Source organism: Gavia stellata, chromosome 11, assembly GCF_030936135.1.
Source record: "Gavia stellata isolate bGavSte3 chromosome 11, bGavSte3.hap2, whole genome shotgun sequence".
In the NCBI taxonomy this organism is placed as follows: Eukaryota; Metazoa; Chordata; class Aves; order Gaviiformes; family Gaviidae; genus Gavia; species Gavia stellata.
The window spans coordinates 30582017-30841140 of NC_082604.1; the positions used below are offsets into that span (position 1 = coordinate 30582017).

At 42.7% G+C, this 259124-nt stretch overlaps 6 protein-coding genes across 8 annotated transcripts; 3 read left to right on the forward strand and 3 right to left on the reverse strand.

The window, feature by feature from the left end:
* The first annotated feature begins 48227 nt into the window (after window positions 1–48227).
* Window positions 48228–53891, forward strand: PFN2 (profilin 2). Of its 2 annotated transcripts, none has more exons than XM_059822498.1 (3): window positions 48228–48383; window positions 49950–50142; window positions 52144–53891. In XM_059822498.1, exons 1-3 carry the CDS (start codon window positions 48252–48254, stop codon window positions 52239–52241), a joined length of 423 nt encoding a protein of 140 aa, XP_059678481.1. In that variant the 5' UTR covers window positions 48228–48251; the 3' UTR covers window positions 52242–53891. The 2 variants fall into 2 exon arrangements, with proteins under 2 accessions (XP_059678481.1, XP_059678480.1); XM_059822497.1 differs by having other exon boundaries at window positions 51829–52181.
* A 3956-nt stretch (window positions 53892–57847) lies between these two features.
* On the reverse strand, window positions 57848–104874 carry RNF13 (ring finger protein 13). 2 transcript variants are annotated; one of them, XM_059822480.1, is made up of 10 exons: window positions 104831–104874; window positions 97985–98112; window positions 94910–94990; window positions 89592–89717; window positions 84608–84695; window positions 82677–82767; window positions 80851–80956; window positions 75611–75704; window positions 61795–61875; window positions 57848–60061 (listed from the first exon to the last, which is right to left on the reverse strand). In XM_059822480.1, exons 2-10 carry the CDS (start codon window positions 98096–98098, stop codon window positions 59697–59699), a joined length of 1146 nt encoding a protein of 381 aa, XP_059678463.1. In that variant the 5' UTR covers window positions 98099–98112; window positions 104831–104874; the 3' UTR covers window positions 57848–59696. The 2 variants fall into 2 exon arrangements, with proteins under 2 accessions (XP_059678463.1, XP_059678464.1); XM_059822481.1 differs by lacking the exon at window positions 104831–104874 and adding an exon at window positions 104357–104375.
* A 7213-nt stretch (window positions 104875–112087) lies between these two features.
* Window positions 112088–115353, forward strand: COMMD2 (COMM domain containing 2). The gene is made up of 5 exons (XM_059822608.1): window positions 112088–112154; window positions 112298–112375; window positions 112943–113025; window positions 114362–114535; window positions 115052–115353. Exons 1-5 carry the CDS (start codon window positions 112088–112090, stop codon window positions 115247–115249), a joined length of 600 nt encoding a protein of 199 aa, XP_059678591.1. The 3' UTR covers window positions 115250–115353.
* Window positions 115354–126595: 11242 nt separating this feature from the next.
* On the reverse strand, window positions 126596–128839 carry LOC132317744 (basic proline-rich protein-like). Its single transcript, XM_059822886.1, has one exon. The coding sequence runs from the start codon at window positions 128837–128839 to the stop codon at window positions 126596–126598; it is 2244 nt and encodes a 747-aa protein (XP_059678869.1).
* A 372-nt stretch (window positions 128840–129211) lies between these two features.
* On the forward strand, window positions 129212–215640 carry WWTR1 (WW domain containing transcription regulator 1). The gene is made up of 6 exons (XM_059822692.1): window positions 129212–129603; window positions 178376–178512; window positions 197567–197769; window positions 210051–210184; window positions 210725–210837; window positions 211867–215640. Exons 1-6 carry the CDS (start codon window positions 129212–129214, stop codon window positions 212049–212051), a joined length of 1164 nt encoding a protein of 387 aa, XP_059678675.1. The 3' UTR covers window positions 212052–215640.
* Window positions 215641–222202: 6562 nt separating this feature from the next.
* On the reverse strand, window positions 222203–227219 carry TM4SF4 (transmembrane 4 L six family member 4). Its single transcript, XM_009812314.2, has 5 exons — window positions 227046–227219; window positions 226702–226791; window positions 224386–224519; window positions 222512–222701; window positions 222203–222220 (listed from the first exon to the last, which is right to left on the reverse strand). The coding sequence occupies exons 1-5, from the start codon at window positions 227217–227219 to the stop codon at window positions 222203–222205; spliced, it is 606 nt and encodes a 201-aa protein (XP_009810616.1).
* Window positions 227220–259124: the final 31905 nt, after the last annotated feature.

Sequence of the window (259124 nt, forward strand, 5' to 3'; positions counted from 1 at the left end):
GAGTTAGGAAAACTTGCAAAGTTGTATTTTCCTGCTCAAGCTCCGGGGACCAGCAGGGTCCGTCCCTCTGACAAAGGCACGCTGGCTGCGAAGAAGGCAGCAGGCAGGCTGGTTATTAGGGGCAGGCCAAGCAAGGCTACAGGACCTCTGCTCGCACCTAGCTGCAGCACAGACAGAAGAAACTGGCCACAGCTCTCTTCCCAGCCCAGAAGCAGAAGAACCTGGTACAGGCAGAGTCTGTGCCTCTCTGACCTAAAGCCCACCTGCGCCATCACTTGTGCTGTCCTTGATGCGTCCTGTATCCACAGAAAGTCCCACTCCAAAGCAGTCAGACACATAGCTAGATGAGCAAAAAGCTCCATGTATATAGCAAAGACCAGCATTAATAAAATGTTCAGGTTCCAGCCTCTGTGGCTCTTAGGACACTCAAGACCCTCTACCCACACATTTTACTCAGTACAGTGCCACATGAGAAGTCCTAAGCTGGATAAAAGTGAATCTCTCCTTTTCCTTTCAAGGAGTTTGGATTTCAGTTTCATAGTAAAGAAAAATCCACTTTTGAAAAAAAAAAAAAAAAATCACTGCTGATTTCTGGACAGAAGAGGGATGGCAAATACCTGCAGAAGATGTGGTATCTGAGAGTGTATCTAGGAGATGTGGGGGTTTGGTAATACTATGAAAGATGGAAAATGCTGCGGACTAGACTGTTCTCTCTTTTCTGCCAGGCTGAACTCAAATCTGAAACATCTGTTCACATAACTTGAGATGAACTCTCGCAGTCAAGTAACGTAAGCACAAACTCTTCCTGACATCAGTGCAGAGCAATTATCAGTTAATCTTTTTGTGGAAATCTAAGAATCCAGACACTTCTGATGTTCCCTGCAAGCACAGAATAACAACGCGTCTTCACTATCAGCAAATAAATCACTTGCAGAGAAAAATTAGCACTTTTTACAAGTGTTCTAAATCCCAAAGTCTTCGGTTTTTCCAGGACTAAGTTGTACATGTTGTCCTTTAGAAGCTATTCACACTGGCCAGTAACAGCTATATATAACATATATATGTCAGGCCAGCACAATTGGCACTTGAACAGTGGGTCTTAATTCAGCCTTTTACAAAGATAAAAGGCAGCGGAAAATACTCAGTTTTGAACATGCAATACCACTATTACAAGCATAATCCAAAGGGCAGAGAGTAGGATTTTAGCTGAAAGTCTTGAGGACAGAATTTACTTGCAGAATTCGCATCCAGACTTCAGTTCAGGGCTTTCATCCCTTGTTGCATCCCCAGGCTTGGTAGAATACAGATCCAGGTTTTATGCAGGGCTCAGTTCTCATATGAATGCCCATGTATACTAACACAAGAAATACTTCTCTGGCTATCATCTAAGATACAATAAGTTCAGAAATAGCGCAAAGGCAAATCAAGCAAAAAGCCATAGAACCATGTGCTATCTAGAGCTTTTCCCCGCTTCTGCAGTTCTAAAGCAAGCGTTGTGTGCAGCCCTCCAAGAAATCTCTGCCTTCAACGCATTTTGGAGAATGAAACCCTCCTGTGAGGGAAACGGACTAGAAACCGGGGTCAGTTTCTGGTTCTGCTCCTGATTCTATATGTGCCTGTAGAAGTCACTTAGTTTCCATGCTGCTGTTCTCAAATCCTTTGTCTGCCTTGCCTGTGTAGTGATGGCTAGGTAAGGACTGTCCCCAGCTACCTACCCACACAGTATCCTAGGCAGGGACCTGGATTTGAAGTGGAGGGCTCTAAAAGCTGCAGGAAGGAAAAAAAAAAAGAAAAAAAGAAAACCAACAGTAGTACATGGTGTCCAGTGGCTTTTCAGTGTGTGGCAGAGAAGGCCATGGTCGTTATTTTTGCCTTCTCTTTGCACAGCAGTAGATGGAGCTCTCCTTTCACCAGCTTCGGGCGTCCATTAATGCCTGCAGTATTACAAATCCGAGCACTGTAATTATTCTGTCAGCACCTGCTAGGGCTGCTGCATGTGACATATCTGTGTGGTTACAAAGGAGGGATCTCGGGCTCCATGGCTGCCGGTTTGACACCATTCAGCAGCATGAAATTCTCTGAAACTTGTAAATGACAAAAACGTTTGATTAACCACAGTATTGCCTTTCCTTCCAGTTAAGCATTGTGTAATATTCTTCCTTTCTTTTGTAAATTGTTACCAGGATTACATGGAATTCAGCACAGTTTGGGAAATGAGAAGGCATGTTTTATTTCTCTTGCAAAATAAGGAATGACAAATTTTGCATGCCACATTTAGAGAGAACATATATAAAAATTGTATCACATCCATGAGCACTGAAGACTACATTATCCAGAGGATTTTACAGGAACTAAAGGTCAAGGGATCTGTGGCCAATTTCTCAACCGCTGCGTGCAGATCTGACGCCTGCAATCTGTACATAACAGCAGGACAGAGGAGGAGGGATGAGGGGGAACACTGGCATTTACTTAAATCTCTGCAAGCTGGGAAAAATCACAAAAGCGTATGGTAGTTTTCTCTCTTCCCCCCTGTCTCCATGTGCTACTGCAAGTGACTCCAGCAGGACTCCGCACGGACACAGGCGGCCTTCCCAGTGGCGTGCGCCACAGCACCAGAACTACAGGTTGCAGGTTCCTCCGGACACATTAGCCAGACCACCTGCAACAACAGGTGACGAGTTAAGTACTTCAGAGAAGTGAGAGCAAAGTTCGGCTGCTTTGGTTTGGGGTTTTTTTTTTGTTGGTTGGTTTGATAATGCACCATGCACATCCTGCTTCCTTCTGCTGCACATCCGAGAGCAGGCTTGACTTTAACCAAGAGTAGTCACGTGCTACTGACTGCCAGGGAAGGCCATCTTCAAAGACGGTGTGCAACTTGTTATTCTCTGGAAACAGGTACTGCTATATAAGCAATATATAAAAACATATTTTGACTTTTTTTAGATTCTTTGAAGAAGATTTCACATTATGGAACTAGGAAAACTGAGAGTACTGTAGAGTTACACGAGATGCTGGAGATGATATTTGCCACCAAGGTAATTCAATATACATCTATTCTGGCATTCAATAATTAAAGAGAGGCCCCCAGCAGTGAATTGCTGGGTGATTATCTCACAGCAGCAGCTATCCTCAGCCACCAGAGAAGTGCCAGCACCTACAGACAGGCACTGGCAAGCGCACGCCACATCTTCACACTAGGCACTGAAACGCAAGTGGGCAGTACTTTTAGCAGAACTGACTTTTCATTTCTCTGAATAGAAGTTAACAAAAGAAGGGAGACTAGAACCCATCTCTGAATACAGGCGTTTTCTACTGATTAGCCTAGTAGCCTGACTGACTTTCTGGATTTAAGACCTTATCCTGCCTCTGATTCTCCGTAGGTATAATGGTCTGTTCAAACAGGATCTCTGCTTCAGCCCTAGCAGAGCAAAAATCTAGGTAAGGACTTTGAGGTTTGGTCTTTAATGAACAGAAGCCAAGAGCTGACAAATTAAATACTTCAGAGAAGTGAAAATTAAACAGTCCTGCAGTCACGAGTGTTGGCATATGGAAAGCTGCCACCAAGCTAATAATAGAAGTGTCTACCGCAGCAGAGAGGGAGGTCCCAGCGTCCTACAGCAAGCCATACATCTGGGCACTGGGAAGACAGCCATTAGGCAATGTATGTTTAAGTAGCACATACTTGCTGCCTTCCTGCCAGCTATTCATCTTTTGAAACCACAGGCCGAGGGCAGCAGTCCACAAGCAGTAATGCTGCACTGGGGACAAAAACCAGATTGGGCTCTGCCCACCAGGCTCCCATTTTAGCAGATGAGTTTCCTGTAGCCACAGGAAGACAGGAGGGTCCTTCACCAGCAGGCTGCCTGGGTGAGTACAATGGCTTTACTTAATTCACCAAAAAACCAGGCAACTGGGTCATTTGTCACACACTTGCATTTGTATATTCTGGACACCAGCCACTTTCTCTGGTTACGTCAGGTATCTATGAGGAGCATAAAAACACCTGGGGACAGAGTATTCCTTGCTCACTCCAGCCTGACCCCTGCATAATTTCCTCGTGCGCAGTGGAGCCACGCTGCTGAGAAATGGGAGGAGAACCAGGGCCATTAAGTGGAAGATGAACAAAGCATGCAGATATTACTCACAACCAGAGATGGAAAATGATTTACAGACAGGTGGTTATGAAGCTAATCAATAGTGCTTACATAAGGTATTCACCCGTTAATGAATGATAGAGGAAAGCGAATCAGGATGGTGGAACTGCAGACAGACAGCAGCCAGGTTACTGAGCTTCAGTTGTCTACAAAAAACAACCCAAGCAGAGAAGGAAAGACCAAAGCATGTGATGTGCTACAGTAGCCAGCAGCAAGATCATGTATATATTATACTGCCCTAGGAGAAGCACGCTCACGTGAAACACGCATCACCCTCACACGTGTAGCTCTCTTGGAGATGACAGACAAGGTTGATTCACAGCACTCCTCCTAAATAGTGTCCTACACTCTGTAATGCAGATAGCTGACAAGAGATAACGGGCACTAAAGAGCAGAAGTGAGATAAAGCACTAAAGAGAAGAGGGAGATAAAGTGCTGAAGAGGAGATATGCATGAGTGCACGCACACACAGACGAACAAGCTCTCATATAAAGCACAGGCAGGCTCTGCCAGCTTCACCACTGAATCACTACTTCTCTTCCTAGAGGATCTGGCTTGTGTACGTTAGAAGACTTTCAAAAGTACCAAGCTGTAGAAAGCTTCTGGCTGCATCACTACTGAGCAAGCTGGCTAATAAGGTGCAAACAGTGGAGACAGAGCAACTCTGCTGATCTTAAGGACTCATCCGTCTAGGGAAGAGCAGCTCGTGGCAGCTGAGGGTGGCAGGGAGAAGCTTCTGCTCCCAAGGAAGCAAAAGGAAAGAAAAGTCTCCAACAAGTCTCCTGCCTGTCTGGTTCTGTTCCCGCTGACATCCACTGCAAGGGGTATTTGCTGGCTCAAGGGGATGCACCATCGGTTTGGGTGATGACTACAGAAGGGATAACCAGGCCATCCTCTCTCTTTGACAGAAAAAAAGACCCAAGTGTCTCAGATTCACTAAAGGGGATTTCTGGCCAACTGTCCCTTTTGGAACACCTGTGAAAACAACAGCTTTAGGAGCTATCAGCATCTTGCTCCCTGAGTTTGTGCACAAAGCACCTGGTGCACACACACAAGCTGCTTTTCAGTCAAGCCTGATACTGATTGCCCATAATAATGGCAAATGCACCCAGGCCTTTTCACTGTAGGTATATGCTCCAGAAAAATCTGGTCCTCTTTGCCTGCAATAGCAAGAAAAAATGACCTGAAAAAGAACGTGCAAGTTCTTCTATTTAATGTTTCAGTGCTTCCTGGTCAGAGCTGTTCAGATCAGAAGCCAAGAGACTGTCTGACAGTTCTGCGCCTTCTAGCTGCTTCCAGCAAATACAGCTGCTGTCTTCCCCATGTGCAAGGCCTCCACAAGCAGAATTTAGCTGACAATTTCCTCCTTACAGAGACTTCACATATCGGTACTGCATTATCCATCAGTAGAATAAGGCTTTTTTACCATGTCTGAATGGGAACAAGAGCTTCAAAAAGCTCAGAGCTGCATCAGGCTAGTTTATCGCTAGTCTTTTGCTAACGTCCCTTTGAGCTTGCCAGAGCAGGAGGCTTGACTCCTGCAGCACTGACGACAGGGGACACACCTGGGATGGATTTCTTCAGGGCTGGCCAGGTTCTTCCACCTGTGAGGAGGAAGGGATGGCTCTCTCTCCTTGCTCAAAGTACCGGCTACTGTGGCCAAGCTTGTCACCAGCCAGGAAGGACAGAGAATACTTCTGAACGCCTGCTCTTCCTTCAGCACAGGGTGCCGACCATGGCCACAGAAAGATTTTTGGCACCAAGGATGGTGCCTTCGCTACCTACTGCTCCTGCGTTCCCCCTCCCTTTGGTCCCTTTATGCCCTCCTCTTCTGCTGCCACCTTTGGTCTCTGGGCTCTCCTGCCCTTGCTGTGGCTCGAGCGGTGTGCAGCACAGCAAAACGTGAAGAGCAGGAGACAAGCGGAGGGAGCACTGGGAGGGCTCATGCCCTCTCACTCCCTCCGTGACACTCCTGGGAAGGCGACACTCAACCATGCATAGCAATGCTGTTGATACCGCACAGGGCAGTAGCTCATAAATTAAAATAGCAGCAATGCTGACAGTACTCACAGGTCTCAGAAAAGAAAGATGATGTGGAATTGGCTTGTTCATCTTTTCCATGACAGGAAACATTTCAGCCCCTGTACCAGCACAAACATTGTCTGCTTCAACCATTCTTTGCAACTCACAATACTCTGCATCAGGACCACACAAATAAGGAAAACCATGGTATTCCTTTTGCTTTCTATGGAAAGAGCTCAAAATGCAATAAAATCCAACCTCTCTGTGTTGTTCTTTGTGTGCTCCAAAGCGTTCAGCGGCTCACCATTTATCGTGTTACAGCCTATGGATGTCCCAACCTTCTAAGTAAAGCAAGCTGGGCACCGCGCAGTCAGCTGCTGCAGTGACTGCAGGACAGGCAGCCTGCCCGGGGCAGCAGCTCGGGGACCAGCAGAGGCTGCCAGCGACAGCGCCGACAGCAGCCGTCAGCCAGCCTGCCTCAGCGAAACAGAAGTCTTCCCTTTTCTCTCCAAATCCATTAACGGCAGAGTAAAGAGGCAAGAAGGAGGAAGGGTAACCAGCTCTCTCAAGTACGTACACAGCACTGTATTAAGCAACCATATTTCAATTACTTTTCTGCTGTACGGCCCTCAGCACAAGAGGAAAAATGGAGGCGAGATGCAGAGAGCAATCAGTTTCTCTTTCAGCTTCTCATGCATTCACACCAAACCAGAGCTCGGATCAGGGACACCCCCAGGAAGTACTGGAAAACACATTCAAAGCCTTGTGAAAAATTGTTTTTATAGGACACAGGTTGTTTTGGAAATTACAAGCAAAGGGCACAAAGGTGTAACACCTTTTTGAAAGCCACCCATATCAGAAAATTCCTATGGCATTTCAGACACCCAAAATAAAAGTTTATGACTTCATAACGTTAATCAGGAATACCTTAAAGAAGCCTTAGTGGAAATCACAAGTGAATCCTAGGGACTTTGATCTAGGCCGGAATCTGGCTGTTTCAAATCTTGCTGCAGAAAGGTTCATAATCCTGAAAACAACAGAAAGGACATAGCAGTGAAGTATGTGTAAGAATAAGACCCACTGGGGGAAAAAAAAAAATATCTGGTTTAGTAAAACCAGGATGGGATACCATGTTAGCCTTGTCTTAAATGGTTCTGAGCGACCAAGTCCCTCCACGTTTTGCTCTGAGGCAGCCTACCCACGTTTCACTCTGGCTGCCCTGGAGCACCGTCAACCAGAGACCCCGAGAGGGAGGCGAGGTCAGTTCCCCAGCGCTGCCCCAATTCCCCCCGCCTGCCACCTCCACGAGCTGCGGAGCACGCACAACAGCAGCGCCACTCTCCTCACCCTTCTGAGTTACCTTGGGAAAAAATAAAATCCATCAGTCCATCTTCTGACCCTGAGTTAGGGCAGACTCCCAAATACCGCCATGCTGACTCCAGAGGCCAGGTCCGTGCAGCAGCCTGCCAGCACCCCGCGGGCCAGGCCAGGCGCCGGCTCCCTCCCCTGCGGCTGCAGGCCCAGCACTGCCCAGCGGGCACAGGGACTGCGGCCCGGCCCCCATCCCTGCACGGAGGGGCTGCAGAGAGCCCTCCACCTGCTCCGTCCCCAGGACTGGGGTGCAGGAGCGGGGCCATGGCTGGGCACGCCTGCAGCCCCTTGCCCCCGCGCCTGTTCCGCACGGTCGCTGAGACAGGGACCCTTGGAGAGGCAGCTCCCCACCACCATGCCCAACTGGGCCCGATCCCCCAGCAGCACAAGACCATCTCCAGAGCGTGCTCCCAGGCGTCCCTTCCATGGGCTCGGTCACGAAAGCACGAGGAGCAAACGTGGACAAGTGGCCTGCTGCGGCGGCAGGGCCATCGCACCAGCCTCAGCTCCAAGGGGTCCGATGTCCTGGCCCAAGACAGGCCTGGGAGAAAGCAGGGCAGCTAGGATGAACGGGAGGAGGGTCTGTCCTCCAACGCGCCCTGCGCTGTCCCCACAACCTGCCCAGTGGCATCACAGGCCACGTCCAGGGAAGGCTGCTGGTGACATGGGGCCCTGCTACGCTTGGGCCACCTCCCCCCGGCACAGCCTGCAGCTCACGGTGGCTCTGCAGCAGATCCCGGAATGGCACAGAGGCAAAACAGCCTCTTGGCTCACTGCAGATTTGCTGCATTTGGAAATGCCTGCGCGCGCCCCAAGCAGCCGGAGAGGCTCCAGACATACAAGCCACCGGTGCCGAGGCCAGGTGCTTGAGCGCAGATGGCCTGGGACGTGCTCGGAGCAGTCCACGTGGGCACCCTCTCACGAGGGGACAGCACATGGCCCCCGCGCTATCAGGCCAACGCGTGCCGATGCACCCCAGGCCCAAGGCAAGGGAACAACTTTCCAAAGCCTACGTGGGTGCCAAGAAACACGCAGAGCGGTCCAGGACCCTCCGCTGTGCGAAAAACACAGATCAGCTCCCGTGCCCAGCTTCAGGAGGTCTGCAGCAACCCAACAGGCCCTGGTGTCAGCTCCTCGCCTTCTCAGGCCTTCCAGGAGGGGACAGACGGCTCCGAGACAGAAAGCATGTGGCCAGCACCACAACCTGCATGAGCAGATCTCCTCTGGAGATCGCTCCCTCAAGCCGTGCTGCCTCTTACCAACCCGCAGAGCCGGCAGCGCAAGCGCAGTCAGCAGCCTGCTTGTCTCCCCCACACCTGAGCAGTTCATGCTCCAGCTTAAAAAGTCTTTGTTAAGGACTGAAATCCTCCATTTTTTCCTGGGTGCGTGATGCACATTCAGTCCTGGATGCTATTGGGAATACCAAGAAGGAGGCAGCAGCGAAAGCCATTTGCTTTCCCACAAATGGCTTGAACTTGCTTTTTTGTGTTAGCTTTTGGTTCATTTGGCTGGACTCTAAATTTAGACAATGAATTAGCTATGTTTTTTAATTATCAGATTCTTTGTATTTCTCATTAAAAGCTGGCACAGACAGCATTGTCTTTAGTGACTGCGTGCATGGTTTTGGGGGTGTAATGTACCTGTTTGGACAGATTGCTGTAGCTTGCCTCCCTCCTGCAAGTGAAGGTTTTCCAGGGGTAGCCAGCATTTGTAGAAAGAAGTGTCTCTTAGGCCCCAAGAGCACAAACTGTAGTTTACTGTAACATACCAGCTCTTCCAGATTTCTTTCTAACCTACATTATATACAGCACTGAGGTTTCAGCAGCTGTAATTTTACTTCATACAGAATATGATTTTCTTCCACGCATCAAGCACCAGCTTGCACACCAACCCAGCAGACCCATAACTGGGCTCCTCATTTCAGAGGTTAGAGTGAGGTCTCCAACCCCAGTCCTGGGGTGTCACAAGTATCAGGTATTTGTGTATATGAATATGGTGCACAGTTACCCCAAAGATGGTACCGGCCTGTGCAGCTTGAAAATATGAAAACAGAAGGCAGGGTTTTGATAAAAACTTGGCCATCAAAACATGAAAGCAGGAGAATATATAGGTAGAAATCTAATTTCAAATCACAGTAAGTGTGTGTTAGTTTTATGGGTATTAGTTATCTGTGTTGAAAAACACTTGTATGGAATAAAGCAGCTAAGAAGTCCCCTGGTTTTCCTTACCACCCAAAGACTAGCTGTGAAGCAAGTGTAAAGCAGCAGCTTTTTGGTGATTTACTTTCCTAAGTTTCTTACATTATTATGTAAGGCGATGAGACAACCATGACAGACGTCTCATTACCTGCCTCTCCTCCTCTCTGTACTCCGGCCCTCTCTCAGCTGAGCGCTTCCTTTTTCTTTCCTCCAGCCCCGACTTCATGTTACTGCCAGTTCTGGTTTTCCTCCCAGATGGCAAACATTCATCTCCTGGCTACATTCATTTGCAAGAAGAAACAAGCCTTCTGCCCTGCTCTGCACAGTATTAAAACAAATGACAGGAGACTGAACTTCACTGCTAACCATAAATGCCTCTAATCCACTAAAAAGCAGAGGGACCAAGCTTGCAGGACAAGCTGCTCTCAGAAGTCTCAGTCCTGTGGGTAAAATGCAGAGCACCAGTTTTAAGAGTATTTTACATCGTAGACGGAGGCTGCTCACTCAGCATACTAGAGGTAGATGAACACAGAACCAGCATTAGCAGCCGATCACTTCCACGATGGGAGAGATTTATCCTGTAGTGCTAGATATTAAAGTCTTCACATAGTGTGCCACCTACTCGATAAACCCAAGATCAGAAGACGCTGGCACACACGTAGAGATAATAAAGAAAATCCAATAAAAAGACACAGATACAAAGACATCCTTAACTCCCATCATGAGAACTAGACCAAGGATGGAGGCTAGGAAGTGCTCTGTTCAGTGTATGTGTCCCCGAGTCATCACTATGCTCCCTCCTTTGAGGGGTTCTCACCTGGGTAAACAACACCCATCTGAGTGGAATTCGGGAGCTCTCTCATAAGAGGCAACAAGAAAGGCCAGCAAAAGAGCACGCAAGTCCAAAGCCATGAGTCTAAAGTTATTTGAAGACACAAGCATATATGGAAAAAGGCTCCTGTTTAAAACATGGGTTATAAACGCCAAACAGTTGTGCCCAGTACTGTGATCAAATGCCATCCTTATTCCATCAGAGCTTAAAATAGGTGAGTAACAAGGCAAACAACTGTAAAAATCCCGAGCTGCTGCCAACGGACACGCAGCAGGCAGTGGCTTCGCACTGTTTCACTTCACTTCCAACGACTGCGGTGTTCGTAGAAGGAAAGCCTCCATTATGATTCAGGAGCACATTGAGCCAAGTGTTGATACAGCCAGACAAGAACTTCATCGGCAAGCTACACACTGCAAAAGGATCCGCAGACCACAACGTTAAAGCAACCTGGCCCCCGCGTTACAGGCAGTGCATGCACGCACAGCGTGACTAGCCTCTCAAGAGCACCCTTAGCTGCCAGCACGCAGGCAGGAGTCCGCTCATGTCATTTACCCAATCCACAGGGCAAAAACTGGGGTCAAGTTGACAATGCATGATCTTCCCAGATCCTCTGAACTCCCCCTGTCAAGCCCAGGTAGTTCTCGGATTTTAGCTATTGACTGCATGGGCTTTGTTAGTGCTGGAGGCTGAGGCTTTGTACCAAGCCCCGGGAGTTCGGTACATTCTGTTCCGAGTGCCAAAGGCAATGAATAACCACTTATATTTGCATTTGCCTAAACATAGCCTAAAACATACTGCAAGCAAATAGCAGGAATAGGTTTAGCACTCAAGAGCACAGTTAAAAGTAAAACACACCCATCAATAATTTGGTACTTTTCCAGAAAGACCAGAAAAAGCCAATACGAATCGGAATCATTGAAATGGTATTTTTGTACTGCAGCAAAAAACAAAGACTATAAAGTTTGAGATGTTTGCCAAGAACTTTAAAAGCTATTTTTAACCAGTCAGTACATTTTACAAGTTTATCTGTAGATAAGATAAGCTGCTAAATACTGTTTCTGGGGTTTAGACTTTTTGCTACAGACGTGTACAGTCTCTGTTGCTGCCTCAGCCTGCCTGCTTTTCTCTGCAGCAGCAGAGACAGCTCGCAGAGACATAGCCAGCCCTACGGCAGAACTGCTGCATTATGAATCACCTCATGCTCACCAGGAAAAAGGCAGGCTGTAGCGTTTCGGGTGGGCTGGAGAGAGCCAAGAGACTTGGGGTGCTATTCTTGGCATTGCCAACGATTCGCTGCATGACCTTGTGAAAGTGATTTAATCACTGCATACACCGGTTTCTCAGCCTCTTCGTGTTAAACATTAGTAGTACTGCAAAACACCCCAGAGGCTGCTCGCTTTGAGAAGAAAGGGAGAAAAGGAATTAGACTATCTGAAAAAGAAAGGAAATAATGTGGTGCATCTGGGTGCAGTCACATTTCAGATTGCAAAGGCAGTTTGGACTGTGTTTGGAACAAAGGCTCTAACCCAAGTAATAAAAGAGAAATTAAGTGTTAGAAAAGGAACAGCATCCCCTCACAATTATTTTGTCCCTCTGGGTGTTTGATGAGGCAGACGTTACTATGATCGAACACCTGTGAGGTGTCTGGATGCTGTGGAAGTAGATGCCTCCGATATACCTGACTAGATTCGTCCTCACAGCATCCCTGTGCAAGGGAAGTAGGACGCTGAGCACTATTTGGCATGGAGATGGTTATAGAAGAATACTCCCATAGTTAAAGATAGCCCATGTCGCTGGATCTGGTGATGTATGCCAGCGATTTTTTTAAAAGAAGCTCCGCCTGGTAACAGCACGGGATGCAACCTACCAGCAGCAGAGAGAAATTCCCACTCATGCCGGATGTTATGCCAAGCCCCAGGCAGCGGCTCAGGGAGCGCGCTGGTGCCGACACAGCCCTTGCCAACAGGCGTATCAGCCAGCCCGTGGCGCGGTATGATGTCAGCTGAAGCGTCTCATCAACAGGAGTTTCACTGAAACTGCCTCGGCCATGCCAGACAGCACGTCATTCAATCCGGCACGCCCTGTATCGGCCTGCAAAAGGCTGTACTATAGACACGCAACAGCCTCCAGAAGGAAGCACCAGATGTAGGTTGAAACCTGGAATGTCCTTAGTTCACACAAGTCTTCAGCAGGTAACTGCCACAGAGGCTTCCTCAGCACAGCTGCGGGAGCAGAGGGGACTGTTACAATGGTGTACTGGGTTTGGGCGGCAAGGTTTTGGTAGCGGTGGGGTTACAGGGGTGGCTTCTGTGAGAAGCTGCTAGAAGCTTCCCCTATGTCCAACAGGGACAATGCCAGCCGGCTCCAAGACAGACCTGCTGCTGGCCAAGGCCGAGACCATCGGCGATAGTGGTAGCACCTCCGATTTGATTGGCAATAAATTTAATTTTCCCCAAGTCAAGTCTGTTTTGCCCGTGACTGTAATTGCCGAGATCTCCCCCTGTCCTTATCGCGACCCACCAGCCTTTCGTTATATTTTCTCTCCCCTGCGCAGCTGAGGAGGGGAGTGATGGAGCAGCTTTGGTGGGCACCTGGTGTCCAGCCAGGGTCAACCCACCACAAATGGCCAAGCCTGTTCCATCCCAATCAAACACTGGCAACAGGCACCTACAGTCCCACTCGTTCCCAGTTCCTGTCCGGTTGCACAGGATAGCTTCGGCTGCTGCCTAAAGCCAAAATCCAGCCCTGCGTGACCTCAGGGAGCCGTTAGTTCCGCTGCTGCGCCACAGCAGGATCTCGTTCCTCTGTGACAGAAGGCTCCGATGTGCACAGCTTACCCCAAAACATCCATGCTTCAGTATCCGAACACACCACAGACCAAATCTGGAAACTGTTTCTTTGCTGTGGCCATCCCCCAGGGCTGACTCAGGTGGGAAACATCCACTCTTCTCTGCTAGACGCACCATGTGCTCCACTGGCCGCTGTCCACCCACATGCCAGAGCCCGGGACTCAGACAAAAAGGTGGAGAAGGCAGGCAGGAGAAGAGGATGTGATTAGAAGACAAACTGGTAAGTAAAAATCAGAATTGGAGCATGAAAGAACGTGGAAAATGTCAGGGAACACAAGTGTAAAACCTCTGTGAAACTAGAGGTTGCACAGAACTGTTCAAGGACTAATGGATAGTCTGTGGAAGAAGGAGAAAGTTAAAAGAAAAAGGCTACACACACCATGAGCATCAGAAACCTTCATGTTTCCTCTCCTGAGACTTCCAAAGCAGCAAATACCCAGAAACCACCAGAAGAAAATTCTGCCACAGCCGGGGTAGGCAAGGCGGGAGGCAGCCCTGAGCCCAGGAAGGGGCTCTGCATCAGCATCCTGCAGAGCACACCAGGCCCCCGGGACTCCTCTGTCCGGAATGCAAGCCCCAGCCTCCACTGCAATAAGTGGGAGTCTCCACGGAGGAGAAACGAGTCTTAATCTGCTGTGTTGGGGGCAGGGGGGCGACGGTGTGTGGTTGTTTAACTACATTCATAAACCCATTGTCACCAGATACGTATGTCTGTGCCAAAGTCCTTTTCCAAACACTGGCAGCCACGGCAGCAGCAAACATGACCACTGTCTGGTTACCACACACACTTTCAAAGCTCAGGCAGCTCCTAGATTGCATCCTGCAGACTGGATTCACAGCTCCACCTCAACATGCCACCTCATGGTTTATTGGGACGAGCTGTCTCCTTTCTGCGCACCACACAATCTCACACTTACTGTTCTCACTCCTTTACTTCTAGGTTAGCTGTACCTTTGCCGACCAGAAATACTGCAATTCCCAAGAAAGGAATTGTGACAAATCGCTTCAGACAGTGACAGCAGCTCTGCGACTGCTAACACACGGTACAGGGAGGCTCCTGGACAGGGACTGTCATTCCCATTTTACAGGCAGGAAAATAAGCCCCTCCCGAAGGCAAGGATGCAAAACGATGCTTTTTAAGTGACCAGATCAGCTGCTTTTGAATGCTAATAATCACTTGTGTTTGCTCTGCATTTACCACGTTAATCCCATGGGAACACAGAAGCACAAGCCATTGACTCTCTCTCCCTCTCTGCTCTGTAACAGCCACAGATCTTCTCACCTCAGCCCGTGCTCAGTCACCAAAGACCCTTTTACTGGATACCCTCTCTGACAAATCAATTACATGATTAACTCAATTCAGAAAGACTCAGGGCAGTTACTGTACCTACACCCAGCTTGAAGTCCTCTGCTGCTTCTCCAGAGGGCTTTGTGTGCCTCCCACACTGCTTTTTCCCTAACTGTATCAGCAGAGCAAGTACAAAACCGCGTGCCTTCTCAAAGCGTCTCTCCAGTGGAACAGCAATCACGAATTACAACGGTCCCATCACTACAGTATTTCTTCATTGCCAAAACCCCCCGTTTATAAAGTCCCAGAGCTGCACAGATTGCACAAAAGCTAATGTAAATAAAACCTCTTGTGCCACTGGACTGGCGCGCCTGATGGCATCCCTGCTCCTGGCAGAGGTCAGGGACACGTCAGGGATCCAGCGTGGGTCTTGGAGCCAGCCTGCCTAAACAAGTCAGTGCACAGTCAGCTACAGCATGAACCTACTGCAGAGAAATTCCTCGCACAGACATCCTCAGCATCTGCTGGGTACAAGGCAGCTTACCCCACTGTCAGACACTGTCCACGTGAAGACTTATCTTAAGATAACCTGTGAGCTATGTGTTCATGTTCTGGCATCCTGCACATGAAGTTCTCCATGTACAGATACTCCGAGGATCCTGGCTGTGCTTGCAGAGCTGGCAGAAAGAGATTAGGAAAAAACCCCAAAACACCCACCATAAGTAAAACCCAGTCCCCTAACCCTGCAAAACCTTTCTGCTTCCCCCCCAAACCATGCCTCACAGTGCAACACAGCCTCTGCTCAGCCGAGCTAGTTCATGTCTTTCTGCACTCTTCTCCAGTTGCCTGCCCCAGTGCTGTGCTAACACAGACACGGCAGTCATCAAAAGGCAACACACCTGGGACTCCACCAGGCCCTCGAAACAAAACGACTTCCCAGAATAGAGCTACGCTTGCTAAAACCTGGTCAAGATCAACGAGCAAGGGAGAGACTGAGACAAGGACTCAAACCCTTCTGATTTATACAACCCAATTCTGGCCACCACACACAAACCCTACTTCAGTTTTGCTACTTCTCCCATTTAGAGAAGCCTCCTTGACAGGCACGCACCGTGGTTCCTCCAAACTCATAGTAACCTCGGCTGTTGGTGAGACAGGAGTTCTCTATCCACAGATGGATCAAATGGATTCCAACCTCTCCGCTGCAGCCAGAAGCAGGAATTTTTCCTAGGATTTCCTAAATCTTTTAATCTTCTACCCCTGAAATCTGTAATTCTACTTTGTAAAGTCCATATTCGTGAAGGGAGATTGAAGTGACCAAACTGCTGGTACCAGGGAGAGAAGAAATCCTATTCTTCATTCTTCAGCTGCAGTTCATGACATCCCATTTCACAGTCACCAGCTAGGAAAAGGCTTACGTAAGAGTTAATACGGAGACTGAAATGACTTGCAGAGCATTTCACTAAAAGAAAAACACCCTGCAAAACACTGAGAAGGAACTGTATTTGTGTTCATTACTCTTGCTGGGGAACAGAACAGCAGTTGGGACTGGCGTGCTCTCAAAATTTGTCAATATTAAACGTCACTTAATACCAGAGAGACTTGGACATACCGGAGAGTCCAATGAAGGGCCACGAGGATGATGAAGGGATAGGAGCACACGACATACAGGGAGCAGCTGAGAGAGCTGGGAGCATGCAGGCTTGAAGGGATTTTATCCATGTATAAATACTGATGGGGGAGTAAACAGGACAGAGCCAGACCCTTCTCAGTGGTGTTCAGTGACAGAACAACAGGTGACAGGCACAAGCTGAAATACAGGAAGATCTGGTTGAGCACAAGAGAAAATCTTTTCCCTGTGAGGCTGGTCAAAGATGGGGATAGCTTACTGTGCTGGATTTGGCTGGGATAGAGGCTGTGTAGTTTCCATGCTCAGGAAATATTCAACACATCCGACAGTGCTCTGCATGACCTGCTCTAGTTGCCCCTGCTTTGAAGGGAAGAGCTGGACTAGATGATCTCCAGAAGTCCTTTCCAACCTCAGCTGTCCTTCAATTCTGTGAGAAACAGGAAGAATGCGATTTGTTTAGTCTAGAAAGAGAAAGCTGAGGGTGGGCATAACAGATCCTTTTGAAGACAGTGATCCATGTTTCTTCTTCCCAGTACAGATCAAGAAGTAACAGGCTAGTTTTGGGGAAAGAAGATGTAGGCTGAGTTTCTACAAGTAGAGGTATCTAAGTGCTGGAACAGACCACAGAATGCCATCAGCAGCAGACCTAAAGAGGAAAACAGGTGAACAGCCATCAGGATGGCCTAGGTATTACTAATCTTGCTTCAGAGGGGACCTGACTTCCTAGCAGATTTCAGTGATTTAGAAGACACCTATCCCCCTCCCCAAAGATTCTGCTCCCCCACAACTCCAAACTTCTGCGTTCCAACTTTTGTTTGTATCTGCAGCATGTGAAAGGCTCCGAAATGGCAACTGAAATAGCATTTCTGAAAAGATGCATTGTTCTTCTGAGCCTTTACAAAGCCATTTTTTCAGAATTAGAAAAGCTGATTAAAAAAAGTGAAAGTCACAACCTTCTGAAAGCTGGAAACTCACATTTTCCCAATTTTATACTCTATGGTCAATGAAGACACAATTTAATCCAGTCTATGGATTCCTTAAGAACTGCTTGGAGTTTTCAAAAATTCTTTTTCAGTTCATTTAGTTAAAACTAAAATCTACAGAAGTGTGGCTTCGTTACATGCTGTTCATGTATGCATGGTTTATTATAGCCCAAGGTAAGCTGTCATCATCCGATTTGTACCTATCAGTGTCTCACTCTTCAGCGCTTAGGCCAGTATCTTCCCATCTGGTTCCACAAGACTGTGCAGATTACTGAACAGAAGTGACAAACCCTCCTGCCTGTGACATGTTTCTGCAAATCAGCCTGTGGGAAGGCTGGCGACAATAGCACTCCTTTTGCATTTCGGCAATAGTCACCAGAGCTGGACCATAGAATCACACACTGGTTTGGGTTGGAAGGGACCTTTAAAGGTCATCTAGCCCAACCCCCCTGCCACAAGCAGGGACACCTTCAAGCAGACCAGGTTGCTCAGAGCCCCGTCCAACCTGACCTGGAACGTTTCCAGGGATGGGGCATCTACCACCTCCCTGGGCAACTTGGTCCAGTGTTTCACCACCCTCATTGTAAAAAATTCCTTCCTTACATCTAGTCTGAATCCATCCTCTTTTAGTTTAAAACCATTACCCCTTGTCCTATTGCTACAGGCCCTACTAAAGAGTCTGTCCCCATCTTTCTTATAAGCTCCCTTTACATACCGAAAGGCCACAATAAGGTCTCCCCAGAGCCTTCTCTTCTCCAGGCTGAACAACCCCAATTCTCTCAGCCTGTCCTCATAGGAGCTGTAGGACAAGCACAAATGTTGCTTACTAGCTTGCCACCTTCTCCTTCTCTCTGATCAGCTAAGCATAGACATTATGATCCTACCTGGAATAAGCAGTTAGGGAAGAGAGTGTCAAGGTCTAGTGCACGCTGCCAGATGGTCCACCTAAGTGAACGGGAAGCTCTGCCTCCTCTGTCCAGCTCAGACCACTGCCACCTGTGATTTAAGCCCGGCCCTAGCTAGCACTAACAGTGAAACAGGTCTCTGCCACAACCATAGCAGGAATCGCAGCAAGAGCACGGAAACAAATTTCACCAGTCTTGTAAGTAAAACACTGTTGGGCTTAAAGGCTGCAGTGGCAAACACAGGGTAAGTATCTAGCAATACGTACCAGCAGCCAATTCACTGACACGTCTGACATGTCACCACTGTTGATGGCATTACTGCAGGCTCCTGCACACCTGGTGATTATTAATAGCACAAAGGCTTACTTTCATAATTACCATAGTGTAACAGAAATGCATTACTGTAGGTACAGTCACTTTCTCATCATTTCATTTGCTACACCAGGCACAAATGTTCTGACTCCAAAGATTTGTGTCTTGGCCTCAGTTTCATACAGTAAGAGAAGTGAAAGCAACATCACTGAAAAAACTTATGTGGAAGCGATATCTTTTTTGAAGCAAGAGTTTGGGCTGCATTCTCTGTGGAACTAGAGCTTCTCCTTGGACTTCAGTCCCTGCTTCAATCCTTCCCACTGCCTCAGGATGCAGAAGGACTGCAAAGCTTCCCTAAGGAATCAGCTGAGGGTTCCTTTGTAGATGAGGCCACCAGCAGTATCTAGTCACTCTCTGCTCTCCTCTTCGCTCTACCCCATATAGAGAGGGCTCAGAAAAGCGCTGACCACAAACACGTCCAGAGCCCTGCTACTCCAGAGCTGTCAGTCCACGCTGACACACAGGAAAGCTCAGGTCAGCCCAGAGCAGGCAGGGGCTTCAGTAAAGCAGTCTCTGCCATTTGGATGATAAAGCAGAGAATGGGTGGCTTCAGCCTAGACATCTTCAGCAAGTCCTTGCTCAGGTGGAGCCACCATGACGAGAAGCTGCAGCAGGCAGGAGGAAGGATCTGTGGTCAGCACCCCTCAAAGGAAGGTGTGCCCAGAGGAGGGAGAGCTGCAGGAGCCAGAGGGCATAGTCATTCTGTCTTACCATCAGCATGCCACAAGCCACAGTGACAATGCTCCTTAAAATGACAGAAAAGAAAAATACCCATTAAATTGGGAAACTAGGGAGGGGAAAGCCACCGTGACCTTATTCCTGCCAGCAAACTAGCTGGTTTGAGTCCTTCAGCGTGTACAAAGTACACTGGTCCTTGGCAGCAGAAAGCATCGCAACATTTCTTCTGCCATCCCCTGGGATAAATCTTTAATCTGTAGTAAGCTTTTACAGTCTTAAAGAAAGCTCAATGGAAGAGACAGGTAAGAAAAGAAATCTTATTTCAAGACTGGTGAATTTAACTTGCTAGTATAAACGTGCATACTGCACATCGAAGCAGAAATCAAATACCCTAAAAACACCCCAAATGCAGCCTGAGAACAGAAAATCCCTAGCCAACTTCCTACTAGCCAACTACTTACTAACTTCATTCCGACTAATGCCTGCATTTTCCAGTTACATTGCAAATGGTGAGTTTGCTTACAAAAGCTTAGAGCTTTCAAACTCTAAAGTACACTAGCAAAAAAATAGTCAATTCTCTAGAAGCCAAATCTAGGTAAGTAAGTGGTGCAAAGGGATCACTTACTTTAAGCCCTGTCCTGACACACCCTATTCACAGGATCCACCTTTGTGTACTTTTTAATATTTTTAAGTGTTCCCTTATTTTAGTCGACATTTGTCTTAATAAATTTATCTTCAATATTGGAAGTGGTGTTTCTTATAACACCATTTCTACTGTTGTACTGAAGCCATGGAGAAATTCAGACTAATGCATCCTCTTGAGTATATTACAAACACTCAGCCTCACCCTGTTCTTTAGAAGGCACCTGACATGTGACATTAGTCAACAGTGCTATATGCTCCATCACCTCTTCCTTTGTAAGAAAGCTGGAATGCACCATGCACAGTATGGGATGCAACAGGGCAGCAGTCACTGGGGAAGGAAATTAGGTTAACATGCAAGCTTGCATCAGCCTAGCTGGTTGGAGATCGATTTGTGCAAGGTTCTTTAAAAACAAGACGTAAACCCGTGGCTACAAATAGAAAACTAGCTTTTGCAGGTGGCAGCTTTTAGGGAAGTGGCAATGAGACACAGCCTGTCTCAGGGGCTGACACCTGCTTCTGAGCGACTGAAAGGCATGGCCAGACAACAGAGCTATTGCCAGAAGACTGATCATCCCAACCTAGTTCTCAGTCAGCAAGCAAACACACGCTGCACAAATGTCTTCTCCCACACCTGCTTGCATTTGTCTCCTGCTTTGCATTTGTTCACTGTCTGGTCCAACAGTCCTGATCTTCGGCTGGAGATTCTGCAGTCTCCGGAAACACAAATAACCACCAAAGATCACCGCCGTCAGTCTTGCTGGCAGGTTGAACATCAGCAGACGAAAGTCAGCGGAGTCTTATTTGCTTCCTTGGACTTTGGGCTGGGCTTGAAACAGGGGAAGAGCGTACATGGGGGCACGCGGGGAGCTCACAGGTCCTCCCGGCAGGACCGTGACTGCCGCTGGGGTGGCACAGGATGACGGGAACAAGGGGTTTTTGGAAAGCCCTGTGACACCAAGGCAGCGCAATAAAGCCTGCTCCACCTAGCAAAGGGCAGCCAAAACTCATGCCTAGCAGGTGCACAGTAACGTACTTCGCTCTCCTTCGTGAACACGTGGAGCCTGCTTCCGATTTATACTAAGGTCTTGGGCAATGAAAGGCACATAAGAAGCCTCAAAGAGGCATAATAAGACATCCTTTTACAACACAAACTTCAATCCCGGTATGACTTCCTATAGATAAATAGGAAGTCTGCTACTGTCATCTTTTTTTGTTGTTGTTTATAGGCCATCATAAATGTGGAAAACACAGCATTATGCATAATATTGTTAGCATTTTTTAAACTAAACCAACTTTTTAAGCAGATAACAGATAGTGACTTACGTACAAAACGAACAAAAACCCCATTGAATAACGTATTGGAGTTCTTTGCCATTGTAAGATGCTTCACTGTCACCTAGCAGGCCAGTAAATTGGGCTTGAAACTACTCAGAGGTAGAAAATAAACAGATAAAGCCAACTAAAAACAAGTTATCTTTTTCCATTTAAAAGATATGTTGTTTCTGCTAGTGTGGCTAACAGTTGCTAGCCCGTCTCTGTAATCAAGGACTACTCCCGAGTCTTGCCGAGGCCAGCCTAGCAAACCAGAGGTTTCTTGGTTGTGTAAAGTGACTCAGGCCTGAAAGTCAGCAGAGATCTTTAATGCCTGTTTGACAGTAGAAATAAAGCAAGTCCTCACCAGGCTTCATTCCATATTATGGGCCAAAATCCATACCTCACGTTACCAGGTTAAACTTGTGCTGGCCTGGGAGGAACAATACCGTGCAGCTGAGCCCCGGGGCTTGTCTCACGGCTTCCATCCATCTCCCTCTGCCAGCGCAGCACCAACGGCGAAGCAGAACAGCACCCATTTTGAGGGAGAATAGCAGCACTGTGACTTTCTACTTACCCAGAGGTGGAAAAACCCTACATAGCTTGGTATAACACGTACGTATTTGCTTCCATTACAACCCACATTGTCTGAAGACCCAAGTTCTTGCCGAGATGCAAGTTCAAGTGAACTCAAAGTAAAAATAAATAAATTTAAAAAATAAAAAAAATCAGTCACTGCTTTACAATTCAAATTCATGTGAAGAAACCAACCTGTGAATGCAAAATTAGATCAGCCCAGATTCACAACCAGATTTTGTACATAAACAGATCAAGCTTCTCAATCCTGCAGTCTTGGATTTGTCCCATTTTCAGTATTTTCTAGTTTTACCACGTTCTTCCTAAACTGTGGACCCAGTTCAGATGCGTTACAATCACATGTGTACTGTGGCGTTCCCCTTGTATTTTCCATTTTCTCTCCCCATATGTGCGGGGATACCTACTTGCAGATATGACATTTGGAACAGCTTTACCTACTGTCAAGGCTTTGCATCACAACTGTTTCCAGCAGCTTATAGCATCACCAGACTACAACTGTTCCACCTATATTTTCCAAGCCAAAAGCCTGTCTCAAATTCAAGTCTTTGGATTTGCAAAAACCAAATCAGCTATTTTCAAGAACAAGAATAGGGAACAATATAGTACCTTAAGCATAAAAACCATTAACAACCACAACCTCAGAGGATGGTCTGACAGGCGGGCAGGCGAGAAACTGAGAGGCCACAGACAAACGAAATAGAGAAAGCAAGTACTACATAACTACTGTACTGCATACGCAATGCAAATTCTTCACCAAGGAATTATGTCAAAACAAGGTTAAATTTTCCATTGGGACTAATACTTTCATTTAATTTATTTTTATAGATCAATCTGCATAATGTAAGCTGGCATCCTTCACATTTCAATTTTTCTTACAGTAATAAAACTAACTCTGCAAATCATCCCCAGCTAAATGTTATTTTTACATCTAAGAGCACCGAGTGATAGAAGCTTGGCAGGGCAGATCTGACTAAGAGGGAGAAAAATTGTTCTACTTCCCAAACATACCAGAACAAGACCATGCTCCATAGCCTGGTTTTAAAGCAGTAGGATGAAAATGACTCAGTCTATGTTAAAATTAGAGGTATGACAAGATTGAGACTGCAAGATAAGTACTGAATTAAATGCATTTTTACTTGAGTTAAAGAAGCTTTTTTGTTAATGCCTGGTAAAGGAAATACTGGAAACCTAGCAACTTTAAAAGTCTGTTAAATAGTCAAACCTATAAGGTGTTCTACGGAGCTGTGAGTGCCATCTGCCATCATCGCCACTGTAGGAAAGCCAGAGGTGACAGAGCACGGGACCTGTATGGGGCAGGGACGGCACCATGGGTCTCGCTCCCCACAACACTGTGGCCAGGCACCCCCAGCCTCCCCACACACGCGGCACAAGCTGCTGGCGCAGGAGGACGAGGCGAGGCTGGGATGAAACGGGACCGCGGCTGCACCATGCAACGTGCCTGCTTGTTGGCAGCGGTGTCCCAGCAGCAAGGGCTGCCGCCGAAAGCCTCCACAGCCGCCTCTGGCTCTTCCAGCCCTTGCTTACCAGGGTCCTCGCAGTCGGTTTCCCCAAACCCACCTCTTCCCCCCGGATGCCAGGAAGCGGCCGCAGCCCCAGCACCCGCTCCCCCGGCACAGCGGGGAGATGCTGTGGGCAGGCGAGCACTCACCTCCCCGCTCTCTGCGGAGAGCAACAACCCGAAACGTGTGGCACCATCGGTCACCAACAAAAGCTTTTCTCGAATCAAACACTGACACAACTTACACAGCTCTAAGTCATCTAGCTCAGAGTAACCCTGACGAGTTTTTCTGTATCTTCTGTTGCTTCTCTTTGTGCTCAGAGAGAGAAGCACAGTGTTTCTGGAGCCTTTTATAACAAATACTTACTCAACCTCACCCCATATATATACACACATTTTTTATTATATATAAAAATATAAATCCCTCCAACATTTTGAACACTAGATGAAAAAAGCGTTAACTGGAAGAGTTCACGAGGCCAAATGACCAAAACAAGACACTCCCATTCCCCTCCTTCCAGATACACTACTCACAGCCAGGAGGACTGCGACACAGCCCAGTGCTTCTGCCTGCTGCCTCCCCAGGCTTTTCCCTCCTCTTACAGGAAAGCCTCAGCTGGCCCTGGCTCGTTCTGTAGTGCATTTTAAATTCAGCTTCGCACCAATTGAATTCAGGTGCGTGCAGGCATTTGGTACCTGCATGTGGGTGTTGCTCCTGGTGAGATTTCCTTACTTTCCTCATTGCCTAGGTTTCCTTCTAACAAATCCCTAATGAGCAAATTAGAAGCAAAAAAAGAAAAAAGTAATTGTTTCGATTATTTTCTGCCTTTCTGCAATATACACACAAACATTCTTTAAAGATATGTGAGAAACCAACTGCCACCAAAGGGCTCTCCATCTCCCAACATGGATTAACAGAGTCCTGCCTAAGTTCGTGTTGAATGCTTTTCACAAGCAACTGTTGCAGTTTTCTCCCTAATAGGAGGACGCAGAGGACAATACTGTCATAAATTACTATTCCATCCACACGGTCAGTGCTGGCTGTCTCCCCGCGTCTCTAGCACAAGCCCAGAGAGTCGCTGAGCTGCTGGCGAGTGGCACTGGCACTGTACCCTGGAGGTCAGGACGACAGGCAGAGCCTGGGTGACCAGCTTTTAGGCACGGGTCATTTTTACTAACCCAGTACTGAATGGCTGTGGTGCATAAGCGAGGACAAGGAACCACAGGCCACCAGCATTTTGATGCTAATAATTTTTAAAAAATCAGCAATACTAAATCACAAAGAATCTGTTACCGATTGGACAATACAGAGTCTTGTTTATCTGGATGGACATGTGTGAAATAAAGGTTCCACTACAAAAATAATTTGCACCAGCTGCTTGAGAACCGTGTGCCAGTCTGAATATGCTCTGCTTCAACAACGACGGCAGTTCATCACCATCACATCTCACACTGTATGGCACATTATGACAATGGGGGCATCTAGCTTTGCCCTGTCTGGAGCTCTGGAATTTTTTATTTCCCCAAACCTTTATGCTTGGAAGCAAAATTATTTACAAGTTGGCGTCATGAAATACCATGGGCCAAATTTTACCCTGGACATTAATTCTGTGGGGACTTAAGCAAATCCATATTGTGTCTTTCTAAAGTTTTCCCGGGGAAGGGTCACATCCATAATGGGCACTGGGCTCTCAGAGATAAGGGGATGTAGTACATGAAACCAGGTGTCATGCTGCGTACCGTGGCTTGGGGTGCTTGTGGAAGGGGACACTTGGGTTTGATGCTGCTACTGATGTGCAGCTCATTATCACTTAAAATATCTGAGCCTTGTGTAACACAGGAGAAGGGGGCAGAACTTCTTGTAAAATGTTTGGCTGAAAGCATTGCTCATAGGAGAAACAGTAACAGGGTAGAATTTGATAGATCGAGAGACAAAAGAAATTTTCAGAAAGGAGGAAATTCCCCATTCCTTGGCTGGAAACTATGTTCCCATTTTTCTGCAGGAAAGTGCTTTTTGTGTTTGACAAGGGAACATTTTAGGTATTGGCTTCTATCCATCATCGACTGGAGATCAAACTCTATCATCAGTCTTTGCACTGAGTAATACTTTGCTTTACTGAAATGCGTATGTTTGTGCAGCAAAGTACTGCGATGTTTAAATAACGTACAGGGGATATGACCACTGTTACACCCCGGTGTTTGAAAGGGGTGCTCTCCCCGTGGCCCGGGAGGGGAGACCACGCAGCAACGGGGTGTGCAGGGCTGTTACGTGCTGGCGCCATGCGGTGTGAGATGGCCTGAAGCTGCCAGACCTGCCAGTGCCCCAGCACTCCTGCCGCCGTCTGCACCCGGGATTTCTGAGTTAGCCAAGTGATACATAATGTACTGAAAACACAATACGAATGTGCGTGAGCAATTGCAATACCATACCGATGCGATTCCCATTACCAGCCTCCATAATACGCTCAGCACCATGACACTGGGAGTCCCGGTCACCAGGAGGGAATATGTGGGTTGATGCCAGCTCAAGCCCGTTGCTCTCTTTAAAGTTCCTCTGCTACTTGTTTAGATGTTTTACCCTAGGCTGGGCTAAGCCACGTAATCCCCCCCATGCCGATCTGTCTAGCTCAGGGAGACATTTACACCACCAGTTGATCCACTCAGCTGTTGATAGCTGTTCATCTAAAATAAAGGCCACCCTCCGGTCCCCTTCACCATGGGATAAAGCCAGCTTCTTTGCATTACTCTCTGCGTCACATCACCCTTGCCCATCTCCACCGCCACCCTTGCTCATCTCCACCGAGCGCTCTTCCCCCGTGGGGTTTATCCAGAGAGCCACCACCGTCCACCGCACGGGGTTCACTCAGTCATGTGCTTTCTAGAAAGCCCGTCTGTTCTATCGACCTGTCGCAGGGGGAGGCTAGAGGTTGGAAATGACCTGCAGCACATGCGGCACGGCCTCTCCCAAAGGGATCCTTGTGTAAATGCCAGGTGTGATCTTGTGGCAAAGCTTTACGCCCTGACCCCTCGTCCTTCAGAAGGCAAAAGGTGGCTGTGCTCTCGGCAGTCCCGGTATTCATCGCCTGTGCGGCAGTGTGGGGGTGCGACTCTCCCCTCGGTCGCGCGGAGCCCAGCCGGAGCTGCGTGACTCAACAAAGGGCTGGCGGGTATCCCAGAACGAGGAGCTCCTGGCCCTCCTGTCTCCTGCGCCCAGCCCTTCCACCCGCCTCTGCTGCGAGGAGCGCAGGAGCGCTTACCCGGCAAGGCACCCGCCGGTCTGCACCTCCGCTTCGGCCTCCCGGCAAGGCGACAGCGGTTCCTCCAGAAAAGTCTCGGGGAGAAAGAAAATGCAGCTCAATGACTTGATGTAACCTATTCACAGATGCTGAATCTTGAGGAGCAAAGCCCCTCAGGTTCCAGCCAGCCAGCCAGCCCTCGCTTCCGCAGGGCCCTGCGGGGACCGCAGGGAAGCTCGGACTATGCGCGTTTCATCGCAAGCCACGGTAAGAGGGTGAACAGGCTGCTGGAAAAGCAAACCCTAGGAGGCTGGCTGCTGGTAGAGCTGGAGGGGGTGTATCGTTCTTGTTTGAGAAGCAGTATCATTAGCCTGGAGCTAAAAGAAGCAGAACAGGGAGTAAGGTAGGGCACTTGCTAGGAAGAATATCCGCGGTTGTTTTGTTTGATTGTTTGTTTTGTTGTGGGTTTTTTTGATGCTTGACAGCTATTACCACTAAATAGCAGAACCTGTGACAATACAGAGACTATAATTGCTTTGCTCTGAGAATACGGGGCAGCATTTTCACCAAACAAGCATGGACATGTTGGGTTGTTTTAATTCCTGGCATAGCTAGGCATGTCTTATCTCCGGCTCAAAAAAATGGAAATGCATAATGAAGACAGCCAGTTGTCTTGTTGGGTAACTACACACAACTTTCACCACGGGATAGGAATTGTTGGCAAGATGCAGTATCAGTACAGAGAAACTTAGTACTGCCAGCTGAATAGATCTGTCACATTTCTTTCTGCAAATGTTATGTCTACGAGTACTACAAATAGCACAGCTGAGTGATAAAACTTAAAAAATGTGAAAAAATATTTTCTCTATTTTCAAGTCTGTTTGCCTTGTGAATCTGACACATTTTGTTTTGTCAAAGTCATGTTTCAGGCCCACGGGGCCAGCACTTCTCCGACCTTTACACCCGTGCTCACCATTCACAGCAGCAGAGCTTCAACAGACTTCGCAGCCACTGACACGGGGCAGAGAAGGCAGTCTTGTCAGGTATCTTTTAACTAGAAGGAAATAGGAGTAACATAAACTTGTGCAAGAATATTACCCTTGCAACACTGAAACGCGCTCTTTAATGTCTGCTGGCTAAGGCCTGGCCCTACAGAGACTGGAAGAATTTCACATTGCCAGAACCTTCCTTCCACGAATAGTCACACTGATTTCACGTACTTCTTTAGGATCAGGTCTTAGATGACACTATTTTTAACCCCATGAAGAACAGGCAAGTCTAAAACACCTTAACCCTCCAGCTGAGTCTATATATATTTTAAAGTCATTCTAATATGCACATAATTAATGTGTATATTACTCAGCAGAGAGTAAACAGCAAATGCTGCAGTCTCACGTCACTATTTTCATTACTGTACAGAAATATGCCACTGTAAATTAGCTAGTACATGATGGTGTGTTCTAAATAATTAAAACTAAAACTGCAATTGACAAAATGAATGAAGCAAGAACATTCTGTAACCCAGTGTTCTTACCCTACTTAATAATTTCCTAATTTGAGTAAAACACTAAATCTGAGTCTGTTTAAGCACAGGAAGGAATTCGTTAGTATCATTTATTAATTTGGAAAGCACCTCGATTGCAAAAAGATTAAAACACGTTAAAACCTACACATAAGCCTCTCTCAGATGAAACGTCAATCCGCGTGCCATACAAAACAAATGGGTCCTTTGTCATCTTTCATAGGTCTCCGAGGTGAAGCCAAGGGGAGCATATCACCGGAGTGGTGACCCACCCAGGACACAGCTCTGCTGCTGACTGACTGGGGGACACCAGGGCCTACGAAAGAACCCGTCCTACCTGATATCAGAGGACGAGGGACAGAGATGGGCGTCTCCAGTCATCCCAGTTGACACCACTTGATGCTCAAGCAGGCGAACAGGAACGATGTATTTCTCCTCAGCCAGGCTCTTCCACAGCAGTATCTGCTTTACAGCATTGCAGGCAAGACCGACAGCCGGGTGCAGGGCACGGAGTCAGGAAAAATAGGTTCTGCTTCGGTGTGTGAATTTAGAGCAGTTCAGCTTTTGAGACCTAGAGATGAGAAGAGACAGAGAGGTGAACAGCATATGAGTAATATCACTTTATCTTTTAGAGGGATTTTTAAAGCAGACCAAGGATGCTTTTATGCAACTTCTTAGAACTCTGCTTGCTCCATTACTTCCATCAATAGCAAGTGTCAAATTGTTTTTGCAGAGGTTTTCTGGTTTTTTTTCTTTATTCTTTAGTTTCACTGAAATAGGTCTCTTTTTTTAGACAGACATAAAAGAGGCTGACAAAACCTGCTGCTTCATTATCTCCAGGTGAATTCCATATTCTGCTCCTTCACTCCTCTCAGCTTCCTGCTCTGTCTTCTCTGAAGTACCGCAGAGCTTTCCACCTGCCTTTTTTTTTTTCCTTTTTAATTTGTTGGTATTTATTTACAGGACAAAAAGCTATATCAATTAATCTACTGTATACACTAGCCCTGAGCTAGCCCTGACCTTCATCAGAATGGAGAACAAGCCCTACTGACAAGTTAGGGCCAGATCCTGCACTGCTTCCCTGCAGTGCGGCACCCCGGAGGTGAGGGCCACTGCCCACCTTCCCCCTCCAAAGCAGCAGCTGGGATGCTGAGGGACCGAGTCCCCACGATGAACCCTCAGGGAGAGTTCCCCGTGTGGAGAGGGCTCTGTCCCTGTTTCTGCAGCCTCCAAGAAGGGGGTTCCTACATTTCCGGAGTCCACCACGGCATGGAAGGCTTCTTACTGGTGCTGGCTCCGGTGGGTCCACAGGCGTCCCTGGGCTGCCGGCTGGATGGTGGACTGCACCCACCTCCCATCACGGTGAACAGGGAAAGGCGGAAGGGAAAAGCTTTAAGTGTCTGCATAACCTTGAGTTGTGCAGTCACATCGGAGCAGATGGAAATCGTAAGGGACAGGAACCCTCTTGCATCCGTGTAAGGCAGCTTCCACCCGGCGGAGTGGGGGCATGAACAGCTTGTGAGAATGGCCCAGGGGAAAAGCTGCTTTGTAACTGCCCGGCGAGGGTGGGAAAAGGATCCTCCACCCATCTGTCACTGCCTACGCTCGCTGCAGCACCCTTACTTGGAGGCTGAGCAAAGGACCCGACAGCCCGTTCTGGTACGAGACACCCCACAGGTTACCCCAGGGAGCCTCGGGACCGTATGAGGAGATTCGTCAGGCACTGGGTGGTGCTGGGAGAGAATGGGATGCTCCTGCAGGGATGCAGGTCCCTAGGAGATCCGGACTTCTGGACAAAGCCTTCTAGCTGAGAGCAGAAGCCGTAATACCACCCTGCCATGGGTGAGGACACCGCTGGGTCTGCACTGGGTGTAGGCAAGCACAGTTTATCATTCCACTTTTTTAGAATAATGACAGATTAATCCTGTCTTTGCTAATCCACCAGGACAGAATAGCTGACGTAAGACTCCTCCAAGCTGCAATGGGCGCTTACAGCTGTATGAGCCAGAGATCGTTAAGCGCACAGTTAACTCCCACAGATCGACTATTTCCTTCCTTTTTTATAACCATTTCTTTAGGCAAGTCTCTCCTGGTATTTTAAAAATTCATTTTAATCAATTTAAAATTAATAAAGAAACAGTGAAATCCTTAGGGCCTGAAAGCTCCAATCCCTGCCACGCTGGAAGTGATGAGTCAGCTCCAGCACGGCCGCCATGGAGCCTGCTGAGGGATGCCTCCGCCGGGCTGCTGCTGCGCTGAATTAGGTCACTCGGTTTGCTCTTTGCAGAGAGGCAACCGCCCCTGCGACCGGATGCCTCCTTCCTTCTGACGTGAAAGAGCTGCTGTACTCCGAGGGCACAGCCACCGGCGACACCTCGCTGTGGCCACGGATGCTGTGGCTCTCGTCCTGTGCAGTTACTGGGCAGGAGCAAGACTGAGCCTCTCCGAGAGGAGGGAAAGGACGGCGGCCGCTGGCAGCAGGACACGGCGACACGCAGGGTCCCATCCCACTCTACAGAGCCGCACAGGGTCTCCTCAGGGGGACTCGGTCTCCTGCCCTGGTTACTCACCCGTGCGCTGCTCAGGGCAGGAATGGAAACCAGCCGTCCTGAGAGCCGGTCCTCTGGCTCATGCCTCTGCCCAAATCCAAGACTCACGCCCAGGCCCAGCTCCGCTGGCTTCACAAGAGAACACGTGCTCTCTCGGCGCCAGAGCAGAGCCGCAATGCTCCCTCGCTAATCACCCGGGTCTAATTGCTGTGCCACGGTCCTAACAGGCACCTCCTACGGCAGCTCTCCAGGGGATTAACATTAAGCCTCTGCTTTGTATACTAATGTGGCACGTGAGGAAAAGCAGCTCCCACCTCGCGTGCCCAGAGCACGTGAGCCACGCAGGACGGTCACCTGCGTGTCTGCGGGCCACGGCAGCGCTCGGGTGGCAGCACCCCAGCAGGGCCAGCCCGGGCAGCAGCGGAGCAGACGGCAGCGGGAGGCTGGCGCCCGTGGGCTCTGGGAAAGAAGAAACGCTCCATGCCGCTCCCCACGCCCCGTGCCACTCCCCACGTCCCGTGCCAGGGGACGAGGGACACTGAGGAGCTGTTACAGCGCTCTTGCAGCATGGAAGTTCCGGGTCTGTAGCAGGGGAGCAGGAAGAGGACTCACGGAAGGGCAAAAGCCCTTGTAGCCTTCCCACGACATCCCGGCGTTCGGTCCTCGCTACCTGCTGACCAGGCTCAGGCTTCCCCAGCGCGCCCCTTCTTGGGCACCCTAAGGAAGGGCACGGGGATCCCCGAGGCCGAGAGCTGCTCCCTAAAGGCGCGCGATGCGACTGCTGTTCCCCTGGGCTGGGAGAAGAGGGACAGGAAAGCTGTATGCCGGCCCCTTCAGGAATAGCCAGGCTCTGCTGGAAGCGGAAAGGCTGCCCACCAGCTGGCAGCTACGCGGAAAAACAGATGTGAATCACCACCAGCTTACAGCGCTTACCTGAAAACATCGGTGACCCGCTTTGGAAAAAACAAGCACGTAATGTCCCCCAACAGCCAGCACCACCTCTGCATCCCTGCCCAGCTCCGCTCCGGTGTGGCAAGGATTGCGCAGATGGGAAAGCAGAGAAGTCAGCTCGACCCCCCTGCCCCAGCAGCCGCCCAGACTCTCCTCTCATGCTGCTCAATTTCATTCCTAGGTGCGGTTCGCCTGGTGTCAGCTATTCCTCCCCTGTGCTGGAGCACCGAGGGAATCGGACACAGCGAGGGTCTGAGGAACAGGCAGAGCTCGGCTGGGCCGTACAACAGGGCACAGAACAGTCAAAAGGAGCTGCTTGTGCTTTCTCAAAAGCAGTTGCCCTTCCCCTGCAAGCAGTAGCTCCAAATAACAAGATGCCTTGAGTAATTAACTGAATGTTCTTTGGACAGAGCTTGTAAAAGGAGCTTATACATATTAAACAACTGTCCATAACTTGTTCTTTACTAACAAACAAAAGGTTTGGACTGAATCCATTTTAGAGCAAACTTTACAAGGGCCTTATGCTGAAATTATTCAATAGAAAGAGCTGAACAGAGTCCAGGGCATTTGTTAGGGGCTGACCACAAAAAGCAAGGTTTGTGGTCAGTTTGTTTGTTTTTTTAAGAAAATCAAATACTCTTCTCTTTTTTGGCATTAACATGACAGAGCTGTCAAGATTTAGCAGTAGCACTGCACTGGCCTCCAAGAAACGCACAAAACAACTGCTCCCTTAGCTAGATCAGCTGCTAGACCAAGTGTTATAGTTGCCATTTTCAGAGCTGAGAGTGGAAAGGAATTCCTCATTAATGCATTGAAGGACAAAGGATCTCCTCTGTAACAAGGGCCTGTATAGTGCTAGGTGCTGCGACTACAGGATCTGTGCATTCTGACGTACGCTTGCCCAGCGTAGCCTGCTGTTCCGTCGGGAGAAGGAACACTTTGGTAGAAAAGCAAAATCATTCTACTCTATGAATCACTATTTTTTACAAGAACCAAAAGTCAGTGTTCTACAGTGAAGATAAGGTAATCACAGCAACATGGAGCTCTTCTAGGTAGAAACACAACAGCTACTCAGCATCAGCATTATTACGGAAGACTCACATGCTCCACGGTATTTGGAACATACTGCAATAGCAGGCAGCTAATACTGCTGTGTGGTCTGTGAAAAATGGCATGTAAAGGAAATATGGGGAAAATGTTGTAATTATTTAAATGGGTTTGTTTTGATACCACCAGAAAAAAACCTGCCTGAGTAAACAAGTATTTAGCCCTTTATCTTTACAAATGGCCTTCAAAGAATAAAAGAGCTGCTGCTCTCCTGTGCCTCTGCCCTGAACCTGCTATTACATTCACGTGGGAGCCGGCAAAAGCAGCCATGCCACGCAGCAGCAAGAGGCACCAGGAAAGCCTTGGGAGGCCAGCGAGGCAGAGCTCACCAGCTCCCACCCCCCAAACCACCCAGCCCAAGACAACCCAAAGGGAACCCCCCAACAACCGCACGAAGCCTGACGAGATGACTCCCACAATCCTGCCGCTCAGCACGGTAGCCGAACACACCTCCTTTGGCCAGTAAACCGTCAAAAGCAGCTGCATTCTTCTACTAAGGAGAGAAAGCTTTGAGGATGCGGCCGGTCCCAGCTGTCGGTAACTGGCTGGCTGCAAAAGCTCAGGCTGGGAGTTACCCACGACACAGGGCTTTCCGTATTCCTGGCAGCCTGTCTCACGCCAGCTACTCTGGACACCAACTCAAGCACAGTGGTATATGACCCGAGAAGCCACAGAGACAGAGCGGCTGCCACAGAGAGAAGAGCAGTCTCCGGCTGCAGGACGAGGCTCCTTCCGAGTCCAGTTCCTGCTCTGGCAAACGTCCTCTTTCTCACAACAGCCTTCAGAAGGGCCCAGCCGCTTCAGGGACCCAGGGCTCTAACATTCCTGCTTACCAGCTGCCCAAATCCACACATGGCTGCGTTTCTGAAGTTACAGTCTCCAGAGACCCAGAAAAAGATCGTCTGGATACCCTGGGAAGCACATCAGCCTTAACACCGCAGAGCAGCCTGGTGTCTGTTTTGTGCCTAAGCCTCTCACGTTCAAGAAGTGTTCTTGTCTCTTCCAGAGAGGAGCAATGTGTCAAAATTATTTCCTGCTCCCCTATTAATATTCAGCTGTGACAGAGACAAAAGGTTTTGGCTCGTGCCCTCATTTGCTTACTGAAGAGAAATAAAGATGAACCAAAATGGTTGAACATGTCTCTTTTTTTCTTAAATGAATAGGTGGGAGGTTTTTAATGATAGAAGTTGAAGCCCTGCTTCACCGGAAGGCTGCAGGGTGACTAAGACCCAGTGCAATGGTAAATGATAGAATAAACCTGTAAAGTTTGTGTGCGAGATTCAAAAGGCTTTCCTCCAATGTCACAGGCTGGGCATCACAGGCATTCCTGAGATAAATAACAGAATTATTTAAAGAAAGAAAGCAAGCTTTCTTTACCTATCAAAAAGAAGGTGAGATGGATCACAATGACAATTCTTCTGCACTCTTTGCAGGCTGTCTCTAACTGCATACTGCAAACACTCGCGTGCCTTGCTGAGGCCTCCCATGCGCCCTGCCTGGCCTGTTCGTATACGCCTTCTGCTCAGGGCAAAGTCTCTGAAAAGATAGGCCTGTAAGAAGACTGAAATTCAAGGTCAGGTTTTGTAGCGAAGCAACAAAAAAATACTCAGTGCTTTAATGACAAAACTTGTTATGAGTGTCATCATTTCAGTTCCCAGCTTCTGGTTTTTTCCTATTACTGAGATAAGGTCAGGGTAAAACACAAACATCAAAGCACTGTCGTAATCAAAGAACAGTTGTTTTGCTTTCTTTCCTTGGCCAATTAACACAGCTTGCTAAGAGGAAAAAACCCTCTCCATTAATACTCAAAGAGGAGCAACCTCAGCTTTAAGCCGTAAGTTGCTTTCTACGGTTTGGGTTGCCACAGTTACTACGGACCTAATTCTGTTGAATGAGGAATCATTCGGAGATCAGGAGCGGTATCACCCTAAGGAGCAGGACTCGATCAGATGCAGGCCCTGGGGCAGGCCACAGAACACGCCTCTCTTTGCCCCTTCCACTTTTCATGCGCAGCGCTGCTGCCCTCCCGACTGCCAGCACGGCGGAAGGGGAGGACGCCGTACAACCTCTTCTGAAGCCGTATTCGTAGAGCGCGTTGGCCTCAAGCGTCTGATGCATCCAACCCAAAAAGCATCTGCTCCAGAAGGTACATAAAACATCACAAGAACGAGAGTTTGATAATAACTATCAGGAAGGCACGCTTCCCTCCCAGAGTGCGCAAACACATACCGCTCCAGACTCACTCCATTCAGGGTTGTAGTGTTACTTCAGGTTTACACCAACAGAGGTAAGAGCATGTTTGCTGCTTCCTTGCTTGATTTCATTAGCCTGATCCCTGCAAGCAGTAAGGATCATTCTGAGAAGTTAAGCGATTTATTTTGATTTCCCTCTGTGGCCAGTTTGAATTTACAGTATTGCGCGTTCAGTAGTGCAACAGCGCAAAGTAGTCTTTAAAGGTGAAAAACCCTGAAGAGAACCTCATTAATTACACAGGACTATTTCCCAGCATGCTGCAGAAAAAGAGATGGATTTCCTCCCCCATCAACTTTCACATTTCAGATATCTCTAACTGTAGATTTAGTCTCGTGCACAAAAGGATACATGCGGATAAAGAAGAAATAAAGCCTATTTCTTCTGAGCACGACGGACCTGTCTGTGTTAAGTCTGACCTATCGCTCTCCAGCAACGGGCTGTGCTTGAGCAAGTGCAATGTCGTAAGAAGGAACAAGGAGATGATTTTAGCTCTGCTTACGGCATTGGCACGAACAACACTGGAGTTGTGTCTGCAGTTTTGTATATCCACATTTAAAGGGGACACTAAGAAAGTCATCCATGCAGACAAGAGCATGCTTGTCAAGAATTTCTTAAAGCAAGGGCATAAAGCACACCTTGAGCAGTAATTAAATGTGGAACAGCAAAGCAGTGGACAACATGTATCTATATAAATATGGTCTCACTGTCATGTTCTGTATAAACCAATCAGTTCTTAGCCACCACAGATTCCTTCGCTCTGCATTCCCTGAACCTGCTTAGTTTACTTCCCAAGATGTCATCCACACTTCAGGGTTTACCGTTACTTATCTGAACTTTTACATCTAACCTACAACCTAACCTCCACATTTACAAAGGGGAAACTTTCCCAAATCTTTAGGTCAGAGGAAGCTTGGTGGGTAAATCCTATACTCATCTTTGAAAATGTGGCGTATGCATCTTTTTTTCGACTTGCAAGGAAAAAGGAAGAGTTGTCCAGCCACATCAATTGGTATATGGGACAACGAGATAAAGAGCATCTAAAAAACAAATAGAAGTCAGTTTATGCACTGTGCAGATTTTACAATGCTCATTTCTGCAGATATGCCTTCTATATAATGATGGTGGTGCCAAAGGACAGCTTACCAGCTGCATCTCCCCATTCAATAAGACGGTGTTCACGTTCGCGACAGCAGAGGAGCTGCCAAATACAACAAAGAATGCTCCAGCACGCTTGGATCCTTAGTAACCTGACGAGCTACTTTTATAAAATGACAGTGCAAAGAAATAATGACATTTAACCTTTTTATGCCCTGTATCAGTGATGCCAACAGGAATTACAACTTCTCATTGCTCTCCAGGTGCATTTGAGGAATCGGGTATCAGGGTATTCCTACGACTTACTTCTGTCTTCAAAGGGTGGCAAGCTACTCCCCTTGAAACCAGTACTACTGAAATTATACGGTCCGAGTGCAACTGGTGACAACCTCATAAGAACAATTCTTAAAAGATACTCAAGCACCAAACTTCCATTGACTCATATGGAAATTATGACTCTGAATACACTTCATCTGGTCACAAGTAGCACTTAAAATTTTGCCAGGCCAACTGTGAAACACCCTTCTAAAATTACTTTCTTGAGCAGGGTCTTTTTCTGAAAGCTGCTTGTGCTGTTGCCCTACTCAGTACGGCCAATGCTGTAATCAGATTGCCAGATGCAAGCACTGTTGCCTACAATACTGCGCGTACCCTTCCGTATATAATACGGTTCCTTAACAGTCTCGTGGTATGGTAGAAATTGTCCAGAAATGGGCTTTGCTCCTATTGGCAATACTGCATTTACATAAAGTTTTCTACAAAGGTTCTTCGCCCTGTGGTATGCGCGGAGTCCCTCAGTCCTGCCGATAAAAGGCGAAAGACACTGAAGGATTGGACCTTGAGAAGGCGATGGGAGTGAGATGCAATACGCAATCTTCTTCTTTATCACCTCCAGCGTTCTGAGCACAGCATGCCTTGTGATTTTTTTCCCAAGTACGTATCTCCTGGTTTACTATATTAAAGCATTTAATAAAATAGCAGAGGGGCCGTGAATAGGAACTGGTTACACGGTTTGCTACTTCAGTGTCTGGACAACGGTTTTGTCTGAACCAGCCTCTTGCTGATAAGAACACCCAAGAACAAAACTACATCTACTTCCAGTTATTTCTGGGGAAGGCAGAGATGGTCTTAAATTTCTGATATGTGCTGTGCAGCCTGTGAGACATGGTGCTTGCTAAATGAAAAGTATTAAACGCTACAGTTTCAAAGCTGTTTTTTATTTGTTTCTATTTGTTCAATATTTTCAAGGGTAACACATGGAGAAAAAAATGAAGTGACTGATAACAGATGATCCTGAATTGTTGGCTTTGGTAGCATGAAGTGAAAATGCGAATGCATTATTGAACGAGCAGAGCAAACAGAAGGCTCGGTCACCCCCACTCCATCCTGAAATCTAAACAGGATCTTTGTTCAGAAAATGGCATTACCTTTTTTCAGCACAGCCCAGTTATTAGCTTAAATATGCGGCACGTTTTCAGCATATCTAACTTACAGCAACTTCTCCCATGAGCCTGAGAGTACATTAAAGGGTGCTAGTGATTATAAAGCTCCTACGGGATCAAGGAGATTCTGCTGCAATATTTTAATTTTCATTTAAATTAAATTATAATTTACACCACTGCTAACAAAAGGGAAGAAAGGCACTGTAAACGTAGCAGCAGGCATACATATCTTCATTTATTCTTCCCTATTTTTAACTTGCGGTTAAGCTTAATAGACTTCTAAGTGCAAGTAGGTTAAAGCTCCACCTAGTGCCAGGGTCTTGGAAGTCACTGGAAGATTTGCAGCCCAAAAATAGCAAACATGCTCACAGAACGACCAAGCAGCAGCAAGGCTGGCATCTCAAAGCTGTAACGCACAGACAAGAAGTCTGTTGGAGTTACTCTTACAGCGTAAAAGGGCTTAATTTTAAAGCTGCTGTACCTTGGACCAAACAGAGAACATGGCACTACCTGGATAGGGACAGGTGCTCGAAATACATGCCTGCAACCGCGAGAGGAGTGCCAGCCTGTGGAGTCACGCGTGTACCCAGCACCTCTCTCCTCGGCAGTGCTCTGCGATCATCACCGCAAGGTCTTGCGCTACTCCTCCTTTTTGGATCCAGGACGCCGGGGCGCAGGCAGGGAGGGAGGGAAGGCGGCACGCTCCTCCCAAAAGCCAGTCGCTGGGAGCTAGGGCACTCTCAGGGAAAGTGGAAAATTTGTAACTTCTCAGGAAAAGAAGGGACTTGAATCCTGGGCTTCCCATTTCTTGCCAAGCGCTCTCAAAGGGTTGCGTGGAAAGGGCGACGGCACCCAGACCCCCCCCAGAACCTGATGCCCCTTCATTTTGCAGGGGGACCCCAGCGCTGGTGCTCGCGAGCCATGCCCGAAGAGCAGCCTCCGGGTCACGCTCTCCAAGAACCCGAGCCGGAGGAGAGCTGCCTGCGCTGTCGGTGCTGTGGGGCAGTATCCTGCACCTCCGCCCCCCAGAGCGGCGGTGCTGTCCCCACAGCAGCTCCCGCAGCTCCAAGAGCCGGGGACCGCCCACCAGGCTCTGTGCCTGCATGGGGTCTGGTCACCTAAAGATTAGCCAGAAACAAAGCAGGCTTCAGGATGATTTCAGGACCGAAACTTTGGATTTAAGCACTTGCATTCCATTTTTTGGATCTATCCCCCAGTTATATTCTCTTTTCTTTCAGCAGAAAATACGACACCAGCTGCCATCCTTGAAGCAGTGTGTGAAGAAAATCACTGCTTTAATTCTGGAAACGAACTTACTGTAGTGGTTTTTAATAGTAGCTGCACTGTGGCAAAAAAAAGGTATTCCTGATTAATACTGAAAATACTTGAAGAGCGGATTAAGTTTAACCACATTTTAATTATATTTTGAAAACTACCTGGGACATACATTTATTTATTTATTTTTACACCCTTCCGAAAAAACACCTTGCAACTACCTGGAAATCAATCAATCAATATTTTTTTCACATACTTCAGAAGATGTTTGTACACACCAGGCTGCTACTCTGAAAGGACAGAGCACAGGGAAGGGCCGTCAGGGAGGGGAAGAGGAGGAGGAAGGCGGGAGAAGGGAACTCAGTAGAGATGGCAGAACCGCTCGTTTTCCTCTTTGCTGAACTCGAAGTACTATTTTGCATGCTGTAAGGTGATCATGGTTATGCTACAGTTATAAACTTAACGCCTTTTGTGGTATTTCTTCTCCTGTTTCTAAAATAGCAGAGATAGAAACAAAAATATTTAGTTAATTAAATTAAAAACAAACCTTTTTTGTTTTTCTTATAAAGTTTTTTTTTTGCTTAGTCTTTAACAATCATTTGACAGGGATGATTATCCTCTCACACTACTGAATAACAGAAGCTACCCCTAAAGCCAGTGCAGTTACAATGTCTTCAGTGTAGAGAGTGAAGCGCAATCTTATTTTTCACCACAAACTACTTTAAAAAAAATTATCATTGGAACTACAGAAAAATATGTAAACAAGAAGGAGAAACAACCGTGTCTGACAGAAAGGCGTTATAAATGGATGAAGTGGGAAAGCGCCTAATCCGGCATTGAGGAGATGTGCCATTTCCTCTGCTGCGGCCATTATTAGACTGATGAGCGTCCCCGGCCCATGCCAACAAGGGGTTTTGAGAAACAAGTACACCTTTGCCTAAATGCTGCCTCCAAGCTGTCCTATTTCAGTACAAGAGTTCAATTTCCTTCCAATCAAAGAGTGCGTATTCCAATTCACTCAGCTAACCCAGCTCTAAAAACAGATGATCGATGGTTTTGAAAGGCTGACGCCCTTACTGTTTGATGCACGGCTTGACCACCTGCCAGCACTTTACCACAGACACCAACTTACGATAACACAAGAAAATGGGGTATCTATTAAAACAAACACAGAAGAAAGTCTAGCTGGTGCTAATGTTCCCTTCCTCTGTTCTTCTGCGTATTTTGGCAATGGCAGCTGCCAAAACTACACCTGTTTCTAGCTCTGTGACCAAAACCATGCTATATGTCACAACTGCCTTACGCACGCTATTCTAACCTAATAACGAGGACAAGGTTTGTAGAGCAAAGGACAGTTATTCCGATTGTTCAGTCAAGGCAGCAACATGTTCGACTGTTGAAATATGACATATGTATGTTTATACACCGAAGTCGTGTATTTTCATTTAAGGAAAGTGGTCCTCATTCTGCATTTTACATTTAAGTTTCAAAGAAAACTGAAATAGGAGGAATCCTTTCACTCTTCTAGATAAACATAATACACCCGAGTTACAAATCTTTAAAAAAACTTTTGCCAATTTGGCATTCATCTTCATTTAGAGTACAGACAAGCTGTATTATATGCATCTTTCCCACATACGTCTTCACATAACCTAAGCACGCACTGGGAAATACATAGTTAGAAACACGTACGACCAAAAAGCGGGTGCGAGCAACTGTGGACACTCTAAGCGTGATGTGATGACGTGGTGCAAGCTGCGTTGCTGGAGGACGCCAGGAAGACGGACGGCAGAGCACAGAGAGTCCCACAGCAGGTGACTGGATTCTTCTTCCTCACAGTAACACCACACGAGTCCACTCCCATTTGCTGTAAAGGTTGATAATAAAAACCCAGCGCCTGCTTCAGAACAGCATATAATCCGAGACTCAGATGCTCGCCTCCATTGGCACTTACTATGTAGACAATGTTCAACCAGTGATGCTGGGGGGCACAATCCATCGACAAGGCCAGTACATGATCAAACCCATCACCTCCTGAAGCCATCTACCAGGTCTCCACGGATGCCAGCTTACCGCGATGCTGGAGGAGACCTGCCGCAGCTCCACGGTCCTCTGCAACGTTTCTTCCCCATAACGTTTTCAGCATGTTTACTTCTCATATTATGAGTAACTGTTTGGTATTCCTTGTTTCCTTCAGTGAGGTATTTGAAAAGAAGGGAAAACGTTCTAAATGAAACCACACCATTTTTAGGCTGTTTTCCCCTTTACTCAAGTCTACTTTTCCCTGTCCCTCCCATTTTTAGCTTCTTAATGTCTCCTTTCATCCATACCAGAGTGGCTGCTCTACAGTTCAGCAGGATGAGACTTTCAGACTGAGTACACCTTTTCTAAGCACATAATTCATGTATTTTAAAACTTTTATTTCATCTTCTTTTGTGATTATGTAGACAAATTTGAGCAGAATAATTTTCATATACTTTGTTTCTCAAAAATGTGATATTTATCTGACCAGATGTAATTGAGAGAAAACCACTACAGCTATGGCGGAAATAGTTCTCTGGGTGCTGAAACTAAGTAGTAGCTCAACTATCAAAAATTCACACAAAAATATTCTAACTATTAAACATACATATACTGGGTCTTCTTTGGTGAGCTGACAGCAGGCAGGTTGACTGCTACTCATAGCTAGAACCGAGTACTTCGTGGCTAGAGAGAAATTTGGTACTAAATTAAAAAAAGAATTAAAAAAAAAAAAAAGCATTTAGCCATTTCTGCTTCATTCAAAAAATAATATATATTTGTAATTGTACAGAGCATTGTAAGATTAGAACCATTTAATTTCTCTGGGAAAATATGGCTTTTTATACTTCAGAATTATTACTAAATGCTTTTGCAGACAGCAAATGTTTTGGGTAGAAATTATATGTGACAGATAAATTTATGTATCTGTGATCCAAAAATCCTTTGGACTTTTAATAAATAACCAGCATCAACAGCAAAACTATCTGTGATCAGAGGAGGAAATATCACCCAGATAAACAATTTACAGATACTGTCACCAAAGGAAAGCTTAATGAAGGAAATAACGTACTGAACAAAGCTTCAGAGTTCCCTGGCTAAGCCACGTGGTAGATTGACTGAGCAGCAGAAAGCAGTGCAAAAACAATCACCTAAAGAAACCGTGAGCTAGAAAAACACGAAGGCCTGTCAGTTCAATAACCAGGACATGACTGTGCATAGGTGGCCAAGAACTGGACACAGACTACGACACCTACGTGGACTGCCAGGAGGGTGCTGCTGACCTTGTCACGTTCAGCAGGAGAGTTCTGGTGTTACCGCACTGCACCCGCAGTGCACTGCGACCCTAGAGAAAGTCTGGGGTTTTTTCTTAATGTATGCTAGCACAGTGCAAAAATGCAGATCAGCTATTAAAAAGGTAAAATTATATACCGGTCAACTTTGACAGGAGAAAAACCCAAACAGATGAAGCCCGGGAAAAGTTAAATGTTCTTTTTCATCTAACATCATTTCTCAGTGCGGTCAGTGAAGTTTGCACCGAGAGCAGAGGTATAGTCTTCATGCAGTAACAGGACTGTTAGCTGCTCTTGTTTAACCACACTGCACAAATATCCGTAAAAAATGACTGTGCTGAGAGCCCACGCTTGCTCTGCTCAGTTTTCCACCTTTCTGCTTTCTCTCCCTCTGACTTTGTGCTTCTCCAACTCCCTTACCGCAGTTCTTAGCCTTAGTTTTCGCTTTTCAGATTAACTTCTATACAACCTTTCACCCACTGAAACAATCAGTTAACAAAGGCATGTAATGAGTCACCACTGAGCTTGGATAAAATAAAACAAATAGAAGAGCTTGGATGGAAGATGCTACACCGTGTCAAGCTATCTACAAACATACTGAATTTCGGAGTACATACCCTTGTTTCATAATTGAAAAATTAACAGAGGGCTACCTATTTGGGTTCCGTTCCCTCTATTTAAAGCAAAACAAAATACTGCAGGATCTACATACACTGAGGACCCTGACTGATAAATCTGAACACACAGAAAGCTGGGTCATATAGGCCTAGTTCTGCACATCTCGCTCATACACGGACTCTCACCAAAGACACCATTATGAACTGGAGACTACCCATCCAGGTAAGAATTTACATATAACGTATTTTAATTTCTAGGATTAAGGTTTATTTTTTGTTGGCCACTGGCAAGATCAAAAACTTACCTTAAAAATCCAAAAGCTGAGCAAAGTTCCATGATTTCAGGCATCTTCTTTAGTGCTTTGGCCAGTCTACCAATCAGATCCACAAAGAACTGTCCTTCCTCAGATCTAAAGCATTTCTGGAAGCCACCGAAATGGCAGCAATCTCATACCCTTATCATCTGACACAGCAATACCCCTAAGCTTGCATCTGACTTAGAAGTTACATTTTAGGTTTGTTACATTTGAATGCGATGGTTAAATAAAGGGTAAGGAAGGGAAATTCTTCTTAACTGTTACCTAATTAATCCTTAGAAAAACAAAGGTTTTGCTGAGCTACCTATACCAGTAAAACCATGCCAGGCAACCCTCCTCTATGGAGACGAAACTCTCATCCGCACGTGGAGTTAAAACACCTTTCCAAACGACGTAAGATACAGCAGAAAAGCCTATTTTTTTCCAGAACTTTCTGGATGGTTTCAAGTGCTGTTGTACAGGGCTCCTTGTAGCACAACCACAGCTATGCTAGCACTGGACAGGACCTTTTTCATGCACAGCTGTAGCTATGCAATAAAACTTTGCATTGTGGTCTTAATCTAATGATTGTTGCATTTTGCATCACCATATTTTTTAAAGCTAGCTTCAAGTTTTCAGCTCATTAATATGTCATTTTTACAATTTATTTCTAGCCAACACTTACCCCAGCCTTTGGTGGTTTCCTCCTTTTTCAGCCAAGTCACTTAAGCAGCTGTGGAAGGACCCTGCAAAGCCCGTTTTCTAGTCATCACCACGAGGTTACGAGACAGACTGCACCTTGCTTCTTGGCTTTTAATCAGCAGAAGTGAATCTGCTAACTCGTAACACTTCTAAATCAGTTTTACCCTCTGCACTTCCGAAAGCACTTGTGGTAAGGAGAAAGACTGCCACAGGAAATCCAGTATGGTCTGGAGAGGAAGTCACCAGCACAGCACCGCGAACCGACGTGAGCAGTGGTAACACTGGAGACAAACAGTGCTTCGAGGGCGCTTTGGCTCTGTAAAGCTTAATTTTCACAAAGAAGTCAGGCTGCATTCCGCTGACGGTCACTTGCCCTTCCTGTCGACATCTAAATGCTGGCTAACGTTATCTCCAAATGGGCCAATTTGGTGAAAAACAGGAAGAACCTGGGACACGGTAAGCAATCTTACCTTTTATTTTTTATTTTTTATTTTACTAACAAAATACATGCCCTCCTTCGAGTTTTTGCTCAATTTGAACTTGTGCCTTACTAATACAAAAGCAGTCAAGTTTCTCACAAAGCTATAAATAGTACACTCTGGCTAAGCACAGTCGGTACTTTAAAATTCTTTCAAATTACTATTTTTCTTACATGTGATCCAACATAAATTTTAGACAAAGTTCTGAACCGAAGTAAAAAGACCAATAATTGTTACAAGCTGCATAAAAAACCCCCCAAAACTGTGGCTGTAGCGTGCAAATACCTTCCAGAAAAAAGAACTACCAGGCAGAATGTAGAAAGAGACTAAAATAAAATAAAATAAAAACAACAAAAACCACACAAAAAAACCCCAAACCAAACCAAAACAAAAAAAAAACACCAAAAAAACCCCAACCCACACTATTTATTGTACATGTACAGCTTATGTTCAGACAGCACCACTTCATGTATCAGTCCAGGTACTGATGTTAAAATGACCCACTACATCTATCAATTTTAACAACATTTCTGTTTACATGTAAATGCTTCATTCAACAAATGTCTCAGATTCCAATTAAGACTCATAACAAAAAATAAAACTGGAACTCCTCTCTCTTACAATCTTTTAACGTACAAAGCACATCCTCATTTTCTTAAATCAAACAGTCTCAAAGGTGCTGTTGCAGTAGTGTCTATACAAATAGCATTATAATGATCGTATAACATAGAACACGACCAAATGAGGCACCTAATAGTGAAAGTAGAATTAAGGGATTATGATTTTTAGAAAAAGCACTGATGACTGCTGAATCTGCAAATTATACATGCTACCTGGTAGTTTCATAACCTTAAATAACGGTAACCCAATTCAGACTTCACTTTCTAAATATATTACTAGAGTTACTTCACAAATAACCCGACTAAAAGCCGACCTACCAAGCAGATGGTAAATCTCCTACTCTTGTCCATCCATTTACGTTCAGGAGATCCCAGGCTTCCATGCAGTTATTTCCAATTTAATCATTAAAAGCAGACAACTGTATTCCCTGTATTGCTAACACAATCTGCTCATCAAAATAGCACACACGCTACTGATCACCCGGTTTATGCAGCTATTAAAAAAAGGTGATATTCCCTGCAAAGCAGTGGTAATATTACCAGACCCACTCTGCATTCTTTGACGTCCAGGTGAAACGTTTGGTTCATCGAAGAGGCGAAGCACTGAACCCACCACACATTAAACCATCCAGGATCTGGAATCCTACATCGTGCCTCGCGCACCGGTTCGGCAGCTGCTAAAGTAGCAGTGTTTCCCCCCAGAGTCGGCCCAGCTCCTAGCTGGCAGTGACCGTTGGGTCTCTACCTCCCATGAAACGGGACTGGACATTAGGTTGTGAGGGCTCGGAGATGCGTGCTTGGTCCTTGGGCAGGAGGGATGGACAAATGCATGGAAGGGCGCATGCAAGAAGGTGAGATACCTCCAGGCAAGAGGTGGCGTAGCCTTTGGCTAAAGCCCTGGAAACCCTCAGGTTCTTGCGTGAGATACCCCCACGCTTGTACCAAGCAGCCTGCCATCCATGTGAAGCCCACCTGTCATTAATCAAAGGACAGTGATGCTAGCAAACAGACAGCTCCGAAATTCCCAAGGCCTGCCCCTGGGTTCAGGGTGATAAGATGTCTGCCTCCATATTTATTAAATCCACTTATTAAAGTGAAACAATTTGGAATCCTTACTGCAGCTTGCAAAAACAACAAAAAATCCAAACCCCCTATAGATAAAAACCAAACACATTTCGGCTGAACTCTAAAAATGACGAACCCCTCGGCCTCCTGTTCATTTCAGACGGATGCATCCCATTCTGTGCAAGAAAGAGCATTAAACTGGGACCTCCTACAGAAGAGCATTAAAAAAGAGAAGCGACCCTCAATGGCAACTTCAGGCAGAAGAGAACTTTCCTTCCCACGGAAGGAATCTGCAGAGGGAGGATGATGAAAACAAACTTCACAAAAAGCTTTAGCCATTTAAAAAGCCAATAGCAAATGTAAAGCCTGTAACTCATTGGTAGATACAATGACACGAGGACGTTTTTGGTATACATGGACGGCAGGAAAAGGATAAAGCAAAGTTCTGGTGCTGTCCAAATTCAGAGGGAGAAAGGCACTGTGAAAATAAAATAGAGAAAATACTTATGGAATTAAGCTAAAAGATGCAAATAAGCTCTTTTTTAAGTATCCAGTAATCTAAGCAATCTCTATTAGCATCTAAACAACAGTCAATCCCGTGACAACTGAACTAGGTTTTAAAAGGACTAAGAACACCCTGAAGTATGCTGTAAGGATATTCATTATAAATACCTGGTCAATATTCTTCCTGGGGGATATATCCTCAGGAAAAGGCAGATTCAATTATTGTACACTATGCCTTGGCATATTCAGGTTTAAGACCTAACTTCTCGAATTAAAGCTTCAAAGTTAATTACATGGACAGCCCCTTCATGTTCCCCCCGTCTCCATTTCCCAGAGAATCACAAGAGATACCCAGCAAGGCAAACCCACCCTGCTCAAATGGGAGGTGACACACACCCCCACCCCCCGCAATTTCGCTGTTAAGCAGGACCGAGCCACTGCCCTAAAACATGCCCTTAAAGCTGGAGGTGAACATTCCTGCAACTTGTAGTAGGACGGTCTTCCGAGCAGCAATCCTGCCCTGGGCCCAATACCAATGCAGCAAATAGTGGTATCGGACCTGGACGTCTTATAAAGGAACACGGAAATTAAGTTAATTCAAGAGAAACTGGAAGAACAAAACCTGAAATCACCACTTGCAAAACCACGCAGAAATAAAATACAACAGATGCTAGCGTGTGAGATGGGGAGCCCACCAGCTCGATACGAGACCAGCAATTTGATACACGAATCCCCTTGCTACGTTGACGGGACAGGGGTTCAGTTCGCCCAGGCAGGGAGGGCAGGAGAGCGTGGCCACCTCCCAGCAGTGCCACTAACAGCGCCTTCCCGAAGGACACTCACAGCTGCTGGGTTACGCAAAGAAAACATGAAACGTATAGAAATAAAGCGGAAATGCAGCCAGCTGAGCTCACGCTGCCTCTCAAGAGACGGACCTGGGGAGCGCAGCCTCTGCACAGAGACCGCCAGCCGCACCCCGGACAGCGGGGCAGGTGCCCCCGGGCGCTCCCAGGAGAAGGCTCCGCTCTGCCCCAGCAGCCTCCAGCTGCGGATCTGCCTCATCAGCCCCGAGGAACAACCGGGGGTTACCCAAGCAACGACGCCGCTTCCCGACGGGGAGAACAGCGCGGTTCCTCGGACGTGAGGGCGACGCTCGCACCGCCCCAGGCGAGGGGCCGACGGGGGCACGGCGGCGGTACTCACCCCCAGCCCCGGCCGCTCCCGGCGCTCCGGGCACAGCGGGCAGAAGCATCAGGTGTCGGCGGGCGGCAGCGCGGGCGGCCGCCGGGCTCGGGGCTCGGGGCTCGGGGCGGGGGCTGGCCGTGCCGCAGCGGGGGCGCAGGAATCGCCCGCCTGCGCCGCGCCTCCCCCCGCGGCGGCTCGCAGCCCGCGCGGGCAGCGCTCTGCTCTCCCCCCCGCCGGACCGGACCGGACCGGACGGGACGGGACGGGACGGGACGGGACGGGACGGGCCCGCCCGCAGCAGCCCCGGGCCCCGCCGCCCCCGGGCCGGGCGGGAGCAGGACCCCGCCGCCGCCCGGCTCCCCGCTCCGCTCCGCTCCGCCCGGCGCGGCGGCCCCGCCGTTCCCCCCCTCGGCCGCGCGGAGCCGGGCGGCGCGGGGGGCGGCGCCGGGCCGCGCCCCTCCTCCCCTCCGCCCCTCGGCGCCGGCAGCGCGGAGGGCTGGGCTGGGCTGGGCTGGGCTGGGCCGCGCCGCGCCGCTCGCTGCTGCGCTCGGCTCCGCTCCGCCGCTGAGGAGGGAGAGGAGAGGAGAGAGAGGAGAGGGACGGGACCGCCGCGCCCAGCCCCGCCGCCCGCCGCCCGGCCCGCGCCTCGCCGCCCGCCCCGCTCGCCCCCACCGCCGCCCGCGCGAAGATGGCCGGCTGGCAGAGCTACGTGGACAACCTGATGTGCGATGGCTGCTGCCAGGAGGCCGCCATTGTGGGCTACTGCGACGCCAAGTACGTCTGGGCAGCCACGGCCGGCGGCATCTTCCAGAGCATCACGGTGAGGGCGGCGGCGGGGCGGGCGGGGAGGCAGCGCGGAAGGGCGAGCCCGCCTGCGGCGCCGGCCCGGCCCCGCGGGAGCGCGGCGCGGCCGTTAGCGGCGGGGCGAGGCGGCGGCGCCCGGGGGACGGGGGCACCTTGCGGTGCGTCGGGGGGAGGCGGCGGCGGGCCCGGCGGCGGGGGAGCGAGCCCGCGCCGCCGAGGGGCCGGGCCGGCCGCGCCGCCTTTTTGTCTGCGGCTGCCGGCGGCGCCGCCGCGGGAGCGGCAGCGGGGGCCCTTCCCGCCGGCGGGGGCGGGGGCCGCGGCCCGATGCGGCGCGGCCGGCCCGATGCGGCGGGGCCCGCCCGCGCGGCCGCGGGGCTGGCGGTGCCGCCGCGCGGGGGCCGCCGCAGCCGGCGGGAGAGGCCGCGCGGGGCGTGCGCGGCGGGGCTTGCGTAGGGCGGCCCGCGCCCGGGCCCGGCGCTGCGGCGAGGCTTACGTGCGCGGCGTAGGAGGCGTTCGTGAATGCCCACCTCGCCGCTGGCTCCATGTTTTTCACCGCCAAGATGGCGCACTGCCATTGATTCCTCCCTCCTTCCCCTCCCCCGCCCCGTCCGTCCTTCGCCGCCGCCCCGCTCCCGCCGCCCGCCCGGCCGTGCGGGACCCTCGCCGCCCCCACGTAAGGGCCCTGCGCGGCGGGCAGCAGCGCGCTGCAGCGCGGCCTGCCCCGGCCCACCCGCCGGGCGCGGCGGGGCCCGGTCCCGAGGCTGGGGCCGGGCAGGGCCCGCGGCGGGCGCGCAGTGCCGGGCCGTGATTGGGGCGGCCGGGCCCGCCGTGACGCTGCACTTTGAGGCCGCCGCGTCGCGGCCGGGCCCGCGGCGCCCCCCCCCCCCCGCCCCGCCTCACGGGGCCGCGGCGCCGCCCGACCCCCGCGGCCGCGCTCCCCGCCGGGCCCTCGTGCTCGCCCTCAGGCGGGGCCGAATGGCGGCGCGGCGCCCCCCGCCCCGCAGAGCCCAGGCCCGCCGCTGCGGCGCGGGCGGGCGCGGTGCCGCGGCGCGGAGGGGTGCGCTGCCGCAGAGCGCGGCCTGGCCGCCGCGGGCGGGGAGCGGCCCCGAGCTGCGCGGAGGCCGCCGCAGCTGCTCTGCGAGGGCCGCGCTAGTGCCCCGTCGATGGCGGCGGATGCGGTCGGGTGGCACCGGGGCTGGTCTTGGGGGAAGAGGGGCTGGCGGGCTTCTGGGCCCCGCGAAGCCGGCGTCTGCCCTGGCGCGCTCGGCCAGCGGGACGCGTGTATCCTGCGCTTGGCTGGGCTCGGCCGTGCAGTGCCTCCTTGAACGAGAACTTGGATCTGAGGGGGACTGCAGACCCGGGCCGTGAAGTATCGCAGGGCGGCGGTTCCACTGCTCACGGTGGCAATAAACCAGTGCCGTATAAACTGTGACTAACAAAGCCCTGTGTTCTGGAGCACTTCCTGGTGGGAGCAAGGGGAAATTCACTGCCTCATCCTCTCACCGCGAGACAGGGCACTTTCTAAATAGAAATTAAGCAATAAAAGACTGCCGTGCTAACTCTGGATTTTTTTCTTTGACAGCCAGTAGAAATAGATATGATTGTAGGAAAAGACCGAGAGGGTTTCTTCACCAATGGTCTGACCCTTGGTGCAAAGAAGTGCTCTGTGATCAGAGATAGCCTGTATGTCGATGGTGACTGCACAATGGACATCAGGACAAAGAGTCAAGGTGGTGAGCCAACATACAATGTTGCTGTAGGCAGAGCTGGCCGAGGTAAGCGTGATTTTCTTCACTTTCAGATCACTGAATTAAGAATGTGACCCTAAGCATAGACTCCAGCTATTAAGAAAACCAGGCTCCTGTATTTAACGGTTAATTTCGGGAAGTGGCGTAAGGGGGGGTGGATGGCAGTGGTCTGGCTGACAGGCTAGATCTCTGCCTAGGAATCACACTCGTCCCCGTTCCCACCTGTGATCGCAGCTGGGCACGATCTCTGACAAGCAGGAAAGAGCAGGCTAGAGCTTGAAGTAAGCTTGCCAAGTGTACGATAACTTGGTACCTAAAGCTTACGGTAGGGATCTATTAATGATTGGTAGTGAAACTAGCTCTTCCATTGTAAATTTCTCAGTGGAAGGTTTATTCTGCAAAGGCGTGAATTCCTTGTGTGAGCTACTCCTACTTGCCCTTTAACAAGTTCTACACTAACTCTTCTTGCACTCCTGTTGAGCTCTCTGAAGTCTCTCTTCAGGCAAAAAAGCCTGTCCCATTTGGTATTGTTGAGAAACTTGCTTTATGCTAGTACGCCTACTCCTTGTGCTCCTCATTTAACGTCTAGTAAAACGTATTATGGGGAAGGCACTAGGTTTGGATATAAAAAACGTGCTTCAAAATACCGGCTACGAGTAGTATGCCTTGCGTTCAAAATATCTGGCCTAGCGCTTTTGGCTGGCTGTAGAACAAATCAGTGAGCAACGGACCTTTCCTAATAAGTATAAAAACAAAACTAGAGCAAAACTTGTCTATAGGCTAAAGCCAGGCGGCAGTGATACAGGGCGAACGTTTGCAGCACTGAAGTGAAGCAAGCAGAGTTCTGACTCTGCTGCAAATTGTGAAATGCCAACGAGAACTATCTTAAGCTTTTTGTGAGCAAATCGCTCTGTCGATGTACAGTCACCTGTAGGTAGGCTGACGGCAGTATTTCCAATTAACAGTATTCCTAGCTTGGGAAACAATTACACACACAGCACTTATTGTGTCTGTGTTCCTCCTGGTGACATCTGCTGGCAACTCGCTAGTGGTGTTTACTGGTTGAGGAGCCTTAGGATGTTCTTGTTCGCCAGACCATTGGGACACTTCACCAAAATTGGGATTAAGAGAGAGGGTCAGCCTTAAAACCTTCCCTGCGTTTTTGTCTTCTGCAAAAAAGCACGTTTTGTAGTTGTATTGTTGCGTGAAAAAGTCTTCGCCCAAGTCTGGCCCCGTGGGTTTTTTTGCTAGTATCAAGGTGGTTACTCTGGTTCTTACACCAGTAGTGACCGCTACAGATAAGAGTGTAAGAATACTCCCTCTTCTGCTCTTCAGAGTCACAGTTCTTCTACATATGCTACTACTTTTGTCCACTTTTTCCCCCTTCTTTTTTTTAAGATGCAGCCAGGGTTTCCTTGCTGGGTGATGATGGATGGTGCTGATGGTAGAGAGGCACTGTGATGCTTTTTTGAGATAGTTGGTGGCATTTTTCTTAGCAGTGAACTCTTACAACTTACATAGTTATGTAATATCCCAGAGGATAACTTCTCCCAGCCCTGTCTACATCTGCATTTTTACAAAACTCCTGTTAAACTAGCTCAATACCCAAGTACTACATCTTGAATTTGAGTGTGTTTATTGCACTGCCTAAAACTTGAATTATTTCCTTGTCTAACACACTCTTTTTAAAACTTTTTTTCTTTTCTCTTTCAGTCTTGGTCTTTGTAATGGGCAAAGAAGGGGTCCATGGAGGCGGATTGAATAAGAAGGCATACTCAATGGCAAAATACTTGAGAGACTCTGGGTTCTAGTTGCTAGGCAGACTGTTAAGTATTAGGGGAAGATTGCTATTAAACTTTCCTGGCGGTGAGCTTTAAACCTTACATTCTGGAAACTTTATTAGCAATGCAGGGTGATGGGGTATGAACCTGTGTCTCCTTTGTATCCCTTTGTTGGTGGGGAAAGGTGTTATTTTTTTTTTTTTCTTTAATTCTGTTCATTTCTGTTTTGTTTCCTTGTGTACTCCAGCATTGGTTATAGTCATGGGAAAGGAAGGTGTCCATGGAGGGACACTCAACAAGAAAGCATATGAACTGGCTTTATACCTGAGGAGGTCTGACGTCTAAGCAGCCTCTCCCCATCCACCTAGCAACTGTCTTCACCACCACCCAGTTGTGTTCAGTGCTACCAGACTGTAGATGGTAGTTTGTGTTTTTTATTTACCCATTTCCTAATGTCATAATTCCAGTTACCCTTTGTTCATTTATATGTTAACCACTGTATGTAACCGAGTCCCGTATCTGGCACCGTTACTGCACCACAAAGATGATATGCATGATACCTTGAAAAACTCTTGGGAGGGGAATATGCCAAGTGTAGGCTTTGCTTTGTCTTAGCAATTAGTGTGATATTGACTAAAACAACTTAAATACTAAACAAGGTGCCGATTGTACAATCTAATTTGATCAATGCCTCTTCAGCACTTTGAGCAATTACACAGCTCACTAGTCTTCCTTTCACAGAGCATGGTTGGGAGGAAAAAAGTGCATGCATATCTTTACTTCTGTCCCTCTCTTTTTTTCTCCTTTTAAATCCACATTTGTTTGCTTACACCCGTTTTTATAGTGCCTGGTTTGTTTAACCGATTTGCCACTCAAAAGCTATTAATGTCACGTTAGTTTTGTCGTTGCACTTCACTGTAGGCTTAAGTCTTTTATTTTTTCTTCATGATGTCTGAAGCTTGTACTGCTTAACAAGTGCAATCACAAAACTATGAAAGGGTACAGATGCACTTCCTCCCATGACCTTAAAACCACCATCCTGAACGAATCCCCAGAGACATTCCATCCTTGCAATAGCTCAGGCACTTTTTTTTTTTTTTTTTTTTTTTGCCAGCTCCTGTTCTGTAGTTGAATTGTAAAAGGCTGCCATTATGGACACTAGATATCCCAACTTAACCATCTGGAGTGTGTCTGGTTTCAGTTTTTCATAGGACCAATTTTAATTTGCAGCTTGGGGGTCGTGGGGGTATTTTTGTTGTTTTTGTTTTTTAATATGAAACTGCAATGTCATTGTGGAAAACTGCCACCTTCAGCTACGCTGGGAGCTCTGCCTGACTCCAGTCTTTCTGCCAGATCACTTGCTGGTAAAGAGTTTTGCTCCTCTGAAGCCACTGTTTGGATGAAGGTTGGTAGTTTGAATGCTAAACTGTCAAAGTGATGCCATTTCAAATTTAAACTCTTCATTTGGCCTGTCACACCCTAGCTGCAGAAATTATGGAGTGAACTGCCTTGTGCACTAGTCATCTGAAATGTCTGTAACCAAACTCTCAGTTCAGGCACGGTACTAACTTGTATGTCCATTTAAAGAGAACTGCAGAACTCTGTATACAAAAGAATAAATGGGAGATGGTATTGGTTGGAATAACTGACTTGGCTGTCTTGTGATGAATTTTTTAATATGTATTCTGTGCCATACTATTGTTTAAAAAAAAAAAAAATGAACTGTTGCTATTGTGAGATGGATTTTAACTGACTACGAGGGTTTCTGTCGAATGGCACTACTTTAGGGACATTCTAGTATTTGCTTCTGTTGTTGGGCCTTGTGGATAATGTACAGATTTAAACAAATTCTTGTTGCTGATTTGTCCATTTCTTTCCCTGCACTTTGTTACATCTGGGATACAGTCTAACTCATCTGATTTAATATGCATTTCAAAAAATGCCATAACTATTAAAAACACCTTGTTTACAGACAGATGAAATAAATTTATTCCAACCAAACAAAATGAGACTGCTGGTAATTTTTCCCTCAACCCCCCAGGAATCCTCTGAGGCCCTTTTTCATTCCATGGCTGACTATACTAATACCAGCTCTAAGTGCAGTTCCAAGTTTTGTAAGACGGCAATCGTACGACAATATCACTTTAGTCAAAGGCCAGGCAGTCTTTGGGGTAGATCTTTTTAAACTGGGAGATGCTTTCTTGTCACTTAACTCTGCATTTATCTGACTCTGTGAATCCCCGGCCATGTGAATACCCAATACGCAAAGCCTGAAACAGAAGCTAGAGGAGACCTTTGCCGTATGGTCTCATTAGGGCAAGAATGTGCTCTACTGCATCAGAAAGGGGAGAGATTGAAGGTCTCTTCTTACCCCAGAAGAATCCTACCTGGCTTTTGGTACTTCTGCTACCCCAGTACTCCGAAAACACGGGTGCTGCAAACAAACTGGGGAGATGTGACTGTGAGCAGGGGGAGCTTGGGGGATGGGAAAAGAAAGCAAAGCCCGAACCTGAGGAGGTTAATCTTTAGCTAAGGTCGTGCTTGTCTGGGCCTGACAGTGCCAGTTACGTGCTGCTTGGGCATTGCCATTAAACTGCCTTCGTCCTCCCGTATCTTCCCCTACATCCTCATCTTCAGTGCAGGTGTTGCAGCTGCTCCTTTGCTTGTCACTAGATCCTGGTCTAGGTAAAACCTTCATACACAAAGCCTTTATCTTCTCCAACTACTTGAGTCGCTTACTGTCGGAACTGTATGTTCCAGCTCTTAGTGCTGAAGTTAGAACGGCCTAGAACAAGCCCCTAGCCCTAAGCAAGTTTAGTTAGTAACTAGTACAGAGGATGCAAACTTCTCGCTTCCCCCATAAAGTTACCTTAGTGCGTGAACCCGGGTTTTGCTCTTTATCTAAACTTTGTCTCAACCCAATTGAAAATCGCACTCATGTTCTGACTGCGGGGTGTAGGGTGCGCGCCTGTCGCTGAAGCTTTTCTGTCATAAGGCTGCAGCTGGAATTCACCGCAATGGCATCTCACAGGCAGGAATAGCCATTAGCAGTGCACACCAAGTAATCTTCATCCCATTCCTTATTTATTTTAACATTGTTTCTTTCTGACCAATTCCCCTCTCCTGAGCAGGTGTCTGTATGTCACCAGAGTACTTCCTCTTGGTCAGAATTGGGTGTTGCTCAAATTACTACTTTTTCAAATGCATTTGTTGATGACTTTCCACAGCAGAATGGTGTCTGTGCACCTCATGTGCTAGGGTCTACCTAAAACACCTTTCCTGAATAACCTGGACTCCCAACAAGTAAGTTTCACATTCAGCTCCCATTTCACAGAATGATAGGGGTCAGAAGGGACCTCTGGAGATCATAATTTCCAGATCTATAGACAATTTAAGTACAAAGGGTTATTCTCCTATGCTAAAGATTTGAACACTACATTGCGACCCAGGTCAGAAATTTGTGTTAGTATTTTTTTCCCTTGCAAAAAGTTACTATATACAGCCAAACACTGGCAGACGTTACAAAGTTCCCTGGAAGTGATTTTATCTGCTGACTTCAAGTCCTATGTGGTACTGTGCACCTATTGTCCTCCTCTTGCAATGGGCAAGATTGCACCGCTTGGGGTTCCACCTGCCAGCCCATGTTACATCATTCAGCCCTGTTCAACCACTGCAGCCATCACAGAGTTTATTGGGCTGTACCTCCTCTCACGAGTTTACCACTCAGGATTTAACAAAAGGATTCATACGTGGTGGCAGTGAACAGGCCTCATCTGTGTAGTTCTCCTGGGTTTTGTGCTCATGGTTTGTTCTGGTTTTACCCTCTTGCTAGGCCATGGTTTTCCAAAAACCGCGGTGGTTTTTAGAAATTTTACTTGCGTACAGCTGTCCTCAATACCTGCAGGCTCTTCAGCTTCCAGTCGAGCTCTCAAACCCATTCACTGCGGTTTACAGCGCCTCCCACTTTATAAAAACACTCTCGGATTGCTCATATGCTTTAGAAGTATTGCACCTTTTCTTAGGTCAGCAGTTCCCAACCATAAGGAAGCTAAGCACCCACCCCGCCCTTTTTTTTTTTTTTTCTTTTGTAGTATGTGTCCTTATTCGAGGCTTGGGTGAAAGAACAGAACTGACATTAGCACAGAACTTACATTAGTGTTTTAAAAAACAGGTGTAGGGAAAGGAGTAGGAAAGATGTGCAAACCAAGAGCAATACAGAGAAGAGGCAGAATTGCTTCAAAGGGTATTTTTTAAGACTAGTTCTCAAGGCGTTCAGTCTGTCTTCAAACTCGGGAAGAGAATGCACTATTGCCTGCATCACTTCACTTTCTGAAGGTTTACTTCTATATCCCAAATTACTTAGGCCTCTTGGAATGCACGGCGCACACTGGAAGATGATGAGGGCTGCATTTATGTGCAGAGTACCAGGGCTTTACAAGTTCTTAATGCTGACTTCCAGGCTATTCTAATCAGTCCCTCATTTTCTCTAAAATACATTTATGAAGTTAATTGTCAGTGTGCTTATTTTCTGCACCATCATAATTCACAGAGAGGTTTTAATTATACCAGCCGTTATTACTTAGCCTTTCAGTGGGCGTTACTTTTAGAATGAATGTGTTATTTAGAATTCCGTTAGAATTCAGTAGAAAAGTCTTAACTATTCTGAACTGCTGACAGCACTGCGTTTTTAGACGTTATCCATTTTTTAATATTCATTATATTATTTTGTTTGTTCAAACACCGGCCCTGGAACTCTCCCAACACTGTGCGCTGTCAAGGGGAGCTGAGGAGAGTTGGTTTGCTATTTAAATCTCCTCCATTCCTTGATTACTGACCTGTCAGGAAAAACACTTGTCAAATCCATCCCTTTCTTCCAGTCGCTTTTCACTGGATTCTTCCCAGCCAACCCCCCCACTCAACAAATGAAAGCTTACCTTCTCCTCTGAGGGCAAGTTTTAATTCCTGTCCTCTTTTGACTCCTTTTCCAAGTAGTTTGTTCTCATGAGGCAATGCGTGTTTCATAAGGAGCTATTTATACTGGTCATACAAGTAATATTTTGCGTAACTGCCAATGATACCTGTGCTGCTGTATGCAGAGAGATGCTTCAGAGGTCCCGTGGAATACTTAACTTCAGACACTAGGTACAACTACTTATTAGAAGAAATTTTTTTCAACTAGGCAATCAACTCTGAACCTCTCCAAAGCACCAACATCCTATTCTCGCAGATAGCTAGAGACTGAAGTTAGATCAGACTTGAGCAAAAAGCTCCAGGAGTCAGCTGTTCACAGTGCACAGTGAGGAAACGGTGCTGCTTCACCTGGATAACGTAGTAGGTCACAGGCCAAAGAAAAATCGGTATTTATCTTCTCCTGCAGGTTAGGACAGGCCACACCTTTTGAGACAGAAGATTTATCCAGCAAGTTTTAGTGAAATACGCAACTTCCACTTAGAAACGCTAACAGATACTTAACATTCCGAAGTATTTCTAATAATAAAGTGCTATTCCTTCTTTGCTTTTCATTCTCACTGGCAATGGCAACTGACAAGTAAACTGTATCTGTGGCGCAAGGGAGGTGTGGCAGTGGGAGTATCACTACAATGTTTACTACCAAGGCCTGCTGAAATAAAATTTACATTTATACCATTAGGGAATTTAGAAAACGGAACAGTTTTTTAAAAAAACACGGTACAGTATATTTGGGATGGAAACAGAATATCCTTTGCTGCATGCATTTTCTCTGTACAGCATGGAGAATAGCAGGTGAGAAACTGATAAAAAGAGTGTAATTTTACTTTTTGTCCTTGCAGCAAATACTACAACCAGAGTTACATATAGTATATGTTATAAAGTTTACTTCAGTTCATGGTTCTGGATCTCTTCAGGTTTTGGGGTACCTGAAACACAATTATGAATAAACACATGCACTCCTAACATATGAACAGCAGGAATCTATTTTAAGAAACATCTTTCAGCTTAGTAAGTTTTCAGAAATCAGTTTTCACATTTGCACGTAACTAGACATACACAAGCTGAAGTGGAATTTTACACAGTGAAAATACAATACGTTGTCTGTCATTAACCCCACGGATTGCTGGTGGCAGTGGTTTGAAGATGAATCGTTCTTTCATTATTATCCTTTTACCGTGCCTCGTTCTGCAAAATAAACTTTCTCTGCTTTTCGCCAGTCCCAGAGAATTGATTTCCATTGCCAGGTTGAAGCAAGGAGGATGGAGCTGGACTGTGTCCTAGCTCAGAAATAACAAATGGAACCCCCTCACCTGTGATCGCCTCAGTCCAGGATTTGGCGTTTTCTGACTTCCAGAATGCAGGCTCACAGGCTGCAGCTCTGGAGGTGTTGGCAGGTGGGCAGGAAATGTTAACAGCACTCTGCTCTTCCTTCCCTCCCCCCCATACAAATCACGTGTACAGACCCAGACTGATTCAAACTTCTCAAACTAAAAGTGAATAAAAATTAGGGTTTTCTATGTAACTTAGTCCTCCTGCACACAGTACTGATCAGTACAGCACTTTGTACTGTGATACACAGCACAAAGTAGGTTAATGTTCACTAAGGGATCTTAACAGTTGCATGTTCTGGATCTTTAAAAATACTTTAACCTTAGTAATAAATGTAGAAGAGTACACAATGAATGTAGGTAATGTGAAAGTTCAATAAATTCCTTTCGATACTTAGAGTGGAAAACATGTTTATTAACATTCTTTCAAGCTTTCCTTGTTCAAGGCCATATAAAAAAAATCTCTGCATTTTGATTATACGTATTTGTTTACTTTCTACATAGTTACAGAGGTATTATATAGCACGTACTTTTTTCATGATACACTGGTAAGTACTGAGTTCTGTTAAACAGTTATAAGCACTTGTTTTCAAATCAGGTATTTGAAAAGAACAATTTTTCTATGTACATAGTTTAGCAGACTAATGCAGCATAAAATGCTCTTTAGTAAGAGGTATATGAGTTGAGGACCAATAGGATACTTACCTAAATTATTTTTCTACGTGGAACAAAACCTCTCTTTTGGTCACTCCCCCCTCCTCCCCCCCAACTCCCACATCATCACTGGAAACCAGACTACATCATAGGAGCAAGTAGGGATAAGTAATGTGGTTATTGGTGGATCTTACCTTGTGAATTGCTCAAAACTAAGCATGTATTCCTAGGAATTGCTCAATGGAACTGCTTAAACTCAGCTACTGTGGCAAATGCCAAAGGATTATTTGGAATCACTACTTTGAGACAGAAGTGGCATTTCTTCTGCTTTGTTTTGATACACCAGCATACAGAATATTGATCTGTTCTACATTTTTCTTTCAGTAGTGGTGACAGTTTTTAGGAAAACTCTATACAAACATGCAAATACTTTTTTTTTGTTGGTCTTAAGGGGTAACACATACCATACATGTAATAAATATTGCTATCAGTATGACCCAGTCGTAGCTACAAAATGGAAAAAAATTACTTCCAGGTAAATCCCATTTCAACAAGATACATTTAGAGTCTGTGTGAGATTTCTATTGATATAAACTATTAACATTATTCATTAGCATTGTGAAGTCCAGTTAAACTGTTCATTTTGAGAAGACAGAATGTGTGACTGAATACCTGAATCAAAAATAAATCTAGCTGTGAAGATTTAACCATAGTACTACTAAATGAACTGCTGCTCCTACTGAAGAAACCAAATGGATTACAGATTAAAATATATTCCCTACATAAAGGTTTGTAAAGTATAGCCTTAAGAACTCTTTTGTTCGTACACTAGTCATCATTAGTAGTCTCAAACAGTATTTGCCACTCTGTACTCCCTTTCATCACTGGGCTGTAGTTGAACCACTACGCTTTCTTCGTTTATTCCATTTTCTGCGTCACTGCTATCAATATTGTCATTGTCATCTTCCTCATATTCTGAGGACTCGGTCATGTTCTGATGGGAATGAGATTCTGACAAAGCCCCAAATGACTGAGTACTAACTGAGGCTAATGGTCTAAGCAAAGGAGTGTTTTCAGATACTTCATTCTCTTCTTGACTACTGTCTGTCTCAGAGTCAGAGTCCCCCTGAGAAGGGACCACTTTCTGCTTACATACAGGACATGTTTTTTTTGTTTTTGTCAGCCACGGGTCCACACACTTGCAGTGATACGCTGTTAGAAGACAAAATGCAAGTACATCATTATCTAAGTGAAAAGGACAAGGAAACCTGCTAAATTGTATTTATGTTTAGTAACATGGGAGAACCTTACAATTTAACTCATACAGAGAATTTCAGTCACGAGTTTGTTGGCATGTAGACTGTCTATCCTTACATACAGAACACCTAACAGGATCTCTGCCAGATGGATATATACAATAAACACCTATTTCCTCTACTGAACGAATCTGAGAGTAGTCTTGCAATGGGCCACGTTTGACAAAATAAACTTAAAAACTTCTTGAGGAATTATACCCACCTTGCAGCAGACATGCCCACCATCATTATCCTCATAATGCCTCCAACCTCCACCAAGATGTATTGAGGCACCTTGTTATTAAGTAAAACTACCGCATGATTTTGCGCATTTTAAATTAGGTCTACGGTTGGCACCGCAACTATACTGGCCTTGTTTAAAAAAAAAAGTGTTTGAAAGTGTCTTACTTATGGTGTTAAAAACTTAGAAGTCTCTGTTAATAAGCAGAACTATCTAGCAAAGAGCTAAGTATTTACAAGGGCAAGCACACTGTGTTTAGTACCTGTTCAAGCACGTTAGTAGCATGTTCTCCACGAGAACTGACAGTGGTGGGTTTTGTTTGGGGTTTTGTTTTTTATTTTTTATTTGTCAGCAATCTTTGATATTGGTGATCAGGTTTAGTTAACTTTGCAGTCCCTAGCTGGGACAGATGCTCCAAATCTGTTCTCTTCCGAGAACTCTTTGTTTGTCAGCCTGCTTTGAAATTGCTTTTTATGACTGAGGATCTACAAAGCTCAGGCTGTCATCTGCTGTCTTCGCTGTGGATGTAAGGCTGTAACACCAGTTGCCTCTTTTTTTAAATCTCTTAGTGATGTGGTATTTGCTGTTGCAGTGCCTGGTCAGAGCAGGAATTTAATGAGAAAAAGGTGGGTAAAACTGCACACAGCCAAAATGGCTGTAATATAGTTAATGGACCAGGAGGTAGAGAGAGGGTCTCAGGCTAGGAAGGATGATTCTTATCTTTCTTGATAGATTTTACACAGCTTTTATCCAAAAAAATATTTAAATTTAGAGACGGCTCTTGGGTCCAGGCCTCTTCCAGATTTCTAGGTATAAGCTCTTAAAATGCTTCTTGTACTTGCATGCAGTTAAGAGCAGTCTTGGGGATGGATACGTATGTGACTACTAGATATGCCTTTTGGGCTGTGTTTGAGAAAGACTGTTCAGACCGTGCACAACTTGTCACAGTAACAGTATTCCACTAATTTTTGCATTGATAACCCTGACTTGCAAGTGCAGTCAAGGCAGTGGTCTATATGGCTTCAGGCTACGGGACAGACTATACCCCTTCATCCATATCTCTGTCACTAATATCTGAATTATGTTTTATGTTTTGTCTTTGAGAAAGTGAAAGCCTATTTTTTTTTAATGTAAAAAGTAACTCTGGAATGTATTAGGGGACAGCGTCAAGCCCAGATTTTCTTTCATGTGTACATCTAAAGAAAAAGGCAAAGTGGGAATGCTAGCCTTTTTGCTTTTAAAAAGAGGAAAAAAGTTTGCTCTTTTCCCAGTTTGTATATACACTCCTGCATATTAGCAAAAATAAATTTTACAAATCAATCAATAAACATATTTACTGTGGGTTTTAGACATGGTGTTTTAGAGAGCTGTTTTAATACAAATACCAAACCTAAAATACAGCTGCTTACCATGAGAACATGGAAGGATTCTGAGCTTGTCTCCGTCCTCATATTCATCCAGACAAATGGCACATACATCATATTCATCTCCTACAGCACATAATTGAGAATCGGTTTCACTTTAAAAGATTTACAACAGACCTTTTCAAACACATGCACACAGGTTCTCTTGGTTAGTTTCACAGGTTGAAGAAACTATTACTCTTTCCTGTTCATGCAAGGGGCAGGTTCTTTGAAGCTATATAGCTGACTGCTATGTATCTCTCCTTATTAGGACTATAGCTCATTTGCTTTCCCTTCAGGTTAATGAAAAAGTTTTAAACTGTGTGAAGTGCTATCTCTATAATATTTTATCATTCTTATTAAAAGATAACAGAATTAAAAAAGTAGGATTCACTTTACTATACAGGTAATTAGTAAGTTACTGAGAAAACTTGGCCAGAAAAATAGCAACAAAGACAACTGGGTAAAAAAAGAACAATCATCAAGAATGATAGTCTAGTCACAGAAGAAAGTTTACATTATTTTGTAATTCAAACCTCACAAATAAGATACACATTACTGACAGTATTGACATTATGTACACTGCTGTGATACATTATATGACCAAAATATAAACACTTTTTAGAAGTCAATTTATTCCTGTTTCATTTTTAATCAAGGGCTTTACAATATGGTCCTTTCATCAATTGAAATGGTTCTTTACAATTTCCTGGAAGACACTGGCCCTCTGAAGTTTGCAGTTACACCAGCAGCGTATGTCCTTGCTGTGGTCTCACTGCAGTGGGCAGCCCAGCCCCACCCAGCCGCTCACTCACTCCCCACCCTCCCCGTGGGACAGGGAAAGAATCAGAAGGGTAAAAGTGTGAAAACTCGTGAGTTGAGATAAAGACAGTTCAACAGGTAAAGCAAAAGCTGAACTCACAAGCAAAGCAAAATCAGGAATTCATTCACTGCTTCCCATCGCAGGCAGGCGTTCAGCCATCCCCACCCAGGACAGCAGGGCTCCATCACGCATAGCAGCGACTTGAAGACAAACGCCCTAACATCCTCCGAACATCCTCCCTTTCTTCTTCTTCCCCCCAGCTTTTATTGCTGAGCACGACATGATCTGGAATATCCCTTTGGTCGGTTGGGGTCAGCTGTCCCAGCCGTGTCCCCTCCCAAGCCCCTGTGCACCCCCAGCCTGCTCGCTGGCGGGGCAGGGTGAGGAGCAGAGCAGCCCTTGACGCTCAGGCAAGCACTGCTCAGCCATAACTAACACATCCCTGTGCTATCAATGCTGTTCTCAGCACAAATCCAAAACATAGCCCCATACTAGCTACTATGAAGAAAGTTAACTCTCTCCCAGCCAAAACCAGCACAGTCCTTTTCACAGATGAAGTTACTGCAAACGAAGTTGTAAAATACCACAATTTTCAATGTCAACTTTCTCCTCCTAACCTGTGTGTCCTTGAATATTTATATTCAATATTTAGATAGACTTCTTGTCCTGTCACTGGACACCACTGGAAAGAGCCTAGCTCCATTTTTTGCACTCTCCCTGCAGGTATTTATACACATTGATGAGATTGCCCTGAGCCTTCTCTTCCCCAGGCGGAAGAGTCCCAGCTCTCTCAGCCCTTCCTCATAGGAGAGATGCTCCAGTCCACTAATCATCTTTGTGGCCTCTCACTGGACTCTCTCCAGTAGCTCCATGTCTCTCCTCTACTGGGAAGCCCAGAACTGAACACAGTACTCCAGATGTGGCCTTACCAGTGCTGACCTTACTCTTATTCCATCTTTGTTTCCTTAGCTTCAGACACTTAGGTCCAACAGTCTTCAGCCTTACCAACATCTGGTACAACTGCTGGAACTCCAAAACTTCAGGAAATTCAGCAGAACTTATTCCACAAATGTGTACATTCATGATGTGTATGCATGTGTGTTTCTCAAGATAGTTGAAGGCACTTGCTTTTTAGCCTAATTCTTCAAAGGTGGCATGATACCCTGAGTAACAACATTTCTTGCACACCTCTTAGTTTCATACATACATAATGCTTTTCACGGTTACACAGCAGGTATTTTTGTTGGCAAAGTGATGGAGAAACTGGTAAAGAGAACAGCCTAGAGATGTTGGCAAAAGACAAAACAGTAGAAAGCAGAACAAAGCCGTGAAAGAACAAATACAAATCCATGGTATGTTGCTTAAATTTAAACCACCTCCCTTAATGCATATGGATTCAAAGACATTTCTCTCTCCGGGCAAGGACAGAAAGTCTTGAATCTTCTGGTGCCTTCCTTGCCCCTCTGAATCTAGGATTCTCTTCTGTGAAGTATATACAAGCTCAAAAGAAGGGAAGTAGAGTGCCCTTTCCAGAGCGTCCCATAACATAAATTAGGGCACATAATGAATAAGCTATGTAAATAAAGAGAAAACAGGATCAAATATAGCCTGGTCATAGTAAAGGTAGACAATGCCTTTGCAAACTGATTTCTAGAAATAAGAAATATGGCACATCTTATCTATGTGGACTTCGGTATAACATTCAGTGAAGTTATATGTGTGAAATGATTGCTCCTAGTCAGGAACATTAGCGAGGATTAGTAGAGGAAGCTGAATAAATGGAAGTTGCTACTGCTGGTGTTGGAAGAAGTTCATTAGACTGGAGGAGAGTTACCAGTATTGTCTTCTTACAAAATTGCTTTGGAACAATATTGATACAAAACCAAGGAGCATATCAATTATACATATACGAGACACAATTAAGTAGGCATCATCAAGAGGGTAACTGGGATAGCACAGAAAAATATGTAAATCTGGAATAACGGTACATGAATGAAATTCAGTACTATAAATATGCAAGTGCCTCCATTTAGGGATTACATCCTTGGGAATTTTTAGCTGAGATTTCATCAGTTATAAACAATTGAGAAGAAACAGAGTGTACTGGTGGATCACTACAGTGTTCCTAATGCGATACAACTGGGAAAAAGAAAAATGCAAGAGTAGGAAACATCAAGAGTTGTTTTTCCAGAAGCAGTAAGTAGTATTCAGGAGTCTGTAACACGGCCACCTGTATCCTCAAAAGATTAATTCAAACAGAAACAAAGAAAGAATATTATGACCACATAACAGAGAAGCTATTATACAATAAAAAAAATAGCCTGATAATTTTAATTTAACAATCTGAAGGCTGCAAACGGATTCAGCTTTCTCTATAAATAACACAGAGGAGCAATACCATGGACAGAGAAGAGAGAGAAGCTGAGAGGAAAAAAAAAGAAAAAAAAAAGAGGAAAAAAAAAAGAGCTATCATCAGACCAGGAATCATTAGGTTGGAAGTGAAAAGAAAACTTGACCATTGGAGCAGTGATATTCTGAACTAGCCTTTCAGGACCACCAGAAGGTAATCATGGTAAAGGATCAAATGTTCCCCTTTCCTCAAACTTAGTTTTAGGTCAAGGCTTTAGGTATGTGACACAGGAAGTTCCTAAGAGAACAGCATCTGGAAGGAGATGGAAATGGACACCTTAATCCTAGAAGACAATGGAGGGAACTGAACCTAGATCCCCCAATTCCTGTCTAAGACTGCCAGTTACTAAGCTATGTTATTAAAGGTGAGCAGTGCAAAATACATCTTTTAAAATAAAGAGGTAGCTACATTTCATTTTGCAAGGAGCCGTATTTCATCATGTCTTGTGAATAGTTACCTGATCAAGCCCTGAGAGGGACTTAGCAGTGAAAGGGTCCCTGTTACCGTTTGGATCCCCTGCTTTGGCATGAGCTGGGTTGAGTACCTGCTCAGCTCTGTCAAGGCTGCAAAAGCTCTGGCCATGTGCACAAAGCCACTGTACCTGCAAAAGCTGGTGAACTCTTCTTTCATACACCTCTTGCAACTTAGACACATCCAATGCTGCTAGTCACCATTTCCAGATGGTACTTCCCCTATTATGCCATTAGCACTTTATTTAGACAACTGAACCTTACTGTCTTAACACTGTCCAGTACTGCACTGTCTCTTCGCAAGCATCTGCTTGCTAGGGCTGCACACTTGCCTGACCATGAAGCGTTCTTTAGATGCTCAAACTACAGGGTACCAGAAAAAGATTAGCCTGGCCCAGCCTGCCTCTCCCCCTATAAAGTCCTCCCTGTCACATGGCTAGAAGCACGCGTGCCAGCAGACTAAACTGCAAGCTTTCCTATCATTTGACTAACACATGCTTGGTTGAGGGACTGGATAGTTACAGGGTCAAATGATCCAATGTGTATTTGCACATCCTAGCATAAGGGCAGTCATCTGCTTAACACATGGTGCTAGGGTGCCTGCATCCTGGTTATACACTTTGCGTTAAGAAAGGCACCAATGACAGTGTCTCTGAAAAAAAAAGATTATATGGCCCACCTTGCCCAAAGCATGGACACCCCACATACAGCCTGCAATATCCTGGGGGTGGCCCCAAAGAGCTATGTCACTCTCTCTGTGTATTTTGGCTAAGTGTTTGTCATAGCAGTCCTAGCCCACTAAGTCTGCCTGTTCCCAACCTGTACCATCTTCACAGCTGCTTCTTAGCTTCCCACTGCTCAGCAGTTCACATTTTCACCCTAGCCCTGAAGAGCTAGCTAAGATCCTGGGGTTTACCACGCAGCAGAGGAGCTAGGGAAGTAAGGAGATGTAGATCCCATCAGAAAGAGTACGTGCAGAGAAGATTTACTCTCGGATACCAAAAATACAAATGGGAAAAGGCATACAGCAAGGCAGACACCGCTGTAAGAGAAATGAGGCCCCTGTGATCTTGTCTCCTCAAGGTAAAAGAAGGGTTGAGATGGTATATCTTGTTCCCACTGCCCCTCAGGGCAGCCTTCCCCATCTCCTTCCAACCTCTTCCACTTTCTTCCAAATTCCACCTAACCCGAGCCCCATCCATCCCGCAAGCGTTACATCATCAGTCATCCTCACAACTCAATTCTCTATTCCCATTCCTTGCAGTGTCACCTTACTCTTCTCCCAGTAAGGTTCTATAAAGTCTTTTCTGGACTATCTGCTGCACTAAAACTTCATTGCTGCACATCACTCTGAGGTTCGACGTTGGAGATGTCAGATTTAACTGCGCAAGACTGACGTGTGCTAAGGCTAGAGTTAATAGCCACCACAAGAATCTCTTACATACTTCGTTCACCTTTCAACATACACGTTTAACACACAGTAATCCATGACACAAGGCTCTTTAGCACAAATTTAGATTATTTTTTTTTCCATAGCAAGTCCCATATTACTTCTCAAAGCACTGTCCACATTACATACATTAGATCGAGATCAACTGGGGACAAATCAGAGGCACAGCTCACGCTCTAGAATACGCAAGTTGTCAAAAGTTTTGTTTTGAGGTAAAAAGTGGAAAGAATGGGGCAGATTTCGATAATGTGTAGCTATAGCAGGCCCACATTTGGGTCATGAGCTTACCCTACATTGCCAAGAAGCTTGCAAATGAAGGAAGCAGCCAGATTTTTCCTTACTCAGAAGAGACCTCCTTTTAACACAAAAGCTGAAACAGTAGCAGAACTTTCCCTTTACTGTAATGAAACTATAGGGCAGGAAAGAATTTCTGGAAACTCAGCTCAAAATTTGTTTTGTTACCATGCTGCTAAACCCAATGCTTTTCTACAGATGACAAAATTAGCTACATTAAGTATTTAGAGTCAGTTTCCAAAGAAAAACTTAGTTTTCATATGCAACGCAGCATGGTTGTTCTGTATCTGTTTAGTACATGTAAGGAGACTAAATACATCACAGTAGGAAAATGAAGAGCTGTGCACCAGCAACGAAGGAGCTGAGCTTTCCAAGGAGCTGCAGAAAGCTAACAGAAATAACGCCAGTGACTCATCAGTGAGGTAGAGAGGCATAAAAGATGAATCGCTATTGTCAGCTTAAGTATTTTGAGTATTACATGAATCCCAGTTTTCAGGGAAAGAGAATCAGCAAAACGAAGTTGTTCAGTGACAGAAAAGAGGCAAAGATGTACTATTTTTCTGTTAATGTGTTCAGAGTAAGATCATTAACAAATAAAGCACAAACGTTAAAAATTCAAGACTTAAAGTTCTAAAAAACAACTTGATCAGGATTTTTCATTAACTGCGTAACAATATACTTCAGTAAGAAAAATACTTTCTTTGCAAATGTAAAAAAAAAGTGAGCATTTTTAATTCCAAAATGCAGAAAACTGTCAGTCAAATAAATGCAGTTTAACAGCTCTTCCCCAGTCTGTAAACATCTTAAACTCGCATGATTAGCCTTGATCATGTTTAAACACCTTCTCATTTAAAAAAAAAAAAACATAAAAAACAAACTGAGGAATTACAGTAGTAACCTAATAGCATTCATATAGAAATAACTGTAGCTTCAGCTTTTAAATAAGGACACAGCTTACATTCCACATTACCAGAACAGAAGGCAAGTACTCCTCTGCCTTGATTCAGGATTTTTGCAAGCCTTCTTTTTCAGGTGTTAATAAAAGTGAGCGAAGAACTGAACCAGCTCATTAACAATCGGGCTGTTTAATTTATCTGAATTTGTGTTTAGCTACATTATTAGCAGATGCCTTTTGAATCATTCCAGTGTTGAAATACCACTGATGTATGATGCCTATGATGTAAAAAATCTAAATCAAACAGAATTTATTTTGGTAGTTCAGAGAATTATTTTACTATAGAATCAGATATTGTGCACACAATTCTCTGAAGTCTATAGCAACTAACATTCTGTAGACTTAAAAATCTTCAGTATAAAGCACATTCATGAAAATAGTTCTATTCTGGGCTTTTCTAAAGGTGCTGTCAATTTTTAAGAAAATACATACAACACCTGGTGTTGTTGATCTAGAATCTCTCTTCTACAGGGTGGAAAAATATGGAATAGGATCTAACGCGGGATCATGACTGTCATTTGTTGCAGTTCTGCTAAAATGATTTTTTTTAAGCACCTCAGTATTTCAAAAATACTAAACACAGAATTGGAACTTGGCATCTATTATAGATGAAAACAGAAGGAACATACAGCACGTGAAGGGCTATCCACTGTGGTACTAGATATATATTTGGAAGGTGGTAAGGGAAGCCTACTTGCATACAGTTCTTTTCTTGACTCATTCATAAGGCTTGCTCATGCATTCCCTGTGCTGCCCAAACTCCCCAAATAAGCAAAGGAATGCAAATTGAGACCTCTCATTTTACCAAGATATTGGACACAATTGATTTCTCATATTTTATGATGGCCATGACACAATTTCTACTGAATCTAGCTTTTGCCTGTGCCTAAGACTTCCACTTTAAAAGAAAAAAAACAGAACAAAAAACTTCTAACCTTCCTCCCTTCCAAAAGTATAAAATCAACAAAATATTTTAAATAGTACTCAATTATATAGCAGATATGAAACCAAGGCACATAAGATACCCTTAGAAGGTGAGTTCTTCTAAAAGGATTTCTCTATCTGTGGGTGTAAGATAGATGCTAAAAACTATTCACACCTATGTAATAATAGGCTGATCTCTAATGCAGTAAGGTCTTGTGTTACCTGTTACCTGACTTCTGCATTATTACAGAGTACACTAAATAAACCAGCCAGGCAGCAGTATGGGTACAATTAACAAAGACACAGCAAATTGCTTAAATTACAGGTTTGCTAAAGCTAGTGGTTTGACAGGGAAAAAAGGAGGGAGGCAAGACAGCAGAGGTAAGTGAAGGAGCGCATCTGCAATGGGCTTCACTACCAGCAAAGGTAAATTATGGAGATTAGTACATATGCATGAATTACAGAATCACAGAATCACTACGGTTGGAAAAGACCTGTAAGATCATCAAGTCCAACCTGAAAAAAAAAAAAAAAACACACAAAAAAACCCCCCAAAACACAAACCACCACAACCACCACACAACAACAACAAGCCACAACACACCAAAAACCAACCCACCCAACACCACACAGCACCATGTTCATCAAGCTACATCCCACAATGCCACATCCACACGCTCCTTGAATACCTCCAGGGAGGGTGACTCCACCACCTCCCTGGGCAGCCTATTCCAATGTTTCACTACTCTCTCAGTAAAGAACTTTTTCCTAATATCTAGCCTGAGCCTCCCCTGGCGCAACTTGAGGCCATTTCCTCTAGTCCTGTCACTACTCACTTGGGAGAAGAGACCAACACCCACCTCTCTGCAACCCCCTTTCAGGTAGTTGTAGAGAGCGATAAGGTCTCCCTTCAGCCTCCTCTTCTCCAGGCTAAACAACCCCAGCTCCCACAGCCGCTCCTCATAAGACTTGTGCTCCAGACCCCTCACCAGCTTCGTCACCCTTCTCTGGACACGCTCCAGCACCTCAATGTCATTCTTGGAGTGAGGGGCCCAAAACTGAACACAGTATTCGAGGTGCGGCCTCACCAGAGCCGAGTACAGAGGCATGATCACCTCCCTACTCCTGCTGGCCACACCATTTCTGATACAAGCCAGGATGCCGTTGGCCTTCTTGGCCACCTGGGCACACTGCTGGCTCATATTCAGCCGGCTGTCAATCAACACCCCCAGGTCCTTTTCTGCAGGGGAGCATTCCAGCCACTCGTCCCCAAGCCTGTAGCGTTGCCTGGGGTTGTTGTGGCCAAACATTGCTTTCATTACAATTTTTTTTTTTAAACCAGGAAGGCAATAAAAGGAAGATTAATAAAAAAAAAAATTAACAGTACTGATAGAGCATTGCAACATTAAGTATTCAATTTCTGCAAAAGCACTGCAAAGTAATAAATATTCTCAATCCTACTTTATAGGGATGGAAAAGAAAGAGGACAGAGATTATAGTTATTTTATCTCTGCATGCAGTAAATCAGAGTAGAAGTTGCAACTAAGGACCTCCCAGTTCATAGGTCTATTCTCCAAATAACAGAAATCCATGATTAAAACCAAATTCTCATCTGTTTTCCAAAAGATAAATTCCAAGGGCTTCTGTGATGGCACAGAAAGTCTGTGAAATGTGGTTCATGTTATTTTTGTTAATATATGTTATTCAACATAATGGTAAAGCTGATGACTGCCACTAGAAAACAACACTGCTGTAATTTGGCATTTCAGAAAACAAGTACAGTGGACATGAGAACTGCTTATAAACACACTTTTCCTGATAGCTACTATACAACAATAGAAGAAGATAAAGGGAAATCAGGAGAGAGAAAAAAACCTCACAGGCAGGTAGGAAAAGTCAGAGAGATTAAATGGAGTACATCACTGCCAGACCTACATCACTGAAGTATGAGTTTTTGTCTAATGCAACACAGTGAAATATTTCAGCTATAGCTTTTTTAAAAATTGACTTCCTCTTTTGCTATGACATTCCTTCCCTCCGTTGTTTCTATTAGACAAACCATGTTTATGGATCATTTATTATCAGCACATTATCAGCATCTTCAAGACAGAACATGAATGTTAATCAGTCAGTACTGTCAAGGGCATCACATCTCAGAGAAAAAAAACATTCAAATAATACAGCTGGGTTTTTTTCCCCACTAGTCATTCAACACATATAAGAAAGTCTTGAAAAATGATAGCACACTGGTTTTGAGTTGGCTTATCTCACTAAGGCATCCCCCGGCAAATGAACAGCAGATTCAGAAAAAAAATGACGCAGTGGTAAAGCATCACATCCTTTCTAGGCCAGGTAAATACAGACACAGTTTTCTCAGTAAGGCCGATGCTGAAGTTCTCAAACACAGAGGCCACAGATCTCTCCGAGAGTGTATTGGCTAACTGTAACAAAGACACCTCTCTGGCTCTTGTCAAGGCCATGTATTCCGGCCTACCTTACCCAACTTCACAGCGCCGTCTCTTAGTGTACCGTGAGTTGCAACAAGCCCTCAGCCCAAGTGCTTCATCTGCACCCACTGGATCCATCAACTGCAGTCCATCTGCTACGTTTCCCCATCAGGTTATCACACTAATTAATTAACGCTGTTACCCAGATTCTTGCTCTCATCATGACTTGGGGAAGGGAGGCAAGCCCACACAACAGTGAGGACCAGAAACGCCAGCCCTCCTCAGCGCTGAGACATGGATGATTTCTCTGTGAATCCCGGAGCCTCCGTGACTAGTCTCGAGTTACTTTCACCTCCATGACTACATGCCCCTCAAGGAACAGAGGATTTAATTTTTAAAAGGGACACGCTGCAGACACCTTTTTCTCAAATACCTGTTACTGCATTTTAGAAGCTGGCTCAGAACCACCACAAATTGGGGGAAAAAGGTATGGAAACGGCTGCAAAATGAAGTATCTTACTTGAATAAACTGTGTATGAAAAGCCTTTAGTAAGCAAAATTATCTTCTAACTACTTGGCACATACAAATAAAAAAAATTTTTCAGAAACACAGCATTACCCATCCACATGTATCCCACATAGCTGTACTTATGAACAATGAAAAATGCAAAAATAAAACTGTCAAGACTTTGGTAGACCTTATGACTTGTTTCCTCTATTAGGCCATAACTGTACTGTGCAGTCAGGCAGATGGGTCAGTAATGAACGGTAATTAGATCAGTTATAAACCCATTTGCGGGGGGGGAGGGAATCAGTTTAGGAGTATGTAGTAAACTCCAGAACTGCACTCACTCTGGAGCAGATTTTTAAAAGGCATTGAGATACATCTATTTCCCACTATTGCTCAATCGTATGTATCAATCTGCATATAAAGATATGTACACAAAAATTCAATACATGATACTTAATAAACTGTAAGAGTACATGTCTTTATTTGTCACACATGTTGGGGCTTTTTTCCCATGTGTACATAAAGCATTTCAAAGCTGACTGCCTAAAGTTAAGTTCTTCTTTCATATTTAAACACTTAACCAAACCATTTTTAGAAGTCTTGTGGATGCAGCAACTCCCAGATTCTGGATAATTTATCAGGTATCTAACCACTCATTTAGGATCCTAACTTTCAACACTCAATGTAGAAAAAAATTGCTTTGTTCATGTTTAATTTCTTAATAATATGCTCACACATCTCTTTTTCGCAGCATTCAATCTTCACTAAATTTACGATATTTTCTTTTCTACAGCAGTGAGAGGTTACACTAATTTCATTGCAGTTAAGATCTAAAAATCTTTTCAGTTTTGGCCTAGATTCCATTTTAGTGTAAAGTTAAGGTAGCTTGGAAATAGTATTATATATTTCTGAAAATAAATTCTACAATACATACAAATTCACAAAATTTCTAACCTATATTTTTTCTACGCTGTTATTCTTCAGAATATTCAGATTTGCTAATGATCAAATTACAGGCACATTAAATGGATTGGTCTTTTTTGCTGTCTTCACTTTTGTTATAAAGACATCACACAAAAGGTATCAACTCCCACTGACTTTTGTATGACCAAATGTAATCCATTTTGTAAGGAACCACAACACAACAACTGCCCCAAAACTCTTTCAGTGTAGAAAACAGATTTTTCTATAGGCTATGTTGCATTCTGTGGAATTACTCAAAGGCGAAGCTTGCTGATTAGGACTTCACAAAGATAGTCAATGCCACATCTTTCGTTACTGCATTCTCTACTCATTACAGAAATGTTAAGTGCCCAACCTAAAGCCTACTGAAACCAGTAAAAAATTCCCATGCATTACAGTGGTATTTAACTCAAATCCTGTTTAGAGATGGTTCATGTATCTCCTGCGTTAACAACTCTTCAGGTATGTCAGAGTGCAATCACCCCTACAGAACAATCATCTTCATTACATCGTCGTTTGCCTATCAACCTATTAAATTCTGGAAATCCACTAAAGCCACTTTCCCTTAAAAACCCTTTTACAGCACAGTGAAACCATGTACTAGGCAGTGATTCATGATATAAAAAGCAGTGCAAGAAAGAGAAGAACCAGTATCTAAGGTGTCTTAGGTTCAGTATTTGACTAACATTTCAATCTGTTTCAATATGAACAGATTTTTAAGAATATACTGGAGACGAAAGAAAATCCAGCATTCTTAACAGGATTATAATCCACAGGAGTTGCTTTCACCTATCCTTCAAAAGCAAAAGGTAGGATTGTTTGGATATACCATCAAGACGACTGCAGTGAATATATTTCACAATAATGTCTTGAGAAATCCTATCTTTCACAAAGAAACATAAAGCAATGTATCTTTATTGTAATTACAAAAGGTAACATACTGCAAGTACTCAGTCAAATTCTGTCCTTGAAGTAAAAGGACGTAAAAGAAAGTAATGCAAGGGATTAATATTGTAGCAGTAGAACCAAGGTAATCATTCGCTTTAAGAAACTGAAGTCCTAGTTGAAAAAATAAGCTTTTTGTTCTGTTTTTCGTAAGTCACTGAATGCAGTGGATACCTGGATATTTACAGCCAGGTTTACTTTACAATGACTGACTGAACTCCAAACAATTCGTATTTCGTAAGATTCAGCAAAAGGAAAGAGGAAGGAGAATGAAGAAAACAGCAATAAGGTATTTCCATACACTGGCTACTTAGTAGTGTAATTCTGAGACAGTTATTAGGGATGCACACAATTAACTGAAAAAGACATTAACTGACCTTGAAGCAACCTTTTCTTTGCAAATTTCTCTTTAAAGTACAACATAATTTACTTTGTATTTTTATTCTAGTTAGATTTCATAGCGAATCAGTAAGAGGAAAAAAATTAATATTAGCTTTATAGGCTACAGATACTTTTTTAGAGTTAATTTTAAATCCATACCAATAGGTCACTATAGCAAGGTTCAGTCAACCCTGCAGAGGAAAACACTTTTTTTTCTTTTTTTCTTTTTTTTTTCCTATGGGGCTGACTAACATTGCACAACAACTGTATCCACTCAAACTGAACATCTGCTTTGCACAAAGTAAGAGCAATGTCATTAATAATGCAGGTTGGCTCTATCAAGGGCAAAGAACAGTCAGTGGTTCTATCCTTGAATCCAGGCATATCCCCTAACATGGTCTTTGTGCCTCAGCAAATACATTCTCTATTGACATGTGTTATGTATTAATTGATCCTTTCAATCAAGTACTTTTTCCCCCTTTTCTTCTCATACCTTGCAATAGGTTGTATGAATGAACAATCAGATGGTAAAATGGTAACACATTTAAAAAACAAAATGGAGGGGAAACGTAGCAGGTTTTTTTTCCACTTTTAAGGAGCGGACGACAACAGAGAAGGACCTAAGGCAGTTTTTCTATTTGATTAAGTAACTTACTACAGCTTTATTTCTTATCTTGTCATTAGATCTTGCATAAAATTAATCACTACAAAGAATGACACCAGCAAGTATTTTGGCATTAAATTTGAAATCGCTCTTGCCCTCACAGAAGTATTGTGATTGAATGAAAGGACCGCTCCTCTGGAAAAGCTGATAAATTATACCCACAAGATAGTTTTGGTTTTATAGTCGCTACAACGTCAGGCAACTTAGGTGCCACTGGCACTTATCGGTTTCCAGACAAATAATGGAAATACCTCATCACAGCGACTGACTGCTGTGGTCGCTGTTAGTAAGAGCACAACAAGGAAGTTTTGTAGAATTTCTGTACTGATTTTGTGGTATATTAAGCAACATTTCAATTCTTAGCCATAGTCTGTATATGGTGTCTGCTCTGCTTCCATTAAAGAAATGTTACAACTCCTTTATTTCAGTGAGAGCAGGGTCAAGTCAAACTTTTTGTGTGCTTTCACTCCAAACTGTACTATCTATTTCAAGTGTACTCAAAATTATCTCCAAAACTACAAAGCAGGGGTTTTTGGTGTTAAAAAAACAGGGTCTAATTAGTTAGACAAAGAATGATCCACTTGCCTTTCTTAAATTTATGTACAGGAAGTTTCTTAAGCTGATCCTTCCTAAGCCGATTCCTTCTTGCTCTGTGTCTGTCTTGCACAAATTTTGTGATCTGGAAACAGACATAAGTAAGACAGCATGAACAGTAAGTTAAAACAATAAAAAAACAATAAAGTTTTGATTTATGAGTCTTTGCGGTACGTTAGTCAAAAGGTAACCCCAGCTCAAACTGAATCACCTCTTCCTCCTCCCTTGCCTGGACTCAAGGATGAAGCCAAACAAGCCTCAAGGATGTTCTTGATAAACATGGCACTTGAAACTGAAAATACACAAGGTGGTTTTTTTGGAAAGAAAAGAGGAAAAAAAAAAAATTATGTCCATACTATATAAAACATTGGCCATTGCTGCAATCCTCTACTGAGGCCCATGCACAATGGGATGGCACATTTCAGAGCGAAACACAATTCATTGTTTGACTGGTTTTGCTTGCAGTTTTAGATTATTACAGCTCTTTTAGAGGATCATTCCCGTGTTCATCAGAACTGTTTTCAGAGTATCTAAATGTAGTCTGGGGAGGAGTAAAACGGTTACTTCAAGCCACAGTTACCGCCTGTCTTCAACTATACTAAAGATTCTGTTTCCATTTTCTTAATAGTCTCTAATGCTACTTCTGTTCAGATTCTAGTTCTAGCATCTGTGATATGACATTCTTTTTCAAATATGGCGACAAACAAACAAAAAACCAAGGCATACACACTAACAAGCCTTTTGAAATTTGAAGAGGTGCTCTACATTTACCTATGCTGTGGATAAGGTAAACACTGAGAGAGTATTAATATTATAAACAGCATTAATATCGCTCACTTTAGGAATCCCTGAAAGGCACTGATACACTTCACAACAGATTATTTTTTAAGAAGTATGAATGTATGTATATTATGGACAAATATTATCAGGACCGTTTGAAACTGTAATTGGTTTTGGCAAAATAAAATTTGTTTATCCTTCTGCAACACACCTGGCTTCACTTTTTAAGCATACTTGGATCTAAACTGTTCGTTCAGACTCTTTTTACCCCAGCTAAACAATGAGCTGTATTCATAAACTGCATTTTTTTCTGCTGTAATTCAGATACTCAGTAACAACCAGAGAGTCTCACATTCATTTCTTAGTTAAAAACAGTATTTCCTGAAAGAAGCAGGGTCGAAACCACAAATGAATGAGGACCAAATCCAACCTGGAACCTCCCCAGGATCAAGTTCACTGCACCAATTAATTTTCCAGTGCTCTAATCTATCAATATCTCTCTGTAAGGCCTCTCTACACTCAAGGGAATCAACATCTCCTAATTTACTACCGTTGGCAAACTTACTTAGTAGGAACTCAACTCCTGTGTCCAGGTCATTGATAGAAACATTGAAAAGACCTGTCTGTGAAGTTGAACCCCGATGAACACCACTAACAACTGGCTGCCAGTCAGATGTTACGCCATTTACTACAACTCTTTGAGCCTAACCCTTCAGCCACTTGTTCAGCCATAGTATTGTATACATGTCTAGCTTTATGATGGACATTTTGTCCAGAATGATACTATAAAGGACAGTTATCAAAAGCTTTGCTAAAAAAACCCCAAACCAAACAAACCCAAAAAAACACAACCCCACACATTCACTGCCTTCCCTTTGTCCACTAGGTGAGTAACCTTGTTATAAAAGCATATTAAGTTAGTAAGAACTGACTTTCCCTTCATGAACTCATGTTAGCTTTGACCGATGACCGCATTGTCTTCCAAGTGTTTTTCAATAACTCTCAGAATAGTTTTCTCCATAGTTTTACCAGGCAATGAGGCCTATAGTTACCAGGGTCTTCCTTTTACATCTTCTTGAAAACAGGGCAAATAACATTTGCTAGGTTCGAGTCAACTGGGACCTCTCCAAATTCCCAAGATTGTTGACAAATAACTGAAAGAGGTCTCACAATAACATCAGCCAGCTCTTTCAGTACCCTGGGATGAACCCATCAGGCCTCATAGACTTATGTGCATTCAGTTGCAGCAGCAAATCCCGTAAAAGTTCCAAGTCAACTGGGAGTTTATGACTCCCCCAGTTGCAGTCGTCCAACCCAGGGCTCTGGGGGTCCCAAGGCCTGCCGTTGGTGTTAAAAAAAAAGAGACAACAACATCAACTTTATTAGCTTTTCCCCTATTCCTTACCCAGAGGCTCACAGCCATTTCATCCCAAACTGCAAGTGCTATACAGTCCAGCCCCTCCTTTACTCACAGCACTACCCCTGCGCCTCGCCTGTCCTGCCTAGCTCTCCTGAACAGCCTGTAACTGCCCATCACAGCACTCCAACCACAGGACTCTTCCCACTAAGCCTCGCTTATGCCAGTGATGTTGTAGCTCTGGGAGCGAGCCAAAGCTTCTAGTTCCACTCGTTTATTCCTCATACTGCGCGTGTTAGTGTACACACATTTCAGATGCGCCCCAGTGCACTCGGTACATCGTGGAGCTGAGTGAAAGCCCTCAGCAGCACACCGTCCCTCAAACATCATTCCGCCCCATAGCTTACCACTATTGAGCCTGCTTTTATCCTGTTCCCCCTTCAAACCTGCACTACACTCTGAAAAATGCTTTCAAATATCCCCCCCCCTTTTTTTCTCTCACAGTTTAACATGAGCTGTGTAGATGGATTTTGGCATTTCCAACATTACATAACCTGTTTTCGAAACCCTCCAAACATCTGTCCCAAATACATGGCATAGGTAACCCTGACTTGCAGACATACAATATAATTTTCTCCTGGTTCCTGTCTGGTTTTCCTCTACAACATGATTCTAAGGCATGGAAAGAACCATTCATTTTAGCATTGATCACCTATTGACACTGACGGAAGAGAAATTCACATCTCTCAAAGCCTTTGCTTTTGTAACTGGGATATACTTGTAAAAAAGGGCATGTCTGTAAACTGTGATTAAGAATTTATTTTTACATTTCCTCACAGTGCATAAGCAAGGAAATTGGAGAAGAGTTTAAATGCCTGAAATGTTCCTCACCAAATGCTTATTTCCCCTTCTCGTAGCTAATCCTCCATAGCATCTGTTGATTCCTTTTGGATTGTACAGATAGTTCTTCCCTATGTATTTTATTTAGAATCTGGAACTTTCAACTTCATACATTAAGTATAAATTTGTTTTAATTCAGAGTACCAGCATGTTGATACAAAAAGACCCAGCTCTTAGAAGGCAAATTTAAAAGAATCAGTATCTATGAAATATGGTATATTTAGATTGGATATAATGAAGAAAGCTTCTGTGATGCGAGTTGGGAACAGTTTGCCCAGTGAAGCTGTGGATGCCTCATCATTGGAAGTGTTCAAGGTCAGCCTTGACGCGGCTTTCAGCAATCTGATCTAGTGAAAGGTGTCGTGCTGATGGCAGGGGGGCCAGACAAGATTATTTTTAAAAGTCCCTTCCAACCCAAATGATTCTGTGATTCTATGGCTTCTGCTAAGAGAACTCACTTATGCCTAAAAGACAAACACTCTACAAATTTGTCTAGCTCACTCCCGTAACATTTGTAATGCCACTTCTGATGCAGGGAACTGCTGTTTTCATAGTGAGAGAAACATCTGCAATTTTAAGGAGAGGTGGTCTTTCAGTGGACTAGCCTTGTGTTTGTTACATAACTCCAGTTCCTTGCTAAAGTGATTGGTGCAAATTAGTCTGTAATTTAGTTTATTTCTTGACCTAAAAATGACAGCACTGAAGTCCACAAGGAATTTTTGCAACTAACTTAACATCATCTAAAAACAAAAGCAGCTGAACTGGTGAAAAACTCTGAAGCAAAATATCAAAAAATATCTTGAGTAAAACCCATCTCTTACTTCCACAGTGGCGATCATGATAAAAGTCAAGCTCACACTCCTCATGATTACAGTTTTCATATGTCCCCCCTCCATCATTAGTTTTCTCTTCAATGGTAACCTTCTAAATGGCTCTTCAAATAAGAGGCCCCCTAAGTATTCTGCCTTTCTCTTCATTCCCTAATTAGTATCTTTCTGAAAAATGACAGATGAGTGCTTCACACCACATTTTGATAGGATGCAAAGCCAATACTTACAATTTTCAAAATGATACCACAGTCCCTTTCATAGCTTTCTTCATTCCATTTTTTGATAACCAATATTTTGTTTAAATTTTCAACTTAGGTGCTCTATAAGCAGATTATTAGTGAAGTTCAAGTTGGAATATCGATGGTCTCAGTACAACAGATGTTCACAGACTATTATCCCTGGTGACTGCTCTCCTTTAGAAATACCATCTCTCCTTACCTCAAACTGCTGACCTTCAGGATAGAATGATAAGGCTGTATGTTCACCTAATTAACTGAGGCAAAGTCCTCTATGATCAAGGTTATCACCAGAGGGTCAGACAAAACATTGGTGAATTTTACATCATCTCTAGTTGATCACTTCTGCTTTGTTTTCAGAGAGCTGCTGCAATTTTGATTGTGCTAATGTGCCCAGGATTGTCAATGAAATACATAACTTGCAGTGCAAAAAACTCTTTAACGCAGAAAGAAATATTTTAAGAAAGTGTTATAGAACAGTTGACGCATTAATTGATTTTTATCAAAAGGTAAAATAATAAACTGGTCAGAGACCAGCAGAGATTCCAAAAAGTGGGAGGCTAAGTATTCTGAAATAATATATAGCTATGCAATTTTACCTTTTATAGGAGACACGTGCCCAGCTGAGAACCTATAGGTAATGTATATGCTGTAAGATATATGCTGTATGCTGTAACAGGCTCTGAGCTTGCTGACTGATTACTATACCTGCAGTAAAAAATGGTGAGACCAGCACTGTGGAACAGTGGGACTAACGTTTATTAAGCAGTACAAGTTTGCTAAGGTGGGACATACTCTCAGTGTACGAGAGCAGAGGGACAGGTCATTCTCTATGGGGCAAAAAAGAAAGCACTCGTGCAGTGGAAGAGTAGCAGTGAGGACAATTCTTTGTAAGTTGTTATATTCCAGGTAGAACATCCTAAGGGCTCCTGAGATTCCTTTGCCAAAACTCTGCACCTGTTTATTGTACTGAGAAAATGAAGGATTACAGGTAAGCACGGTACAGGTATGTACAGTACACAAAGCTTTTGCTGTTCCTTTACTGTATCCCTTCATTTAACTTCAGTAAGTGACAGTTCTATGATGATTTGTTTGAAAGAAAAAATGTTATTAAAAGAAGGAACTTACCATAAATATGACGATGAGAATAAGACAGATCCCTACTATTATTAGGAAAGGGATTAAGTAGTATTCCAAAGGAAGACTGAACTCTGGGATTAACACAACATGGCCACTGTGGGGAGAAAAAGATAACACTTTCTAAATAGGTTAGAATTTAATGAACAATGAATTAAAGAATAAATACAATGAAAAAAAAATTAAAATAAAAGGTTATTGCTAGACACACTAAAGGAATACCTACCTGTGCACCTCAACATAGAAAATTCAGCTGAGATCCACATAATGTAAAGCCAATTAAATAAAAGGATAAAACAGTGTTTCTTAGAACATTTTTAGAATTAAAACTACAGACTTCAATCATAAATAAATTTAAAGCAACCAGGAAAACAACCTCATTGCTGCTTTGATAGCACAATGAGAAAAATATAACACATCAAAAGATACTGTGAAATCATTCTTATCTACTAAAGCATTTTGGGTTATATGGGAGGTTTAGTTTCAAATGATTAGGCATGGTAAGTGCACCCTTTGTCCTCTGGAGAGTCAATAAATTACAGGGACCAAAAATCTTCCTAGAGAACCTGATACAGATGCTGGCAACTGGAAATCTGAATACTAGTATTTACTGATACTTAAGGAAGTAAAATCCCATTATTATTCTGTTGGCACAAGCAGTCAGAAACACCTGAGAAGGTACTACGTATAAAAGCATTAGTAGTTCTATAACCACTACTCATGTGAAGCCACACTTTACTTATCACGTAGTTTCATCAAAGCGTCTACTTAAGAATGTCACAATCTAGTTCTGATTAATTTAGTGAAATGACAGAGACACCTGGAGGAGCATGGTCATTAGACTAACGATATGAAACACACCTCTTTCTCCATCCTATTCAAGGTATATATTTTAACCATCTTGTTCTAGCAATGATTTTCTTTTTAAAGTTTTAAACTTAAAAGCAGAACAGAAGCAATGCAAACCTAATCATGCATCCTATTAGGATCATCTTAAATGCATCCTGCAGATTCACCTAGCACAGGAACTGGTCTCTGACTTGTTCTAGAACTATCAATAAAGGATGATGAAGAAAGACTGCTTCAGTTGCCTTTATACTATGAATACCTATGCACTCAGGAAGGTGACCAGGTTTATTCACTTTGTACACTTCTGAACAAGGAATGCAGTGGGGAACACCAGGGAAATAAATAACCCCATTTTTCCTATGTCTCTTTCAGAGCAGAATTGCACTTAAATTCAGAGAGGAGTTAAACACTGGTAAGGTTTGAACAGATAATCATTTAAATTCAAACTATCCATCAGTGAAATTATCCATGTCAGTATTTGTATATATACACCTAAAAATACAATAGAAAGGGTAGGTTAAGACATACAGTTCAGCCTTGACTTGTCAATAGTTTCATGACTGCATTATCTCCCATTATCTCTTTAAAGGTGGGTTTTTGTTTTGGTTTTTTTTTTAATAAAAAAGACCAGCATCTGACTTCAATAGGAACTGACATATATTGTAAAATGAACACACCCTCAGATCTGAAATACAGAAACTCTCACAAACACTTCTGTGATTTCTAGCTCATTAGCTAAACTCATATGTTTAATGCTGTATGAAAATGAAAGGGGTAACATTTGCTAAATATATTGTAACCCTCTTGCAAAAAAGCAATTTATATTCATTTTTAAAATGCCCAGTGCTCTCAGGCACAAGGTTTCACCTGGAACACCTATAGTCTTTGTCATCACAACATCCTATTTTAAAACCATAAATATTAAAAAGAGGCAATGACTTAACACAGCTGCACGTGAGGTAACGTACCCCTTTTCGTAAGTAAATTCTTCTTTAAGAGAATTAGCTGACGTCTCACCAATAAAGACAGAAGGAATGTCAATCTTCTTTAAAACCTCAACTGTATAAAAAAACCCAGGAAAATGAAACTATTATTACACGGACACTCTACGGGCACTCTTAAGACATAACACTTGAGCATTATGAAACTATCACAACATGAAGACATATTTTAACATAATGACATACAGACCGATGCACATGCATGCTACATCTTTACATCATATAAGAAATGGTATTATTTTTCCTACCGAATATCTAGGGACTTTATAGAAATCAAAATTCTTAATTAAATATTTAAAGGGAGCATAAAACTAAAACATTTTGACAAAAAAAAAAAAGGCATCATCAGAGGAAGTTTAACCAGAACATCATTCTTACTCAGAGATTTGATAAAGTCACACAGCTCCATTGATTTCCAAAATTTCTGGCAACTTATATGATTTTGTGGTCTGGTACTGTAAATTTTAATTAATCTTTCTTCCCTCCTTTTCACCCTAAACATAAATGAACACACTGGAAACACCTGTGGCTAGAAAAGGTCAAAAAGAAGAAAGAAGAGAATGAACAAATCCCACCTCTTTATTTCAGTCTCAAGAAACTGGATGGAACTGTCTCCCCCTTCTCTGCTTACTAGTGAAGGCAATAATAAGCTCAAAAGATGCAGCTCAAATGAAAAATTATTGAAAGATAATCCCATATTCTAGAAAACCATCTCCTCGGCTTCACTTTATATTGATTGGCACCTCTGACTTATGCTTCACCTTCAAGGGTCAAAGTATCTTGACTTTAGTCAGTATCAAAGCATTCAGGTTCCCCAAGGCAAAAGCATACATGGCTTAACGTCACCTCACACTACCCAAGCCTGCATTTGTTATGAACTTGTTCTACATTTTGGTTTCTCAGCGAAACCTGAAAATAAGATTCACATGGGTTGAGAATTCATTAAAACCACTTTCACATCTCTTTCTGGGCTACTCAGCTGCCATTTAATTTGCTGAAAGTTCATTTCCTAGTTTACTTAATGGTGTTTCCAATTGGAAAGCCTTTTTTTGTTCTCATTTATGTTCTTGTTCCATATTGAGCAAGCTCAAAAACTGGACAAAATAAAGAAATGCCACAAAGAAATTCGTCACAGCACTATAAATAAAAGCACATACCATAAAACAAACCCAACATTTTGACTAGATTACAAGATGTTCTGAACATATTCACTCCATGAAAGGTTAAAAGCGGAACAGTTAGCATCAGAATCAATCAGAAAATGGTGCACTGGTCTCTAAACATCCTTTTTCCAACTGAAAAACTGAAAATATGTACATGTAATATGTATTTATATGAAATTAGAATCCATTTGTCCAAAGGAACAGAAAAACGTACACAACAGTGCAACAACAAAATGGAACCACTAACAATACTAAAAAGTCATATTTTAAAGTTTGATTTCCTTCTACAAGAGTAGCGGTTTTTACTTTTCCTATATTTCTACTTAATTAACAACACATTGGCTATTTTCTACATCAGTCATATAAATATCTCATAAATTTAACCATTTAACCCAGAACAGTTGAACTAAAATTTAAAGGAAGAACAAAAGAAACACTCAGAGAATGTACAAACTTAATGCTGCAAATAATACACAAGTGTGTGTGTATATATCCTTATACGAACATCTCCCATTTTAAAACGTTAAAAGCAGGAGAATTTCTGGTTGGGGTGAGTTTTTTCTGGGTTTTTTTTGTTGTTGGTGGTGGTTTTGTTGTTTTGGGGTTTTTGCTTCATTGTTTTGTTTTATTTTAAGTGAGAGTTCATCATAATACTTTATACTGATTTTAATACTGTACACTCTAGTGGGTGAAATGATTTTCAAACAGGAGAGAAGAAGTGATACCTGTACTTACTGTCGTTGGATCCCATGCTTATGAGGTCATCAGAATCAACATTGTGAACTATAGCTGCCTTGTATCCAGCTCTCTGTGCATTTAAAACCTGTAAGCCATACGAAATACTTATTACAAAGACTACTGCTTCAAAATACAGTAACCTGTCTGTCCTTTCTAAGACAAGGTACACTTTCAGGAAGTTATAAATATGAGCACAACATCATTTGTGCTAATAATATCATCACTTATAAAACAAGTGTCATCTTTCAAAATAAAATCATATAATTATCCTTACACTCATGTAATTATGTTATTTTTCCAGAAAAATCATTTACTATTGTCTGCAGACAGACAGTTTTTACATATATTTAAAAAAAGGCTTAAAAACTTTCTGTGGGTAGATAAAAATAATATTTAATCATAATGGAAAATAAAGGCACTAATGTACTTTGGTAAACTAGAAATTACCACTGATAGCTCATGAAGTCACATGAGTAGTACCTTTTCTGTGCCTTTAGATATGTGGAAACATCTTACTTGACAGCCCAGGTACTAGAAGCTTTCTCACGGAAAAGTACAAAATTTTAAATATGGGTACAAAACCATAAATATATTGTGTACCAGTTATGTTTCTGATATATAGTGGCTTTTTTGTCAACACAAGCAAAACCTAAGGTCCATGTAAATGGCATTGCTGCCGTGACTATCACTAACGTAAACATAACTAAGTTACAACTATTCAACTTAGATACTGCTTCTAATGCATCCTCAACAGTATAAAAACTCAGAGATGCAAAAAGCACTAGAGAACCTTGAGGAACGTTTGGGTTCACCTCCTGTTTAAATTGATGTAATAAGCTTAGCTATAGCTGGACAGACTTGCTCTGAGCTAGTATGGGACATGGTGATAGCTTTGATCTCCACTTAGATGCATTTATTTAAGGAGACAGTAATGCAAATACATATTTATGTAACGGGCAAATAAACAAACATGAAGTACAACTGAACAAAAGATCACAGCTTTAAATACCTTTGAAACTGGAAAACAGTTGCAGCATTTGGATATTATCGCATCACAACAGCTTTATTAATCAGTCAACAAATACCAACTACAGCACCAGCCTTACAAACATACATACAAACAAATCTTATGGAGCCCTGTCCTGCACTAATTCACCAAGAAATCACCACCATCTCTCTTTTACAGCAGACTATCATCACCAGATCTGAAAAACCCAGGGGAAAATTCTGGTGCTCTTTTTCCAAGACCTCTACCCTCAAAGTTAGGAGAACAGATATGTATAGATACACATACATACACACCCACATATGTATATATACATACACACACTCCCAATTTCTCTTCTCAAGAGACAAAACAAATGAGGAACGCGAGTTGTAAAGCTGGAAAACTTCCACTGATTATTCCAAAAAAAAAAAAAAAAAAGTTTCTCTAGGTCAAGCTTGAAAGACGAAGCCTTCTTGCATGCTGCATAACAGCAAAAATAGGCAGAAAAGAAAAGAGGCATGAGAATTTTAAATAAAACAGTCAAAAGTAAGACAAGGAAAGGATTAAAAGCATTGAGCATCTACATATCTGAGCTTGTGACACAGAATGGCAGTAATGGAGCCAACGCAGATAACACAACTCACCAACTGTTGAGACTGAAGAAAGGAATACAAAAGTTCATTGAGTGATCTGAGCTTTAAAGCTCCCTGGTTATCACAGGTTCTTAATCTTCACATCCACATAAATGTGCTATGTTAATTAGCGACAGTTTCTATGTAGTACTGATTTTTTTTGTTTGCTTGTTTTATTTCTTTAACATCATGTCCTGAATAGGTGTTTATTAACTGTCCATTATACACTGAAATATGTCCTTTGGGACAGGTAGTAAACAATTTATATTACTTAAGGAAATGTTTTAGTTCCCTACATGCTTCTGCCACTTACTTATAACATAGGCCCTTTGTTAAATATTGGATTACAAAATGATGGTGTTTGTGTAAAACCACACATAAATATGCCTACAAGATACTCAGCTGACACAGGGTTACTGGAGTAAAGAGTGACATTAACACAATCACAGCCAGGCAGGTTCTGCCCAAGCTAGCATGAATGAGCACAGGCTTAACACCACCATCTAGCTGCAAAAAGCAGCAGCAATTGCCTGTTCAATTATATTGTGCAGTTGCAACTTCACCCTCGCTACCCAGGGCCCCAAAGACAAAAACATTAATTGTGCACCAAAACTGAAGAATTAACCCATTTTTAAGATTTGATGAAGCAGGATGATACAGCTTCAGGAAGTGATTTCTTACTGCATAGTAACTTTCCACTACAAGAAAACGACCATCAGCTCCCTACTCAACAATTACATGCCTTGGAGTGCCATCAATTCAGATTCTCTCCCCATATTCCTAACAGCAGAACAATGTTAGTGGAAAATGCAGACACCTTGAGAAATCCCAATATTTATTAAAAAAAAATATCCGTTTTAGAGGTAAATATAAGTGCATGGTTGGGAGTTTGGCCAATATCACATCACTACAGAAAATACCCATAGTGCATATGTAAAACGATGTAATGTTTAATGATGTATTTGCTGGCTTCTGTGCCTAAAGAGGCAGTTTTACTATAGCACGATATCATTTACTTAAATTACATATAATCCCAGACCATCCTAATAATTTTTTCCATATGTAGCACCATTTTACATGATGCTTATTTTGCAGAACAAACCTTTTATGCAGGCAGAAAATATGTGATGCTTCCTACATGATGTCAACAACATATTTTAGAGTCACTGATGCCCAGACCCTAAATGTAGGCTTGAGAAAGAAGTTTTGTAATTAGGCAGGAGTTGAAAGCACAGTACCACCCTCCCTTAATGAGTCTCTTCCCACACTGGTCACCAACACAAACAGCAGTAAAAATCAGTTTAAACAAGTGAGAAGACACATTCCAAAAGGCTCTGAACTGCTTCCACTTGCTTCCAGCCTTTACTCTGCTCCTACTGTGACATAATTTTTCCTGTAATAAATCACTAGATGCTAAGAGAGAGATGGAAGGGAAGAGGAGATGGTTTCTGGCCCAGTAAAGATTCATACACAATAAAATCAAGAAACAGCTAAGCACCTGTATTTGTAGTTTTCAATGTAAACCAGAAAGAGACATGGGACTGTCAAATAAACTCCAGTTTTTGTTAAAATCTGCATCCTGTCAGTGAAGTAGCTGACATATAATAACTCACATCTCAGTGCACATGCCACTTCCTGGCAGAAACTTCAGGGCAGAATGCTGTAGTATGTATGAAATTATGTAGCGCAATACAGAAATAGTATTAACAACATAGTATAAAAGTTAATTCACTGGCCAGTGAGTATGTAGATACCCATCCTCACCTTGGAATTTCTGATCCACTTTCTACCTTGCTCTTTGTCTAATAAAGAAATGTGTGGGAATCCACTTTTCCATGGGTACTACATGAAATATAAAACATCACCAAAAAATGCTTACATACAGAGCTAGTGTGACTTAATCCTTAAAGAACTGACCACAGAAATCCCTCAATGGTAATGTACAAGTCTTCCATTTTCTGCAAGGAACACTCATTGGCCGTGTGCGGCAAATCAAGATGTATAAAATTAAAATACAAGAGTTTACATTTGCTAATTTGATAGCTATGTGGAAAAGCAACTCTGCACATCTTCCCCCTGCTTGACTCTTGCCTTTAGCTAAGCAGCTTTCCAAAGCTTCTCAGGATCTCAGAATTCTGTGACCAGCAACAGGGAGGTGATTTTTCTGGTTTAGCACCAGAGTAAAAAAGCTGAAGGCTCAGTCATAGTGGCAACTTCTTCAACAAAACAAGATGTTTTCAACGAACAAGCATTTGCTGTATTTCTGATTAAAAATGTATTCTGCTAGAAAAATTCTGACTTGTTCCTTTAATGGTATCTTCAGCAGTAATACTGTCGCATAAATTTAGGGGCAGCAATTAGATAGGCAAAGAGGATGTAAAAAAGACAAGTAGTCATTTGCCCTTCCTTTTTGCACTAAGCCATATACACACACGGTGACAGGATTCACGGTACAAAATACATGACATTCCTGAGTTTGATGTGAAGGTAGATTATATGAGCAGTGAAGCTGCCTCTACAGCTGGAATCTATAGTCTGGGTAGAATTTACATGTTTAACCGCAATACCACATAACTGAACATACCACATAGCAGCAAATACGGTTGGATCCCTTTTTAGTTCATGAAAGTCAACAACAAATTGAAAAGCCCTGTTTTCCTTAAGACATCCTTTGCTGCCCCATATATCAGGCTTATTTTCAGGGAAACCATATACTCTAGCCAAAGACAAATAATCCTAATCTTGTATTTTTAAAATAACACAGAGAATACTCCACTTCAGCTGCAGGTCAAATTTTTTATAATATAAATACTTCATAATACAACATCTAGCTGTTGTATCTGTTTAAAAACATTCCCATACTGCCACTTGTGCCTGTTTCTACCCAGCAGTGCACCGACTCCTCTCCCCATCAACCAACTGTGACACTACCATTGTTCAGGGGGTCTCAGTGCGAGCCACAAGAAGATGATCCAGCTATTGAAAATAAAAACAAATCAGGAAAGTGGCTCGCAGATTTTGGGAGCTTTTATGTTATCTCCATTCCCTAACCTCCCCTGTGATCCCTGGCAGCAAGGAGTCTAACTGGCAAGAAAAGCTTATATTGCTACTGAATTCTTTCTGTTATAAAACCACAGCATCTCTCATCCTTATTTGCCATGTAAGCTGGCTCACAAACAGGTCATCTTAAACTAAATCATATTACAATAGCGCTTTATCTGCCTGCAGACAATAAAACTCTCCTTTCTCTTCACATCAGTATCTATCCTGCTGTTAGCTACAGATATTTTTCTGAAGCACTAGTAAATTCTTTAAGACCTTGAAACACAGAGGGGAAAAAAAAATTAAAAAAAAATCTTACCTTGATATCAAAGTTGCATTCAAGCCTTCGAATTAACACAATAAAAGCACTGGACGAGTTGTCTCTCAGCGGAGGTGGGGCTATAGGCTCACATGCATTCTCTGGTTTTGAATTTATTAGGAATCCCTAGAAAACAGGAACAGAAACAGGAGCTTCGTTTCTCTTTGTCTTAACAAAAGGGTTGGCAGACAAGTATAACGAAAGAAAACTGTACATTTTCATACAATAGCTAAGCAAATTCTTATCATCATCAACTCAGTCCTATATCATAGCAAGATTTCTGATACATCCCTGACTATTTATTTTGATTCATCAGCATCTTCATGTCCGTAAGGAATTAGAAAGACAAAGAAAATACAGTTTTTCCAATGACACCATCTTAAGTTCGTAATTCAGACTTTGCAGTATAATTCAGCATAAAGAGGACTCATATACTACATTAATATTGTGGAACTATTATCCTAAGACATATGGAGACTAATCAAGAACACTGAAGTATAATAGCCTAAGAAGCACTACCACAAACTTAGTACTTGGCAATTAAAAGGGAAAACCAAAGAAAGTTAGGTGTGTGAAATGAACTTACTATGGTAAGCAAAGACTACAGATCATCAAATCTGCTGTAGTGGAAAGATTCACAGAAGTAGGAAATTCTGGCAGTATCAGCCTTGAAGCAATCTCTGGATTGTTTCTAGGTGACTGAGTCAGTACTCCACCACTGAAAATGTTTGGAGTAGAAACTCTCCTAACCTCATGCTTTTAATATCTGCTGAAAAATTCTACAGCTTCTCTCAGAGGAAGCATGCTCACCTGAATACTGAAGGCACTGACACTAGTCCCTCTCCCTGAGGTTGTGACTTCAGGGTTGACTACTCCCTTGAACTTTCTTCCCTACTACTGTAAACGCTCCAAAAACACTGCTGACACGGAAATCCACGCAAGACAAATCCCAAAAGAATATCATGCGTGCTGCACAATACTATTTGTTCTAGCTCTACCGAGAACAGACCTTCCCTTTTTCCTCTACTAGAATATGCTTGCTTCCTTGGTCAAATCTCTAGATCACCTGAAAAGGAGCTTCTTTATTAATTAGATTGATATTAATTAATAATTAGATTGGTATTAATTAGATACCCTTCCATCAGTCTCTTCACAACAGATTTTGATTACCAAGTTAAAGAAAAATCCAGACTGTACACCTAGACGAGGTTTTGCCTACCCTTCATTTGAAATACGCCTCTTCAGAAAAATTACTTTCTTTGTAAGGTGTTTGTGCAATAAGGTGAGAGTGTGACAGAGGCTTTTGGATGCTAATGCAACGGAGTATCATTTGACATAAGAATATTCCTACAAGATTCACACTTGTTTAAATCAGTTTCAAAGCTACAGTAAAGTATCATAAAGAGCAGTGAATTACCAGAAAGTAAGAATATAAGTAATTTGTTTTATGCAAATAAAGATCATGAGAAGCTGCACTGCTGTGGGCTCAAGAAATTATTGCCACAGTTCTAGATATATCCTTGAAAGCTTTAAACTCTCAGTTTTCACTGACAGCTTTAGATATACAGAGAGATGTCATGACCTCTGTAGAAATAATAATTATTATCCATAATATTATTATATAATATATATAATCATACATATAAACTGTCAGTTTAAATATAGAAAATATAAGAAAATTTATATATATAAATGGTCCATTTAAATGTACTTTTTATATACAATCTTACATTTTATCCATAAATACATACTATTCATAAAGTTTAACCTACAACAGAGAAGCAATTTTCTTTTGAGAAATAGATTTTTGTAATGATAATATCCCTTTTGGCAGAGAAGCTGCACCTGCAATCTGTTCTTTGCCAAGTTTGCGGTGACAGGCACAACATTACAGTCTATAGCAGTTAAAAGCAATATCCACTGAAAATTCTACGCTGATTTGCTGACAGCCAAGTTTAGGTCCTTAAGGTTCCCCTGATTCATATAGCAAACACTACTTATGTTACGTAGTTTCACGCAAAGCATTTACTCTTTTTTAACTAGAGTGGTATGTCTGAAACCAACTGCATTCTACAGGGAAGTTTTACACAAATCACATGACGTCATGTTACAGTTCAAGAAATGCATACATAGAAACCAAAGGCTAACTACAACTAGACTGGATTTTTCTTAATGCTACCATACGTTCTTGAATATCTTTAACTGAGGAGCTGTTCTTCTAAGGACGCAGGCACAAATGACTGACCACTTTATGACTAGAGCACACAAGCCAAAAATAAAAAAAGCACCTACATTTATGCTTTGGCACCAGTTACCATAGAATCTGACAGACTGTGTTTTACAAGTTGCATATTAATAAATCTTAATCGTAAGCACTGCAAAAGTATACCATTTTCATCCTATTTCAATCATTATCATAGCAATTTTTAAAAATAACTAAAACCTTAATGCAAACAAAGAAAAAAGTTTTAGTATTACATTCAGGACTAAAACTCGTGTTATTTCCATACAGGTGACGACATATATCTTCATTAAGACACAGAGCTGTCTAACAGTTAAAAAGGTTAGCATCAAAGCTCCTTATAGCTATTTTTGATGTATTAAATTGGCTCACTACTTGGGTAAATCACTTAATCGCCCTCTGTTTCTCAATATAGTCAGTAAACAACCATACAGCTCTAACACCACTTCTCCCCATGATAAAACCCACTGGGCAGGAAAAGGAAGTCTTCTTGAGGTTTCATTTGCAGTGGGAATCTTAGAGTTACAGGAATTCTTACAGCAATTTATTCCCCTTTGGGATTAAAAGGACACCATGCAATCAAAGAGTGATCCAACCTTGTCCCTTCACATCAGCTTCATTTTTTGCTTATTGTTTACTCACAAGTATTGCAACATCAATGATGCTGCAGAGACAGATTCTGGGGCCATACAGGCTACAGACAGAACGAATAGGAAAGCAGCTCTCCCCTCATGTGCTATTCACAGTCTCCACAGGTGCGTAAATGATAGCAATTCCCCCTCACAAGAACTTGGAAGGCGGTCTGCCTAAATAAGTTTACAGCTTAGAATTCTTATACAAAATAGAAACATATACATCTCAGTCATAAATACTTACTCATACACCGTTCAAAGTGACAGCCAGACAAAAAAGTTACTGTCACAAGACTGTAGCCACTTCCACAATAAAAAAAAAAGTAATGAAACCTGAACTTCACACAAGTAGGAAACTGTTTGGACAGCTAAACTAAATTGCCTTTCTTGTAGATGAGCATTTCAAGTACAGGAGAGGAATGGAAAATAAGTTTTATATGAAATGAACAAACTTACTGACACTGACTGCAAGAATGTGATCCCAGCAAAAGTAAACTGTTCATGTCACTGCATAGGAATCTTACGTCAGGCAAACAGAAAAATGCAGCAGGCCCATCGTTCTTGAATTCAACACAGCACACCAGCATTTGACAACAAGCATCAGCTACATAGTCTCAACAACAGACCTACCTCAGAGGATGTGAAGACTAACTGAACTGGATAGTCATCTAGCTTTTAGTCCTGCTGCTTAGAAAAGTATCTATGACACCGATTTACAGCATTAATGCCACTACATATAATTTATTTTTAAATAATTTATTTTCTACCTCCTCAATCTTATTTTATACAGATAAAAGTGAGTTTGTCTTTACACCAGTTACTGACTAGTACCACCAGAACATATGGACAGCTACTACCTTAGCAGAAGTCAGAAAAAGTAGAACATGCCTTCTCATTGTCATCTATGGAAGCTACATTTATTTAACCTTCTTGATAGCCCTTTCCCATTTCACCTTGAACGTAATTTCCCCTCTATTAATTTCATTCAGTCTATCTACACATCTTACTACATTCCAAGTGTATTAATCACACTAGACACACGGAACAGGAATTATCCTGCTGTACAAAACATGCTTGCTGCTGCGTATCAAAAGACATCAGGCCTTCAGAATTTCTAATCTAGTGCAAAATGATGATAAAGTCCAATATGTATTCCCATGGTTATAGCCATCTTTGACATTTTTTGCACATTAATTTCTTTGCATATGTCAATATGTTTTTTCCCTTTCCATTAACATTTGCAAATCTTTACACCTTACTTCTGTCTTCTCTAATACTAGGTTCATTTTACAAATTAATATGGTATAATATTTACCTGCTTTTTAGTTCTTATATATAAGATATATAAGTTCTTACACATTAAATTAACATTTAAAAAAATTTTAAAAGTCATATGTACTTTTTCTGCTAATTCAATATATTATCACTTACTAGTGCCTTCTGTTAATAATCCTATGACCAGTTTTCAAGTCATGTCACAGAATTCCTATCCCAGTATGATTTTATTTGGAGTATAAGACACTGTAACAGATAACTAATAAAAATGTGTCTATGTGCTACCTGCATTTTCCCCACTTAATGATACAGAGTAAAACAGAATAGCATTAGTGCAACACATGCCTGAGAGGAGCACTGAAAGAATGGGGAACTTCTCATCTGCTATGGGGTGCGGATTGCAATTGAAAGGAATCTGTATAAGGAGAGGGTGCATGATCAATCACCTGCTACATAGGCACCAGCTTTGTGGCACTGCCCATGGGGGTTAAGGCAGAACTGCAGCCCCTGAGCTTCTCCGTTCAGTTGCTTAAGAAATGCAAGGAAGGAAGCAAACTGACAACAGTTCTTGTACTTTGCCAAGAAAATGCGCTACCATTCCTTTACACAGCACTCAAGGTGGGCCATGTGCAAGGAACATAATCCCTCTTGTCTCTCAACACTTTACAGTGTGAAAGGACTCACCAATATACGACTCTACAGAGACAATAAATCCTCCAAATATTAAGAAATAAATCAAGACAAAATTCAGTCTGGCATCCACTGATGTCAGCAAGGTAACTGACATCATATATCAGTATTGCCACTAACTTCGGAGAAAACAATGGTCTACCAAACTTACTTTCTTAGATTCCCATAATTCAGCTATTTTTAATTAATTTATTTATTTATTAAAAGTGTTCAGCAAATTCTCTCTTAAATACAGAAGGTCAGATTACCAAAGTTCTCTTCTTAGGAGAGGAATTTCCTATTCACAGGCAACAGTTCATATCAGAACCTTTGCACATTTGTTTTGCTTGAGCAGTAGATGAATCAGTTCTGTATTTATTTTTCCTCAGTACTATATTCATTTAACTTTTACCTTTTTTAGCTTACAGAAGAAGTGTTCAGCAGACACAGTCCTCTCTATATACATTCAGGATATATATATAATGTGGGGTTTTTTTTACCTTCAAGCCTTCTGCTGGCAGTCTGTAGCCAAATCTAGCAGGTAGATCATCAAAGGTCTGGGTTCCATTTTCAAGGTTATACTAAGAGAAACAAATTTTAAAGAAAATTCAGGTTTGCAACAAGAGAGAAATAGATAACAAGTGTAAATAGAAATGAACAACACTGCAGAGTTTTTAGACTAAAATATTTATCAGACATAGGACCTCTTGTGACCATGTCAATAAAATCACAAAATTACTTCTTCTACTTGTCTTCCACTCACATGTCAGCATCTAGTTCTTATCTAGTTGTCAAAAGAAGGAAGTGATAGATCTTTCATTAAATTACCTGTATGTTAAATCTTTCTTTCTACTGTCTACAATTCAAATACCATCATACTTGCAGAAGAGAAACTACAAACAACCCAAAAAAGCAAAAATCTGAAGAGCTGGCGTGTTGGTTGTGGGTTTTTTTTGGATGGTGGTGTTCTTATTGGGTTTCTTTTGCTTTGAATTCACTTGCATGCAGGGAAGAACAGCTTTTAACAGGTGGTTTGTTGTAGACAAAGAATAGCCTCCATATGTTATCCCGTCTCAATTCCCTGCTATCTATTCAGGTTAGTGGCTGAAAACTATCTCTACAGTTTTGTTTTATACTAACTATAAGCTTTCATTTCAAAACAGAGGAATACTGTAAAGACCTTAAATCTGTGGAAGCTTTGTTTCCCCTTTCCTTGTTCAACTTTTGTAGCTCTATGATATGCCTAACCAATGCAGAATCCGTACAATAAAAGTGCAAATTGTACGTATGCTAAATTTTTTTCATTAAAAGTAAAAAAAGATAGTTTCCTGCAGAAGTTGTGAATTATACAGTAACTGACTTGAATGCACATCAGTTGGTAAGTTTTATCAAATAGTTTAGTGACTCAGAAATATTTGTCTATTCATTGTATCATCCAGTTGTCATACAGAACAGTCAAGTAAGGATCATATTTATTTCAGAGGGACCAGACATTTCCTAAAAGCCAGACCTAGACAGGGAAACTCAAAATACAGTTCAAAGAAAAACACTACCATGATTTATCTTAACTCTTTCAAAGGAACATTTCAAAGGAGCTTCCTTCCCAGAGACTTTAATAAAATTGAGAGGAAAGAGGTAGGAATGGAGCTCAATTTCAAGGAAGCGTTTTTGTCCTGTGTAATCAATCTGCTCCATACAACCTCTCCTCCTGATCTTCCATCCTACCATCACGTAGCACAGCACTGCGCCAGTACGCTGTCTTCCTCCATCCTCACTATTCACTCATCTACCTTCTTCAAAACGTCCTTCCTGAGCTTGTGCTACTCTAAGTTTTCTCTTGAATCTGTCAGCAAGCCCCAACTTAAGCTAGGAGTCAGACACAATCCTATTTATTTTTATCCTCTATTTAAAAAATAACCAATCACGCTTCATATACACATAAAAGTACTTTATACAAACATAATCCTTCATTTGAGGCTGCAACTACGTGAGAATGCAGAAGCATAAAAATACACCTAAATCAGTAGGGAAAAGAAGAATTTCTTTCATTTGCGAACCCAAAACTTCGGCTGGAATTTTGCTCCCCAAATGGGCAATCATTAAACCATGAAATCTCTCAAGATTATAAGCTATCTGTATGCCTTCAATTCCATGTGACACAGTGTGCAAACATTCCCTCTTCTGAGTATCTCTTAAGCATTCCAGTGGCTCCTTTTCACAGAGAAGTTTTAATAAGTGTCTAGTTCATCTCTTCATTTCCTACTTCAAAAGATTCTCTCAAAATAGATCTGTAACTTCCAAATATCCAAGAGTAAAAGACACTTCATTTTTAGATGGAATTATTTTAGAGTACTGCACATGGAAGCTTAAATCGAAGAAGTGAACCTAAACTTCCAAAATGCCTTTTTTTATTTTTATTTTTTTGAGGTTGGTGGGGGTTTTTGTTTTGTGTGCTTGTTTTTTTTTTTTTTTTTTAAGTATCTTTTCTACGGGAGGAAGTAGCAAGAACGAAAATCAGGGTTTTTATGAAAAGAGGAAGCACAGGCTTGGTGAGAGAGGAAAGGGGGGAGGGGAAATCAGGTTTACAGTAGAAAGCCAGTTTAGAATTTCACAATAGAATGGCGATGTCAGTTCCACAATAAAGCATTTATCTATCTGTATTAATTGTTTCTTAAAATTTTTGTCTACAAAATTGTAATAGAATAGTAACAACCCAAAGATCCAAAAACCATAATTCAGTATTCATCAACCCCACATTACCACAAACCTTCAAGTATTTTTATTTTAACATTTAGCTTCAAGGGTTTTTCACTCTGTCCTCCTAAATTAATTGATATTATATTAACTGGATAGCCTGGGTATCACTGTAACTAGCAGAGAATATAGAGACTACAGTACTTTATTTCAGTGGCTTAAGCCCTATCCTACAAAGACATATATAACTTCCTCCATAAAACTACATGACGTATAAAATTGGTAATAAATAGCCTAGCAACAACTTTTACCACTGCCCCTATGTTCAGTGTACTGTTTATTAGCATGATCATTTAAAATTCTGCACACCCAAAAATTATTATTCTTAATGACAGCAGAGATTACCAGCTATTTAAAAAAATACATCTAGGTATAACATATATAAAAACTTTACTGATGAGGCCTCCAGCGCACACATAAATTATACTAGCCATAGAAGATTTATTTATTTATTTATATACAGTTACCCTACAAAACGGTATCCATCACCAAAACTTAAATTGCTGTCTAAACCAAGTAATCATGGAATTCTTTTAACAGGGTTATAACATGCTGTAGGATATCTGGTCAGATTGGAACTTTTTAAATGACTAAGGGAATTAAGTGCTTTCACTGTCATGGTATCTGAGCACACATCATCTGTAAGCTCATTTGAAAATACACAATTTACTTTTTTATTGAACAAAACTGTTATGGCAATTCCATTCCAAGCAACCTGCTATAACATTTGTTGTGCTAACTGATTCATTAATAGAATAGTTTAAAAGAACATTCAATTTTATAGAGATTTCATCTATGCAGAAAAACATTCTTATACTTACTGCTAAAATATCTGCCTCCACGGGTAAAAGATTCAGGAAAGCAAATAACTGAACAGTCAAAATAGTGTATATCTGAGTGGCAGACAACATCAGCATTCCTATTGACAACAGCATATTTTATTTAATACCTGCAAAAAAAAAAATCAACAGAGAGTTAAGGCATATAGCAAATACTTTCCTCTGTCATTTTACAGGGCTCTACTGGCCAGTTAAAAGCTTTCTTCTAAAGAAGTATGTTTGAGAAACTAGTAATCTTTAATTTATATGATTATTTTAGAGAAAGAAGTCCCTTTTGCTAAGCGCATGTAACCTCCATGGGAATGGAGGCATAAAACACAAAAATTACAATAGTAGCACTTCAAAGAGCTTTAGGCAACACATAGCAATCCAAGTGGTGTACAGGAATGAACATTCACATGATATTAATCATCCTTAGACATTCTTAATTTTAAACTTCCCTTCTTCTAGCATAAATCCAAATCAGCGAAATTCCTGATGTACCTGGAATAATTCTACTAAAAGCATTTATTCTAAACATACACTTGCAAAACCAGTGTAACAAAAATCAACAGGTAACAAATACAAACTAGTTCTATCAACTGCAGTGATATTCACAAAGGCTCAAATGTGATCTGTGGTCTGGACAGCAGATTTTGTCTCCTGTAAATCGTGTGCATTTTTGAGACCTTTTAAAAAAGAACACAAGTCCTCTGTAAAGTATGCTTGTATGCATTTCACAAGCTCATGACATTAAAAGGAAGTTAATTCTGCTTTGCTAATAAATTTTCATCAAAACCAGCAGCAAAAAGCAACAGCTTGTGTCTGGAAATAGAGGTGCATGTTTTCTAACAGAAACTGTTCTTTAAAACAGCTGATTTATCATTAATCAAAGGAAAAAAAAAAGTGAGGAGAGGGGTTAGGAGGAAGCAAAACAAACATTTTTATATTTTTCCTTTGCCACACAGATTTTTTTTAAAATGTATTAAAAACACGAATTAAGGGCCTGAATGCCTTCCTTGTATAAGCAATGATACCTGCACCCTTACTGAAGTCATTGAGAGTATCATGTTACCCTCAAAAAACCCGAACAAACAAAAAACTAAAAAAAACCACCTCCCAACAACAAAAAACCAACCCAAAAACCCCAAACAAAACAAATATTTGCATGAACGTAACTTTGAACTCCCTCTCAAATTTAACACATATATTAAGTGCAGTGGTAACATTTCATTCCGTAATCTCTCAGATCAAAAATTGGCCATTTTGCAATCATACATATCTTAAAACCACAAAAGTTTGGGCCATCAAATACAACACAAATGTTAAAGATATAATGTTTAAATTTTGAACATTTCAATTCTTTCCAGCAAAGATGAAAGCTAGCACTTAAGATAATAATCCGCAGCACTGCTCAGCTTAGAAACTCAGTATTTGAAATGGGTTACAGATTACTTTCCACTTGTCTCTTCCAAATAATTATTTTTCTGGCACCAATGAGAGTCCCAATCTGGACAACAAACATGATTCAGGTTGAAATGTCATTTCCATGACTCATAAAGGCTGTTCCTCAGTACCACAGGATTTACTGAATGTCTGTGGAAGACCAGCTTCCTCCACAGTTATTACAGAGCCCTCAAATTTATGCTCTCACAATCCACAAACATAGGAACAACATGGTGCAAATTGGCAACATTCGCTAAATATCATGTTTAATGTGGTAAGAAATGGTGTCTCTGAAAAGCTTTAGTCTAAAATGCTCAATACCATACGCCCACGGGCGTTTAATCCAATGCGGGTCTTTTGGCTTCTAACACAAACAAAAGGCAATTACATAATACGCACTCACAGGAAGGTAAAAAAACCTACTAGCTAAATTGCTAAATCAAGCATCCAAAAACTTGGGTTGGGCAATGGACAGGAAGAAGTTTCAGCCTTCCACGTAACTGACTTATGTCTTTCAGTGCATGCCACTCACGTACTGAATGAAGCAAGGCTCTGTAGGGGAAAAATATGAGAATATGATTTATTAAACTATACATCCATTTGCCCTTTTGTGTAGAAATGGCTAAACTGAAGTTGCACAAGTAGCCATGAAAGTAGCATTTCCTCATTTCTAAGCCCTTGAATTTCCACATAAACTGTACCTTTTAATACTTCCCCCTGCTTAGAAGTTTCTTAATGTTTCTAAAGGCGTTTAAATTCCTGTATATATACTTCCCACAGCTTGCAGTAATGTGGGCGTTTGAGATTTAGCCTTAATTTGTGCTGTTGAGAAATGCAATCTGAACTGGAGGAACAGTTAGCTGACAAAGAGATAGAGACTTCCAGAGAGGAAAGACGTGGAGCTAGCTGGGTAAGAATCCTGGCCAGACGCCCACCTGTCTTCTCCTCCACCTCTCATGAGCTACACATAGAGGCTTCTGTCCTGTATAGTGTTCCCAAAACACAGGACGGATTACTGGCATGCCTCTCACCCCTCCCCGCGCTCTCAAAACAAATTAAACCAATGTTTCTTTGCTCTACCTCTTTACTGACATTACCCTTCCACCTTCTTTTCCCCAGATGTCATATCCTATCAACTTTATTTTATTAAAACAGAATGCAACGTCAATGTACAATTTCACCAAGGTGCTGGTATAAAATGTTCTGCATCAATACTCTGTGTGAGTCACAAAAATACTCTTAATCAATATGAGCATATTATAAACCTTTAGAAGCATACTGACATGGGAGATGTTTTCTAAATTTGCATTTTAAAAGAGCACATTTTAAGTATGCAATAACCCAGATCATGTAATAGCAGCATTTCCATCTACAGAACTTGAGAGACAACAACTATCACTCATTTCTGTGTGTCACGCTCTTACACTCTGACTGTACTACCCAAGTTCGGTGGGACGGCTACAAGCACCCAAGCCTAGAGGTGGGTCTTAAAACAGGACACGGTCTTAAAACAGAATGACAGAGAACTCTTTCACACAGAAAGTTTATTCCAAACAAAACTACTAACTGAGTGAGGTAATACATTTTAGTGCTTAAACAAATACCTTTTTGTTTTTATTTGAAGGGGACCGTCTTAAGAACAAAAACTTTTTAGAGCAAGGAATAGTAATGGAGAATTACCCTAACTCAGCCTCCCACAACAGCCTTTTAGTTACTAACTTGGGATACAGTAAGAGAGGAGCGTACAGGCTGGTCATCATTAATTCCCAGAAAATCTCTGGCATCAGGAATAGCCCCATGAGAACGGTGGTAGTCACTGTGACTGAGAGGCAGCCAGGAGGAACCTCCCCCTGAGCTCTCACTTCTAAGTGCCTTTCACTGCAAAAACACAACGTAAGGCCGAAGATCAGGACCTCAGTTCACCACTGACATGACACATCTGACAATTTCTTTTTGTACTGCTACTACAGTCATAACCCATTAAGACAGACAATGATTAGCTGTCTACAGAGGGACTTCAGATTGTTCTTAGGCTTAAGCTATAACACGATTATGTGCAGGCAATCTCTGAAGAACACAGAAGTACAAGATATCTTATTCCCCTTATAAAAACTCACACCTAAATGGGATCAAGATAAAAAAATCCAGCATTCAAAATTCCAACACATACAACAAAAAACATGTGATCCAGTACACCACCTACTTCACAGCACAAAACAAGCAACAATTAAGGGCTACATTCAGCATGAAATCTAACCACTTTCATTGCTGAATTCAAAAGAATTGCTTAGTCCACAGATGGACGACTAAGTCTCTCCAGCAATTCTTCTAGTCTCACAGTAAGAAATTACTTGAAAGGACATAAAATTAAAATACTGGCAACACAAAACAGCAGCAAATACACTGGATCCCATATTGCTATAATACTTAAAATAATTCAGGGACAAGTTTTAAAAGTAGACAGTACATGCTTAATAATACCGTTATCAGAACATCTGGATCCCCTGTAACTTTTTTTTTTAGAGGAATTAATAGTACTTCAGAATTAAACTCAATTAGGTCATCCAGATTGTTTGTATGATGGTCAAAAACCTCCAAATTGAGGCTTCTTATTTAAATGGTTCCATGTGGATTTGTTTCCATTTGACCATAGATATTTCATTCTGAAAACTGTAACTTTGTTAACTTAATCAAGAAATCACAGCCAAGACTACCACATACTCTCTCAGAATCAAGAAACGCCTAAGAATTCCTGTCCTCCAGTCTATCCTTTGTGGGTTTTTTAAGCAGAAAGCATTGTCCCATGATCTGAAGTCCTTAACATTAATTAAAACAAATACTGGAGAGTTAGATTTGATTTAAACTGACACTAACATGAAGATAATTAAAATTCATTATTACTAATGGGAGGAAACAGCTGATTTTTTCAAAAACAGTTCTCATGATTCTGACTTGGTCATTCAGACACATGATGCTTTGTGAAACTTTCAACTGGTTAGCGGAACAGAAGTGACAGTCACAGGAACCTGTAATGAATTATGAAATTCATTAATTTTTATTTCTAAATTAAGATTTACCGGTTTCTGTCATCATCCTGCCCTAACAAAGAGGTTGACGGTGAAACTGGAAGCATAAAGAACAATCATTTATACTATGAAAGAAGCAACAATACACTTGAAGGTATGACAATATTTTAACCAACACAGTAAATTCAGCACATACCTCACAACAAAGAGAAAGCCTTAAGATAATACTGAGCAAGGTTAGAAAATACCAGAATTAAAGTTGTCCTTGCAAACAAGATGCATGTACAGTGCAGTCTTCTCTGTCCAACAGTTACATACATACAGATCCTTCTGGGCCCAAGAACTATTGCCTCAAATGCAAGCAAAAAAGCCTTACAATTCCTGAAATTCCATGGCTCATTTGTAGAATACACTCTTAATTGAATGAGGCAGCTTATAGCAGACAGAAATACAGGTGTATGTAATTAAAGACTATACTGTAAACCACACAAAAAAGTTAAACTTGACTCTGCATTAATCTTTAGCACGTTACACCTGATTTTTCAGTGTCTACAGACAAAGTCCTCCTTAAGTAACTCTAGGCATTTTGAGAGTCTTTTCTTCCTTCCCACTCTGCATCCTAGAACTCACAAAACAAACTAAGCCTGAGGAGCTACATCCCTCCATCACAGGACTGAACAGGATCACCAGGTCAGAACTGAGGAGGGGAAAACGTGGGGTGTGCTGTATCACAGCACATCTACGAGCAGCAAGACAACCACGAAGTAAATACACTAACTTGGAAGAGATCTGACAAAGTATTGCCCTTGAAGATAATGCAGCAGTACTATTGTTATATGTACAACAGAAAATACATTCTTGATTACACTTTTGAAGGAAGCGGAGAGCAAAATGTCCCTTCTCGCTTGAAGATAAGGATGGCTAAATAAGCTTGATACAAGAACTGACCACACATGATAGATACATCTATCTGCTGTACGGGACACTAACAATGCCTTGCCTGCCTCTTAACATGTTAACGGTATTGTTTTTATTAATAACACGGGGTTATGAAACACACAGCATTTTTAACACCAATACACTGACTCCCAGACCAGAACAGGCAACCTGAGTGGAAAACATTCTTCTGGATACAGTCCCTGCATCCCATCAAAAATACCAGTTTCATACTAGCCAACGTGAATAGGCCTTGGGAGCATATTTAAGCCAGATGTCATGAAAAAATTACACAGCTTGGGACACAGATAAAAATACTCTCAGCTTTTGGCAACTACCCACAAATCAAGCTCCACAAAGTACATATAAATCCCAAATTTTCATAAGTTTGTACCTCAAATCAACTCAAAACGTATTCCACAGCAGAAGACAACACAAAGCAATTCCTTGTCCACAAAGTTATGCTCATGCGTCAACTCTTTCAAGAAAACAGCTTCTTCCCTTCCCATTGGTGAAAAAAACCTAACTTGCGCATCTGTATTAAACAAGCTTAAATTCTATTTTAGTGCCAAATAGGATTACAATGCTTAGAGCAATCAAAAATCATATGAACATATAGAAACTTTGTCGTGCCACAAACTCAGTGACAACATTCTAAATATTTTGGTAGATTGGGCTAGACCTTCCAAAATTCCACAAGCAGAGGATGAACAAAAGTTACACAGATAATAGCAATAATTTTTCACAGATATCCCCAAAAGCCTCTATGTCTCTGGCTTTTTGCATTTTGATGTCATATCATTAGTGACCCAAATCTCCACATAAGATCTACCCACAGAACTGAAAACTAACGCACACAAGGGAAGTTCAGATCTGATAGGACAGGGGAACTATTCCTCTCAATTTGTTTTCACCTTTTTACTGGCAATTTGGCTGTCAGCCAGCCAGACTCCATACTACTCATTACCTTCCAAGCATAACCAGTCTCCCAGTGCACAGACAGCCTCAGAGGAACCCCACAGCAGGCAGAGCTGGGAAATGCCAGAGCAAGGGTTTAGCTTTCGTCAGGCCAGAAGCGATGCTCGAGAGCGCTCTGGCGTCCTGTCCTGTCCTGTCCTGTCCTCCCCTCCCTCTGCCGAGGCGGATCTCCGCGCAGACTGCAGCGGCGGCCTGCGGGAAAGGGAAGCGCCAGGGCCAGCGGCCGCTGGCAGCCCGGCACACCGCGGCGGAGCCGACCGCGGCGGAGCCGGCCGTGGCTCCGCCTGAGCCGCACGGGCGGGCGGCCCCGCCTCGCCGCTCCAAGGGTGGAGGCAAATCAGCGCTGCGCAATGGAGCGAGGGGCCCAGTAACTCCCTAACCGTCGCGAAGCCAGGGCGCCCGGCAGCAGGGAAGAAGCCCGAGGGGACCCGGCGACCGCGTCCCCCGCCCCGGCGGCCCTCACCTGCGGGCCCGGCACAGGGCCCGGCGCGGGGAGCCGAGGGCCGCGCCTAGGCCGACTCCATGGCGCGCACCGCCCGCTCAGCGGCCACGGCGGAAGTCCCGCCCCGCCGCCGCGCAGCAAGAGGCGTCGGCCCGGGGCGGGCCATTGCTCGCTCGGGCTGCCACTCAGCCGCCGGCGCGTGACGTGGGGCGGGCTTAGCAGGCGAGAGGCGGCGCGAAGCTCCGCAGTCGGCCCCGCCCGCGGGGTGGCGGGAGGTGCTTCCTCTGCCGCGCCGCAAGGGGCCGCGCGCTCCGCCCGGGCAGGGAGAGGGGCGGGGCGGGGCGGGGCGGAGAGGGGCGGGGCAGCCTCGGCCTGCCCGGGCCGCGGCGGTTCCCCGCCCGCCTGCCTCGGCCTGCCTCGGCCGCTCGCGCCGTCAGCAGCCGGCGGGTTCCGGGGGAAGGCGAGCGGCGCAGCCGTGTCCGCTGTCACGGCTCTCCCATGCTGGCGGCCGGCGCGGCCTCCTCAGCGCCTCGAGTGCGGCGGAAAGGCGGCTTGGGCACGGTGTGCCGTCGCCTCCGAACTCGGAGTTGGCGTGAGGGGCAGCGGCGCGGTCCCGCGAGGGTCCGTGGGGAAGCCGGTAACGGCGATGAAGGTAGGCGTGTCCGCTGCAGGCGCTTCCCTGGCGTCGGGCCGCCGCCTCCCCGTCCTTCCTCAGCTCGCGGCCCGCCGGCCCGTGTGGGAGCTGGCGGCGCGGCTCGAGGTGTTCCTCCGCCGCTCGGGCGCGTTGGCAGCCACCTGCCGCCGGTGCCGCGGCGGGAGCTGGGGCGGGCGGGCGAGGACCACGCGGAAGCCCAGCCGGCTTGGCAACAGGCCGTCCAACTCCGGCAGTGAGAGGGAGGCAAGGGGGGTTTCCCCATCCGCTAACTTCAGCCCAAGTCTGCCTTTGGAAAAAGACAAAACCAACCAGAAAAACACACTTCGGCAACGTAAGCTGAGCACAAAGGGTGAACAGGATGAGGGGGGGAAGGAAGGTGCTGGTCTCTTCGTCCAAGGGACAAGTGATGGGACAAGCAAGAGGAAATGGCCTCAAGTTGCGCCAGGGGAGGTTTAGATTGGATATTAGGAAAAACTTCCTCACTGAAAGGGTTGTCAGACACTGGAAGAGGCTGCCCAGGGAGGTGGTGGAGTCCCCATCCCTGGAGGTATTTAAAAGACGTGTTGATGAGGTGCTTAGGGACATGGCTTAGTGGTGGACTTGGCAGTGTTAGGTTTACAGTTGGACTTGATGATCTTAAAGGTCTTTTCCAACCTAAACGATTCTACAATTCTATGATAATTAACGTGCTTGCTGTATTATGCCAGTTACCGCTTTTCTATCTTTCAGGGGTTGACAATATCCCATACTTAAGAGAATGGTGAGTGAAGGTCCTTTTCCTTCAACCTGTGGTATACTTTGCTTTACCAAAATGATATTTATGGAAAAAAATCATGCAGCCCTTCTCTAAAGTTCACTTCTACACAGATTTGTGTCTTCGTTTCATTAGTCCTTTGTGCTTACAATAACGTTTTCTCCGGGCAACATATAGGATGTTCTATCCACATAGAAAGCATTATGACTGCCTGACCAGCCACTCTGAAACAGCATGAATTTTTATCCATTGACCAGATTCACAACAGGTAAATGAACTTAATTGTATTTGAAATTTGCCTTTGCCGAACTGGCTGCTAAGTTTCAAAGCTGGTGCAGTGGGGAGCAAATAGCAAGTGAACAGGCATTTCTCAGGTCACTTTTGTTTCACTGGGAAGCAAGGCTGTAAAAACTACTGTGATTTTTAAAGGGTTCTTTTCCTACAAAATACGAAATGCAGGAATACTTAATGAATTTATGAATTGCTCATTACCGTAATACTTGACCACATGTAAATCAGACGGACTTTTAGCTACGTATCGGTTTGGCAGCTTCCGTCAACCATTTGGTTCTGTGTGGCTCTTTAATTTTCTGTGATAGTGGTACCAATGTATCAGGAGATCTAGTGACTGAGGAAAAAGGAAGGGAACTCTTGAAGACATTCTGGGATTTTAAAAGCACCTGTTACAGTTTCTAGCTTATGATACCAATCTTCCCTGTCAGGAGAGGATGAACGGGAAAGTTCATCTCAATAATGAGAGATAATACCTGGATTTTTTTCCCCAGTTTCATTGCAAGATTATGGGCAGCATTGCTAGAAGGTATGGATTTCTCTAACAGCTACATCCGTCATTATTTCAAGGCCAGCTGGGGAGCCAACATCCTTTACACAAATTAGTGGAGCTAGCCTTTGCATATAGCTTTTTTTTTCCCTGGAATGTTAAAGTATTCCACAACTTTGTCAATTTTCTGAACTCATGCTTGGGCTATTTTTAAATGGTCACATCTAAAACAAGGTGTTTACATGCTCAAACAGTATGTCTCTTTTCTGCCTGGCATATTGTAGGACTCCTGAGTGGACCAGATGACTGCTAAGGAAAGGGCTTCACAAAGATGGATCCCACCGGTTTTGTGGCAATGGAGAACATCACAGTTTTGTAGCTGGATTGTATGTGCCTACTTTTGAGCAAATCCTTCTACAAATTTGCACATTCCAGTTAGGCAGATAATATCTTTGTATAACCTGTTGGTTCGTTTTATGTTTCTAGTCTTTGACTTTGCTTAATTCTTTTTCCTTGCCATGTATACTGTGTATTTCTCTGCACTATCCTACTGATGCTCTCATGGCACAAAGGAAACAAGCTGCCATTTCGAGCCAATTATCAAGATTCCTAGAGTAGTTCGCTTATTGTACTTATAGATATTCAAGGGGTTTTTTTCCTGCTTTTTTCATGCATGTTATCTCCTCTGTTTTATTTCTCTTTTACCTTCTCCCATCATTTTTATACTTGCTTTTCAAGTACAAGATTTGTATTCCTTTTTCTCACTTCTAAACTTATTTTCTAATCACCTTTAGGTTATGATTTCACGGTCTGTTACTGTACTGTGTTCTTAAAATACGCACATGCATATACACACATGGTAAACCAAAGGTTTTCTGATTTCCAGCTTAAAGAACTTATCCAGACATAATGGAGATACATTTTTTATGAAAAAGATTAAAAATACAAGGTAAGTTGTCCCATTTAGGATTCACTTCTGTACTATTTTCTGCAGAAAAAAAAATCCACCAAAGTTTTCCTTTATAGAATGTATATGTTCTTTAGAAACATACACAAGTAAAATTTTTATCTTTCTCAAAATTCTGTCTGGCTAATGCATTAACTCTTGTGAGGCTAATTGGTCAATTAGCCTGCTGATAGGAGACAGTGCATATCTGTAATTCTACCAGCATACGTATATGTGTTAGGAATTTCTAGGGCTGAAGGATGTATTATCATAAACAGCAAAGCCAAACTGTTGGCCAAGAGAAGAGTAGACAGAATTCATCTAATTTCTTGTAGTCACTTGATCTTAAATGTGAGTAGAAGAAAATGGTAGTTGCCTGCAAAAAAACTTAATATTCATCCACCAAACTTTGATATTTGTAGAGAGATTCCGTACATATATTGGTAAACAAATATAATGGAGATCCTAATGGACGTAATCTTTATCCTATTCCCGTGAAAGAATTGGTCTTTGTAAAAACTTATTTTGATAGTTTGTCAACAAGTTGGAGATCCCACCCACTTTCAAATACAAGCTCCGCTCTTCCAAAGTTGTTTGCATTTGATTGTGGCTGCAAAATGAGAGGCGAGGTTGAAATCTTCTGAGCAGAATTCCGAGGAAGAATATTCTGTGAACCTCTGTTTTATTTACGGTAGCTTTAAAGAGAGTATCTTCTTCTAGAACATCTAGCTTTACTTGCCACTGAACTGGAGACAGCAGGAAAATGTGTGATTTGTTATATGCTTTCAAAACACAATTCCCTGGTTATCTTTCAAAATACAAAAATCCATGAGTCTTACTGTAATTCAAAGATGATCTGTGAGCATAAAATATCCTTCAGACCAGAAATAACAAACTAAATGGAGAGTAAAAAATGATACATCAGTAACTTAACTGCAAGGAATAGTAATCACAAGGAAAACAGACCATGCTAACAAAAGTGTTAAACATATATTTTATTCTTACTAGGAAGGGAGTTATGTTACACTGTGCTGGTTTTGGCTGGGATAGAGTTAATTTTCTTCATAGCAGCTAGTATGGGGCCATGTTTTGGATTTGTGCTGAAAACAGTGTTGATAACCCAGGGATGCTTTCGTTACTGCTGAGCCGGGCTTACACAGTGTCAAGGCCTTTTCTGCTCCTCACCCCACCCCACCAGCCAGGAGGCTGGGGGTGCACAAGGAGTTGGGAGGGGACACAGCCGGGACAGCTGACCCCAACCGACCAAAGGGATATTCCAGACCGTATGATGTCATGCTCAGGTTATAAAGTAGGGGGAAAGCTGGCCGGGAGACCGCTGCTTGGGGACAGGCTGGGCATCGGTCGGAGGGTGGTGAGCAATTGTTTTCATTTGTATCACTTGTCTTTCTTGGGTTTGTGGGGTTTTTGTGTTTTGTTGCTGTTGTTGTTTTGGGGTTTTCTGTTGTTATTTTCCTTTTCATTACAATTTTTATTATTATTATTTCATTTCATTTATTAAACTGTTCTTATCTCAACCCACGAGCATTCTCACTTTTACTTTTCCGATTCTCTGCCCCATCCCGCTGGGGCAGGGGGGAAGCGAGCAAGCAGCTGTGTGGTGCTTAGTTGCCGGCTGGGGTTAAACCACGACATACACAACCAGTTTCTGTATTACAATTTGCAATATATTCTATGGCAGGGGTTAAACGCAGTTTGGAAAATAGGAAAGGATGTCTTGAAATCAGAATTTCCAATGCAGTGAGAGTACTGCTGCGCTTGTTATACCTAACCGTAGCTAAGCCGCCCAGGTCTGTCTGCACCCTTAAACTTTCTAGTTCAAGTCCTACAAATGGTCTAACTACAGTAGCATGGTGTATCATGTTGGTTAATTTATTCTGCAGTATACGTAAGTTTTTCCTTGCTTTCGTATTCCCATCTGTAACTGGGGATCATACAATTTCTTACTTCAGAGTATTTTAAGATCTTTTGTGCTCTTCAGATGAAAAGTGTTGTGAAGGCAGAGTATAATCTTTTAAGGGCTGATGCTGGATAAGAGAGGAACTATAGGCAGGACACTGAAAATTGCTAAGGTAAATCAAATCAGCAGCTGAGCAGACAGAGGTCCTGTGCAGGGGTTAAAACTGGCAAAGGACAGAAGGAATTCAGATGGGTGACTGAAATCTAGAAGCTTTGGGTAAGGAATCAGCAACTGAGAAGGGCGGTTAGTTTCTGAACTGGGGTTTTTTGTTGTTTGATTCAGCTTCTGGTTATACCAACCAGAAACTGGTTTAATCCAAAATACTGACTCTCTAATTATTGTTTAGCAGTACCAGTGAATAGTCTGTTCTGCGTGGAGTAGAGGGTAGGTTTAGATTAGATATTAGGAAGAAATTCTTCACCATGAAGGTGGTGAGGCACTGAAACAGGCTGCCCAGAGAAGTTGTGGGTGCCCCAACCCTGGAAGTGTTCAAGGCCAGGTTGGATGGGGCTTTGAGCAACCTGGTCTAGTGGAAGGTGTCCCTGCCCCTGGCAGGGGGGTTGGAGCTAAATGGTCTTCAAGGTCCCTTCCAACCCAAACCGTTCTATGATTCTGTGAGTAATACTTCCCCAAGTTCAGGTAGACGTACCAAGTGGTGAATACAAAAATCTGCTTCGTAGCTTGGAAAAAATATGCCAGGACTGTCTGTGGAATGCGCAGGTCACAGATGGAGAAGGACTTGGCAAATAAAATTATTTGGATGAGTTGATGAGGAACTTTGCTACTTTGTGTGCCAACATCTGCTGGAAGGTCATGCTTGAAATCCAAAAACCAAAAGCAAAACTCTGCGATCCTAATACACCACCAAAAGTTGTCTTAATGTGTGAGGAGGGCTAAGAAATTATATTCCCTATATGCTGATTCACGATCGTTACCTCTACTTTCTCCTTTATGATTTTCAGAAGTAATGTGAAGCTATCCTTTAAAATCTCTCTCCAAAGAACAAGTGCTGAAGTATTACATTTACTATCTGGGGGTCTCTGATATCTGTGCTTGTAATATTGGACTTGCTCCTGGAAAGCACTGGAACTAAGCACTGAAAAGGTTAGGAATGGATCCGTAATACATTTTCCTATCTTTTCATAGGAGGTGGTCTTGGTCCTGAGGTCTATTGACCATCATCAAGCAGAGCACATAACAGGATGGGTGAATGTTTAAAACATGGTGGGGTGGAGGGGGAACAGACATGACGGACAAACTTACCAAGACTAGATTGTTTTAGGTTGCTAGGCTCTCACAAGGAACTCGTGGTGTTGAGGCTGCTGTCCTGGAGAGTCAGAACCCCCACCCCGCTGGCCTTGCAAGAACTTCTACTGTATCTATTTGCCAGCCATAAAATTGCAAAAATTTCCTGTAGATGTAACTCTGGTAATTTATAAGTTTATAAATTGAAAGTATTATACTGGAACGTATCTGTTGGCAGGCATAACATTTGCCCTGGATATGTGGGGTAGCTAGAAGGAATTCTTGACTGGCTGTCTTGTGGGAAGGCACAGCGTTACCTGAGGAGAAGCCGGTACGTCGGTCTGGTAACAAATGCAGCCCAGTATCTTTCCGCTCAATTTTCCAAACGCTGTTCTGTTCTGAAACAAACCCTTCGGAAGCTGGCCGGCCGTGCTGTTTAGCAGAAAGAACTGCCTCCTGAAGGAGAAAAAAGATCGGTGAGAGGGAGTTGGGCCTCATTTCAGTCATTTTGGACCTTGCTGTAGGTACCATGTTTTTATTTAGCAGGTAGGAGTACACGTTTTTAGGGAGCCGGGCCGGGCGCCTGGGAGCAGCCGTGCCGTCTCCCCGTGACTGCAGCCCGCGAAGGAGGCGCGTGCCGCCCGTCTTCTTCCTTCCGTCTGGGCGGCACCGCGCGGTGCCCCTGCCAGCGCCTCGCCGTTACCCGGGCGGTGCTCGCTCACCGGCGCCGAAGGTAGGGGAGCGGCACCGGGAGGAGGCACAGGACAGCGGGGGCCCGCGGCGGGGCGGGGCGGGGCGGGGCTGCGCCGCCCTCAGGGCCTCGGCCCCGCCGCCTCCTCCCGCGGCCGCCCCGCGCAGGCGCGTCCCGAGGCCGAGCCCGCCCCTTCCGAGGCGGGGCGGCGCAGGGCGGCGCGCGGTGATGCTGCTGGTGCTGTCGGAGGAGCAGAAGGCGCACCTGGGCTGCCTGCCGCGCGCGGGCGCCGCAGGTCCGGTCCGGCACCGCCGGCCGCCCGGAGCGCGCTCGGGCCGGGGGGGCGGCGGGGGGGGGGGCCCGGCGGGGGCGGGGGGGCGCGGGGGGGCGGGCGCCGCCGACCGGGGCCCGCAGCGGAGTCGCCTCCTCTCGTTTCAGCCGTCGGCGAGCTGGGGCGCCTGGCGGTGGAGCTGCTGCGGCGGGGCGCGGCGCCGCGGGCCTGCGAGGCCGCCGCCAGTAAGAGCCGCGGGCGGGCCGGGGGCTCTCGCGGGGAGGGGGGGCGGGCGGGCAGGGCCCGGGGGGAGCGGGGCGGGGGGGGGGGGCCGGGCGCGGCGGCGGCCGCAGTGGCTCCGCCGCGGGGGCTCCTGCGGCGGCTCCGCAAAGGGCCCCCCGGCGCCCAGCGTCAGGCTGCGGGGCCCCGAGGGGCCCGGTCTGCCCCGCAGGCGCGGGAGGGGGCTGCGGGCCGGGAGCGCCGAGGAGCCGCGCCCGCGGGCAGCGCCGCAGGGCCCCGCTCTCCCGAGCCCGCAAGCCGCGCGCTCCGGCACCGGGGCGTTGACGACCTGGTTCAGTACGCGAGGTGCGGGGCTCCCCGTAGCGTGCCCTGAGAACTCGGTGGGGGCCGGGATCTAACTCGCCTTTTCCCCCCTTGACATTATCACTTGAAGGGTGTGCCACCCTCTGCTTTTTTTCCTTTTCCATGCGTATTTTGCAAGTTGGCTTTGGGTAAATTTGCGGTTTCTTGTACTGTCGCTGTGGCAGCTTAATAAGGAAGCGAAGGGTACCTTGTTTGTGCTTTCTTTAAAGGAAAACTTAACGTCAGTATCGACACCGTTCAGCATGGGGTAGAAGGACTAACGTATCTTCTCACTGAAAGCTCCAAGCTCATGGTAAGGACGCCTTTGTGTAATGAATTCAGGGACACGCTCAAGGGATGTCCTCTTAAATACTTCTAGTCCTGAAACTACTGATGAATGGGGAAAACCTAGTTCAAAATTCTGATGACATGTATTCTTTTAATTAAAAAATTTTAAAAAGGTGTCTCATGCTGTTCCCTTACTGAAACACTGCACCTGCGTGGATGGCTGGAATTTGCATTCAGTGTCTGAAGCTAAAACTTGACAACATTTTAATAGCGTGCAGTGAGAACGTGCAGTAATTTGGTCTGTATAGAGAAGCAGACTTCAGGATTAAGCTCTGTCTAAATAACAAAGCTTGAGTGAAGATTATTTTGTTGTTCAGCTACTGTACGGGATGTGTGCTGTGCTAATCCCCTGTTAAGTATTCCTCAGGTTTGTTGGATACGTTAGGTTTGAGAGCTTTTTCAGCTCCTGGCGTCGGAAGTTTGGGTGAATGTAAGCAGGTATTAAAAGAATAATAGTTGGATAATTACCCTTTCCATTGGAAAGGCTTTTTACTATTGATAGGGTAGAATGTAGACGTGGAGAAGGGATACAGAGACGAGTAATTCCAAATTAAACTCAAGCAGACATCGTTCGGAAGAGCAGGCAGGGAAGGGACTGAAATATTGCAGTCTTCCCTTGAAGTAAGGTAACTTGACTGACAGGTGAATGATGGTGTGTTAGGGTAGGATATAGTTGATCGTGGGATGCGTTTACTGTAGGAATGCATTGTGGAGGTATGACGTTTTCTGTTGAATAAAGAACTGCTTCCACAACGATGAACCAGGCTTCTCCAGCTCAGCACAAAGGCCTTGACCTGTGGGAATCGGCTTCTTGGGGCCACTCTGAGTTACCGTAACGTGAGCCTTGGAGGCGTACCTGGGGCTCGCTTATGTGTGTAGGCCTTCAGATCATTTCAGAGCATTTACAATTTGAATACCAATACGAAGTTAACATACTATTGATAAATTGATGATTGAAATATGTACTTCCTCATGACAAAGCTCAGATACTTCTTTTGTGTTGCATTTTGTTCTCTGATATGAAGGCTTAAACGTGAGGATGCGGAACGTTTTTCTTTTCAAAAAAACTGATGCAAAACTGTTCCTGAAGCTCATACAAATCAGCAGGAATACATCAACGTGTAAATCACTTAAAACGTGGACGATTTGTTTTGTCCTAGCTGTAGAATTGTCCCCGCGCATCCCTGCAGGAAAATACCTTCACCATACCATATGTAATGTTTACTTACAGTTTTATTTGTTTCTCAAGAAATAATGATTATTACACAGTTCTGTATTAAGGCCTAAATTGTTATTTGTAGATTTCTGAGACGGACTTCCAAGATTCCATTCACGTTCTGGGATTCTCAGATGAATTGAACGAATTACTGCTCCAGCTCTACCTCGATAACAGGAAAGAGATCAGAATCATTCTTAGTGAGCTGGTACCAAAGCTTCCCAGCTACCACAGTCTTGAGTGGAGACTGGATGTGCAGGTAACTTCTGTTATGTTTTCAGTATTCTGTATTTTACTGTACGTTTTTTAACATCACAAACAGCTACTAAAAAATGAATTTGTATTATTTGAAAGTAATTGAGGCAACAGTTTTTTATGTATTTAAAACTGACATGATTTTGTTACTGCACCAAAGATAGCTAGTTGTAAGATGAACAGGATATGTAATGATGCAAAGTATTTGTTGCTTTATGAAAATTGAATTCATCGCTCCATTGGTGTGTTAAAAATGTTAGCATCTACTAAATATATTTTGTCTCAATTATCACCTAATTTTCAGAAATGTTATGACAGCATTGATTAAAGTGGATTAGTATTGCCTAGTGATAAAGCTACATAATAGGTTGTGTTTCTCTTTAATGTGGATAAAAAGGATTTTTAAACACTCCTCCAAGCAGGTCCTGCAAACCTGTTACGAATTGTAAATGTGAAAGTTGATAACCATCTTCCTTTGTTTGCTTCCCAATTCCCGTTTCATCTAAACTCCCTCTTGCAGCTTGCAAGCAGAAGTTTGAGACAACAGATTAAGCCTGCTGTGACTATGAAGCTACATCTTAATCAGAATGAAGATCAAACTGCCCGAGTGTTGCAAACCGACCCTTCTACCCTCCTCCACCTAATTCAGCAACTGGAACAAGCGTTGGGGGAAATGAAAACAAACCACTGCAGAAGAATAGTGCGCAACATGAAGTAGTACTGATTAGTGGCTGTTGTCTTACTAGGCAGTTTGTGAAACAACTGAAAAAACAATGTTCACAAATACATTTTGAGGAAAAATAAACATCTGGATCAGATGAATTGCTTTCCTGTGCCAGGATCTTGAGCCAGTAATTATAGGCTGAATGTCCTCTGATGCTACCTTTACCCGCCTGCCTGATATGATGTAGGTAATTGGTTTCGCTTTACTTGCATATATAGAAATCCAGGAAGCTATGCTGAGAATTTCTTTAGCTCTCAATTAGCATAGCTCTCTTTGAAGAGCTTTCCTACATTAAGTAGAGCTGTCTCAATATTATATGAAGCTGCACATCTATTTTTACATTCATCAAGTAGGGTTTTTTCCCTTGGTTTTGCTTCCGTTTTGAAATTTAAAAAAAAAAACCAAACCTATACTGGTGGGATTCCTGACACTTTACAAGAATGTTTCTTCCATCTATACTCACGTATGTATAAGAGTGTCTGTGGGACTACTGCCCTCTTCTTCCAAAGGATTCAGTCAGCTCGGAGGCTGGGCGTTACACTGCTTTTCTACCCTTCTTTAACGAAAGAAAGTATAATCAAGCTACCGCTTCCACTTTAACAAAGCTAGCTATAAGCCCTGTTAGGCAGTCTCATGCTTTCCGCAGGTAGCGGTAACCATAGAAAACCCAGTGGCCTAAACATAAGTTAGCATACGTAAAGGTGATGTGAAGGATCGCAAAAGTAAAACCATGGGCTGGACGGCAGGTTAAGAATAGTCTTAACTTCTGCTAAGTCTGATCTTCACGTTGGGATGCCACAATTTTGTTCCCATTTGGATATTGTGCTTGTAAAGGAAAGACTAGCGGAGTATTGCAACATAAATGATGCTTTTCCGTTTTTAAGAAAAATGTCTAACAAAGGTTATACCAAAAGTCAGTTCTCAATTGTAGTCTAATGCAATATTTTGTAGCTTTTGCGACTACGGTTAAACAGTTTTACTAATTCATGTTTTACTGTCACTAGTGAGGGAGCATCATAAATCCCTTCAAGTATATTGGAGAGGACAAATAGGCAAGAGAAAACCTTAACATACAGATTCTGGCAATAACTGTGTATTTACTGTCTTTCATAGCAACACCATAAATTTCTGTATTGGGTGTCTACATTCACAAATGCGCTGTTTTCATATTGTTTTCAGTTTTTGTACCTTTGAGAGGTACTATTTCAAATGAAACCTGCATGGCAGAAGTGCTTTAATCAGTAACACTACCACTTAAAAAAAGTCTGTTTTCTAGAATATGGAGTTGCTTGTTCTGTAATTGCTTTATATAGTGTGGCGATGGTGTGAACAAACTTAATTTACTCTCCCACACATGAGTCAGCAATGTCTTTTCATTTACCATCCATATGTGGTGATTTTTTTCTTCACATACAGTACGTGGTAATTAAATGTGATCAAATGTTACTACTTGGGTTTTCTGATTACTATTTTTTATGTAATTGGCATACATTTTCAGGTGAAGTACAAGAACGGCCTGTAAGTAGGCTGGTGTTTTCTTTTTATTCCATCTGTCCTCACTCTAGGTGTAGTCTAGAACTCACGGCAGCAAAGTACAAGTTTTAGAAGTCCTAGAAGCTCTTCACGTCTCATCTCGCTATTGCCCTATGAATCTGAACCTTTCTGTCTCTTAAACTTTTTTTTAAAAAGAAAACTAGCTGCCATAGAGCTCGTTGGCATCATGATAAATGCTGGCAATTTATGTGTGTGTGCGCTAGAAGAGAAGGGGAGGGTTTCCCTCGGTGATCATGAATAAACCGGACAGTTTAAAGTGTATTTTGTGAGTACAGAATGCCATTAGAAAGCCTGCGTATTTGCTTTCTTTAAAGCTTACTACAATAGTGTAGAAGTGAAAACTGTGACACGGAATGGTCTCGTTTCCTCTAACAAAAAATGAGCTGAATTGAGGATGGTCAAGGTTAAACTTTGAAGCTGGGTGAAATTTAGAGAAACTCAAAACTCCGGCAGCGATCCATGAAAAGACTCAAGAAGAAAAGTAAGGAGAAAGATCCTTCGCACCAAGTGCGCTGCTTTGGGGAGAAGCAGTGAGCCTGAAAAGCAGCCTCTCAGCAGCTAGTGATTGTACCTTAATTATTAGAAAGGTACATGTGCCTTCATGTGAGGTTGGAATGGGTCTTTCCACAGCTCTGCAAATTCCCCCTTTCCCTGTCTTCGTAGCACACGTGGCAGCTGGCGAGGGCTTTGCAGCTGCGACAACGGAAGCACTCCTGTGCAGACAGAGCAGAATTCTGTCTAAAACACGACGATTAGCGCGAATGCACAGCAAATGACACTTACTGCTGTTGTAATCGCACTGATCTGAGTTGCCAGTGTTGGGGTATTTGTATAGCTGCTGGTTGGACAGTTGAAGCTGGAGAGTAAAAAAGCATCTACTTCAGTAACCCATAGATGGTGGTAAAATAAGAATTCACTCGTGGATCCGGACTCCTCAGTTTTAATGTAAACTTTACCCCAAATCAAAGGTGGCATATAAAGCTATATTTAATATACCTTGTTTCCTCTCATGAATTTGCAATTGCTTTATAGAAGCCCTTGAACAAGACAGGGAGAGTACAAAGCATTGTTCACAAGCTATTAAAAAAAAATGTAATGTTGCTACTTTTAACCCATTTTATTTTTAATAGGCTTTTTAAAATTTGCTCTGGTATCTAGCCACTAAAAGCAAAGTTAAATTTGGTGCCATTTCTCTACTATTGTGCAAGTCTGGAAGAACTGATTGTTGATTTTATAACAGAAAAAAGTGACTTTCAACTTACCTCTGTAAGTTAACTTTTTTCAAAGTGACTAATCACATTTGATTTGTAGGCAGTGCAGCATTTTAATCTCGAAGCAATTTACAAACATCAAATAACTTCTGAATAATCTGTGAGGAAGTAGAGTGTATTACTATTTCATCTTTAGAAATCTATGGAGCATGGAACGTAATCTGTTACCCTCAGTGGAGAACTTTTCTATGTTTTGGTTTACTGCAAATTTAACTTTGTTTTGCAGAACTGCCCTTCTTGTGTATGTCAGATAACTTCGGGTTTTATGAAGTAAGCAGCTCGGGAAGGCCTCCCTGGCACCTTTTTGGTAGACCGCTAAATGCAGGCCAACTTCACGCCAGTGCAGAGTTCCAAGGGCATAGAACAACTGAAAATCCAACTCATTTAAGCATGCATATTTTCTTAAAAGCAGAGTTAGGCTCAGCCCTTAGCTATCTGCTTCTCAACAGGTTCGTATCCCAGTTAATTTTTTCCTGGTCTAAACAGCAGAGGGCAGAAGGTTTGGGGTTTATCATCTACAAAGGAGAAGCTTCGCTGTACAGTCCTTTTCAGTGTTTGCCTTCCAGTAAGAATTGTTCTGTTTTCCAAATTCGTGCTCAATTTTAAACTGAAAACAATAAAACTTCCAGTTTTCAACCACCGTAAAACACTGTTTCTTGAATCGGCTAATTAATTTGCTAAGCCACTTCACAAAGAACATAATACAACCCAATTCTTAAAAACTCAGGATGATGTTATTTGTTTGGTGTTGTAAAATGTTTGTATTCTTTTAAGCATTGAGTAAACTCAAGAAGCAATGCTTTTCTTCCTCCTGTTTTTTTTTTTTTTAAATCCTTTTGAATGAACTCCATATGATCACTGTCCATTTTGTAAAAACTGTTGGTCAAGTTTCTGATCCAAGTTTTAGTCAATTCTCCATCTCTGAAGCACATTTAGGCTCTCCTACAGGCTTTATTTTCTTGTACTTCTGCTTGTCCCTGCCACTCTTTCTCTCAAGCTTTTAAGGTACTAGACTCCATACTTTTTCACCTTTTAACTGGCTAATTAATCAGATGTTCCTTGAATTACATGGGGAAAACCATTTTCATTTAAACAGCTACGGAGTTAGTTTAGATACACGCTATATAAATAAAATCAGTATCTAAACTTTAGATTAGGCCTACCATTCTCATTTAACAAAACCCACTGAAGTAAGATTGCATCTTCACCTTCTATTTTGCATTTGATGTTAAATGCGCAAGACCTGTTCTAAATTTAGTGCTGTTGATGAAACGTGTCCATGTATAGACGCAAAGGTATGAATGGTGATTCTGTTTCAGTTCCAGTTTTTCCAAGAATGCCTGTTTCCTATACTGTGACTTTGTAATATTAACAATAGACGGTGTGTAGGAAAGGAAGTCCAAGATTAGGAATAACCTGGCAAAGATCCATGAGTAAAGCTCTGTTGTTTCTTACTTTTCTAAATAAAGGGAAGGAAGTCTCTCGTCACTCTGTGCTTAGCTTTGTGGTCAGGGTCAGGTATATTACAGCACAATCGCTTTTTTAAATACTCTTGCTGATTTTAGTTTCAAGATAAGTATAAATTGTGGCAGTTTGATTACTGCAGTTGTATCTTGAAATCTGAAATTTCACTCACCCATCAGATCATTTGTATCGACAGAAAACACTCATTTCATTCAGGGTTCTGGGTTTGGATTTATTTGAAATGTGGCAGGTTTTAAACATCACCAGTAGTTCTACTGAAGATGGAGTAGTGAGCAGACTGCTTTTACATGAATAAAAGTACAGTTTTTACTGTGATTGTGTAATAGAATTTTAGAATACATTTTAGGAATTACCGTGATCATCAGCTTTATGACTTGCTTATTCTAGATTCTTTATGATAACTTATTCTAGGTACATAAGGACAGGCAATCCTTCAGTCCATCTGTCAAATTAATGAAGTTCGTAAGAGGAACACCACTCTAAATAGTTGCATCCTGACTGTCCCAAAATGTAGATAATATTCAGGCTACGATACAAACCATAGTGTCTAAACGCGCTGCAAAACACATTAAATACGTTTTTTCAACACCATTAAATATGCAAGAACCTTCTACTGATCCTACTCTTTTCCTTTCCCAATCTACTGCTCTGTCAAAATGTTGGAGTTTTTTTGGCAAAAGGGAAACCTAAGTATACAGAATAAAACTGAATTTCACTTTATGGAATCTTTATCTTGCTCCATAGTGTGCCAGTGTGTGTGTGAACACTTGAAGTAGATTTCCTAGTGCTCCGAACAGATGCTGAAAATATCGGGACTGTGGAAGTCAGGAGCGTTCTCTACCAGGCCTTTCAAGAATCCTGTGTGTTCATAGAGCTACCGTAAGACAACAGGAAAATTTCTGGCCTGTTAGGTTTGTCTTTAGCAGAAGCCCTAAGAAAGCCCTAATTTAGAGAAATCCCTCAGTTGGTACCTACACTGTTGAGACAAAACCTGTTGTAAAGATTTTTGTTCTGCATGTCAGGAGTTGGGTAATAATTTGCAATGGGTGGCCTTTAACATCACCATTGTTTGTGCTTCTATACATCCAAATGTTTCTTCTAATTTCCGGATCTAAGAATTCACAAGTTTGCCAAATACTTCTCAGTTCTTGCTGGGGATTGCAGTTTGGGATTTTGCTGACGGACCGTTAACAGTCCGAAGCGGGAAGTGCGAACACCCAGGGCAGCCATCTCAGCCTGTGGTGCTGATGAAGCTGGTCTGCCTAGGTTGGCGAGCTTTGCCCCGACCCGGAGCACGCATTAAGCGTTCAGCTGTTCCCTTCTGCCAGCTGAGACCTCTCGGACAGTGGCATCCAGGTAGCAGATGGCCACAAGCAGTTTGAGGGATGAGAGCAACTGGAACTGTTCCAAGTCGATCTGAATTAAGATGGCCAGTGCTTTGAGAACCACGAGGTCAAGCCCCAGCAAAGCTAACTTGGAATCTTTTGAGAAACTTGTCACATAAAAAAGATGAGACTTTGTCATTTGTCTTGATTTTGTAATTATTAGAGGAGGTGGCACTTTTTAAACCAGGTTTTCTTCAGTGATCTTTGCTTCTTCATGGGATCTGAATATTGAGGAAATTTCCTCCTAAGTGTGGCTAATTTAGGGATGCGTTGTAAAATCTCGTATCACGAAGTCTAGCATACAGTCTCATAGTAGACGCAATGAAGAATTGACAAGAAAGCAAGATACGTAGCTTTTATAAATCAGCCAACAAATATCCTGAAAAGGATGCATGTGTTTTGAGTAATTCTGTTTAGGATGTTTTTACCACACAAAGTTTTCTTTTTCATCCTTTTTGAGTAAGTTCTGTAATCACACCTGTTAATTTTTTAATACCTTGCTGCACCAGGTCCCGTATTTCGGAGCTTCCTCATGAAAACCATAAAACTGAAACAAGAAAGAAAGCAATACTATGTCTTCCACTCTTCACGGGTATCGACATTAGAAAAAAATGTGCAGTTTTATCTCTGTCAGTCTATGTCTCCACTTCATGGTCTCTCGGCTAACGGATGGAGATGTTTGCCCATTTCCGTCCACCTGAAGACTGAAGGCTCTCGTTGGTCTGCATGCTAGCACCCACTCTGGGGCTCTTCCCCGTGCAGCTAAACAAAAAGGGACGTGGGAGGGGAGAAGGACTTCTCTTTCTACTTTGCTAGCTGTTTTTGCTGTCACCTACACTCGACGGCAGGACTGCATGGTTGGTTTTAGACTGGTCAACTTTAACACTTCCTAGAACAACAATTTGCATCTCATCCCTGCTCGTTCTCTCACTGAGGTTAAAAGTTAGTATCAAGGATGACTTTCCAGGCAAAAAGAAAACACATGATGAAAACATACGGATCATGAATGTTACATCTACTTGCTAGGGGAAACAGAGGATCCTGCAATTTAAAAATCTGCGGAACAAGTCACGTAGCCCTTATCTTCTGCAGAGAGGGGAAAAGGTGAAATATACAGCGCTGAGCAACAAGAACAACACGTGTTCAAGATGCGTTAAGAAATATATGACACTGCCTTTTTATTTATATATCTGTACACACACACTTAGTAGGTGACAACTGGTATGTTTTACACTAACAGCAGTAGCAGGATGTTGGACTAATTAGCTTCTGCTTCAAATTGCCCTGCTGAGCTTGAGCAAATCATATGCCCTCTGTATTGGACACAGGAAATTCAAACTGGAAGACTCTCCCAAAATATCAAATCTGATTGTAATTAAACTATTAGCTTTGTTTCCTGGCAAAATCTACATCAGAAAACCCTCTCCAGGTACATGCAGTTTTTATTAACAAAAAAGAAAACTGTATCGTACTGTACCATTCTGCAAGTTAAATTAGTTATGCTAGAAAAGGTACTTTTCACACTGGTATGATTCTCAGCACTGTTCTACGCTACCCTACTGCTAAAATTTGCAGAGCTATTCCAGAATATTTTTTCCGCTGTAGCTACTTGTGTATTTTAGTCTTGTTAGCTGGGTAATCATTCTGGTATTGCAAGCAGTGTTCACGCAGGGAGCCAGACTGACATAACTATTCCAGAACAACTCTTGCCAATAAGATCATACTGTGTTAAGCAATTTCTTTTTTTCTTTTTGCAATTCTCGACTTTTATTCTGAAGCACCAGAGCAGATCGGGTCCCGGTTTATTTTACATTACTATTTTAGGACTTATTTATTCCACAGAACTTGGCGAAAAATCCTCTTCCAAATCTGTCTCGAGTAACTGAAAGTCTAGCTGGTTTTCTGTCCTTTAAACATTACCGCCATTTCCACAAATGTGAATTTGTTTCCTAATTCATTTATGTGAAAAGTCAGCTGTGTTAGCAAACCTCATTTTCATCAGCAGTTTAAGCTACCTGAGACAAACTGATTACGATGTGCCTATGTATTTTGTTCCTCTATCTTCTGGGAAGGGGGCATGCTAACCTCAGTAAAGAAGCTAAAACAAGCAGCTGTAGCGTGGTGACTTCTGACACGGCTTCAGCTCTTTGCAAACTAGACACTACAGCTTTTCCCAAAACACTGGTGAAAACTGTTTAAGTGTAATCTGACTTTGTACTGATGTGGATGAGCCATGATTGTATGTCCCATTCCACTGGCTTTGCTGTAAGGGGAAGAACCTCTGAGACACAAACATTGGTGCAATTTTTTGGTTAGCACAGCTGTTTCTGAAATGAATGTCTGAGCACTCATCTACTGTAGATGTTCACATAGCTTTCTTGCCAGTAAAATTACATAAACTTATAAACCAACATGAACTAAGCTGACAGAAGTTCTTTTTTTTTTTTTTTTTTTTTTTCTGCTAGCAGACTGTGTCCCCATTAGAGGTTTTGCTGGCTTGGAGATGTTGGCTGGGGAGTTATGCTGACGTAGCTATTTTGGTGAAATTTTGTAATATACCCCAGGTCTTTGTGTTAAATAAACCACATCACAGTTGGTTACAGGATATGCTTTCCGTGCATTCTGAGGTGTCAGCCGAAGTCTACAAGCGGTTGGTTAGCTACCTGAGAAACAAGTAGCTGTGAAATGCACACAGGTAAAAACCAGAATCTTAAGCGTTGACCCCTTTGTTAAAAAACACAATACATTTACTGAAGTATACCTTTCCAGAAGTCCTTTGAAAATTAGATTAATACAGGACTATTAGCAAGAGCATAATATACAAAAAATGTCTATTAAACAATACCCAATTGCCACAAGTGCAAATAAAAATTACTAATTTGCATGACAAACTCTACATTTTTTAAAGTGTAAATATGTGATGATGCACATGTACATCTTTGTATAGTGAAACTTCATGTAACACGTTTACTGTTCCATTGTAGTCTTTGACCTCCATTACCTGTTTTGGAGGAATAGAAACTTTCTTCTTCTATACGGCTCTTCTTCACCAAAGTATGTGAAAGCAACTAGGTGTAGTTAATGACCACTGAAAGTCTCTTTGCATAGCGCGTACCCGAACAGAAGCCAGAAACTGTGCACGCTCTTCCAGGTCTGCACTGTATAATTGTTAGTCAGTTACCCAGAAAGCATGAGATTTTTCCAGGGAATCCTAAATGTTTTATTTTATAATGGACATCACAGATGCATCTTCACATGTGTAGGCTTTCTCAGAAAAAAATGTAATGTATGTAGTACTTTGATACAAAGTAGTCATGGCTCTAGATTAAAAATTTCAACATGTGGTATTGTTTCTTTAGACGATTGGATGCTCATTATCTAAGAGTGCATTTGAAAGTGCCCTTATTTCTTCTGATGTGTTTGCTTTGCTTTCCACTGAAGTATAAATTGAATTTGCTGCTAGAAAATGTATGACAAATAGGGTATACTCCAAGTACTGTACTTTTATAAATCTTTCAGTTGAACAAAAAAAGTCTGTGCTATTCAAAAACATTTGAACAGCACATGAAATTCAGATTAAATAATGCTATTATTTTTTATAATGTACGATCTTGTAATTAGAAGAAAGAATTAATTATAAGGAGGCTTTCTATGTCACGTTTGTGGTTTGGTTCCTTTATCACTTAATCCAATCCCATTGCAATGGAAGTGTCATTGTCTTCCGTGGACCTGAACATATTGAATAATTTTCTATAAAAGCTGGTGGTTATAGCCTATGTTTGTGTCCGAAGAAGGATGTTCCTATTTTCTAAATGAAGAATAATAACAACAATACGATGAGAATTTATTCTTACAGTTTTAATCACTTTCAGGTTAGTGGAGAAAAGAGGCTTTTGCCTATACCAAGTGGTACAATAGCAGCTAATTATATTAGTCAGTAAAAAGTGCAGCTGAAATACTAACATCTTGCTGAAGAAGACAGTTGTAGCTGTAATAAATACTGCTTAATATTAGAACAGATGTGCATATACTTACTCATGAGATGCCACACTGTCTTATGGAAGCAATCTAATTTACGTGGATGAGATGGCACCACGAGTGAGATTATCAGAGCCTTGCCTTGAATAGGCATGTCACCTGGAAAGGGAATAGGTGATGGAGACAGAGGCCTGGAGGAAGCAAAAAAGCCCTTGTAAAGGCTCTGTGAAAAATCACTCATGTTCAGATCATTATCTGTATAATAACCACACGCACACACACACAGAGTCATCTAATATCCAAAGGTTTTAAACAAGGAAATTGCAGGAAAAAAGGGTATGTGATATCTGCATAACCCTGGCGCAGGTGCTGTAACAAGCACAGCTGTCTGGGCTAGTAAAAATGCTAGCAAGTGACCCAGTGAGGAAACAGTGGAAGAATGGTACAAAAGATAGCATGGAAAATTCTTAGGGAAGGGAAGCATAAACAAGTCTCAGGAGTACTGGGTTTCCTGACCAGAAATATAGCAGATGTGGCAAAAAAAAACCAAACCCCAAAAAACAAAAAAAGAACCCAAGGAGGAGATCTGCCTAGCCAATGGAAACATGAACAGGAAATGTACGGAAAAATAAATGACAGGGAATATTGGTTGAAGCAAGGAAATCAGGAAATGCACAAGCGAGATCTGTTCCATGGAGCTAGCTGATCCTAAGCCGGAGCTCATGTACAGACTTAAACTGTGAATCTCAGAATCTACATTACCAATATTAAATGTAACACCGACCAAGGGACAAAGACGGTTCAAGAGTCAGGTCCAAGCTCTAAGCTGGAGAGAAGCCAAATGACGTTCAGAATAGTTCATGCTTCTTCTTCAGAAATAAGTAAGAGTAAGAAATAAGTTCAGAAAAAACGTGCTTACCTAAGACTTTTCTAATGTAGATTCTGATTACTGAGGAGGATGCATTCTTACCAAACAGCACAGCATGGAGTTTGTCCAACATGCAGGAATAAAATTAGGAAATGCATTACTAAAATAATGTTGTGTGTTTGTATAGCCAATGTGTGCTATCTGTATGTGTGTAGTCACAAAAACACTGCATGCTTCCTATTGCAAAAGCCAACACTGAAGTCGGAAAGTGAACAGTATTATTCTTTATAGGTGCAGCTACTGAGTTTAAGCAACTTCTGGGTCACATCACCATTCAAAAGTTGTTTCAAGTGCACCAAAAAAATGGGATTATAAAAGACAAGATTAAAAGAAGTTGTATGTATTATACCTTATAGAAAGCCTCAGGAATGCATTTTGATGACAGCTGTGGCTTCTAGTACAGACTAAATAGAGGACAAGTGATTGTGAACAGGCGGTCAGGATAGATCCACAAAGTATCACAGCTATATTTGAAATACCACCTATGGATAGTGAGTTGGAAAGATTTATGGTACAGCCCTGCACTGCATTGGTACCTGTCAGCAAAGGGCTAAACCTTACCTAAACTACAACAAAGTAGTTGTAGTCCATGTCGCCATGAACGCTTCCTTCCGTTCTTCCCCATTATGTGGCCCTAAATGCTGCTATGCAGCTTGTACGTGAACTAATTGAAGCATCGTTTTGCTTCCAGAAACGAGCATCACCCGCGAACTTCCTGAATGACGGCTTTAAAGCAAAGCTAACCAGGCTGACAGCGATGCAGCCGCATCAGGAGAGAAAACGCTGAGGTTCCTTCAACACCACAGCGACGCTCCCAGCTGCGCTGCTGACAGGAAGGCGCAGCTGCTCCGCCGCTGCGGGCCCGGGACGATGCCCGGGCCGGGCCGGGCCGGCTGCTCCCGCCCAGGAGCCGGCACCACGCCCCGCGCCCCGCCGGGGGCCCCGCGCAGCGCTTCGGGCCGGCGGCGAGTGGGGCCGCGGCCGCCGCGCTCACCCGGAACGCCCCGCCCGGCCTCCATGGCGCCGCCTTCCCCCGGCCTCCGCTAACTTCGTGCGGGACGGGGGCAGCGGCGGCGCGGAAGGGATGCGCGGACAGATCGCGGCCCCGGCGGGCTCCGAGGGTCCCCCCGGCGGTGCCGGGCCCCGGCGGGCTCTGAGGGTCCCCCCGGCGGTGCCGGGCCCCGGCGGGCTCTGAGGGTCCCCCCGGCGGTGCCGGGCCCCGGGGAGCTCCGAGGGTCGCCCCGGCGGTGCCGGGCCCCGGCGGGCTCTGAGGGTCGCCCGGGCGGTGCCGGGCCCCGGCGGGCTCCGAGGGTCCCCCCGGCGGTGCCGGGCCCCGGCGGGCTCTGAGGGTCCCCCCGGCGGTGCCGGGCCCCGGCGGGCTCTGAGGGTCCCCCCGGCGGTGCCGGGCCCCGGGGAGCTCCGAGGGTCGCCCCGGCGGTGCCGGGCCCCGGCGGGCTCCGAGGGTCGCCCGGGCGGTGCCGGGCCCCGGCGGGCTCCGAGGGTCGCCCCGGCGGTGCCGGGCCCCGGCGGGCTCCGAGGGTCGCCCCGGCGGTGCCGGGCCCCGGCGGGCTCCGGGGGTCGCCCCGGCGGTGCCGGGCCCCGGCGGGCTCCGGGGGTCGCCCCGGCGGTGCCGGGCCCCGGCGGGCTCCGGGGGTCGCCCGGGCGGTGCCGGGCCCCGGCGGGCTCCGAGGGTCGCCCCGGCGGTGCCGGGCCCCGGCGGGCTCCGAGGGTCGCCCCGGCGGTGCCGGGCCCCGGCGGGCTCCGAGGGTCGCCCCGGCGGTGCCGGGCCCCGGGGAGCTCCGAGGGTCGCCCCGGCGGTGCCGGGCCCCGGCGGGCTCTGAGGGTCGCCCGGGCGGTGCCGGGCCCCGGCGGGCTCCGAGGGTCCCCCCGGCGGTGCCGGGCCCCGGCGGGCTCTGAGGGTCCCCCCGGCGGTGCCGGGCCCCGGCGGGCTCTGAGGGTCCCCCCGGCGGTGCCGGGCCCCGGGGAGCTCCGAGGGTCGCCCCGGCGGTGCCGGGCCCCGGCGGGCTCCGAGGGTCGCCCGGGCGGTGCCGGGCCCCGGCGGGCTCCGAGGGTCGCCCCGGCGGTGCCGGGCCCCGGCGGGCTCCGAGGGTCGCCCCGGCGGTGCCGGGCCCCGGCGGGCTCCGGGGGTCGCCCCGGCGGTGCCGGGCCCCGGCGGGCTCCGGGGGTCGCCCCGGCGGTGCCGGGCCCCGGCGGGCTCCGGGGGTCGCCCGGGCGGTGCCGGGCCCCGGCGGGCTCCGAGGGTCGCCCCGGCGGTGCCGGGCCCCGGCGGGCTCCGAGGGTCGCCCCGGCGGTGCCGGGCCCCGGCGGGCTCCGAGGGTCGCCCCGGCGGTGCCGGGCCCCGGGGAGCTCTGAGGGTCGCCCCGGCGGTGCCAGGCGCCGGCGGGCTCTGAGGGTCGCCCCGGCGGTGCCGGGCCCCGGCGGGCTCCGAGGGTCGCCCCGGCGGTGCCGGGCCCCGGCGGGCTCCGGGGGTCGCCCCGGCGGTGCCGGGCCCCGGCGGGCTCTGAGGGTCGCCCGGGCGGTGCCGGGCCCCGGCGGGCTCCGAGGGTCGCCCCGGCGGTGCCGGGCCCCGGCGGGCTCTGAGGGTCGCCCCGGCGGTGCCGGGCCCCGGGGAGCTCTGAGGGTCGCCCCGGCGGTGCCAGGCGCCGGCGGGCTCTGAGGGTCGCCCCGGCGGTGCCGGGCCCCGGCGGGCTCCGAGGGTCGCCCCGGCGGTGCCGGGCCCCGGCGGGCTCTGAGGGTCCCCCCGGCGGTGCCGGGCCCCGGCGGGCTCTGAGGGTCGCCCGGGCGGTGCCGGGCCCCGGGGAGCTCCGAGGGTCGCCCCGGCGGTGCCGGGCCCCGGCGGGCTCCGGGGGTCGCCCCGGCCCCGCCTGCGTCCCCGCCGCCCCGAGGGCCCCTCCGCTGCGCGGGGAAGCCGCCCCCGTCCCACAGCGACTCCGAGTACCCAAAGTTTCCGCGGCAGCTGCATAACCGCGGGCGGGGCGGGGGCCGGGCCCGGGCCGCCGGGGGGCGGGCGGGAGGGGCCGGCGCGGCCCTCGCCCCGCCGCTGCCCGGCGCGGCCCGGCCCGGGGGAGGGCGCCGCGCTGCCCGGGGGCTGACCCGCCCGCCCCTCCGCCGGCCGCCCCGGACACCGACGCTGCTGGCGGGGGCGCGAAGGCACTCCCCGCGCCGCCCGCCTCGCCGGCCGCCCGCCCGCTGCGGCAGAGCGGCGCTGCCCCCGGAGAGCCGCCCGCCCGGCTCCGAAGGGCACGTCCTCGGCGGCGGCCTGCGGCGGGGCCGGTCCCGGCCACTGCCTGCCCCTGGGCCCTCCGCGCCCGCCGTCGGGAGCGAGGGGTGGAAAATGAACCCCGCTCCCGCGCCTCCGCCGCCGGGGCAGCAGGTGATCCACGTCACGCAGGACCTGGACACGGAGCTGGAGGCGCTTTTCAACGCGGTCATGAACCCCAAGCCCAGCTCCTGGAGGAAGAAGATCCTGCCCGAGTCCTTCTTCAAGGAGCCCGACTCGGGCTCGCACTCGCGGCAGTCGAGCACGGACTCGGGCGGGCCCCCGCCGCGGCCCGCCGCCGCGCAGCACGTCCGCTCCCACTCCTCGCCCGCCTCGCTCGTGGGCGCGGGCGCGGCGCAGCAGCACGCGCACCTCCGCCAGCGCTCCTACGACGTGACGGACGAGCTGCCGCTGCCGCCCGGCTGGGAGATGGCGCTCACGCACACGGGACAGCGGTACTTCCTCAAGTGAGTGGGGCGGCGGCGGGGAGCGCGGCTGGCGCCCCTGCGCTCGGCGGGGGGGCGGCCGCGGGGTCCCGGGCCGGAGGGGCGGTTGCCGCGGCCTGGTCCGCGCCGGGGGAGGGTTGTCGGCCGAGTTTCACGCCGGCTGGCCGGGGCTGGGCGCGGGGGGGGGGCGCGGCTCGCCGAGCCGGCCGGGCGTGAGGCGGCGGGGGGCGCCCGAGGGGCGCCGGCGCCGTGAGGCGGGGGGGGGGGGGGGGGGGGGCCGCCCGGGGCGGCAGCGCCGCGGGGTGAGGGCGGCGGGGCGGGGGGCGCCGCCGGGGCTGCCCACGTCTGAGGGGGATGCGAGAGCCCGGGGAGGAAGCTCCTTCCCGCTTCAGCGGTGGGAGGGGGGGCGATGGAGGTGCGGCGAGCCGGCGGGCGGGGGGCGGCTGGCCGAGCCGGGGCAGAGGCCCTGCCTGTCAGTGGTCCGTTCCGTGTGGCTTCCCAGCTTGGCCACACGTCCAGGAGTCAGAAACTAATCTTTAAAAACCGAGTTAAATAGCAGTTGCTCCAGGGAGCCTTCCGGGGTGTCGGCAGCGGCCGCTGCGTGCCCGTGACCGGCTGGAGGTAAAGGAGGCGTTGGGCGGGGGCGCTGCGCAGCCCGAGCTCCCGGTCTCCAGCCCGGGCCTGAGCTGCGAAGCCGCCGTGTTCTGCCGCGGGCGGAGTGCGCCGCGGCAGTGCCAGCGGTGTGTGCGATATTTATAGCATCCGTATCTTTAGGGACGCGGGAGGAGGCTTCCTTATTTTAGTGACGGATTTTGAGCAGCGTGGTAACATAGCTGCCTGTCCCTTCTGGCCAAGTAATTCTGGCTGGAGTGTTTTATTTATGACATTCGGAATTTGATTCAAAGCGGTTTAATAGGCCTGAAAATACGTAGTAATTGTAATATGTGGTAAGGCAACAGCGCCTTATTTTGGTAATTCTGTATCTCTGCTCCAGATTCATTGCAAACTAAGTGGCACTGTATTAACCCGCTAAATACGCAGTGACAAACATGTTTAGTATGAAATAAAACGTTTACTGATGAAGCATCTACCTAAGGATATTGAGGGAGTTCAACTGCCGGGGCTGCAGGAGGTCGTTTACTAGTTTACTACAGCCTTCTCGCTCAGAACAGAAGTATCTTCAGTTCATATCCAACCGTGCGTGTGTGTATTCAGCCATAATAAATGGCACATAGATAATGCATGAGGGGAACGACAGAGAACATTTACTGTTTAGAAGAATGAATAAATGCGTAATTTACATGATTCTGTAACGATTTCTTTGCATTGTGGCTTTGGAATCTCCAAAGGATTACTGAAGAGTCCAGTCTTCGAATCACTCTGCACAGAGTTTAGATTTTTGCCTCCTGTCGCACTCTTGAGTTACTAGGAAAGCACCAAAACACGTTTTCTTTCTTTCTGCCATTCTGTGTGTTACTGTATATGGCTTATAATACTGGGTGGACATGTACCAGGGCCCAAACTTAGGAGTTTTGTATTAATCTGGTTTATCACCTGAATGAGAAGATCTTGTTGCTCTGCACTTTGCATGTATTTTTCTCAATAGAACAGGACAGAGAAGAAGCAGCTGACTGATAGGAGCACCGTAACAGGTCATTCGTAAATAAATATTTTATATAAATTCTTGCTAGGGCTTGGCCAGCAGGTGTTTTCAGATACCGCTGGCTAAAAATGGCATAACATACTCTTTCTCTGCTGTTTGGTTTTTGACTAGTATCAAAATGAGCTCATGTGGTTTCATCTTCCTGTCACACATTTCTGACATAGAGACAGAGTTTTCCAAGTTGATGGATTCTTGTTGCTTAGGCCAAAAATGCAAGTCCTTTATTAAAAAAAAAACATGGATAAAACCCCGAAGTGTCTTTAGTTTTTTTCCAAATCCTGTCAACTGTAATATTCTGATTAACAACATCCTTTTTTTAATATAAAATTTTCATTGTGTATGTCATTTGTTAGCTAAGTTAGGCTTTGGTTTGTTTGTCCAGTTTTATTTATCCAACAGAACTTTTCTCATTTCTATAAAAATTAATTGGAATAATGTATTTCTTTATACCTCAGTGCTTTTGGGACTGATACTTAGCTATAAAATGATCACATATGAATTATAGTATTTTACAAGCGGTGTAATGTTTTTCAGGTGAAAATAGAATTTTCTGCAGAAATTTAAGGTTGTTTAGAAAAGCAGCATTTAAAACTAGGTGCAATAATATATAGGGTTCAAGTCAGATGATGTGCTTGAAAATCCTATTTGGTCAAACCAGGCATACAAGGTTACATTGTCCTATATTCAAGGCAAAAAAATTTTCCCATTTCTTTCCAGCTTAATGATAAAGATTTGTTTATCGTCATTAGCAAAAGAAAACTGAGAAGCAAATTACAAGTAAATAGCCAAATTAGGTCCTGTTAAAGCCCGTTGAAGTTTAGAATGCAATTTATTGTATTTAAACATATTTTCCAGAGTCATTAAACAAAAGTCGTGATGGGAGTTTCAGTGAACAGTGAGCTGACCTTGTTGACAGGGAACCAGCTATAACTTGAAGCAGTCGCGCTCCTGCATGTCAGTTCCTGCAGAAATTTTCTGGCTGTGACTGGAAGAAACATAAGTAGCCTGGGGACCACTCCACCCTGTAATTAAATACCAGACCGCAGAAGTGGGGGATGGAAAACAGGCTAATGAACAGACACTTACAGCAATGTTATCTAAAGCATTTTTCTGTGTGTGCATGCGTGGAAAAAAATTTAAGTGTGATTTGTTTCTGATAAAAAGGGTTTCTGGAAAGACAGGCAAACTGCCTTGCGTAGCTCTTATGTTGGTAAGTGGGAATATCAGTTGCATATCGATCCACATGCTGAGCTGTGTACACATATTCCGTAAAAAGAATTTTCAAGTATTGCTTTCCACCGATCTGTTTTTAGGTGGTACAGCCTCATATTTCAAATGAAGACTAAGGTTTTGATGTTTTCGCAGTGTGTGTACAGTGCTTCTTGGTCAGACTCTGATTTCATTCCGGAAGGTAGACAGAATATAGAGAGTGCGGCATTTGCACTGAACGGATTTGTGAAACTGTTGCCGCCGTTATCTTTATCATACTGTGTTTTTTAAAATGTTACAGTGAGCATTTGCCATACCAGGGCATATTTGCCAGTAAATCCTGCTCAGGGGGAAAGAGGCCTAATTACTTTCAATATTTGATTTACTCTTCCTGCTGGTTTCTGTTGGTGGAGAAGCTTGATTTAACACATGATCAGAGCATGTTCAGGAGAACACAAGGAGAAGAAAAGTAATGTAAATACTATGAAAATACTTTTTTTTTTCCTGAGAATGACAATACAAATAATACTAAAAAATACTAAAACCGTTGAAGTGCCCAAATGATTTCCAAATATAGTCTTTCCCTGAAAGCCATTTGTGTTAATTCTGTAGAGATTGTTGTTGGTTTATATTGACGTTGTGCTTGGTGCTGTACAGTATTCATAATAGAGATACTTTTCCGCCTCAGGAATGTAGTTACACAACTAGAAATGGGGGAGGAGATGGACAATGCATGAGACAGTTATTCTGTTAAGTTCTGATAAAAATGTGGAAAACACTAACACCTTTGTACGACACTTCCGCAGTCTTGTTCCACAGTTACGACCACAATTACTCATGGACACGATGCGTGCCCTGTAAGGTGGGGCTTACATTGATGTAGCTTTCTTTGGTCCTTGTAGAAATACGGTGCAAAGAGAGGCCACGCATCCTTGCGCTTTTTGGCGTCATGCGTTAGAAAGAGACATTTACAGAGGCATACGGGTTTTGGAGCATTTAATCCACACCTTAAGGGATTTGTTTTGTTCCCCGTCTCCGGTGGTTATTCATGTGGGACTTAGTGCCTGAACTGCTTCCCTTGCCAGCGTCCCTTTATTAAAAATAAGTTATAATGTGCAAGACAGTACTGAGATGTGATAGTACTAATTACTTTTATCTGGAATTGGTGAGTGTGTGAAAGAGTTCCTAACAGACAGGAAGGCTGTGATAGAATACCAAAGTTTAACTGATGGAAATTCAACTATAGCTCACCTTTGTAACTCATTTTAGAGATGCTTAGGAAGTTCTGAGATTGGAATGTACACATCAAAACTGAATTTGCAAGCTGTGATTGACAGCATTAGAGGTCTATCTGATTGCTCCTTTAACCGAAGTCTGTAAATCAAATGCTATTTTAATGATGATGTTATAAATCGAGAGAACTTCCTTAACTTTTGTGCGAATGAGAACTGGTTTTTATCTTCCTGCTTCCTGGGATCGAATTGACGTATGGAGTAATTTCAGCCTCCTGATTCTGAGATTAGGCCAGATCCCATTTTGGCAAAACTCGAGCGATTGGGCTTTGTCTAAGGGACCTCTAGTGTAATCAAATAGGAGAGAGGATCAGCACATGAACTCCTCAGACATGTGCAGTTAGGTCATTTAATTCCTACAAATGAAAATACAAAATACATGAATACAAAAATAGGAAAAATAGTTTTACGATTAGAAAAAAATTGTTACATTCCCTTGATTTAATAATCTCTGCTACTATGTACAAGCAAGAAAAACAACGGAATTTCAAAGTTGTCTCTCAAAACAGAGAGTTAGCTTAGTTTGCTAGTTAGTTTATCACAAATATCAGGCCTTGATAGAATTCTTGCCCAGTTGCAAACAGAATAAGAATTTCATAAATTGACCTTATATGTTGTTCAGGAATAAGTGTTTTATTTCAGTACAAAATATTGTCCAAATTTCTGGAAAGGGAGAGTAATCTATATATTTGAATATGCTCCCAAAATCAGGTGTGTAAATTTTGAAGTATAGCAGAAACGATAAGAATCGGTAATTGCAAGAGTATTCAATAAGTTTTATTAAAGAACTGTCGATATTGGAAGTTATTATTGAGACATACTAATAAAAGCCATAGACACTAGGCCATATTCTTGCTGTTACATACTTTGTAGGCTGTTCTGCTTCATTGCATACCTGTGACTCCAGTCAGAACTTGCATTTCAGTCTTCACAGCTTTAAAAGTTTCAATTTAATATGTACGTACAGAATGCAACCATATTTCAGACACATCTGTATGAGCTTGATTTAATTCCTGTACTTGGCAAATGGATTAAATAGTAAACACTTGACAAGCTATAAGAGTAATTATTTAATAATAATCTGCATACAAAGTTTAAAACTTTTTTTTTTTTACTATTACATGAGGGAAATGCTGTTTCCTGGTAGTTTTTAGGTACCTTTTTGATTTATCATAATGTTTTCTTATCAATACATTCCTCTAAATAATGAGGAAGTTCTCATGACTGTATTCAGCTTGATATAAACGTGCAACTTGATGGGAATGTTCAGACAGAGCAAACAATGAAGTTCATGTGATCACTGTAAAGCCTGCACTGATTTTTTTGTTTTTGAAGAGGTTTGTTAATTTTATATTTTAGATTGCTCTTTTGCAAGTGCGTTTAAACAGAGTATATATATTGCCTAAGAGCTAATCATACAGAATTTTCTTAAGTACATCAGTACGACAGTACCGACATGGAATTCTTCATTTATTTATTCATTTATTCATATTTCTTTTGTTGATTGTAAAGGTTTAATAGATTAACTTCCATATTCAGTGCTACATTAGAAGTAGTGAATTGGACTAAAAGCAGACCTGCAATGGTCTCCACAGGGCGGGGGGGGGGGAAGTTTGACTGTAGTCATTTAATTTCTTTGTACTTCTATCAATGCAAAGGAGTATGTGGAAGTAAAATACTGAGAAATAAAGGGCAATTAAAGCGGTTTGCAAAATGAAGGGATAATAAGTGTGATCAACTTGTTATGCACAAAGTGCAAGCTTGGATAGGTTTCACTACTGTAAGTTATGAAGTTGATAGTGAAACAGGTGTAATTAGTTCTTTCTCTTACAGTGAATTGTCTGACTGAACTGTTTCGTGGGTTAAAATTTGCATGTTGCGTAATCTTTGCAGTTCAGTTCCTTTTAATTGAGTACACTTGCTAACCTATTTTTCAGGAGAAGTGGGGCAGAACCCTGGCTGGTTTTTTGTTTGTTTTTTTTTTGAGGTGATCAAGCCAAAATTCACATTTCGTGTTGTATGAAAAGGGTTTTGCCTGTACTTGATGTTGCGTATCTTTTGACTCAGTAAGGACTTAAAATCATGTCTTTTGTAAAATTTATGCAACTGTAAATATAGACTGCATCTTCATTCACAGCAGAATGGAGCTTATGAAGTGCTGAGTGCTTTTAATTTTCACTGACTTTCTACTGAATTTGGTGAACTGAATGTCTTTCCATTTAACATGCGGTTTCAGGCCCTGTCATACAACATCTGATCCTGGTCTCTGGACATTATTTGTGCCATACATGTTGGATTATCTGTTCTTTGTATTTTTCTGTAGCTTACGTTTTAGTAATTCTTGGACTATGATAATTATTTACTCAAATTATATTTTTTAATACAGAAGTTAAGAGCAAGTTTATGCATTCATTTGCTGACAGTAGTTTACAAATAATATCTTCAGATTAATTTTCATAGAGTCATAGAACAGTTTGGGTTGGAAGAGACCTTAAAGACCATCTAGTTCCAACCCCCCTGCCATGGGCAGGGACATCTTTCACTCAGTCAGGTTGCTCAAAGCCCCGTCCAGCCTGGCCTTGAACACTTCCAGGGATGGGGCACCCACAGCTGCTCTGGGCAGCCCGTCCAGTGTTCTGAACTTTATGCTTTCAAACTAAATGGTGAAACACCAGGTGACCTAATAGTTCATGGAAAGAGCTTTGTAATTTAATACACAGATTTTCAAAAATCAGAATGTCAGAAATATTTTTAATTTAACATTATAGTGGACCACATTTTGGTTCACAAGCTTAAAATTTTGGGTTTGGATTAATAGACTTCTTTTAGAGGTAACTGTGCTTGTTGCCAAAGGCACGTGAATGTGTCAAGCATGCAGTTTTAGTTACAACAACGATGGCCTAATAGCAGAAATCCAGTGATATGCTAAAAATTATTTCTAGGGTCTTTGGATGGTCCTGTTCAGAGCTGGGTCACTTCTTACTGACTGATAGTTATCTATTTTAGATCTTGACTGAAGAGAGCTGGTGAAAAGAAGAGAACATGGTGGTTTAAGTTATGGTATTGTAGACTGAGTCTACAGATCTGCCGTAGCTGGAGCACCGGATTGTGTTTATTGACGCTTGTTGTAAACGGGCTATTTAATGGAGTCTGCTTTGAATATTAACAGTAAGATCTGCCAGGCTTACGCTTACAGTTTACAGTGAAGTGGAAAAAAGTTATTCATATGTTTATTTAAGTTTGTGGAAATTAAAGTTTTTCTTCCCATTCAAAATTATAAATATTTGAAATAGATTAAAATCAGACTGATTCACTGGAGGAAATTCTGACCTGGATATACAAATAACTTCTTTTGATGCAAATTTGTGAAGCATAGGTGAAAAGAAAAATTAAGCAAAGTTCTATGTTGATGTTGGAGTCCCTCTTAAAAACTTAAAAAAACACCAAGGATCTGTGAGCTACTTTTTTTCCTCTGAATCTTGTAGTAGGAAGGGCTACAGAGTTTCTGATTAAAGCTAATAATTATGCATTTTCTGGTCCAAGATGGTGTCTTTTCATGATCAATAGACTTATTTTCTCAGAATCTAAAAACATGTCACCTGTGGTGCTTAATAAAATTTGGTGGTTAATATGGTGCTTGAAATGTGGTGCTTAATAAAATCTGAGGGTGACAGCAGATCTGGAATAAAATTGCTTCGAGAACACATTGGATTTACAGGATGTGATCCAGTTCCATCTCTTGTTGGGTTTTCTGAGTTGGGTACAAGCTACGTTTTTGACTGAGCTGTAAAGTGTCAGTGAAGAAGGCTTTAAGCAAGACTACAGTGACCCTAGAAGTGTTACCAAGAATGGTTTCCTTTGCGGAGAGATTTAAGAAACTTAATGTAGAGGGCTGTCTAGACACAAAAGTTGCGTTAAATTTAGGTGTATGCACTTCTAAATGATTTAAGGAAGTCGATGACGACCCTGCTATACACACTATTGTGTTGTTACAAAATCTGATATATTGGACTGGCGTACACTTTAAAGGTAATAAATGAATAATGTGCATGCAGAATTGCATTGGTTTAATTAAATTTGTCTTAAATTAATCCTTTAGTCTTCGTGTTAAACCCAAAGTTCAGGAGTATTTGTGCATTAATGGATGACAACTGTCATGCATCCATCCATCTCATGATATGAGCTGAAAATACAATTGCTTTATGCATTAATCATTAGAAAATAATATCAATTAGCATATTTTTAGAAAGATGTGTATAGAATAGATACAGGTGTTAATTAAGAATGCTGCCATGAAAACCAGATGGTTTTGCTGGAACCACCTGAAAGGGTGTTGTCATTACTAATGGTTTGGGTTGCTCAAAGAAAGAAAAATGAATAGTAGGTTTATTTTTATAATTTTTGTGAGCTGCTATAGTCAACATCTAAAAGGTGGTCTGCCTGACCGTCTTTACTCCCTAATTGGTCAATGACAGTATGCAGAGCTGTCTGCTTCCTAAGTTGACGAATATGTCCAACTTCAAACAGGTTGGACATCTGTAAAGTCTATCCTGTCCAGCTTTCTACTCTTCACTCCTTCAGATGACGTTGGAAGAGTCGGTCCTTAGGCTTTGACTTGTTTCCTGTTTGGATGCTTTGGGTGAAGCTGAAAATTGGTTTTACCCATCGTTCCATCTCTTTGATTAAGGAGATTATTACAGGACAAGAGCTTCTTTGTAACAGCATATTTAGTGCGCTGGGGCGTAGCGTGACTAGCAGATACAAATTGTATGGAAGCCATTAAATCCAAAGGAAATGTCATGTGGGCTGAATTTCAACATACAGACTTGTGGCATTTTCCCCCTTCATTTTAGAGAGAGAGAGGTGGGAGTGATTTGGGGTGGAGGTGGGGTTTTTTTTTGTTTTGTTTTGTTTGGGAATTTTTTTACATGGATTAAATCAAAGTCCAGACCTAGTGTGAATGCTAATGCCTGTGACTGTTGTACGAACTCTTGAAGAGTGTAAAACTTGGGAACGTTGCACTGTACCACAGTATTCCCTACCTATGACTATTTTTAAGGCAGATGTGACTGAAGCTACAGTGAAGAGACAGATACAGGCTTGCTTAGAGAACTGAGCAGAATGTATTGTGTTAAAACTGAAGTAATTGCTTAGAGTGTCACCACAAATTACTACAATATAAGGAGAGGTGTGGAAGAGGAGTTAGCTGTCTTGCACTTCCTCATGGCTAATAGCATGCCATAGGCAGTTGCAGCGTAAGCACAGTGATGGTAGAGCTGCAAGTCCAGACACAGCTTTTCCTGCAGTAACTTGTTTGTCTGCCCATAGCCTATGCAACATCTGCTGGCCCCTCACCATTTTCTTGGTCAGAATGCTCCTTTTTGTTCATTGGGTGTTGATCTGTCCCTAATCCTTTTTGGGGTCGGTATTCTGACAGCCTTTCAGGTTTGTGAATTGAAGGACACTTCCATGGTACATCTGAGCTTTTCCCTGTGCCACAAGTAATGCTTTTTTCCTACCAGTGATCAGTTTTCCTAGTGTGTCTACTGTTGGTGCTTTTATTAAATGTTCCATGTTCCTATTTTTCAATGATTGATTGGCGAGCAATGGTGTAAGCATCACAAGATGAAGTAACAGTCTTCTGTCAAGAACTTCTTAAAGGTTGTATTAAAATGTATTGTGTTTCTGAAATCAAAAATTGTATTTGAACTGTGAGGTTTCTGTTTATGTGAGATTCTTAAAGGCCACTAGCAGACTTAAATTCTGTGTGGTTTTTTATTTCTTTAAAGAAGTTCTCAAAACTTCTTGATTGACATGTTTTCTTAGGCTTCACCTTCGCTGTGAAGCCCCTAAATACAGCAGCATCAGAGAAGGAAGTACGAGTCATTGGGAAGCTGACCTAGATTGAAGGAAACAGCAGTGCGCTTCCTGTTGTGCTGCAGGGTCTGACTCTTAGGAAGTCACATAATCACCTTCATTTGTGGTGTGCAAAACTAGAAGAATGTGTTAGTTCATGTGAAATAGTGTGTTAAAAATTGAAGCACTAACATGAAACTCAGAAGCATGTATAGTGATACTGATAATGCAGGGCATATGCATCAAGAACTGATCAGCATCTGTTCTTGTCCATGAAAAATTTCTGTGTATTGAAGCAGATAGTGTACAGGAATGAACACTAAATTTTTGCTCTGTGGAAGTTGTTTCTTACAACGAAAGCTTACATCCTTTTGCAGTGTTAGCATTCTAAGTGGGTACAAAGCTTACGTTTCTGTAGGGCGGCTCAGACTTCAACTACCAGAATATCGTAGTGCAGTCACTGGTGATTCTTGACCATTCTACCAGCAGCAGGAGTTCAGAATCTTCAGAGAGGACTGCAGATTGCTCTCTCATATCCTTCTCCCTGTGGGCTTGTTTACAAGAACTAACTATTGTTTGTGCAAACTACAGCAACACCCCAAACGTATTTGGAGGTAGAACAGATTTTTTTCATAGGAGCAGACTTCACAGATGTAAGAGGAAGGCAGCTTGCCCAACTCGAGTTTGTTAGATTTACAGACCATATTTTCAAAAGTCTCTTTACCTGATAAATCATTTGCTTGATGTGGGTTTGGAGTCTCCTTTTTTAAAAAGAAAGAAAAAGAACAAAACCAAGCCATTTTGTGTCATTCGTTTGTTTGCCTAAGCAGCCTTTTGTACACATTAAGGTGCAAGTGCGAGTGTTGTTTTCAGAATTTTCTAAAAATACGGTATTTTTAAAAGCTTCAGGAATAAAAGTAATTAACACTTGAGAAAGGCTTTGGATTGTCTGCTTAGTTGGGCAGTTCGGACAAAAGTAGCTTTTCCAATCTTAACATCCACTCTCTATGATTTCTTTTAGAGCCCCATGGGAAGTTACATTGTGTGGATACACTTCTCTGCAGACTCTTGCCAGTGCCATTATTCACCTGGGTTAGTATCTGGGGGCTCAAACAAAGCAGGCTTTGCGTCAGTAAATGAGTACAGCCTGCACTGTGTGGTCATCACTGTACAGCTTTGTGGGGAATGTAATAAAAGGTCAACATTTTTGAGCTTACAAGAGCAGAATTTAGTGTGGGAGTTCTTCACAAAAGGTTTTTTTATTTCACATTTGGTTTTGACACTACATTTTCCTAGTTGTGTTTGTCATTTTACTCATTCTACTATATATATTTAAATAGAAATGTAACTGCTTTTGCCTTGAGAGGTTAGGAATAATATTTTTTTTCAAATGTATATAGCTTAATTTCACAGGCACATGTCAAAAATGAGGATTTGATGTGATGTGAAGTTACTGTGAAAATTGTGGACCAGATTTTAATGTCGAATAAATGTGTGTATATGCCGCTACAACTCCTCTAACTGGCATGGCAGCCCTGCTAGCAGGAGGGGTGTAGTGATGCCAATGATTCTTACCATCTCTTCATACTGCGGAGGATATACCTAATATATTTTTTGACAGCCATTCCTTTAATGAAGACTTTTCCAGTCATTGGATGATCTCACAGATGCTGCCATCACTGTCTCTCAGCCCTGACATCACCCAAATGGTAGATTATAGAAAGACTTTATGGCAGTGGAGAATCAATGAAATTATGCCACTGCAAGAGAGTGGGCAATGTAAAATTGAATAACTAGAGTAAAAGAGATTTTTAGTGAGACTATTTACAACTTACTGGAAGTGGAACATTAGAAGATTCAGCATTGAGGCTAGTCAGTAAAGGTATGTATGTTTTAAAAGGTGTCTTGTCAAAGCTAGGAAAGATCCTGATTTGAGATTTGTGATTTTCCCGGGATTAAAAAGGCATCCGTTTTAAATTCTGCCAAAATTGAAGGCAGAAAAGTGTTGAATCAGTCATCATGTTAAAAGAAAAAAAAGAAGGGCACAAGTCCAATTAAAAAAAAAAGGCATGTATTTATGAAAATTTCTGGAGCTGCTGATTTAATGACTTTGATTATGTTCTGTTTACATTTCTTTAATTTTTTAATATGATTTGCTCTAAGTTCTTTCCAAAAATAGATTAAGAATGTAAAAAGCTCAGTTTTGAAGTTATTCTGACAGCCTTGTCGAGGCCTCTGTAGACCATTGTTGGTACAAAGATTGTGGATGTGATCAGCTGTAGTGGAGCCTCAGCTGAAGGTCACACAGCCAAAATTCTGTACGTTTTTCCACCCTTGGGAACACTTGTTACTGTTCTCTTTGTCTTGCTTTTAATTTACATCTGGAAAGGGAAAATAAGGTTCTCTGGGAAGTCTGAGACATTAGGTGACAGGTCATTTTTTTCAGTGTCACACTCAGCCACACATAATTGGACAAATACTTTAGTTCTGAATTAATGGTTCACGTAAGTGTTTGGGGGTTTGTTTTAAGTTTTTTTTCTTAAGACAATTTCAGAGGCCTTTCTTGTTGCTTCAGAGGTGCTGTGGGACTTGTTCATCTATGACTGTTTATTTTATAAGTCAGCAGAAAAAAACAAGTTGACGTAATGGAAAGGCAGAAGCTTAGCTGTTTTGATAGGTTTTTAGTGTGTCTTTATCACCTCTACGATCTAAAAAAAGTGTTGCAAAACATGTAATTGGATGATTTCCCGGTGCAGTGAAACATTGCTTTCGGAAAAGATGCTTTGCAAAATGAAATTGGTGATTGTTGCACTGATTTTCTTTGTTGCAAATGAAAAGTTTGAGCTGACAAATCCATACTTGAGATAAATAATTCCTGCTCACGAGAGTAATCTAATTGAGCATTTTCAAGATCGAATCCAGAAGCAGAGGACCCACACCTCCTTGCTTCATAAAGGCCTGACTGCCTGCATCTGCTATGCAGGGGTCCCAGGATGGCAGGGTGCATTGCTCTGCAGGTGCCCGAGCTGCTGGTGACAGTGGAGCGTGTGTCAGGACTCTTCTGGTATGTTGCAGTTTGTGCTTGGAGCCTAAGAGTCGGTGAGACTATGTCTTCCGATGGAAGTTCAACGAAAAGAATTCCATCTCTCATCTTCCCAAAGAGAAAAGAGAGTCCCAGAACTTTACATTTAGAATTGACGGGTTAGTTCTTTTGTGTCGTTACTCAAGAAGGACCAGACGACCCATACTTCCAAGCAGGTCCTGAATAGGTATGGAGAACCCTAGGGACTCAGTTATGGGGTTTTGTTCTGAGTTCCCTTTTGCACTCTTAACAGAACAGTTTGCCACTTAGTTGGTAGCCAGTGACTGTGATTGCATTTTGGTCCCCTGTCCAAGTAGAGAGATGATGTGAAAGTCAGGAACGCCCCTAGAGAATATGTGTTCCCTGTTCCATCCTGTTGATTCCCTAACAAAAGCCTGACATGCTCTAGTATGGGAGATGCCACCCACAATGCATTGAGTGCATTGCTTCGTCACTGGCTCGCAGGAAGTTTGTTTTGCAATCTCTGCTGTCTTCGGTCTGTGTAAATGATGTATCGATTTTACAGATTGTGTGAAAATTTTTCCTCATTAGCTGCAGAGGATTAATAAGAGTACTTCTTATCCTTTTTAATAGTCCAAATATTGTCTTAAGCTATTATTTCAATTTCTTATTATCTGATACTGCCAATATTCCTCATTTATCCAAATGAGGCTCTCAGAATCACTGGATGGTTTTCAAAGTTGTAAATTGTCATTCATGATCTGAGGGGTGACAAACTCCCCGTAATTTCTGTAGGCAACAGTTTGTGTTAAATGCTTAACACTGACCAAGATGAAGCAAAAGTTTACTTTTCAAGGTTTTTCCCTTTGGAATTTCTCTTTTTAGTACCAAAAGTAATGATTATTTTTTCCTGCAAACACCTGAAGTAAGGGGATCTGTGCACCGATGTGTTCAGTAGCTGTCCCAGCATGGAGACCTCTTAGCTAGGACTTTCCCCAGATGTGCTTGGCTTTTGATGGTAATTAAAATAACCCTGCTGACATGCTGAATAAGCTGATTTTGTTCACTGATGCCTCCATTTGTCTCAACCAGCCAGAGCATATTGTTAGATAACTCCTATTCAACGATGACTAGAATGTAGGTTTTTTTCCCTGGATTCTGTCTTGTTATGAGAAAAAATAATTCTGTTTTTAGCATGCTGTAATAGTTCTTCCCTCAAAATTCTAGTTTTGTGGGGTTTCTTGTTGCTCAGATTTCCAGTGGATTTTTTTTTCCAAAGTGTAACACATAAACACAACAAGTACACACAAACAAAACAAGTATACAGGCAACAAACGTACAGTTTCTTCTTTGGAGTATCTCTCTTTGTGAGAACAGCATTCTTATCAAGTACTTCGCCTATCCTAGAATATGATGGAACTATTATAATTAATGTGGTTATTTTAGGCTACCAAAAAGGGACTTTCAAAAAATGCTTGGTCATTTTCCTAAATTTATTAAGTAATTAAATAGCACGTTAATAGGTACACCAATGGAAAACATGCTCTGATTGACTCTACCTGGCTTTGCTTTAAACAGAGTTAGTTATTTTGGACTTTGTATGAACAAAAGAAAGAATGAAAATAGGAGGAAAAGGAGCTAAAATATGTGTAGAAGTTTTACTTTGCAGGCTCCAGGGCAAATACCAATCTAGTGTTGACAGAAGTAGCGTATGGTGTGTGGACTCCTGCCAGCAACATCTTGAAACAGTAGGGCAGGAATGTAGAGGGGTTTATAGCTGACCGTGGGCTTGGAGCATGCGACACCTTGGAAGTGCACCTGCAGGTTATGGGGCCGATCACCGTGCTGCTTTTGGGTGAAGAAAACTTTAAAATTCTCAAAATACAGGCTGCTGTATTACTTTAATGAAAACTAATAAGAAGCAGAATGCTTCAGTAGCTAGTTAGTCTGAATAACTCGAATTGCTGGCCCCAAGATTAATCGTCCAAATTGTGACTGTGTACATGTCTTGCCCATTCAAATTCTGTAAGTATTGTAACATTACTGAACTGTAAGGGCTTTTTAACTGAGATTTCTCTGACGGGAAAGACATCTGCTTTTGAAACGGAAATAATGAAAATGAACAAGGCATGTAAATATACCCTCTTTAAAATTAGCACAGTATCATCAGAAATTATGACATACAGCTGCGTGTTCTCCTGTTGTGTGTTTTTTGGGGGGCATCCACCAGACGCTGACAGCAGTGCTAGGACGAGAAGAGATTTGAAGCTGAGTTTAATGAGATGGAAAGTATCATCCAACTTCAAGTGAGCAGCTGAGGCCTTTATAGCCTCCCCCCCAAAAAAAATGTTTAGACCAAAAGTTTGCAAGAATGTTGAGAGTTTTTTCATGTAAGCAAATTACAGGAGAGTTTTGTCAACTGTGTGTGTTTGTGACAATATTAAAAAAACCCTCGTGTGTTCTTGAGAATGGGAAATTAGAGTCACTGACACTTCAACAGCTTTGCCAAAATTTTTTTGCCATAGGACTACTTAATGTAAATTTTGATTTACTATGACTATTTTGTAGAAGCATAGGATGTAGTAGGAATCTAGTCCAGTCGCCCCCAGAGACAGCTCCTTCATATAATCCACTTCACATTTCTTAGAAACGTCTTCAGGTTTTTTGACCCTGCTCTTCCTGGTAAGACACTTGCAGAAACTTCTCTCATAGGCAGAAATCCTGTTCTAATATCCTGCCTTTTTACAGTAATGAGTGTTATTATGTGTGTGTAATGAGAATACTACAATAGGAATATAAATTTGTAGGCTTCTAATCTGTCTACTGTAATTTAGTGTACAGTAAATTCACAAATAACTGTGCAATTCTAGTCCATAAATTGTAAAGAAGAGGATAGCTCTTGGCATTAACCATGCCAATACTACCCAAATCTACGGAGAAACATTATTTTAAGCAGTCGCCTGCGGTGACTGAATGATTCACATTACTGTTTATTTTCTTTCCATTGTAGACTTGCTCTGCGGACAGAGGGATGATCTAGCTTTGATTCCTTAGAATCTGTTTAATTATATCAACAGCTAGATCTACCATCTCTTGTGAATTATTTGGCAGAAACAGACTTGCCGTGACGTTCCATTGCTAGACATTTGGATGAAGTTCCGTGCTGCTGTGGCAGGTCACCGTTTTGTGCTGCAGCATGGAAGTGTATGAACAGTCTATGGCACCAGAAGTGGTTTCAGGTGCTATACATTCCAGAAAGCAACTCATGCATGATCTGGGGTTGTGCTAGATAAAAGGAGTAATCCTATTGATGTCTGATGGTCCGCTTTTTAAAAAACACCTCAGATTTAAGAGACTCAACTAGATTATCATACGGAGACTCATGTGTTGATTGTCTTGTCAACTAATTGCCAAAACTTAGGCATTGTAATTGATTCCAATATTTGGTGCGGTATATTTATAGTCAAATACTTCTCAAAACATCCATTAAATGTTTAGGTTTTGACATGCTGTTTTTTAGGAATTGTCACAGATCTTTCGTGTAACAGTACATTAAAAGGTGAAAGAAAAGCACAAGCTTCCATATAGAACAAATGGGGATGCAATTAAGACACAGGAGCACTGTCAGTTTCTATTTTGTCCTGCTTTTCCTGTAGATGTAGACATATGTTTGCATTTGTTTGAGTGTTTCGGGGGTACTGTCTGGTTTGCTTCGCTAAAAGCATGCCTTTTGCTGAGGATATTGTCTCGTGAACATTTCCTTTTTCTGTCAGGATGGCCTCTGCTAGAACAATATTTTCAGTAGTCTTTTTTTATCTTGGAGAAACAAATGTCTGATTCATTTTTCTAGAAAAAAACAGGAAGCTGTAAAGATGACAGACTGTAGAAGAAACGCATACTGTTACTTACAATTTAATTTATAAAGGTATAAAGCAAACTAGAAGTAACTCTGTTAGATACTATGGGGATATTACAGTTTTACTGTTTTCCTCATATTATCTGAACTTCATGTGAAGAACAGTTTAAGATGAGCTTGTTAAAAAACAAAACCAAAAATCCACCTACACATACGAAAACCTCAAATTACAGCAGCTTCAGCACAGCAGCATGTATTTTGAAAACATCCAGTCCGTGCACCTTTGCGAGCTACGTGATCTATCGCAATGTTCAGTACTACTGCTGCGCTGTGGCTGGTACAGATGCTGACTATAACTAAGTGCTTTTCAAAGCAAGAGAAAATACCAAATGGGGAAATTTGAGTTGAAAGTTCTTTCTGGCCTGTATGAGTTTGAGATTTTTTTGAAATGGAATTACATGATTAATGGATAAAATGTTCCAATTAATTTCAGTAGACTGAAAAAAAACCTGCGTATTAATAATCGCATTACTAAGCATGGCTGTTTTTGCTACAGAAATGATTAATCCTAAAGGCAAATTCTTCTCAGATTTGCATACAGATCTGTTATTCTGGCCTTTCTGTATGCTGGAAATACCCACGGACATTTTGCACCTTTAGAAAGCAGAATGACCACATGCCGAAAGGAAAGTGCAGTATTAAAGATCACATACCACAGTAACCGCTGCAGTAGGATGATGGTTCTAAGTATATGCAATCCAATCCCAAGCAATAACTAAGTGATGAGTGGCAATACTTTGGTGTCTTGCGGGTACTCGTCCTGTACTTCCCGTGCTGTGCATAACCTGGTCCTCCACTCCGCTGCCTTTGTTACGGTTCTTTTTCCCTGGGGGCAGTAGTCTTTGCTGTGGCACTGCATGTTGGTGAAAAATTACTCCCTTAACCAAAGCATTGTTAAAACTTAAATATTAGGCCTTCGTGTTTTAATACCCATGACAGTGGAAGGAAGCTTAGAAATAAATGTAGCAGGAATGTATCCTAAGAAAAAGGAAAGTCGAGTTAAAAATCTGTTATTCTTATGCTTTTGCCCTCTGACAGGCACGAGATGGATGCCCTAAAAACTGTAATGAAATAGCTGTATTGAGAATATGTGAAGTTCAGTTTTCGCTTCTGCAGATAAATAAAATACTCCGTGGAAAGATTATCCTGACTGTATTTAAAGAGCACTTGCAAAGTGCAGAACCATCAGAAATTAATCTGACCCTGTGTAGCTGAAGTCTCTGCCTTTGAGGCAGTGATGGGAGAAAACTGTAGATTTATACCCAGATGAGGAGCAGTGCCACCTGGGTTCACAGCCTTTGCAGATTCATTGCACAAACCAGTTCACAAAGATTTGATGGTTTTTAACTGCCAACAACCTGCTGGTACCAGCCTAACTCTCCCAGGCATCTTGATCCAAATTGCTTTTAGGCTTTTGATTGCAGAACACGAATTTTCTCATAATAAATAAATTTGGCTATTTTGAAGTGGTATTTTTTTCTTGATGACTGTCTGGGGAACAGCAAGGAAGAAAAAAAAGTCTTCACTAAAATTCTTCTTGGGGCCATATGGAAAGAGCGTATCACTGCAAAAATTCCACCCGATACAGGCATGACATTTGTCCTGACTTTGTTGTGCATGTCAGTGTTGCAGCTTGCCTTTTTAGATAGCATTTTAGATACTGGCAGAAAGGAAATGTTTTCTAGTCAGTCAGTGTCCAGCCTTTTTACAAAAAAGCAAAGTTGCAAAGGCTGCTTTTGGTGTTTTACCTTAGGGCCTTTTGAGACAAAGCTACGCCAGTCTTAATTGATACATGAAATTTTGCATAAACCACAGCTTAAAAGAAAAAATAATGTCAACTGCTGAGAGATTGCAGTTTAGAAATGACTCATTCCTTTGAGTCATTTGAATGAGTATTCCTTTGATAGTGTAATTCCAGATGGGATAGGCAAGAGTCTTGACCTGCCAGATCGTCTCTGCTAGACCTAAATAAATCCTGCAAACTCTTCCCTTATACTGAATTCTCATTTTTAAAAACATTTATTGTATTTAAACTTAAACTTCTGGTAAGATCATCTCAGTGAAAGGCATTTAAATACAGGTATTTCAAAATAAAAAGCTTACTGATTTGGTTTAATTCTAAGATGATTTGGATTTGACAGGGCAAAGTTCTGCTTTCATGAATATTAAAGAACCATATGTAGGTTTGTTAAATTGTATGGTGAGTTGCTTTGAAAGGAAGATCATACACATGAGTTTTACTCCAAAAGAGGGCTTTTATGAAAAAAGTGCCTGTGTGTTTTAATGCAGTCTGCATGCACAAAGTAGGCAATAGAAGAACATTTTTTCACTATTTGATACAAAGAGTTTTGTCTTTAATTCATATATTTGGAATTTAAAAAAAAAAGTTGTAATGAAGATTAGTAGCAAACATTTTAAATGAGCGTAAGAAGTTGATGAAAGGACTGTCTTTTATTATATTTTGAAATGGATTATTAGTCCAATGGGAAAAAATTTCTAATATATTCTAGCATATTGGTTTCCAGTGGTTGAAACAGGACTGAGAGCTAGCTGATCAGTGTTCCATTCCAGTCCATCATTGCAGATGACTGAATACAACATTTGGTCTCTATTTCCATACTTTTTTTGTTCTTGGTAAGCCAGGAAATTTTAATACTAACTGTGATCTGGAGCTGGTTGAATGTGGCTGAGTCCCAGAGGTATTTAATTGGAAAGTGCTAGGTGAGTGGAATATTATTTGTCATTATAACAGACTTACAGGATCTTTACAGAACTGTCACTGAAATCAGTGGATATGGTCCATTATTTTTACTTTGTCATTTTGGGGGTCACCTTTAACAGATCCATTTCTTTGTATCACAGCGTCATCTTGGTGTGATAAAAATAGAAGCTTTTTTTGTTGACAGGATATTTGTAATTGGTGTAATGACTAGACTGGGTTTTAGTCCTTAGTCTGTTAGCGTTATTAAGCTAATTCTGCTTTCACTTAATGCTTATCTGCTTAAAATAATCTAAAGCAAGATGATGATCACTTTAAACATAGGTGAGGCATACATACTTGTTCTTCCGTTCAGGCAGCTGGTTTGGGCTTTCTTTTCTGTATGAGGTCAAACCTCAGACATCGGAGCTAATTACGCCATAAAAAGGACTACAAATTTAAATCCAGAGTTGATAAATGACATACCTTCTGACATGATCATATGCATGTGGAGCCCAGGTACTTTGTGCTGTTGAATAATACCATTGTTACTAAAAATCTTCAGAATATTTTTCTTGAGGCTAGTAAAAAATGGAACTGGTAAGATACAAGTAATCTCTTTTTCTAGGTCAGTGGGAAAGATTTATCCATGAAGAATATTTTAGTTTAAATGCCTTAAATGGGAGCAAGTGAAAGAAGATCCCTTTTCAAAGACATCTACCCACTTTAAATAATTACTGCTTGTGACCTGAACTCTTTACTTAGAGTGTTTGAATAGTTTACTCATTTCTAGCTAAGATTTGTAGGAGGGCTGATTCTCAGGCCTCATTAAATGCATCCCTACTGAAATACAATGTGGTGTTTTGTAATTCTTGCAGGGCTAGAGGCTGTGGTAGTGATGTAAATGAATACAGATGCCCTTAAAGTCTTTTCTTGAAGAGGGAGAATGTGAGATTTTTCTCATTTGAAACACTTCCTACATTTTTACAATACCTTATGTATATCTTTACAAGAAAATTCTGAAGAGCTCACTGAACTTGCAACCTAGAAGATTTTTGTTTAATTGCTGTTGAATGCAGCATTTAATTGTTAAACTTTTTAACTTATTTGTTGATCTTATTGTTAGCAGTCACATTACTGTTAACTGGTAGCTTTTCTTTAGTGAAAGAAGTTACTGAAGACTTAGGAAATCTCTCTTTTATTGAAAGTTGATACCTAATAGCCATTCTTTTAAGACTATATAATTCAGCAGTGCAGTCTCAGTGTTCCTTTAGCTATTGAGAATTGCAGTGCATCTAAGAGCTGCAGCTCTAAGTGCCATATGGCTTGAGAAGGTACAAGAGTTACTTCTCCAGACGAAGAAAGTACTATCTTGGATGTGCTCTGCTTTATCTTGCTGCAGATGACCCCTTCTTACTTGCCTTGAAGTCAGTGGATGTTTTGTCATTTGCTTCAGTAGAAATAAGGCAGGGGAGTTCAGTAGAATAGCGATGTCTAGATTATATCTTTAACAAAAACATTAAGCATTTGTTTAACGGGTTAATAAGAGTTGGTGGTTTTGGCTCTCACTAAGCAAAACATTGACTGAAATCAGTTGGAGTGTTGAATTAAAGTCCACAATATTTGGCACCTGAGAGAAAACAGCTGATCCCTATCTGGAGGGATTTTTGCTTTGCAGAAAGATGAAAGAGAAGTATAAGTGTTCATCAGAAACTGTTCATGTAGCTGCTCACAGACAGACGAAAGTAAGCCAGTGCTACATAATATAGGGGATAATTAATTGATTTCCATAACTGCTACAGAATACTCTCCAGCTCTTGCCATGGGGAAAGTGCTTTGTTGCAGGAGCTCCTCCCCTCCTCCCCCCATTCCTTTCTGCTGATGCCAGGTGGGGCTGTGGAAGTGGGTTTAGTTTTGAAGAACTGAACGGGCATGTTAGTATGTATGACACAGAGTCTTGTTTTTAGGTACATCACAGTTGCCAAAAAGACAGGGACCTCTATTGTGCAAGATACAGAGAGAACGTCGTGTGTTATCACACCTATGTCCTTTAGGAACATCTGTGAAAATCACTTGTTCTGGGAATAACCACCATTATTTCTCTGACCACAGGGTTGTAACTGCATGGTTGGGCTGAAATTCAAAGCGTATTTCTTTCTGCCAAAGACACGATTCTCTTGCCGGGGTTTTGGCGTTGGATGCCCCTTCCAGAATTAGTCCTTGAAGCTGATGCACCTCAGCGAGGCATATGGAAGTTCCCATCCGCTTAGGCAGTGCTTCATGCCTGGTGGATTTAGCAATCTAACTGCCTGCTTGAAATACAGCAGTAGATGAGTTTTGCAGTCATGGCCATGCAAAACTCATTGAAGTTTAATTTTCCTTGCTGCAAGGTGTAGTGAATAGTTCTTACTGATCTTCAGCTGATTACACTGTGAAGATGCTTGCTGGCCTTTTAAGCCTTTTCTACAAACTGGATGGCTAGCAGCTCACTTTAGAAATAGAAGCCAGACGTGCATTCTACATGAAAAAAGATCAGGGGGACTTGAAACTTGTGTATAGCTTGCAAGCAATTTAGTGCCTGAAAAATTACGACTTCTCAACCCAACTTTTTTTCGCCCCTTCCTGTTTATAGTAACCAGGGCCATTAACCTAATTTTTTCTAAGAAACTCCCTGCTGCTTTATTAGGTCCAGTTTTTGTTTCCCTACGCAACCTTTATTTTGAAAGCTAAAGCTGTCTTTAGTTATGCTCTTGCATATTATTTCGCTGGCTTGTTGACTCACTAACTACACAGGATGAAAAGTTCACAGTTAGTACACCTCTAGGTGCTTTACATCATCTCGTTCCACGTGTTCTTGTACCTTACTGATGGCACACCACTGAACTTGTTCTGGAGACCGAAATACCATCTTCTCGTTGGAGTTCCGGTGGTGCCCTTTGGTGAGCTGTGCCAGTCCTATGGATAGCCTTGCAAACTTTCCTGATCTGTTCAGTCCTTTCCTAGTTATGAGAGATTGCCTGTGAAACAATGATTGGATCTGTAGTTTTCCTCCAGCTTTGAGGATCCAAATGTGTCTCTAGTAAAATAAAAAAGGAATTCATAATCTGGCTGGCTGATTCGTGGGCACAGTCAGACAACTGTATACTTAAAAATTCCTAATTTAAGATAACATTTAATTGTGGGTGACAAAACTCTAATAGTCTCGTAATAGTGTCTTATTTTTCAGCTGAGCCTTTCAAAGCCAAGCTCTGTAACTGGGTGACCTCCAGAATGTTTATTAAGTCTGGGGGTTCCCGGCAGAAGCTGTTACATGTAATGTTCATTTCACATTGAACATGAAGAAAAGTCTGGTTTGGTTTTTCCCTTCATATGTTCAGCTTTAGTAGAAAAACACGCACTTGTCTGTTTTTGAAGAAGGTGTCTGTAAGAAACGACTTGGAGTGTGATACTGTGGGGTTTTGTCTGTTTGTGTCTGGTACCTTCGTACTTTTAGAGTATTGTTGCAGTATTTCTGGAGAGCATACAGCAAAGTTTTGGGGGAACAATAATCGCATGGAAATAGTAAGTTGTTACTTGTTTCAGGTCATTTATTGACCTTCATGTCTTAGAGACTGGAAGGTCCAGAGAAGATCGATGGCTTCACACTTGCTGTGGATCAGGAATTTGTGGTAGCAGAAAGGAATTAGATGCCATGAGAAAAAAAACAGCAATTCTGGTTTCTTTCTTGTGCTTGTCTGTTTTTATTTATATGCTTTATGTCAACAAATCAGTACATAAGATTGTGTTATATGATGCAGTCTGTCTAATGGGAATTAGCGTAGGTACTGACACCAACTTCAATGGAAATAACAGCACAATAATATCCTTGGTAGTGGAAGATACTGTGACATTGGAGAGTAAAAACTAAAGTGTGTACAGTTGGTTGAACCCAGTAGATGAGTGACACGAGAGCAGATTTTAAAAGTGAAGTGTAGAACATAACTTTTCCCCTCCTTTTTGGTGGTTCAGTTGGCAGTGGCCTACAGGCTGCCCCTCAAGTTACTTATATTCAGCCTCTTGTTCAGCTGTTAACTCAGTTCCCTCCCCGATAGGAGCAGAGAGCTGCTCTTCTGTTAGGTCTTCCTTCCTACTAATGGAGATAAGGGGCTGATAAGTGGCCAGACATTGAAGTGGCCTCCCCCTCCTCTTGGTCTGGTATTGACCCCTGATGCAGAGGCCAGTTGATGAGACAAGGAAATAGCTCCATTTGATTCCTTGCCCTGGCTTCATTATAGGCAAGAGCAAAGATGACTACACTAAGCTATGTGTGTCAAGGACAGTAATGTTGGTACCCTCTGACTTCACCAGTGTTGTAGTCGTGGCTTTAGGAGCACATACCTGATGTATATCTTGGATCACAATTCAGTTGTAGCCAAAGAAGAAGACTCTGTGGTTTTTGTTCTGGCTGATAGAAGCTGAACTGAAAACAAAAATACAGGATGATTGCTCTTAACTCTCAGTCAGGTAGTAATCTGATTACTTTCATTATTGTAAATTATGAAAGTGCCACCACGGGGTTAAATTTTACTAGCTAAATTTTTAAATAGGATGGCTTTATTCCCCTTCTCTGAAGGCAGTATGCCAATAAAACATCACAAATCTTCATTAAGACGACAGAACTCCTTGCAGGTCATATCTTAATTTGCATTCTCACAAAGTTTCTTTTGCCTCCTGGTAGTTTATTTTTGGTCAAGGGTTCATTTTCATTTACTGTTTCATTGAATTTGGATATTACAAATTCTTTGCCATTTTTTAAAGACCAGAAAGGATTTTAAGGCTTTGAACTCAATAAAATGCAGTCTGTCAAAAATGTTTACAATGTGAAATTGTGAAGGTGGGCAACAAAGGTGGTGAAAGGAGTAGACGACATGACTTATGAGGAGCAGCTAAGGTACTAGGTTTGTGCAGCTTGGAGAAGAGGAGACTGAGGGGTGACCTTATTGCTGTCTACAGCTTCCTCATGGGGGGAGCAGAGAGGGAGGTGGTGGTCTCTTCTCCGTGGTGTCTGGTGATGGGACACAAGGGGATGGCCTGAAGCTGTGTCAGGGGAAGGTCAGATTGGATACTAGGAAGAAGTTCTTCACTGAGAGGGTGGTCAAACACTGGAACAAGCTCCCCAGGGAAGTAGTCATGGCCCCAAGCCCGGTGTTGTTCAAGGAGCATTTGGACGACTGTCCTATCTGGTTTAACTTCTAGGTTGCCCTGTGTGGAGTCAGGAATTGGGCTTGATGATCCTCATGGGTCCCTTCCAACTCAGGATATTCTGTGTTCCTATGAAACAATTCCACATTTATTTAATAAGAAGTCCGAGTGAAATACAGGGAGACTGGTTTCCAGGTAAGAAGCTGGTCTAAAATACTTCATTCCTACTAGATTTTAAAGATCAGATTTTAGATACCAGATTTTAAACGGCTTATTAGGAAATTTTACAGCATTCTATGGCACTGCCTTTTTAATGTTTTTTTGATTGATGTCAGCATTTTTTGTAGAGTTCTAATCTTAAAAAAAGTCAAACCTTTTCTGAGGATAGCAAGCCTCTCCCCCCCCCCCCAAAAAAAAAAAAAATTAAATTGTATTTGTTAGCCAGGTTTAATGTGTAAGTTAAACATTACCTGATCAGTCATTCTCTTTTGCATTACTAAATAAATAGGCTTAGGGCCTGCGTGTGAACTGCTAATAATGTAGTTAATATGTGCTGCTTCAATACCACAGTATTATTCCTTTTAAATACAGCACGGTAAATTCCTTTGAAATGTACGCAACTTCTCATACTTGTACCAGTAATCCTCAAAAAAGTGTGCTCTTGTACTTCTATTTGAACAGTGCACCCCATTGTAAATCGGGGAGATGCACCTACATTGTTAAATGTCTGATATTTTTATACATTATTCTCAGCTTAAGGGAAGTCTTGCTTGTCCACATTTGTACTTAAATTTTAAAAAGACAGATTTCCCTTCAAATAGACTACATTTGATCAGAATATTACTACAGTGTCAGAATGGACAGTAATTCCTTATGTTCAGCTAAATCTTATTTGAAATTCTGGCCTCATTTTAAAATTCTCAGATTACGTACAGAGAGCACCAGTGCAGAACTGTCACACTTCCTCAGCTGAGGTCAACTGTCAGCTACCAGACATTGTTTCTTTATTTTGGAAAGGTTTTGTTTGGGCAAAGACTTGGTCTTTTAACCAGATCCTGCTTTTCATCTGTTTTTCATGGCAAAGGATCGCATTTCCCAACCATTTGCAAACAGTGACTGTCTGGCAGGATTTCCTGGGTACACGGTAGTTTGAGATTGTAAAAGGCCAGCTTTCTGAACTCTGGCGATTAGTATGGTTATTTGTACTGCCTTTCTTCCATGGGAACTAGTCAGCTCATCATATGCAAGGTAGGAATAGGGTCCAAGAAAAGCTCGTCTGCTAGCTAATCACCTCCACCGCAAATCATAAAGAAAAGAAAAATTGAAATAGGACACCTCCCGACCTTTGTGTACTAAAACTTTCTGAAGAGCTGGAACCAATATTTTGGGAGTCAAAGTTTCTAAGGAATCCTGAAAAAATTATTTATAACCTGATCCCATTTTTGTCTAGTAGAGTGAGGTACTGAGGACCTTGCAGCACATAACCCATGAGTTAAAGCTGTGCGAGCAGAAGGCAGTGGATAACCAGTGCTGACTGTGAAAAGAACCATTTCTTTATTAAACTTTTTTTTTTTTTAAATATTCTAAGCTGACCTTCAAAATTAAAAGCACGGGGGTAATAAAAACATGTAAACCCACAGACGCTGTGAGAAATTCGACCAATTTTAATCTGTTTCCTGTGAGTCAATTCACTGGAAGAAGTGCTGGGATTTTTCTTGTGTGCATGTACCATATAAGAGATTGAACCCGTTGAAATTTTCCCATGTTTTGAGGGAATGGGTAATATGGAATAGTAGAGATGTTGGTGTCATTATTTTCACAGAATCCGTCAGATGTTTCTTCAGGTCCTGAAAGTGAGGGTGTGTTTTGAACATCAGAAGTCCTAACGGATTTCTTCTTAAAGTTACAGGGAAGAGGAGAGAGCTGTGCTCCATTTTCCTTAGCATACATCAGTTGCTTGTGGTTGATTGCTTTCCTTTTTTCTCACCTTATGAGGAAAATGAAGAGGGCAACATTGTGTTCTACCTTCTGTCTGTTAAAAATCATGTTTATCCTTAATTGTCTTTTGTCCTTACTGTATTCTCAGTAGTGATAAAAATGGCACAAATAGAGGAAGTAAGATGAAGTCTGATCCATTCAAGTTCACGGGCGTCTCAGTATTAGTTTAAATGAAGCAGATTTTCTCCCACTGGATTTATTTTATGGAGCAAGCGTCAAAGGCATCCTCTTTCTCTGCCCATATTGTCCAGAGTCTAACTTTTTTCCACTGTATGAATGAGATCTAAAATTTTTGGGTATGTAGGGTTGGGGTTGGGGAGGGGGCAAGCTGGTTAGTTGCTTGTTTTTTAAATATGTATGGATCCTCCATGCCTCTGGCTATGATTATTTGCAAGAATGTCATCTGTGTGTAGTTACCACTGACTAGCAGGCTGGTTAGTACAGACCCTGGTGCAGGAGGTTCTCAAACCTTGCAAAAATGCTTGGGCAGTCCAACTCTTTCAAGTAACCACGTGTCCACATCCTTATATATGTATTACACATTATAAAAGAAATTTAGAAGTGTTTATTTAACTTCAGACACATAGGTTTGAAAGAATGCTTCTTACTCTATACCATGCAACGCTGAAAGAAGAGCAGGGACCGAAAAATGGAGTTTGGTGTTAGATAAGCAGCATGAACCACAGATTCTTTCTTATCCCTCTATGATTCCATACTCCTTGTACAAGCATCACTCCCAGTGAAATCAATAGAAGATGTGCTTCCACAAGTAGCAGGCGATCCTGTAACGCAACGGTGAGGAGCCCTTTTTTCAGTGTCTGCTTCTTTCACTAAATAAATCTGCAAAATAGAAGTGTGATGCATTGCATCACTGGTAAGTTGATAAAACTTCAGCACTCACAGTTAACAGTCACAAAGTTGTTCCTGACAATTTTTCAATACCAAAAAAATTATTTTCTAAAATACTGAGATGTTTGAGAGGCTTGAAATTTGAAATAATTCTAGCTACCTCATAGCCACAATTGTGGTAGATAAATATACATCCAAAATAATTTTATTCACCTGAATAGTTATATCTGTGATACAGTGAATGAAGCTTGTTGCCTAAACATTATTTTTTATTTCTTATGTTGAAACTAAATCACAGGAGAAAATGCTTTTGCCAAAGTAATTTTGGCAAAGTAGTTAAAGTCCTATTGACAAGATGTAAATCTTGGTCTGAAGAATTAGGGATTTGGGGCTTTGAGGGAAACCAAAAAATACATTTTTGCATCAAGTTAGGCTCTGCATGTCTGTTGTGCTGTAGCCATTGGCATTCGTATTAAAATACAAAGATTGCTGCCTGTAAAATTCCGAGAGCAGAAGCTATTCTGACTTTTTTTGGAGCTTAATAAATATACTGACCTGAAAGCTGAGGTTGTGAGAATGATCTCTGAATGAGAGTTGCAGTACCAGGAACTGCTTTGCACAAACGTGTGTATTTTGAGCCAGAGCGCTCAGTTTCCAGTGAAGGAGAATCGTCTATTTGGGAAGTATATTCCTCAAGCCAATTCACGTTATCATTTGGAAACTCTGACCACGCAGAACTGGAAAAAGAGAGGTTGTCATAGGAAAAAGTTAGAACAACTGCTGTGCATTTGTGGAAAGACGTTCTAGAGACTGGTAACACCATTTTGTTGTATTTTTAAGAAATGCTGCTCCCTGTATGATATCAAAACCAGCAGGTAGACAGGATTGCAGATGTGCCTGCTTTTGGAGTAGAAAATAATTTATTTCTGCAACAAAACCTTTTACAAAAGTGTGCTTGAATATATTGCAATGATCTGAACTCTTGACAGTTATTCTTCAAATTACAAAGAGAAAACAGTACATGACGGTTAGTTAAATAGCACAAATAGCAAAGTTTTATTGGTATTATGATAATGAGTTCAGCCCTGTTAATTCTCTGATCAAAAGGGCACCAGTACTAGAAAAAAATCCCATTTTTTTAAATGCACATTCAAAATGTACAATGCTCTGGAAACATTAATGGGGATTTTTCTGACAGACTCATAAAGCAAAACATGAAATAAAAATCTAGACTGCAGAAGAGAATTCTGGGACCAAATTCTGCAGCGTCATACATTTCTCTGCTTCTGGCCAATGCTGTGGGATACAACTTTAACAGAGAATTTTTCTGTAACTTAATAGGGATTTTATGTCCTGTTTTCTTCTGGGTTGTTTGTCTGTCCTACTATCTGTTCTTGCCCGGGGAAGATTCTGATTATTTCTGTATAAGGGGATTCTGTGTAGTTGAAGAGGGTTTACTTGTTTGTTTGTTTATTTATTTAATTTGACTGGAATGCAGACTATGTTAAAATAATAACAGCTTGTCTAGAAATGCCAGCTTGGTAGCTAAAGTACATTTATTAGATGGGGCGGCTTCTCCTATTCTTGTTACAAGACAGCACCGTTTTATATTTCCTGTGTGTAAACCCCGATTGTTCATAAATATGGTCGCTTTTGACATGGCTTTTATATTGATAATAGAGGCATTCACAACAAAACCTGCTTGTAGCCCTGGAGCTCAAGTGGAGGACAGTTAATTGTTTTGCGTTCTGTCAGCTATTTAACAATTTCTGTAACCATGAATCTGAAAACGTCATGTATCTCTCACAAAGGAATATTTTGTCTGCAGATTATTACATTTTTCCCAAAAATAAAATAAACATGGTTTTAATAGAATCATTACTATGTCTCTTTGAATACGAGTGCTACAGGCGCTCATCAAGTAAGCAAATGCATTAATGCCATCTTATATTGTATACATTAAAAAATCCCATAAGAATGTTCTATATAATAGTTTCATTCAGTACCTTTTTTTCTTTCTCTCAAGAATTGGGATTTCATCCAAATTCTAAAGGTTAAGTTGTCAATAGAACTCAAAGGGTGTTTTGTTTCCATTTGTATAACTAGTTTTAATGTTTTTTAAGTCCTCAGCCTATACCAACAATGGCATCAGTCAGTTACAGGGAAGCTTAGCAGGACTTTCTTGAAGTTCTCTTCACAGTAGCAAATAATGCTGAAACTAATTCAGGAAAAGAGCAGCTCTTTTCACTGAAGAAGTTATTTTAATTAGTACTTAGCATAGGATAATAAATATTCAAATACTTATGTAATGTTCCAGCTTTGAGATTAGAAATTACGATGAACATGCAGTAGGAGAACAAAGTCCATGGGTCAATCAGTTTAATAATTACATTGTGTCTCCTTGTTAAAGCTTCATGAAACTTTCATGAAACATTATCGGTATTTGAAAAAACAAGTGCCATGAATTTTATTAGCTAAACCTGCAAGTTGAAATACTGTAGACAGTCACTTGAACCTACTACAGTAATGAATAGTTGAACTATTGAATGTTAGTTATTAATTTCTGCACTTTCAAAGGAGAAGTGATTGAGAGATACTGGGGTTTATATGTGTTTGTGTGCTGTTAGTGATATAATGAAAGATAAAATCTTACTCTTTCCAACTGTTGAAATGAACAGTATAAATAAAATCCATAGCATGCAGCTTTAAGCTCTTCCACCTAACGGGTATCTTCTCTTCATACGTATATACTGTGCACATGATCTTTTGTAAAATATTATTAACATTTTGGCTTTGAATAAGGCAAACCTTTTTGCTTTCCTGATTAACAGTGAATAATGTCAGCAGATAATTAAAATGCTGAAGATAGAAAATAATACTTAACAGCTGCTCTGGCTGCCTACCACCAGTTGTTTCAAGGATATCAATGGGGCCACCCGGGGTGCTTTGCAGCAGCTGTGAACATGGACTAGCTACATGAGCTTCTTCTGAAGTGGCGGTCAGTGCTTTGGAGGGTGCCCTAAGACGAGGCAAATGTCTTCCATTTGAGAGTGGGAAGTTGTGAAGGTTCTTCATCCTAAAAATCTAGTAAAGCATGTGTTCGTTGTTGTCTGGTGTTGGTATAACATGAAAATATTGCTGTAGATTTGCATTAATCTTTCCCATTCTTGCCTCCTCTCTCAGAAATTACTAGACCACAACTGAATATGAGATAGACTGAAACTAACCCAGCCATCTCACAGTTTAAGCTGTTCTGGCTTCAGGGAACTGCTGAAAGGAGTGGCCTGGCCCTGCCCTCATATTTCCAAACATTTTTCTCTGTTTTGTTTTGACTAGCAGTCATGGGGCTGCAGGGTCAGTCAGATCAATCTGTTAATCTAGCTGAAATAATCAGCAGGGTTCGTTTCCGTAGGTTCAACAAGTTGCCCGAGGTGTGCACTCATTTCACCTTGCCACCGCGTGGCTATTGGGACTGACGCAAAGGCAATGGTGAGAGCGTGCCGTGCCCGGTAGGCCACCCCTTCTAGCAGCGCTGTGGCCATGAAGCCACGGGGATATTCTGTTAGCCAAGTGTAGGCTACCTGCTTGTGGGGATTTTTTAATGCAATCTAATGGCATTGAATTGTGACCTTAAACTGCCTCATGTATTGTTTCTGATTTAGAACGACAGAAAAATAGGACAGACTTTGGATCTGTTTTTTGCTTTATTTGCAACAGCCCAAGTGTCCCATGGTCTGCCCCGGAGGCTTGGAAACATCGAGAAGCATCAATATGTTAGTCAAGTCACCTGTGCTAAATAGCAGGGAACACACTGCAAGCGTCTGATTTTCCTGCTTCAAAGCATTGTCCCATGAAAGGAGAATCTAACCCATTTGTCAAGTTTACCAGTACTCTGTACCATATGCCTGCAGCGTGGCCCTGGACATAGGCCAGTGCCAGACAAATACTCTGTGCTTAGCCAACCGTACACACACCAGTAGTCCAGCTCATCCTGTCTAGGTTCTTGTGTAGTACCATCACTATGGTTTTTTTACAAGAACTCATTATTTCTCACATACCTTCTTAGAGGAGATGGGACCCATCTAAAAATAAATATGCATTCCACTTGTGTGTATGAGAAAGAAGGTAATAGCATTCTTCTTTGAGTACCTGGAAGAGAACCAGACCTATCAACTTTTCTTTGTATGATGTTGGAAAATGCCAGGCTAATGGAGAAATACTTGTTCTGCAGATAGTACACATTTTTAATGTGGTCATACAGGTGATAAAGCTACAAGAGAAGGATGTGATAAATGTTGTCTGTGGGGAATGACATTTTTACCCATTATTTGCTTAAAATGTTTTTGTGAATTATTGTGTCTTCACAAGATAGCCTAAAGAAAGGCTCTACTCCATCTTCTGTTCATCTGTTTCAGTGCTCGCTGTATGAAAATGGATTTTTATCTCCATTTAACTGCAGGAAAGGGTGTATGTGTTTGAGAGAAAGAACCCCCCAACCTGCACTAACCCCCCCACTCCCCTGTGATTTCTAAATATGCTAGGCACTTGCAGTGATAGCTGAAGTCACTGGATGCTGTGTTTTGAACACAGAAGAGGTACCTGTTTTGTAAGGTCAGGGCCTAGATGTTTCAAAGTGCTCCCTGAAATTACTGGATACTTCTAAATACATTGTACTCCTGATCTGTAAAATGGGGACAGCCTTGCAAAAGTGAATGGAAATCTCTGAAGCTGCACTGTGATGATTTGTTCATTATCTTTTAAAGACAGTTTATTACATCTGCCACTAGAATGGAGTTGGAGAATTTTGCCATAAATACAGAATGAAGCTGCATGCTAGATAAGGAAAATACTTAATAGCATGTCAGTAACTGAGCCTTTGAATAGTCAAACGCACTTAGTAAGTAAAGCAGGCACTCTCTGGAAAAATAGTGTGTGATGATATAATTAACAATGGTATCACAATGCACAACCACGACAGGACCAAAAGAAGCTAACACTGAGTATGTTATTTTGGTTCATTGTATTAAACTTTGCACATTCCTCTTTTTTTGTGTGTGTAAGGTAAACATAAGCTAAAAGAAAAGACTAAGACAACTGCAAACCTAATGGAATTGATGCTTGGTCTGCACAGTCTGGCGTGTAAACTGTCTATGCCAATAAAGATTTTTCTCCAAACATATTCTGTGTGGGCTCACACCAGAGTGAAGCTTGTTGTCTTTAACAAGATGTGATTCAGATAGTAATTTAACTCAGTCCCATTTCCACTTAAGTCTGCATTTAACAGAGCTGTGAACAAGAGACAAGCCATAAAAATTGGGCTATCCTACTGAAATTATTGCATGATCTTCAAGCTTTACATTTTTAAGAGAAGTGACTGTCTCTGACGTGTTTGGAAGGTAGTTCCCACGTTGTGGGGACTATTGCATTCTACTTAACGGGTTATAATTACCAAATGCCCAGGTGGGTGCATGATGTTAGGACATGGTGCTGTAGTTTCTGTAAAGCCTTTTGATGTTGTGGTGAGAGGCAGAACTTGGTTCTTGAAATTTTCCAGTCTGTGGTGAGAGAAGGGGAAAAGAAGCGTGGCAAAGGAAGAGGAATTCAACTGCATGCTACAGACAGAACAGTGTGTTCTCGTACAGTTATTGAACCGTGTCCTGCCCTTCTTTTGCGCATATAATGGCCATAGAGAAGACAGAATATTTGCAAAGAAATATAAAATATTCATGTATATATTACAATATATCCTATACTAAAGGTTCATCTTTTGAAATTAAAGCTACTTGAAGTTGAGAATTAATTAACCCATCAGTATTTTCAGAGTATTTTCAGAGTGCTTAATGGAGGAGTCTTACAAAGAAGCATTCACAAATTCTCTTTTAATATCCAAGGGAGCACATAGCATATGTACAGTTTTCTTACTAGAGGCAATCTAAAATGTTTCTCACTTTTTTTAAAGAACAATAAATTCCTCCCCCTTTCAGGATGAGAAGGATGACAGCAATAACTGCAGTGCATCCCCAAGTCTGCAGAACCAGCAGGTGTTGGTATAAGGTGACCGTGGTAAGAGGTGGAGCGGGGACGGTGGTGAGGGTGATAGGCTGCCTGTCGTCTGGTGAGGAAGAATTTTGCTAGTTGTTGTGGCACCTGCCAGCCAGTCCTCCCACCGGTTCCAACAGCTGCCATAAGCTGCTGTAAAATATTGCTTAATTACAGAATTTCCTTGATCCTCTTCATGCCCTTCAGAGATTCCAGGCCCCACCCTTCATCAAACTAACCACCTTAAGGCAAGGCACCACTGCCGCTGCGATCCTTAGGGAGCTGTTGGTGTTTCCCTAGTGAACAGTGGGTTTGGAGGTTTCTAAACATGCCAGTAAATGTAACTGCTGTTGGTAAGCATTTAAAAATACTCATTTGTGAGTTAATTTTTTACCCAAAACAGTATTTTTATTTTTCTGTACACAGTGGGTCTCACCCTTCTCCTACTGAAGTTTCCTAGGAACAGACAGTAGGCCTGGAAATCATTTTGAAGTGTGTGAGGGAAACGGGGTCAAAGGTCTTTGTAAGAAAAAAAGGATATTTTTATATGCACAGTAATTTTTTTCATCCTAATCACTACACAGGACTAAGTACTTGTGCACATTTTTTCCATTATCTCAGAGGGGTAAAATCATACTTCTTAAAGTCACTTCATGTGATTTTTGGGGTGTGAATTGGAATCTTGTGACTTACGATTTTTTTTAATAAATTACGACTGTACTAAGTAGATCTCATTTCTTTAGATTCTAGTGATGGTTTTTGAATTCTCTGTTTAATGACAAATAATATTAGTTCTGTGGTCTTTCCTTTCGTGCTTGTGCACTTGCACGATGTCAAAGATCCAGTGTAGTGAAGGACCTTCACAGCCCTTACCCTGTTTTTTTTAGCACAATACGATAGTGTATTGTCTGTATATACACACAAATTGCATCCATTTCTGTGGGAATTGGATGCATGCACGTAGGGTAATTATTTCTAAAGCTAAAAATCATTTCCATGCAATTCATATCTTAAGTTTTGCTCTTCTGTGACTGCAAGACATAAAGGTCACTTAAAAAAGAATAATAGAGCTAAGATCTTTAAGAAGTTGATGATACTAGGCTTTTACAGATGAAGACAATTCTGTGAGGCTAGTGAAGCAATTCTCAAGAAGCATGTTTTAAAAAATCATGACTTCACACTCCAGTTGAGTTCATTTAGCATTTGAAAATCTCAAAGTACTATGTAGTTTAACTGGTAGAATGGGTAGTTTGGCTTTTCAAAATGTTGATTCCATCTATATTACCATGAAAAATCAGTGAGTTAATTTCGGTACCTTTACACTTTCTTTTTTAATGCTATATAACTCTACCTGGCAAGAGTTTTCATAACATGAAAAAATGGCAAGGCTTAAAATAAACTTCACTTGAAGTGAACTGCAGGTGGAAAAATAGCTTTTACAATATCTTTAACTGTGCCATATTTAGAAAAAAGGCTATAAAATTTATACTGCATGAAGCCTGGAAGATGCATTTTTTAAAATATTCCACATTTAGTAAAACTGGGGGAGTAGAAAGAAAATTTCTTGTAAATAGCTTTTATGTCAAAACTGTTTTGGAGCTAGAAACATATTTATGTATCTGATATCTCTAACAGTAAGTGAAAACCAAACCAGACTCTTCCAAACTCATTATCTGTGAACAGCCTGAATCAACTGTTCCCAACTTGCTCAAATACAACAAAGCTTTGTGAAAAGCTAGCCAGCGTTTGTAGTCCAAGAAAAAGGATCTTCATTCTGACCACTGAAAATCCAAGATGTACACTGCTTTTTTTAACCTTTCTGAAGTAATTTAGCAAGAAGCTGAGATTTCTATTTGTCTGTTTATTTCTGCTTCTTAGTAAGGGTATTTTCTTTCTCTCCAGTCTGCAGGTCTGCTCACCGGACTGCCACATCTGTTTGGCTGTTTCCCTTTTAGTAGATAGGATCTTTAAAACAGTTGTGAAGTCAAAGCCTAGTGAAAGGGACTAGAGTGTGAAATAAGTTTAAAAGTAGAGCAAAGGAGACAATATTTAAGAATATTTAAGAATTTTGAGGGAGCTCGCAAGGCAAAGCCATATGGGATGTTTCTTTCAATGGAAGGAGTTGCAAAAAACCCCCCAAGAAATCTAGCGCCTTGACTGCTTGAGACAAACTGAAGAGAGAGAGAGATCAAGCCAAAGCTAGATAAGCAAAGGACACGGCGAGGGGAATGAAATGATAAAGTCCTCTGAAATTGGCTGGGTCAAGTGCATTGACAGTTTGAAAATGAGAAGTCATTTTGAACTGAACCTGGAATAACAGAAAACCAGTGAACTGTTTGCAGATGGGACTGATGTGGTAGAAGATACTATTGTATAAAAGGTACTGGGAAAGATGAAAGCAAGCTACTCTATTTGAATACTGTTCTGTAGGAGAGGAAATGAGGGACTGTCTCAGTAGTGGTTTACTCTCTCCCTCAGGCAGTTGACAAGTTTTTTTTAGAGATGCATGAATGTACCAGGGCTGATGTGCACAGTAAACAACTGGCATTTATTGTTCGGTGCAAACGAAGATACAACTAGTAGGTACCACCATAATTAATGAGGATGCTAACATACATTATTTTGCAGTTGGTGTATGCAGGATGAGGTCTTGATTTGCTAGGTACTCACTATTTTTTTTTTTTTAATGTTAATGTACTGTATGAATCTTTTCCCAGACCAGTAGTTGTTGAATACTTGGATTAGACCAAAGTCTTAAACTTAATTTAGAAAATAATTGGAAGGAGTTAACTCTTGATTCTTTTTTTCCACAGAAATGGGTTTATGTGCATTCAGGAGCACCTACAAATGCACTTCTATTTAGCAATTGCCCGCTGTGTTGTGAGATTAGTCCTCTCAGCTCCTTTTGGGCAGGGAGTGAGTGCCTAAAGATCTGAGGGGCACACTGTATCCTGAACAGGCCCCGGCTTGTCTTGTAAAGGAAACGACAACAGTAATAGTAATAGTACAGGCTCCTTTCATATCTGCTGTAAGTCACCTTACTAGATTATAAAAGGCAGTTAATGAAAAGTAGGTGAGAGGACTTTACGTGTTTAGGGTAAGCAAATGCAACTGCTTGAGCCTACAGTTACCTCTTTATTCAGGGTTCTTTTTAACCCACTTAATTTTGTGAATCTGGATTATAGTGCAGCCCCACGGAACTACAGCGTAACTGAAGGAGGGCAGCGGCAAACTGCATGGGTTTGTTTGCAGGGGTGAAGGTCGAGGGGCAGCGAGCTCTCCTGCCAGAATAGCTGCGGGGGGAGTTGCATGCAGGTCTCTGCTGAAGGCCATGTCTGGAAGGCGTGACATTTTATCTAGCCCAGCGTCAGGGTCCACGAGGAAATGTGTGACGAGTCCCTGCCTTGACCAATCACTCCAACTTTTGTACCAACCCTTAACTTGTGCTAAATTGATCCAATATATTAATAAGTACTTTGATTAGGTCTCTAGGATCGCTTTGCTGATTTGAGTTGCTCTCCATAGCCTAAAGCAGTTGTACCAACTGAACTGGGGAGGCAGCAGAAGATGGGAATGAGCAAGGTGCAGAACTGACTGCGACACTGTGTTTGGCCTCGGGAAGCGTACTGCAAAACAAGAGATAACTTTAAATGCCACTGAATCTTTCATCTTTTGAAGGGCTGAATGTTTAGCACCCTTGTGAGTTAGGCCCCTACGCAGATGAAGGCAATAACAAAAATGAATGTGAATTTTTCTTTGTTATTTCCGCTAGTGGTCTTCCGGCTGTGCCGAACCGGTGGTCACGGTGAAGGCGGGCTGCTCGTGCGAGTCGTAGTGGGTCATGGTCTCTCAAGAGTCCTGGCCCAGCTGTCTTGTGATGCTAATGGTTGCCTTCATCAGGATCAGAGAGGGCCAAAATTACTAGCTCCTACTCAGGGGAGAAAACCCACCTTGCCTCGTGGGAGGGAGCCCTACTGAGAGCATGGCCAAGGCCACGGGCAGGGCAGGAGGGAAGAAGCTGTTCCTGTAGTTCCTGGGAGCATCTCTGGTTTGTGTCAATAGATGTTTTATACCAGCGTGTTTTAAAGTAAGTTTCTAAGGCACTGAAGGCTGATAACACAGTTTCTGTTCTGCTGCTAGATCCTTCATGATAACGGTTACTGAAATACTGTGTGGCTTGGCTCTGGCTGTAGTTTTACCAGAAATTGCGCTGCAGTACCATGAGCAAGCTCACACGATAGACTGGGGTGTTGTGGTCCCAAGGTAATTTTCTTAAATTTAAAAAACCTTTCCATTTGTATAAAATTGTATCTGCCACATCACGCAGTGTCAAAGCACGGTGAGCGGACTCTTACTTGAGACAAGCTCCCTTTTTGTCCCTTTTTTGTTTACAAGGAACAGAGGGACAGAGAGGAAAAGTTGGGCAATGATTTGGCTCTGCTTGCAGAGATGTAAACAGATTTCCCAATGTTTAGCCATGGTGGTGTAGCCGGAAGCGGACCACTGGCCACGCTCCAGCCCAGTGTGAGCTGTCGCCCTGTTCGAGCGGTTAATGAGTCAGAACATGAGGGCTGTTGGTGCTGATGAGTCATCAGCTTCCCACTTGCCCTGAAGCAGCTTTGCTTTGATGTGGCTCAGTCCAAAATCCACTCTCTCAGTCCCTGTGACAAAGCCCTGGTGAAGGACCTGTACAAGTACTACAGGGTTAGCTGAACTCTGGGTTTGTGTTATTTCAGGTGAGCGCGTGCCTACGGAATAACGTATTTCAGATCAGTTCTTTCTCCTCAATTCCCTTAAACCTTTTTAGATTAATAGCTCTGAATTTCCTAATACTAGTAAAAAAAATATGGTCTGAAAATAGAACCCACTAAGATACGTTTGTTGTTGGAGTTAGTACAAGCAGAAAGAGATTAGCATACTTCATGCTGCTGCTTGCTAATTTAAACCAACTGAGCTGTCCTGGCAAGGCTGCCGTGGAAGTCAGGGATTAGAGCCTAGCAGTTAAAAAATGCAGTACACAGCAGTAGCACAAATTCTGAAGAACATTGGCATTTCAAAGAGGGAAGCAGTCACCCAAACAGGAAGCGTTCAACAAAAGCCTAAGGTACAACAGGTGGAACAGAATCAAAAAGTCCTAGTAGAGTACTGAGTTGTTTAGATCCCAGCTTTGCTTTAATTTATCTCTGATGAGGGGTCACCGTTAGGATACAATTTACCACTTACTGAGCTTGTGCCTCGTAGGACTTTTGTAGGTGTGAATGCCGTGATTTGGGCAGCTTGGGAGTGGTGTCTGTAGTAGCATGTTCTGTGTCGTACTTGACAGATACTTGGTGTATCTCATTTGAGTTGTAAATACTTAACTTTCTCTGATTTCAGTGGGAACAGTATTAGTCCCCAGCTAAGTATTCTTGAAAATCTTACTTTCAAACCTTCTTGTTTGCTTATGAAGATCCCCCGTCAGTCTTATCTGTGATGCAGAAATGGAAGTTAAAATGAATGTCTCTTCTTTCCTACCCAGATTGTTTGTGAATGAAGTCCTTGTTCAGAAATGGTCTGCTCTGATACTAGTAAGAAATGCAAAGATTGCTTCTGAAAAGCTTGGAAATTTGGCCATGTATTTTGGGGCTACTTTGTCATGTGTTTGAATATTCCTCAAATAAGAATCTTACGAAAACAAGTCTTAAAAGTTCGTTATGTTTCTGCATAGCAGTTCTCTCTACTTTGTAGTGAAGCTTCAATATTACAGATTAGGCAAGATATCTTCAAAGTTTGGGGCTCCTCCTCTTTGGATTCATACACATGTAATAGAGACACTTATCTTCAGAATTCATAGCAAAGAACTGTTTCAATAATTCTCTCCCAAACTCTTATGCTGTCTCTTTGGATAATGTGTGTAGATGATGAACAGAAAATGGCATGCAATAAAAGAGGTAATAATATAATATAATAATAGTAGACTATAATAAAAGAGCAAATAATTAGAGATTAGAGCACTCATAAAATTAGTCTTTTTCAGAATTGTTCTGACATTGAGTTTCAGCCTCATTTTTCGTTGAGCAATCAGTAGAGTAATACTTGTTACAGAAAGCATGTTTAAATGCAATCAGCACTTTTTATTCTTACAGATTTTTAAACAAAAATCATGTTATTGTTCTAATTCCTATTTTACTCTCCCCTTGCCTTTTAGGGGGGAAAGTAAAAATGACAAGGGAAACTGAAAAATATTATTTACATAACTTCAGAGCTATTTTATGAAAAACTTGTGAAAATGACAGTGTGATTATCATTTGCAGAAAGTTACGCAAAAATTAAAAGCATAAACTAGCAATTATAGAAAAATACCATTTTCTTAAGGGAAGTGAAAACTTTCTGCAACTTACAGAAGTAGAATATAGCTCTTAGGACTGAATGAAAGAAAGATGTTTTTGTGGTATTTGTTAAGTATGCATTTAAACAGATTTCATTTAACAGGTTATCTTTCTGTATAGATGCTGCTACACCAGAATTAAGTGTGTAAAGTGATTTATAATAATATAATTCCATTGATAAAGCGGGTAAAACTAGCATACAAGTCGGCGCCTTAGGGGTCGCTTAGACCAGGGGTTTGATACCTAATTGTGTCAGTGACCCTGAAAGTTAAATGCTTAATATTTGTCCAGTACCGGTGTAAAGCTCAGATGTTGGGAGAAGTAAAAATTTTACTGTCTTCCAAGCGGGTCACCCATGTAGTACAGCTTAGCAACCAAGGCAAGATTTCTAGCCTGTGTTACTTGCCTTTGTCTGAAGCTTTGTTTTCTGTCCGTTGTAGGCTATATGATGTATGCCAAGAAAAAAATCCTTCTGGGATTAGTAGTTCTGGAAATAATTAAACAGGGAACAGATGGATTGATACAATCCCAGATGAGGCTGTTTAGGGGTTCTCTCCATAGTGTTTTTCTTTCTTGTGTACAGATACACATTTCAGAGCTGAATAAATGAAATTTCACATCTATGAGCGAAATGATTTTTTTCCGGGGTTGAAGTCAAGAGTGGTAAAAGGGTGTGGTTTCACAATCAGAAATGCTGCTCTTCTGCCGCCAAGGCTCTGAATTGCCTCTCCCTTCCTCATGCAACCGTACAGCTGGTTGGATGGGAGTCCAGCAAAAACAGAATCGGCAAAACAGAAAAGAATAAGAAATTAGTGTTGGCCATAAGGGTTTGCTTAGCCTGGTCTGGCAGACTGCATGACTGCGGGATCACTGATGTCAGCCCAAGAAAAGGGATGAGAACACATGGCTGGGGATGTGGGACTTTCCCTCTCAGCAGCAGCGTGGTCTTGGGCTGTCCTCAGCCAGTCATGGAATTGCAGCTTCAGTCTGACTTTCTCTAACATTGGATGTATCGTACTTCTTAAAAAAACCACACTAGTCCTATGGACAGTCCAGAGCTAAATGCTGCTTTTGTATCTGCCTGTTGTGACTGAGTCGGATCTGGCTGCTCAACACAGGGTGCATTACTGAACGCTTGTGCAAAGGGTCATGGATGGGAGCCACCCGGCATTTGGGCATCGTAGGCTCCTAACTGCCTTCGAATTGATCTTGATAATGAAGGTCCTGAATTTTAGGCCAGCATTCTGCATTTTAGTGTTTGAAATCCAGATATAATTTTTAATGTTTTGCCTGTTGGCCTTTAAGGAAAAAGAGGCTGTTCTGAACTGAATTGCATCAGTTCTGATACCCAGGAGGCTGTGAGAATCTAAACAAGGCTAATTTCTGTCACTGCTACATTTTCTTTTATTCTCCTGTATAAATAAAAAGATACTGGGCTAAAATCTGTTATCCCAGTATAAATCCAATACACTTCAAGTGGAATGAACTGCTACCTGTTTCTGCAAAGGTTTAACATAACCTTTTGCCATACCTGTGTAGAAATAAAGGGGGGAGATTCACATAAACAATGGAAATGGGGGGGGGCGCTTCTCTGGCCTGAATTTTAGAATCTTAGTGCTGATTTTAGGGAATTGCTGGGATTTCGATTCTACTATCTTAAGTTGTAAAACAAGCATTGTCTAATGTTTAACAGCCTTTAATAACTGGATAAAACCAAATTTGTTTAGTGGTCTTAGTAATAAATTCTAGTAACAACCAGCCATTACTTGAGCTTGAATCATAGTATCAATGCCATATTTGAGGGTTCTGTTTCAGACACTCTGTCTGCATGTTTTTTAATGAAGAAGATATGTTTGTACACTGCCAGGATGGCATCAAGAAGGGCAAGCAAGGCCACTCGTGGATCCTGGCTATGGCTGCTCAGAAGTTATCATGTTTACACAGAAAATTCCTGTGGTTTGGTTGGTTTTGTTTTGTTTTAAATGCAGTTGGATTCTTTGAGACCTATGATCCTTACGTTTTTTGATCAATTTTTCAGTTCTTGTGTAAGTTAAGAAACATTGCTAAATGATTGTTATTGCCCTGCTTCTCACATGTGTAATTAAAGTACAGATTGTTTTACAGACTGTAAAAGAGATTTTGAACAAAAGCAGTATTAGTTTTCAGCTGCAGTTTCATGACTGGTTGCTTTGCATAGCGATTTGCAGAACCTTTTTTTCTTTTCTTATGAGGACTTCTATGTGAGAAGAGGCTTTATGAATTTTTGATTTGCAACTCTTATTTCAAATGAAAAAGGAGAAAATCTGCAAGGTTTTAGTACCATCCTAGAAAGGTATTAACTTAGAAAATACTTACTTGTTTATTGATTCTAGATACTGCGTTTCTTCATGTTTTGTGCTGGCTTAATGCTGTCTGCCTGTGTCAATAACTAAGAAAAGACATATACTTCAGGGAAAGCAAATGGCAGAGCTCTTCTTTGTAATCCTTTGTAGGCAGGACATTTTAAGTGAGCATATTTTAAAAAAAACGAGAAAGGGATGGAGAATCGTCTCAGGTACAATGTGGAAAAAAGCTCCTTTCTATAAAGAACTACAGCTCATTTCATCCTAATTTGGTGATCGGAAGCCAGGTGTTTCAACAGGGAGTGTTATGCCAAATGTGTTTCTAAGAGAGTAACTATTGCTTGACTCTCTGGCTTTTAAAGTGTATTGAGGTTAATATTAACATAGTATTGTTCTTAACTTTTTTTTTCAAAGTCATTTGGACAAGATTTTGCTGAGCTGATGATAATATTTGCTGTCAGCACTATATAAACTCTATTGCTAAGGCTATTTTTAATTACTTATGTTACCTAATTTTTTTACAGTTTCAATAAAGTAAACCCAATGACCCTGTATTAAAAGTGCAAGACAAAAAAATTAATAGTTATTGTAATAGACTGCCAACCAGGCATTCCTGCTACCATGCTCTTTCCTAAATATCTGCGATGCTGTGAATCTGTGCAAAATTAAAAGCGTGACCCGCTTCCCATTGGCATCTGTAGCAAAACTTCTGGTGAATTCAGTATTTCAAGGCCTAAATGACAAATTCCATATTTTGATCAATGTCTACTTTCACTGCTTGCTGACCTATTTTGCAAAGAATAGCAGACTATTTTTGCTTTTCTCCACACTGCATTTTGCATAAAGTAATAACAGCATTGAGATATTTAGGTATAAAATATTTTGAGTTAAAAACTAATAGCTTTCAATGCCTACATGTAACTAAATGTCAAATGCAAGAAGAAGGTAACAAGGAAGAAACACTGCGACAATCTGTGTGTGCTCCAGTGGTTCGCAAACGTCAGTTTTATGAGTTTCCTGGACATCTGAGTTTCTTGGGCAGGTTTCTTAATTCCATTTTTTCCAGGAAATAAAGGTCCTTTCTCTTGAATGCATCCCTGAACATGGTATTTCAGAACCTCTTGAAGATGCCTCTTCAAGACTAGAGAAGTGGAGCTCTTTGCTGAGCACAGAATCATAGAATAGTTTGGGTTGGAAGGGACCTTTAGAGGTCACCTAGTCCAACCCCCCTGTCATGAGCAGGGACATCTCCAACTAGACCAGGTTGCTCAGAGCCCCGTCCAACCTTACCTGGAATGTTTCCAGGGATGGGGCATCTACCACCTCCCTGGGCAACTTGGTCCAGTGTTTCACCACCCTCATTGTAAAAAATTCCTTCCTTGTATCTAGTCTGAATCTACCCTCTTTTAGATTAAAAATATTACCCCTTCTCCTATCACAACAGGCCCTGCGAAAAAGTTTTTACCCATCTTTCTTACAGTCCCCCTTTACGTACTGAAAGGCCACAATAAGGTCTCCCCAGAGCCTTCTCTTCTCCAGGCTGAACAACCCCAACTCTCTCAGCCTGTCCTCATAGGAGAGGTGCTCCATCCCTCTGATGGTTTTTGTGGCCTCCTCTGAACCCATTCCAACAGGTCCATGTGACAGTCTGTTTATTCAGCAGGAGGTAGCGCAGGAACAAAATACGAATGTTTTGGAGGCGGCACTGACTATCTTTGGGCTACTGAATAGAATAGAATAGTCCGGTTGGAAGGGACCTGCAACGATCATCTAGTCCAACTGCCTGACCACTTCAGGGCTGACCCAATGTTAAAGCGTATCATTAAGGGCATTGTCCAAACCCCTCTTAAACGCTGGCAGGCGTGGGGCATCGAGCACCTCTCTAGGAAGCCTCTTCCAGTGTGTGACCACCCTCTTGGTAAAGAAATGCTTCCGATTGTCAAGTCTGAACCTCCCTTGGCACAGCTTTGAGACATTCCCAGGTGTCCTGTCCCTGGATCCCAGGGAGAAGAGCTCAGCACCTCCCTCTCCGCGTCCCCTCCTCGGGAAGCTGCAGAGAGCAATGAGGTTGTCCCTCGGCCTCCTTCTCTCCAAACTAGACAGACCCAGAATCCTCGGCTGCTCCTCTTAGGACATGTCTTCCAGCCCTGTCACCAGCAAAAACCCATGAATATCAAAGTTTATTTTGAGGTAAGTTTCACACAGAGAGGGTGGGTGGTGTGGAGCTCCTGTTGCCCACGGTTACGGGAAGCTTCCAGCTGCCTGTAGGACCATGATGGGGTACAGAGATGGTGGGTGGTGCGGAGCTCCCTTCGTCCACAGCTACAGGGAGCTTTCAGCTGCCTGTGGGACCATAACAGGGTACAGGCTAGGGCTGTGTGCGTTTCCTTTGGTCAATGTCCTTGTTAGATGCAACACTCTCCAGCTGAGTGGTAGAGGAAGGAGAGGATGGGTGTGGTCCATGATCTGGTCATGTCCCTGTCTGGGGATGTGGCTGTCAAAGACAGGAGCATCAAAGAACGGAGCAGCCACCCCCCATTGCCATGGGCAGCCCCTGCCTCCCTGCCCGGGGCTCTCCTGGCCTCACACCAAGGCTGTCCAACTCATGTCTCCCTGACGGACAGCAGACACCCGTCCTGGCCCCACCGTGTCACCAACCCCACTGCAACGTGGGCCACCACCAGTGCTTTCCCTGCTGGGACCTGGACGCTAGCGCTGGGGCCGGGAGCTCTTGTGCGGCCCAGCCCTTGGCTACCTGGGGAAAAAGGGTGCATGGCTTTGCCACAGCTGTAGGGAGCTCCCAGCTCCCTGTAAGACTGTAATGGGGTACGGGTTTGGGCAATTTTACCTGTCCTGCAGCGTGCTGGCAGCTCTCTGGCTGAATGTTGGAGCGGGGAGAGGACAGGAATGTGCCATGATGCGGTCACATCCCTATCCAGGCATCCGGCTGTAAGACAAAAGCCACAAAGGGGGAGCAGCCACCCTCCACCGCCATGGGCAGCCCCTGCCCATCCCTCCCCTGCCCTCTCCTCTCAGCCCTTGTTCACCTGGCTACTTGTCTGCCAGCATGGTCTGGCGCAGCCCTTTTTACACCTGTCCTGGCCACCCACGTCACCAACCCTGTGACACGGCCACCACCGATTTTCTGTCTGCTGCGACACAGCCATGACACCACCAGGGCTGGTCCTAGGAGCTGGTGGCTGTCTGTCGTGACATAGCCATGACATCACCAGCTGCCTGGAGTTAGTGCTGCATCGCTGTAACATGGTTATTATCTTCCACCGTTCGGGCAAGAAGACACAATTAAATAATAAAAATAAATAACTAAATGAAATAACAGCTGGCAAGACTGGGGTGGGAGATTAGGTAGCTGTAGTAACAATTTAAAGAACAGGACCTCAGCAAAGGGTGGAAAATAATTAAAACCAGCAAGTCCTACCCACTGCCCAGTTCTAAAGATCTGTGTGGTACTTGCTGCTGAGATTTGTGGGTTTGAAGACAACACTGGAAGAAAAATGCTTGTCCTGTTAACTGAAAGTAGCATTTCACACCTTTGGAATTACAGCCGTGTCCCGTGCCAAACCCTGCACCCATGAGTGGCTGAGGGTGCTGAGTGTGGTTCAGCGTGAACTGCAAGACTTGGGTCTTTCTTTCCCTGAAACAAACCAAAGACTTTTCCAGGGACTGTCTTGTGCTACACGCTTCAGTCAGACACCAGAGCGAAATGCATGGATTGGCTTCCATCTGCACGCTTCACTGCAGGCTATTGGATACAGCCTCTGTAACTGTCAGGACCAGAGGCAGGGGCACAAACTGAAGCACAGCAGGTTCCCTCTGAACATCAGAACACGCTATTTCATGGTGAGGGTGACTGAGCACTGTACTAGGTAGACTTGTTCTCTTTTCCCAAATACTTGGAAGGATCCGCAAAATCTTGAGTGCAAACTCACATGCATGAGTCTGCAATTGTTCATAGCTCTCACCTGAATCAAAAAATGAATGATCGTAGTTTGTTGTCTTTCAGTGCCCGTGAAATGTGAGAATGTTACTGCTGAAAGGAACTTGGATAACAAAACAGCATTTTGAAGTTGTCCATTTTGGTATTCCACTGTGTCTTTTTGTTAAGAGCGCTTCCTGTTACGGCTCGTTGTACGTAATGGGCAGTTCTAGTTAAAGGCTTCGGATTTGTAGTTAGGGTGAGGAATACATTCAGAGAAGTTACAGATTGCTTAAAACAACTGACTTAATAAATACTTTAACTTGTGCTTCAAGTTTTCCTAACAGGAGTTTGTGCTTTCAGTTTTTAGAGATGAACATTACAAGAAAAGAAGTCTGATTTAATTTTAACCTTTTTGCTTAAATTTTACAGTGTTTATATGTAAAAAAATGTTTTAAAGTGAGAAATGTGTTTTGATATAAGCTTAATCAAGGCAGTATTTATTAAATCACTAAAGCTCATGCTTAAAAACACGTTTCTCACTATTTGGGGAAAAATCTTCTCTATTATATGTTGGTATTTCAAAATTTGTAGCTTTAATTAAGTGTAGCTTCTTTATTTGAATTACCATGCCAGAGAAACAAAACAATGGAACTTTAAATAAAAATGCTTTTCATCTCATTTAGGCACAGTTAGGACTTAACAGAAAACATTGCCCAATTTATTGCTGTAGCAGCATCTTTCATTCAGAATGCCATTGCTTAATTTTGTAAAAAGGTCATTTGACTGAACTGGATACAAGAATTCTTATACTTGAAAAGTAAGAGTAGAAAGAAGAAAAGCTAAAATGTAATAAAGGTTTACAATGAGGGGAGAATAAAGTGTTTTAATGCTAGGGAGAAGCAGTGGTGGGCAGTTTCATTGTGAATGATAACAAAAAAATACTCTAGAAGCTATGAAGAAAGGAAGTGACTCAACAGCTAGAGGCTGAGTTTTAGATAGGCATCGAAGTGAAAGTGTTATCTTCAGTTACCATTTTGGAACTGCACATTAGATGTAAACTATTAGGAAAAGAAAATGGCTATGGACTAAATAAAGACAGCGCCGCTTTTTTCCGTTCTTTAAAACATGGTTCAGGTTGTTCTTTTTTTTTTCCTGCTTGTGATTCATATTATTTTTGGTCATATCAGAGACTTACTGTAAAGAGTTTGGACGCGGTAACATTACAATAGATGGAAACTTGCTTGTGAAATTGTACTGGTGATCAGCTGAGCCTGAAGGTGTGGAGCGGTCACCGCCGTAACGGCAATGCTAATAACGTAGGTGAAAGTAGCGATGACGAGTTTGAGACTGAGTTCAGTAAAGATGATGTTAGACTGTGCTTTTAGAAAGGTGTATTGGAATGGTCTTCCAGACACAGAATATTTACATTTTTATCTGTCTTTACATGTTCTTCTTAAAGACTTACCTCTTTTAAAGTTTTCTAGCAAAAAACTAACAGGAAAACCCATCCAAGTCCAGCTGGTAATCAGTAGCCTGGTTAGTCAATTGGGCAGAAAGCTGGGCATGGAAGCAAGCAGTCCCTAGATAGATACCAGACTATTGATTGCTTTAAGGCAGTTCCTTTTTCTTTTCTTGTTTCAGATAGAATTACATGTTGATCCTTAAAATCCTTGTCCTGATAGTTTTCTTTCAAAACTGATGCATTTCAGTGAAAACCTTCAGTTGCAATAAAACCACAGTTCCTTCACCACTGTATTCTATGGCAAAAAATGTTTTACAGAGATCACACTTTATAGTTATCTCACTGTAAAATCTCATGCAGATTTGTGCACTACTCCATAGTTTTCAGGGTAATATAGGTATGTGAGGGTTTACTTACCATCCCTTTTGGTGATGAGAATATATTCTGATATTCTTGCAGACATACAGACAGACTAGTTTTCATGGTGTGGTAAGGAACAAAGCAGTTGGATTTGGCAAGACAAACACTTGTCTTTTCAAAACTCAACAAAATGCCCATATATTGCTGAATGAAGAATGGCCATATATTTGAGTATATAGAAAAAGACTGGTAGGACAAGAGTAAACAGGTTTTGGACAATTCAATAATCTGGAATATGAGTGTGTGTTACAGATTTTCGATATCATAATAGAATTCACCAATTGTAATTATTCAACAGTAATGCATATAAACTTAGAATGGCAGGGGCAGAAGATGAGAAGAAAAAATAATTGACAAGATGATAGATAATTTCAGATGGGTTTGGGGTGAGATGAGAAGGGTAGAAAAATGTGGGATAAGAAAAGCAAATAAGGCTTTGATGACATTATGCCTAACCATGTATATAATATACTTGGGCATTTTGTGTTAAGCTTGTGTTTTATCTTTTCTTTCTCAGTCACATAGAAAAAATTACAACATGGCAAGATCCTCGAAAAACTATGAACCAACCGCTGAATCACATGAGCCACCATCCTGCAGCTACTTCCACACCGATACCACAGAGGTCTATGGCCATGTCTCAGCCAAATGTCGGTGAGTACTGGATGTCATCTCTGTGGTGAAAATACAGAATAGAGAGGAGAACCACCTTTCACTAATTTGTTTGCCAGAGTAATTTTTGCTTCAAGAAGGGTAGCTCCAATTCTGCTATCAGGCCTAACAGTATCTTCTCCACTTCCTTTTCTCATTTTTCCCTCTGTAGAGTTGGCAGCAAGTGAAATTCGTACTGTTTGAGGTGAAATTCTAACATCTCATGCATTTTATTTTAGAGCCTCTGTGACAAATTTTTGATGTAGTATTGAACATAGAAAAATAAGCTCTTCTTGTGCTTTTTCGTTCAGAGGTGGTATGAAGCCTCTACAAGGCCACTGTACGATTTTCAAAGCTTACCGTGCAAAGTGCTGCTAGATAATCTGTCTGCAGTCTTTCCTGTGTTTCTTCAGGTCAGAGGTTGTAGCTAGTTTGCTTGTTCGTTTGTTTATGGTGGTGGGGTTCTTTTGCATAGTTAGGTTCTGCACTGGAAGCTACTTGCAAAATTCTAAAAAGTCTATTTTGCAGTATGAATTACCTAATGACTTTCTATAAATGTTGTGGTTTCATTGCTGTTGCTGTTTAGCACTTCAAGCTTAAATTTAAGCATCAACTTAGGTTCCTCTGATTTTGCCAAATCCAAAAGCTTAGGGTGTACTGCAGTGTGTCATACTACACGGTAAAACTAACAATTGCTCTGCGCATATTACTTCAAACCACAGCTGTGTTTAGGTCAATCTGTTTATAGCAATTCTGAAATGGCCAAGAGGTAAGAATAGGACAGTGGGGTTTTTTGTTCATACCAAGTCCTCAGCTTATGTGGACATCTGTTACATTCTCTGTAATTAAAAAACAAAGGAGGAACCATAAATCAGGACAGTGTACATCAAGCTTTTCCCCCAATTTGTCAGTGGAAGTGAAGCAAAGCCAAATCCTGTACTGAAATACTTGTATACTGAATTTTAGAGGAGGGTCTTTCTCGAGATACAAAGGATTAGAAATAAAAGCATACACCTAATTAAGGGTCTGTTCTTGAAGGGACTTCGGGTGCCCAACAGGGGCATTTCCACAGACTTGAAAATCTGTCACATCAAATACAGACTATATTTCATTCAGTACCCTTCACATTATAGATGAGGTTCCACTTTTTGGTAGGTATTTGTACAGTGCTTGGCATAGTGGTTCAGATCTGTGGCTGAATTTCCTAAATATTAGCCCACTAGAAATAGTATGTACAAATTTCCACAGTGTCCATATTTATTTAATCGGGAAGATACTTTGTCAATATCTTTTGGTGAACCTTTTCTCATTCTGGTGGCTTTCGAAAGGCGTGCTGTGAACCTTTGGGAGCAAGCAAATCTATTTGCACAGCTGAATAGCACTTTCAGCACCGAATCATTAAATTCAGCATCACAGTCCCTGATTTTCCAATCCACCTGTTCGAACACACCAAGTGTGACACTATTTTATTTAAAAATATATTTAAAAAGATTTAATGTAGAGACTGTGTGTATATATATTCATATATATACACACAGAAATTACAAGATTGCAATAATCTCAACAGAATACAGTAGCCTCTGAATGCTTCATGTGACAGTTTAAAATACATGTGAGTGCAGTTTCCAGTACTAAAGTAGAAGGTCTCTGTATGAAATTGTCTTGGACAAAAGGAAGGGCCTTTCTGCTCTTTTGTGATGCTAACTGTGTAACTGCTAAACCTGCTTTCTTGGGTCTGCTCAGACATTGCAGTGAGCAATTTGTTGGTCCGGCAGTCAGACCTCTAAGCCAGAAGTGAATGTGTGCCAACATCTTACAGACATCAGAGGAGAAATGGAAACTGGATACCAAGTTAAGCCACTATTGTGGCCATAATTTTGTAACTTTTTAGCAAATTAAGTCTATGCATCTGTCTTTTGCCTTAGCATTTTTTGGTACTGTAGGAATTAAAAGTTTTTCTTTTGAAGATGTGCCACTTAAAAGGATTTAAGTATTCCAGGTCTGCATAGTGGTCTGCACTTCCAATTACTAACACATGTGTTTTCCTTGCTGTGCTTCTTATGAAGAGATGGAAAATACAGTCTGTTCTGTACAGCTGGTTGCCTTGGTTTACAAACTCCTTTCAGCAATATTTGCTGGGAAATGTACAAAAGGCACTTACAAACATTCTATCAAAAGCACAGAGCGTGACTAAGTGATACCAAATCATAGTATGCCTATGCTTGAGACATAAACACATGGTGAAAGTTGATTGAAATTAGTAGGCATACCTTAAAAAATCTGTATTTTTCTACCTTTTTTTTTAGTGTGGTTTTATGTTGTCTATTTATGAGCTACCCATACTGATCTTAAAACTTCAGCAGTGTTAGTTTTCTCACTAACATTTAAAGCATTGCTTTTTAAATGTTATATAACAAAGGCATCTGAAGGTATTTCTTCCTTTGATGCATCTTGTTAAATTTACAGAAAACTAATACATGCTAGGCAGGTTTCTGTGCTCACTTACACACCACCACTAAATTCAATGAAGTTTCAAGAATGAAATTTGTCTCAGACGTTGTAAGCTTATTGCTGCAGGTTAGCATATATTCAGACTTGTTCAGTCTGCTTTTTCTACGTATTTTACCTTTGTTGTTGTTCTAAGACGGTTTGTAGATGGATATACTAAGGAAAGGACACCATTAACAGGACTCTTTTAACTATATATTTTGTTGTTGGAATGCGACATGGAAAATGATCAGCCTCTGACTGAAGACAACCAGAAACACGGTATTTGTTGCATCTTCGTAAGTGCTTCACAAATCACATTTATTTTGGTGCTGAACCTGCATATGTACGTTTTCTGCCCATTCTGAAACATAGTCTTTTTCAGCTGATTGGTAAAGTATTAACTGTCTATTGCAGGTCAACTCCATTATTGTGGTAGAATCAAAGACCATATGTGGAAGGAGGGGTATTTGTACACCCTTACTTTAGGCCCTAACCTAGGTCCCTGAATTAGGAGGTCAAGCTCCATGGACTTGCTGTGAACGAAAGGAAGAAGAGGAACAATTGCAGTGCACCTAAGCTAATGGTCAAACTGCTGCCTGACTTAAACGACTAAATTGTTCTCTAGAAGTGCCTACGTCCAAGCTAGGGAAGCTATTCTGCCTTAATGGCAGTCACTGGTGTAAGAAGATTGTGGAGTGTGCTTCTTGGCTATGTGTAGCAAGATTTAGGGGAAAAAATTAGATCCTTGTAAAAGCTTCTTTTGCAACAATTTTTAATTAAATGCTGCTTGTTTTGTAGTCTTTCTCTGTTCTACGTTATGCAACACTCAAAACCGTTGTTATTTTCATCCTGCTTCCTTCGAACTGTTTTAAAGAGATTTCTTTTGTGATTGTACTCTTCATCCAGTTGGTGAGCACAATCTGGTCTTCATTTAAATGTTTTTCAAGGTTAACAGATTGCAACTTATTTTGACATAAAATAATAAAATTCTCTGATAGTATTTATATTTTCTGTACAAATTAGCTTGAATTTATGTGCATGAGTTCCTTAAAAAGCCTTTACAAAAAGACCAGACTCTCTCTGCAGAAAAACTCAAGAGGACCTTCTGGGCAAAGTGGCATGCCTCATGGTACAGTCAGTTGTAGCATTTAGGCCTTAGAGCAAATACCAGTTGCAGACTGCAAGGCCCAGTTATTCTAGGTCCTGTATGAGTGACTAAGCTGTGTGTAAAGCAATGCCCAGAGTTTGGTAGTTCGAGAGTTTTGGGCACTCTGCCACTTTGTAAAATGTCTTCGAGTTCATTTGGGCGTGGTTAGGGGCTTTCAATTTACCTGACTATAAACCGTGGTTAAAAGGCATGTTTGGTGTAAGTAAACTCACCAAAGTCCCACCGTGCTGGACGTCCCTGATGCTCCCTAGTGCCTGGTTACCGCTGTCGTCTTTGCCTCTCTCTTCGCAGTGGACAGTCCAGCGTCAACAATAACAAATGCATGCCTGATTTTACCACTTCACATTTTCCACTTCTGGTACACAAGAGAACTTGTGTGACTCATCATCAGTCTTTGCATAGAGGTGTGATTGATGGGTGGAAAGGCTTTTAAAAGCTGCAGTCATGTATGAGCTGGCTGTCCGGGAAGAAGTGACAAGGAGTGAAGCAAAGAGACAAGCAGAGCTATGTTTGTGTAGATCCCTTATGCATTAGAGCTGAGCCATCTTCTCTTGCCCTGTCTGTTTTTCCCCTCATGATCAATTATTTTCCATGTAAGTTTGGACGACATGATCTTTCAAGGTCCCTTCCCACCTGGGCTGTTCTATGATGATGGTTGATAACTTGATGATTTTATAACTTATAAATGATTATCTTAGTGTGTAGTGTCTGTTGGTCTATTGTCTAATCTTGCCTTCAGAAAATGTGCCTGGATCACTCTTAATTCTGAACACTGACGTAATATGTTCTATATGGTCTATGTTCATATGAACTATATGTTCTCTCAGGTTCTGTCAAGATGAATTCATTAATATGTGTATTTGCAGGAAAAAAAATCATAAAGATGCTTAATGTTGTAATTCCCGAGGTTTCCGGTGTTCCAGTAGTCTATCTGTATCTGGAGCAGATTGTTTTGATTTATCTCTGTGCTGCTGGTTTTTTATCGGTTATCTGCTAGTGGCATCCTCAAAGAGATACTGTAGGAAACCGTGAGTTCATTCAGTTGTGCTGAATTGAGGGACAGCTGCTGGAGGGTAAGTAATGATGTTATGAGCTTGCAGAGGTAAGGATGCCTATTCTGAGGTGAGGAAAGAAGCTAGATGAGTTTCCACCCATGGCTGAGGGTTGGGGCCTTGCAAAATTTAAGGTTGTAGTCATCACAGAATAATTCAGGTGGGAAGGGGCCTTGGGAGGTCTCTAACCCAACCTCCTGCCCCAGGCAGACTCAGCTATGAGATCAGACCGGGTTGCTCAGAGCTTTATGCAATCAGGTCTTGAAAACCTTTGTGACAGATCAGAGGGTCCTGGTGCAATTCTCATGCTTTCATCAGGTGGGAGACTGGCACCGTAGAGAGAACGGGTGTTGTATCGACACCAGGTGGTGGAGTTCCAGAATGGGTGATACACACAAGAACCGAGCACAATTTCTGGCAGAGGGAGAAGGGTGCTACATGTATTTGTTCGCACTTCACACCTGCACTTTCACCTGATCAAATCATGCGTAAATATGGAGTATAAGAAAAATAAAGCATGATGGCATGTCTGTGATAGAAGCAGGTGATATTTATCTGCATTTTATAGATCAAGCAGTTCTGGCATAAACCAGTGGAAAGCCCGATGTTAATTTGTTTAGGGTCAGTGTATGCGTTGATCCTGAGAGTTCAGCCATACTAGCTTACTGTGTCAAGCTCCAGATGAAGAACTATTTGATTTTTACTTTGTTTTCGCTGCCAAAGAAGAGAAAGCTCCTTACCTTGGAAGCTTACTCTATCAAGATGCACCGGCAGGCATGACCCAGGTGATAGAAGCAGGATAGTTTTAATAGTTAAATAGCTAAATACACCGGTTCTCTAAGGTGAAAGATGTTACGTATTACACAATAGAATTTAACATGGAGAGCCTCTTACACTGACAAGTGTTTGTGTTACAGAAGTTCATCCGTGAATCTAAAAAGTTTAGCTTTCAGCTGTATTGCTAACAGTAACTTAATTGGGTCTGGACACAACTGGGAGTTATGGCACTTGGCCTCTGCTTTCTTTTTTTTTAATCAGCCAGGAAATCCAACCAATAAAACAATGCAATAATCCTGTCTAAGAGCAATAAACACATGAACCAAAGTTTCCATATCCTGCCATGATAAAAGAGGTGTAGCTACTATTGTTTGAGGATGATAAAATGCAGTTTTGGTTACTGTGTCCAAGTGGGTCTCTGGAGATAAGAATGCAGAAACTCCCAAGTGTTTAAAAACAGGTGGTATGTATTTTAGCAATAACTGACATACATGAAATGGTCTAGATTTTCCAAGTCTTGGTTTGCACTGCCTGGAAATTTGGCTACAAATATGTAACATTGAGAGGAACATGTTTTTCCCTTGGTGTAGCCCATACCCTCACACCACCTGCACAGTGGAAAGGCTTCCTGTCCCAGGCCATTTTTAATTACTGGATATCCTGAAAGAAGTGGACACAATTCAGTTGTGGTCAATGTGAATAATTTTGGCACCTGCTTCTGGTTAATGAAATAATACTTACAGGAGAGCTGAAAGCGTTGTAGAGAACTTGCACGTTCTGTGGGAATGACAGTTTTATGACACAGCTCTGGAAAAGAACGTTTTCTGCGTTTTTTTGTTATTTGCAATTAAAACCTCTAAGAAGTAAGTTATTGGGCAGATTTCAAATGAAGTAACTTATTTATGTTGTAAGGACAATGGCTTATAGTTCCAGAGACTGATAGGAATTAACTTCAGTATCAGGTAAATTAAATCCACATATCTCAAAGGACACACACCTTTAAACCAGCAACTGACTATCATCTAGTAAATCTGAAATGATAAAGTTTGATGTGTTCAAAAGAGATGTTGGTATTGTTTCAAAATCTAATAATTTTTAATTTTAACACAAAGACATTCCTGTTGGTGTAGGCATTTCCCTTCAAGGTTAGTAATCCAAACATGTGCCAGTGCAAGAGTGGAGTGTCATTTTCATAGTTTCAAAGTGAATGAAATGCAAAAGCTGAAGATATCATGAAACAAAAGTTAAAATAATTCAGTAAATATTTTAAATACTGATGGTCATCAGTGGTTGGTCATTAGCATTAAAGCTGTCTCTCCACTCAGGCAGCCCCCACCATTATTTGTTGTTATTGATTTATCATTAAAAGTGCTTACAGAGTAAATCTCTAATCTTTTAAACAACTTCCTGCTAAATCATAGCTGTGGTGCTGCACCTGCAGGTTGTTCATTTGGGTTTATTTAAGCTTGAATCATTGAAGACAGGAAAGATCAGTTAAATGTGAATATCACAAAACTTAACAGTTAAAACTGTTGAGAAATTTCTGTATAGCTATTTTCAGCCCAGAAATCTGAATAAAGGAGTCTCTGTGCACTGGGATAGTACAACTTTTTGGTTTAATACTTCACGGATTTTTGGAACAAAATGCACCAGAACTGAAAAGCAGCATTTTTTGCTGACCTTGTTGGAAGGCTAATGCTGTTTCTGGGAAATAAGTGAAACAAGCAGTTCTTTGTTGGCAGAAGCGGAGGGAGAAAAGGAGGGGAGCCTAGTCTTTTTTCTTCACCATGTCGTGACTAAGTCAAAACTGTAATATGGCTGGGTTTGTTCTTTTTTTTTTTTTTTAACCTCTATAGACATTTGTTTTTCATCAGACTGTGTTGCGTGACACCTGATGCTGGCCAGTTCATATGAGTTAGGCTCTGGGCTGCCTATAAACAGAGTAGAGGAAAAGATCCACAGTTGCATCCAGATACTTCTGACACTAAAATAATAAAAGTTGGTACAATCGGTTCAACGCATATGTCAGAAACAGTTTGCACTTGCATGTTTTGGCTTCTGCAACTTGCAGTCTCTTGCCCACAAAATAATCCTTGCTTAGTATATATCCAGCAAAGTCATCAACAGAAAAGCCTCTGACAATGTCAGAAAGCCTAATTCACTAGAATATCATTATTAACTCAAAAGCAAACAAAAGCAGTAAAATATTTTTTTTATTTTTCATCTAACTGGAAAAAGAAAATTACATAGGTCTAACTTGAGATGTGAACTAAATAGTTGTAATTCCATAGACTGCAATGAAACTGTGGCCACATACTCCAGGTTTGGAATGTAGCTCCACATTTTTACTCGCTTTCATTTGACCTGGAAAATTGTGTAATGGCTGTTTATTGAAGAGACTTACTTCATTTTGCAAGATAAATTTGTTTTTCCCCAAGAGAACTGAATTCATGGCCACCCTGAGTCTGTCTGCTAGAATGGTGAATACTTTTTACCTGCTATGTTATATCCAATCTCCCTTACCATAGCGTGGTAGATTTGAGCTTTTTATATTTTTCCTTTGTTTGCAGAACCTTAGAAATGTTACTCTGGGAGTGCCAAACCCTGCCTAGTGAATTTAAGCTTACTGAAGACCAGTTGATTTTCCTTAGTTACCTTTTGACCTCTCAAAACCAGCCCAGAGGTCCTAAGGCTCCCCAGACCACAGGCTGAAAAGAGTTGTTAAAGTGTCACTGATTTATTAGATGAGTGTCATTGTACTGAAATCAGTATTCGTATTGGGTAGTCTCATTGGAGCATGAACTGCAGGTTTTTTCTTTTTAACCCAAACTCCAAGATGTTCCTCATAGCACTCAAATACAAATTCAGAACGCAAATATAAGTAATAGCGGGCATTAATAAAATCGCATAAATAGCCCAACAAATGTGCCATATGATTATATCATAAGGAACAGAGATTTGTAGAATGTCGTTGTCTTGTTAAGTTGCTCACTGGAGTTGACACAAGACTTCCCTTTGACTTCACGGGGCTCCTTCAAACGTCTGGTGACGAAGAGTTGCCAGCTATGCTCAAAAGCAGTGTTACTGAACTGTCCAGTACAGGAGTTCAGCTCCGGTTCAGCTGACCAGTTCCAGGAAAAGCAGTTAGGTAGAAGACTAAACGAAGCTTATCTATATACCACAGGGGTAATTTTTCCATTGCTGGGGTTCTTTTCATTCCACCTAGTATATTTAAGGATTCACTGTTGATTGAAATCTAGACAATATCAGACGTATCAAACATGCTTAAAGGTATTCCAGGTACTATATTTTTCTCTTTTCCCCATGCATATCCTTGTAGCTCTACCCTTAAGAAAAGCTACTTACTGTTTATTCAGTTCTTTTTTCCTTGTTGTTTGGAGAACTCACACAGTGGAAAATGCAAAAGCAGTGAGAAGTCTTGGTCCTGTAGCAACTATATCATCATACTTTTCCACACATCTTTTGAGGAGACTGGAGTTGTGCCTGGATGCTGTTTTTTGCCCAAGTAGATAGCGTTGCAGGATAAAACTCACCTGATGTTACGTGTAGTGGTGTGCATAGAAAATACGGGGGGAGGGGGATAGAGAAAAAAGAGGGAAGCCATTTTACATGATCATAAGCGTTGGCACAATTACATGGGAGACAAACGTTACCACAGATTTTAATGGTGTTGATTCTGTAAAGAAAACGTCTAGAACGATGCAGGTAATTACCTGTAAAAGCACGCTTCATTATCAATTGATGTATAAATTAGAGGTTGATAAGAGCAAAAATCAGATAATAGCAAGAATCAGAATTCCTATTCAGACTTACTTTTGGAATTGTCCTGTCTAGGGTGGTGTTTTAATTTGTACAGGTTTGTAAATGTCAGTGTTGTTTTTGCAAGCATAGGTTAGGTAAAAATACGTAATAGTTTTCAACAAAAAACAGGTCACAAAAAAGGTTTCCAGCAAATCTGAACCTTGGTTTTAATTTATTTTGTGGAAGGCCCAATCATAGTAATTGTATCATTCCAGGACTGCATACATTGGAAACTTCCATATGTTTTGCCACAGTGAAAGAGAACAACCATATTTTCTGTCATGAAATGTGGAGAAGCATACACAGGACCAGTATGAGCAGATCCTTTGACTTTGCAATGTGTAAAGATGTTTCCTGTAATAAGATTGGTATGGGATGAAGTTGTTTTTCATATGTAGCAAAACACAAACCACTCGCTAGTGTATTTTGGTTTATTCCCAGATGTACTTTGCCATAGTCTCCCTGTGCAGTCAGAAAGTTTGAGACAGAAAACATCTGCAGCCTCCTCTCCAGCAGAGAAGCCAGCTCGGTGGAGCTACAGTATGTCCAGTTGCCTCCAGATGTGGTTGCCCTTTTTTACCCAGACTTGAATTCAGGTAGAGCTTAAGGATTTTTTTAGTACTGGTTTTGAATTAACTAGGTTCCAGCATCCTGAGTGAAAGGTACTGAAGAGTCCATCAGGTCAGTCGTACTGCATCTGAACAGGAGGTTCAGTATTTTACAGAAGCATTTCGTTTGCTCTGCGAGTGCTGTGCCCTCACCCTGCATTGGTACTGGGTTTGGCTGGGATGGAGTTAATTTTGTCGCAGCCCCTATGGTACTGTGTTTTGGATTTGTGACTAAAACAGTGTTGATAACACACCAGTGTTTTGGCTATGCCTGAGCAGAGCTTGCAGAGCGTTGAGGCTTTCTGTTTTTTCCCAGTTTCTCCTCCACACTGCAAGTAGGCTGGGGGGTTCGCAAGAAATTTGGGAGGTGACAGCCAAGACAGCTGCTCTGAATTACCATATTCCATATTACGATATTCCATACCGTACGATGCCACGCTCAGCAATAAAAGGTCAAGGAAAGGAGGAGGAATGGGGACATTCATGATTACGGCATTTGTCTTCCCAAGTAACCCTTACATGTGCTGGGTACCTGCTTTCCTGGAAGTGTCTAAACATTTGCCTGCTGATGGGAACTTGTGAATAAATTGCTTTGCTTGTGTGCGCAGCTTTGCCTCACTTACTAAACTGTCTTTATCTCAGCCCACAAGTTTTTCTCGCTTTGCCCTTTCAGTTCTCTCCCCCCTCCTGGTGGCGGGGTGGGAATTGAGTGACTGCCTGCATGGGGGCTTAGTTGCTGGCTGGTGGGGGGCCCGATCCGCCACAGCAGGACAACGGCAATTTTCAAAAACTCTGGATGGACTTACTGCACATTTGCGCTATTTTGAACCACCTGTGCCCAGTAAGCCCCATTGTGGGATTTGCTTTGTGTACTCACGCAAGTCCCTTTTTCCTGTCTGTCAGAACTCCAAAGGCAAATGCTTTTGGTTGCAGCTTTGCAGCACTACTGCATTAGGTTTTCTGAAGCATCATTTAGTAGCTTTAACTGCTCTGCCAAACTGCAGGATTTGGGGGCCAGTAGTTCATTCAGGAGGATTACGAGGGCTGCGGGTTTCGTGTTAGTACTGCCGGTGCCTGTCTCTGTGCCTCTGGCTTTGTGTGTAACATCACCGCCTTTCCTCTCTGCATCATTTGTCTCAAGTATTCCAGCTGCCACTAGGTTTGCAGGGAACATGGAAAGATCGTTTATCATTGGTAGACTTTCTTTATGTTCTTTGACCTGGACATTTCTTTAGGTCTTTGGATTTTCTCAGGTCAGAATTCCTCTGAGATAATAGCTGTCGATGTAGGAAGCTGCAGTTTTCAGTATAAGCCTCTCTGCATTCAGGTAGTATAGTCACCTTTCTTCATCTTGAGAGCATCATGCGGAGAACCCCAAATCTGCAATTGTATGAAGATCCAGCCCAGGTCTGATAGGATCCTCTCAAAGGTGGTGATAATACACTTCCACAAAATGAAGTGGGTGCCTCTGCACTGCAGTCAGTGGGTTCCAGGAGACTTAACTTGGGGATCAGACGAAATCTGCGTGCCTCTGGAGAAGTCATATTGGATGACACACGGGCATCTCTGTGCTACACTCCCCAGAACTCCTGATTCTGGAAGAACTGTGTCAAAGATAGTTTAGATATGCCTGCATGCCTTCCACAAGGTCCAGAAGGATTTACTAGCGTGGGCTTTGCACCACCTACAGGTAATAAAGCTGCCTCTAGACCCAAACTGGCCCTGGAGGTAGCACAGGACTAATCCACGCTTGATCAATGCAGCTAATACTGATCTGCGTAAGTAATTAACCTAATCTGCACTCTGAACAAACCATATAGGCAATACTTGGAAAATTCACTGTATTTCATTCCTGGCTTATCTGGAGGATATCAATGCTGGATGCTATTCTTAGCAGCATAAACAGGAAGAACTTCTGTCTCGGGTAAATCAGGAGCCCATACAGTGTCTTCGGATTGCTTCATATCAGAAGTACTGGACTTGCTTGTGCAATTGCAAACAACTTTGATGAAAATGGCTGATACCGACAATCGCTACATTTAAAGCACTACGAGATGCCCAAGGGTATCTCTGGCACCAAAAATTTTGACTGCTTTGTCAGTCTTTTGACGGCTGTGAACAATCTGGGGATTTTCACCACTGTCTTCCTGTGCTTACCAGACTACGTTCTCAGTCAGCCTGTCTCTTAATTCACAGCTCCTTTGGCTGGAGCCAATGCACTTGTTCAGCACTACTGGCTGTTACTGTTTTCTTCATTTTCCTGGATGTTTCAGTTAGATTTTCCCTGGTACTTGAAGACATTTTGCTATCAGTTACATTGTTTTCCTGAGAGCCAGTCATGCTTTCTTTGGATGTTTCCTGTCTTGAATCAGAGACTCTTCACGTATGTGAGACGACACAGATGAAGGATTTATCTGCTGCCTATGGGCATTTGCTAGGGCACAAGCTGTATGGAGTTTTTTGGTGCCCAGGTCACCGAACATGGGACAAGAACTGTGCTGAGGAAAGAGGCAGTGGCTGCAGGGTGGCTGTTGACTGAGGGGGGAAGGAGTAAGCACTTCGTCTTCTGTGCACGGCATGTCTTTGGCCTTGTGATTTATCCTCCGGGAGTGTTCCCAGCTGGAGATGATGTGTCGATTTTCATGCGGCCCAGGCCCCAGTAGCCCCCAGGAGGGTGATGGGCAGTGCTTTTCAAAAGTCTGGAGGACCATTTGGACAGATGGTTCTGCAGAGGACACGTTCCACATGCCATCGCAAGTGAACTGCTGGTATAGAAAAGCCCTAAAACTTAACACATTAACTGAAGGCTCACTCATAGGAATCTCAGTGCCTTTCAGTGGAACCAATGCAAAACAGCACTTGCAAATCTGCCATGATTTAATTACTCTTCGGCTAGTTCCCAGAGTCAGCTGTTTTGTTACTGTACATCTAGCATTTTGACCCTTAGGATATATTTTTAGAGCAGCTGAATGCAGCAGTTGTTGTGGGAAGTGCTGCAGTATGCCCCCGTTTTTGGTTTCATTTTGTTTTCTATAACAGATATAAAAAAAAATTCACCTAACAGTCTCGTGTTTTATACTGGTTTTATTTCCAGTTAATACTTGTTTTGGGCTAGGTTAGATTAACTTAATGTGCATTGTATGTGTGCATGCACACACCCCAAAACTAGATTTGACTTCACAAAAGTAGATTTATATCCTAAATTTGCTTATGGGACATTATTGTGATTGCGCTCAAGAATAATTCAAGTGGAATGATGCTGTTACGCAGTCGGTAGGATCAAAACCTGGGCCTTAGCATCTGTGTATTTATAAACTGGTTTTGAATGATACTAAAAAAAGAAAATTTATTTTATCACCATATCAGTTTAATGCTCCATTTTAAGTTAGACTTTATCATAAACATACTTTATCCAGATACCTTGACAAAACTATCTGTACTTGTTTGAAAGCACGGATACGTGACTCCTCTATGCTTAATGTTTCCGAGTCTATCCAGTTTGGGCTGCTACGAAAGGAGGTGCCTGGTATTCAAACTGACTGGAGAGTTACCTGACTCCCACTTTTTCTTGAAGCAGTGTATGCTGGAGAAAAGTGTGGTGTCAGCCGGTTCAAATGACCTCCAGTAAGTTTGTCTCTATCACCCAAATCAATGGTTCTTTAAAAGCCATGCCAATTAGTGGTAGTTTTGAACAGATCTATTTTTCTGTGGACCTGGGTCCAGAGATTTAGACCTACAAGCCTCTGAGGAGAAAGGCACTGACTGAAAGAGGAGCAGGGCCAACTAATGCAGGTAGTGGAATTGGCTGAGGATGGCTCCTACCTGCTCCTTTGCCTTCTGTGCATCTCCTCCACTGAAACTTGCAGAACTTTGCTGTAGCTATAGCTTTGTCAAACCCAGATGATGTAGATAACTTTTTGTGGAGGTAGAATGGATTTTTGTTGTTTCTTAGAAATATGATCACGTACTTACGGCGTACTTGACTTGTAGGAGATTCAGTGATGTAATTTCTATACTCCCAATGTCAAGGTGTGGGAATGCTTACTTTACTCATTGTACTGAACTTCCTGTAGTTCTTTGATGATATGTAACAATGAATGGATGGTACTGCTTGAAGGAAGAGAAATTTACTCCAATGTGCAGAGCTCATTGGACCAAAATATTCTGTCTGTCCCTATGGGAAGAAGTGACTTGGAGGGTTATTGGGGACCATAGCTCAGGGAGAAGTATTCCTCAGCATTTTCATGTTGTCTTGTTCTTTGCCTTCTTGCATGCATAATTTCAGCTGTGATACCACATGGGTACAGATCAGCTGATGAAGAAGGGGGTACTTTATATAGCAAAGGCAACAAATAGCCAGGACAAAGAGTTCTACAGCTCACACCCTGAGTGTATCCCAGACACACTGTACAGGCTATTAATCTTTCCTTAACTTTGCCTGGATCTATCATTTGCATGTGCTGCTTAGGTGAAAGCAATTTTCTTACGGAGAACTTACATTGTGATAGTCCTTCAGCCAGCCTGGATTCTTAGCATGGTTGTTCTATTCACTTGACCATTGACATGCCAAAAATTTAAGCACATGCTTATGCATATAAGAGGAGTTAAATTCCCACCTAACAATTTAACACGAGATTTACACTGATACAATTTATATAATTATACTTATAATAATTCTTACTTATTTTAATGTGAATAAGACTAGATTCACTGCATCTTAAAATCTGGTTCCATGTATTGTTTTCCCATTATGAAAGTGGTTTGATTTCTGCACCCAGCTCTCATTCCTACTTTTCCCCTCTCAGCACTACAGCTTGCTAACCTTTCTGGGTTTTTACTACTGAAAAGTTACTGATGAGTGCTGACTTCGGTCCGTCTTTCCTGCAGCCAGCTTATTTTTCCCACCTGGACTCCTGTGTTGGTTGCACATAAGCATTTTCATGGCTACCCAGTTACTCTTCCTGGGAACTGATCTAGCCAGAAAATATCTTCATTTTATCCCCAGGCAATTTTTAGTTTGCTGTGTGGCCACAAAAATGCTTTTGCCAGCGCAGTAAAAGGGGTAGCATGTGGGCAGGAACAAGCAGCTGTGTGTGGAAGAGGTGAAAAATGACAACACTCTGGTGTCATGTGGAAGCATGATGTCATTTGTGTGGATACAGCTGTTTGTGGACCACACATAAACTGAATGCGTGAAAAGGTTATATTACTGCAGGGCTGCTTTTAACTTGGATTATTTCTTGAGCTGGATTTGCCACTGAAGCTAAAATATCATGCAGCTGCACTCTCAGATGGTTCCATAGTCTTTACATGCTGGACCTGTGTGACACTGGATCACCCAGAAGGAAAAAACTGATTCAGATCTGATGTGAGCACATGTAAATATTTCTGTGAAATGAAGCAGGGCAAAGCTGATGCTGGCCTAATGCCTGTGTACCTGTACAGTTGCAGAAAGACAAGACAGTGCCTGATCTGGCAGAAAGCTGGCTAGCATAAAGTCAACCTTTCAAAAAACATTTTAACTTGGATCTGGCAGAGTGAGTTAAGTTCAGCATTTTGCATTGTATGGGTATCATACGTTTGATCTAGGCTGTGAAATCATTAACCCATTTCTTTCAATGCACACTTCTAACAGTGCTTGCTGTTCTGTATCCTTCAAGGTCAGACATGTGCACAGCAGAAATCTGTTCGGGTCTGAGAAGCATAGAACTGACTTGAGATTTCAGTTCTCATACAGTAAGAACAATGAGTGAAAGATAAAAAGGAAGATCAAATCTTAGTCCTTTGGACAGAAGAATATTGTATCTCTTCTAGAGAGTATTTTAGTACCTGCGGTGTTCTTGTTAAAAAGTAAGAGCTTTGTTAATTATGCTGTTGCCCCGTTAGTGAAAGAATCCTTGCAAAAATGTCAATTTTTAAAGCAGTACATGGCTACCACTTGTAATCCAGATCCAGACTGCCTTTAGACACTGTATGTGTCTTTTACTGTAAATGTGAAGGTGGGGAAGGAAGGAAAGAAGGAACTGTTCACTCCACAGTTCACAAAAGGTATTAGGTTGCATTGCTGGGGACTGCTACATTTTACTCAAAAAGGAGGTGCAAGCAGAGGCTATGCGGTTTCCCCTCTCTGTCTCATTTTCCCCCTGTTTTTTCCAAGAGTATTACAAAGAGGGAAACATTTCTAGAGAGAAGGGGTGGTTCTGTTTCCATGGCCAAGCGATACCTGCTGTCGAAGGTGCCAAACGATTATTTTAGCTTTGTGGCATGATTACCAGAGTGACTGTGGAGCTACACAAAGACTTGCAATTTCTTTCATAACAGTTCTCTCAATAAAAATGCCCATCCAACAGAGAATTCTGCTCTGATTTATAGTTTCTGAATTTGACTAGAAAAGATTATATTGATTTAAGTAACATTAACAGTCTAAGCAACATTAACTGTCTGAGCAGCAGTCTTCTGTCTGCAAGTGAAAGGGTTTAGCTGGTTTAGATGGGTATAAATCAGATTTGCTTACAAAAGGTCCTGTTTCTCACCTGCCATCTATGGAGTTATTCCCCAGACAAACCTTTTGAATATCCTACCAAAGGTGAGGAATTAATGGTTCATTTCCAAATCTGAATACCCCAACAGATAAGGTTTCAGATGTTAATCAAATGTGCAAAAGACTGTTTGGTTTTCTTTGTAAGATATTAGCTATACAATACGGTGCTTGGGTGTCCAGAATTCACGAGAGTTACAAACCCCTCTGTTGTGTTAAATCAGGTCTAAAATCAGACACCTTAATCTCTAATTTATTAGACCTTTTTCATTTGCAAATGAAACCATGAGTTGTAAATTCAGCCTTACCTGACTTGTGTAACTCCTGGGAGGAGTTATGCCAGGCCTGAACTTGGCATCTTTTTTGGATTAATTTTACACAGGCTTGCATTTAAGAACTCATTAAACTTGATTCTTGCCTGATGTAACTGTTTAAAGCAGCAGTGAGTTTGGGCAGTTCTTTCAGTGCAAGACTGATAAAGATTTTTGCTGAGTTTGATAATGAAACTGGTATGATTCTGTTGGTAACTTGCAATTACACTGTTTTGCTGTTGATAGTAATTCTCATACTGTGGACTCAGATAGCTAACTTTACATTGACTGCACCCTGAAACACGGAATGGCTGAGGCCATTTGGAAAAAAGGGCAGTGTTTGTTCAAAAGAGACAAAGACATCTATCAAGAAAAGTTGTGGTGATTCTCACTGCTTTGCTTTTTTATGAATGTGATACAGATTCAAGTTAATTATCCTCGGTGTTTTCCAACCTTAGTGATTCTGTGTGATCTTTTTCTTGCATTTCACCTGCTTTGAAAAAGTCAGTGAAAGTATGTTAAGGATGTTATGGAAAGATGTAGCTTCTGATGGTTTCTGGTGTCTTTTTATTGTGCTGCTTTTGTAACATCACTGAATAACTAAGGTTGGAAAAGACCTGTAAGACCATCAAGTCCAACCACCAACCCAACCCCACCATGCCCACTAAACCATGTCCCACAGTGCCACGTCCACACGGTCCTGGAACACCTCCAGTGATGGTGACTCCACCACCTCCCCAGGCAGCCTGTTCCAGTGTTCCACCACTCTCCCAGGAAAGACATTTTTCCTAATATCCAGCCTGAACCTCCCCTGGTGCAACTTGAGGCCATTTCCTCTTGTCCTGTCACTTGTCACTTGGGAGAAGAGACCAACACCCACCTCACCACAACCCCCTTTCAGGTAGCTGTAGAGAGCGATGAGGTCTCCCCTCAGCCTCCTCTTCTCCAGACTGAACACCCCCAGCTCCCTCAGCCGCTCCTCGTAAGACTTGTGCTCCAGACCCCTCACCAGCTCCGTCGCCCTTCTCTGGAAACGCTCCAGCACCTCAATGTCCTTCTTGGAGTGAGGGGCCCAAAACTCGACACAGCATTCGAGGTGCGGCCTCACCAGCGCCGAGTACAGGGGCACGATCCCCTCCCTACTCCTGCTGCCCACACCATTTCTGATACAGGCCAGGATGCCGTTGGCCTTCTTGGCCACCTGGGCACACTGCTGGCTCATATTCAGGTGGCTGTCAATCAACACCCCCAGGTCCTTTTCTGCAGGGCAGCTTTCCAGCCACTCGTCCCCAAGCCTGCAGCGTTGCATGGGGTGGTTGTGGCCAAAGTGTAGGACCCGGCACTTGGCCTTGTTGAACCTCATACAATTGGCCTCGGCCCATCGGTCCAGCCTGTCCAGATCCCTCTGCAGAGCCTTCCTGCCCTCCAGCAGATCAACACACCCGCCCAACTTGGTGTCATCTGCAAACTTACTGAGGGTGCCATTGATCCCCTTGTCCAGCTCATTGAGAAAGACATTAAACAAAACTGGTCCCAGTATCGAGCCCTGGGGGACTCCACTTCTGACAGTCCGTCTTGTCGCTGGATCTCATTAGATGCACTTTTTTCCTTCAGTTACAGTTCTCAAGCTGCTTTTCATTGCTGTAATGTGTGAGTGCCTGTGAGGTAAGGAGTGCTAAAACACTTCTGCAAAATGTAAGAATAATATTAACCCTCATTTATAGATGAGTACACAGAGATTGTGACTCGTCCATGATAATACAGGAAGGCTACAGCCTGCCAGGGAACAGGACCTCCTATGACGTTTGCTTCTTAACTGGAACTGGAGCATCTCTCATCTGCGTGTCATTTAAAGAAGTGTGTATCTCCTTCATAGTAATGGAAAACACACACCGTGCTCGTTATTTATGCTGGTAATTATTCTTACAATAGTTAATTTAGATCTGTCAAAGAAAATGTTAAGATTGAAAACATTTTTACTAGCTTACTGCATATTATAGGCACACATTTGTAGAGCAATTTTCAATTAAAAAACCTTGCATGTCATTTACTACATATCGTTAGGTAAATATTTGAACATACCAGATGAATATAAATACTTGTTGTATTCTAAATAATATAAAATATTAAAAATAATTTATTAAGTAATTACTAGTACCAGATGGAGTACTTATCTCGGTCATTTGAAATACAGTAATTCTAAGAACTCTGTACTCACTGTGTCCTAGGTCCCCTGTTCTCTTAAAGTACAATTCTACTTAACCAGCCATGATTTATTTTCTTTCCCACAGTCATGAATCACCAGCACCAAATAACACCCAGCACAGCCATGTCGCAGCAGACTCGTCCTCCCCAGACTCCCCAGCAGCCAGGGCTGTTGAACCTGCCCAGTGCACTGACGACACAGCAACAGCAGCAGCAGAAGTTGAGGCTCCAGAGAATCCAGATGGAGAGGGAGCGAATTAGGATGCGTCAGGAGGAGTTACTGCGACAGGTAATGCCAAGGATACTCTTTTACTTTGTTCAAGAGCCTTTAGTTCAATGCATCCAAATTTTTCCCAGGTACAATTAGTGGCTCTGTTACTTTATGTCAAGATTAACCATTGTTTTAGGTAAGAGTAACCAACAAGCTTATATAAATAGAACATCTCTTTTTTTTTTCTCTAAGCTAGCATTGAAGAGAACACAAAGTGGCCATCTGTCAGGAGTTACAGGCCTGGTGTCTTTCTTACCAGCTATAATAGTAGTGTAAGGACCAAATTCTGTTCTGCATCTGTTTATAAATCTAGAGCAACTATCACTGATTAATTCTCAGTTTAACTCGGTTTGCATAGCATACCATGTTCATGCTTCACTGAAGACAAAGGCAGAACATACGGAGTTGTTCTTGACTCTGATCCCAACTCTATAACTTGCACCCTTTGCCTTTGAATTAAAATAAAATCACACTCACATCTTACATCAATACCTCTGATTTGAAGACTTGCCAGAGATGGTTCTTTGTGGATGTTTTGTTTATTATTCTATTTCTTAAGTTTCAGCTCTATATAATGACTCATATTGTACAAAATAGATACGTAACTTCCTTTACTCTGCCTTAAGGAAACAAAAAGTTTAACGATCGTGTTTCTTCTGTTACGGACAACTCCACTGGTGATGTTGTGTTTTGCATGGCATATTAGTCAGCTTCCTTAGAGAAAATAAACAACTTATTTCTCTCAGGAACAGTGTTGAACGAAGTACATTTTATCAAGAATAACACCATTATCGGTGGCCTTGTAAATGCTGCAGTTATAATTCTAAGCACCTTTAAAAATGGTAACTTTCACAAAATCACAGAGTCCCAGAACAGTTGAGGTTGGCAGGGACCTCTGGAGGTCATCTGGTCCAACCCCCCTGTTCAAGCAGGGTCACCCAGAGCCGGTTGCCCAGGACCATGTCCAGATGGCTTCTGAATACCTCTAAGGACGGAGACTCCACCACCTCCCTGGGCAACCTGTGCTGGTGCTGGGTCACCCTCACAGTGACAAAGTGTTTCCCGATGTTCAGAGGGAACCTCTGGTGTTTCACGTTGTGCCCATCGCCTCTGGTCCTGTCACTGGGCACCGCTGGGAAGAGCCGGGCTCCATCTTCTTTACGCCCTCCCTGCAGGTATTTGTACACATTGATGAGATCCCCCTGAGCCTTCTCTTCCCCGGGCTGAACAGTCCCAGCTCTCTCAGCCTTTCCTCATAGGAAAAGCAGTGGGCCCACATTTTCCCTAGCCTTCCTGTTGTCACCTAGGTACTTACAGAAGCCCTTCTTGTTGTCTTTGAGTCCCCCGGCCAGGTTCAATTCCAGCTGGGCTTTAGCTTTCCTGACCTCATCCCTGCGTGCTCGGACAATTGTCTCTGTATTCCTCCCAGGTTGCCCATCCTTACTTCCGTCCTCTGTGGAAATAATAATTTTGTGGAATTATGATTTCATGCCTTCAGTCCTTTTGCCTTTGGGATTGTACCATAATTTGTGGTAACGTTTATACTGTATTTAGAAATACAGTATGACATTTCTTTGCAGCAGGCAGAAGCACGTTTGTTACTGGGCTAATGACACCAATTGGTGAACTTTGATGATGATGTATCAGAGAACCATACGTTGCTGTAATGTTTTGAAATGTTAGTGACTTGTGTAAAATGCAAAAAGAAGCCTAAGAAAAATCCTCACACTTAGATGCCCTCTGTAAAGTAGCAGAGTGTATGTCATAGCCTGACTGGTTGCAGTAAGTGAGGAGCGATGCACTTTTTCTTCCAAGTCTGGAGGAGAATGACTGAGAGAAAACACATTAGTGATGAAAACAGACTGGAGCATCTCAATGACCTCTAGAAGACTTTGTGGGTAACAAAGAAAGGGACACATACATCTTTAAAACCTTTAGGTCTGAAATAGAGGTCTGGATGATCAGAGCAGATTTGCCAGAGGGGAGATGTGCTCACAACAGATTTGTCATCTTTTAGAGGCAGCAGTCATGAAAACCTCCAATTAATGGCCAGCTTTTTGGTTTTCTCTCTGCAGCCTTTGAATGTTGGTTTTGCTAAATACATTGTTTTGGGTTTTTTTTTAATTATCTCAGTAAAATTAATGGAAGAAAAGGTCTTTAATGTTTTTAATGATTGAGAATTTGAGGTGCTCTTTTTCCGTGCTTTTATTTCAGAACAAATAATTTTAATTGCATTTTACAAAGTAATAATAGACATTATTGCAATCGCTCACCAAATTAAAGATTATTAGAATTGTATTGAAAGTGGGTTTTTTCTTCATATTAAAAAAATGCAGTTTGATGTGGGTCTTTAGACTAATACAGACTTCTAACGACAAGAATATGATTGTACTTTTCTTCCCATGTACAAACTATATGTAGGTCAAATTTCTCTCCAGTTACACCATTGGAACCTTAGTAACTTCACCTTGTGCAGACAGAAAGACCAAATGTAGGATGGATGTACATACTATCATGTAGTAGAAGGCTTTTGTAAAAGAGGAATTGATAACAAAATGAAAATGGATGTATGACACAAGAATTGCAAAAACATTAGTGAGAATATTTGTAAAAACACCTGACAACAATATATTTGTTTCATTTATATTTTTTACTCTTTTACCTCCTTCCTCTAAATATATATAAGAACTTAAACAAATAATTGCTTAACAAAAGTAATTAACAAAAATTCATTAATACATTTTGAAACTGTACAGCACCATCTAGCTGCATTTGAAAAAAAAAAGCATTAAAAATATGTGCATTTATAGCTCCTGCAGCAACACTTGGCTATCTTTGCATGAGATTATTCCCGTCGTCTTTGGTGAGTATATGTAAATGCTCAAAGTTAAGCAAGTGCTCAGCGCTCTTGCTGAACAGGGGTGAAAGGCAGATATGATTCCACTGAAGTTTCTGAGTTTTTTTACCTGCTCATGTCTGGGCTGAATTTGACTTTCATGGTTCAGACCTGAGTCTGGAAACTGTACCGACACCAATGTCTTGTGCCCACGTTCACTTTCCATCACCCTTAATTATGATACATTACCTGTGCCAGCAGAACTATGTTCAAGGTGGTGGTCTCTGACCTTAGCAGTGATCTCAAGTCTTTTGCGTACCTTCCCCTTTACTGTCAAGAGCTCAGAACATAATAGAGATGGGTGTGGGAAGAGAGTGGGGATGTCTGGCATGAGCTTAGTCATAATTGTCATCGTGTTAATAACGTGTTTAGCTATTTTTACTCTCTTTGGCTCTGTTCTTGCTTCAGGACAAGAGCAAATTAAGCTTCAGAACAGTTGTGCCATTAACACAAGGGCTGGTTTCCTTGCTCTGCTGACTGTGGTTTACTTTGAAACTAATACATGCACAACACTCTGCAGCTGTGCCGTACTTAATCAAGCCTCCGACTTATTATGCCCAGTACTACCCTGCACCTATGGTGTTTGTTTGAGCTCCACATTATATAAAACAGGACAGTATCACTTTGCATTACTAAAGTTTTCAGAACTGGTGTAGCCCTTAGGGAACAAAGTATTTCCCACCCAAGGAAAGCAAGATGCAAAATCCATCCTTCCGAACAGAACTTTGTGAACTTCCTGCCAGTAACCTGAGTACTCCTGAACCCTGGCAGCTAAGAAGAATGCGTCAAATCCCTCTGGAGTGGTCAGTGTTCAAGTACAGTTATTCCTGCCCTGACCCTTCACTGCTGCTTTTGCTTTTCTAGTGCAGCCTATTAAGGGAAAAACGCTGAGTAAGTGCGCACACTGCTGCTAGCAACTGCGAGGAGGTGCCGAGAGTTTGAGCGAGAGGGGAGGAATTCTTTTAGCGGGTCACAAACCTCCTTTCAGCCTGGCAGCAGCTGCTGGCTCCCCACAACCATTTCTGGCTGCAGCTGCTCGGGTGGAGCAGCACACCCAGCCGGGAGGAATACGCAGTTTTGGAAGAACTCTGCTTAGGGAATTTGTTTCCTCCTTTCTCCGCCTCCTCATTTAGTTGGTAAAGCCTCTAGAACTGCAGACTGAGTACATGCAAGAAGGGCAGGATTTCAGAAAACCAGTATGACAGCTTCTATTTAAATGTTTCCTTACTCAGTTTTGTCGTTCTGGAAAGAGTTAATTTTCTGTCTTAGTGATTTGTTTTTGTCAGCTTTCCAAAGGAAAAGGAAGAATCTACTTGCTGCTTAAGAGCTTCTTGGAAATGGAAGTAGTTAGAGGTGATGTCAGTAAGAAATCTCTGAAGGGGTCCTGCAGGGAAGATGTCCCAGCACTTCTCTGTGTGCACAAGCGCCTTCTTGCACCTTGTTTGGAAGGGTGGGGATAGTCACAAAAAGGCAACACTACGCAGAGGTTCCTTTCTGATCCCCCAGTCCTATTCCAGAATATGTGCACAGAAAGATACAGGGTCTCAAAAGAGGCTGTAGGAGCCCCTGTATGGGGATGCAGAGGAAGATATAGCACTGATTTGTCCTTGCTGAGTAGAACCTTACTGGCCTGCTACAGCCTGCACAGAAAAATTCCTTGCTGTGCTTTTTCCACTGCACAGGCTGTCCCATAGTCTGATTTATTGATGGTATGGGCAGTATCTTGATGTCTCACCTTCCACCCTAAGTAGCAGGACTGGCAGAAAAGGAATTGCAGTGACGAGCAATGTAAACTCACTATAAAAAATGCCCTCATTCGTCTCCCCCAGCTGGAAATGACTGTTTGGCGACTAAGCATGGAGCTCAGTTCTGCCAAGGAGGGTTCCAAGAGATGTGACAATGAATTTCTAGATTCATCTGGCATACAGCTAAAAAGGGGTTTACATCAGAACTGTGTTCAGAGGCAGTGAATAATTCAACTCGCTGCAACGCTTTGAAGCTTTTGAAGATTTTTGCTAATAACCACTGATGCAGCTTTTTGACATGCCTTTGTGATGTCAGAGTACTGTGGGGTTTTTTTAATTTATTTTGTTTTGTTATTTATTTTGAAAATCCCCTCGGGGTTTTTAAAATGGCATACGCTGTAGTGCCAAGCAGATCATTATGGGCATTTGGTCCTTTTTGAACTAAATGCTAAGGATTGTCTCTGCTGGCAAACACGAGGTACTCCTGCATTTGAGAGCTAAGAGCTAATTAGAATAGCTAAGGCTATTCTTGTAGCTTGCAACTGTAACATTGCCATTCACAGGGCTGCCAGAGGTCTCTGGTATTTTTTGCCAGACTTTTTAACCTCGGGTAGGAGATTCCTGACTATTCTTTTTAAGAAGAGTGCTCAGAATAGAGAACAGGACATAACAGGCTGTCATACAGCTTTTGCGAGTGTGTAATCTATCCATTACTATAATAATATCAGAGAAGCAAAGAAGTCTAACATCTGTAGCAGTGCTAAAATTGTAATGTGACTTCTGAACAAATCACCTGCATCAGGCAGCAGCAGAGGAGGAGCACACTTCAACGTATGGTAGAGCCAGTAGTCTGTTTGCTTCCCCAGCCTAACTCTGACTCCAGTCTGCAGGAGTCTGTTGTTCCGTATTATAGAGTACACGTTGAGTTAATATTACAAGCAACATGCAATATATTGAAATAAGGACACGGGAGGGGCTGCGCCATTCCCCAGGTGAGAGTAGATCACATAACTTCATAATAAATGTAGTGTTTCTTGCAACAAAGAAGGGACAGGAACTTAGGTGTTGTAAATGCCAGTGTAAGTCTTTCTTTAGGGTGCTGGAGGCTGTTCAGCTCACAAATTGTCTTGCTTTGCAAGGCCTGTCTAAATCATGTAGTAGATTAAACATTCCTGGAATGGACTGTTGGCCCCGCTGCAGTTAGTGGTTAGGAGGGCCAGTTACCGTATCTGGGAACATGATCAATAAACCTGGGTATGAATCTGTCCTTGTTGGACCAAACAGTACTTGGCACCATGTTTTCCAAAGAGATCGCTGTCTGAATTCCCTGATTGCACAGGTCAGCTGCAGGACAGAAGCCAGCCAGCATTAAGGGCTGCAGATACATGTGAAATTCACAGCACTTTGTGCGGGAGCAGTAAGTCCAGTCCCCTGGAAAGAATAGACATTTTGCAATGCTTTCCCATTTGTGGAAAGCAGTTCAGTGAAAAACCTTCAAGTTCAACAAAAATCCTTCTCAAATGGCTGAGTATTCATCTTACTGACCATAGGATAAACAGCCTGATGCATAGCAGTAATGCAGTCTCTGAGCCCTTGTTCTCACTTTGTTAATAGTCTATTTTGAGCTACTTCTGGAAATTAAATTACCGTGGAAATGGGGAGTAAGTTACCGAAGTTACCGGTGGTTTAGGTTTTTCCCCCTTACAATATGATACAGAAAAATCTTTGTGTCTTTCTGGAGGAAGGCAGTGCCTGTGTCTATTCTGTAAAAAGAAGGTATGGTTGCAGCAAGTGTAGGCTACCCTGAGGTTAGAAGGCCCGTAACGGTGACATTGAAGTAGCACAGGTTTCAGCTTGGCCCATACAAGCTGGCCCGTGGCATGCGCTCGGGCATCTAGCCCACAATAAAACCTGTTCTGTTGTCACTTTGCTCCTGTTAGCTACAACTAGTTGTCCCAAGTACAGTTGTAGCTGTTCATTGAAGTGGCACAGACATTGCGTTATCAGAAAGTTCTTCTTCTAGTGTAGCGTGAAACAAGCAGAGGTTAGAACTGGACTCCTAAGCGTGCTCAGAGCAGTTATACAGTATATGCAATAGAGAGTTTGCACATTGTGCCCAGGGCTTTCAGCACTCAGAAAAAATGTACTGACCTTGGTAGCTGAGTGGCTTACTCCATGTTAGATAAACCTCATCTTGGAACTTAAGCTGTTCTGGGAGGAGTGTCCTTAAAACGAAGTCTGTGTATCTGTATTAACCTAAATTTAGGTAATACAGGTGCAGTTTTGGCTGGTTGGTTTTGCCAGATGGAACAAGCCAGCAGCAGTAGATGTAAGAAATTCTCTGCTCTTTTCAGTACTATTTGGCTGGGCATTTTTCTGAGTCAGTCTGTAAGAGAAATGAAAAGCTGTAAGGAAATTTCTGCCTCTTTCTGTGCAGTTCAGTGTGAGAGGAAGAATATTTATTTCATGGAGGGTTAAAGATATGAAACTCCCTTTGTGAACAACACTATGTTTTTTTCAGTGTGCTTTGATTTTATGTGCAACTGCATTTTTTAAGTAGTTGGAGGTTCAGAAATCTCTACTAGTGCTTTGTGTTTTGCTGTTTTGGAAAGCTACCAGAGGAATCATAGACTTGAGGGAGGAGAGGTGTGTTTGTGCTTCTGTAATGAGCTCAAAGAAAGAAGGCACGACATGAAGAATGAGAAAAGCATCATGTTTCCTGTGATCATTTAATTAAACGTGTTCCATAAAGAAGAGATTTATCTCTGTCTATGTTTAAAAACATTTCCATGGAATTGTACAGATTTTTCAGTGGTGTTTGGAAACCTTTCCTCGCTTTCTTCGTACACATCTTTTGTCTTAGATACAGTACTCCTACAACAGCTGTGGAAAGCAGTGGAGTGAATACAAGTCTTTCAGAGTAATAGAGTTTAATAGTCTCAGAAATAAGCTGTCTTTGGCAGTATAGTGAGAACAATTATGTAAAATTAATTACTCGGTTAGAACTTCAGGCTGTCAATACGTCATTATCTGTTGTGGAAACACAAGGCTCTAGAATATCATCCCTGCTAGGCATCTGGCATTTTTAATCAAAAGAGTTTCAGAACTCTTGCTGTGAATCCACCTACTAATTGGCAACAAATACACCCTTATATAATGGCCTTTCTTCTCTACAGGTGCATGACTTTTCCTTCATAGATTTTCTTTGGCACTGCTCTCTGGTAGAACAGTTGGTTGTTAGCCTTTGTCATCTCTGCTTAATTGTTATTATCAACTTTTCAGATTTAATATTTTTCTGGGCAGCATATTTTTAGTTCAGTTTTTCTCTTTAATGAGCAGGGAGCTTGGCAAGCTCTCCGCTGCCCCCCCAACACACCCATATACAGTCCCCAACAAGTTGAGACACTGATTTGTACTATATGATCCATTGAGAAGTTGCTGGATACAGGAAAGGTTTTCCTCCCTCCTACAGGCAAGAAATTTTCAGGCTTATGTTTGATACAGTGCAGTTGTATTGAGCAATACAATTGAATTTCAATCTGATAATTGAAAAAAAATGGCATGACAGCTGGCAAGAAATTATTAAGAAGATGATTGTGCAAAACAGAAAAGCAAAATCTTGTAGAGAAGGATGTATGCATGCACATGGTTATTCCTTGATTCATAGAGTCACAGGATAGTTGAGGTTGGAAGGGACCTCTAGAGATTGTCTAGTCCAACTCCCCTGCTCAAAGCAAGGTCAACTACAGCAGGTTGCTCAGGGCTGCATCCAGTTGGGTTTTGAATACCTCAAAGGATGGAGACTCCACAACCCCTCTGGGAAACCTGTTCCAATGTTTGATCACACTTGCAGTAAAAAAAGATGGTATTGGGGCAGTATTTTCAGTGCACTAACGCATGTGCAAAGTAGCAAATAATTTCCATCAAATTAGGATTTAGTCACAATATTCTGAAAGACGCAAATACTTGGATCTTGAACAGGATGTTCTCAGTTATTTTATTTTTAGTAATAGCATTTGATTTTTAGAAATCACGGCAACCAGAATGACAACCAACATGTATTTTACATGTTGGCAAACTAGGGGAAAGGCTTTTTTTTTCTTTTTCTTTTTCCCCTCTCCCCTGTTCTGATCTTATCTTTATTAGTGTAGAACGATGTCCAGTGAGATTTGAAAATGCACTGCCCAAGTATCAAAAAAATGAACTTCATTGCTGGATTGGACTTCAAAAAAAAATCCTACCTAAGTATATCTTGCCTCATTTTATCTGTCTTCCTTTTTTTCTCTTTTCCTTTCTCTTTCTGTATTTCTTTCTTACTGTCTCTTTTCTTTTTCTTGCTGGCTGTCTTTTTAGTATTAGCCTTGCTTGTGTTGCTGCAGTTGCTATTCTTATATTTTAAAAAATACTTTCAGAATCTTCTACCGGCAGTCCTGGCTAACCGGGGAGGTCCCAGCAGACTGGAGGTTAGCAAATGTGACGCCCATCTTCAAGAAGGGCCAGAAGGAGAATCCGGGAAACTACAGGCCTGTCATCCTGAGCTCGGGGCCGGGAAAGATTATGGAGCCGATCATCTTGAGTGCAATCACGCGGCACGTACAGGACAACCAGGCGATCAGGCCCAGTCCTGATCTCCTTCTGTGACAAAGTGACCCACTTCGTGGATGAGAGAAATGCCGTGGAAATAGTTTACCTAGACTTTAGTAAAGCCCTTGACACCGTTTCCCACAGCATTCTCCTGGAGAAACTGACTGCTCATGGCTTGGGTGGGCGCAGTCTTCGCTGGGTAAAACCTGGCTGGATGGCCAGGCCCAAAGGGTTGTGGTGAACGGAGTTAAATCCAGTTGGCAACCGGTCACAAGAGGTGTTCCCCAGGGCTCGATACTGGGACCAGTTTTGTTTAATGTCTTTCTCAATGAGCTGGACAAGGGGATCAATGGCACCCTCAGTAAGCTTGCGGATGACACCAAGTTGGGCGGGTGTGTTGATCTGCTGGAGGGCAGGAGGGCTCTGCAGGGGGATCTGGACAGGCTGGATCGATGGGCCGAGGCCAATTGTATGAGGTTCAACAAGGCAAAGTGCCGGGTCCTACACTTTGGCCACAACAACCCCAGGCAACGCTGCAGGCTTGGGGACGAGTGGCTGGAAAGCTCCCCCACAGAAAAGGACCTGGGGGTGTTGATTGACAGCCACCTGAATATGAGCCAGCAGTGTGCCCAGGTGGCCAAGAAGGCCAACGGCATCCTGGCCTGTATCAGAAATGGTGTGGCCAGCAGGAGTAGGGAGGTGATTGTGCCCCTGTACTCGGCGCTGGTGAGGCTGCACCTCAAATGCTGTGTTCAGTTTTGGGTTCCTCACTCCAAGAAGGACATTGAGGTGCTGGAGCGTGTCCAGAGAAGGGCGACGGAGCTGGTGAGGGGTCTGGAGCACAAGTCTTACGAGGAGCGGCTGAGGGAGCTGGGGTTGTTCAGTCTGGAGAGGAGGAGGCTGAGGGGAGACCTCATCGCTCTCTACAATTACCTGAAAGGGGGTTGTGGGGAGGTGGGTGTTGGTCTCTTCTCTCAAGTGACAAGTGACAGGACTAGAGGAAATGGCCTCAAGTTGCGCCAGGGGAGGTTCAGGCTGGATATTAGGAAAAATGTCTTTCCTGGGAGAGTGGTGGAACACTGGAACAGGCTGCCCAGGGAGGTGGTGGAGTCACCATCGCTGGAGACATGTTGATGAGGCGCTTAGGGACATGGGTTAGTGGTGGACTTAGCAGGGTTAGGTTAATGGTTGGACTTGATGATCTTAAAGGTCTTTTCCAACCTAAACGATTCTATGATTCCATGATTCATGTAGACAGTTAAAAAAGCCAGTCTGCCCATTTCCTGAGGTGTGTACATTTTTACAGACTCCAGCTGATTTAATTACTAATAGAAACATCACCATTAGAATTGTCACTTGATGAATGTAATGACATACATAAGGTATCATACATAAGCTGTTAAGAATCTTCAGACTCTTTAATCTTAACACTTACTAACTAGTGACACCATCTAATGTAAATTATTATTTGTCAGTGAATATATTGATAATTTGATTGTAAAGGAAACACTGCGTTAATGGGCATCAATATATGTTAATTCTCAATGAATAATTGTTACATTATTCATGAAGAGACCAGACCGGTCCTCCTCAATGAAGAACTCAATTGAAAACATAGTAAAACATCATATTCTAGCCTCAAAAACATATTAATCTTTTCTGTACTTGGGAGAATGAATGACTGATTCAGTGGAGAAAAGTTTTCTACTAGGTTTTAAATGAAATATTTCCTTTGCTTATTTCATTTAAAAAAACCAATAATAAGGTTGAGTAAACTAGGTAAAAAACAGATACAGCTTTATTATTTTAAGGTCTTAGGTTATTTGTTTGGAACGTCCCCATGGAGCCAGCCAACCTTTGTATAGACCTCTGTACCACTAGATGTCATGGTTGTTTCACGGAGATAATGCCAGAAGAATTTATCTTTCAGGAAGAGTTCTGAAACAAGTTTTCTTTGGCTCTAATTACTCATCCTGTCATCCTAAAGACACTGTACGTGAGACAGGTCATTAGGTAGATGCTTATTATTAGGCAGAGGGCTCATTCTGAAGATTATTGGGTCAAAGTCTTGGTTCCAATGTTTTTCTTCTAACATGTTAACTACTTTATGGTTGCAAGTGATATTCTTCTGCTTTGGTATATAGCAAATTATGTCATCTAGTAGCAACTCACATAGTTTTGATGCCTGATTTTGCTCTCTTTTGCACCAGTTTAAACTGAGAGCAATTTCATTCAGGTAAGCTGTTAGAAACAGATACATGGGAGATTAAATTTGAGTCTGTAGGTTTCAAACTGCTTTATTATTGCTACTCCAGCTCTCAGAGAACTTGGCCTCACGGAACAGTAAACTGAAATTGTAATTTGAGTGTTACACAGCTCTAGTACGCATGTGAAAACCCCCAACTGGAGTTTGGAGCTGGCCCGTGAAGTGTGGACAGGCTGTCAGTAATCAGTTGTAATGTGCATGCCTGTCAGTGTTTTATGATGAGGTGACACACAAGTGGTCCTAAGTTGTAACATAGGTAATTTGATTTTGTAGGGACTGTCTCTGTGGCCAGCAAGGCTATAGGGGTGCAGTCGTTCTGCAGGTGGCTGTGCTTGTTCAGGGTCTGACTTTCCCCTGGCCGTCTGCCACTGCCTCTCACTAGAGGTTGCCAACGTGACAGCTCTGCCAGCAGAGCCATTTCTATGAGCATTTCGTGATCTGCATCACGCAAAAAGAGTGAGGCTAGTTTAAACAGGCAGACAGGCTCTCTGGTTGAGCGTGAAGCTGATTAGAAAGTCCTCAAACACATCTGCCTGCTGGCCAAACGATGGGGCTGGCTTCTGGACGTGGTAGTAACTGAAAGGTAGATTCCGCAGCGGTTTAAGCTGGCACAGGTGGGTATGAAAGATGCTGTCTGTCTACATCATGATTTTCTTCACACCAGTGTAAACAAATAGTCATCAGTTACATTGTTTAGAATTACTTGCCTAAATAAGATGTGTATATATTACATGTTTGCTTGTTACAAGACTGCAGTACTTCTGAGCTGTTGGAATAACCCTTCCCTTATATTTATTTGCCTTTTCAGGAAGCTGCTCTATGCAGACAACTTCCCATGGACTCAGAAAACATGGCCCCAGTTCAGACAGCTGTGAATACACCTGCCATGACACAAGACATGAGGCCTATTACAAATAATGGATCCGATCCTTTCTTGAACAGGCAAGTTCATGTCTTCTTCATTAGGCAATTGGTTCTGTTGCCTTCTCTACACTTTTAAAGCTGTCTCTCTCAAGTAGTTTCCTATATCTTCTTTTGTACTTACTGTGAACAGGGGGTACGGCCGAGTGGCTGACCCGAAATCTTACAGTTTATACTTCAAGAAGGAATCTTAGAAAAATCAAACAAATGGTAACAGGTGGTTTTAATTGTAATGTAGGTGTATGCAGAAGACTCTAGGTAGAATAGGTACGTTACCTGGGTATAAATAAACTCAGGTTTTTTAGGCTATCAGAACTGCTTTTGGCTAGACAGTTACATATACATGTGTGTATTTCAAAATTTACAAGTGGCCTCACTTCAGTTGCTTTGTGTTTGGGCTGATGTAATATGACCAAGTTAGTGGCCAACAGTTGAGAATGAGGCTTAATGACTCAGTATTTAATATCTAACCTACTTTGCTGTCTTTTTTCAAACACCATGAGCAGGGACTATGTCTAACAGAACATCTTTACTGAGGCTTTTTCATGTTTCAATTTATAGCGGGCCATACCATTCCAGGGAACAGAGTACAGACAGTGGCTTGGGATTAGGGTGCTACAGTATACCAACGACACCTGAAGATTTCCTCAGCAACGTAGATGAGATGGATACAGGTAGAATACTCTGATTTAGCTTAAAGTATAATGTTATTCATAAGTTTGTGTTATAACCAGTAATGTTTTTTAATTGCATTACTGGGGGGGAAAATGCCTAAAAGGTACTTAGTGCCTAGAAGGTTCTCAGCTTTAACTTAGGTCCTGATTCTACCTTTCTACCTTAGACTGATATTAAACAAAATAAGTAAAAATTGTAAAATGTGACCCTTAATTTGTGTTTTCATACCATAGTCCAAGCTAGGAGGAGTAAAAATCTGGTCTTGGGTTACATTCTTGGTACAAATCACTGTGGTTTTTAACTCTGGGAAATCAGTCTCATTAATTAGTCTCTTAAAATGGCAAAGTTGGATTTGCCTTTAAACAGAATGTGTTTAGCTAATTTAGGTTTTGGTATGTATTTATTTTTATATCGGTGTCCTCATGGTGTTTAAAATACTGAAATAAAACATAGGAAATCAACGAGGTTTTTTCCAGAGAGTGAAACTCTCAGCACTTCCTCACCTAAGCTTCCTTTTGAAGTCATCAGAAGTTCCAGATGATGCAGAGAGAGAAAGGTTTCTCTATTAAAGATCTTCATGCTTGTTGTTATTAATTTATGAAAAAAGTAATATAATATTGCAGAGCTAAATTGCTGTAAAACACTTTTCAAGTATGCCCTATGGACAGCATTCACCCTTGTGCAGAGAGCAGGACAGAGGGTTTACGTAAGGCTCAGTTGCATTGCTCCCTGTGCAGACCAGTGAACTTTGAAATCATACCTCCTAAGTGGAAGGTCAGATGCTGATTACTTTGAACACTGCTGGAAAGGGCCTTTTGTGCTTTTGAGTGCAAAGCAAGGATATGAAATTAACTCTTACAAGAATATGCATCTGTAAGGAAATACTGTTTTGAAGTAACGTTTGTAGAGGATAGGAATGCTCACAAGTGCTTATGGGAAAGGGGGAGTCTGATTTTTATATCAATTGTGTTGTTTTAAATTATCCACAAGAGGAGTTTGGTATTTCAGTTCTTCTTTACTTTTCCTAGGAGAAACTATAGCACAGACAACAATGAACATAAATCCACAACAAACACGTTTCCCTGATTTCCTCGACTGTCTTCCAGGAACCAATGTTGACCTTGGGACTCTAGAGTCAGAAGACTTGATCCCTATTCTCAATGATGTGGAATCAGTACTCAACAAAAATGAGCCTTTCCTTACCTGGCTGTAATCATTCAGTGCTGATTGGGCCGACAATGCTATTCAACGTTTCTTTTTCCTCTTGAGATAGAGGTAGAATATCTGAAAATCCTCAAGAGATACAACTTACTGCCTTAATGACTTTGGTTACATCATCTCTATGGTCAGTTTAATCTCTGCCTGGATTTGATTGACACTAATTTAAACATAAAATACATAGATAGATAGATAGATATAAAAATACATATATGCATATATATTTCTTCCTCTTTAAAAAAAGCACACTACTTTACACACCTGTATACTTCTTCACCTTTTCAGACCAGGCAGAAATGTTTCACTTCCAAGGACAGAAAGTGGATGATGTTTGTGCATGTCCCTGGCTGATTTCCTGGGTATTGATTAACATCACAAACCCTTCGTGGATCACAAAAGCTAACTACTAGGTCACTTGGTTCAAAAAACTGCACAGCATCCGACCATGAGAGCAGTTTTATTACTATGTTTATGACAACAGTATCAGAAGCTTTTTTTATCAACTTACTTAAGCTTTAAAAATCTTTTTTTCATTCTTAGTAACTAACTGTGCTGTATGGAATACAGATAAAATCTGATCTATATCAGCCGTAATAATTCTCATTATATATTTGTAAAGGCATAAACAGTACTATTGCAGTTTCCTTTTTTGGTATATTACTGTATAGTTTTCAGAAAATAAATACTTCCAATCTGAAAGTACCAGAATTGTTTAGCAACGTCTTCACACTACAATATTGTTGCAGAATAAACCAGACTGGTACTGACTGCTGCCTTTTAAAAACAAAGCAATGTATTATAAACAAGCATTTTTTAAAATACCTTAGATTTTTATTATATTAAGCACTACAGTTTTGTAACTTAACACATGAACAAACAATTTTTTGTATATATAAAATCTGTGGCAAATACCTTAAATGCAAAAACATGCTTTTAAAATCAGGTCTGAAGAATGTGGCACAACTTGTTAATGTCATACGTAGCGGGGAAAAAACCTTGCTCGTACTGTTTTCAGTAATGTTTTTAACTGACAATGTCAAAATACATGTAGTTGTATACATGAAAAAAGATGGTAACTTTATCAGGGCAATGCTAAAGCAGTATTGTAGCTTGTCTGGTAAAGTTGCTTAGTTCTTAAGTCTTTCACTTACTGTAATCGGTGTACAGGGCACAGGGCGTGTTCTGTGTATTTCTACCTATTTTATATCCTACAAATACTTCTTTATCAGAGGTTTGGGACTGAGAAGGCATCAAGGACATTAAGCTTGCAGTTCCCCTGAAATGCAAATGAAGTCCTAAAATTCTTAAATATTTTGAAATTATATTATTTATAACCTATGAATTTAAGCTTTTTATATTGAAAAATACGTCTTTTTATGAAAGGCATTAAGTCTTTTCTCTAAGCTTAATCCAGGCTATGTAGAGAGAGGAAGAGATGTAGCACTCAGTGTAAGTGTGTGTTTGCCAGGTCTAATAACACTTAACAAGATCTTACCAACGCACCAGAATATTGATCACTAAAGACTTTTTGCCATCTGGTTGGGTGAAGGTAGGTGAAAAGGTCCGAGATGAAGTGATGGGAATATGAAGCAGGTTTGGAAGACAAATGATGATGTAACAAATGTAGATTCTTGCCAGGAAGGGTGGCTGCAGATAGGGATACACAGAAGCCGAATCACCAGTGTTCAGTAAAAAACATAACAGAAGAAATGAATAGAGTGAACTACCTTGTCAGTGATGAACTGCTGGGTGTACATGATATCAGAAGATGGAAAATAAAAAGCACACACCCCGAAATTTTGTAAAAGGAAATGGAAGGCAAAGACCTACAGTCATGCAGTTTTATTACATAGGGAAAAGTAGCTCTTTTTATGTTTTGTTTTGGGTTTTTTTTTAACAGAAAATGAGATGTGACAGCAAAGTCTGCACAGAATTTAATTACCGAATGGGCATTGTGTTTCTTTTGTTCTTTTGGAGGGGTAATTTGTTGGTGTTTTTAATTATTTTTGCTAGCGCTAACTGTTGAGATAGCAGAATTTCTTTTCAACAAACAGGGGACCGGGCAGGGCTGACCAATATTACTGTACTTAGGATTAATCTCTCTCTTTTAACGACTTCTTCAGGTTGTCGGCCTAAATGAAAAACAGGTGGTCCTAAGGCTTTTTTCTTTAGTGACATGACTGACTTTGGTAAAAGAATTGGAGATTTTTTGGCGTCTGGTTGGGATGCCAACTTGTAAGGCCAGCTCGTCAGCGCTGCGTGAGTGGCCAAACGAACTGAAAGCCGTTGGTGCTAGAACAATTCACAGGAGCTGCAGATCTGAGCTCTGGTATGATTCAGCTGATACTGCTCATCATTAGATTACGTTTAGAAAATGCAGTTTGTTCATTTGCTAGTAAGTCTGTACTATTGTAAATTTAAGTTTTGTCGTAATAAAAGGTATTCCAAGCAGATCAGGTTCTCAGCTGGCGTGAATTAGCTAACCTGTGTTGACTTCCATTTGGCTACACGGATTTTCACCAGCTGAAGGCCATACTTCTTCCAACGAAAACTGATGGCATTTTCTAGTAAAGTCACATAAGATGTTTATCAGAATTGTGAAGCTACAAACTTGATTCCTCTTCATTGGTGTTTCAGGTGGTTCAGTGCCTTGGTGCAAAGACCTTAAAAAGGTAAAAAAATCAGGAACTATATTTCCATATTACTTCCATAATAAACCAGCAGCAGATCTGGGACAGGAGGCGGCCATGTGAAACATTACTTCCAGTGTAAAACAACTGCCAGAGTCTTAGGTCAGATCTTTACTCAGTCATGAACCAAATCATGGTTAAGTAAAAATTGATTCTTTTCACTGTAAGCTTTTCATTTTTGTAATGGAGAGGATATATCAGATGAAGTGCAGCAACAATAAAATCTATTTTTTAAAGTTCTCTTTTTTAAAAACTTTCTGGCTTTAAACAGGCTTATGGCAGAACTTTTAAGTATTCAAAGCATATGTAATTCTTATGAAGCTAAATTTATTGCTGACAATATTTCACTGTACTATTTCAGGTTTTGAACATTTACTTTACTAAATGTACACTGTCTACTTGTAGTATAAATACAATAAATGTGCCGGCGGGACAGTTTTGCTGTTGACCATCACTGAGGGTGGCATACCTAAGTCTTGGTGATACAGAAGTAATGGGACGTTGTTAATTACAGTTTGTATTCTGGTAATACTCTTAGAATGTAACTTGGGGAGGGATTGAGTTTGACTTTTTGAGAACAAATGCTGTTTGGGGGAAGGGAAGGATTAAAATGTCTATTTTCACTACAGAAAAATATGGGTGTTCAAATAAACTTGTTTCCTAATATACTACATCCATGTACATGCTAGTACTTTAACTTTTTTATTTACTTTTTTTCATTTTGTAATGTGACATGCGTGACCATTTGTTTTTAATTTTGAGTACCTTGCAACAGATTGTATGTATCAAAAGCAATCAGATCAAACTGTTGTATCCGGGGTTTGATTCTGTTTTTTTTTATTTCTTTGATCTTGTACATGAAAAACAAATATAAATGAGCTTAAAGATTTTGGATGCCTATTGGTTTATTAAATTGTTTCTTCTTTCTCTTTGGAGGATTTTAGTCTGTGCTTCCCAGGGAACTGTGTAACACTGATTGGAATAAAGGTACGGATGTACTATTCTGTGCAAAAGGCATACGTTTTGAATTAAATAATTAGCACTTAGCGAATGAAATGGGTTATTTTACCATTATGTTTCAGTTTATTGGTAGTTGTTATGGCCGTTAGTAATGGTCACAGTTCTACTCAATGCTTACAACATGCTCCCCAGTGCCACCATTACTTGTTCCTTTTAGTGGCACCTTGTAGTTCATAATTCACTAACACAAATGTTTTGTTACCGTTTGTTTCACAGAGTTACCCCTAAGCAGGAGAGTTAGCACCAAGTCCATTTGCTGTTAAGTTCTGTTTTGGGGACTGAAATAGTGTGTTATTTTCAGTCTGATCCCTTACTTGGGAAGTTTCTTAAATTCTGCATTAAGAAAGTACCTGTCTTCTTTCCTAGGAACAAGCCATGACACCTAAACATCCTGGGCTTGTATTTTGAGTATCTGGTCTTTACCGTCCTGGTACATGACATGGGTGATTTAAGACCCAATGCAACTGTTACTATTAATTAATTTTAATACTCTTCCTCAAATCATTCCCTTACATAATTTGTTCTAATTAATTGTTAGATTGCTTCTAACAGTATCTTGTGTTTACATAAAAAAAGCTCTGGAACCCTTTACCGCACAGAAATGCAAAGTGTATTGGCTTCTGACCCTGTTTTGAGGAACTTGTTTGTTAATTCACGGCGTATTTACTCGGGAATATTAATCAAGTTTCTTTGGCAGAAACACCTAATGTGTGTTTGCTTATGAAGGTCATTCAGGTTGTTCCTAATGATGCCAACTCACATCTTGGAAGGTATCTCTCCTTCCTTCCAAGCTGGTCAGCAGTCCTCTGTGCAGATTGCCGCTCCCGAGCATTGTTAGAATCTAAGAGCTGTAATAAAACTGTTCGTCAGGGAGGGGTTTCCTGAGATTGTGTTGGACTGAACCCCCAGTCATTTGAGAGGAAGCATGTCAGCACTCTGGCTTTCCCAGATGACAAGTTAATGTAGCAGTCCCGCTGATGGGCCTTCTGGTTTCTCTGCCAGAGTTCGGAAAGCCAGCTCAGGCGGCACCGACAACGGCCCACCCGCAAAGGATCCCGGTGCCCATGTTTGCTTCTGGGCGAGCGGCGTCTGCGCATTGCTCCTGGGAGTCTCGCTGCCCACGCCAGTTTGCACAGAGCTCTGTGGGGAGGGCGTCCCCACAGTGGGATTTTCAGCGTGGTACTTCAGTTAACATCTTTCTTACGCTTTTCCCCCCCGGTCCGTACAGCTTACGCTTCCCTCTGTCATCAGCGATGCCGGTGTCCCCCACCAGCTGCCTTTTAGTTCTTCAAACCGCGATGGCCAGAATCACAGGCAACGTTCTGTAAAAACTCAGACCTTGTGTTAGGGTGGGGGGTGTTCGTTTTGTTTTCTTCTAAGAACAAGCCGCCTTGTGAACTCTGGTTTACAGCGTTTCCCTACAACGAGGAGATGAGAACGCGGCGTGGGTGGGGACGGGCAGAGCGAGCGCGGAGGCGGGAGGCAGCCGCCGCGCCGGAGGGCCCGGGCCGGGGGGGGGGGAGGAGGGCCCGGGCCGGGGGGGGGGGGGGAGGAGGGCCCGGGCCGGAGCCGGGGGGGGGAGGAGGGCCCGGGCCGGAGCCGGGGGGGGGGGGCCCTCCCGGGGCCCGCTCGCGCTGCCCAGTCGGGCCGCGGCCTGGCGGGGCCCCCCGCCGCCGCCTCCTCAGGCGGCCGCTTCCCGCGCGCCTCTCGCCACGGCACCCGGCGGGAGCCGGGCCGGGCCGGGCCGGGCCGCGGGGGTCCGGGCGCGCTCCGCCCGGCCCCGCGCAGAGGCCGCAGCCGCCACCCCCTGCTCGGGAGCGAGTCGGCCCGGCGGGGGCGGGAGGAGCGAGGCCGGGGGCGGGAAGGAGGGGCCGGGCGAGGGCAGCCGCGGCGCCTCCCCGGGTGACGGCCCCAGCCCGCGCGGGCGGGCCGAGGGCGCGGGCTGCGGCTCCGCCTGCGGGAGGTCCCGCCGCCTTCTTGGCCCGACCTGCCCGCAGGGGCTGGGCCGGCCCGGGGCTCCCCGGCCCGGGGGGCCGCGCTCAGCCCGGGCTTCCGCGGGCTCGGCCCTGCGGGGCCTCTGCCGCCCGCCGCTGCCCCGGCCGGGCTGCGGCCTGCTGCCGGCTCCGCCGCGGCGGCGGGCTCGGCCGGGCGAGCGGCGGGAGGGAGCGCTGCGGGCCGGGCGCTGCCGCCGGGCCGGCACCCTCAGCCTTCTTGCAGTCTATTTATTGGAGACAATCAATAAAGAGAGCTCCAGCTGCCTATAGTGTAGCCATGCAGGGGCACCAGTTCTGTCAGGCCGAAGTTGAAATTCGTGGGCTCAAAAATCTCATGCACACACTCCACATGTTGTAATCCGAGTTGTTAAAGAACCTGTGTGGGGATTTTTAATGTAAACTCTGAGCCGAAACAATGCCACGCAATGTCAAAGTTGCCGTGCTCTCAGCACCCTAGTCAACCAGTCGCTGAGCGGCCAGTTTTTATGGGTGAATAATGAAGCTTCAGATAACGTGCATCGCTGAGGTTTTACAAACGGTACTAGTATTTTTCCTTTAGGATACTAGGATTTCTGCCTCTGTGTAACAGTTGACATTTGTACACACTAAAGCTGAGTGTGGTGGTGAAGTTGGTCAGGACTACTGAGGTCTCTTAACACACTCGGTTCTCCCTGTTCGTGGTTCCGCTCTCGCCGTCATCTTTCTGTCCCTGCCTAGTATTGAACTCTCTTCACCTGTGACTTCTCTCCCAGGACTACCCCTGGCCTGTTGCATCTTTCTCTGTTACAACCAGCTTCGATCAGTCCCTCTCCTTGATTTTACTGGACACTTCACTCAGTAAAAACAGAGAGAGAACTCTCCAATTACTGCAGAACTGACACTGGAGAGAAGTGTGATTCCCTTGAAATTAAACGCTGGGGGAGGGCCTCAGATGTTAACCATAACCGAATAGATTTAGGAACACTGTTGTTGGCACTTTAAAATGCTAGATCAGCTGAGCTGCCGCTTCCAGTTCATTTACGCTTGTTCAGTACAGCCCAAGGCCAAGGTGCAAACGCAGCCCAGATCACAAGATGAAATGTGTGCGCCTTGTCTCAGTATCTACTGTATATTAGCTCATGTTAGAAAACCACCATGTAGTTGGGCATCTTAGAAGCACTGGCTCCTGAAGGACCCATTGTTTCTGTTGTTAGGTATCATAGCTTCCTGTCTTTATTTCTTATCCCAAGTCTTCCACAAAGATTTATGTATTCTGTTTATTAATGTATCAAAATTGTACACTATGCCGCTACCCATCCCTTTGTCGAATGCTGATGAGAAACATTCCATGTTCCCAAAGGCTTCATATAAATAAACCAAGACAAATGTGAGATGAGGTGCAGGACAGCTGCTAACCACAGATGAAAGAATACGTGTAAGATGTTGCATCAGTGGGTGGGGATATAAAGGGTACTCTCAAATTTCCTAGCAATGCCGTAGAACAGGTGGGAGAGACAGCTGTTTCTAAAGAGGTTTTTTTTATAATTTCTTACCATCTTGCACAATGTATCACTGAGGCTGCTTTGCTTTTATTAATGTAACTCTTATTACCTAAATCTAACTATTTAACATCTCTACATATTGCTCACCAGCTTTTAGTGCTTCTGAATACTTTAAGTTCTTCAGATATCTCAAGTGTAGATGCAGAGCACATAGAATACATTTTATGAAAGCACAGGCCACAGAATCATTATTTCAGGAGGAAAATTTTAGGGAAGAGATGTGGCAAATAATGTTGATGAACTAGAAGCCTTGAGGCATCCATTCTGCAAGCTGGTTTGTGAAAATTTGTTTTAGGAATTTCTTAAGAAGCATATCAGTTGATCTGAATCCCTCAAACTTCTCCGATCCCTCTTATTTCCTCCTTTGGGAAACAGTTTTTTCTTTTTGAGTTTTAAAAGACTAGTTCTTTTAAAAAGTATTTTTGCCTTTCAAGTCTCTCTTGCCTTTCGTATCTCTTTCATAGCACTGTGCCAAACACAGCTAAATTGAACTTCTGCAAAAAGATGAATAAATAGCATTTGCACTCATGTATGGATGGGGAGCTTTAAGAAGAGGAGTTATGAGCTACTCAGCTCGACTGAATAGAAATTGTAACCTGTGTTGAAGTCACAAGTCCAGTGTTCAGCTTCTGGAAAGTTGTAGGAGAAGCTTGCAGGAGGACGAGACGAATACTGAGTTGTGAAAGAACATCGGTTATGATGAAAGAGTAAAAATTTTTTGTTTTGTCAGAGGTGAGGATTGAAACATGATAGGAGCCTCCAAATGTGTAAAAGTTTGCTGTGAAGAGGAAGACTTTTTCCGTAAGCCCACAGGGAAGAGAACAGCCTGCTGGTACCAGGGGGGTGCACAATTACCTATTAAGGTAACTTTTAGAACTGTTAGCAGTGTTATAAAGTGCAGAAGATGTTGTATCTCTGAACTTAGAGATGTTTAAGAACAGGTTACACAGACGTCTTACAAATTACTTAACTGTTATTTGCACTGCCTTTGCATACAAAGGGAAGCTACAGAGATGCCTCCCAGACCTGTTTATCTGTGACTCTTAAGTCACCGCATCACCTTTGTTAGACAAGAGATCACAGCTGGGTAGTTGGTGCCATGAACAGGGGGTTAAAAGCCCTTTTACTTCACAAGTAGAAACAGATTTGGTTACTCACTGTGAATATTTCTACATGATTAAATTATACAGGCTGTGCAGTTTCTGTACAAGAGAGATTCAAGGCAAGGATTACAGGTATAGGACATATTTCAGCACGTAAATAGATACATATGCTGAAGTTTTAATTGAGTTTTTTCATCACATAGCTGGCTTTAAATAGAGTATGTCCCTCTCCTTTCCGTGGGTACCAATTTTATATTGTATCAGAGATGCAGAAATTCATTTGATTTTCTAGAAATGAGGCTTCATTTACTATTTGTTTGGAGCCAGTGTTTGAAGATGATGTTCTGTATGAGAAATCGTCTTGCTCTCTACAAAACAATACCTGTGGGATTCACAGCAGTGACCGATCAGGTTGTGGTTCATCCATGTCTTTGTAGCTAATGAACTTTGCAGTTAGAATAAATGGCTAGGGCAGCGTGCCTGTACCCTGAACACTGCCGCTCTGTCCATCCCATCTCAGAGCATAGTGGGGAAGGTTGAAAAAACTTCAAATAAAGGTGAAGCAACTGTATGAGGAATGGCTGAATATATCAATGGTCTTCAGGCTAAAAAAAAAGAGACAACTGAGAGGAGATATGAGAGAACCTATGAAATTAGGTATCATGGGGAAGAGGGGATAGGACTGGCTGTCTATTCTTCCTTGCAGGCGAGAACTAGGAGGCATCGAATGAAAGGAGAGGTAGCAGGATCAGAACAAAGGAGGTTCTTCCCACAACATGAAGTTAGACTATGGAAGGGACGTTGTGATCCAATAAACAACTGGACAGCTTCATGGAGGAGGCATCCCTCAGGAAGAGTTAAATGTGGAGATGGAACCTTTGTCTCAGGAGGTCCCTGGAGTACAAAGAATTGTAGGCTGGGAAAGTCTCTCTACAAGCCCCCCCGTATTATTATACTTTCTGTTTTCAGTTTCATCTTCTACAGCTGTACGGTGTTGTTACATTCCCTCTGGTGAGAGTGACTGGAGGAAAATTGATTATGGAATAGTGAAGAAGCCAGATCCACATCGTGCTGAGAAATGCCTGTGAATTGGCCTTTCTCACTGAATTCCTGGTGTGAAGCAGGGTATCGTGGTGTCCAAGACGACTTGTAACGCTTCAGACTAGGGATCCACAGCACTCTGTTCTTCTGCCTGTTGCTTTGACCCTACGCTTACCTGCACAGCAGTGCTGCTGAATACACCCATCTGTCAGACACAGTCAAGAAAAGACTCAAAACCCCACCATGAGATTCATGAATGTTTTTTGTAAGAGACTCTCTTTATAGAGAGCCTTTTAATCATAGCAGGTATGGAAGAGAGAAGTCCTCACTTTTCCATATAAAGTAAACATGTACACAAAAAAAGTTAGACTTGTGATATTTCCATCTGATAAACCTCAAAGGAAAATAGACTGAACTGCATTACAACTGAGCTTGTACCAGCAGCATTTGGTGATCCCCAGTTGGAAAGCTGACTCAGGAGAGACAATATTTTGCCTGAGAATACCCTCTTTTTAAAGGAAGCTGGTTTACAAAAATAAATATGAATGTGAGAGTTAAGTTTCACTTATTTTATTCCATGATGAGGGGGTTCAGGAAGGCTAGAAAGGGAGTCAGGGCTTCATAACATTAGTGGGGGGAAGTGCCTTTCATTCTCATCTTCTTAGCCAGAGACGATGCATCTGAGGGCTGCTTTACGGAACGGTTGCAGAAGGGAGCCTCCCAAGGTAAGGGGGGTTCCCTGCAATATTCCTATTCTTTAGACAGTTCCATCTCCCTGGAAGAATAGAAACATGGAGGTAATTTAGTGGCTACTATTCCTGTGACTTTCAAAGGTTTTTATTATTTCCCAGTGGCTATGGGAATCTGTCAGACAAACAGCATAAAAACGAACTGAGATCATATTTTCAGCACCTGGCAGCAGTGTAGGGTTTCAGCTGTACTTTAGAAAACATGATCATGGCGCTGAATGAAGGCTCGTTTAGTTTTTCAGACTGTCAGCTAGTCAGGTGTGTATAGAACTATCATCGGTACACAAAATAATGAAAGAAAACCATCAGTTGCTCACCCCACAACATCCGCAACATTTGCAGTCCCCACAGATTGTTCCAAACAGGCCGTTCACCACCTGAATGCCACAGAGCACTGCCTGGATCCCACTCATGACGAGCAGCAAGGAGAAGAGGGTCAGGTTCCACGGGACAATGTTTTCGGGTGACTGGCACATGTTCCACAATGTGTGGTTAGCGAGGTAATTCCTTGGGGGGGGAACAAAACGGTTAAGAAGAAGACAACGTTAGCTCACAGAGAGGGGGTCTGTCGCGGCTGACAAGTTGTCACTGTTGTGATGTTCTGTCAGCTTCAGTACTGCGAGAAAGAATTCCCATTATCCCACTGGCGCTACTTATCCAGAACGTGATTTCATTTGAGTTTCTAGATCGATTGAAGCAATTGATTTGAAAAGACGAGGCATCAGGAGGGAACAGTCAGAGACTAATACATGTTAGATACAATTGAGCAGTTTCTGCTATTTTGGGAAGAAGAGATCTTGGCCAAGCATGTGCCAAACGGATGTTCGTCGGTGCCCATGTCTCATGTCGAAGGCGTTCTTGCCACTGCTGCTGTGGGTTCTCTGCTGGATGAAGCAGCGCTGACGTCTGGCGCTACGTCATGCCCCACAAAGCAGACCCCCGCAGAGAGGGGACGCGCAGGGTCTCCTTGGGAGTGCGGCACCTTCTGTAACCCCTCCATGGCAGAAAGCCCGGGGGTGGGGCGGTGGGGGAGTGGGTGTCTACACCTAACTATTTGTCTTAGTTTACTGTATTACACTGTAGTAAAACCAAAACAAGTGAATTATCAAAACAATATGATACAAGATGAATAAACTCAGTTTTCCTAACAAAACAGCAAATGCTACAAGACCAGTCACCTCTTGCCCACTGAGCAGAGAAGAACACCCTTTGCTGTGCTAGATGCCTCATCTAAAGAACAGCAGGATTAGGCAAATCTATTTTCCATAATTTTTACCTTCACATTTTGATTTAATTGTGAACTGCTTAACCACTTACTATATCTGCTCTGGGTGTTCTTAATGCTCTTTTGTTTCTTGTGTTCTTGTCAAATGACTGCAACCAAAACTGTGTTTGAAACAGAGCATATTTTTCCAAATACTCCTAGAATTAGATCAAAGCAGTTGGTTTCCAGCCCTCACTGGCCCATGAACAAATAATGTGTAACATACAATATTATACCTCTTTTTGTCTTTTTAACCTGAACTATAATTTTGTGGTGTATTATGCAAGAAATGTTGCTAGGTCACTCTTGACTGAGGAAGACTCTATTAAAGATTCTGGGGTGATGAGGGGTTTACTGCACCCCTTGTCAATCCGTCCTACTCTCCTTGGTAACACACCGTACCCTGTTTTCAGCTGGACCTTTGCTGACTTCAGCCCTGCGCAACTGGATTGCTAGGGTCTCACGTTCCTCACACCACCTCTGTGAAAGTGATAAATACACATGACAGCAAACATGTTTGAGTTGCAGAGTGTGAGGAACAGACAACTCCCAAATTCCATAACTGAGATAAAATGACACATAGATACTAATCATTCGAATACCATCAAATTTCAATATGTCACTGCTATTCACCTAGGTGGAATTTATCCCCGTATACTGCTTATCATCCCAAGAATAACCTCAAAGGCTGTGCATTTCTCTTTACTGGCTCCTTTGAAACGCAGTAGTTTTGGTCGTACTTGCTAGTCTTTACATCCGTGCTCTTGAACCTTATTTAGTATTGCTGTGCATTGATGGCTCTTCTGAGAGCTTCTGTGTTTTAGACAAATAGTATAATTCCCATTTTCACACAACAGATTTGGAAGTTAAATCATATCACAGACTTAAAACACATATAACATTTTTTTTCTGATTGTCTTGCCTTACCCATCCTGGAAAGGGTATGTCCACTCTGTTCCAGTATAACATTTAGGGCCTCTGTTTAGGGCTACTGCTGACAAAACAAAGCAGTATCCAGCTCCCAGGACTCCAACTGCAGCAAATATTATAGAAGAAAACATCTGATGAAGAGAAAAATGATGTTATTTTTGTTCTCATTCAAACAATGAAATGTACCCTAATATGTGAATGTGAATATGTAAATGTACCCTAATAATGTGAATGTACATTCCCTAAATTCAGCTCCTCAGTCAACTCCTGAACAGCTAAAGTATATTGGTTTGCAATTACACAAGGAATGTATAACGCATACCTGCAGTGGTATTTAGAAGCTTTAAAAGAATTAGCACCATTTGCCTGAAGACGAAAGGGGTTGACGCTGACACAGTAGATGGCACTCCTCCCCTGCAGACAGTATTTACCCAGTGGTGTTGTTCAAGGTCCTGTGTTTCACCGAAGTGGATGTCTTTCTCAAGAGATTATAGGCAAGACTGAAGTCTTGGACCACTCAAGGCATTAAAAAAAAAATCTACAGGACCCTTTACAAGTTAGCTTTGGTATCTTGGTTGTATTTGGACCAAGTAATTATATTTTTCCTTCCTGAGTCTCCACTTCAGGTTTCTTATTAGTACACTTTATCTCCTCGCAGGTACTTGTCGTCATTAGCTCTAATAGTGCAATTGAAATGGAATGGAAAGGACATCTTTATTTGTCTGGCTTTCCATTACGGCATTTCCATATATACTAATATGTAAGTAAATCATGCAAAAACTAATGCCCTGCTTGAGTTCTGAAGCCCCTGTAGCCATAATAGTTTGTAGGTAGCAGTAGTGTCTTTTACTGAATCAAAGTGATCTAGGTGGAGGAAAAAAAGAAACATACTTTCAGGTCTGTGAGCGTTTATTCAGACCTCATCACCAGACTCTTGCCTTGAGTGTTGACATACATCTTTGTGTTGATATATCTGATGGAGCTAACTTAAACATTATGCTTATGTAGTAGACATCATAATGATGGTGTTTCAGCTAACACACAAGAACAAATTCAGTTCTCAGTCATGCTGTGGTAAGGCCACCAGGACTCTAAGCACAGCGTACTTAGTACTTATGACTGTATTAATATTCTCAGTCTCTCAGTCAGCTGCCATCTAACGTGAGTCGTCACCAAGGTCCTGCACTGCAGAACGTAGGTTGCTTTATGGGCAGCACCAGGCGTCCACGGTTTAGTTTACACACACCAGCGGGAGCACAGGCAGCGAGCGCTCACAGCCGGTCACCCCCGTGTATAACCATGTGCCCAGTTCAGCTGCATTGCAGAGGTGCGGGTGGTAGCCTGGCAGCGAAACGCTAGTAGTTTGGTAGTCGCTGAGATATATGTGGTCTTCAAAGCTAAACTAGTGCTAACAGAAAGTCGGTGATACAGTGTGGTGAAGAGAAATCTGTGGCTCCATTCCTCCCCTCGAAGTTCCACCTGCTTTGTTGGGATTGCATGAAGACAGTGTCAAAGACAGGGGTTTAGGGAAGGCTTCTTGTTAACCTCACAGTCATGATTCTTTTCCTATTTGTTTTTTCCTTTTTTTTTCAATTGAAAACCCGTTCCTTTATAAAAAAGTGTAATGATCTACTTGAGTCAAACAATTTATTTCAAAAGGACAGACTTTCCTAGTAGAAATAGATTTCTTTTTTCTCCAATCTCATTTTTAAACTAAAATGCTTGAAATGTTTACTAGTGTCTGAAGGTATCCACTTGAAACTTTCCACTTCTAGTGTGAAAGGAAGCTATACATTCAAAGTGGAGCCTAGTCTACCTGGCGTTAAGCGGGAGGTTGGATTAGGTCACCTCCCGAGGTCTCTTCCAACCTGAAATTTCCTGTGAACCTAGTGAGATACTCACAGCCCATTGCGTGGGTCTGCAGCGGGTTGGGAATGTAGCGCCCACCTGTCAGAATGACGTTAAAAACTGCCGGCAAAAAACGGCTGAAGAGAGCACTGTTATGCTCTGCAAAACGAAGTGCAGATCTTTCAGAAATCAGTTTTAGTTATGATAGCAACTATAAGTATGTTGTGATAGCAAAAGACGTCAAGGCAGTACAGCTGTGGTACCTGTGGCACAACATCAAAGGCATAATACAATTTTTACAGCCTGCTATTTCTACTTTCCAGCACTCGGACAAATGGCAGGGCTTTGTGTCCTACGCTCTGGACAGCATCGGTCTAGTCTCTCAATGACTGTGAGGAGAAGATACATATATCGCATCGGTAACAATTTAGCTTTTACTTTTTTGCCATCTTTCCTCTCACTTACCGCAAACCTCTTTCCACAGCTCTCATTACCACAGCATCCACAGCAATCATTATTCTTAAGGCCCAAAAATACCAAGGCAGGGAAGATCATCTACCAATAACAGAAATACAGTTTGAATTGGGATGAATTCAAGTTACATTTGCTTTTAAATATAATAGCTCTATGTCTTTTTTTTCTTATCACCAAATTAAGTTACTTACGGCACAACTGTTGGATCGCTTGTAACTTATTTGTTTATCAGAGAAGAATTTGCAGTGTTGGAACCTGCTTTTGAGGTACTGAGGGAATTCAGCAATGCAAAGTAGGGGCGGGGAAGGTGGGAATGTCTGAATTTGTATACTCACCAATACACCAGATCCCAAGATCCCTCCGAAGTACCAAACCTCATCTGTAATGTGTAGATTGTTTTCAACCACTTTTCCTCCAGGGAAAAACAACAAAATGTTGGCGAGGGTACAGAGCACAGCCAGGGGGATAAGAGTGGTTCCCAGGCACTTAGCACAACCTCCCGTGCACATGCTTGTTTAAAGAAATGGCAAACACAATTAAAGGCAGAGGAAAAATCTCTCGGACGTTCTCAGAAGTGTTTTATAAAAAGGAGCTTCTCGGTGTACTTTACAAAATCCAGTTTCTGCTGTGCCGTTAGAGGAGCTGAGCCTGTAGAATGCTCCCTCAGAGATGCTGCTGCAGTCGATCAGAAATGCAGCGTGCTGGTTATTTATACGTTCTCGCAGCCGTGATGTCAATTTTCTGAACGTCCGTAAATGAAATTACGTTCAGTGCAGCCTCTCATTTTACTATGACAACCAGTAACCTCTGTTAATATTTTACTAACGGGGATGAGACACTTCCTTATCTGGGCTCAGGTCATGGGTAGATGTCCTTCTTAGTTCTGGATCATCTTTTTTACAACCCACGGTCCTTCTTCACACTACAAAATACTTCTTTGTAAAGACTGACATGAAAACACACAGCGAATCAGCTGATGTTAATAACAGCTGTGTGCAATGGAAGAGTTCTAGTGAATTTTCTTTTCTTTGGGGAAGTCGAGCTAGTTATTTGGTATTTTGAGGCACTCAGACCTGGATACCTTCTCTTTCATATTTAGAGTTGGTATATTGTCCTGTGGAATTTGTGTTAGGATGATTTTCACACCAATGTTCATTCCTAGCAAATAGTGAGAGCTATATTTAGCTTCTCTCCCTGGTTTATACTCCATAGAAGACTCTGCTTCCTTATTCTGGAAAACCAGCTGCAAAGCTCCAGGTTAGTCAGTAACTACACTGCTAGTCTTCTTTGGCCTCAATGTCTAAGAAAATCGTAGTGAAGCTAGTAAGCTTTTACTTAGAACCTTTATACTCTGCATGCCCTGTGAGCCCCCTCTCGAAGGTTAGTAATACTGAAACGATGTCACTCAGTGTCACTACTGCTGATTCTGTTCTCTGTTTGACAATTGTGAAAACCATTATGATGAAGTGAAAGTATCAGTATTGCTTAGAACAGGCAGAAATTGGGGGGGGGGGGGGGATAGGAAAAAAAGACCTATCTAAACTAGACATGAGCATTTGGAGGTTACCCCCCCTTTCATCTGGTTTGGGGTTTTTAATTCTTAAATTACAAAACACCAGCAAAAATCTAAGACAGTGAAAAAGCCTGGGAGGTGGGGCAATATTTGTAAAAATAAGTGAAGCACCAGGTGGGGACTAAAATAAGTCCTAGCATCACTAAAATTGCAGAATGCTGAAGTCAGCTCTTTGTCCTTTTAAAACAGGGGGGGGAATACCAGTAATGGGGTCAAATCCATCTCTTTCCCACCCAAGCTTATCTAGAACCACAGCACTGATTTCAGTAGAAATAGATCGGTTTCACATAGGGATGCATTTCACATCAGAATACATCAGATGCATATTTCAGTCCTATTCAGCTTATTACACACAGTTAAGATGGCCTGTTTACAAAAATGCAAAGCAAAGAACCAAACCAACCAAACTCTCCAGAACTGCTCTTAGGGAATTTTTCTTTCATATAGGTAGAAATTTATTTACTCTTATAGGCAGCATGTCCTCTTGTTTAATGGTTTGCCAGCTGTACATTGACTTTGTACAGTGACATTGCACTTTGGCATGAAAGACCTTTTATGACTCACATATGACAATGAGAGGTGAACATTTTATCATTCATTTAGCCACACACATATGACATGCCTGTGGCATTCATTCAGCTATAGCATATGGAGATTTCCAAGTGAATTCTGTGAAAGTTTTTGTGTCTAACAGTGGTGTTAGCAGGTGTGTAAAATTTGCCATTAAGCTCAGTTCAGTGGCAGTACCTCTCATCTGGCATTCTGCCTTTAACAAGAACCTGAATCAAAGGTCTTGCAGGAGGCAACTTTCTGTTGGACACATAGGTATTAGAGAATAAAGACAGTTGTGTTTTGTTGGGGTTTTGGGGTTTTTAACTAGTTGATGAGTTAATTCTGTTACAAATATATATTCATAGGCCAAATTCTTCTTACACCTCATGAGATGGTTCTGTAATTGAAATAGTAGATAAATCAGCTGATACAAAGATGAGACGTTACAGACTGATAAAGATACACATCCACAAATCTGAAAAAGTTCTTGGATTGCAGCAGAATGAGAAACACCAGTCTATTGACGTTAAGCCTGTAGAAACAAAGGTGGAATAAATTAGCCTGTTTAACGCGAGCTTGGGAGCTTATGCAGCAGCATACAGGGAACTGTATCCTGTGTAGTACAGATACGGCAGAGGCAGAGCTACAGTGAAACGACTGACATGCAAACAGCTAATCGCAACATTACCATGGAGTCCATCTTATATTGTACTAGCCAAGAAATTATCCAAAAAAGTTCTAATGAAACCCAGCTTTTATCCCATTCCTTATGCTGTCATAGCCTCGGTCATTTTTCTTATTACTTTTTTCCAGTTCTGCAAGAAAGCTCCATCATCTAAGTGACTCATAAATAAAAAGTCATACCTTTAAATCCTGGATGAAAGAAACACTGCTAAGAGTGATGATCAATATTGAAGGAGGAGATGGCAGTATCACCCTCTACATCTGTCATACCCCTTCTCTCTCACTGACAACAAAAGCAAACTCTCAACTACAGTTTTGAATGATCCACCTGAACACTAAAATGAGGTTAGCAGACCAGTTAGCAATGTGGAAGGGGACCTGGCTCACCGTTTGTTTAGTGCTGGAGGTGCCATGGACAGAATGTTACCCTTCACTGTTGCCATAGGAATGTTGCTCACACAAGACACCATGGGTCCCATCTTTCAAAAAAGTCAGTGACTGAATACGTGGTGTGATCCACAGCAGCTCTGTACCTCTGGCGCCAGGAATTCCCATGGCGCTAGGAAACTAAGAACTTCTTTAATAACAACTCCTCTTCCCCTAAGAGTATCAGAAGTCTCTGGGATGATGCTAGAGGCTCTTTTTACTCTTAGTTGACCTTTTCTCTGGCAGACTGGTCAGTGTAGATGACTTGACAGAGATCAGAAACCTACAGACTTTTTCTATTGGACTGTGCCACAGAGTGTGTGTTTCTCCATATTTGGGATTAAAAGGATGAGTTTATATCTATTCTGTGATTTCTGGAAACTGTGCTACATGGTGCAAGACTGTTTGCAGGAAAGACTGAATTAGCAATGCTCTAATTTTCGATAGCCCTCTTCACTGAAACATTAAGTCATATGATGAAGATGAATCAAAACCTGAATGTATCTTCCATAGATCGTATTTTGAAATTCTGGCATAAGCCACATTTTAGGATAACGCACACAGTTTTTTGTTTAAAAGGAGAACGTTTCATGTCATATATACTTAAGCCCATTCAATAAAGGATGGCAATAAATGATTGTCAGCCCTGCCAAAATAATCATATGCATTCTTTTGTGTATTAAGAAGACTGGAGGATGGTTCCTTTGTGAGGATCACTCCTAGGAACAAACAGGTCTGTAGTGCTGATGTCTGTAGTGCTGAGCAGACTCATGATTCCCGAGAAAATCACACTAGTTTACTTTGTCAAAAGAGTTTTATTCAGTTACTTCGTGAGACAAATTTTGCATGGCTTCTCAAGTTTGCATATAATGCAACACGAATGAAGTCCACGGGTTCTTGGTGCGAAGGGCAGATGTAGCAGAAGAGCCTGGACAGTGACAGTGGCTGTTCCCAGTGGACTGGAAGATCCCTATCAAGCACGGTGCGTTTGGTGCTATGGGCACAGGTGGTTTTAGGAGGAGCCTGTAACCGATGATTCATTGAACAGTTTCTGGGAGTTGTGCTGTATTTGTTTTTCTCATTGTGTCATTGTGTTCCTCTCTTAGCCATTTTGCTAGGAGTAGGGGAGGCCGTGAACAACATAAGCTGTTTGGTGTACGTTTGGAAAGCATGGCCCTTTACATCCCACTCTGCTCAGCCAGAGCAATTGGCTCTGTCAGGCTCTGGGAGCTTCCTGCTGCTGGCTGCGTGCTGCTCCGGCCTGTGCCATATCTAGCCTGGGAGCTGGACCTGCCTGTCCTCCTCCTCAGGGCGCAGACGCTGTCGGGGCATTGCCGCTGAGTGTTAGCTGGGCCCCTAAAGGAGAGAGGAGCGTCTGCTCCCGTGTGTGTAAAAGCAACGTGCGCATGACCACTGAGGAGAGCATTTTGAAGGGCTCATGCTCATAAATTTAACATTTCATTCCAAGAAGGACAGCTATTATGCAACAGAAAAGCAGACAGAGAAACAAATGAAGAAGTCCTGACTGACAGCACAGTCTACATGTGGTGTTCAGTAGGATGTCAGAGTTAGGCCAATGAAAGCAGTTTTCATGGCTTTCTGCAGCCTGCTATTGCTTCTGCGGCAAAGATTCAGAGCTTGAAAACTCTCCGTACTTCACCTGATATGTTAAACAGACTTTCATGACATTCCCAATGGGTAGAGAGCATCTGTAATTTGGCTCCCAGTTATAGCATAGTGACTCAGTAACAGGCACAGGGGAAATATGTGCTGTAGCTGGAACATAAATCTTGCTTCTTTTTTTTTTTCCCCTTCCCTATCAGACTAGAAGGTGGCTTTTTTGCAGTTGTGAATCCTGGCTTGCAGTAAGGGGAGAAGGTTTAAACTGCATTGCATCCAGCACCCCGTCATCCCGATTTATGGCAAGTGGCTCAAAGGCAGATGCTTCTGCGAGGCTCTTGCCAGGCTTTCAAGCTGAGCTGCACACCAGTCCTGCTCCTTCCCTCTCACTCCACTCACCAACCCTGTCAGTACCACGGAAGGCTAGCCAGACGCCTCTCTTCAACTGCGCTCTTGTTTATGCATTGCCTTTTTAAACTACTGCCAACCTTTATGTGAGGGTTGCAGTCACACTTACTTGGCAGCAGGGATGGCTTACGGGGAAGTGGCACCCAGCCTGCGCTGCAGAACAAAACTCAGATTGACTCAAGTCTTTTTCCAGGGAAAAACTGAGTGATTTGCACACTCAGTTCCTCTCAAAGGGGTTCTTCCCTTCCGTTCCAGCCCGCATTCTCCAACTCTGGCCATCTGTCTGGGAGGAGGACCAGCGAGCCCATTGTCAAGCATTAGCCACAACTGCTTGTCCTGGATAAATACTCCATTGTGGAGACTCTGCGGGCTGGTAACTGGGGTGGAGCCAGTCTTGGAATGTTGTGTCATCCTGTCCTGCTCAACAGCATTTTCCTAGCAATTGCAGGGTCATGATGGAAGGCACTCCTTTCTGGCGTACCAAGAGAGGGTGTTTCCTCTCTCCTCACCTCCTAAGTTGCACAGAGTCCATGCTGTGCAGAGAAAGGTGAAACAACCTATTTTCCTATGGAAAAATAATAGGAATGGAGGGCCACTCTGATACTTTTGGTAGTTTCAGGAGGTTGTAAGCGGTGATGATACCTTATCAATTCTTTGCCTGGTTTCTTAAAACACAGACAGGCAATGGTCTGCAAACTATGTGGAGATTGAGAAATGACAGGAACAGGTAATTTGATAGATGCAAAGGATAAATATAAATACAGCTACATGCCCTGTGGCTATATATAAACCTGCAGAGTGCATGGTAGCTGGTAGCTGTAAACGACAAAGTTCAATAATTGGAAGCAGTGATCCTGAAACAGAATCAGATGTAACATAGATGGTAACCTGAAAAGTAGAGTGAATTATCCTGGATGCAGCATACACTAGTTAACCATCCTTTTCTCAGCACCTGGGCTAGCCCCCTGAGATACTACAAGTACTATTATCACAAGAAGTTCCATTTTTTTATTGCCATGGATTTCTTGCTAATCTTGGTAATCAGATTTTGATTTTGTTCAGATAGATGAATGTGGCTTAACATGTATTTTGATGAGTCTGTTCATTTTTAATTGTAGATTGGTATGTCTTGATCAGTTCTTGTATCAATGACTGAAGTCATTGGACAGTTACGACGCAAGGTCCTGAGTTCTTACTCTTGTGACTTGTATAGCTGCTTCCATATTCTAAATGCAGATTGGATATCTGGAGCTTCATAAGCTTCTGTGAGAAGTACTGATCCTCCCACCAATTAAGCCAGGGAGTATCTTGCTATGAATTTATGGGTAGGATTGGATTTACAGCAGCACAGCTGAAACCAGGTCTGTTCAATTCTCTGCTGCTGCAAGTAAATTTGTGTATATGTGTGTTTATATTTATCTTACATATATGGTGACATGCTGATCTCAAGCAAGAAATACAGAAGGAAGTTCCTGCGTAAAATCACTCTGAACACACTTAACACAGTGTTGTATTTCCTTTTGTGTTGTGCCGTTCCACTGGGGACCAGAGACTGGTAAACTGTGGACCAAGTTCCTCTCCTTTGGAGAGAGAACAAAGAATAATGAGCTGAAAAATGTCTCCCTTCACATCACCCAAATCTTCATTGCCGTGAAGGATCACATTAGTACAAGCCCTTGTCCTGAGAGCACAGGAGAGCCCCCCGGCTCTGATACCAGTGTAATGAGCCCCGGTAGACATACAGATGGGACAGACCCCGCTCCTCTTCGCTACTGATTCAGACGAGGCACTCCTTCTCTGAAATGCATGGATATGGTATGCGGATCGGTGAAACGCTGAAAGAGCGGGGCTGCGTAAGGGGGGCTGTGTATGTGCACAGTAAAAGCCATCATCACACTGTTACCCACAGCTTTGACACAGGATAAATTCATTCCCTATTCTATTCACAGACTTCTCCGTCAGACCTGGGGGCTAGCTGTGTGGTGAGGCATGCGAAAGCAGAGAAGGGGAAAATGTCTAAGAGAAAACTAGGTGTCATGGGCTTCCCTGTGACCATGTTTTCCCATCCCAGCCCCAGCTGCCGGACTTCCCCCGGGCTCTCGGGGCAGACTGCTAACATGCACCGTTTCCCTAGTATCTTGTTTGACCTTTGTTCTCATCCTGACATTTCTGTTCAGATAAGAGCTTGTGACAGATGTAGCTTGGCCTAGGTGGTATTTTAAGTCACACATTGATAGCATTGTGAATACAGAAAAGCAAAGTGTGCTAATGAAGAGTATTTAAGAGAAGCGGGATGGAAGGCATGTTGGAACTAAACCACGCCTGGATTCGTGTCCTGTTTGGGCAGTTCTGCTATCAATAGTCAGGATTTAGATATGATTTCAACTTCCAAGAAAGATCTAATTAATTAGGTCCTAGACTGAGTATCTACTATAGGCAGATAATTGCCAGCTTTGAGTGGGAGATTCCCCTGCCTCTCTTGAGAATGGAAATAGGTCAGATGAAGAAGCCTGGATTTTAATGTCCTATTCCAAGTAAAGTTTTTATTCCATGGCATCACTCGGACATCTGATAGCCTAGCCCTTTCTTATTAGAGAAAAGAAATTTCAATTTCCATTGGTGTCAGACATATGTTTACGTTGCTGACATTTTCATTTAAAGTGAAATTACGCAGAAATTTATTTTACTAATTGGGCTTTTACAGCTTTACTGTAACTCAACGTTATACTTCTTTGCTGTTTTACTGTTCTGTAGTCATGTTCTCCTACTTTCCATTTTACCTGCCCCCACTGCCCTTTCACCAACTTCCTCACAAATGCCCTTTTCTCCGTGGAACATCTTCTGTTAAGGTTTTAATAATGCCGTTCCCTCATTCCCCTCAAGGCATACTCTAACCGTGGGGCCAGAAGTAACTATCAACCAGCAGCAAATAGGCATGTGGCCCCTGAGCAATCTCTGACGCTTTTCTGATTTATATTACTTTTAAGTAACAATTGTGTAACTGTGTATGTAATGCCTCTTTGTACTACTGTTATTTTTGTTGAGTCTTGTGGTATTTTTTTTTGTTCCTTTGCAGAAACGGTGTTTTGTTATGTATTAATCAAAATTGCTTTTTTGTAAACCACAATGCCTGTAGCAGAAAACAAAGGAACTTCAATACTGCCGCGGGCCATCTAAGCACCACTGAAATACTTTTAGTAATTAGTACCAAGAACTAAAATTCCATCTGAGGTATTTTCCAAAGTGGGAGAACAAAGGAACTGTTTCCTTTAGGGTTACCTGTTCATTATTGGGGGGGGGGGGGGGGGGGGGCGGTGTATGTACTTTATAGTTTTGCTATGATTTTTTGTCAAGTCCCACAAATTCAAAGGATCAGAATTATTTACAGAGGTTATGCAGAGTTTACAGTTGTGTACTCATCCTGTCACCACGAGTGCTGAAGTGCACAACTGTCTGTCAGGCACCGCCATTCTCTTGCTGAGTATCATTTAGGTTTTCTTCTTCCTCTTGACCTCACAGAAGTAGGCAAACAGGCAAGAGATGCCTGGGAAACCATGCCAGTTTCTTCACGTTTGAGAAACAGATGAATCCGCCTCATGTTTTTACCAGATGCTTTTGTTCTTCCAGTGGATGAACTGGTTCTCCTGCCTTGCTGGGGAAGCGACACTGGATGCTGTCACCGCTCTTGGTTTTCTGTAACTTCTTTCTGAGAGTGACCATTTGTTGCTCACTTATCACACGTCTTCAGAGCCCGGTAGTGTTCATCCTGACTCAGTATGTTTCTGAAGAATGCAGCGATATACAGTGTGCCTCCATGTGTGTTATCCCTGCCAAAAGCAGTGGGTTTTATCCTTTGGTCTGCTTCTAGCTTCTTTTTCTAGCGGTCAGTGCACCTGATGTTGCACAAGAAAATTTCAGTTGTAAGTAACATTTGTACAAGTTCTGTAAAGCTTTGAAAACATGAGAAATTGAAATTACTGTTGCTTGAGTGAAATCTTGGCTACAACTTGAAGTACATCGTTCCCACCAAGTTCAGTGAGGGCAGAATTTAATCCTTGTATTGTTGTTTCTGACAGGGTTTTTTTGTCTGTCTTTTTCAATTATCGTACTTCTGTGTCTTCTGCAACAACATCTTTAAACTAAGAAGTTTTCACAACTTATGTCTCTGAACCTGGAATTTCCTCTTTTGCATCTGTAAGCACTCAGATCCTTATTATCTGGTCATGTACTGGCTGGGCAATTTTCCTGGGTTTTTTTCTCTCCCACTCTCCTTTCAAGGGGACTTTCAGACTGCCCAGATTTTGATCGGCCTCTCTGGTGCAGACAGCTGAAAGAACAGTAGCAATGCTGCTGTGACTGCTGCGCTCAGCGTCTCTGAACCTGTCAGTGCCGGCACAGGTGGAGATTGCTTCTGTCTTTGCTGGGATGCAAACATCGAATGCATGCACAGTCTTAAAGGAAGCAGGTTCCAGAGATAAAGCCTGGGCATTCTTATCCCTCGCTAGATACCAGTGCAATTGAGAGGAAAATCCTCCTGTGAATTCATTAACTCACCTTACCTAGGAACAAATTGTGCCCTAAGTGGCCCCAGATGTAAAGCAGGGATAATGCTGTGAATTTATATGGAGTTGCTTTGCTTTTTCCCTGGAAGAGAGTAACCTGTCTCTCTCTCATCTTTCTTTCTAGACTTGGAGCAGATGGCAGCAAAGGAGAACTAGCTCTTAATTTCTGCTGCTTGTTTGTGTTGCTGATAAAGAACATTCCCGGTATGCTAGCTCTTCAGCACCGTGGGGGCTCCTGTGGTAGTGAGGAGATGTCAGCTGCACACCAGTCCAACTGAGCATCTCTCTCCGGTTGCATTCCTGCGGCTTGGCTTTGTATACTCCATTAGTGTTGTCCAGGTGAATAGTTCACATGCTCCACAGCAATGATGCGATTGTGGCCCATTGGCTCTTTTGGTTCTCCCACCCATCTTTCTGTAAGGGATGTGTCTGCCTTAAAGACATCTTTGCTCTAAAATCACCTATGTGGAAATGGTTCGTGTGTCACAGGGAAATATAATGGAGCCTGGTTTGCAGGAAAGAATTCCTATGGTGTAAAAGATGTTAATCTTATGTTACGCTGTTGATACCTGGAATATCTGGATGGTATAGGTAGGTTCAGTTTTGCTTCTGGATCACCTGTCTGAAATGAGGGCACTTCTCATTACGGATCATAATTGCTGACTGTGTAGGGAGGCAGACTGAAGAAAGACAGGAAAGCTGCCTTTTCTCTGGAAGTGGAACTGCATCATTCCTATTTCCATTTTGGATCACATTTGAAATTACGGTTCTGAATTTGTTCAAATTTAAGAACTGCCATGGATCATATCTTCCAAGCTGTATGTCTGGTGTACTTAGGTGCGATTCTGTACAGCTTTGGATTGACAATAAGAATGCTATTATGTACTGCATTCATTTTAATCCATTTGATTGAGACTGGGATGCTTAATGCCTCATATTTATCTTACTCATAACTACAAACATGCTTCCAGCTGGCTAGTCCATCTCCCATGCTGATTTCACTGGGGACGTGTGTTAAGATTGGGGTCAGAGTCCATGTTTACGCTTCATTGCCTCTTCAGTTGTTTAACTATCCTCTGCTTGAATTCTGTTCAAAAGAGAGATTTTCATGACCGAATAGTATTTTCTTCCATGCTGAGCTCCTCTGATAGCAAGAATCAAGAAGTTCTAAATGAAGCAGCCAGTCGGGTTTTTAGCTTTGGGATGCCTAGAACTCACAATTTTGAGTTTTTTCTTTGTTTTTCCTGAATAAATAAAATGTTTAATTTTTAGTTATACATTAAGGCTCTAGTTACATACCCTGTATGTATCCATGGCTCCCACTGGCTTCTGCGGGAAGCCTTGTTGAAGAAATGCAGAATTGAGTTGTCTTACCAAAATCTTTCTTCATGCACAATTAAGATGGTGCATTATTTTGCCCAACATGTCTCACATTGCTGGTGGCTTGATCTTGCAGTCTCTGTACTCCCTGTTGTCAGCGTCAGGCTCCATCGGCTCTTGGAGCGCTCAATCTTACGGGCAACATGTGACTACATGTTTGTGGCCTTACCTGCAGTGGATTTATTCCCTAGTCACTGCTGTAGCGGAGAGCAGAATCTGAGCAGTTTGCCTTTGCACTGTTGTAGTTGTTCTCCTATTTCTCAGTTAAAAAATAAATTGAAAAATGAGACAGATCATGCAATGGTAAGTCTAATTTCCCATCCATTCTGTGAAAGTCTGTATTCTTCTTTTATTGGACCAGTTGAAAATGTATAAAATCTTGGGTGTTTTGTGAGTTGTATGCTGTTCATTGACAGCCCTGTGCTATCCAAAGAAAAGCCCATGGAGGCAAGGACATGACACGCTATTGCTGTTACCAGACTGTTACCACTTCTTGTTAGCTTGGATTTCTTGGCTAGAGTTTTGGAGGGAGGATGGGACACCCCCCACACCTTCTCCCAACCTCTTTGCCCCTTCAGTTCTTCCTCTGCTGTTGCAGCTTTGAGAAGCTTACCATGTTCCTGTTTTCAGAGCATTCACGTGAGGGGTGGTGCATTTTTCATATTCCTCTCCTTCCCTCCACCAAATCTCCTTGCAATCATGAAATTTACGTTAGGTACAGCAACAAATTGGTTGCTCTGTAAACAGACGTCCAGATGGTCTAAGGCATATGAACTGTTTTGTATTACATACTGTTTGTGGTTGGTAATTATTGATTTGTTGTTATCAAATTTGCCAGGCTAGAAGTAGAATTATACTGCTGGTAACAGCACCCCCATTAAACTTCAAATGATCCTTGGCACTGAAAATCTTGCCTCTGGGTATGCTCTGTCCCTCCTTATAGCACAGTTCTGGTCATTGTCACTACGCAGTATCCGGTTAGGCAGGGCTCTGTTGCTGAATTGTTACTAAACAAAAGGATATTTTAGCGGTTCCTTCATTTCGTTACACTTTTTTTTTTTTTCAGGCAGAGTTTGTCCCAGCTTGAAACTGCATTAGCTGTTACTCCCTCACCGAAAGCCCATGTGGTTTTCAGGTACAGGGTACTAGTATCCTGTCAAGAGCAGAGCTGGAATATGTTATTTCACAGATTTGTCTTTTATTATACTCCATACTTTAAAGTTTCTTTTATTTCCTGAGATTTGACATGGACCATTTCCTTTTGTCAACATAGTTACTGAAAACATTCATGATAGGTTCTTCTGAAAGAATTTGACAGTCTGGATTTCAGAAGTGAAAACAATTTTTAAACTTCTATTGTAAATCAGATCTTTTTGTTTCAAAACAAGCAAGACAAATCTTTATTGCTTTTTTCAGGAACAAGTTATATTCAGTTTTATAGATGGACCTTCACTTGTGTGCTCAAAGTCAACACAAATCGTGAATTCCTTTTCACCACTTCACTTTAAACTCTATCACGAAGTATATAAAAATGGTGCAAGGCTCAGTGTTGCATTTCTCACTGAAGCACGGACTATACAAGAAGTGAAGAGCAGCTGTATTTTTCTTGTTGTGTCATTGAAATGATACCAACTACATTTAATGAGAGGAGAAATGGTTTTACTGTAAACAGGTTAATTAATGGAGGTTTTGCAGCAGCCTCTGTTAAATTGGTTTTATTTCCATGGCAACTCTTTCTGCTTCCTGGATAACTTTGTTTCAGTAAATGTAAGACTGAAGTGCGTGGAAGATAGGCCTTTCTGTCTAGTAATAAGTGGGCAACTATAATAAATTTCCGTATCGTGAACAGATAAATATAGGCACTTAACCTTGTTGTGTAGGGAATGTCATGTTACAGGTTGCTGAGAACCAAATGTCAGCAAAAAATAAATAGGTAATTGAGAGTGAGAGCCTATTGATAGTGCCAGTTCATCCATGCTAAAAGCACATACAGGATCTCAGCTGTAGCAAACATAATGCATTGCTTTTTTGTTTTCTTTCTGCCGTGAAATTCTGTTGTGTTTACTAGTGTGACTAGAGCTAGGTGATTTAATCTATTCTATAAAAAAACCCTTGCTCCTGTTTCTGCTTCAAACTTGAAGTTGGCTACCATGCAATTAGACGGCCCAAAGTGAAGTTTACCAGGACACTGTTTATTTCAGAGCTATCTCATGTATGGGTTTAGGGTTTTGTCTGTTTTTCTGAAGGCATGGAAGTAATCCAGTTCAAATGCAAAAATCTGGGTTATTCCATAGAACTGGAAGAACTGCAAGCAAAATGAAATTCTGATCTTTTTCACATATGCCTTTCCTCTCAAAACTGTAATGTAGCATGTCTTACAATAATTTATGTGCTTAGACTTGATTTGTTAAACTTCTCTTTTTTTGTAAATGGTTAAAACTGTGGTCAGAGTTGACTCACCCTGAGTAGATTAGTTAGCGCTTCTGTTAATATTTAATGGTACGGTACCAGGCTGTACCCTGGTACTTGCAGAACACTCCCATATTGTTTTGAGAGATAATGCATCTCCCGCCTTAATACCGTGTATCTGGGATAGAGTGTGGTCTCAAAGGCCCAGTGCTTCTGTTGCCTTCGTCTTTGTGTAAAGGCTGTGATGGATCCTAACAGTGCAAGCGTTAAGACTCCGAGAGCCTAATTCTGGTCTTGCTCATAGTGATTAGAAAAAAGTTAGAAATAAATTAGCTCAGGGGAAAAAAAAAAAGGAAGAAATCAGAAATAATTCTAGTTAGTTATCTGTTTCTCGCTGTGAAAAACATGGTGACCCTCTTGAAGCTGGCCTGAGGTCAAGGGACTGTAGCAGCCCTTGGATTTCGTATTCACTTTTTTCATGTCTGTCTTTCAAGCTGCCTTTCTCCTACCTCTCCTGCTGTCACCGGCGCCTGAGATCAGCTGTGCCTCTGAGATGGGCTGCTTTCTGCTGCTGCTTCCCCACCCCTGGCCTCTGCTCTGCCTCGCCTGCCGCTTCCCTGGCCGTCACCGATGCCCGTGCTTGCTCAACACACTGTGATCTTTCTGCACGCCAGAGATATTGATAAGAGAAATATGAAGGCACGTCTGTGCTGCAGAAACAGGGATCTGAAAAAACACCATAATAATTTATAGACTCTTATCCTCTTTGGCAGTTTGCTAAGCTTCGTAGGTTTGTCCCCCTTCTCCCTTTGTTTTGTTTTTGACACCTTAACGAGAGGACAGAAAGTGCGTTCCCTGCAGAGAGGAGCGCGGTGGCTGCCTCCCTCCACCTGGCTGGGTGACAGCCTCCGGGGCCGATGGCTCCGTGGCCGGGGCGGCAGAGCTCGGCCTCCTCGCTGTGAGCGGGAGCACAGCTTGGCAGCTGGCTTGTGTCCGCCCGGGCTTCCACCACCCCCGAGGGGAGGAGGCACGGCGCTGGCTCGCTGGCAGCGATGCTCGTTCGTCTGTGCCGAGGAGCAAGGGGCTCGTCCGGCCGAAAACTAGCCGTTTGCTCACTGTTTTTTAATTTCTGCCACCGGGCTCGTTTTCATCCATGTTAGTTCTCTGATCGGTCCAAGCCAGGCCACAGGAATGCCAGGACTGGTATCAGGGAAGAAGCAGGAATATATAGCTGCAAGTAGAGAATGGGGCTGAGCCTCCAGCAACGATTTGCAGTTAGATCAGTTAAATTGCACCCTGAGACTGTGGGGCTAACTGCTGTGGTGTGGGGCCTCTCCATGCAGTAACATTAGTCAGTAACATTACAGTTTTATGGATGGCTGTTTTCATTAAGATAACTTTTTCCAATCGCACTCACGTAGTCTCTGTGAGTTTAAGATAAAACAAGGCAATGCTGGCTGCAGCTCGTTCTGCACAGGAGGTCTGAATCTGGCCTAATTACCAGGAGGATGTTGCTGACCTTGGTGCAATCCAGCTCCTCCCAAACGCCTGTGAAAGGGAGCCGGGGGGGGGGGGGCGCTGAGGTGCTCCCGGCTCTCGCTCACAGGCAAAATCCCTGGACACGAGCAGTGCGGGCTGTTCCCACTGCTGTTCTGGAAGGTGGGAGTAAAACCCAGCATTTGTGCTGGTGGTGGAAATATGTAAGTTGTGGTGTTCTCAAGATGCTCTTTCTACCCCTCTGCAATTCTGGATGTCCCTGTATGCTGTGCAGAGTGCCTGGGGTAAAAATCCATGAGCAGCCCCTTTGCCTGCCCTCCCTCCTGCTCAGCTGGGGGGCAACCACAGAGCGAGTAAGGCCAAGGCAGGCTTTTTCCTTCGCTCTTGCCAAAGGAACAGCAGCGGGCGTACGGTGTGGTGGCTGGCTGCCCTGGAAGCCTGTCTGCCCAAAATGCTCTCTGGTATTCCCTGCCCTGGGAAGGGACAGCCTCGAGCCAGGTGGGTTGTACCTCAGCTTGGGTTCCATAGTCGGATTTGCTTGTGCTTAAAGTAGGTATCAGCATTGGGTTTAACAAAATCTGTGTGAGATGCGAGTTAGCAGCAGAGAGCTACTTTGGAAACTGGCAAAAGCTTACTGAGGTGGGGTCTCCTGCCTTGGTCCACCCAATGTAGAGATGTCTTACTGTTTTAATTCTTTTTGAGATATCTCTCTGTTTCTGTTTTCCCTTTTGGACTACTAGCAGTCGGGGGTGATCTTTAGGAACCAAGAATGGACTTACATATGTGGTACTAAGGGCTTCTTTTAATAGTTCAATGTGTGTGAATTGATTTTATTGCTGTATGTTTGTTAACTTGCTGGTAGCTAATCCTTACATCATTTAGAGAAGCTGGGAATAACTGTTTTCAAATGTAACCTGGTATCTTACTCTTCTTTTCGCTGGGGTGGATTACAATATTTTTAAAATACTGAATATATCTCAAAAACCTCAATAAACCTTTATAGTTGGTTATAGCAAAGTAGGTTCTTTAGATCATCACCAGTATGTGTCGTAATACCGCACCAGGTTGTGCATAGTTGACCTGGCAGGGGATTCTCCTCAGCTCCTCTGACTGTCATTGCTGCGTGATCTCACGCAAGTGCTTCGGCTGCTGTCACACCCTTGCCTTTCTGAGTAGAAGTATTGTATACTCTTGCAATATAATTATCTATAATAACTCAGAGCTACCTGACCTGCTACATGAAATGTCATCTTAATACAATATACCCAGCTTCATCTTTGTATTCTGTTGTTTTTACTGACTTACCGGTCTCTTTAGAGTGTAGAGCTCATCCTGTAAATCTGACAACACCATTGAAATGTGCTAAGCCATTTTATATGTGCATGTTTGTCAGATAAAATTGCCATTTCTCCAGAATTCAAGAGCAGGAGGACCTCTGGTTGCATAGCTGTTTCATCTTTCGCTCACATGCTCAGAGCCACGCTTCCGCCGGCAGGTAGAACCGGGTGCTCCCAGCACAGCAGATCTGCGCTTTGACTTTGTCAAAACTCCTGGTGTTTAATGGCATGCTTTTCTTAGGTTTTTGCCTGTCTTTAAATGGAAGTCACTGATGTGCATGATTGTTTTTTCCTTAGTGCTTTAATAAACCATTCCATTTCATAGAATGCCGTTTGTCAAAGCATCACAAACTAGTGTAAACATTAACTCTCCCCACCTTCCTGTGATATAGACTGCATTCCTCCTTCATGACCAGGCGCAATTTAAGGACAATGCTGTCAAACTTGGATTTCTAAAATTAGTCACCTATCATTTCTGTTTAGGCAACAGAGTAAGTGACCTAAATCTCAAGGTGCTGAATACCCCAATACGCTGACTGAAATCTTTGGGGTTTATGTGGACTGCAACCAACTTTCAGTGTGAACAGCAGTTGGAGCAGTTGTATTTTTCAAGAAACACTTGTAGCCCTCAAGCAGAAACCTTTCTTTTGTCTCCGCTACCTCTGCAGTTAGTTACATTACAACTTCTTGGTACTTAGTCTGGCTCCGTATTCTTTCACTGTTTCCGTGCAGTCCCTCTGCTGTGCTGCTCACGCAAGATTTGCTGCATTGTGGAGGCCGCAGCATTCTCTGAGGGATTCCCGTGCCCCTTCAGCCATGTTATGCTGAAAGCAGTCCCTAGGAATGCGCTGGGGTTTGGTTTATAGATTCGAGTGGTGAGAAATCTGCTGCCGGCCTTGGTGGTCTGTACTCGGTGTTTATTCTCCCCCTGTTCCACTAGAAAACAAGAGATCTGTTCAATACTGCTGATAGACCCTAGAAACAGGGCTTCCTTAGTGGTGGTACACGTTGGTGATACCTGCAATGATGTGGAGACAGATGGTTTCAGAATTGTTGTTAGTCTGTTAAAAGTAACAAATACGGAAGATTTAAGACAAAGACTTTTTCAAAAGTGATCTCTGTTTTCTTGGCTGTCCCAATTGTTATCCCTGACAACATGCACTTCTGTCACATAAACAGCAATTGTTACAATGCAGTAACAATAGGGGGGGGGGGCGGACACGACACGACGTGACCCAAAAAATAAGACAATAGTATGTTTAGTTCTACATAATGTTCTAGGGCATAGGATACAAAGGGTTTACTCCTAAGTTATTTTTCAGTTGGAATGCTTCTACTCAAAAGGTATGGATATGATCATATGTATAGGTATACCTCGTAAGTATTATGCATAGAAAAGCAAAGCTGTATTTTGAATTTCTTGCTGATTAGTTATTTGGGCTTTGCCTAGTCATACTTCCTAATATTCCTCATACTTCCAAAAACTTGTGTGGCTCTGTTTTATAGTGAGTCTATATAATAAAATGATAGTTGGGTTGCAAAATGTGTGGAAAAAAGAGAAGGTTTGTATTCTTGCCATAGAAGTTACTACTTGCATTGTCTCAGCAGGTAGGTCAGCACACCCACCTGTCAGACACAGTATCCTGTAATACCATTATGCTTCTTACTCCTAAGAGGAGGCATTCCTTCTAATCCAGGGCTTACTTATTAGTCATTCATTTGGTGGCACACCCATTGCCTATTGAGAAATATTTTTAGAAAGAAGCAGAAGTCCACAGCATGGCTCACAGGAACTATTTTGAAATACTTGGCTACATGCACACCCATGCCTGTAGCCTTTTCTCGAGGAAACTTTTTAATTACATCAATGGGAGTTGTGTTCAAGTTGAGCAACAGAGGACAGACTCTTAGGACTAATGGGCTACCTAGTGAATTTCCTATTTTCAAAGCAGGAAAATCATCTGCTGAGTAATACTGAAACCAAAACATCCAGATACATAGCAGCTTTGGAAGGAGGCATAAAACTTTACAAGATCTTTGTAGACTTGTCAAGGTAATTTGGGTTAGCTCAGTGTTAAAGAAGGTGTTTGTTTTAATGCTCAGCAGGAGTGTGTGTGGCATCTGAAACATGGGGTGGGTTCGTACCTGCACTCTGCGGAGCCAGAGCACGGCTTGCTGGGATGACCTGTGCTGGAAGGGGAATGGGAAGTGCTTCATCTGTCTTGACAAGGTCTGTGGCTAGACCTGCAAAGGGGCCTCAGAACTGGCCCTGACTTCCAGTGGGAGTTGGGGTGCCTGCGCTGGAGCCGTGGCCACTTTCAGGTGGGGGGAGAGGGAATTCCTCCTGTGGGGATGGATTTCACAGTAGCGGGTGGCTGCAAAGGTGGCTGCTGGGATATGTCGCTGGCCAGGAGGAGGAGTGGATCATGCCTTGGTCCCGTCAAAGGGGAGAGGGAATTTTGGAGGTTGTGGCAAATCAGTGTGCAGAGGCACATTTTAAGAGTGGAGCAAGCATCGCTGCGTTTGGAGCACAGCCATAGAAGAAGTTGAGGTGCCCGGTTCTTAACAACAGGTCATTAAAACGCTTCCCCAGCATGAGGAAAGTCATAGACCTTCCTCAGCCTGAGGACACTTTGAACCACATCTCTTTCTCCATGTGAAACCCCTTATCAGTAGGCTGGTCCTGCTGGGAGTGCCGCCTTCTTGTCCTATGTGCAACCTCGAGTAACGGAAGGGTTCGAGAGATGCAAGGCTGCAGCGGAGCAGCAGCTAGCCCAGGAAGCTGTACCCTGGTCATCAGGACTACGGTAGCAGTTGTCCGACAAAGCGGAAGTTTAGGTACATGCATATTTGGCAGGTTTTGCAGGGCATCTTACTTCTCCTTACTTCTAAGAGCAAGCAGACTTGCAGTCTAGGCTTTTATTTTTCGACAGGTAGTTTACAGATCCTGTGCTGAAGGCAAAAGAGGGCTTTTCATAATTTCATGTGGTTCTCACAAACCGTTTTGACTGGCACATTTCTGCTGCAGGCAGGTTCTGAGCTTTTTTGGCTCTTGGGGATACTAGGCAAAAACAAAGGCTGCCATCTGACCCTGAATGCACCAAGTATTAAGTAACCTTCAAGTGCATTCTGAAAAATGCGTATCTGTAGCTAATCTGCAGTTGAAGTCTGTTCTGCGTGAAGGCTTGAGATTTCCGCCCGTGTAGCAGTAATAATAGTATTAGCACTTTCTTACGCTGGATTGGACAGCAGATTGGGTTACTGCTGCAGAACTGTGCTGATTTGTGATGCTTCTATCTTATTGTAAAAGGTCGAGTAAGAGAAGTGGGGAAGGCCGCTGCCTTGCTGTTAGGAGCTCGTGTGTTTGTGTTACGAAGAAATACCTTCACTCTGTGCTGGTTTTAATATAAATTTCTAATAATGCTCTTTTCGTTGTTGTTTAAAGCAGTAGTAGCGTGTGAATGTTTGGGGAAATACCTCCAAGGGGAGAAGGAATCACAGCTTTGACCCTAAACGTTTTGGAGGTTTCTAATGTTAAAGGTATGGCTTCTATATCCAGTGAGAGGTCTGAGAGGAGTGTGTGTGTTTTTTCAACTCTGAAAGTATGATTCAGACACAGAAGAATGGATCTGTTAAAAAAAAAAAAAAAAAAAAAAAAAAAAAAAAAAAAAAAAACCACACAAAAAACTTCAGCCATTTGCAGTTCAAGGACAGTGACCTGAAGCTTCATTGAAGCCTGGTCAGAAGGCATGACTTCAAGTAAACTGTACAATGAGTAGTTTTCTACTACTAAATAAAATGTGATTTTATTGGAGAGAGGTTCTTAGTATGAAACTCTTTTCATTTTTATGTTGAAAATATTATGTTTGCAAGCTACAATATAAACTTCAAAGAGAATCTCCAGTATGATTTAACTGATTTTTAGAAACCATTTTATATCATTTCAGAATTCCTCATAGCTAACTACTAAGCAATGCTGTGAACAATATGATTAAATTAATACCTTAAATAAGTTATATGAATAATGTTTGGATACACAGCGCTCTTTATGCAGTAACACTGGGCGTTTTAAAACATGTGGTAAGTCTAATGCAATTGTACTTTTGTTGTTGCTGCTTTCAGACAAGGGTCATAATACAGCTGACCCTCTGCGTGTGCTGACTGAGGCCATAAAATTCAGCTTCACTGATGCATTCTCAATCTGTGCTGCCCCTGACAAAGTTCTGGTACCTAGGAAAAAAGCCTGTTCAGATCCTGCGCTAAGGGTTGTTTGCAACTTGTTTGCAACCTTGAAGTATTTTCTCTTCCCTTGCATTTATGGATTAGGCATGCAGGTACGCTCTGTAGTTTGAGCAGGGACTCTGTTATGGGAGATTTTAATCTGCTTCTGTATATATGATCATAAGACTTCCCTCAGAGTTATTTAGTTTGAAGTGTGTCTGTTAAATAATTTGGCTCAAAAAATTCTTTGTTTTTATAACACTAGCTCATGTATACTGTTGTACTACTTAAAAATGAAAGGCAGTAGAAAAGGAGCAAATAACAATTGATAAATTGCAGTAAAGACTTATTATAAACAATTAGTCAGCAGATTTTAAATAAGCTAAAAAGTCTAGACATGGAAGAGGTGCACTAATGTCTTAACCTAATTTTAAACAAAATGCTTTAACGTGTTCAATTTAAAAAATCACTCCATGATGACTACGTGATGTTTTCCTCTTGCCTGAGAATAACACTGAAAATTTTTCTTGGACAGTCAGGGAACAGAAAAAAATTAGGAAAATTCTGGCTTAAACTTTAAATCTCGGTCGCATGATCAGAGAATCATACGGATGCTACGGCATGCCCTGGAGTTATTAAATCTTTGTGTATCTGTAGGCGTCTGCCCCTTGACAACTTGTTTCTTCAGTACTGATTTCTGTCACGCAGGGGCAGGAAATGCAGCATCAGCAGCATCCTTGCCTTAGGCAGGGGGAGAGGAGAGGACCTACCTTCAGTCAAAGATGACTGCAGCTCTCCTAAGAGCTCTGCTGCTTTCTGGGGATAACGTTCAGGCCCTGAATTTCTGCCCCCAGCCAGGAGCTCAGCGTGGCGGGAACCACAGCCGCGCACAAACACGCGGAGCAGAAAGTGGAAGGTGAACCCAGGAACAGGTGAACACCGCGGTGAAGCTCTCCAAACGCACGCCGTGCGGCTCTGCCTCCCTACCAGCCAGCCTTCAGCACTGTTCTGTCTACTTAATGATTTTGTTTCATTAGTGTGTACGAAAGGCAGAAATGAAACGTTGGAGGCTGGTGGGGTTTGCAGTCTGTTCGAATTCAGGAAGATCTTGTAGCTAAAAGTCATCTTAATGTTTTGTTCAATGCCAGCCTTACTGAAGGAAAAATGAAGCAAGTCCTGTGAGCACAGTGATTACTCATGCACAGGTAGAAATTCCCACGTGTGTCAGTACCAGGCTGTGTTAGTCTGGTTTTGTGTACTTTAGATAGGTGTGTTTACTTTAACTTATTGGCAGCATTGTGTTTGAACTTAGCCAAATACTAGTTATAAAGCTGAAATGCCTTATTGATACAGGCATTACGTGGCTATAAGAGGACTTTGGCTCCATCCAGTACTTGTCTTTCAGATGATGACATCTGTCACTTCAAAGTGTCCATCTGAAACTTGGTGTGGCATGTTTATTTGAGATTATGGTTTATACTACCAATTTGGAGTTACTCTCCTTACATTTTCTCCAGTTCTGTACTAGTGTGAGGAGTCTAGACTAATCCAGCCCTTTGCTTTAATAAAGCAAGTATGGATTAGGATCGTATTTTTGTCATTTGCCTGTGTGAATATGTTCTCTGGTTCCAGTAGGACAGTGCACAAGACAGGGTGAGTTATGTCTTGTAGGTATACAGTGGTTTATTTTTAACCGAGCCAGAATTTTTATGTGCAGTAAACTTGATTATTTTCTGCACTTCAGAGCAGTAAGAGATCTAGTTCTGAAAATGGCTTGCCATTAGAACTGAGACAGTTTACTTCACTGTGGTGGATCCTCAAGGCAACGCCTGCTCTTTCATCAAGCGCAACTGCACGGGCTTTGGCACAGGCTGGTTCCAGAGGGCTGAGGGTTTATGCTACAAGTGGGAAAATACTTCCCAGTCTGACATGTTCTGGTATGTGTGAGGACTCTTCAAGAAGATGATCAGAGAGTCCAAACTGTACTATTCTTACAGGATAGGATACTTAGCTTTCAGATTTTTTAAATACATATTTCCCGTTAAGCTCTGTCTGACTAAAGGAGCACTTTTTTGTTTTACACAAAGCCTTCTTTGTGCAACAGGAGAACAGGGGTGGAGTTCCAGCCTCTTCTGCCTGCGTTCTCGTCCTGCGAGCAGATGTGAAATTCCAGGAGAGGACTGAGTGACGTGTGTGTTGGCCGAGTCCAGGAGGCGAGGTTGTCCCACGCCTTCACCAGCCTCAGCAGGTCAGCCTTGTGTCTGTGCAGAACTATGCAAATACACTGGTGGTGAAGTTGCATTTGGGGTGCTATGGCCATAGTTGAGCCTTTTTTCTTTAAGGCAAGGAAAAATAGAAATGTCTTCCATGACTTCTAAGATACTTAAAAGTGCCTCCTTTAGCACTGCAAGGTTATATCACCCTAATAACTGTGTACCCTGTAACCCGTATGTATAGAACTCTTGTGTGTAACCAATGGTGATAACTTTTCTTTTTGCTCTTTGTAAGCTTAATTTACAATGTTAGAAGTTCTTTATGGGTTCTTTGCAAAGTGTGCTTGTAAATTCTAGGTCTTTATTTTATTTTGAGAGAAAAGTAGAAATGTCTTGTGTTTCTTTGATTACTGTTTTATGGTCTTTGCACCAGTTAAGCACCTACATGGGAGTAGGGTTTGCTCTGTTACTTGTTTTTCACAACGGGGAAATTCTTGTCCTCACTCAGTTTCTGTGCTCCTCTCTTTGGAAGGGTTCTGTTGGTATATATATTTCCTCCCCTGTTCCTTCCTTGTTTGCTCCCCTTTTACACGGCTGAAGGGATGGCCCGAAATCTTTAAGCATAGCAGGTTGTATGGTTCTGTTTTCATCAAATATAATTAACAGTAGGGTTTATTTTTTAAATATGAAATGCAGCATTAATTGCTGTATTTAAATATGAAAAGCAGCAGGAATTTAATCATTGTTAAAGATCAATAGCAATATAGGTTTGGCATAGACAGCAAGTACTCGAACTTTGTACTTGGGGGGGGTGGGGTGTGGTGTTGTTCCAAATTCTACCTTGGCAACACTTACTCATACAGAATCCTGGAATATCAAGACTGAGTTAATAAAATGCCATTGAAGTTTAGTGTGTATGTTACTTAGCAATGTACTGTTTAGGCATTTTTGTTCGCATCAATGTAATTTTTTTTTAACTCTACTTGTAGAGTTAAATAGTATAAATAGTACTAAATGTTTGCATTTTTTTTTAAATAGCTGAAATTGCTTTCACCACTCAATAAATGTAACGTAGCTGATGTTATGTAGGAGAGAGCATATAGAGAGAGCAATCCACAAGGATGTTTGCATGTATACCTACTATCCAGTTGCAGGATATTTCATTATAGCGTTATATCAACTGTAACACTTATGTTGCGTAAACTTGAGAAGGAACAGAAAATGTCAGCTTTTGATTCTCTATGAAAAATCTAACCTGTGACTTAGCCAAAGAAATTACAGGTGCTACACTTCTGAAAGTCATGAGGTTTTATATGATGAAGAAAGCTTGAGGCAGTTCATTAAGTGGCTTGCAAGCCAGATTCTACGAATGTGTTTGCACTGGTAGCCTATGGCAGGTAAAAAAGATAGGCATGGCTATCCAGATTGGAAGACTGAAAGTAGCAGCTGTAAAGAATTCCTCTATGCTTATGGGATTGCTAGAATTGTAGCTTCCTTATCACATCAAAAAAAATGTTTAAGAGTCCTGACTACTGCACTGAAGTTGAGGTTCCACGTTTTGTGCATGCAGCAGTTATCATACTCACTGACAAGGTATTTTTCTGTCTGTGTGTCTGTGCTCAGGCAGCAGCTGGGAGAAATAAACTCCTGAACACACATTTCAGTAATACCAGAACTGGCTGCAAGCAGCAGGCTTGGAACAGCAGCATGCAGATACACTGAAGGGCTGGTTCATTCCTGACGCTCACTGTGCTGAGCAGGCAGGCTGGCTGCTCCACTCACACATATTTCGCAGGTGTTTTGGCAATCTATATTTTGCAGAAATCCTGCGGTGGGGCCATGTGCTCTTCATTGTTGAATTCATTAAGTTGAATTTAAAAGAATTTCCACAAAGGCAGCTTATGTGCAAAACAGCAGTCTTCCTATCAAGTGTCAGAAAAGGTTTTGTGAGATTTGTTGCATTATGTACACTCTACCTCGTTGTAGAACTTCACTTATTCTGTTTAAAGGTGCTACTAAATGTGTTAGAGTTTGGAATGAATCCTCAACAAGCCTTAGCTGCAGCCTGGCTTTGTTTGAGCTTTTCCAAGAGAGGTATAATGTTAATTTAGTGCTTGAAAAGTAAACAATTAGGCCAGGGGTTTCCAATCGTAGCACAGAGACAGTAGCAGAAGAGACTGTGAGGACCACGTAACCAGCAGTTCTCAGGATTATCCGTACGTAGCGGAGAAGTGGTGGGGCTGTACTGCACTTGCCTGCTGGTCTCAGGCCTGTTGGTAAAGCAGTATTTCGCTTGCTTAGCGCGTGACCTGAAATAATATAAATTTGCTATGAAGCGACGTGGAAGCTCATTCCTGTTGTGACAGTCTTTTTATATTCATTGCGCATTAATCATAGGCTGGATTAATCAGCAGCCCGCAAGTCTGCATGTGAAGAACTGTGTAATGACTTTATAATTGTAATGGTTCCACAGGACACATTTTAATTTTCCTTCAGCTGTTTTTATGCCCCTGAGTAGTGCTCAATTACTAAGACCTATGACTTCAACTGAAGACTTCGGGCAGAACGGAATTGATCAAGATCTTGGGAGCTGATGGAGAGTAACACAAAAAACCCCGAGGTGTTTTGCCTGGCAGGCAAGTGCTGCTGTTGGCGTGGCTGTGGTTTCTTCAAAGGCAGTGCCTGCCTTCTTGGGGGAAAGTGTTGCCTGATGTAGCTCAGGTACTAGGGAAGGGCTGTGATTTCCGCCCCCCCTTAGAGGAAACTTCCAGTGTTCTTGTTTGTTTCCTTTGTCTTTGTGCCTGTGGAGAGCAAAGAGCAGGACTACTTGTCTGCTGTGAAGGTCTGTAAAAGAAGAAAGTCGGTTTACTTCCTTTTTTAACGTACCGTATAGTAGTGCTCTTCTTGGAAGAGCTCTCTATTGGAACTAGCACCTGAAGCAACTCCAGTCCTACCGATACCTTCAGGATTTGACTCAGTGGGTGTGACGCCTTGGTTCAGTTCCTGTTATTGCGGAGTGCGTTGTGCCCGACCCCTGTGCCATCAGCAGCTGAGCATTGTAGTCTTACGCAGAAGGCAGGTGGCATCTGCCCCTTAAGACAGTATTTCATGAGCTGTTAGAGAAGACTTGAGAGCCAGCGGCCCATGTGTGAGCACAACAGAGGCTTTTTGGTCATAGCCTGATTATCACTAGAGGGAGCTGGTGGAAATGTTGGGGCTCTTTGTCTTCCAAGCCCTTGCAGAAACTCCTGTGGGCGGGATCTGACCCCTGAGAAGATGGCTGTGCAACGGAATACTACTCTGGAACGAACGTGCATGTAATTCTGCAGCATTAACTTCCATGTTTAGGTGCACTGGTGACATGAATGCTTTTAGCTGTAATTATAGTTCAAAGGAATATAAAACTCCTAATTCAGGAACTTAGTCTTCCCCCACCCTCCAAACCAAATTGCAGTTCATGAGAATGGCACCACGTACGTGAGTTAGAAGGACCTTGTGAAAGGAGCAGCCACAGTAAAGCATTGTATGTAGTACAGGCACCGTATGGCAGGCAGGTATTTTGTATGTCTACACAGAATACAGTCTCAGTTGTATTGTTCCAGTATGTTTCCTTAAAAAAACCCCAAGAATAATTAAAACATAATCAGTATTAAATATTATTTTCTTCTTCTTTTCTCCACTAAATGTTGCTCAGATTAAAAGGGATGTTCTGTAGTCTGATTATTCTTTAACTGTAGTTTTAAATATTTTTTAAATAACATTCTGCTGTTAGAAATGTATGCTACATCTGTATAGCATTTTTGAGGTCTCGATGTGCCCATTGGAGGAACGTGACCATTGAAACACTTGGCTATGTGATTGACAGCTGTTTTAAGGACCAGCTGGTAGCAAAAATTCAGTGCACTGAGTGTATATTCTTAAAAGAACTTCAGAGTTCCATTTCAAATGACGATGGCAAAGGTTGATGGAAGGGTGGGAGTACAGTTTAGGAAATCATCTTTCAAGAGTCTTGTCGTCATGTCTGATTTGTTCTTCTGATTGTGATTTATGTGATCCAGTTACTACTGATGCTGAAAGATTTGCAAGCAAATACAGCATGCTGCAATATCAGTCATGATAACATGAAAGACACACTCATTTTAAACACTAAATTTCACATGTTACTGCTGTGGAATCATACACAGACTGTTCCTAGCCAAGCAGTAGTTTTGGGATCATTCAGCAAGAGCTATTTTAAAAGTTTGACTGGCATGAACTTACTAATGGCTAATTCCAGAGATGAGACTGCATGAACAGTGCGTGAAGCATATGCTAATGAAACAAAATGGGCAATGAAATGTGTTGCTTTTCTTTTTTTCTTTCCTTTTTTTGATCCTACAGATCTAAAATATATGGTATGATAGAGGTAATCTTTTTTGCTAGATTAGAGGTAAGTAGAAAACTACTCACAGGATCACTGTATGAGAAACACAAATATGCTTAATGATTTACTTTTGTACCACAAGAGCCAAAGACATAATCGTGATATTTCTTTTTCCATGTTCTCTGAAGTGTCAGAATTGGATGTCTTTTACTGGACGTCTGTTTTATGCATATTGCCCCAGGGGAGGGAAATCACAAAAGCAGCACACTTCAAGCCTGAAGACAGTCTGTTGGTCGTGCTGTGCTATGCAGAGATACAGATGCTAAGCTAATCCCAATTTTCTGATTCATACAGCCTTTACATACACACAGTATAGAACAGAGTATGCTTATAGTACAGTGATGATAATGGTCTATGCTTGTTTAACTTTTGCAAGAATGTCACAATTTTGGGGATAGACTAGAAATACAGTATGCAAACCTGTGTGTAAATACTACAGTCCAAGGGAAACAAACTTTTGTTGGTCATTTTGCACGGCCAAGGTTTCACCCACGGGCTGTGGCAGAAATAGAAATAGAATTTGTCTTATGTCCTACTTTTATCATAATAACATTGTTGCAAGAAGTAATTAATGCAGGCTACATCGTGGTTTTTATGTCACCAGAAAACAGGGTTTTTGAAGTGGTTTATTTGATTGTGGAATGGCGTTACAGTAGCATGGCAAGTCTAGGGTCAGTAATAGTTGTTCTTAAATAAGGTTTATGGGCTCTTCTTGAGAGAGGAGTTTCTACACACTCATTTAGTGGTGGCTCTGCCCTGACTGTAAGCTTTTGAATCTCCAAGCTAGTTGGTTAAGTGTCAAAACTAATTTTGTTGCATCATTGCTGACTCCTCCTTAGGTCAGCATTATTACTAATAAATTAAATCTTCTCTATATGTGTCAATGTGTGTTGTTGCATTAAGTGAGCGCTCGCGTCAAGCTGACTTCTCCAGTTCAGATCAGTTTTCTGTCTCGAAGTGATGGTGGAGATAGCAAGGGAGCGTATGCATGTGTGTTACAGCTGTGTGAGGAGTGATTCGATTTTATGTTCGGTGGTTGGTCTCACAGCAACAGGTGGTTGCTCCTCCTCAGAAGTAGCTCATTAGTTCATCTGAGGAGCTATCATGTAACTAATAAAGGTAATCTGGAAACTTTCGCCTGGCTGTGGCCAGCTGACCATAGGCACCAAGGACTTCAGGGGAGCAGTTTCCTCTTGTGACTGTCCGGGTGGAGTTTGCTGCCTGACATGCACTTGTGACGGGACATACTTGAGGACAATTGTAGATACAGCATAGTGTTTTTGTGGATGATGGCTGAAAAACATGAGCAATGCATCACTTGGACACTGAGAAACGGGTGTTTCTCCCTTCGATTAAAGGGAAGTCAGGGTGTTCTGAGGTTGCTGGGAGCTCTGTCTGAACGGCTGGCCAAGAGGCTTCCCTTAGTTTAGCTAGCAGGTGACTGCACGTGCATCACATGTTCCCAGCAGTTGTCTGAGCTAGTATTTGCCTCTGAGCAGTAACCTGCTAAATAGTAAGAGAAGAAGAAATGAGAATAGCTTATAAGGAATTCAAGTATGAGTTCATAATGCATGTGTATCGACACAGGTTGTGTTGCCCAGTCTTTCCAAACGCATCTGTGCTGCCCATGCTATTATTTCCCAGGCTGTGTCACATCTACAGATGTCATGCAGTTACCACACCCTGCCAGCGCTCCCACAAGAGGTACTTTCCTCCCATTAACCTTTTGCCAGTGATGGGTGGGACCAGAAGCTTTGCAAGAAAAGTTATAATGAGAAACAAGCAGGTAGAAGTTGTAGTGTACGGTGTCCAAATGGCAATGATATTAGTAAAGTCCTCTTCATTTACATCTGACCAGGTTTTATAATGTAAAAAAAATTTTATTTGCTTCAAGATTTTTTGTTTTTTCTTTAGACTGTTTTCAAGGATATTGGAAGATATTTGTCATGTGTCCGTTTCAGCTGTGTCTCTTGATTGCTATTGTGTCTTTTAGCCACCCCTAGACACAGTTTGCTATAAGGCAGCGTAAAGCAGTAGGACTGACCATTTGGAGCGTTAGAAGAAACACGTTATGCTTTTCAGCAGAGTGACATCTTTCTGGCACCTTTAATTTAAATCAGGAGACTGCTTGTATTTGCTCAGAAAACACTGACGTTTATTGCAAATGTTTTGTCTGGTTATAAGGAATGAGAGCATCTTTAGGTGCTAAAATAGTTAAAAACCGAGCAATATTCAGTTTAGGGAGGATTAGCAAGATTAACACTGGGGATTTGGGATAGCTGAGCTATAAAAATCTCATTTCCATGAAAGGAATAGCAGCCAGACTGTCCTGACCGTGTGCCAGAGAGCAAAGGAAAGAGGGTCCTCTGGCATCCTCAGCACATGGGAGCCTTACAGCATATACGTGCAACAAGTTCCAATATGGTAGCACGCCCCGCGTCCAGTCGGGGAAACTGAGCCTAGTCTGTGCAACCCTGCTCTTGACGGCATGCCGAGTCTGACATGATGGCTCTGGGTCTGTCTGACCGCCTCTGGATTCATTTTGCAGATAACCTCCACACCCCACCCCTTGATTTCCTCTTGAGTAGAGGGATATGGGTGTTTCCAAGATTACTGTGGGCATTAAAATATATTGGTGGAGTCCAGAGATCTCCTTTTTAGTATGGCACTTTTCTTTGCTGTTGCGACTCAGTTTCTTCTGTTGATTATGATGAATCACTTTGGTAATATGGCTTAGGGCGGAGGTGCTAGATGTGGTTGTAGTTAAAGTTATCTGCTTTTGTAGGAGAAATGTGATACTTGCGGTTTTCTTTTTCTCGATAAAATTCTGTGGTTTTGGGGGGGTTTCCATCTCTGCAAGTATTTGGTAACTTTGCAAGTTGGGGTAACTTTGACAGTCTTTGATAAATTGCACCTCTTTACAATAGGTAAATTTAGGACTTGTCCAAAAATATAGCAAGTGTTTCCAATACACCACTGAGCTGGAGGGAGTAATTTCTGCTATTCCTGTCCTGCTGGTTGAGGAGCAGGCACAGAAAGCTGGAGAATGTTCAGCTTTTCAGAGCTTGGATGTAGAGAGCTCTTCTACTGTTTGAGATCTCCCACTTTTTGGCGTCAGGAAACACTAGCCTCTTTCTAACATCTTTATTTTGTGAAAGAAGCAGGCTTCTGTCCTCCTGCTGCAATACAAGAGCGAAAGCAACAATTACTATTGAGGTGGGGTTTTGTTTTATAGAGGGGCTGCTGGATTCTTAGACCCATGCGAAATTAGGCTTGGTATTAGATACCTCAGTGATAGGATAAGGCACCTAATTTTAGCCACTTCTCTGGTGTGAAGGGTCAGTGTCCTGCTCCATGTAGAACTGTTCTGCTGGCAAACTTTATCCTGCAGAATTGATGATTTGGGGATACAAGCCAGTTGCTGTAACTGTTTATAAACCAGCACTCTTCTGCCAGATGAGGATATGGAAGTCTTTCACAATGGTCCTACCTGCTGGACCTTAGACTGTGCTATCAAAATTGCCTCACTGGCCCTTCGGTTGTCTTGTCCTTCCTGTACCACACTGCTGTAAGTGCTTCTCAGCCAGAGCTGAGGACTAGACCTACAGCCTAAAGTTAGGCTTTAGCCTAGAATTAGACTTTTATTGTCTCTAATAACACTGGGTGATTGATTGCCTTTTAATGTGTGTTCTTTGTCCAGGACAGGCATCAGAGCTACAGGAATAGTCCAGTGAGAGGAATAGTCCGGTTTCCCATGGGCGGTGGGGAAGCACCTGCGAGTGAGTAAGCAATTATCTTACATCTTTAAGTGCAAACACTCTGGTTCTTGTCTAGGAGACTCAAAACCCGATTCTGGTTTTGTTTACGCTCATGAAAACTCTGCCGTCTCATGGTGCTGGAGCATGTCGCAAGCTGCAGTTTGGGCCCTGCTGTTCCTCAGGTTGATGAGAAGCTTGTGTTTGGCTGCTGCTCATGTGTGGGTCTGTTTCATCATTAAAAACTTGACATGCTCGTGATGCATTCCAAAAATCCGCCACTGCTCGCTTTGCCAAGCAGTAAAATTAGGATTTATGAAGCAAATGGGCATGAGAAGTAAACAAGCTCAGGATTTTTGTAACCTATATGATTATATAGGAGAGTGATCTGAACTACTATTGTATTGTTTGGGGGTGGTTTTTGGTGGTAACTGCAGACTGCAATGCCCATGCAATGCCCTGCATGCTTGATAATGTACGGAATTTATTTTAAATACAGGAAGTTCTTGATTATGTGAAATTTTATTTCAAGTCAAGTGTTTAGGAAACAATTATACAGGTTATAAATAGAACAGATTTTAAATCTACTTCCCAGTGGCCATATTGGGGGGGGGAGGGGGGCGTGTCTTGGGTGGTGGTTTTCGGCGGGGAGCAGTTTGGGGTTTTTAGCATAATACAATAAAGGGAGTTTTCAGTTGAGCAGCCATCTCCTTCTGCAGAGGAAACTTGCAGGATGATGTTTGATTGTTTTAGTCATCAGACGTGAAGTGCACAATAATGGTAAGCTTATGTTTCTACAATTGGAGGATATTTCTCATAACGAAGGAAGTCTCCAAGGTCAACAGCTACAATACCCGGAGAAGTTACATCACAAAGCCACATCTGCACAAGACTGCTCTTTCTTTTTTTTTTTTTTCTTCCCCCTTTTCTTTTTGCGAGCTCGTGCTCTCTCTCAGCTTAAGTGTTGCTCACATCACTTGCAAGCATACCATGGATTTGGTTTGGACTTCTGTTTACAGTGTTATTTAGCTGTTAAAAAAGACACCCGCAGCCCTGCCAAACCAAAAAACCTGTGTAAGTAATTTTCCCCCTAAATAATTGAAAAAGTCTCACTGCAGTCTTCTAATATCCTGTACATTCCCAAACTCAGTTTGTCTAGCTCCTGTTTTTGCAATGAGAATTACATTGTATTATGATGATGGCAGCAGCAGCACCTCCCGAATCCAGTCTGGGCCTGTGCATTTCTTATTATCGTCTGTCATGTGATAGAGGTGGGCATGGCAGCTCATGCCTCTGTGTTGAGCTGTATCTATGTGAAGAAGGAAGCTTTTGGCAATTTTAGCAAAATTTGCGG

Coding starts and splice junctions, on each gene's coding strand:
- LOC132317744 (XM_059822886.1), bottom strand. CDS start 128,839: ATGCAGCTGCCGCGGAAACTTTGGGTACTCGGAGTCGCTGTGGGACGG.
- COMMD2 (XM_059822608.1), top strand. CDS start 112,088: ATGCTGCTGGTGCTGTCGGAGGAGCAGAAGGCGCACCTGGGCTGCCTG. Junction 113,026..114,361: donor CTGAAAGCTCCAAGCTCATG/GTAAGGACGCCT, acceptor TGTTATTTGTAG/ATTTCTGAGACGGACTTCCA. Junction 114,536..115,051: donor AGTGGAGACTGGATGTGCAG/GTAACTTCTGTT, acceptor TCCCTCTTGCAG/CTTGCAAGCAGAAGTTTGAG.
- RNF13 (XM_059822480.1), bottom strand. CDS start 98,098: ATGCTGTTGTCAATAGGAATGCTGATGTTGTCTGCCACTCAGATATAC. Junction 94,991..97,984: donor TGGAGGCAGATATTTTAGCA/GTAAGTATAAGA, acceptor TGTTTCTCTTAG/TATAACCTTGAAAATGGAAC. Junction 61,876..75,610: donor TGTACATAAATTTAAGAAAG/GCAAGTGGATCA, acceptor TATGTGCTGTAG/GAGATGAATATGATGTATGT.
- WWTR1 (XM_059822692.1), top strand. CDS start 129,212: ATGAACCCCGCTCCCGCGCCTCCGCCGCCGGGGCAGCAGGTGATCCAC. Junction 178,513..197,566: donor CATGTCTCAGCCAAATGTCG/GTGAGTACTGGA, acceptor TCTTTCCCACAG/TCATGAATCACCAGCACCAA. Junction 197,770..210,050: donor AGGAGGAGTTACTGCGACAG/GTAATGCCAAGG, acceptor TTGCCTTTTCAG/GAAGCTGCTCTATGCAGACA.
- TM4SF4 (XM_009812314.2), bottom strand. CDS start 227,219: ATGTGCACGGGAGGTTGTGCTAAGTGCCTGGGAACCACTCTTATCCCC. Junction 224,520..226,701: donor GCTGTGGAAAGAGGTTTGCG/GTAAGTGAGAGG, acceptor TCTCTTCATCAG/ATGTTTTCTTCTATAATATT. Junction 222,702..224,385: donor ACATACCCTTTCCAGGATGG/GTAAGGCAAGAC, acceptor TCCCCCCCCAAG/GAATTACCTCGCTAACCACA.
- PFN2 (XM_059822498.1), top strand. CDS start 48,252: ATGGCCGGCTGGCAGAGCTACGTGGACAACCTGATGTGCGATGGCTGC. Junction 48,384..49,949: donor GCATCTTCCAGAGCATCACG/GTGAGGGCGGCG, acceptor TTTCTTTGACAG/CCAGTAGAAATAGATATGAT. Junction 50,143..52,143: donor TGTAGGCAGAGCTGGCCGAG/GTAAGCGTGATT, acceptor TGTGTACTCCAG/CATTGGTTATAGTCATGGGA.